The sequence below is a fragment of the Trachypithecus francoisi genome, unplaced genomic scaffold, assembly GCF_009764315.1.
Source record: "Trachypithecus francoisi isolate TF-2019V2 unplaced genomic scaffold, Tfra_2.0 Lachesis_group2, whole genome shotgun sequence".
Taxonomy (NCBI): Eukaryota; Metazoa; Chordata; class Mammalia; order Primates; family Cercopithecidae; genus Trachypithecus; species Trachypithecus francoisi.
Genome location: NW_022681465.1, coordinates 4,944,983 through 5,217,332, shown reverse-complemented (window position 1 = coordinate 5,217,332; position 272,350 = coordinate 4,944,983). Strand labels below are relative to the sequence as shown.

At 43.0% G+C, this 272,350-nt stretch overlaps 1 protein-coding gene across 1 annotated transcript; it reads right to left on the bottom strand.

The window, feature by feature from the left end:
- Positions 1-61,306: 61,306 nt before the first annotated feature.
- Positions 61,307-248,139, bottom strand: ADAMTS16 (ADAM metallopeptidase with thrombospondin type 1 motif 16). Its single transcript, XM_033178754.1, has 23 exons — positions 247,970-248,139; positions 247,741-247,843; positions 239,702-240,027; positions 206,620-206,881; positions 202,721-202,920; positions 201,163-201,246; positions 198,583-198,742; positions 196,948-197,053; positions 188,207-188,344; positions 178,378-178,531; positions 169,760-169,855; positions 160,362-160,510; positions 157,399-157,571; positions 155,487-155,617; positions 153,356-153,479; positions 152,708-152,952; positions 150,498-150,636; positions 123,154-123,280; positions 79,186-79,387; positions 78,889-79,083; positions 76,514-76,738; positions 63,340-63,487; positions 61,307-62,599 (listed from the first exon to the last, which is right to left on the bottom strand). Exons 1-23 carry the CDS (start codon positions 248,039-248,041, stop codon positions 62,484-62,486), a joined length of 3,675 nt encoding a protein of 1,224 aa, XP_033034645.1. The 5' UTR covers positions 248,042-248,139; the 3' UTR covers positions 61,307-62,483.
- Between the last annotated feature and the right edge of the window lie 24,211 nt (positions 248,140-272,350).

Here is a 272,350-nt window from a genome sequence, read left to right as displayed (position 1 = left end):
AGTGAGCAGGAGTCAGCAACCATCATGTTTGTGACAAACAGGCACATGATGGTCTGCTCAGTGCTCCCCGGCCCTCCTTCTCTCTTCCTTCCATTTGGCCAGATCTGTCCTCTCTTATGAGCTTGCATCCGTGGCCCTCTTAATTAATCCAGGATTGGAAACCTCATCCAAGCCAGAAAATTCAGTTTCTTCCCCATTTTTTGAACAAGAATTCCCTGGTGGTAGACACTGAGCAAAGTAGCCAGTGGTGCCATGCTATGTCCTGCCACTGAGGGACATGGCTCGGGGCTGCAGCGGCCCACAGGGAGAAGCAGAGGTGAGGCTCTGAAACTGAGATGCTATGTCCTGCCACTGAGGGACATGGCTCGGGGCTGCAGCGGCCCACTGGGAGAAGCAAAGGTGAGGCTCTGAAACTGAGGCTTCCTGGCAGCATCTGCATCCTGTTGTCAGTGGTCCCTGGGGCCAGATGCATCCCTCTTCTGCCAGGGGTTCGTTGTTCAACTCTCCCTTGGCTTCTTTTGACCAATTAATGGATGTTTTGCTCATGCTCATTCAAGTCAGATTTTCTGTCTCTTGCTACCACGGAGTTCTATTTGACCAGTAGACTTCCATTCAGAACTCCAGGTATGTAGTAAAGAACACACTCTTTACAGCATTAAAGCAAACCAGATGGATGTCAGTTGCCTTGTTTTAGGCATACCAAAGACAGAACCCAGAGAGAGGGTGGGGAAAATAGATGAGTTTTGTCAAAGAAAAACCATAGTTGGCAGTTAGTTAAAATGCTAAAAACAGATTTATTCAGAAAAATTATTGCAATAGGGTAAAAGAGACCCCAGTACAGAACCGACCTCAATTCTGAACACAAGAAAAAGTGAGAATTTATAGCCAAGGGGCAGGGTGGGCATCAGTGGATGGAAAATTACTGGAAGGAAACATTGGACGCCAGGCGAGAGTCGCGCTAATCCGACCGGGCAGGATGCTTGCTGAAGGCAAGCAGGGTAAGCTGACATCTCCCGGGGGATGGGATCGTGGGGAATGAGAAACCTGATTAGATAGAGCATGACCAGATATGGAGAATGGTGGATTTGGGCTAAACTGACTTAAAAAAATTCTTGCTAACATTGGACCACACAGAGATAAACCCAGAAGTCCCAAAGTCAAGGTCTAGTTAAAAAAGATCTCAAAAGGGCCTGAGTAGAATTTAGTCAGGGAGAGAATCTTTGTCAGTTTGAAACGTCTTATTGTGTCAGAAAGTAAGAAAATGCTTAAAATAAACAACGACAGGAGCATGTCACACAAGGACACAGAGCCACCAGAAGGAGCTCCCACTAGCCAAGTCCAGGACAAGCGGCATTCCAAAAAAATAAGGATAACAGTGGATTATTGCAAATGAGTCACTGAGTCAATGTCAATAATAAATAGGTCCATAAAACAGACAGGGGAGAAGGGGCAGCTCTTGCTTGCAGCCAAGTCCCAGGTCGGGCTGGTCCATGAGGAGGGTGCGCTGAGCTTCAAAAAGTCTCATTCTGCAGCCTTCACAGTAAAGAATGGTTCAGATGAGAACCATCATGAATGTGCAGTATCCATGAATGCTTCAGCATTTGGGTGCAGGTGAATTTTGATGAAGAACAGGAGAGTGTCATGCCTTAAAGTGCTGTGTGTGTGTGTGTTTGTGTGTGTGTGTGTTTGTGTGTGTGTATGTGTGTGGTTTTTGTAATATAATATATATACACATACATACCATACATATATTACAAAAACTATGCACACACACACACACACACACATAATCAAAGACAGAGAATAAGTGAAAAAGCAGGTGGGCAAACAAGTAACAATAGTTGGTTCTGAATAAAGGGAATAGAGTTGTTCTGTTTTTCTGACTTTTTCTTAAATGTTGATTAAAATTATTTCCAAAATAAAATGTTAACAATAATAAAAAGTGTAATGCAAGATATCCCCAAAGGATGAAATATAGGACTAGTAAGTCCCAAGTCCTGGCTGATGATTTAGGTCACTCAGCTGCAGCTCTGGGGCCTGGGTGCTCTCAGTTTCTGGGATTTTGCCATTTGTATTAATCAATGGAGCAGCAGGCTGGATCTGAGGCTGCACATTTTTCTGCCTTCCTCGTATTTGGTTACTTTCTCTATTCCAGGGTGTTCACTTCAATTAACCTCTAGGTAGCACAGGGTGACAAACACCCGCTGTGTGCCAACAATAAGCCTCAGCTCTCATGCCACCTCCAAAAACTGTAAAGAAACAAAAACACCAGGGATTTCATTTGATCTGGAAAAGGGTTCGTTAAGTATTCCAGGATGTTGGAAACAAAAGATATTTTAAATACCATGGGGGCTGTAAAGAGTGATTTAGAAGATGTAATACTGCTCAATATCAGCTGACATCAATTGGAAGGAAACCACAGCTAAGAACTAAAGCTGTAGTTCTTTAGTGGTAAGAAGAAGTTCTTAAAAATCCAATGTCTTAGACCCAAAGACTTCCATCCTCATTTTTAAGTGAACAATAATATGATCAACATATATTTGAAAATCCTTGAGCTCCCTGTGACTCTCTGGCCACTCCTTTTCCATCCATTATTTCACTTTGTCATTGCAGCATCTAGAGTTTACAGGGTCTGTGGAATTACCACACAGCAGGCCTAAGGGATAACATCAGTGGTTCCCAAAGTGGGGTCCCTGGACTGGCAGTATCAGCATTACCCAGGGAAGTTGTTAGACATGCAAATTATTGGACCCCACCTAGACTTGTCCAGTTGGAACTCTAAGTTTCTTGGAACAAGCCAGGCCAAGGGGCAGGGCTTCCTAGCAAGGGTTGGGGGAATGCAGGCTGGACCAGCCTTCCTGGGGCTTTTCCCTGCCCCTGTGAGGAGAGGGTTAGTACCCCATGACCTGAGCTTTACCCTGATCATCCCCAAATCCATGCATGTGCTCCCTTCAGCCCCTGCTAAAATCTGGCCACCCCATCCGTCTCCCAGAAGAGACCCCTCCTTCCTCTTTGAAGGTCGTTTTGCTGGCGCATTTTTGGGTCAGCCCCTTCCCTCCACAATAAGTGCAGGCTGTGGAGGCCCTGGGGACCATGGTCCTGCTTTTTCTCCACTAGTGAGCCTATTGCCTGTGATGCTTGGAACGATGACCAGCCGACCAAGTAAGCTCATCTCCAAAAAAGTAAAACAACAAAACAAAGTTTTGCTATGAGGAAAACACAACTTATCTAAATTGAGAAAGGACTCCTTCCCTGATTGTGTCCCAACATGTTACATAAGATTCCATGATTGTGCAGAAAAAGACTGGGTTCTTTCTGACTGCGTGGGTGGGGTATAGACAAGCTGTGAGTGGCTGCCCCCAGAAGGGCACAGAAACACATCCTGAGCTTCTGTGGCTTTTTAGTGAAAGACGCAGGGTGGAACAGTGCTCCTCTAGTAAGTTCTTCCAGCCTGAGTAGGTGGACAGCATCTGCTATGATTTGAATTCCCACCAAAACTCATGTTGAAATGTCATTGCCATTATAAGAGTGTTGAGAGGCAGGACCTGTAAGAGGTGATCAATAATAATGCCATTATCGTGGGAGTGAGCTCCTGATGAAAGGGTAAGTTCTGCCCCATTTCTCTCTCTCTCTCCAGCTTGCTTGTGCCTTCCGCTTTCTGCCATCTGCCATGGGATGATCCCTGCCAGGGGCTGGTGCTGTGCCCTTGGACTTTCCAGCTTCTAGAACTAAAAACCAAACAATCTTTTATCCTTTTATAAAGTACCCAGTCTGTGGTATTCTGTTATACCGGCAAGAAATGGACTAACACAGTATCCCTTTGGTCCAGGCTGGTTGATGTTAACTACATATTTCATTTTTCTCTGGACTGAGACTACTTGTAGCTCAAGCAGGAAATGTGATGACCTGGAATTAACAATTAGCAAAGAGGGAGATTTATCAGGCCCAAACTACTCAGGGTTCTTTGTGGGTCCCCCTACCCCTGCCAGCATCCCCCTCTTCCCTGGATGGTGGGCTCTCCATGCACAGCAATCCTGTCATCCTTTTTACCTCAATGTCTCCACCTCATGACCTGGTGCATAGTAGGTGTTCAATACACATAAAGTGAATAAATGAATCTATGTAATCATAATAACATGTCATTATCACATTTCCATAGGAAAAGCAACACTGATGTGTTAAATGAGCTAAAACCCAAGCCATAAACAGAAAATATCTCTGCAAGCATTTCTCAGAACTCCCGGTCTTTCTTTAGATGCTCAGCTTCCTCCCCAAAGTTGAAGCCAAGAAGGGGTGAGATAATGACAGTGAATCATGATAAAGTGGGACAGGCGATGCAGTCTTCAGAGACTCGTGGGCCAGTGGCTCAGGAAGCTGCCACAGTCCTCATCAAAACACATTCTTTATCTAACTTGGATGCAGAAATCATAAAAAGGCCTTGGAAGGTCTAGGTGGCAGGGACCAAAATCAAAGTCGGTAATTAGAAAGCTGTGAATTTATAGATCTCCACTCAAATTGGCAGGAAGTGCAATAGCAGCCACTCCTTAAACACATTTTATGTGTCCCTGAGTTGTTTATTATCTTCCATCCTAAATTTATGTTGTGCCTTTTTCTATGGCCTCTAAGCCAGGATGACAGAAGAACAAAGAGTATTCTGCAGCAGGAGAATGGCCCAGGCCAAAGGCAATTCCAGAGAAGAGAGCAAGTTGGATGTGGGGTTAGCATCCTGTTCCTGTGGAAAACCTATTGCCAAGAAGGAAAATAAACAGTTGGAGTTTTCCTTAGCAAGAGAAGTTGTCTGAAAGTGCTCTAAAGAAGCTCTGAAGAGGCTGGAGAGAATGTCCATGTTTTTCTACAGCAAGTCTCCAGCTCAGCTGCACTTCTCACGACTAAACATTGACGATAGAAAAAAATAGCATATGCTCATGAAAAAAGAAATAGTGGGAGATGGGTCATGGGCCTGGGGGAGAGAACTCTTGAACCTAACCTGGTTCTGGGGTAGAAGCCAATTGTGTGTGTGCATGTGTACATGCACATGTGTTAGAATATGTGTACATGTATGTGTGTTTGTCCATGCAGATGTGTATGAGAGAGCATGTGCACCATCCTTGTAACCTTCAAGACCTAACAGAGTCTTAGTGGTCACTTAAGAGTGAAAAGGGGGACGGGCGTGGTGGCTCATGCCTATAATCCCAGCACTTTGGGAGGCTGAGGCTGGCAGATCACGAGGTCAGGACTTTGAGATCAGCCTGGCCAACACAGTGAAACCCCATCTCTACTAAAAGTACAAAAACTAGCTGGGCATGGTGGCAGGTGACTGTAGTCTCAGCTACTCAGGAGGCTGAGGTGGGAGAATTGCTTGAACCTGGGAGTCGGTGGTTGCAGTGAGCCAAGACCATGCCATTGCACTCCAGCCTGGGTGACAGAGTGAGACTCCGTCTCAAAAAAAAAAAAAAAAGTGAAATGGGGAGAGAGAGAGAGAGTGGGAGAAGGAGGAGAGAAAGGAAAGATTCACATCTGGCTGATCCATATCCGGGTGTCTGGAGTGGTGGTGATGCTGGAGGTGACTGGCCAGCAGGTGAGAGAACCGGGTGGGAAGGGCTCCCTAGCAGGACCACCTGCCGGCCTGCACGCTGGGAGGGATGCACACGTGGGTGGAGCCGTGGGAAGTTTGCACCCTTTGCAAGCGGGAGGAGCCTGGCCTCTTTCTCCTGCTCCGCGGTGTGGTAACTGGGGATGCAATCTGTTAGATGGGGGCCTGTTAACAGTACCCTCTCTCACTTTGCTGACCTTTTTTCCTTTTCATCCAATACATTCCATTTTTCTCACCCTTCAAAGTGTCTGTGAGCCTAATGCTTCAGGGCCATGTGACAAATACCCTGTTTTCATCTGAACTAAGGAGAAACTCCTACAACACAAAGAGGCATGGAACCCAGGCTGGCTGTTCCCTAGGGCACATGTGTGGGCTACCAGCTGTGCCTCCAGGCTTACTAATGCTCATGTCTTCTGCACTTGGTTCAGTTTGCTTTTGCAGAGAGCTGACACCTTAGTTTGACAGGTATCATGAGGGAGGTAAGGAAACACTTATTTACACTTACAGGGAAGGACATGGGAGGCAGCTGTGATGCCAGCGAGACCCTGCGTTCTCAGGCCAGTCCTGTGGCCAGCCAGGAGTCCACTGTGGAGCAGACTTACCATCCGTGAGTCAGTTTCTCTGATGGCCCATGTGGATATTAAGAAGTTATTATAGGCTGGGCACAGTGGCTCACACCTGTAATCCCAGCACTTTGGGAGGCCAAGGTGGGCAGCTCATCTGAAGTCAGGAGTTCAAGACCAGCCTGGCCAACATGGTGAAACCCCGTCTCTACTAAAAATACAAAAATTAGCCGGGTGTGGTGGTGGACTCCTGTAATCCCAGCTACTAGGGAGGCTAAGGCAGGAGAATGTCTTGAACCCAGGAGGTGGAGGTTACAGTGAGCCAAGATCATGCCACTGTACTCCAGTCTGGGTGACAGCAATATTTCGTCTCAAAAAAAGCTATTATATGCAATATTATGTACACATTTGATATTAAACTTTGTTTCTTCAGTCACAAAACCCTCTTGCCAAGTGGAGGTTCTGAGCACACCTGGAATTAGCTCTTTCCTTTCATGTCCTTTCTGATCTAAATATAAAGTCAACCACTATGCTTATTTCTAGGTTCAATCACTGATTAGAAAATAAAATCACAAATTATTATTTCATTTAGAGCAGGGTCATGAACTAAAATAAGACTGTGAAAGTACTATGTGCCACTGAATTGTATGCTGGAAAATGACTAAAATGAGAACATTTTTGCTATGTCAATTTTACCATTAAAAAAGTTAAGTAAAAAACTTCAAATAATAAAAGAAAAAGGCAGCGGTAGTCCTCAGTATAACTTTCTCCTTCTAGGCTTTCTCATTGGTTACAAGACAAAGTCCCCGCTCTTTGGGGCAGTGGTGGGGGTATTAGAACCTTCTCCACAGACTCCAGCCTACTTCTCCAAGGCCTCTCCCCAGCAGGAAATTTCCCTTCACACTAACTCTGGTCCACAGGACATTCTCATGTATTTGCAGACCAATTTCCACCTTTGTATCTTTTTACAGAGCACTGCCTCTGCATGGAATAGTCTCTTCTTTATCCCAGGACCCCAGGCCCACAGGCCCCACAGTCCCTTGACCTATCCAATGCTTCTCAAACTCAGCCATTCATCTTCCATGGCAGTGCTGGGCCCCTCTCCTGGAACCCTACTTTGACGGTCTGGGGTAACCCTCCCCTACCATCCCTCCACCGGCCTCTCCCTGCTTGCTTTCTGTAGCGCCCCTGAGGCTTCATGAATGCCCCTCTTTGAATTCATGCAGAGAACCCTTATCTAGTGGCTTTTAAAATATGTGTTTCTTTTGTAGCCAAATTGTGTCCCTTGAGATCACCCACCCAGCCCCAGCAGGTGGCAGGGCCGTCCCCTCACAGGCCTGCTTGCAGTTTCTGGGCTGCTCACCATAGAAAAGAAAGAGGCCACCGCAGCCAGTTCAGGGGTGTCTCCAGCTCTAGGGGAGTCGGAGCCCTGAGCGGGCGCTGCAGGCCACCCCTGCCCCCAGCAGCCACCACTGTTCTGTGCTGTGGGCTGGGAGCTCTCTCAGGGCTGGTGTGGTTTCTCATTTCTCTCTGGTCCCCTGTGCCTAGATGATGAGGCCTGAAAAGGGGTAGGTGCTTACTAAATGTTTTTGACAGAATTATTTTCAAGTTTCTTCTTCCAAAACCACTAACAATTGTTCTCCCCAAGTCACCTTCCAGATTTAGGGGCTCCTCAGAGCCTCTTCAGCACTGGACTTCAAGGCCCTGCAACGACCGAAAGAGAGCCCCGGTTCTCGTTGCTGCCATTGTTTTCTTTGTTCTTTTCTCGCCGTATAGAGCATAGCAAGACGCTGGACTGGAGGAACTCATGACGCAGTTAGACCCAACAGATTCCGACCTGCGCGACCCAAAACCCAGGACGGCCAGTGACCCATTGTCCTGGCTCAAAAAGTAGGGGCCTTGCTTCTCAAGAGGATCTGGGGCTCAACAGGGTTGAAATCTACCAGAGCCCTGAGCTCCTGCCTAACAGTGAAGGCTGAGCAATACCCCACCCTTTGTGTCCCAGAGATGGGCTCTTTGTGAAGACCATTCTTCCCATATGAGGCCATAAGACTCACACAGGCCCCCGTTTTGTCCAGCACAGGCCAGACACAGACCTGCAAATCCCCATTCTCCACCTCAAAATGGTAACGCTGCGTGTCTTGTCCTCATGAATCCACCGGAACAAAATGCCTGTGAACCAAGCTTGGCTTCTGCATCCCCTTCCTTTAGGCCTCTGAGGTTCGGCGGCACCCTCAGCTGGAGTCTACAGACCTCCCTTCCAGGAATAGCCCGGCCTCAGGGAGAAATCTTCTCTCCTCTGCAGTCCCATCAGCTCCCATGTCATTCCCTTTTACCTTACCCAGTTCTTTCTAGACTTTTCCTAACCCTTGAGAAGCTTGCAGACCTTTGGTCAGAGCCTTCTGCTGCAACAGCCTTCATCCCACAGTGCAATTGCCCCGTCCTCTTGCAATAATCCTTTGGAATAAAGTCTCTCCTTAGATGAAGAAGGCTGCCTTTGTTTTTGATTGAGGTGAGGCTGCAGCAGCCTCAGTGGCCTTGGAGGAACTCAGGAAACACTCATGTCCCAGCTTCAGGAAGCCTGTGACCTCTCGACATTTGGTCCACGGAGATGCCCAGGTGTGTCCCTGCAGTTGGGACCGTCGGACCTGCTGACCCTCAAGGAAGCTCAGCTGCAATGGCCACAGGAAAAAGGCTCTGCCCCTGGATTGGGGAAGTGGCTGATGGGTGAGTTCCAGAGAGACATCCCAGGACAAGCCCTGCTTCACGGTAGTAGGGTTGGAGACCCTAACTCACTGGAAAGGGGGGAAAAGTAGAGCACGGATGTGCACCCAGGCAGCCTGGCAGCTCCAGGATGCCCATGGCTCAGGTTGGGCAGCCATTGAGGGTATCATGGACCCCCTGCCTCAAATCCAGACCCTGGGTCCAAAACCAACAGTTTTCAGACAAGAGGAATCAAGAGACGGTCCCCTGCGGGAGGCTCCTCGAGAAAGATCTAAAGCCAGCAGGTTTCCATAGACAAAAGAAGAATTGCACACGTAGGTCAATTTGAGCTGAAAGGGACCCCAAAGAGCAATCGCCCCAAACTGCTTCTTTTCCTCTGGTCGAAACAGAAACCTCCCTCCTAGAGTCAAACAGAGGCGGGAAGCAGAACTGTGATGAAAATCCTGGTCTCAGTTCTCAAATAGAGTGCTCCCATCACTCACCCCTGCCACCTTAGCAAATTGGAACCCCCAGGACAAAATGTAATGAGAGTATGGGAGGGAACTGACCTCAGATGTGCCTATCCGGGAGGCATGACTCAGTAATGTCTTTCTCAGGCATAATGGGTCAGGTTTTGTTTGCAGTGGGGAAAACAACAACAACAACAACAACAAAAACACCTGACTCTAACTTCAGCCAAAAATGGGAACAATTTTAATGAGTCAAAAGAATGGCATTGAATTAGTTTTCTCCAAGAACAAAACACCTATTAAATGCAGGAACTCATTTTGCGTATGAAACATGTGAACCCTGAAAATCTGAGACCGATCTCAGTTAACTTAAAAAGTTTGTTTTGCCAAGGTCGCAGTTAATTTAAAAAGTTTATTTCATGTGACACAGCCTTAGGGGGTCCTGACAACATGTGCCCAAGGTGGTAGGGGCACAGCTTGGGTTTATACATTTTAGGGGGACATGAGATGTCCATCAATAAGTTGTACCTCGGAAAGGTGGGACACCTTGAGGCAAAGGTGGGATAACTCGAGGTAAAGGTGGGACAACTCGAAGCAGGGAGGGGGCTTTTGGGTCATCCGTACATAAGAGAAAAATGGCTGCATTGTTTTGAGCTTGGATGAGCCTCTCCAAATGAGGCAGTCAGATCTGCATTTATCTCAATAAACAGGTGGGTGACTTTGTATAGAATGGGAGGTGGGTTGCATTCAAGGTGCAGTTCCCAGCTTGACTTTTCCATGTAGCTTGGTGATTTGGGGGCGCCTAGATGTATTTTCTTTTCACAAACATTTCACTGAGCTAGGGAACTTTAATTTATTATCATACAGTATGCCTCAGGACGAACAATTGGAAGAAACAAGGCAAGAAACAACTCCTGAGGCCATGTCTAAATTCAGGCAAGGAAAACTTCAATTCCTTTAGGCAGGTTTTTGTTGTTTTTGAGACAGGGTCTTGCTCTGTCACCCAGGCTGGAGTACACTAGTGTGATCATAGCTCCTGACAGCATCGACATCCTGGGCTCAAGAGATTCTCCTGCCTCAGCCTCCTGAGTAGCTGGGAAAACAGAGGTGCACCACCATGCCCAGCTAACTGTTTTTATTTTGTCTAGAGACAGAGTTCTACTATACTGCCCAGGCTGGTCTCAAATTCCTGGATTCAAGCAATTCTCCAGGGCCTCCCAAAGTGCTGAGATTACAGGTGTGAGCCATCATACCTGTCCCTTTGACTCAGTTTTATTTGTAAAGTTTTTGGAAGAAACCACTTGGCTTTCATGTATAGATTGAATGTAAAACCATACATCTTTTTTAGATAAAATCTAACTAGTCTCAGTGTTATGCTTATCAAAAGGGGTGCTATAAGGGAGTGATCGTTTAGATCTTCTTTTTAATTTAAATGAGATTTTAAGATTTTCTTTTTTTACTGGTATAAACAGTCATCATGTGAGACTATTATGTAAGAACGATGATTTTAAGACAGACCCAGCCCTGGAAACAACAAAAAGAAGGCAATTGTCTTTGTATTCAGTTGGGCTGTGCTTATCATTTCTTATAAGTGAAGTGAGCCACAGAGGGGCTCCCAGCCTCGGCGACTTTGTACTTGTTGAGCTCTTCTGACAGATCTTGTGTTTTGAGTTTGAATTCTTATACAGTAAAGGAATGCCCTCCTGGCAGTGGTCCCTTAACACACACATCCCCAGGGTTGAATCTGACCCTGATGGGTGGTGACAGCAGGAGAACTGAGCGGGCATAAAGACACCGCGTCCTGCCAACATTCTACGAAATCCTGCCTCCACGTCTCAGCCCTGGGATGCCAATGCCACCTCTGTGCTGCTTTCCAGGTGAATGTCCCCCATATGGACGCTTATCCTAATCACTCTGGGCAGACGAGGAAAAACGAAGATTTATGGGATTACACCTTCTATGCCCAGATGGCTCTATTTACCAGACTCGTCTGGTGTCCCTGGTGATGGCTTTTGTCTTCTGCATAGGCTGAAAGAGCTTTTACAATGAGAGAAACAAGAGGTCAACAGGGGTAAGGATGGCCCGGGCTACCGGTTGTCACAAGTTCTCAGGCTTTGAGCCTCCAGTGTTCAGAGTTCACTGAAGCTAACATGTGATAACCAATGCCTCACAATTCTTCAGTGTAGACTAGGAAAAACGTTTGCTTCTTTTTTTGTTATTTGTTTAGCTTTCTGAGTCTGCTCAAATACTTACCCCTCTCTTTGGGTTGTAGGTAGATAAGAGAACAATGGCTGCATTGTTTTGAGTTTGGATGAGCCTCTCTCTAGGCAAAACTACAGGAAATACTCATTTAAAAAGGTTGTGTTTTCAACTTCTAAACCTTGAGATGATGTTTTCCAAAGATGTCACACGGCGATTTGGGGCACAGGGTGGTCGTTGTCAGACAATTGGTTATCCTATTAGTCATTTTCCATGAAATATGACAACGGGTCCTAAGTCTACCCTTTACAAGTCCAGCACAGTCACACAGATTATTGGGGAGAGGCCCCCGTGTGCCCAGCAGATCCTCCTGTCCTCATATTCTCCAGAATGTCTGGCAGCTCTGCAGGAGAGGTGCGGTCAGCAGATGCGCCCATAACAGAGAGCGGGATTCAGTAGGCAAGAGTATGGGAAACGTAGATGTAAAATTGTGAGTGCAATTACATCAGTCAACTATAACGGACCAAAGCGCAGCAAAGCAGGCTTATTTTTGTTGCCTTCAACTAAACGTGCACTTAAAACATCCCCGCGTTGTGCTCCCACGCCTGGCTGCCTCCCTCTGGCGGAGCCCACTCTGTGTCTACCTCTTCTCAAAGCTGTTCTCAGCCCACACTTAGACCAGCCGACTCTTAAACCTCTCTCTTGCCGGTCTTGCTCTCCAGCCCCTGTAGGCCTCTAGACTTGATTTAGGGGGGTGACTGCTGCCATTAAAAATCTCAGCCCCTTCCCTGCCCTTTTAATGGGTCCCTTGTAGGGTCATCTTTCTCACTCCTTCCTTTATCTCCCCCCTCCTCTTAGCCTTGCTTTCTTCATCCACCTCTTTCTGGGCACATAGATCCTTCTGCTATGTGCTGAACGGCCTTTCTCTCCAGTCCAGAATGTGTCCTCAGAGGCATGAACTTTTGCTTCCGTCCCCTCCACCCAAACACACTTGCCCTGCATTCCAGTGCTTTAAGACCCTGCTCTGCGTAAAATAATCTGCTAGACACATTCACTCTAAGATGACCATTGAGTGAACAATAGGGGAAGATCCAAGTTTTGTGGGGGGCCTGAAGCTGTACCAGTTGTGCTTTCTGTAAGAAAAATAATACATTAGGTATAAAAGTGGGCATTTATTTGGGATGGGAAAAGAAAGCCCAACAAAAGACGGGAGAGCCTTGGTGCCTCAGGTCACTTTCTCCTGGGACACCAAGAAAAGATTTATGAGAAATACATCCTGGGAACTGCTCCTGGAGTTCGCCTGGCTTCCCTCCCTGCCTGCCCCTGAACAGAGCAGCCCGGGTTACCCAGAGGACCCTGGGAGCAAAGCATCTGAAGCATCAGCTTCGCTGCTGTGTCCCCACTCTGAGGGCACACAGCGAGGGCTTCTGGGTTGAGCCAGGTGCATCTGATTTTTGAATCATGGCTCCAGCTTCAACTTAATCACTGAATGGCCTTGGAAAAGACTTTTACACTCAGGGCTTTCCTCGCCTGTAACGGGGAACGATACCACCTGTTTCCCAAGTGTGTGATGACATCATGTAGGTAATTCTTCAGTCACACCTGGCACCAAACATCCACTAAGTTGTTAACTCTTAGTAATAGGGTTGATTTTATAAACATTTAGGCAGATATTTCCTGGCACACAACTGTGGCATTTCCAGTCCACCAGTGGAGTCTCCCAAAGAATTGATCCGACTTAAAAATGATAAAAGCAGGGCCAGGCGCGGTGGCTCAAGCCTGTAATCCCAGCACTTTGGGAGGCCGAGATGGGCGGATCACAAGGTCAGAAGATCGAGACCATCCTGGCTAACATGGTGAAACCCCGTCTCTACTAAAAAAAAAATACAAAAACCTAGCCGGGCGAGGTGGCGGGCGCCTGTAGTCCCAGCTACTCGGGAGGCTGAGGCAGGAAAATGGCGTGAACCCGGGAGGCGGAGCTTGCAGTGAGCTGGGATCTGGCCACTGCACTCCAGCCTGGGTGACAGAGCGAGACTCCGTCTCAAAAAAAAAAAAAAATGATAAAAGCAAAACAACAATGACAGAAACAACAACAGCACATTTCAGAGCAAAATCCCCCAATGGTTCTGAAAAAATATCAATATGAAATAAGCCACCGCACATCAGAACATCCTCATCTGCATAAACATTTCACCTGTCACTAGCAGTTTATGACTGAAGTGTTGGGACGATGCTGTACACCAGTGATGTGTGCCTTTCCGGCAGGGGGTGCTGCTGAAATGGGAGCTGTGCTCACCGAGACCCTGTGATGCCCCATTCTCCTCCCAGCCCCTCTGCTTTCTTCAGTGATTTCCATTACTTAGAACAAGAGACGGAAATACATTCCAGGAGAAGTGCATGGCATGGGGGGCACGACAGGAGGTGTTGTTAGCATTTGGATTTTATTTCAGGTTTGCATTTTGGGCCTTTTTTTTTTTTTTTTTTTTTTGAGATGGAGTCTCACTCTGTTGCCCAGGTTGGAGTGTGGCACTCTCAGTTCACTACAACCTCTGCCTCGCGGGTTCAAGCAATTCTCGTGCCTCAGCCTCCTGAGTAGTTGAGATTACAGGTACACAACACCATGCCCAGCTAATTTTGTATTTTTAGTAGAGATGGGGTTTCATCACGTTGATCAGACTGGTCTTGAACTCCTCACCTCAGGTAATCCACCCGCTTTGGCCTCCCAAAGTGTTGGGATTATAGGATTGAGCCACTGTGCCCGGCCCTATTTTGGATTTTTGGTTCTGAAGGATGACAGCAAAATTCCTAGTCATCCCGGGCCTTGCTGGAGATCTCATTCAGGCAGGTCACAGATGGCCTGAGAAACACCAGAAGACATACATGTTGGGAAGTTTTGCTGCCTGAGCAAATTCAGGGCACTGGGATGGCAAATCCATGCACCCAACCCAAGAGGCAGAAGAATAGAGGGAAAATGAGAGAACTGGTCTAACCAGCGCTCCGGAGAGAGCTTGCAGTCTTGACAATCTATGAATTACAATTTTACAACTTGACCTTTGTTTTTTCCCTGTCAAGAATAGAACCATTTTCCCCAGTGAATTTTGTGTGTAGTATGTTTTCTGCTTAAAAATAAAAGAGGAAGTGTGTGTAAGGCAAATTCCATATTTGCCTTGTTTGCCTTGTGGAAATGTGAGTACTTGAAGAAGAAATGCATTTGTGTGGGGAAAGAGAGAAGACATTTGGAAAAGCAATAGGACAGAGTTTTCTTCCACATGTTATTTTGATTCCCTTCTCTAGCAAGGCTGAAACCTGCTCACTGGGCTCCAGTTGCACCTCTCAAACATCTTGGTTTGAGGTTGCCACCATCCATTTCCTGGGACCCATATAAGTATTGATGAGAAAGTAAATGAAAAATAGTATCCCCCTGTAAAGAAAAATACCCAAGGCCAAGTGGGATACTATTCATCTTTTTGTCATCATTTTATGCTAGTGTTAATGATATTGTTACCTGATATTAGAAACAACTTAGATGTTTTGGGGGGTGAAGAATTGGGTGGTGCTAAAGAAATAAAACAATTTAATACTGTTGATCTGTGTCGGTCCTCAGAATTCTCCAGTGGATTTCAGTCATTCTTGGTCTATCAGAAGATTTGTTCATTCAGTCTTGGTTCTTAACAAAAGCTTCCAAACAGCATCTGTAGTTTCAGGGTCTAGGGCTCCCTTGAAAGCACCCACAGAAAGAGTTCGACACAGTTGGTCCAAATTTACATAACGACTTGCCTTTAAAAAATTGGTCATATAAGCATGTTGTTCCTGAAAAGCTGTTTTCTATAAAGCAAGCAAGTTGACACGTATGTCTCATATCTGACATCTGTGCTTGTCGTGTACTATGACCCTCAGTCAACATGACACCCTGGTGAAGGATTCCAGCACAGGCATGTTTTTAGTCCCCTTTTAAGTAAGTCACAATTGTAAGGACCTTAGCTCAGGCTGTGTCTAAGCATACAAAGGGATTTAACTTTGTATTGACCTGACAATCAATCAAAATTTTTAAAAAGGCAGCTTAAAATATTAAACACCCCGAAATACTAATTCCATAGCATGTGCTGCAGTTATTTTCTCTTTGGAAGGTCAGAGAATACAGACGCTCATCTTAATGTGACGAGAGAAATATTTTATTAGTCAAGGTAAATAATATTTGGTATTGTCTGGACAGCTTGGTTCTCCAAGCTATCTCTTTTTTTCTTTATAGTAACCTGGATGCTTCCGAGGGTCCTTTGGCTGCTGGGACGTCATGCATAGAGGAGGTCTCCAACTCTAGATAAGGTTGTGTTCACGTCTGTCTTTTACGATCTGCAGTAGGAAAAGAAATCCTTTAGTGGCTCCTTGGTGACCCTGTACTTTATGTTTGTGTATTTTGGGCTGGTTTATTTTGCTTTTAGGTGTGGGGCTATACCATGCCCAAAAGTGAGTTTTTGTGTCATGATCAGAGGCTGTTTATATTTTACTAATTTCAATGAGTAGAGTTGACACTGGTTTCTCAAAAACACCGTCCTCTTTGTCCTCTAGAATGCCTGTGATCTCCGGCTTGAGAATAGTCCAAAAGTTTTATTTTGATAGGCATTTCCAGAAGGTGACAAACTTAAGGTAGCAAAAAATCCCTTCTTTCTGAAGGCAAATTTTTCAAGTCTTTGGACTTGACACACAAGGTGGTGAATTATATTTTTTTATTCTACAAATGAAAAGAATGTTATAATTTTAAGTTATTTCTAAGAGGGCTATAGAAACAAACACACAAACACAAGTATAGACATAATCACACTTTCTACTTCATTGTTGAAAAATTGGATTTTTATTTAAAAATGCACATCTCATCTTTCAGCTCCCATTTCGAGTGAGAACATGTGGTGTTTGGTTTTCTGTTCCTGTGTTAGTTTGCTGAGGATAGTAGCTTCCAGCTCCATCCAGAACAATGAGAACACATGGACATGGGGTGGGTGGGGGGAACAACATGCACTGGGGCCTGTCGGGGGGTGTACAGAGGGAGGGGCAGCATCAGGAAAAAGAGCTAATGCATGCTGGGCTTAATACCTAGGTGATGGCTTGATAGGTGCACAAACCATCATGGCACATGTTTACCTGTGTAAGAAACCTGCATGTTCTGTACATGTACCCTGGAACTTAAAATAAAAAAATAAAAATGCACATCTAATCCACAGACTTTACAAATAATTTACAACACCTCAGTAGGGACTGGCATATTTTTCAGAATTAGTAACACTGAACTTAAGTTATCTTTCCAGGGGGGATTGTGTACTTTGGTGAAATGATTTCCAAAGAAAAGTAAAAACTAATTTTGACCTCAAATTTCTGCTAATTGTGTAATATAAACCTCTATGACCTTAATTTCCAAATATTCTGGCCACATTAAACAAAATAAAATTGATTTGTTAGAAAATGAAGTTTTGTGAATACAATCATCCGTCTAGTTAGCCAGCCACTCATTCATTTCTTCATTGTTTTGTTCATGTCTTTATTTTCTCACATTAGTGAGTTGGGTTTTCCTTCTGCTGTGGGAAATAGGGCAAGGAATTACATATTATGAGGTGTATCTCACACAACTTGACTTCCTTCTCTCCGTTCAGTTCATTCACTTTGAAGTGTTTAAGAGAACTGTAGAATAGAAAATGAGGAGGGACCTTTGGGAGAGTGCCTGAAGACACCACGTTCCTTTGGTGTCTAACACTAGCGCGTTAGGGCTGGTGAGCAAATAGGGGTATCCAAGAAGGTGGACTAACCTGTTCTCCTTAGCAGTGTAGCTCTTGGAGTCAGAACACAATCTGGAAGGAAGCTGTGATTCTGGCCGGAACCAACGGCAGTTCGTCACTCCACCTGGAGTTATAAGGACCATCCAAAAATCCCTGGGGCCTGCGGTGGTTCAGTAAACACAATTTGTGCCACAATCTAGGCCTGGATTTGCCATGGAGAAACCAATTTTGTATCGATGTTGAGGGCATATGAGAAAGTCAGACATAACCAAGCACTATTAGTTATGGTTGAAATCTGAATGGAGATTAATAATAGTGTAACACATTGACTGATTGACAAAACTGTCATCGACATTATTAACAAACTGTAGCAATAAGATGAAGCAATTTATTTTCCTAAGCAAAAAGAAAAAAAAAAACAGTCTATGAGTTAAGTCCAATGTTAAACCTCTACTTTTATCCTTCATGGGGTAATATTAATGTTTACTATTGGGTTATAGTTCCTTTCAATGAATTGAAGGTCTAAAATTTAAGAGCTTACAGATTTCTAGACTTCACCGGGCAAGCATTTCTCTAGAGTAATCGAAGCTGAAAAGTCATTTTTAAATAGCTGAGCACATGATTTTCTTAAGTAAGGAAATATCAGAAACATGTAGAATTACAAGGTTTCCCCATCCTATGATTGATGAGAGGCTTTTGGGGTGCTGGTGTGTCGCACCATGGGGGCAGCTGTGCCAGACTGTATTTATTTGCTGAAAACTTAAAAGGAGTACAAGACCGTTGGGATGGCCATGATTTTACAAAGGATTACATCAAATAGGAGTGGGGCTTTAGCGCGCTGTCCAAAACAAATGTTTAGAATAGGATAAAGGAAGCCCCCAAATGCAACAAAACACAAATCCCTTGCCTTTTCCATTATGATGTTGAGACCGGGTGGGACCACATTAAGATGTTGATCCCGGGTGGGATCACGTTTCCTTTCTTTTGAAAGGGGAGCCCTGGCATTGGAGAGGCCATCTCTGTTGAGGCCTTTCTTCCTATGAGATGTGGATTAGTCTCTAGGGGGAGACTGTGGCTCCTGCCCACGCCATGTAGGGAAGGGGAGGGAAATCAATTCTGTGCCAGTTGTGGTTGACAGGTTCACCAGAGGCAGGATCACAGGGTAAGTGTATTGAATACATTCTAATGCACTGAAACTTCGAGTCATGTTTAGCCCAGGAGCTAGTGAAGAGACTTGCCTCGCTGGGTATCCCTGGCCCTGCAGAAGCCTCGGTGGGAGTGACTCCCAGGTTAAGGAGCCCACCTGAGGCTGGCCGTGTTGCTTTGTCCCTCAAGGCAGAGAATGAAATGCACAGGCGCCCGGGACTGGGTGCTAGGCAGACACCGTTCAGGTCTCAGCTCCACCTGTTCGTACTTGGGCGATCTTGGGCAAGGACTCATACACTCTCTGCCTTGTTTTCTCTATCTGTCACAGACAGAGATGACAATGCCACCCCCCCCCAATTTTTACAGGACTGTACATGAACCTAGTGAGAAAGTTCTCAGAGAGCACGTTGTCCAGAGCTGTGTCACCTTATAAGGTCGTGCAAAATAAGTTATTTCAACAAGTGGTGCTGGACCCATTGGACATCTGTATATGAAACAATGACCTTGAAATCTCATACCCAAAACATCTCAGAGAGAATCATAGACCTACATGTAAAACCTAAAACTATAAGACGTCCCAGAAGAAAACGTAGGAGAAAATATCTGTGACATTGGGTTATTTATAGATCTCTCAGATACAACAGCAAAAACACAATTCATAACAATTTTTTAAAAATGATAAACTGGACTTCCTCAAAATTACAAAGTTCTGCTCTTTGAAAGATGCTGTCAAGAAAATGAAAAGACAGGCTACAGATAGGGAAAAAATATTTGCAAAACCCATGTCTGATAAAGGACTTGTATGCCAAAGAATCAAAACTCAATAATAAGAAAATCATGTCATAAAAATGGGCAAGAGATTTGAAAAGACACCTTGCTAAGGAAGATATTCAGATGACAAATGTGCACCTAGAAGAGAGCTTACCATAATTAGACACCAGAGAAAAGCCAGTTAACACCATGATGAGATGCCAATGCTTTCCTATGAAAATGGCTGACACAAAGCATCATCGGGCCAGGAGGTCCGCCAGCCACGGACACCTCAACTGAACACAGAGGCTGGGAGGGGCATGGGAGCCACTAAGAGTGGCAGGTGGAGCTGGAGCTGTGGATGCTGTGGGCATCTTTGGAATACTACTACTACTACTACTACTACTACTACTACTACTACTACTGCTAAGAGCGGCACTGTTGGAGGGGCGAGCACCCTATCAGAAAGTGAATTCAACAGAACTAAGTGTATCCTTCAGCCGGGGCAGAGGGGTAGCTGTGAGTTGCAGTTGACCAGCCAACTCGAGTTTCCGCTGCCATCAGCAGTGTGAGGGGCACTGGAAGGAGTTTAGTTCAACTATAAGGAAATACAGAAAATTTGTCAGTTTTTTAAAATTGGAGTTGCATTGTGTGAATGTCGTACCCCTACCTACTCACCCCCATGGTTTGTCAGCAGTCTTGGGAATATCTGAGTGTTGTTTCCACAAAACTAAATTACCAGTAAGCTGGGGAATCTCTCCTGTGCTGTTAAATAGTTGCCCTTGAGTTGCTCACAAGTGCTTATGGGATGTGTCCCTAAAGTAGAAACCAGTGGGACTAAACTGTGGCAGGAACACGTGAAGACAGCACTGGAAAGTGTAATTCTTTTTTTTTTTTTTTTTTTTGAGACAAAGTCTTGCTTTTGTCACCCAGGCTGGAGTGCAATGGCTCAGTCTTGGTTCACTGCAACCTCTGCTTCCCAGGTTCAAGCAATTCTCCTGCCTCAGACTCCTGAGTAGCTGGAGTTATAGGTGCCCACCACCACACCCGGCTAATCTTTGTATTTTTAGTACAGATGGGGTTTCACCATATTGGGCAGGCTGATTTCGAACTCCAGACCTCAGGTGATCTGCCTGCCTCGGCCTCCCAACGTGCTGGGATTACAGGCATGAGCCACCATGCCTGACCTGGAAGTGTGATTCTGCCTTTTACAGAAGCTGATAGCATTTTAAATGACTTTACTGCAGTGGAGGTTTTAAGAAACATTTTTAAGCATCGGAATCCTTTTTCCCAGATCTGCATATATCCAGAGCCCCCAACAGGAAGAGCCGACAGACGGGTCTCAGCTGCAGCCAGCAGTTCTGGATGACAGACAGTTGCCATCCCCAGTACCCCCTCAGCGGGCTCCTGGGCCCTCCCCACTCAAGGTCATTTGTTTTTGAAACCACTGGCCTCCTTCACTGGAAGATTCTGTACATCCGATACCAATTCTGTGAGTTTACCTGTTGAATGGAGTGGGAGTCTTACTGTTCAAAAGGTTGTAATCAGAAAATGTCTTTTAAAAGGCTGGAAGGAAATGTACAAAAAGCTTAATAGTGATTATCTCCGGCTGGCAATATCAGCCAAAACCTACCTACCTTCCTTCCTTCCTTCCTTCCTTCCTTTCCTTTCCTTTCCTTCCTTCTTTCCTTCCTTCCTTCCTTTTCCTTTCCTTTCCTTTCCTTTCCTTCCTTCCTTCCTTCTTTCCTTCCTTCCCTTTCTTTCTTTCCTTCCTTCCTTCCTCCCTCCCTCCTTTCTTCCTTTCTTCCTTTCTTTCTTTCTTTTTTCTGTATACTCCAAATCCACCTACAGTGAGTATGTGATCATTTCATAACTGTTGGCAGACTGCTGCATCCCGGTGGGTCAACACCAGTGTGAGAGGCTTGGCCACACCATGCTGGTCTCTCTGTGACACTGTGGCTTTAACTATGGTTCAGTTTTGCTCCAAGCAAATGGTCATTTTGCATTATGAAATTCTCTAAGGACACATTTTCCTATTTGGTAACCAACAGAAGTGTCTTCAGAAAAGAAGACTTTAGCCTTTGCTTTCTGTGGCGTGAAATGTGAGTGGCACATATTCCGGATTAAGATGTTTTAGTAACAATGATTCCTTAAGGAGACTTTGTGTATTTATCGTAGCAGTAGTTGTGTGTGTGTGTGTGTGTGTGTTTGAATGTGTGTGTGTTTATCTGAAAGGAACAGTGCTCAAGATAAGTGCTTCTTACCCCTAGGAGTTTTGCATTCCAATCTGATGGGCCCATTCTGTGAAAATACTGCTTATTTGACACTGAGTTGTTGCAGGGAGCCCTGAGAACAAGCCCGCACTGCAGTCAGAAGGCCCTGGGCCCCTTCCCACCCCTGACCAGCTATGGGCCACTTCGCTTCCTGCAGCCTTAGAGGTATCCCATTCTGCCCAAGTCACCTGGCGTCTCCCAAGATCAAAGGTGTGAATGCAGCTAGAATAATATTTTAAGGTTACGAAACACATATGTGCTTGCAGTGGCAAGTGTGTGCCTGAATGAACCTGGAATTCCTAAAATGTTGTATCTCTTCCTGCTGCAGTACCGGAGGGGCTGACTGTCACTGTCCCTCCGGGGCCTTTCGGAGTAGCCACGGTGCTTCCTGCACAGTGCTTCCGATCTACTACCCTTTAGAAGCCACTGTTGATTCCTGTGAACTTGATTGTGTGTGTATTAAGAGGACGTTTGCTGTGATGGTGGAGAGCAAGCCGACCCCTCTTTCTCACCATGCTAGAGTCTTGATTTTCTCGGAAACCAAGAGGGAGAACTTCTCCGGTTGATGGGATGTAAGAAATACCAGCACATCAGATGTTTCTATGACCATGTCTCCCGAATGCCCAGACCACCAGATAGCCATGAAAACTAGTTTTCCTGACATTGTGTGGACCAAAAGGGTTTAAACCAAACCATTTTCACTGTGCAGATACATCCAGCACAGAAGTTTTATGTCAAAACAGCGACAGACAAAAGGGTTGCTATCTCACGCTCACTCACGGCCAGGCTGCCTGCACTGACGGACCTGGGCCTCGCTCAGTGAGAACTACACGCTACACGAGGGAGACAGCAAGTCCTTCACCAGGCATGCGTCCTGCGTCCCAGCTGGGCTCCGAGTGGGGAGTGCGCCTGCGTCAGGTCCACTTTACGGAGCGGGTGCATGTCCGGCCCATTCTGCTGTCTGCTGTCTGGCTGTCCCACAGGCTGCCGGCCAGGTGGCCCTGTCTCTCTCTCTATCTTTACATCTACTTCACAGAACATTTACCAGTATCTTCATGGGATCAGTATTCTGAGAAACACGATTCAGAATTCAAGTGCTACGGGCTGGAACTGTGTTTTGGTGTAGTGATGGTATAAGAAAATCAACTAAAATCCGCCCCAAGTATGGCCTTGGAGCCGCAATGACACAGCTGTCTCCCTGATGCTGTCTGATTATGACCCTTGCTGCACAGGAGGGACAGGGTGGGATGACATGGAGTGGCCATGATGAGAGATGCTGGTGCATGGCAAGGTCTGGTGGGGCCAGATGGAAGGAGGGTTCTGGGGGACCAGACCCAAGGTGCTGGCTGGCCCTCTCCAAGGAAGGGAAAGGGCCATTTGCAATGCATCCGGTTCAGAAGGCATCACATCAGGGCAGAGCCATGTTCCACGGCAGGCTTCTCCCAGGGCTGGGGCAAAGAATTCAGGAGAGCAGCGAGAGCAAAACAATTGTAAAAATGCATCAAAACGCCCCCACAAGTTATGAAGACCAACAGCTTCTCCTGCAGCTGCAGGCCTCTACATTCCAGGGGCCATTGGAGGGAGGCTGGTGGAGAGAGGTGCGGGCAATGCTCATGCTACCCGGAGGCGCTGGGCTGCTCTCCCTCCCCTCCGTCGGGGTTGGGGCTGCCTGTGACTGTGCCACTTGGGCTGAGTGTCTGGGAGAGACTGACTGGACCCCAGGAGCAGGGGGGCCAGGATCACCGGCAGAACCTATCCACACTATATTTACTTAGAAATTTTATCTTCCACTTAATCTAAAGCCAGCTGTTTTCATCATCTCTCTCTCGCTCGCTCTTGAAGAAAAAACAACTATCTGTGTTTATAGAGAGAGATACTTTTTTTTAATGAAGCATTTACCAGATGAGGAAAAAATATCCTGGAGTCTACTTTTATTTTTACAAAATAAAATATTATTTTGCAAAATAAATGTTTAAAGATAATTACTTAAATTATCTTCAAAGGACGGGTGCAGTGACTCACACCTGTAATCCCAGCTACTCAGGAGGCTGAGACAGGAGAATCACTTGAACCCAGAAGGCAGAGGTTTCAGGGAGCTGAGATCGCGACACTGCACTCCAGTGTGGGTGACAGAGTGAGACTCTGTCTCAAAATAATAACAATAATAATAATAAATTAGTGGAGCTAATGGAACTCTGTATTCAAAGTATCAGAAATGAAGGGACTATCACACACACACATGCACACTCACATGCACACATACACATGTGTACACATGCACACACATGCACACACACATGCACACATACACACGTGTACACATGCACACACATGCACACACACGCATGCACACACATACACATGCACACATACACACATGCACACATACACACACATGCACACGTACACACGCATGCACACTCACACATGCATATACCTACTCATTGATTGTTCCATTCAGATTTTCATCTTAAGGAATGAAAATCACTTAAAAGGTTTCTTTTAACCAAACATTCATAGTCAGTAGATTTATCTCACATCTGTGATTATATTCTTAGCAAGTCTAGAAAAAAATTATCTTTTTAAAGATAATTTATTTATTTTATTAATTTAATTTAACTTATTTATTTATTTTGATAAGGAGTGTCACTCTTGTAGTGCAGGTTGGAGTGCAGTGGCACGATCTTGGCTCACTGCAAACTCCCCTTCCCAGGTCCAAGCGATTCTTCTGCCTTAGCAGAAGCCATGCTAAGCTAGTTTTTGTATTTTTAGTAGAGATGGGGTTTCACCATGTTGGCCAGGCTAGTCTCGAACTCCTGACCTCAGGTGATCCACCCACCTCGACCTCCCAAAGTGCTGAGATTACAGGTGTGAGTCACTACATCCGTCCTTTGAAGATAATTTTTAAACATTTATTTTGCAAAATAATATTTTATTTTGTAAAAATAAAAGTAGACTCCAGGATATTTTTTCCTCATCTGGTAAATGCTTCATTAAAAAAAAAGTATCTCTCTCTATAAACACAGATAGATGTTTTTTCTTAAAGAGCGAGCAAGAGAGAGATGATGAAAACAGCTGGCTTTAGATTAAGTGGAAGATAAAATTTCTAAGTAAATATAGTGCGGATAGGTTCTGCCGGTGATCCTGGCCCCCCTGCTCCTGGGGTCCAGTCAGTCTCTCCCAGACACTCAGCCCAGGTGGCACAGTCACAGGCAGCCCCAACCCCGACGGAGGGGAGGGAGAGCAGCCCAGCGCCTCCGGGTAGCATGAGCATTGCCCGCACCTCTCTCCACCAGCCTCCCTCCAATGGCCCCTGGAATGTAGAGGCCTGCAGCTGCAGGAGGAGCTGTTGGTCTTCATAATTTGCGGGGGCGTTTCCCAAAGTGCTGGGATTGCAAGTGTGAACTACCGCGCCCCACCAACTCCACTGATTTAATCAGCATTGCTAGGCATCCTTTCTGGGGTGAGGCTGCTGGAGGTTTGCTTCCCTCCTGACGCCAAATGTATGGTGTCTTTTCTAACGCCACTTCTCCAAGTCATTGACACCAGCTGAGTGTCTGGAGATTCAACTTAATTCAGTCACTCTCTACCAGGGGTAGCATCAGATCCCATCACTGAAGGACTAGTCCCACAAGACTGGTCTCACCCCACACGCCAAACCAACCCCACATGCTGATCCCATTGGTGAAGGACTCAGTCCTCTTTCCACACGCCAATCCAATCCCACCTGCAGATCCCATCCGTGAAGAACCCAGTCCTTCCTCCACATGCCAATCCTACCCCACATGCTGATCCTATCGGTGAAGGACTCAGTCCTCACTCCACATGCCAATCCTACCCCACATGCTGATCCCATCGGTGAAGGACTCAGTCCTCCCTCCACATGCCAATCCAACCCCACAGGCAGATCCCATCCGTGAAGAACTCAGTCCTTCTTCCACATGCCAATCCTACCCCACATGCTGATCCCATCGGTGAAGGACTCAGTCCTTCCTCCACAGGCCAATCCAACCCCACATGCTGATCCCATGGGTGAAGGACGCAGTCCTCACTCCACAGGCCAGTCCAACCCCGCATGCTGATCCCATTGGTGAAGGACTCAGTCCTCACTATACATTCCAATCCAGTCCCACATGCAGATCCCATGCGTGAAGAACTCACTCCTTACTCCACACACCAATCCAACCCCACATGCTGGTTCCATCGGTGAAGGACTCAGTCCTCACTACACATACCAATCCAACCCCTCATGCTGATCCCACTGGTGAAGGACTCAGTCCTCCCTCCACACTCCACACGCCAATCCAACCCCACATGTTGGGCTCCCAGTTCCTTTGACTGAGTGGCAACATGCTGGGGGACCCACCATGCCTCCTCAGGTGGATGATGTGGTAGAATGGCTCACAAAGGTGGTAAAGCCACTCCCTTTATGACCACCAGTTTATTATAAAGGGCAAAGCGTATGACCAGATAAAGGGGTGCATCGCCCAAGGTCAGAGAGGTTCCGTGAACAGAAGTTTCTGCCCTGTGGAGCTGGGGTGTGACATCCTCCCTCCAGGCATGTGGAGCTCTCTCTGAACCTGTCATTTAGTGGTTTTCATGAAAGTTTTATAACATAGACGGAACTGATGCAATCACTGGCCGTTTGGTGATTCACTCAACCGTTGGCCCCTTTTTCCTGTGGGGTGGGGCTGAAAGCCCCAGGCTTCTAATCAAGGCTTGGTCTTTCGGATGACCACCGCCATCCTGAAGCTTTCCAGGACCCCACAGGGAGCTGCCCCATTAGAACAACAGATGCTCTAATCCCGCTTCTCACTCAGAAAATTCCAAGGGTTTTAGGAGCTTTGAGCCAGGGACTGGAGACAAAGACCAAATATCCTTTCCTAATGTACCACAAGCACTGTGTATTCAGGTCTTAGATGGATTCTCTAGAGAGCCTACACTATTAAGTTGATTCTGACTATGTGTTTCTGATAAATGGGAGAAAATAAAATTTTAAAATTAAAAAATGTTGACTTTAATTTTCTATTAAATCACTAACCAGGCGTCTAATCTAGATTTTTCTGGAAAATAACTGGTAGATGGTGGAAAACAGAATATTGTTACAGTTTCTCTCAAAGATTGCTTTTTTCTTTTTTCTTTTTTGTTTGTTTGTTTTTAAATTTGGATATTTTAGGTGCCCCACAGAAACAATGAAGTGTAAGAAAGTATGAGTTTAAAAAATTAGGGGTTTCTTAGTGGCATCACCAAATAGAAAATTCTTCCAGAAATACTTCATCTTCTTAGCCGTTGTACAGAGAAGTGAAGACTTTCCATTGTCAACTTTGCTGTTGTCACCACCTACTCTCCCCTGTCCCGTGCACCAGACCCCAGAGGGCCCTGTCCCTCCCTCCCTTGTGCCATGACTCTACTGTAGCCCTTCTCTGGCTCAATATAAGGTTTGTTTGGCGTCTGTCTCTTTTCAGCTCTCTGAAGGTGGTAAGATGCATGGTAGGTCTCCACAAAAATCGGCGAGATTAATGGATGGATAATCTCTTCTTTAATAAGAGAAAACTTCTGAAATTTCACATGTGGGCTGAATTTTTATTAAGTCTTTCTGTTCCTCTTGCTCTCTCTGTGATACATTGGAATTTAACAGCAAAAAACCATCATCTTTGTCTGACAAAGTTCTGTGCAAAGATGTCTTAGTTTTGTCACTGATCTTAGACCCTGCAGAAGACCCTTGAGTCTAGTGTCCTCACAGTGATGAATGAAGTAATAGTTTTACTTTTAGATCCTCTTGTACTTGCAAACAACATTTTTTCGTTGGCCCTTGAACCCCCCGGGAAGAGAGGAGCTCACCAACCAGGATGAAGGATCCCCCGTGGGCTACAGTAAGGGATGACTCATTGGGACACAATGAATGTTTGCCATGGACTGGGGGAAGGATGGTGACTAAGGCATGCCCTTGCTCCAGGGTCCCCACTCCCCCATCCCCAAGCATGACTTGACAGCCTGGAATCGGGGGAACCGAGGAGAGGTCAGACAGGCACACAAGTACTATTTACATTACTCTGCAGCACGAAAGAGACCTGAGACATTTATAGCCCAGATGAATATTTACTGCTGATTTAAAAATACCATGTCATCCTGGTACGTCCATTTTTCACTCTTCTTGACAAGTGCTGCAGCTTGTCTCCAGGGTCTTAGAACTCAGTGTCTGAGAAAGCTGAAAAGATCTGGGATTCAAAGCATGGGCACAAATAGAAAAGAAAACAACCTACCATGAAGACAATATGGGTTGCCCGGGCACAGCGACATGGGCAGTGTTCCCCTGGACGGTCCCCGGGCAACCGCAAAGAGAAGCTGGGGAAAAAGAGAAGCTGGGGAAAAAGTGACTCTTCCTATGAGATGCCAGAGGACCTCTCCCTCGTGGATGTGCTGGCGTCCAACAACCCCATAGCATTCCTTCTGCTCCCCTGCTCCCCTGACCCCCAAACTCCAACGTGCCTTGGACCCCAGGAAGAGCTCCCTGTTCTAGCCCACTCCACGGCTTCCTGCGAGGTGTTTTCGCTCTTTCAACTTCCTGCTTATACTAAAACTGCCCTCCACATTCCTTTCCTTCTAAATGTCCCTCAATCCAGGTTCTCTAGCTGTCCCTCTAAAGGGATGACATCGCATGCAAACCCACCCAGGGATGGCCTGTGGAGCACCTGTGGGTCTCCATGGACAATGGGGCCACAAAGTAGGAGGTCAGCCATCAGGGGCAGCCTTGCTCCAGCCTCTCTCGCCATTGTCAGTGTTTCTTCTCGTATTTGGTTCTTGGCTAGGTATTTGGATGGCTTGCAGGCTATGGAAAACAAGGAATTTGAAGTTCCTGAGAGTCTTGCATTAGGAACAGGCAGAGCATGTAGGGAGGAAGTTGTGAGTTGCTTCTTGAGTAATGGACAGAGAGGCAGGGCTGTAGGGAGCCCTGGTCCTGCTTTGCCATTCTCCATGACATGACCTTAAAAGTCATTGAAACCCTTTGGCTTTCAGCTATTCAACCTAAAAAATTGAGGTGGATTCTATGAGTTCTTCTTCTAAAGAGTCCTTCACAGAACACCGGTTCTTCTCAAACGTAATAGTTCTATTTCAACTTTAAATAAAGTAAATTGCACTTCACCAGGTCTACTGCTTTACAGCAGGTCAGCACAGTTCTCATGGCTTCATTTTCTCTGTGTTATTATTTTTTATTTGTATGTGTATATGTGTGTGCACACAAGGGGAGTACTTCTATCCATCCATTTGTCACCTCAGTAGCACTGCCAGCAACTCACACAGCTGAATTTTAATTTAGATTTTTGGATGCCTAATTGTTGCTTAAGTTGTCCTAAAAAAAGACTGGCTGGGTTGCAGCTTGGAGGAGAAAAATGTTATGTTCCTAGCTGATTGCCTGTCACTGACAGTCCCTTCCACTCAAGGCAGGGAGAATTGTCCAGTGTCTTGGAACAGGTGGTGGAGGTGGCTTAGGAATGAAAACAGCTTGGTAGAAGCTGGGGCACCTATTAGTTAAAGCCCTTCTGTCTGGAGTTACAGAGGAGGTGTTCAACTTTCAACAACAGACCGTTTAAGGTGGAAAATGTTTGACCAAATAAGAAATGCAAATGAAACCTTAGTATTCTTCAAAAATTCTGCAAAACATGTGCTGCCCGGCTGCCATGCTGCACTTTGAGCCTACAGGTTCTGCCTTTCATCCCTGCTCTATCACTGCAGGGAGCCCAGGCCCATCTGCCTGAATGTGTCGGCCCGAAACCTTGACACCATCCTTGGCTCCCCTCTGCTCACACCCACATCCCATCCATCAGCAAGGCTCCTTGTCCCCACCTGCAGGAGGCATCCAGGCTCGGCCTCTTTCCCATGCCCTCCCCTCTGGAGCTGCCGTCTCCCACCAGCATTTTCATGACTGCCTCTCAGTTGGCCTCAAAGCCTCCACCCTTCCTTCCTCCTCATCATTTCCTCCTCATCACTTCCTCTTCGCCACAGCCAGAGGGTCTTACAAGTCACAGTTCTCCTTCCCCACCCCCTGCGCCTGCCTCCTGCCCGCAGCTCAGCAGACACAGGAGAACACAGTGGTCCAAGAGACCCCACATCCCATGGTGCCTCTGCTGTCTCACTCGGGCCCCCACCCTACCTCCCTGAGCTCCTAGATCCCCTTCCACCTCCCAAGCCATGTCCTGCCGTGGGGACTCGGCCCTGCGGTTTCCTGTGACCAGTGTGCTCTTCCCCTGGCACTTGCCTGGCCTTGCCCTCCTTCTCTGAGCTCTCAGATGCTCTGAGTATAGTGAGGCTTTCCCATGAAGCAGTGATGTCCCTCCCTCCCTCCCTTATCCCCACTCCCAGAGTCTCTCTTCCCTCACTGTTTATCATGTTTTTTTATAGTTCTTAAAACCTTTTGGCATATTATGTGTGTGTATATGTGTGTGTTTGTGTGCATATAAGTGTGTGTTTGTGTGTGTGTGTGTGTTAGTTCCTTAGCACCTCTCTAATGAAGCACCCAAAACCAGATGGCCTAAACAAGATCAATGTATCCCCTCCCGGTTCTGGAGGCTGGAAGTCTGAGGTCCAGGTGATGGCAACATTGGTTCCATGAGGCGGCGTCAGTTCCAGCTTCTCTCCCAGCGTCTCGGGGTTCGCAGGAGATCGTGGCATTCCTAGGCATAGAGAGGCACCCTCCCAATCTCAGCCCTCGTGTGGACATGGTGCTCCTCCCCTGTGTCTGTGTCCGAATTTCCCATTTTGTAAAGACGCCAGTCACGCTGGATTAAGAGCCACACTAATGAAGCCAATTTAACGTGATTCCTTCTGGGAAGAGCCCACCTCCAAAGAGGAAGGTCATATTCAGAGGCACGCGTGAATTTCAGAGAACAGGCTTCACTCATAACAATTTAAGATCCACCTGGAATAAATAAAAACAAATGAGAGCTAAACTTGTGTAGGCCAGGTGCTGAATACAGCCAGCAAGGACGTATCCTTCAGACATATCATATGGGTAAGACAAAGGTGAGGTGTCAGTGTGTGTGCACGTGTGTGTATCAGTGTGAATGTATGGGTGTGCATGTGAGCGTGGGTGTTTGAACAGGGGAGGATTTGTGTGTTGTGTGCATATGTATGAGTGTGTATAAATGCACAGCAAAGAGCACCAAAGGATGCTAAGACTTATCTTCAGGAAACAAACGAGAATGGTGGTGAGGACTTTCCACAGTTTGATATGATTCTTCTGAATAGCTTAAATCTTTTCCAATAGGAATTTATTCATACATTTATTCTGTAATTTTTTAAAAATGTGAAAAGGAATGACGGACAGCCACCACACTGTATGTCTCAGAACTGATTGAGGAAAGAAGACCAGGAGAAGCAGGATACATCAAGGCTTAGAGGCTTTAAGTTGCGCTGTCACTTCCAGCCTTCACAGTCTCTCTGCATCTAGTTTTCCCCAGCAAGCTTTTGATTCCAATCCACATCAAATCAAGCTTCTCAGCTTTGCCAGATAGATTTCAAAGCTACCTTGTGCTGGCCTGAGTCTGAACTTATGAAAATAGAATGGCCACACTCCACTCATTGTGAACTAGAACTTTGAGCTTTCTGCTACTCAAGGGCTTATGAGAAGCTTGAGGGACAGAAATAGTCTTCAGGAACGACTCAGCAGTACAGCCCTGTGGTCCTATAGACATTCCGTGGGCTGCCTTGGTTCAGCGGTTCATGAAAAAGGAGTCAAGCAGTGCTCTTGCACAGTGAAACTGGGCTTACCCCGTTTTCAGGGAGAGCTGCTGCATTGTCTGGCGCTCTGGCCTGGGCCCATCGGTCCACACCAGGGTGTGCAGGAGGAAACGGGTTGAAGGACTGCCTTGACTCCTGGGCCGCTGCTGAAGCTGGCATTACATGCTGCTCTCTTCATGGTGACCCAAGGGAGAAATGTCTTCTTGTCTGAGTTGCTGGGAACATTCCTATACATTCTGAATACCTACTTTATTTTTTATGTTATGGGTACTATAATTAGTAAACAGCCATGCTTGCAGAGTCTGCTCGTTTTTCTACAAAATGGAAATGTGGGGCTCTGCCTAGCCAACCACTGTGGAGTGGGCACGGGGTGCGTTTCACAGCCCTGGCCCAGTGGCTTCTCCACCCTTCTCCACCTTATCCCCAGATGGCCTTGGCTGGTCATTGTGTTGTCCTGTATTTATTTTGAGAAAAGGTGACAAATTCTTTGCTGATCTAAATAGCCTTACATAAACAGACAGTTCTTTATTCTAGAAAATAAAAGATTATTAATTTATCCAGGGCTACTTAAAGACTGCACCCTGGAGATTCTCTAAAACAGTTCTTGTGGTTCACGAGCAAACATTTGAACACATTTTCCACGTTCCCTTCCATAGTTTTTTCAATACATTTTAGGATACACATTCACATATACATCCACAGATATGTTTAATGAAACCTATGACACAGTAGTGTTAATTAAGACAAAGTTAAATAGCGAGAGTTATTTAACTTTTAACTTTTGTTATTTAACTTCATCATAATTAACTTTTTAAAATAAAATAACACCTCTTTAAAATTTAAAGAATAGTGACAATTTAAAGATATATATGTGAATATAATATATGTATTAGGTACATAATATTAAAGAGCTGTGAAGAGAGGCAAAAATTATGAAAGACTTGGAAGATGTGACTTTATTAAGCACAGTTACCCCAACACAAAAACATTTCTACAACTAGATAGGAGAAGTCACAGGGAACTTTTAACATTCAAAATCTGGCTCTATGCTGTTACCTGTGACATGTCTATAACACAAAGGTGCAGAAAAATTGCAAGTAGAAAAGTGCAAAAAACTATACCCAGAAAATGCCGGTGCCGCTACAGCTGAGGCAGCAATGTCGATGTCAGACAAAGTAGATTCTAAGGCAGAGAGCACTAGGAATAAAAATGGACTCCTGGAAGACAAGCGGAACAATTTGATGTGGAGATATAACAATTGCAAGTTAGTATTTACTTAATAACAGAGCCTCACAACAGATAAAGAAAAAACTGCCAAAATGACAAGGTGGATATCCTCATTGCAGCAAGAGAGATTATGAAGTTGGGAAAGAAGGCTTCGGCCAGATCTGATCAGCAGCAGGTGCGAAGTTGCCCTAGCAGAAAACACATGGCATGCTTGGGAATTATAATTCCCAAATTATAAAGACTATCACTCAGGGAGGTGTTGGTGGACTGGGCTGCACCTGTTACCACAAAGGACTTTGAAAGCAGGTAGGGTGCTGGGACGTCATCTCCAAGGACCCACTGATGTACTCGCACAGGGGAGGGGTATGATATACATTTTAGTTTGGAAAGATTGGTGTGTTTGTGCATGATTAGTAAATGCCCAACTGCCTGAGACATTGCAGCAGAAACTGAACCACCTTCCTGGTCAGCGTGATGGCCAAGTGGCTGAAACCTGAAAGAGGATGGGAACTAAATGGGGGCTCCCTTAAGGCCCATCTCATGCTCTGAGCCCATGACTCCCAGTCTAGATTAATCTGGATTTTTTGTCCTTAGGTTTATGTTATCCTGCTGCTATGCTGAGGCCATGCTGCCATGTGTCTCTCAGTGAGCGCTCAACAGGTACAGTCCTCTCCTAAATTCAGGTGCCTTCCTTTCAACCATCTTGGAAAGATGGGGTAGGTTGAAAATGACCCCCAAAGGCATTAGGTCTGAAGTCTGGAATCCATGAATGTCATTTCTTATAAGACAAAACAGACTTTGCAGATGTGAGGTTATCCTGGGTTATCTGAGCAGATCCTAAATATAATCATGGAGGTTCCTATAAGAGACAGGTGGGGGGAGATTGGACCACAGAAGAAGGCAATGATGAAGACGGGGCAGAGAGAGGTCGGAGGAGCTGGGGTAATGTGGTCAAAAGACTGGAATGCCACGGGACACCCACAGCCACTGGAGGCTGGAAGCAGCCAGGGAGGGACCCCCCAGCCCCCAGGAAGGACCATCCCAGAGCCTCCAGGAGCACAGCCCTGCTCGCATCTTCGGTTTGGCACAGTGGCCCTGATTTCAGGCTCCTGGTCTCCAGAACTGTGGGAGAATAAATGTGTGTTGTTTTAAGACATGAGGTCTGTGGTTGTTGTTACAGCAGCCACAGAAAACCAACAGAGGAGGCACTTGGCATAGAGGTGGAGGTGGGAATCACGAAATAGCTGCTGTGCCTGGCCTGTGTGGGCACAGACTGGAAAATATAGATGCCTATCCTCAATGGCAAGTGATTCTGGTCTGAAGCACTTTGCTTGAAATGATCAGAGGATCCATTGGTGTGAATCCTGATATGGGGATAACATAGGGGAACGAATGGAGATAGACAGGGAGAAAGTTAAAAAACAGCTTAGGCCGGGTGCGGTGGCTCACACCTGTAATCCCAGCACTTTGGGAGGCCAAGGCGGATGGATCACGAGGTCAGGAGATTGAGACCGTACTGGCTAACACGGTGAAACCCCGTCTCTACTAAAAAGACAAAAAATTAGGCGGGTGTGGTAGTGGACACCTGTAGTCCCAGCTCCTCGGGAGGCTGAGGCAGGAGAATGGTGTGAATCTGGGAGGCGGAGCTTGCAGTGAGCCAAGATTGCATCACTGCACTCTAGCCTGGGCAACAGAGTGAGACTCCATCTCAAAAAGGAAAAAAAAAAATCAAAGAAAAAACAGCTTAATATTCCTGGTAAAGTGCTTAGTGTTAGAGAAGTTTTTTCATTTCTCCATGTTGATTCTTCTCCAGGGGCTAATTTCCAAGAGGCAACCCTTTTCTGTACCCCCTCGCCTTGTGGAAAAGAAGATGCTTTTGGCAGCTCCTCTGGTGGTCTCCTGCAGGACGTTCCATTAGTTCATGCATTTTTGGGTCTCATAGTTGATGAAATGGAAGGCTGTGCTATTTCAGCAACTACTAGGCTCTTTGTTTCATGGCCCCATGGCTTCTGAGCTGCTTTCTTCTAATGCTGGTTATAGGGGAGGTGGGGAAACTTCACAGAGTCATGGGGAGCCCACAGCCACCCACATTCTACTGGAGGCCACAGGGGGTGATGCACGACCTTCAGAGGAATCTGCTGGTGCAGAAGAGGGTTCTATCTGCTTCACTGAAGGATTTAATTTCCAAGATCACATCAGGAGCCCCAAAGGGAAAACCTTCATCTAGTTCTGTACAAGAAAGAAGAGAGAATATCCTCCACTTGGTTAGCCCATATGACCTGAAAGGGTGTCATCCACATGTATGCCTCTGGAAGAGTTTCATTGGTTGATACTAAATCTCATGGTTATTTATTAGTTAGTATCCACAAACAATATACGAATGGGTGGCTTGCCTTGCATCTTAGATGTCAGAAATTGCTGGCTTCAGGGCTGTATCTCATATGCAGATGTCCTAGTCCCCTGGGGCTGCTATAACGGAATACCATAAGCTGGGTGGTTTAAACAACAATCATTTATTTTTCACAGTTCTGGGGGCTGGGAAGTCCAAGAACATGGCATTAGCACATTCAGGGCATGATGAGGGCCTGTTTCTGGGATTTGTATCTTCACATGGTGAAAAAGGTAAGAGAGTCCTCTGGGGTCTCTATTATAAGGGCTATAATCCTACTCACATCGGATCCACCCTCAAGATCTGTCACTTATTCAAGGCCCCACCTCCTAATAACCATCCGTAATAAATTCACAAGGTTTCAACATGTGAATTCCAGAGGGACACAGACACGAACATTCAGTGAGTAACAACAGATAATCTACTTTTGGCCTACGCCGGTTTTACTTTTTAGAAAAAGTGATCGAACATTTTTCACTTAAGTATGCACACTCTAATTTGCCAGGGTCTCTTCAGCTTCCCCACCCTGCCTATTGTGTGGATTTATAATTTTATTTGTACCCTACTGGTGACTGAGAGTGAAACCGTTCTTTGGCAATGTCTGCTCATACCAAAATATTCATTTTTCTCTTAAGGAAACCTGAGAGCGAGAATAAATGTAGCCAAAACATATATAAACTGCATCTCTAGAATCCTCAGTGGTGGCACAATCCATTATTTGATGGTGTTTAGTGACTGTTAGATGATGATTGAGCTTGATGTGAGATAGGTAAGCTTGAAGACATTCTCAAGTTTAATTTTGTTTGGTTTGGTACAAAATGCATTTATGTTTATTCTAAGAAACTCAATGTTTTTATGGAGTAATCCAAAATGGAGATAAAACTTGATTAAATGAAGAGTTTTTGAAACCAGAAGAAATATTGGGGAGCATCTGGGATCCTAATTTTTCTTTTGAAAGAATTGAGGGTTGGAGGAGGATTTTGAGCACAAGTGAAAAGACTGACTTCTGAGTTTTTTTCTTTTGTAATATTTCTTTTTGAACTTATTATGAAAAAGGCACCACTTGCTTATCCAGAATTTCTAGTCCCCGCTCTCTGCTGCTAAGAAGGTATTTCCTGGAACATCAGGCTGCGGCCAGATTGGATACACTTGTAGCGTATGCAAGTCTGCAGGTGCAACGACCTGTGATGGTAGATGGGCAAGGATGGCACCCCTGGGCTGGAGCGGACACCAAGATATAGCTGCCCCTAGATAATTTGACAACCAGGGACAAGTAGATATAAGGAAAGCCACAGCAAGTGTTAGGGGTTGCCAGGAGAACCCTGAGATTCAAGAGAGACTGTCTGCTGCTGGAAACATCAAGAAACAGCGCCAGAACCAGGGAGCCCACATGACCACACTATTTCTGTGAGTATTAAGAGGCTCAGCTGTGAAGCTCACTATCAAATCAACAACAGCTTTGGGTGAGGGGATTATTGCGGTGGACATGTTAGGGAGAAGATACTAAAATGTATACGCTAATAATAAAAGAAACAAGCATGGCATTTATTTAACATCCTTCCTTAGTATTGCAAACTTTGAGCATAATTTTTTTTTTTTTTTTAAGACAGAGTCTCAATCTGTCACCCAGGCTGGAGTGCAGTGGCATGATCTCGGCTCACCGCAACCTCCACCTCCTGGGTTCCAGCGATTCTCCTGTCTCAGCCCCCTGAGTACCTGGAACTATAGGTGTATGCCACCACACCTGGCTAATTTTTTTTAGCAGAGATGGGGTTTCACCATATTGGCCAGGCTAGTCTGGAACTCTTGACCTTGTGATTCACCCTCCTCAGCCTCCCAAAGTGCTGGGATTACAGGCGTGATCCACCGTGCCTGGCCTGAGCATAAACCATTTTATATTCAGTCCAGAGAGGCTTCTGAATCTCTTTTTTGCATTTGCAGTTATCCTTGCGTAAATGACCAATGATGGTCGTGTGACACATTTTGGATTCATTCCTTTGGTTCAATCAAGATTTATTGTTGTTACCAAGACTCCAGTTCTGTTCCAGGGGCTGAATGTATAGCATTGAACGAAATGGTGAAGTTACCTTCCTTTGTGAAGTTTCCATTGAAGTCAGGAAATTGAGGCTGTAAATTGCAAATTTACAGATAGTCATGCCAGTTGTCAAAATGACATTGGACTTGAAGACCAGATCTGGGGATTGAGAACTTGGCTTCAGAGTCAGTGTGTGCTTTGATATTCCACTGACCGTACGTGTGACCTTAGGCCAGTCACTGAAAACATTTTTTTGACTTAGTTTGATTGTTCTATAAATAAAAATGTTAATACTATTTTATAAATTTTGAAGTCCTGGTTGTGAACATTTTGCATTTTTCCTGGCTCATAGTTAGAGGTTTGTCATTAATAAACGTTATTAGTAACTGCATATTCCTCTCAGAATTTATATGCCTTACATATAAAATCAAAATAAAGATTATTGTCCAATCTAGAGAAAAAAATCCTTGCATGATAAATTATCTTAGTCCTTTAATTTCCAGAAAGACTGGGGACACTTCGACTTCAGGTATTTTAGAGACTTTTTCCGGTTTTTACCTGAAGGTTCAGAGTAGACTGCTTGAGTACCGTCTTCCCTACACAAAGCTCACCCAGTACATTTTACTTTTAAATCACTTAATTGATCTTGGTCATAATTTTGGTCAAAGTGTAGAGAATCTGGATGTACACCAGCTTGCAGGAAGTGGTTTATCATTGTGTTACCTCAAATCAGACTAGTAGAGCCCACGTCAGCCACAGAGCAGCACCCTGGATAGAGAATGAATTGCTGCTGGAAGGAACAGCGTAAGATGAGAAATGTCTAATCTTTTGGCATTAAATACACAAATCAAATTATGTAGTACTTGCAAATTAATATGCATTATAATTATAATTTCTGAGCTGATGGATGAATGAATTGGAGATAGTGTTACCACTGTGGTGTGTGTGTGTGTGTGTGTGTGTGTGTGTGTTTAAAATTAGTTTCTTCTTTCTCATTAAAAGCGAGCTAGTAAAAGGGTTAGGAAGAATGGATGGGTAAAATGCAAAGTGTGATTAAATGTCAGGAGCTGGCTTGAACTGCCAACTCCCCCAGGCTTGGCAGCAGAAAACCAAACCAAACACACTCCAGGAATACTGTATATTAATGAGAAACTGCAGCCTCCAGGGGCAGATGTGATAAAATCTGGGAAAATGCGGGGCTTTAAGGATGTTGCCTAGAAAGAACAATAGTCGGATTTTTCCAGGGCAGGAAGTGTGGGTTGAATGAGTTTTTATTTTATTTTTTCTTCATTTCCTGAATGTGTAAGCAACAGTTTTGAGCCCCAAAGGCCTGGGCTGGGGGTAGGAGTGCAGTCAGGGAGTGCTGTACTCAGAGAACTGCAGACTGGAGAGGAGGGCGGAGCTCTGGCTGCCCCTCTGTGGAGGTTGGGAGTCCTGTTTGTGGGACGCATCTTGGTGTCTGGGAGAGAGGGAAGCATGCATCATGTCCATGCCGAAGGTCTAGAATATCCTGGCGCATCATATTCAGGTGTCTGGAAAATGTTTCCATCTGCAGCCAGGGTTGAACTCAAGCTGAGAGGTCCCTTGTTCTGCAGGGGTGATAAAAACTTAGATTTTTCAGATTTGTGTAGCACAATCTAGAAAGGCAGAGCCTCGAGGAGCTGAGATGTGGGTGTGGAATGATTTTTAGGTAGAGTCTTGTTGACGTAAGACTCAACAAGGGTCCTTTTCAATGATTTCAAGTCTGTTGTGTAATGTGGAACACAACAATGGCCTTCTTAATCTGGTGTGGCCCTGAGAAGGCAGCCACTGCATGTCACACATGGCTACATGCTTGAAAAGTGCCAGTCCGTGGGGTCCTGTGACAGTCCACAGCAGCAGCAGCAGGCAGTGCAGCTGCAAAAGGACAGAGAGGGGGCTGGGTGTGGTGGCTCACGCCTGTAATCCCAACACTTTGGGAGGCTGAGGCGGGTGGATCACTTGAGCCCAGGAGTTCGAGACCAGCCTGGGCAACATAGTGAAACTACGTCTCTACTAAAAATACACACACACAAAAAATTAGCTGAGTGTGGTGACATGTACCCGTAGTTCTAGCTACTCAAGAGGCTGAGGGGGGAGAATTACCTGAGCCCAGGAAGTCGAAGCTGCAGTGAGCCATGACCTAGCCACTGCACTCTGGCACTCTACCCTGGGTGAAGGAATGAGACCCTGTCTCAAAAAAAAAAAAAAAAAAAAAAAAAGGAACAGAAATTTAACTTCAGGAGCGTGGATGGAGGGAGACAGGAATGGGAAGGTCTCCAAAGGCTTGCAGCCTCCGTTATCCAGGGCCAATAACAAGCTCATTGAATTTACATGCACAAAAGGCAAACCTGAAGGCCACCAGTGGCATGTAAAGAAAGAACGCTGGAGGAAGGAGAAGGAGTCTCCCCAAAATATACAATTTAATAATTTCCACGTAGTCTTAAGTGTTGGTCTTCTCTATGATGTCAGCCGTTAATCTCTTGGGATTACTAAAAAAGAGTGCATTGGAATGACTCATTTTTCTGTAATATTTTTCCTCCTTATCCTCCTTGAAGAGTGTAGATCATCACTGGAGTCATCAAAAGCAAAGGGAGATTAAATCCTGAGAAGCAACCAGGTGTAAATCTTCATGACCTTGGATGAAGCAGTCATTTCTTAGACATGAAACCAAAAGCAAAACCAACAAAGAAAAAAAAATAGATATATTAGACTTCACCAAAATTAACTTTTGTCTTCAAAGGACACTATCAAGAAAGTGAAAAAAAAAAAACCACTCACAGAATGGGAGAAAATAAACACAGATTTGCCAAAACATGGGTGAAGGACATGCATAGACATCTATTCAAATAAAATATACAAATGTCTCCTTAACATGTGCAAAGACACTCAATGTCATTAGTTATTAGGAAAATGCACATCTAAGCCACTGTGAGATAGCACTTCTCGCCCTCTAGGATGGCTACAGTGAAAAAGATGCTGGATAACAAGATGTGGAGAGAAGGGAACCCTTGTGCCCTGCTGATGGACACAATGGTGCAGCTGCTCGGAAAGCCCGTATGGCAGCTCCTCAAAATATTAAACATAGAGTTTCCATACAATCCAGCCATCCCACTCCTAGTATAAATCCAGGAGAAATGAAAGCGTATTCACACAGACACTTGTACACATATTGTTTACAGCAGCATGATGCTTAACAGACAAACCATGGCAAAAACCCTAATGTCCATCTACAGATGGAAGAATTAACAAAATGTGGACCTCCACTATCTGCAATGAATAGGTTTATCCCTTTTTTATGCCAAGTACAAAAGTCAAATACAATGGCCGCATAGCGTATGATTCCACTGATGTGAAATGCCTGGGGCAGGCTAAATCATTAAGACAGAAAATCAATCAGTGGTTACCAGGGGCCGAGGCCCTGACTGCTAACAGTATGGAGTTTCTTTTGGGATGATGAAAATGTTCCGGAATTAAATAGTGGTGAGGATGGCAAAACTTTGTACATATAAATATTTTTAAAGTACTGAATTGTACAGGTTAAAAGGGTGAATTTTATAGTGTCCCAATTATGTCTTAGGAAGGCATCCACAAGCCATTTGTAGATAAGATGTTGGGGGTTGTATTTAAAGAACATTTCTTGGGGCATCCTAGGGGCTGGATGGTGTATATGACACCGTGCAGGCATTCCAGCATTCTCTAGGGGCTTAGAGGACACGTAACTCAGTAAGGTGGTCACAGAGGGAGGTCTGCCAGGGTCTCAGCCTAAGACAAGCATGCCTTCCCCACTTTCCACTGCAGCCCCAGCCTCAGGTATAGATTCTGCATCTAGGGCTTGGTGACAGTGGACAAATGCAGACAAGGAGGGTCAATAAGCAGGGACGTGTCAGGGTCCTCCCCTGGGACTGCAGTTCATGAGGATGACTGAATGATGGCACGGAGAGTGCCACTGAAAGTAGATGTTTATTCTTCATGTTTTCTGAGTAGAGAGGTCACACCACGCCAAGTGGGGACGCACGGGGAAGCATCCATGTCTGGCAAGAGGCAGAAAGGAGGAGGAGTGAGTGCACAGGCTGGGCTGCAGCTTGTGTTTTCTGTGGGAAAGGCAAGGCCTGATGGGAAGGGCTTGGCACTGGACGGTTACAATAGTGTCAGCAGGCTCTGGGCTCCGGGGGTGGTCTCTGGTTGCCTGGTACCTGGCTTTGGGGTGATTTAGGACGGGGGATATACTGGCTTGGTGAGTAAGAGTTAGATAAAGGGCGTGGTTGGGGGTATGGATTTGGGATGGTTGGTTTGCACGCTCCAGGGTGAGTTGCTGGCTCTAGGAGCTGAGTAGCTCTGGAAAGATCAGGCTGTCCCACCAGGGAGGCCACACACACCACAGACTCAAGAATGCAGAAAGCAAGAAAACAGTTAATATTTTCTCCCCCCAGCACCCGTCCCCAAGAAAAATCACATTCTATGAACACGTTTCCATGACTGTGGCTGGCTCCTCTATTTTAATGCTTATATTGGGGGTGTCTGGAGGGTCTGCCTTTCTGTTCACGGTAGAGATACTCAGGGTCACTCAATGACTGGCTGGTTAATTCATAATGTTGTTCTGTGATTTCATATTCGATCTTCAGTTCTGATGAATGGCGAGCACTCCTCCAAATAAACTCCTCAATCAAGTTTAAGGGCCCTACGTATGGATGTTGTAAATGGATCTGGAGCCCTGTTTCCGTGAGCGCAATCCTGGACCACTTATGGACATCTGGGCCTGAGAAAAACCCAGCCAGGCTGTAGGAAAGACGCGGGAGGCAGCCGCAGAGAGAGGCAATGCTATCGAGTTCCATCTGTAGTTGATTTTTCAGATACTTAGAGATAAATCAATCAGAATCCATTAAGAAAGGAAGACAGGAGAGGGTGATCTGTGAGCCATCTGGGGATGGGAGGGAGTCCCAGGCCTGCGAAAGCTGAGTCATCGTCGTGGGATGAGTAATACCGAGAGGAAACAGATGCACAGAGAATTCCACACACAGGAGGGAGCCAGCCGGGGCCTGGGGGCGCTGCATGTGGCAAGAGCGTGGGAGGTCTGGGAAAGTGTGCTAATGTTTAGGATCATCTTTCCTGGTATCCCCCACTGCTAATTACAATATCCTTGCAGTGACTTTTCCTGAGTGGATCAGTAGGTTGATTGCTTTCCTCGATGATTTGCCTTTAAGATGTTGCTCAATCCCCCTGGCTTTCTCAGCCAAGCATTTGGCTCTCTGGAGACACACACAGTTCTATTCTGGCCTCAGATCCTTCTAGGGGATAGGGAGGTACCGCGATGAAGTGCCAGGCTTGAGCAGTTTTACCACTAATCGTATGAACACAAATGGAAGAGGCAAAATGAAAATTGTTCCATACATTTGGACTCGATGTGAACGATTTGGGATTAATCATAAAACACAGTCATTAAAACAAAAAGGGTCCCTGCCCCAGAACTAGTTTAATATCTTCGAGAAGAAAAGAAACATAAGTGGTAGTAGGTTAGTCTAAACTTCACTCTGGGAGCGGCTTATAGAAACGTCCTGAGAAAAGTCAAGGAAATTTCAAACCTGCTTCTTCCAGGTCCCGGGTTTGCCAAATCCAGGAGGGAGTGAAGGTGCACAGACACCCCGGCTGTGCCACAGCTTGTTCTGCTAGCAACCATGGCTGTTGGAAACACTGAACGGCGGGTGGAGGTGCATTCCGACATCTCCAGGCCCCTGCTTACCTGGTGCAGATTTGGGAGTACGGCCGGGAGAGGCCATGGTAAAGGCATGTGGTTCCAGTCTGGCCCCAGGCACAAGGATTTCTCTGTCCAGTGAAATGGATTCTTCCTTGACTTCTGAGAAAATTGTGACAATTATTAGTCTCCTAATAGATTGTTCCATGAAGAGAGAGAATTAAAATGTACTCTTCCAAAGTCTAGTGTGTTGTTCACCCTCAAGTTTGGGTGTGGCTACTATGAATAATACTGTTATGAATATTCATGTTTAAGTTTTTCAGTGAATATGTTTTCACTTTGCTTGGGGTTACACCTGAGAGTGGAACTGCTATGCATATGGTAATTCTATGCTTAACTTTTTGAGGAACTGCCAAGCTGTTCCAGGCTGCAACATTTCACATTCCTGAGAGCAAAGTTTTAGGGTAATTTCTCCACATTTGTATCCACACTTGGCACTTAACTTAAAAAATGTATCGCTGCCTTAGTGGATGTGAGGCACTATCTCCTTGTGGTTTTGCATTTTCTAATGACTAATAATACATAGCACCTTTGTTTGTTCTTATTGGCCATTTGTATATCTCCTTTGGATAAATATCCAGTTAATTTCTTTGACTATGTTTTATTTGGGTTACTTTCCTTTTTACTGTTGAGTTGTATGAGCGTTTATATGTTTTGGATAGTGGAGCCTGTTTTAGCCCATTCTGGCTGCTGTAACAAAATACCTTAGACTGGGTAAGTTATAAACAACAGAAATGTATTGCTCACAGTTCTAAAGGCTGGGAAATCTAAGATCAAGGCAATAGCAGATTCTCTGTCTGGTGAGGGCTGCTCTCTGCTTCAAAGATTTCATCACCACATCCTCACCTGGCAGAAGGGACAAGGAAGCTCACTTGAGCCTTTGTCATGAGGACTCTAAATGCCATTCACAAGGGTGGAGTCCTTATGCCTTAATCACTTCACAGAGGCCCCACCTCCTAATTTTATCCCATTGGGTATAAGGTTCCGATATATAAATTGTGGGGAGACACCAACATTCAGACTACAGCTGACCCTTCTCAGATAACTCATTTGAAAATATTTCCCCCATTCTATAGGTTGTCTTTTCACTTTCTCGATAAGGTCTTTTGATGCATAAAGGTTTATACTTCTTAGCCAGGCGCCGTGGCACACCCCTGTAATCCCAGCATGGGATTACTTGAGGTTGGGAGTTCGAGATCAGACTGACCAACATGGAGAAACCCCATCTCTACTAAAAATACAAAAATAGCCAGACATGGTGGCGCACACCTGTAATCCCAGCTATTCGGGAGGCTGAGGCAGGAGAATTGCTTGAACCCAGGAGGCAGGGGTTGCAGTGAACCGAGATTGCATCACTGCACTCCTGCCTGGGCAACAAGAGCAAAACTCCATCTCAAAAAAATTTAAAAACAAGTTTATACTTCTCATGAAGTCCAATTTATTTTTTTTTCTTTTGTTGCTCATGCCTTCCTTATTATAATAAGAGACTTAGGGTGGACAGATCTGGGTAAAAGACAGGAAAACAAAGAGAAACAGGAATTGAAGGAGATTCCTGGAGAGGTCTCTGGAAAGAAAAGTTCTTGGGGTTTGTGATCCTAGAAACCAGAAACTTTGTGGTCCTGGTGTTAAGGACAGAACTGCTGAGACCTGAGGAATGCGTGCACACGAGTCCCTGAGTGCCATGACCTGACAGCGTCTGCAAACAATGTCTCATGTGATTAAAACCAAAGCATGACCTCAGGGATGGGGACTCCTGGCACACAGCAGCTTAAAACTCCAGGGAGAGTGGGTATTTTCTTTACTTGAAAGCACTCTTTGCATTAAAGAAGAATGCACACTCGGGGGCTGCTTTCGCACTCACTGTTCGTTTAACCCCGGTTTGTAAGATGTCATGGTTGAGGAGGAGAAAAGAAAAGGTATCTTCAATGATTAGTTTTGTTTTCCTTTGTCATAAGATGGCAACCGAGGAGTGATTTAAGGAGGTCTGAGATGTGTGCTTAAGATAATCCTTTTAAAATGGTAAGTAATCATGACTGAGTCATAGACGACTCTATCAAAACAATATCTTACATTTTATAGAGTTTCAACTTTTCCAAGTATTTTTATGTCTTTTGTCTATTTACTTTTCAAGGGGAGGCCAGATCCAGCACACCAGCTTCCCGTACATAGGTCTTTCTCCTTATCCATGGTTTTGTGTGCATAAATATATAATTTGGGTTACCCACTTAATTTCAAATAATCCTTGTTAAACACTGAGTATTTGTTAATCATCTTTACATTTGCTATTTCATTGACGAGGAAATATGGTTCAAACATACACATTGACTCTCTTCTCAATAATTCCTGACCTCCACCCTCACCAAACTAAGTTGCAAGAAAATTGGGACCTATTTGGAAGATAATCTTGGTTCTTCTACCCTGCACCTATTTCCCCACTTATGATGCTTGTGGAAGGCTGGAAGAAGTTTCTCATCTTTTCATTTTTGGCAGACTTACTGCCTGAGAGCTTTGGAGTGCAAGATACCTCAGCCCATGAAACACCATCTGCTACTGGACAAAGACTCTTCCTCGAGGCCCCAGCATTCTCCGCCCTGGGCTTCTGGGCTGAGCCATCCATCTTTTTCTACCTCTTTTCAGTAAGCTGAGGAGAAATGCTAAGCAATCAGGCTGAAAAGAAAATATCTCACCACCCGCTCCCATCCACAAGAGAACCAGGTCCGTTTGCAGCATGGATACTTCATCACTGTGCCAGTGACCTCATTTTCTTGGGACTAGATACTCTATTGAGACAAGGGGCTCTTTCCTCATTAAATCACTTCCTCAGTTAAATGAGGGTGTTTCTGAGATTCTAAAATGAAGTTCAGCCAAGTCTAAGGATATTAGGACCAAACGTGAACGGTAGGTTGTTCTTGTGTGGATGGAAAGAAGAAAATGTGCTGGCAACCCCTTGATGGACTGGGGGTGAGAAGAATGAATAAGGGTATGGGGCTTGTGGGAGCCCAGTGGGGTTGGGAGGGAGCTGGGGGCAGATATGGGCTCGTACTTACACATGGTGTGTGTCCCTGCCAGGACACCCTGGAGAGCTTGTCTCAGGGGCCAATTGATAGCCAGAGGCCCGCGGAGGAAAGATTTGGAGGCTGAAGATTAAGCAGGGAGCCAAGTGGGCACAGGGAGCCCTTGGGAAAGGAAGAATGGGAGTCATCCCTGCTGCCAACCAGACAAGGTGGCCACGGAGTGTCAAGGAGGAGCCACGCAGAGTCAGCCTGGGGGCTTTTGTCTTTCTGTATCTTTGGCACACAAAATAGACAAAGTGAGCTCAGCTTCCAAAACCACCATGTGACCACGGTGAAAATCTGGAAAACAGGTTGATGAGAGTTTGCAGCACACCGGAGCAAGGTCACTGCTCTACTTCAGAGTCTAGGAAGGGGCCACGCCCTCCACTAAGGCCCTGAGAACTGCCCAGGCCCTGGATTTTGCCTCTTGCCGCCCCTAGAATAGAACTTGCAGAGACCTTACAACTCTGTGGCTGACCAAATGCAAGTGGCAACATTATCCACACGCGGCCTTTTCCCCGTTGTCCGCTGATCTGCAACCCAACCCTGCAGTCTGTCCAGGAACAAAACTCCCTGCTTGGGTCTGGAGAGCCATGAGTATGTGGAGGAGAGGCTGAGACATAAAACAATGTCTGAGACACATCCTGGGAGGCTGTGGGTGTTGATGTCTGTGTACAGACAGAAACGTGGTGGATGTGAAAAGTGACTGACCACAGTCCTAGGAACTCTGTCGTGCTGCTGAGGAGCGCCTGAGAAGGAATGAATGATGCAGAGAAGATCCTTGATGTTTATTTACCATGGTTTCCTGTTTCTCAAAATGGAAGACAATGTCATTGGTCATGGGGTCTTCCCAGGCTGCACCCTCAGTGAAGACGATAATGAAACAAACTACTGTGCACGTGTATGTGCCTACACGTGTGCATGTATGTGTGTACATGTGCATGTGTGCCTGCGTGTGTGTGTGTGTTTGTGTTTTTAAATTGTCCATGCAGGTTGCTCTATCTTGATAAAACTTCCAATGTTGAATGGCTGTGCCTACCACGTTAAGGCCTATGTGACCACCAATTTCTAAAAGCAGCATCAGGGCCGGGGACGGTGGCTCATGCCTGTAATCCCAGCACTTTGAGAGGCTGAGATGAGAGGATCACCTGAGGTTAGGAGTTCGAGACCAGCTTGGCCAACATGGTGAAATCCCGTCTCAACTGAAAATACAAAAATGAGCCAGGTGTGGTGGCGGGCGCCTGTAGTCCCAGCTATGGGGAGGCCAAGGTAGGAGAATCACTTGAACCCGGGAGGTAGAGGTTGCAGTGAGCCAAGATCACGCCACTGCACTCCAGCCTGGGTGACAGAGCAAGACTCCATCTCACAAAAGTAAATAAATCAATTGAAACAGTACCAGCTGCTTTTTTCCTCCTACCTCCTCTCCTTCCTTCATTTAAACTCACCAGGAGCTGGTGGAGGCAACGGTGAAGACACAGGGCTCATTTTGAAAATGGAAATAGAAGAAAGAATAACAAAATTCTTTTTTGAGAGAAAAAGAGAAAAAGATAGAGACATACACATCTAGGGTGGCTTAAACAACACACATTTTTCTTCTCACAGCTCTGGGGGCCAGAAGTCCAAGGCGGAGGCCCCTGCAGGGTTGGTTTCAGGTGGGGGCTTTCCTCCAGACTCATGCGTGACGCCTTCTCAGTGTGCCCTCGCATGGCCATTTCTCTGTGTGCACAGGGATCAAGAGAGAGAGGTCTCTGGTGCCTCTTCCTCTTCTTATAAGGACACCTGTCCTCTTGCGCCACCCTGATGACCCCATTTGACCTTGATGACCTCCTTAAAGTCTCTATTTCCAAATACAGTCACATTTGTGGGGACACAATTCAGCCCATGACGTGTGGTCCTGAGGAGGGGTTTTGGGTACTTAATGGTCTGGAAGTAAGCTTAGTGGGTACAGACCTATGACAAAGCATAGTACCTTCAAGAAATATTACACTCACTGAAAAATGATGGGATAGAGTTAAAGCTGAACAAATATTTGGTTTGTTTCCCCTCAGGCACTGATCCCCAGTGCAGTGATGGGCTATTTAGGTGCACTAAGTACAGAAGACAAATAGAGCTAGGGCCCCTTCTGCATATGCAGGAGGCCTCCTCCAGGGAGGACAACTTTGTGACCTTCCAATGCTACAGGAGAAGGCGTGGTTTTCAGGTTGAGTGACAATGGGAAGCTAACAGCACACCATGGTGCAGAGTTATTTGGTGAAATGAACCAGGGGAAATGGCACTCCAGGGGGATTATGGAGACAAATGTAACCTGTCTTTCATTTATCCTGATGGTTTTGAGCCTGGTTTTCCTGGGGAGACCAGCATGCCTTCTTTGGCTCTGAAGAAAGGATGGTGACAACCAGATGTGCAAGCAAAGTGGGCAGCACTGCCCCCCGCCACGATCCAGGCACCCACCTGGCAGAACGCCTCAGGCCTGGGTTCCCACCAGGGCTCAGCACTCGCTTGACTCTTAGCCCTGGGGCACCTGAGTGTTGCTGGCTCTCATTCCAGACTTTAGATTAAAGCACTTAATGATTGCAAACCCACGACAGAGGCTTTGTGGTTCAGCCTCCAGCTGGGAGTCAGCTGGCTGGGTCAGCCGTCTAAACCCTGAAGTTGGAAGAAGAGATCCTACCACTGAGAACTATGCCCAGAGGCTGGCACTGGTATGGAGCTTTGTGAGACTCTTCTCAAGCATCCGGACCATGGAGGGGAGCCAGGTCTCTGCCTGGGCGACTCTAGCAGGCTCACGGGCATGGGCAAAGCTTCTGCGAAGGACCACTGGCAGGAGGATTTGCCCGGTGGACAGGCAGCCCTGGATATTCTGACCTGGACTCTACTCACTTGGTCTCTCGAAGTATTACAGGTGGTTCTAGCTCTGTCGGCAGCAGGAAGTCTGTAAATGCAGCTGTAAAAATGTGAACAGGCATCACCAAAATCCTTAAAAATCCTCCAGAGCCCACTTTGTCTGGCTTCTATTTCAGAGCATAACTTTTTATCCGTCTCCTATATTACATGAGTTGAGATTCTGTTTTAAAGTTTGGTGCATGACTTTAAGCAATGGATTAATTGAATAAGAGTAAGTGAAATGGAAAGGCTGGCATCTCAGAATTTTGGAGGAGCCTAAGGAATCCAATTTCTTTGTTTTATAAGTAACAAATCCAACAGCCAGAGAAGTAAAGTGAGTTGCCCAGGGTCACCCGGCTAGTTAATATAACCGCCTGTTGCACTCTGGAACCCTAAGGGAAGGGGTCATGCCTCATTTAGTTTGGAGCCTGGAACATAGTAGGTGTGGTGGGTGGTATTGTCCTGAATTACTCATTCCCTTTCTGTGTGAGTGCCGTACATACCCTACCACTGACATTTACCATACTAAACCTGCCTGTAGGAGTTCACTTCCCTGCCTCATTGACACTGGACTTGACCACGTGCCTTGCTCTGGCCAGTGGGGCATGAGTGTATGACAGAGTGCTGGTTCTGGGCAGAAGCATTAAGAGGCAGCTGACATTTCTAGTAGCTTTTCACTCTTTTTCCTCTGCTAGAACAACAGGACGTCCTGCGTAGGCGCTGTTCTTCAGCCTGGATTCCGGAGTGAAGAAAATGCAGAGGAGAGACCCACAGGCAATGTGCAGCCAAGACAGAAGGTCTTGAAGATGTGAACCTTTATCGTTGTAAGTGGCCAAGATCTCGAGACTCTTGTTCCAGTGACCAAGTTGACAGATACAGTGGTGTGCAGCGACTGTAGGTTGAATTAATGGAACAATAAACGACCAGGGATAAAGGTTGTTTCTTTCCATGCCCTCTAGATACTGTGCTGTTCATCTGGATTTCAGGCCACTACTTTTACAAGTTGGTGATGTGATAAATGGGGTTAAAGTAGAAGAATTCGGGCAGGGACAAGGGATACCAAGATGAAGGAGCGTTCTTGAGCATACAGCCTGAGGCAGGTGTGGACCCAGTGTGGTGACACTGCCAATATGTATGCTTTGCACGGCTCTGCAGGTCACCCACAGACAGCATCAGCTCCTGCTGCTGCCACTTCTGGTAGGTATAGTGAGTAAAGCCATTGTCTCGCCTGGAGGAGACTAAAAGCAGTTCCAATGAAATGGCTAAAGCAGCGTGTTGCACGTGTTGGTGAGCCTGTGCCTCCCGCGCCATCCTGGCGAGTGTGTTGCTTTGCCCTGTCTTGTCCTCCGAAGTGAGGTGATCCTTCTTGGATGATGAGACACGTGGTTGCCCTAGGGAGGGCTCAACTCCAAATGCAAAACTAGTTCATCTGGACAGTAGCAGATAGGACTAGCCGAAGACTAAGCAAAAAGTCTTTAATCACTTTGGGTTGAAGATAATTAAAATGAATTGCTATGAAAATAACTTATTATGTATCTATCTGTCCTACTGATAACTCAAATACACACACATTACTTAAGTATTGCATTTGCATATCTGAACGTATGTGTAGAAATAAATCAGGATCTTGAATTCACAGATTTGTGTTTTCAATCCCTCATCACAGCACCCCTTTTCCATGTCTAGGTGATCAGGTAAAATTGGGGTTTGGTTCTAGGGCAAATGATATCCCAGTGTGATCTCTGCTTGATCCTAGGACTCTGCTCACCTGAGTTATGCTCTCAACCTGGATGGGTCAAGGAATCTTTTCTCCCTGGTGAGCTCTTTTAAACCTGCTGTCGTGACACGGAAGACAATGACATGTAGATGGTTACTGAGCCTAGAGTCACCATAAAATGGGACAAAAATATGTGTGAGAACCAGGGTATATTCACCCGTTTTCACACTGTTGATAAAGACAAACCCGAGACTGGCTAATTTATAAAGAAAAAGGCAGTGTGCCGCCAAGATATAACACGTTGAAGAAATGAACCTTTATTGTTGTAAGTGGCTGAGATCTTGAGGCTCTTGAGCTTGGAAAGCCAGCATACCAAGTTAACCAAAGATGAGTGCATTCATTAGGGTTCTTCTGTGAAACAGAACCAATGGGATACTTGCCTACGTACATAGACAGATATGAACATTGACATATAGATATACGAGAGGGGATTTATTACGGGAATTGGCTCACGTGGTTATGGAAGTCCCCATTTATTCCGTCTGCAGGCTGGAGAACCGGGAAAACTGGTGCTGTAATTTAGTCCAAGGCAGAAGATCCGAGAGCTATGGGGCTTGGGAAGGGGCCGGTGTAAGTCCTGGGGTCTAAAGGCCCCGTGCTCAGGGGAGCTCTGATGTCTGAGGGCAGGAGAAGATGCGTGTGTGTCCTTGCTCAAGCAGAAAGAGCTGATGTGCCCTTTTTCTGCCTTTTTGTTCTGTTTGGGCCTTCGGTGGACTGATGGTGCATACTCACATAGGTGAGGGCAGACCTTTACTCCGTTTACCAATTCAAATGCTAATCTCTCCTGGAAACACCCTCACAGACGCCACTGGAAATAATGGTTTTGCAGGCTTGTCCGACCCGAGGCCTGCGGGCTGCATGCGACCCAGGATGGCTTTGAGTGCAGCTAACATTAAACATCCTTTCTTAAAACATTGTGAGATTGTGTGTGTGTGTGTGTGTGTGTGTTTTATAGCTCATCAGCTATCATTAGTGTCAGTGTATTTTATGTGTGGTCCAAGACAATTCTTCTCCCAATGTGCCCAGGGAATCCAAAAGATTGGATGCCTCTGGGTTAAAGGGACCTGGGTATCCCTTAATCCAGTCAAGCTGACATCTAAAATTAACTATCATAAAATTAACCAACTGAGTTAGTTGGGCGCTGGCCTCCGACGACCTGCTGATCTGTCAGCACCTACTCAGCCTGATAATGCAGACCATCTCTCTGCTTGCAGCAGTGGAACCATTTTCCAGACTAGTTGCTCCATGACCTCACCAGGCTCCCAGGTGGCCCACGCCCAGAGGAATCCATTTTCAAGCATCTGAATTTATGGCACTCTTGGATGGCCGCTATTTACTATTAGAGTTTCACTGTATTCCAAACTCCTCATGACTTCCTGAAAATGGTCTTTTAAAGAGCTGAATCTTCTACAGGGTAAGGGGAGACGGTGAAGTCTGCGAAGCTGAGCTTGCAATGAGGCGATAGTCTGTTCTAGGATTCCGCAGAGGAAATAAGAGCCTATTAGGATGCTCTTGAGTTCTAAAAAATAAAGGGTACATTAAAAGTACCTACTGATGGCCGGGCGCGGTGGCTCACGCCTGTAATCCCAGCACTTTGGGAGGCTGAGGTGGGCGGATCACGAGGTCAGGAGATCGAGACCATCCTGGCGAACACAGTGAAACCTCGTCTCTACTAAAAATACAAAAAATTAGCAGGGTGTGGTGGCAGGTGTGGTGGCAGGCCCCTGTAGTCCCAGCTACTCGGGAGGCTGAGGCAGGAGAATGGCGTGAACCTGGGAGGTGGAGCTTGCAGTGAGCCGAGATTGCGCCACTGCACTCCAGCCTGGGAGACAGAGCAAGACTCCTTCCCACCCCCGCCCCCCAAAAAAAAAAAAAAATATATATATATATATATATATATATACTGATTATGTTTAGTTTTCAACTATAAATTTGACACTAGAATCAATGATAATTTAGGAGCAGAAAAAAATTGTGCTTGAGATAACTGAGTTGGCCTCAGGCTGGGATCGTGTCCTCTGTAGTGTGAGCCAAATCATCCTAATTCACACTGCAATAGGTTTCCCCTCATTCTAGCAACCACAGAATGGCATCGGAATTAAATGTCAAAATATGGGACTCTTATATTTAGTCTTTAATCCTAATCTTGATACAATATCTTCTTGCAAAAAAAAAAAAATTGCAAAACATTGCCGAATGAGGTGCTGTTGTTTCTTTCCAAATGGAAGCTCCTTTTCTTTCTGAGGTTTAAAGTTTGCCATCATATAGTAAGGGCAGAAAGTGAAGGCTTTCCCCTGAGCTATGAAATCCTGGGGAAGGCGCCTGCCTTTCTTGGGTATCAGGATCTCCCTCTGTAGATTTAGGCCTGGACTGCAGGGTCTCTAAGATTCTTTTCAGTTCTGACAGTCTGTACTTCTGTGATACATTTTGGCTGTGTCCCCGCCCAAATCTCATCTTGAATTGTGGCTCTCCTAATTCCCATGTGTCATGGGAGAGACCCAGCGGGAAAGCAGTGAATCATGGGGGTGGTTTTCCCCATACTATTCTCGTGGTATTGTATAAGTCTCATGAGATCTGATGGTTTTATAAAAGGGTTTCCCGTTTGCTTGGCTCTCATTCCCTCTTGCCTGCTGCCATGTAAGACGTACCTTTCACCTTCCACCATGATGGAAGTGAGTTCCAGTCACATGGAACTGTGAGTCCATTAAACCTCTTTTTCTTTATAAATTACCCAGTCTTGGGTTTGTCTTTACTAGCCGTGTGAAAACAGACAAATACACCCTGGTTCTCACACACGTGTTTATCCCAGGCAGTTCAAATCTCTCAGAGCCCTTTCCACAGGGTCTCTGGTCTTGGTGAGCCAGAGCCCAGCATGTGATGTACCCGGAGGCTGTATCCCATCTTTGCTTATTATTTTCCTCTTTCTTGGTACCTCTTATTAGGTACCACTCTTGCCGACCTTTCCCTATTTCTTTGACTTCCTCTTGTATAAAGTCCTTTCTTCTCGAATCTTAATACTCTGTGTTTGCTGAGGCTCACTAGATGCCAGACCCTTACTAATCCCAGGACATGCACAGTTGGCTGAAAACAAAGTTCCTACCCTTGAAGAAATCCCCCCAAGGTGAAGAGGCAGGAGGCCAACCAGCCTCACATGCAGTGGTTGGTGCTGTGATGGGGTCTCCACGACCCAGTACTGGGGGCTAGAGGAACTTGGGAGGCTGGTGAAGTCCTCTCAAAAGTACCCATGTTTGAGAGGGAGGACCCCTTAAATAAACTGGACCTTTCCACGTGCACTGGAGAGAAAAGTACAGTGCTGGCTCAGAGGTGACTGGAGATTTCCAGTGAATGGCTATTGCTAATTAGGAGGAAACAGAGGAAGTTCGGTCCACAGTGAGGGGCTCTGCACACCCCACTGAGAAGCACAGGTTTTATCCACAAGTCCTTCACCCAGAGGCTGACTGTGATCTGACGGGTTCATATGGCAGATAGAATGAGAAAAGACAACTGAATGGCAACCATTTACAAGATTATTGCAACAATCTAGGCAAGATGCTAGAACAGAACACTTTTTAAGACCAGACAGTGACAGCGCTCAGGGAGTGATTTTGAGGGGGTTGTAGAGTGGAGTTGGAGCAAGAGAGGAGTCCAAGGATGACCCTAAGTTTCCAGTTGAGGACACTGTGTGAGTAGCGACCCCAGGATAGAGCAGACAAGAGGCATAACTTTGGGGGCTGAAGAGTAGGAAATAGTGAGCTTGGCCTGGGGTGTGTGGCATCACAGTGCCTGGGAGCTTTTGGAGAACTAGGAGGAGACAGAAGAAAGGTATGCCCCAGGCCCAGGAAGGTGAGTTCTATGGAGGAGGACATGTCTACAGCAGAGATGCTTGACAGAGGCCATCAGCAGCGTTAGTAACAGCAGTTTCCTGAGAGAGAGCAGGGCAGGAATCAGAGACAATAGATGAGTGGGTGGTACTTGAGGGGTCACCAAAAGGGATCTCTCTCCCCTCTCCAGAATACTTTTGATTACTGAAACTACAATGAGACACTGGAGCAGAGAGGGGTTGGTGACAATGTTTGACGTACCCTCGGCCCTCTGTCCACGCAATGAGATGCGACCACCTGGTCTTTGGCCTCCAGCCATCTGAGCTCTGCACCCTGAGCCCCTGTGGCTGGGAGGGACGGCAGACCGGTACACATCCTCTGCAGGTGGGCCCTGTGCAGAGCTTGGGGCCAGCAGAGTGCTGGGTGCTCTGACCTGTCTTATTACTGTGTCTGGACTGGGGTGAAAGCCCGGGGGGGAAGCTTGTGATTACATTCCCCAGAGTAGAGCCTTGCTGCCTCTGCTGACGGCTCCTCCAGACACAACCGAGCAACAGTACATCATGGGGGAAAGAGAATAGGGTTTTCTTCTGATGTATGCAGGAGCAACAAATGGCAAGAAGGAGTGAGCAGCTCCCTGCCCACAGGGGTTTCCAGGCGAGTGGCTTTGTGGTCCTCTTGCAGAGCCGAGGAGTGGCTGCTGTGGAGGGAAGGGCCTGGTCTTGCCTATGGACCCTGGACATGATTCCCATTCAGGGGACGAGCACTAGTGGCGGGTCTCAGGAGGCCCACCTCTGCAGGATGTCCCCGATGACCCCATCCTCATGGAGGAAGTGAGAAAACAAACACAGGGCCCAGGGCACACAACTTGCATAAGTGAGGGCAGGGTCAGGAGGGTGCCTTTGGTGGGACAGGTGCAGCACCTGGCATTGCTGAAGCTCTCAGAAGGGGACTGGGAGAAGTGGAACACCAGGGAGAGATCACAGGGTGGGCTCACGGGGGTTCAGGGAGGCTGCGGGCTAGCCTGGCCTGCTGCTTTGGGGAGCAGACTCCGCTGGCAAACTGGCCCGAGGAGCCTCTGAACCCATCCTGTGCGATGCAGAAGTGAGAATTCCAGGCTGAGAAAGGGCCTGTGCTGAGCCCCTGGTCCAGGCTCACACACACTATTCAGGATGCAGACACGATGGCAGGGGTGGGGTGGGTGGTTCACATGGTTTTTGTCATAGGAAAGGTGCAGTGTTCTGGGGTTTGGGGGAGAGTTTCTTCACTTTCCCAAGTCTCCCGCTGACTTTCTCTGTTAAGGCTGCTGAGCTGGGAGCAGTGGTGTTTCTAGCGGGGATGGGGGTGGGGGTGGCATTAGAGAGCTGGAGGGAGACAGAAAGAGGCAGCCTGATTGCGGGCTGGGCTGTGTCCAGCCAGGGCCAGCCCCGCTCTTCCTCCAGCACAGCTTTGTTTTGTCTGGACTCCTTCACTCAGCCTGGAATTTCTGGGGGCTGCCCTTAGTCCAGGGCATTGTGCTTCCTGGCACACAGGGATGTCCCCCTTCTCCCCCTCAGGTTCCATGGGGCAGCTCCTGGTGGGCTTCCCGGGGGTCCAGCAAGACTGGAACAAAGGCTCTCTGGGCCCTGTCCTGGCACTGGAAGGCAACTGAGAAGCAAGTGGAGAAAATCCCCACAGGCAGCCCCCTGCGATAAGGAGAAGCCTGGGTCTCACCACCTGGTGCGGCTGGACGTCCACCTATACCTCGGCCAGGGTGCTGTCCAGATGCTAAGACGGCTGTGTAACTGCACCAGTCTGGCCCCCTTGTCACCCGTCTAGGGCAGGCAAGGGCAGTGAGGATCACACTGTGATTTGTGAGAATCAGGTTAACTCAACGCCCCCCAGACAAAGCCCCCCACAGCCCAGGAGCCACACAGTGACTTCTGGGGAGCTGCAGTTTTGCAGCATGGTGGCCTGCGACTGAGTGGAGAGGGTAGTGAATTGTGGGCACCTGTGGATCCACTGAGGGTGAGGGTTCAAGATATTCATGTCAGGAGGGGATGCAGGGGAAGGAGGTCTCTCTAGACTTGGATTTTGAAGTCACCCCTGTGGTAGCTATCGACTTCACATCTAGAGCTTGTTTCCAGCCAAACATGCTGAGACTATATTGTGCAAAAACAAGGAAAAGAATCCCAAACCCCATCACTCCAGATGGAAAGAGATTCTCGGCTGGCCAGAAGTTTCCAGAGTGCTCGGTGGGCAAGGCCAGGCACTTGTCTCTGAGGAGCTCTTGGAACATCAGGAAGCCAAGAGGTGCGGGCAGGAAGATGGTGGCGTACAGGGAGGGGCTGCACTGTGGAAGAGATGATAGACATGGCCCGGCAAAGCCACCGAGGCTGAGATGACATGGGCACTGTGTGTCCACAAAAGACAGACCAAGTGGAGAGAGGAACAGGAGGTGAGGGGCACAGGGTGAGGTGCGAGGTCACAGTTTAGCACCCACCTGTGCCATTTACTGGCTCCATGGCCTGGGAAAGTCAAGAGGCCTTGGTGTGCTGCTCCCTCTTCCTCCTGCCGTGGACAGGCCCATTGATGGTGCCTCCCCCAAGGGAGGGTCAAGTGGGGCTTGAAGTAGACATCTTAGGGCTTGGCACACAGCCAGTGCTAAATATAGCCTAAGGCAAATGCAGCCCACACGAGTTGGATGTTGTGATGTTGGCCATAGACACAGATGAAGGCTTTGGCCAGTGCTGACATGATCTAAGCCAGCCTCTCTCGAGCCCCTTGTGGAGGTGTGTCAGGCCAGCTGGAGCAGTCGACTGGGACACAGAGATGGCCTGGGTGAGGGATGCTAACCAGGTGCCAGGATGATGAATCTTGCAGCCCCAACAAGCCGGGCCCTAGGCAACCCCTCACTTGCCACGCCACCCTTCTCCAGCTGGCATCTATCTCCAGTGCACAGTCACGAACAGAACACAGGCTGGTCATAGGCAACTTATTGGTAGATCACTGGCAGGTCACAGGCAAGTCATAGGCAGAGCCTGGGCAGGTCACAGGCAGACCATGGGCAGGTCACAGGCAAGTCACAGACAAATCATGGGTGGATCCTGGGAAGGTCATAGGTGCTTCGTCCATCTGCCCCTCTTGCCCATGCTCTCGTTTCACTGTAAGAGCCCAGGTTGAAGAGCCCAGGTCTCTGGTCTACCATTTCCCTCCTTAACAGAAGCAAATACACCCCCTCATCCTAGCCCCATCCTGTGGTCATGGTCAACCTCATAGTACACCCATTTGCCGCCATACATTATTTCACTGCTGGAACATAAAGCCCTTGAAGGCAGGCCCACATCTTGGCCATTTTTGCCTCCTTCATGGAACAAGGTCAGCAGGTGTCCCATGAAGGGCTACTGACAATATGATAAAAGGATTACTGAAAAGCCTCTGTTTGAAGGACAGAGGTCTGGAGGACAGCCCCAGTGCCTGGGTGAATCAATAAGACTGTGGTACCTGACAGCTCTGGGTTTTGGAATAAGCTGCCCCCAGCTCCCCAGAATCCCGTAGAATTCTACAGAATTCCCCTTTCTCTCTGGCAACTCCAGAAAAAGCTATATAAATTTTCTGTCAGAATTTCTGCTCTGTAAAATGGGACTGGGAATATCTCCTCCCATGAGTGGGTCTGTGCGTTGGAAGAGGTGGTGCAGAGCCTGCTGTGCCACGTTAACAGCTGGTGTTATGCACAGACGAGGCAGCCAGAGCACGTGTAGTACCAGTCATCCATTCCAGCACCTGACATCCCAAGAGCAGGTGTCTGCCTCTGTCACACCAGTCGTAGTGGCTTCTCACTGGGTCCCAGTTACTGCTGGTTAAATCCAACCCCAGGGAAAGGGGCATAATGGTGAATTTTATGTGGCAATGTGGCTGTGCAGTCTTGAGGCAGAATTGCTGCTTCTCAGGGAAATCTCAGTCTTTGCTCTTAAAACCTTCATCTGACTGGATGAGGCCCACCCATATTATGGAGGGTACTCTGCTTACAGTCAATTGATTGAAACGTTAAGCACCAAAAAGAGCCCTGTTCTAGATGGATTCACAGATGAATTCTACCAGAGACACAAAGAAGAGTTGGTACCATTTCTGCTGAAACTATTCCAAACAACTGAAAAGGAGGGACTCCTTTCGAAATCGTATTATGAGGCCAGCATAATTTGGTATCCTGATACCAAAACCTTGCAGAGATACAACAACAACAAAAGAAAACTTCAGACCTGTATCTTTGACGAACACCAATGCAAAAACCCTCAATAAAATACTGGCAGACTGAATCCAGCACACATCAAGAAGCTTATCCACCACGATCAAGTGGGCTTCATCCCCATGATATAAGTTTGATTCAACATATGCAAATCAAAAAATGTGATTCATCACATAAACAGACTAAAGACAAAAACCACACGATTTATCTTAATAGATGCAGAAAAGGCCTTTAATAAAATTCAACACCCATTCATGTTAAAAACTCTCAATAAGTTAGGTTTTGAAGAAACATACCTCAAAATAATAAGAGCCATACATGACAAACCCACAGCCAATATCACACGGAATGGGCGAAAGCTGGAAGCATTGCCCTTGAAAACTGCCACAACAAAAGGATGCCCTCTCTCACCACTCCTCTTACACCTAGTATTGAGGTTCTGGCCAGGAAAATCAGGCAAGAGAAAGAAATAAAGGGTATATTCAAATAGGAAGAGAGGAAGTCAACCTATCTGTATTTACAGATGACATGATCCTACATCTAGAAAATCCCATTGTCTCAGCCCAAAACTTCTTAAGCTGATAAGCAACTTCAGCATAGTCTTAGGATACAAAATCAATGTGCAAAAATTGCTAGCGTTCCTATATACCAAAAGGCAAGCCAAGAGCCAAATCATGAATGAACTCCCATTCACAATTGCTACAAAAAGAATAAAATACCTAGTAATATAGCTAACAAGGGAAGTGAAGGACCTCTTGAAGGAGAACTACAAACCACTGGTCAAAGAAATCTGAGATGACACAAACAAACCATTCCATGCTCATGGATAGGAACAATTAATATCATGAAAATGGCCATACCACCCAAAGCAATTCACAGATTCAGTGCTATTCCCATTAAACTACCACCGACATTTTTCACAGAATTAGAAAAAAATCTATTTTGAAGTTCATATAGAACCCAAAAAGAACCAAAATAGCCAAGACAATCATAGGCAAAAATAACAAAGGTGGAGACATTATGCTAGCTGACTTCAAACTATACTATAAGGCTGCAGTACCAGCATGGTACTGGTACAGGGACAGACACACAGACAAATGGAACAAAATAAAGAATGCAGAAATAAGATAACAAACCTACAATTGCCTGATCTTTGACAAACCTGACAAAAGCAATGAGGAAAGGGAGTCCCTATTTAATGAACGATGTTGAGAGAACTGGCTAGCCTTATGCAGAAAATTGAAACGGGACCCCTCCTTACACCATACACAAAAATCAACTAAAATGGATTAAAGACTTAAATGTAACACCCTAAGCTACAAAAACCCTAGAAGAAAATCTAGGCAATACCATTCAGGACATAGGCACGGGCAATTGTAACAAAAGCAAAAATTGACAAATAGAATCTAATTAAACTAAAGAGCTTTTGCACAGCAAAAGAAACTATCATCAGAGTGAACAGACAACCTAAGAATGAGAGACAATTTTTGCAATATATGCATCTGACAAAGGTCTAATATCCAGCATCTACAAGGAACAAATTCACACACACACACAAAACAAAGAACCTCATTAAAAAGTGGACAAATCACATGATTGGACACTTCTCAAAAGAAGACATACATGAGGCCAAAAAATAAATGAGAAAAAGCTCAACATCACTGATCATTAGAGAAATTCAAATCAAAACCACAGTAAGATACCATCTCACACCAGTCAGAATAGCTATTATTAACATGTCAAAAAACAACAGATGCTGGTGAGGTTATGGAGAAGAAGGAACGCTTTTATACTGTTGGTGGGAGTGTAGATGAGCTCAACCATTGTGGAAGACAGTGTGGTGGCTCTTCAAAGGCCTAGAGACAAAAATACCATTCAACCCAGAAATTCCATTACTGGGTATATACCCAAAGGAGTAGAAATTGTTCCCTTATAAAGACACATGCACGTGTATATTCATTGCAGCACTATTCACAACACCAAAGACATGATCAACCCAAATGCCCATTAGTGATAGACTGGATAAAGAAAATGTGATATATATACACCATGGAACACTATACAGCCATAAAAAGGAGGAAGATCATGTCCACTGTAGGGACATGGATGGAGCTGAAAGCCATTATCCTTAGCAGACTAACGCAGGAACATAAAACCAAATACTACATTTCCTCACTTGTAAGTGGGAGCTGAATGATGAGAACATACAGACACGAGGTGGGGGCGGAAAACACACACTGGGTCCTGTCGGAGGGTGGGGGATTGGGGTAGGGGAGAGCATCAGGAAGAACAGCTAATGGACGCTAGGCTTAAAACCTAGGTGATGGGATGATCTGTGCCGCAAACCAGCATAGCACACGTTTACCTATGTAACAAGCGTGCACATCCTGCACAATTTCGAACTTAAAATAAAAGTTGGAAAAAAGAGAAGAAAAAGAAAGAAAAGACACTCTGCTTGGGGCGCCAGGCAGATGTCCTGTGGAATTCAAACTAGAGGCTGCAACATCAACTTTTACCATATCTCCAGCCTGCCGGCCTGCCCTCCAAATTTCAAAACTGCCAGCCTCCACAATCCTGAGAGCCAATTTCTGAAAATAATTTCCTCCCCATCCCCCACCCCACCAACCCTCTCGATATCCTACTCGTTCTGCTTCTCTGAAGAAGCCTGACTAACAGGAGTTGAGGTGGCACGGGGAGGTCCCACCTCCTTTTAATTAAATGCAGCAGGAAGCCGCCATCACCAGCCGCCACCATCTCCCCTGCAGCCTCCTCCGTACTCAGGGGCACTTTCTTTAAGGCCATTTCTAGTTTTCTCCTACAGTCTAGAGTCCCATTTCCTCCGCTTTGAGACCCGTCTCTCAGTATGTTTGTTCCATCTTTTGATTTCAGAAACTAACCTTGTGAAGAATCATGAGGTAGTTCAGAAGCACACTGTACAATATAAACTTTATTATAAAACTTCAGCAAATATAAATATCCAGGTGCCGCTTCCGAATGGAGCCACAGCGCCGGACAGGAGAACAGCAGCGGCACTGAGGATGGCAGGGGGGCGTGCCGGAGATGCCGGGCAGATTCCCACCCAAACACCCGAGGCCTGGCTTCCCATCTGGCATTGTAGAAATGGCCAGACTCACCGAAAAAAAAAAAAAAAGAAAAAAACATTAAAATCTCACAACACACAAAAACAAAACACAGGACTCTAAGGTTATTGTCACATGGGCTGTGTGGCTGACGTCTGCTCTAGCAGAACCATAACTCTTCTCAGGATGGTAGGGTTTTGATGGAACCTATACTTCTGATCTTTCATTTACAAAGAAAAGCATGAATAAATGGGGTTTTAAAAGGACACTCACTTGCAAATAACTGAGAAAGATAAAACATAAAATATAAAAATCTCTCCTTCAAGGCATGAATCTGAAAGAGATGGAAGCACCTTAGCAGGAATTTCATTTTTCCTATTTCCATAGGCAAAGTTCCAAATCAGAATGCAGTCCCCTGGCCCTAGAGATGACGCTGGCTCCGGCGGTGGCTCCAGGTTCCTGGTAAGAGATGCTCAGCAGCTGGGGAGGAGGAGGAGGAGCCTGGGCAGCTCCTGGAGCTCCCCTGACCTCCACTCAGGAAGTTGGTCACTCCTGATGGCTCCAGGGTCCTTGCCAGTGGGAGGGGAGGCTGCTGAACTTGGGGGCAGATATTTTGTATGTTTTCCTTATTTCATGGCCTTCCCTTCTTTTTATAAGGCACCAGACATTAAGCAGGTTCAGCCCTGCCTGCCTTTTTGACTTGGTTTAGCTGCAGTACAGGCAGGGGTGAGAACTGCCTCTCCTCCTGTTGTGGAGCCTGCCTTCTGCCTCAAGAGCCACAGCTGTGCCTGCCAGGGTGCCACATTTCAGCCTAACAGGAGAGGCTGTATGCGCAGGGACACAGGTCTGCACGCAGGCTCACGGTGAAACGTACACACATACACTCCTGGTCAAAGAGCCTAACACGGTTTTCTTCTTTTGGCTTTGATCTTCCTTGGATGTATTCCGACACAGATTGCACAGCTCATTTGTGGGAAATTTATCTGCCACACAGCCACTTTCTCTGCCATGGAAAGCTGTCCTGACTCACAAGTTGGATTTGGAGCAGGTCTTGCAGCACTGCTTGCCATAGAACTTGTGGCTGCACATCCCGTGCTGGGGTACCAGGTAGCACCAGTGGAAGTAGTCTTTGCAGAAGGCATCTGAAAATGAGCAGAGCTGCATTACTCAGTGATCCCGAGCGCAGTGACTGATGTTGCCAGCTAATAGCTCTGTTTGGCAAATAAAAGCGAATTTGTCACACTCCGCGGCTGCTGCACAAAGGCAGCCCCCAGGTCTGATGGGGGTCCTGTGGCACATATTATTTTCACAAGACCCTTCTTGGAAGCTTCCTGCAAAACTGAAATTTGCTTCTTGTGCTGAACCCACTCACTCAACCATGCATCTAACCATTGGAGTCTCTGTTGACTGAATTTCAATTCTCCAGTCCTCCGGTTGAGCCAAACCACTCGCCTTCCTCGAGCAACATTATCTCTCAGAATAGCCTTAATGGGCGCCTGGCCATCTGTCTCTGCAATGCTGGGGGAATTTCTGTGTGCACAGGGATGGCATTTAGAGGGCACCCAGTTAATAAGGGAGGCTTTTGTTTAACCTAGGGAGAAAAGCTGCTTTAGTTAAGATTGCTTTCTTTAAATACAGTGAACAGCATTGATATGGGAAAGAGGTCATGCTTATGTCATGACCATCTATGTTGTCCTGGGGTATCATGAGAGGCAACAGGGTCTGCTCTATGGACCATTTCATTGTAGAACTAGAGAAGATGCAAAGAGAGAAAAGGTAGGTCAGACGTAAGACCCTAACTCCACGCCCTCCAAGGAACTGCTCAGAAACTTGACATTCCAGCCCCATGCCCAGGCCATGCTGAGGGGCCCCAGGCACTCACCTTTCTTCTCTGCAATGGGGCAGAAGTGAGTGTTGCAGGCCAGGGAGGCCAAAGGCTTCTGGTGCAGGAGGCAGCCTGAGGCCGACCGGCCCCCCACCAGGCACTGCACGGACCTCGTCTGAACGCCACCCCCACAGCTGGCTGTGCACTGTGAGAACAACACACACATGTCACCATGGCCCCAGGCTCTCAGGCACCTGGTTAACCTCGGTGTGGCCACGTTTCTAAGAGGCCCGCTGCTGCAGGCCAGTGAGGGAAAAGTGATTTTAATGGGGAAGAGAGCCTCGTAGAGGCATGTGGAGTTATGGTTGGCCAGGATGTGCGCAAGCGAGCCCCATCCCTGCTCACCTTTTCCAGAAGCAAGCACCAGGCATGCACTTGGCCAAGCCTCAAGCAAAGCATTCTAAACCAACCAGCTGACATAGCTCCTGGAACCCTTCCTGTTGTTCAGATAGAAGACAGCCTTGGCCACTGACAGGACTTGCCCAGGCTGGGATTTGAACTGCTAGAATTGGATGATACAGTCTCAACAGAGGGTTCTTGGGCTTGGGCTTTGTCGGGGCTGAGTTCACTCTTTAAAAAAGTAAGTATACTGACAGGTGCAGTGGCTCATGCCTGTAATCCCAGCACTGTGGGAGGCTGAGGCGGATGGATCACCTTGAGGTCAGGAGTTTGAGATCATCCTGGGCAACACAGTGAAACCCCGTCTCTATTAAAAATACAAAAAAAAGTAGCTGGGTGTGATGGTGGGCACCTGTAATCCCAGCTGCTTGGGAGGCTGAGGCATGAAAATTGCCTGAACCTGGGAGGTGGAGGTTGCAGTGAGCTGAGATCATGCCACAGCACTTTAGCCTGGGCAATAAGAGCAAAACTCCAACTCAATCAATCAATCAATCAATCAATAAAACTGATTTAAAAAGCTGATATTCATGGATGGGCATATTATCTCTTCAAATTACAGGCAGCAAGGAAGAACAAACTTAGATCCCTCTGCCAATAAAGTTACCTAAAAGTTATCCTTCTGATTGAAAAACATGAAAAGACTTAACATCTTGGTTTCTATTTACGGTATTTCAGAGAACACGGTTGCTGATGTTACCATCTGGGACCCGGCGCAAAGGTACTTACTTACCTGGGCTGGGTTCTTCCCTAACTCTTGTCCCCAGGGCCAGCCCTTGTCACTGCTGGTTGGGGAAACCCCTCATTTCCTCTTGCCTCTCCACTTGAAAGCACCGCCCCCTCCACCCAGACCATTCAAGGTGATCTCTCTCTCTAAAACTGGGAGTGGCTGGCCAAAATTAATCACAGGTATGGATAGAACGAGAAGTGCCTGGTAGTCTAGAGTATTTTTTGAGTGTGTCAATGATGGTTGCGTGGCCACAAGGAAACCTGTGCATATCTGGGGATAGCAGGCTTGTTCTCTGAGCCTAGCGTGAAAGAAGTAGTGCCCTTCAGGGAATGCCCTTGCCAAGCCATCCTTTCTGGTGGTTCGATGGGGAGAAGCTTGACAAGTCAATCTTTACAGTGGCACCATCACCCACATTCCCAGGCCCCCCATGCATGAGGGTAGGCACTGGCAGCTGCTGGGGCTCATTTTGCTAAGGTGTTGGCAATACTCGGAGTACCAACAGCACAGGGAGAGAGAGGGAAGGAAGGGAGTGGGTTTGGTTAGATTATTTTTCATGAGCCGGCCTAATGCACACGCCACAGAACACAAGCGGGACCCATCTCAGATCAACCACTGCAAAAAAATCAGGGGATAGGCAACTAAAGAGACAGAGACACTGGAATCTGTGATTGAGTCATTTGAAAAATAAAACTACCCACTGTCTAGACTAAATCATGTAAATTGTGCTCAGACAAGGCTAGGGTTGGAATATGTTGAAAATGTAAGCAATTAAAGGAGTGCCTGCAAGAAGACTGGGTCAGATAACATTTTGGAAGTCCTGGCGCATGGTGGGCAAATAAAATAACAAAACTGTTGCTTTAAAATGCAAGGATCATACTGTGAAAAACTGGGGACATGCATGACTCCCTTTGCTGCCCCAAACCTACAAGAGAGTATGTCAGAGACCATTCCAGCAAGTGAAGGCATCAGGTCTGGGGCTGGTTCTCCACAGCCCAAACCAGCCTGCCAGTGAACAACCAGGGACTGAAACTTTCTGGGACCTCCTGCAATCAGAGCTTTGCAAAGTGACTTAAATCGCTGGGGACGGGATTCAGTGATGGAGCAGTCAAACATCTTTATCTGCCCATTGAGAGGAGAAAAGTTGGAGACACAAATGGCCCTGAAAGTCAGAAGCTGAAACTGTCTGTCTGGCTTTTTTTTCTTCTTTGGATGAAGAATGGTTGAGTCCCTCAGCATGTGTCTGGAACATATCTGGGAGGCTTACTCCCTTTGCTTCAAACCCAATTTTAGCAAAAGTTGTCAACAATATATGATTATGGAAACTAGAAAAAATAATGTGGGGAGATTCATGTTTGATTTCAGAATTATCACGGTCACAAGGATAGAGCCAGATGCTGCCCATCACATATTACATCTTTCTGAACATTCTGCAGAACCACATTTCCGCCTTTTTTCTCCACTGTCTGCATTCCAGACACCCTCTTAGCTCACACAGTGCACCGAGAACCTTGGGCCTGTGGTCACTCTGTTGAGAAAGCAGGTCCCAGGAACTCATTGGTCACATCCGCTTCCATCAGTGTCTACAACATCTTTTGTTTCTTGGGTTAGATTTATTTTACGATAAGCAACTCAGGCAGAATTCCATTCTTGCTTAAGATATGCCTCAATTAGAAATCGAGAGATCTCACCATTGTTTTTGGGGTTTTTTTTGGTATCATTTAAACAGTTCCAAAATGATATGTGGTTTGATTCATTTTTGTCACTGATTCACTTATTCAGCAGATTTTAATCACTGATATGGTTTGGCTGTGTCCCCACCCAAATCACATCTTGAACTGTAGTTCCCATAATCCCTAAGTGTCATAATGCCATAATCCCCACGTGACCAGGACGGTGGTAACTGAATCATGGGGCCGATTACCCCCATGCTGTTCTTGTGATAGCGAGTGAGTGAATTCTCACAAGATCTGATGGTTTTGTAAGGGGCTTTTCCCCCTTTCCTCAGCACTTCTCCTTGCTGCCGTCATGTGAAGAAGGATATGTCTGCTTCCCATTCCACCATGATTGTAAGTTTCCTGAGGCCTCTCCTGTCCTGCGGAACTGTGAGTCAATCCAACCTCTTTCCTGTATAAATTGAGCATCTCAGGTATGTATTATTAGCAGCGTGAGAACGGGCTAATACAATTGCCCTCCTCCCCAGTACCAGGCCCTGTTCTAGGCACTTGATACAAGTGATGAACACAATCGACTTGGCCCCGAGCCTTAGGACAGTTGCAAATCCTTGCTACTTACGGTGAGGTTCTCGGCCCAGCCACAGGGGCCTGGGGGGAAGCTTGTTATCAGGGCTGACTCTCAGCATCCCTGCTTTCAAGACGCAGAGCATCAGAATCTACGCCATTCCCACATGATTCCTATGCACAGGAGGTGTGAGAAGCACTCATCCCGAGAGTTTTACAATTCCCCGTGAAAAAAATTCATGGGGAAAAAGCTTCCATATTTCTCAAAATTTTCATTTCTTTATGTAGGATGACAGAAAGATGTTCAGCTGCACATTTTAGAAATATTTTGAATGGATAAAGATGGTTATATGCTTGGAGATGAAAAAGAAGAAACCTGAAATGTTTATTCACTTTTCATTCCAGGAAGAAAAAAATCCAAGTTATTCCTCAGTTTCACAAATACGATGGCTTAAAACTCAGCATAGCCGTTTAGAATCCACCGTCCAGACATTCCCTTGGATCTGTGACTTCCAAACAGACGGATCCTAAAAATCACCTGGAGCCTTGATAATCACACAGCCTCCTGGGTGATGACAGAGGGGGCAGGCAGGTCTGAGTGTCCAGGAGGCTGCAGTCTGACAGGTGTGGTGGGTAAGTCATATGACACAGCACCTTAAGGAAACATACTACTCAGTGGAAGGGGGCCCTGGGATTTGGATCTGGAAGTCAGTGCTTAGTGCTTCTTCCTCCAGCTTCATGGGATCCAACCTGAGCATGCTACCGATGGCGCAGTGAGAGGGGACACCGGGCTGTGCTGTGATGGTAACCTGCACCTGTACCTCCTACCTATCTACTGTCAGAGCCAGCTGTCCAAATCCCCATGATGGCGGCTCCACCCCCAGACTAGCAGCTCTCCAATTTGAATGTGCATTAGAATCACCCAGAGGACTTATTAAAACAGACCACAGGACCCCACCCCAAAAGGGCTCAAGCTTGAGCCAGTCTGGGTGGAGCCCAAGAGCCTGCACTTCTAACCGTGACTTTGCTGCTGCACTGCAGGTGGGGGCCATGCTAGGAGAGCCACCGCCCTAGGTTTTCAGAATTACACTGGAAAATGCTCTTCTGCCTTTTCTTATTTTCAGAACTGACTTCAGCCACATCTTAATCTAACAAAAGTGGTGCATAGAGCCAGCGTGTGGCCTGACTGCAAGCATTAGAGAGACTGAGACTCCTTTCCATCATTCTAGACAGATGGTTCCCCACTCTGCCCCACCCTGTCACACCCTGCCCCACCCTGTCACACCCTGCAGAGGACCTCGTGATCCCCAGTTCTACAGAGCTCTCTCCTGTCATAGACCCCTCTTCTGTGCACACAGCAGTTTTTTTTTTTTTTTTTTTTTTTTTTGAGACGGAGTCTCGCTCTGTCGCCCAGGCTGGAGAGCAGTGGCCGGATCTCAGCTCACTGCAAGCTCCGCCTCCTGGGTTTTTACGCCATTCTCCTGCCTCAGTCTCCCGAGTAGCTGGGACTACAGGCGCCCGCCACCTCGCCCGGCTAGTTTTTTGTATTTTTTTAGTAGAGACGGGGTTTCACCGTGTTAGCCAGGATGGTCTCGATCTCCTGACCTCGTGATCCGCCCGTCTCGGCCTCCCAAAGTGCTGGGATTACAGGCTTGAGCCACCACGCCCAGCGCACACAGCAGTTTTGCAGCATCTGTGAGGACCTGTCTTTAAGGCTTGCCTCTCCTCCAGCTGTGGAAACTCCCCAGGGGCAGAGAAGGGTAAGCCTTGGCAGGCGTCCTATCTGAATGACTGGGGTTGACTCATCCCCCATGGGAGCGTGGAGCAGAGTGTGATGCAGAAGCATTGCAGGCTCCCATGGCCATCACCGGGCTGGTCATCCCACAGCCACCCAATCTTCCAGTGCCTTAGTAAGCCTCTTGGTCTGCGTCCATCATGGGGGTACGTGGCACTGCCCAGCTGTCTACCCGGGGCCTGACGCCAGTCCCAGGTGAGCCCAGGGGCTCTTGCCAAGACTGTTGGATTTGGGAAATTGGATGTGGAAAAGCATCAATGCAGTGTCCAGGGGGATAGTTCTCCCCGAGGTCCTGCAAGCAGGGCCTTTTGGTCATCTTAGGACTCAATGACTTCCTCAAGAATGGTGGCAGCTTCTTCTTCACCTGAAAGGCCACCTTGTTAACTTTCCGGCTCTAAGAGAGGCTCTGCAGATAGCATTAGCTCCAGCCCCCTTCCAGCAAGTCTAATCCAAGACATGGACTAAGCACCAAGTTTCCTGAGCGCTGAAGTACGAGAAAATCTCTCCCTCCTAATCTTCTGTATGCTCCTGTTTCAGTGGCAGGCGCGAGTCTTTTAGAGAGTTCAGCAGCTAATGCACCAGAGACGAACCACACAACTACACGAACACTATTGAAGAATAGGAAGTCAATCATTAGTCTTAGTCATTAATAAAATAAAAGAGATGCATTTTGTATAAGAACATTTGCTTCTAGTTTTGTTTTGTTTTTCTGTTGTTGTTGTTGTTGTTGTTGTTTTTGAGATGGAGTCTCGCTCTGTCGCCCAGGCTGGAGTGCAGTGGTGCGATCTTGGCTCACTGCAAGCTCCGCCTCCTGGGTTCATGCCATTCTCCTGCCTCAGCCTCTGGAGTAGCTGGGACTACAGGCGCCCGCCAGCACGCCCAGGTAATTTTTGGTATTTTTAGTGGAGACGGGGTTTCACCGTGTTAGCCAGGATGGCCTCGATCTCCTGACTTTGTGATCTGCCCGCCTCGGCCTCCCAAAGTGCTGGGATTATAGGCATGAGCCACTACGTCCAGGCTTTTTTTTTTTTCATTGGAGCAATTCCTCCTTGTTACATCACTGCCTTTTATGGAAAGGAGCTAGTGGGACTTGAGGTTGCCAGTCTCCCTCACGACTGAAGCTCTGGTGGCCTCTCTCCAGCACGCTCAGAGTAAGCGTGACAACCTTGGGGCTTCGGCAGGGCAGAACTCATGTCTCCAACAAAGGGAACAGAAAATAAACAAACACATGCTAATTCCTGGAGGCCACAGGCTTCACACACTGATTTTCTTACTGTGAAGTTTCTCCTGAGAAGCCTGCTCCAAGTCCCCCTCTTTATTCCCCTTCCTCCTGAGAGCCTTGGTGCACTCTCTCTCTCCCGGTTTAGAGCTTCTGCCCTGTAACTTTCCCACTATCCCAGGACCAAATGTCCATGCTCATTTCAGGATGGGATGGCAGAGACCTCAATGGCCTTATACACAGAAACCTCTGCTGTCCACATAACCGAGGTCGTGAATTTTTGTACAAACCCCACTGGTTCCAAATACAAACTCCCTCAAACTCAGGAGGTGTGTGTGGTAACCTCTACCCAGCAGCAGGCCAGTTCTTGTTTTCCTGGGCACCACATAATTTTGGAAGATGATGAGAGCAGATTTACTGTGGAATTATCAGAGGTGGGAGACTAGATCAGGGTCCAGGGGATAACCCTGGGATGGACTGCGCAGCGCTCATGCAGCCTCATCGGTTGAGATGTCCATGCACTCCGTGTGCGTTTGTGTACACACGCAGGCACATGTATGCTCCTGTGTGCGCTTGGTGCAGGATGCAGTCTTATGCAGGCTTAACTGCCATGGTGGAAAATCAAATTCATTCTCTGACATGGCTGCTGCCCCTCAGTGCCCATGAGTTCCAAATCAGTGTGTGCTCTGTCCTGGTCACAAATTGACCAAATTGTGGGGAGCTCCTAGAAGGAGCCAGGGCTGCCCCACACTGCCCAGCACCAAGGGCACACCCTGTCTCTACATGTGGGGTCAATGTCCAACAGGTGATTGCACGCAAGCCATTCCCAGACCAAATTAGCGTGGGAACAACCTGACACTAAGCCCAAATGACTGCAGTGATTTAAATCAGTCCTGCGCTGCCCTGCACCATGAAATGTGAAGATAAGCAAAACATTTAAATCAATAGAAATCCTGCAGACCAAATAATAGGAATAGCGATCTTTAGACTGTCACAAGAATAAGCCTGTCTGGTGGCAAAGTTCAGCCAAGCCCGGGCCATTCATTACCGTCTGACAAGTTCCCACAGTGTGAAGGCAGAGACTTGGGCGCAAGTGCTACGGTAAACATAGCCCTTTCAGCCATTACCACCCCCAGAAAAAGTTACAACCTCAGAACGCAGCAGATGAACCATGGTGGATAAAGACTTCAGCCAGCTTATGGTAAAAATGACTTAGACAAACAGATTGAGTATCTCAGAACGGCAACAGCTATTAAAGATGCAGTTGAGGTTTTAGATGTATTTTAGGGCATACGTTAACTAATGATAAACGTTGTTTTCTACTTTCTAAATTTGCTGAAGTCTCTGCAGTAAGCCGGGGGGTGGGGAATGCGGGCTTGGCAGCCAGAGGACAGGGTTCAGTTTCAGGGTCCTCAGTTTTCTCTTTGTCCCTGACCCACATTTCTTACAGACAGAGAAGGCAAAGTGTCTGCCTGAGAAATGCCTCGACTCAGCTGCCTAGCTCACTTGCTGCTTCACCTGGCTCAAAAGACAGCAGACTCAGAAGAAAATGAAAGGAAGGGGACTGGGTACAGTGGCTCACGCCTGTAATCCCAGCACTTTGGGAGGCCGAGGTGGGTGAATCACCTGAAGTCAGGAGTTCGAGAGTTCGAGACCAGCCTGACCAACGTGGTGAAACCCCAACTCTACTAAAAAATACAAAAATTAGCTGGGCGTGGTGGCGTACAGCTGTAGTCCCAGCTACTCGGGAGGCTGAGGCAGGAGAATCCCTTGAACTGGGGAGGCGGAAATTGCAGTGAGCCAAGATCACCCCACTGCACTCCAGCCTGGTGACACAGCGAGGCTCCATCTCAAAAAAACAAAACAAAACAAAACAAAAAAAAACCGAGAAGCAGACTGATACACAGCAATGCCATCTCACACACGCACACCCAGAGCTCCAGCGAGCAGGGTGAAGCGTGGTGTCATTTGGAGGAGATTTTGAACTGATTTTATTTTTGTAAAATTGTAGCTAATACTGAAGAAAGATTCCAGGGTGGATTAAATCGGTTTGGATAAATATTTGTTTGTTTCCCTTAGATTTAGATGAAACAATAAGAATGTGTGATTTTTTTTTTTTTTTTTTTTTTTTTTTTTTTTGGCTATGTCAAACTTGCCTGGTTCATTGCAGCTTCCCATGCAGGGCTAGGTTTAAGTTGGCAATGCTGATTTTAGGTCTCAGGTGGTGGTGGGTGTGAGTGAAGGCAGAGGGCTGCAGAGCTGGCGCTACTCCGGTTCAAGAGGAGTCAGGAAGGCCGAGAGTGGAAGAGCCAGCAAATCCCTTCTCAATGTCCTGGCCACAGGGGCTGCGAGGCACAGGGCCCTGAGGTCTTGATTCTGTGTCTCTTGGTTGACACAGGAGAAGTCCAAGTGCCAGCAGAAGCCACGGGCATTCAGTGAGACCCAGCCCCTGCTATTCACATACCCCTGGTCCTCGTGGCTCTGGGCTAGGGCTCTGCAGCACTTAAAGTGAAAGACGACACTTGCCTGCAGGCAGCTGACACTCTCTGGGGTCAGAAACAGACACAAAGAGACAAGGACACAAACAACACCCACATGAGTTGCCTGGGGCTGCTGTAATCATTGCTACAAACTAGGGGCTTGAATCAACAGAAATTTATTCTTCCACAGTTTAGGATGCCAGAAATCCAAAATCAAGGTATGAGCAGCAGAGGTGGTTCCTCCTGGAGGCTGAGGGAGAGCCCGTCATGCCTGGTCCAGAATCTGCTGGTGCTGGCAGCCCTCAGTGTTCTTTGTCACATGGGCACCACTCCGACGTCTGCCTCTGTCACCTATCACGCAGCCAGTGCCACCCACCACTTGTTCCCCACGTGAGGAGTCTCTGTGTCTTCCTGTGGTCTTCTCCTGAGGACAGCCAGTCCTTGGGTTTAGTACTCACTCTAATCCAGGATGATGTCAGCCCAGGTAATTACATCTGCATCTATTTCCAATAAGTCTACATTCGGAGGTCCTGGGTGGACTTGAGTTTTGGAGACATTACTCAGCTCAGGACGCTGCCAATGAGACATGGTGTGGGGTACCTCTCCAGAGGAGAGATGACCAGTGGCGGGCTGGAAGTGGCCACAGAAAAGGGAATTGGGGGCTAGGAAGGATGAGAGATGGGCTGTGCAGTGGGGGTGGGGTCCTACCAGCTGGAGGATGGTGGACACAAGAGGAGAGAAACAGGCTTGGGGAGAGCTGATCACTGTCAGGGACCAGTGATTCCAACTGACCAAGCATTCAGGGGATGCTTGGTTGCTGAGCTCAGCCTCCCTTGTTCACACCTCGACTCTGGCTGCCCAACAGGCACCTGCACTGATTTCTGCGCTCCTCTGCCTGCGGAGTGGCCTCTGGTGGGTTTTGCCCCATTGGCAGGTCCGTCTCAGGAATTCCTCAATCCTTAAAAACCCAATCAAATTTGTTACTAGGTGATCTGGCCACCTGACCGGGATGTGAACTGTGCACAACTCTTTATGAGCTCGTCTGGCCACATTCTGTTTGCTTTCTCTGGCAGTGCCTCTCCCTCTTCTGATCACATGCGCGCGTGCACACGCGCACACGCACACACACACGAGGACATAGCCTGGATCTCCTAAACCCACACATGCACTCTCCAGCCCACCCCAAACCAGCCATGTGCTTTGGTGTGTCTGTTTCCACTTGCATCATGGGTCAGCAGCCAGGAAGCACACGGTTGGCCAATGAGGGTTTCCTTTGGCTTTTAAAGATGACACCATCACAGACAGGTCTCTCAACAGATGCACAGTATCCATGGACAACGAAAGAAAAACCCAAGACAAGGGTGTGCTTTGATGGTCTGTGCTGCGGGAGGAAACTTCTCCAAAGACAGAATCTTAGTAGCTGCCGGGACGCGTTCACTGAATCTGCCTTTCCTTTAAAATTCACCATTCAGCAAGCATTTCCTGAATACTTAGTATGGGTTAGGTGCATGGCTGCCATATATATGGTATATCAAAGACAGTGAGCCCTCCTTATCTGTAGGTTGCACGTCCCTGAAATCAACCAACCAAATCAACCAACTGCAGATTAAAAATATTTGAAAAAAATGTTCATAAAATTTCAAAAAGTGCACCACTTACTACACTGACTCCATGAGAATGAAGTGATGTGTAGCATTGTATTAGGCATTAACAATCCAGAGATGGCTTAAGGCACCTGGAGGATGTGTGTAGGCTGCATGAAAATACTGTGCCATCTTCTTTCAGGAGCTTGTGCATCCTCAGATTTTGGTATCCAGTTCCCATAGATAGAGAGGGATGACTGTATATGTGTTTTATGCATGTGTGTGTGTGTGTGTGTGTGTGTGTGTGTGTGTGAGTACGTATGTGTGTGAATATGCACACATGTAAATATATAGAATATATATGTAAAACATGTAGCATAACAAAGCAATCTGGATAAACATTTTTGATAGTTTTCATGTGATCCTATGTGCTTTCTCTTTTTTTTTTGAGATGGAGTCTCTCTCTGTCACACAGACTGGGGTGCAGTGGCATCATCCAGGCTCACTGCAACCTCTGCCTCCTGGGTTCAAGCAATTCTCCTGCTTCAGCCTCCTGAATAGCTGGGATTACAGGCATGCACCACCACACCCAACTAATTTTTGTATTTTTTAGTAGAGATGGGGTTTCACCATATTGGGCAGGCTGGTCTTGAACTCCTGACCTCAAGTGATCCACCTGCCTCGGCCTCCCAAAGTGCCGGGATTAGAGGGATCCTATGTGCTTTTCAGCAGCCTTGATCTATGCTGGCCTTACTAGGTTTGGGGCCCACTATGGGATGGGAAGCGTGTCCAGGCAGCTATCTGTTTTCTGTCCATACTTCCTTTCAGCACAGGCCCTGGGGGAGGTTGAGGGTGTGAGGTGCTCCCTGGGAGGACGTTCCCTCCTCCATGGGATGGGCTTGTTATGCTGAGAGCTCACAGCAACACTTGGCACAGTGCAGGGACCCAGGACAGGGTGGCCTGGAGAGGAGATGAGTGGGCAAACCAGGAAGAGGACTCGTGGGAGAGTCCAAGCAGGGACTTCTCTGTGGACAGTGGCAAGAGGTGGGCAGAGAGGGAAGGCTGGACGTTCACTGTGGATAGGGTTATTCCTGTGGCATCAGGCACCATGCCGATCATTTGGGAAATGTCTCTGGAGAGACACAAGGACCTGTGAAAGGTTTTCTGAGTGACAGAGCACAGGCCACAGCCCAGTGGCCTCTGGAATCAGATGCTGGAAACCACGGAGGCCCAGCTGGAGGCTGCAGGAAAACCCCTGGTGATGGGCATCTTGGTGGCACCATCCACGTAGGACTTCACCTTGGGTGTGTTGGGGCAAATGCCACCTTTTATGGTCACACAACCCTGGTGGAGGGTGGAGGTGTTTTGATAAGGTGGGAAGCAGAAGCACACGCAGGAGGTCATTTTTACTTGCTTTTTAGCAACCAGCATTCAGTCCCCAAGACAACAGGCTCCCATCAGGTCAGGTCTTCGTTCTGCTGCCCTCATCCAGGAAAGACAACCTCTGTCTGCCTCCCAGAAGTGGGGATATAGAGCAGAGGGCCCCGGGCAGCAACATCGCTCGGACCCAACGACCCCGACACGGTAACTATTCTCCGAAGCCAGACGACACGTGTGGCCCCCATGGAGCAGGCGAGCTCGCACCTCTCACCAGCACTGTGGGGGCTGACTCTGTGCCTCAGTTGCCTCATCTGTGAAATAGGGATGATAATGTCACCCCCTTAGAGGGCTGATAGGAGAGAGAAGGGAATTGGCTCAGAGCAGCGCCAGCACGCGGGGCTCTCGGTGGGGCTAGCTGTCCTCCCCATGCTTATTCCTCTTCATTCCACTGTGGGAATCCCTCATTCCCGGAGGGCCTAGTTAGGGACCCTCATGGAGATGGGCAAGACAGTGAGAGAGCGCATGTAGGGGGCTGCTGTCACACACAGTCACTCCTGTTCCCTTCTGCCTGCTTCCCTCCACCTCCATCTCCCCGAAACAAGAGAATCAGAGCCAGGACCTCTGCAGCAGGCAGAGAACCTCTGTGTAAATTGGAAAGAGGCTCACTCTCCCAGCCAAGAGATGGGAAAAGAAGGCCAGATAAAGTGCCACTCTGCTGGGCAGCCACGAGCCAGCGCACACGGTTGCCGTGAGCTGCAGAGAACCACGTATCAGCCTTCGGAACTCCTAAGGGGTCTGGGCCTACCACCACCCAAAAGCAGACCCGCCAGCGGTGTCGAGGGGGCGGAGCGAGGCTCAGGCACAGACTCCAACGAGGATGAACACAGAAACAAAGACTTCAAGTTAGGAACCCCCGCTCCATTGTGGGTGTGAGGCTGCTAGGGACCCCAGCAGGAAACAGTGAGGGCCGAGGGTGGGCTGAAAAGAACCGTAAACTTACAACCACCTATTTATTCCAGGGCCCACATTCCTTTCCTGGTCACACTCATCTCTGGGGAATTCAGCCCAGCTTTTACCCAAAGCATTGCATTTCCTTATACTTCATTGGGTGACATTTAGAGGAAAACACATGTGCCCTAAAAGATTCAGCAACACTTGGAGACCATCCTCAGACAGCCACACCCACACCCAGGAACCAGGCCACCCGCACACGCTCTGGAAAGAAAACCTCATACAGTGGCTTGGCCAGCTTTGGAGGAACACCCTTGCAGAAGCATCTCCGGGAGTCACGTGCCAACCCCAGGCCCGAGCTGTGCTCGCCCACTCTCCAGGAACCGAGCGCCTCCCCTACCTGAGACCACGGTGAGGCAAACCAGCTGCCCCTCGAGGGTCCTGCAGCAGCAAACGGGGGGTGCTTGGGGCACGGAAGCGGGGCACAGGCACGTTCCAGCTCCAGGCTGGGCTTCGGCAAATGCGAGCACTTCTTTGAGGCCAGCTCTCGATACTTTCCAGAAACATACTTTTCGGCACATTTTAAGAACCTTTTCTGTGTTCCTCTTTCACATGTCACAGAGCACTACAAATAGGAGAACAAAAGATGTCCGTGAAAAAAAAAATCTCTTTTTTTTGCAAAATCTGTGGGTTAAAATATCAAAGCTATCTGCTTGAACATCTGTGTAAGTGTGAACATTCAGTGAAAATTGTTGGACCTCAGCATTTTTAAGAGACATTATAGAATCTATCATTAAAGATAAGAGGACTTTGAGGGCATCATGGGGCATAAGTAGGGGCAGGACAGTCAGAAACCATGAAGGGAATAATTCTAAAGCTACCATTTCACTGGAAAATTAAAATGTTGGGCTGTCATTGATATTGGAACATACTGAAACTTAATACATAAGTACATGTGGTAACTACCACGGCTCCATGGATTGACCCACCCAGCTGCAGTGATGTTGGTTCCCAAAGCAGGGGCAGGTAGAAGAAACTCTGGGCTCACAATCTTCCCTAGGAATCCGAGTGCTGCCTGTGAGGAAAGGAAGGGTGCATGGAGAGCAAATCCCTTAGCTCCCCGCTAAGGCAGGCTCTAAGCTTGAGCTGCTCCAGTTGCAGACACCCTGGCTTATGCAGAGGTGCCCTGTGCAAACCAGCAGTCCAGGCGGGAGGCTGCAGCTCCCGCTTGCCAGGAGAACACACAGGAGCAAGGTACACTGTCCCACCACAGACTGGGCATGGAGGGTCTCTGGGGCAGAGGTCCCGGCCCCTGGCGTTGCTGTCCCCTGCTGGGGTAGAGTGGACGATGTTGTGCAGCTCCAGTGGACCTCTGACTGAAGTGCCCTCAGGTTCCCCAGCAGAGAAGCCCAGGTGGCAACACCCGCCCAGGTCCTGACCTCGCACTCACATCTTTAGGCTTACAGGTGTGCTTTCTGTGCATCCTGATGGAAGACGGAGAGGAGTTGGAGCACTCCTCTTGGCTGCTCGCTGATCCAGGCCTAAGAGAGAAGCTCTGGCGTGTGTGTGTGTGTGGTGTGGGATGTGTGTGTGTGAATGTATTAAATTTCAGGGCAAGGACTGTCTACCTGGACACAGCTCACAGATTATGCAGCCCATGTCACTTAGTTTCTATAGACTCTGCCTCTAGGGATATGCATCCAGGGATATGTGTTTTCCAATGACACTGCATTCGGTTCTATGGGACACTCATTCCTACCCTCCAGGTAAAAGAGGACCTGAAGTACATTGTTAGCAATGGCAAGCTCACTTAAGCGAGCCAGGGTGCTCTTATTTTCTAGTGACAAGCTGAAACAGTGTCTCAACAGGATTCAATGCCTTGCTTGGCACTTCCTACCAATCTGAATAAAGAAGGCATCGTTCGAGGGTGGGGAAAACACAGTGCCTGATGAGACCTGGGTCCCTCCCTGAGGAGCGTGGGATCAGGGAGCAGCTTTCTTCCCACAACTGCTGTGGCAATACAGAGGCGCAGCTCTGGGTTACAGTAATCTCTCAATACCCCGTTCAGACAGGTTCATGCTTGGCTGGTGGTGCTGTTACCACTCTGTGGGGTGTAAGATTTCCGAAGCGCTTTTGGAACCATTTGGTCCAAAGCTAGTCATGAAACCATCAGTATTCCAAACTAATGATTCCACTGTTATTCCCATGATGAAGGGGTCCAGGACAGCTCCTGAATGGTGCAGAAGAAAGGGCTTCCCAGCCTCCTGCAGTACCAGGTGGCTGATTTCAATACAGGAGAGTTTCCTTTCACAAACAGAACAGCTGCCCCCAGAAACTTGTCTCAGGAGATGGGTACTGTTTCTTTCCAAGCAGCCCATGTTCTTCCTGCTCTCCAGGAGCCACGCATTTCCTGGAATGTGGCTACACCTGCCCAGGAGTTACATGATCCCCTATTCTCACGCTCACACCCCCTCAACCCTCTCGTCCTCTGCTCCACGCCGGACCAGTGATAAGGACATGGATGCCACTGTGTGAGATGCCCCCAGGACGATTCAGAAGCCAAAGGAAATTAAGCAATCCCATGAAGTTGATGGAAGCCGAGAGGGTGGTCCGAAGCTGGCAGACCAGGAACTTGGCAGTGCAAGGAAGTCAAGAAGAGATAAAAAGGGAGAAGAGAGAGGAGCGGGAGGGGGAAGAGGAAAACCAGGAGAGAAGAGGCAGTCCTGGTGGGGAAATCTGGTCAACCTTGCTCCCCCGAGACCAGGGTGCACCTACCTGGGACCAGGCGGACACCAGCCACTGCAGCTTCTTGGGCTTGTGGCAGCGCTGAAGTAAACAGGCTTCATGCATCCTGGGCTTGGGCTCTGAAGTGCAGACAGTGTCGGGCAGCAGCTGCGCTCTGGCCGAGGGGTTGGTGCTCTTACAGGCCACTGCCCGCTTCCTCCACCCCTTCCCACAGGTGTGTGAGCACTGCACAGAACAGTCAGGATCAGCACCCAGCAAGGGCCACGTGCAACACAGCAGATCATGCAGGGGCCCTGCCGCCACCCATGCCAACCTCGCCCAGGTTACCTCTGCCCAGGGCCCAGTGCTCCATGCCGGTGGGCAGCTCTGAGAGTTGCAGGCCTGCCTGCTGGAGGGAGCAGGCTGTGGGCACAGGCTGGCCGGGACTGGCTCCAAGTCATAGTGCACGCGCCGTGTGCACTGCACGGGGCGGCTCTGGGCACCCCCGCCGCATGTCCGACTGCAGGCACTCCAGTTCCCCACGGACCAGCTGGGCAGGGACAAAGAGACCTCGGTGAGGGATGGCTCCATCACTCTGACAGAAGCGGCCCCACACCTGATGTGGAGGTGGCAGCAAGATTTCCCAGCCATGGTCATGTGTGTGCAGTTATTTTCAGTTCCACCGTTCCCGGATGAGCACTCCTACCAGAGTCTCCCTGCCCCTGCTGTTTCTCACCTTCCTGATCCTGATTCATGCTATGCCATTCTTTCCCTTCCTCTGGCTTTTGGGTTCCAGTGGACTTGGAAAGAACTCTCTTCAGCACAGTGTGTCTGTTCTCTTCTTTTTTTAAAAATGCAAAATTTCAAACATATAAAATATAAAACATCTATGGGTTCCTGTCCACTCAACTTTCACATTTCAGTGTATGTCCCCAACCCCTACTGCATTTTGAAGGTGATTCCAGACATGAAAATATCTCAGTATGAATCTCTAAAGAATGAGGATTTTTTAAAAACATAACCATAATATCATCATAACATCTAGAGCACTAATGATTCTTTAACATCCCTGAAGAGTTAGTGTTCCAATTCCCAGCGGTGTCATCAATATCCTGATTTGATATGTTTGTTTGAGGAATCCAAATAAAGTCCAGATTGTGCAACGGATTCACATCTTCTCTTTCAGTCTTTAGGCTTTCCCTTAAATTTTGTTTATTTTTATGTTCGATGTATTTGTTAGAGAAAGAGGATCTTTCCCTTACTGAGTCTTCCACAGTGTGGAAGTTGATTTTTTGCTGATTACAGGATCCTTGGAATTACATCTCTGCGACGTTGGTTCTTGTGTTCTTCTGTCTTCTATTTTTAATTCTTTAGTACTTTGTTCTAGAGGCTTCTTCAGATTCTGGTTCAACTTTCTCATATGATTATTTCGTAAGCGATCACGCATTCTTCCAGCAGGAGGCTCGTGAAGTCAGATTATCTTTCTTTCAATTTGTTAGCAGCTGTGGATGCTTGTTAAGGTGTTTTTTCTTTCCTGGTGATAAAAGCATACCCCGTCAACATGCATGTTGTCAGGTGATGGGGTGCGGAGTGAAGTTGGAGCCAGGCTTTGTCCAGTGGCATCACCTTTGATCGAGACACTGTGCCTGAGTGTGTCTACCAAGCCTCAGCTGGTTTTGCACAAGCCCATCTGCAGGAGGACTTGGTGTGCACCTTGGAGTGGTTGTCAAGAGGAAGGGGGAAACGTGGCCCCACAACAGGGACTCACTGGGAAGGAGGGCTTGAGCTCCCTCCTGGAGTCACTTCTGAGGACTTGAGGATTTCCATTCATGTTAATTTCCCTGTGCAAACCCCTGTGGGCCAGTCACAAGGGGATGGGAGGGGAGCTGGCTTCCCACCACCTCCTTGCAGCACATCAGTGCAGGGCACCAAGGGTCCCACCTAGAGGTTGCCTGCAAGGCTCTATCTGCAGCTGTGTCTGTGCTGAGGACCCAGGGCAGGGGCATCCTGTCTTCCACTCTACAGCATTGCTGAGTAGAGTGAGGGCAACAGTTACTTGCTCCTGAATCTCAGGGTAAACCCGAGGACTTGTGGAGATGCCCAGGCTTCTCCTTTGACCCTCCATCCTGTGCTCCCACACTGAATCCCACAGTCACCCTCAGGTTTAGGTGTCAAAGCAGAAGCCCAGGGAGCTTGGCCAGGAACTCCAGAGGTGCCTCTGGCAGCAGCCACGGCACCTGGGAGAAGTATTCTCGAGGATGGCATTTGTGGACCCAAGTTATACAGAGAGAGACAGAAAGGAGAAGGGAAATCCACCATGATTCCTCCTACGAACATCACTGCGATGATTTCCTCACTCCTGCTTCTGGTGCTGTCTGTGTGTAAACATATTTTTAACATGGTCAAGAGCAGGCAGTATGTGCAAGTTTTATTCAGCATCCAAAAAATTCATTGGCTAGGCTGGGTGTGGTGGCTCATGCCTGTAATCCCAGCACTGTAATTCCAGGCTGAGCAGGAGGAATAAGCCTAGGAGGAAAACTCTTTTTTTTTTTTTTTTTTTTTTTTTGAGGCGGAGTCTCGCTCTGTCGCCCAGGCTGGAGTGCAGTGGCCGGATCTCAGCTCACTGCAAGCTCCGCCTCCCGGGTTTACGCCATTCTCCTGCCTCAGCCTCCCGAGTAGCTGGGACTACAGGCGCCCGCACCTCGCCCGGCTAGTTTTTGTATTTTTAGTAGAGACGGGGTTTCACTGTATTAGCCAGGAGGGTCTCGATCTCCTGACCTCGTGATCCGCCCGTCTCGGCCTCCCAAAGTGCTGGGATTACAGGCTTGAGCCACCGCGCCCGGCCTAGGAGGAAAACTCTTAAGCCTAGAAGCTTGAGATCAGCCTGGGCAACATGGCAAAACCCCGTCTCCACACACAAAAATTACAAAAATTAGCTGGGTGAGGAGATACACAACTGAAGTCTCAGCTACTTGGGAGGATCACTTGAGCCCAGGAAGTCAAGGCAGTGGTGAGCTGTGATTGCACCACTGCACTCCAGCCTGGGTGACAGAGCGGGACTCTGTCTCAAAAAATAGAATAGAATACAATAAATAAATAAAAATAAAAATTCATTGTCCAAAACAAGCGTTTTTCTTATACTTCAAAGCCTTTATAAACACATTTCAGTGTGTCTCTAATTCTACAATCTGGATCGAGGTATGCAGATATCTAAGTAAGAAAATACAGACAAAAAGGTTTGGACCTCAAGCTCCAGGAGATCCAGGAATATCCTGAAACTGCCCCAGTTCTATGCGTGCCTGGCTGGACGTGATTTCTGAGCAAAATGATGAGGGCCTCTCCTCAAGTTCTCCAGGGAGTCTGTGACTCAAGTCATTTTAGAGCCAAGGTTTGGACTCTTCTGAAAGTCCTGAGGATGAATTAGGTGGCAGAACCTCGAAGGAGAGGGAAATTGATGGGAAACAGAATTGATTCCACCCCAAACACACCACATGACTTACGGCTTTCAGATCGAGCACCGTGATAGTTTACATCCTTTGGTTTGTAGAAGCTTTGAATTATTTTGCACCAAGTGTTTTTACCGAAAAGATTCAACTGTAGTTTTAAGAAAATTATAAAAAGACTAAAACGTAAATTGTGTCCACATAAAAAGTAAACATGTCAGCGTTGTAGGAGTTGCCCTGCATGGATTGTGGTGATGCTTCAATTTTTCAGTGTCAACAAGATTAGTGTTTTTTCTTTTCTTTTTTTTTTTTTTTTGAGACAGAGTCTCGCTCTGTCACCCAGGCTGGAGTGCAGTGGCCGGATCTCGGCTCACTGCAAGCTCCGCCTCCCGGGTTCACGCCATTCTCCTGCCTCAGCCTCCCGAGTAGCTGGGACTACAGGCACCCGCCACCTCGCCCGGCTAATTTTTTTTTTTTTTTTTTTTTGTATTTTTTAGTAGAGACGGGGTTTCACTGGGTTAGCCAGGATGGTCTCGATCTCCTGACCTCGTGATCCACCTGTCTCGGCCTCCCAAAGTGCTGGGATTACAGGCTTGAGCCACCGCGCCCGGCCTAGTGTTTTTTCTTTAATTCCATGTTAAGCCACCTAAATTACATACCCTCATTATGAAAGACTGATTATGGGCTTCCTGGCTGTGATCATTCCGCAGGTAAAGCCTCTCGGTTCCTCTGTGGCCGCTTCTGTGTGCTTTCCTGTTGTTTTTAACTTTCCTCCCATTTCTTACATTTGCTCTCTCAATCATGCAGCTTTATACATTACAATGGGTGTTCTACACTGTGTTGGCTGTTCCAGAGCTTTTCACATCACCTTGTTAAGTCTTCTGTCTCCACCGCCTTAAGATGTTCCAACTGGGTGGATCCATTCTCTGCCTCTCTCTTAGCTGCACATCATTAAAACAATCCTCCTGAACAAAGCTCCTTCATACCACGCCTGGAAACACCGAGTGTCTGTTTTGTTTAAAAAACTGAGCTTTAGGGGAATGTCTTCATTTCAGCTCACGAATGAGTCAAAATCCATGCAAGCTTCTGTGCTAATGTCTGAGGGTTCCATGAACGGTAACAAGCTGTGTTCAGTAGCTCACCAGTGGCCACAAGGGTTCTCGCTTTGTTTTGGTTTTCCAACTGGAAGAAGGCAAAGTGGCTGGCATTACCCAAATCAGTCCATTTCCAAGGCAGGACTCTGGAGACGCAGTTCCCACTGACCCTCAGGACCTCCATTGCCCAAGGCTCCCTCCCAGGGTGCACCTTTGTGGGTCTCAACACTGCCCAGAAAAGTGATGGGGTTTATAGCCTTCATGTAACAGTCTACCCAGGATTTCCTGGTACCATCTAATCAATATGCAATATCCCTAATGCCAAACAGTCTTTAGTCATTTCTCAACAAAATGACTCCCTCTTCCCCATTAAAAAAAATTAAATGACATTTTGGCTTTTACGTGTAATGCTTTCTTTGAAAATGCCAGTTTCCAAAAAGGGTTTAGTAAAGTCCCTTGTCATGACGCACCACACCAGCAGATTATGTGCCCTAATGACAACTCAGACGCAGAGGCCAGCCCTGGGCTGGACCCGAGCTGCTGCCTAAGGGCTAAGCCCCACCAGGGCAGCCGTGTTCTGCCTACGGCTTTCACATCAGCACGTCTCCCCGAGCCTCACTTTCAGAATTTAGTTTCAGTGTCTTTTGTCTGCTGATTCTTTTCGAAATGTCACCATCCAGCACTCTGTGGTTCTATTTTCAAGAATAACTCTAGGAATCCTACACAGGAATCTCTCATAACACAATAAAGACAGAGAATAACAATGAGGCAGAACCCTTGTCACGGCACAAGCCTACACGAGGCATTGATGAGTGTCAGGGCTCCAGCTGCCAGCTGGATTTAGTCCACAGGGATGGGTGCTAGATGCCGTGAGATGCAACATTAGAACACAGCATTCATTACGCCGTGCCTCTTCAGCATCAGAGTTAGACGTGGGGACTCCTGACTTCCGCATGCTGGTGTGTGGGTCACAACTTCCCAGCAGGCTGTTCTACATGAAACCGTTCATGTCACTGACTATACCCAGATACTCATACACTGCAGATTCAATGGCCCAGGGGTCAAGATAGCTGCCAACGTGGTCTGACAGGATCAATATTGCTTGGTTTTTGAAGACACAACAACCATGTCTTCATATAAAATAGCAGCATCTTCACGTGTGTAATTTGAGATCTAATGTAAGTAAATTGAATGTTTTAAAGATAACAATGCACATTCAACAATAAACAGATGACAACTGGAAAAATCTGCCTCTTCCACAGGGAAAACATTAGTTAACAAATTAACTAAGAGTGCAGGCCAGCTGTAAGCTGAAAGCACAGAACCCAAGATCAGCAGAACTTGGGAGACACTGATGTCCTAAGCCTGTCTGACAGGGGGCCAAGGGCCTTTTTAGCTTGTCGTCCTCCTCGGCTGGCTTGGGGATTTGCTACGGGTCTAGGAGAAAGGACGCTTCATCAGTATCACCAGGTGCCAGCTACACACCAAGTAAGTTCAAAGGTAGAAGTCCAGCTCTGAAATAAACAATGATCTCCGTGATCAAGTACATAAATGAGCACAGTAGGTAGAACGAGTTATTAGACAGATTGCACCGTGCCCACACACGATGCCTTCTGGAGCAATGCACTCCAGTCTCCAAATCCTCCTAAAGTCCACCAGTCATTATATCAGAAATCACATCCTCCAAATACCCAGCAGTCAGGACATCAGAAATGACAGCAACATGCCAGCCCATCCCTCCCAGCCGCAGCTGGTTTTCATAGATGCTCCTGACACTGCCTGGCAGGGCAGCACCCTCAGACTGTCTTCTGGGAGGTGTCCATCTAGGAGTTAATGCCAGGGTCTGGTCTGGTTTTTCACATGGGAACGGACAGCCCATTTCTGATGACTGGTTGGTAAGGATCAGGGCCCAGCACCCCAGGGCTCGCTGTGAGCATTTGGAAGCTTGCAACTTGACAGTCACTTCATTTTCTTCAGCCTCAAAAGTCAAACCACTTTGCCTGACTTGTGAAACCGAAGGAGAGATTTACAATGAGCCAGACAGACACTGAATTGTTTTCACCTCTAAATGCAGGATTTCTTTGCTGAAGCACACAAAGCCAAACCGAGGACATCAAAGCTCCCCGCAAAGGCGGCGCTGTGGGCGTCAACTTCAGGGACTGCGAGGAGCCAAAGGTGTGTGAGGAGTTACTACTCCGAGGCCAGCATACCATTTTTACCAGGTTTTCCTGTCTCACCATCCTGTCATCAGATCTTATCTTCAAAGGAATCAGCATGATCTACAGAGCTTTCAGTGACGGGGGAAAGACAGGAACATGGAATTATGAGACACGCAGACCAAAGAAACTGACCTCGTTTTTCAAAACAGACAGTCTTGGTAATTCCCTCTTTCAACAAAAACCCTTCAGCGGAGGGTTTCCTCTGCAGAACCCTGGGGGCTTTTGCGTTCCCTTTTAAAAGGGAAACCAGTCAACTCTAAATGGCAACGGCGCTCTGGTTCTTGGGAGGTTGCCCCTCTGCCCACTTTCCAGGGAAGACTGGAAGAAAGAGCAAGGCACTCTACTTTTTTCATCAGAGTAAGAGGTCTTCTCTTCTGTCTAGTGTTGACTCCTGCATCCTCTGTGCTGCGCTCCATAGCCATATACGCCATTGCTTACAGACATCTCTGTCTCATGGGTAAAGGGCATCCGGAGCCAGTGGTCCCCATCTTTACCCTCTATGCACCAGGAAGGGCTCCAGCATCGATCACACTTACCAGCCTTATCTTCTGTATGTGGAGACTGAGCTCCCAGAAGCAAGGAGACGCACATTTTACTGCCAGTCCCCTGTTCAAAACAGCACTGTTGTCGCAATCAGAATCATTCCTACTCTGCTCCAAAGAACAAGAGTATTTTGCCCTCTTCAGGTTTCTGTGCTGGAAGGGCACCTCTCCCTTGCTGCTTCTGTGCCCCTTCAACATCCACCCATTGAGCCAACGGTTTCTACTACAAATAACTTTGCTGTAGACTAAAAACTCCTGGGATGGTAACACATGGGTAGACAACCTAATGATCTAGACCTAATTCCATCTGAGGTTGAGTCCTGTCTGAGTAAGAGGTAACTCCCTCTTTACCAGGCTTAACATCCAAGTTCTCATGCCCAAAAACAGCACAGAGGTGCAGCTGCTGTGGGCTCTCAAACACCTGCACATTCCTGGTCTCGCTCCTGTTCTGTATGAACCAGAAATCAGATGGCCTTGGCTCTCTAGGGGTTAGGGGTCAGGAATCTGAAATTGTGCAAAGCCCCGGGGGCCTGGATGACTGGCAGCTTTGGAAACATGATTTTGGAAATGTGACATCCAGCTCTTCAGAAAATCGCCGAGACTGACCACAAAAGTTCTGAGCTATCCTCCTTTCCCCTTTGTGGCCTCAATTTCTTGTATTAAAGTTGTACTAATTTTATTTTTCAACCATTATGAGGACTAACTAGGATGTGCCAATAAAAAAACTGGGGAGGGCAGGGGAGTCTGGTCAATCGATTCTTCCGGAGGAAAACAGATGCTTTCATTCCCTGTCATTCGCATCTCAGCAAAGCCCATCTGAGCTCCTCTGCGGAGCAGGCTCTCTGGTTCTGCACAGCCCTCGTGATTTTGAAGAGCGTGTCTGCAGCAGGCTGCTGGCCCAGAGTGCGCGACTTAGCCTCTGTGAGTGCAAAGTCATGGAAGCTTGAGTTCCTTCTCAAAGAGGGACCCTCCCAGAACCAAAGGGGTTTCAGAGCTGGGATGGACCACGGCTGCTTCCTTATATACTGACTCTTCCAGTATTGAAATACAGATATCTGAAAAGTAAAGGTAATGATCTCCAATATTAACGTTCTTTCAAGCCTCCTAAACAACTCAGTTTAAGAACTGTGGAGATATTCCTAGCCAAGGATGTCCTACCCTCAGGGCAAGATCCTAAACTTACATTGTATTTGGACATAGAAGGTTGTAATGGATGTACTGATAACTGTTCAGGGTACAAACATTCTTCTGCTACCCCGACATGGAAGCACACAGTGGTTTTCCAGTGGGTATATAACTTCCTGTGCGAGAACCCTCGGCTTTGTACCCTCTGGAGGGCAGAGCACTAGAGTATTCTCTGGATCTATTTCTGTGCTAGTGGCTCTCTACCTGTCTGCTCTGTTCATCTCTGGACACTAGATGTGCTGCCTGGATGGGCTCCTCCCTGCCCACTGGTTTACTTCCAGCCTCGTTAGAAACTCTTCTTTAGTCATTCTGAACTGACACATGAGACTCACGGCGCCTCTTCATCCCTTGGCAAAGCACATTGGCGGCCGCCCACACCATGCTGAGCGCCAGTGGGTGAGGTGCCAGCCTTGCCCAGGGATGTCAGCATCCTTCTGCTGCCACTCCAGGGCTCACAGGGAATGGGCTGAGTCTGTCCTCCAATCTGTTTATGGCAGCTGAGCTTGTTATTGGAATTATGCAATATAATTAAATTTGGTGTAGCTCTATGAAACACGAGCATTAGAAAAGAAAAGCTGTTTCTGTGAAAACGAAGTTAGATCTTTGGAATGACTCAGCTGAGACCAGTCATTAAATGGCATTGCTGTCAAATTAGGTGTGGCTGAGACAAAAGTAAAATATTGAGGAAACATAAAAATTTTAAAATGACTTCCCACTCAGATAAATGGGACAAGCTTCATCCTTCTTTAAAGAAACTCAAACTGGAAATTATATGCAATGAGCATGTTCTATGAAATAATCCACTTAGATCCTTCCACAGGCAGACCCTACTCAAAAAACAGTTCGGATCATAATTAAAAGAATTAGCAAATGAATGCACATTTATGTCTTTTAAGTGAACATAAATGTTTCAGGTATGTGTGTGTGTTTTTTAAAAATAATTTTTCCCTCTATCTACTTTTTTCATCAGAGTAAGACATCTTCTCTTCTGCCTGGTGTCGACACCCCCATCCTCTCTGCTGTGCTCCACAGCCATATAAACCATTGCTTACAGACATCTCGGTCTGGCGGGTAATGGGCATTAGGAGCCATTGGTCCCCATCTTTGCTCCCTCTTCCTTTCCTGTCACCTGCCCTTCCTGTCATCCCAGAAGTGGGATGCCCCTGGCTTCATCCTCCAGCCTTTTTCTGACCCCACCAAATCACACAGACTCTGCTTCCCGATTTTCCAGCAAAGCTACTCCCTCCTGTGTATCTGATATTCATGTTGGCTGTGTCCAGGTCTGTGATGGTTAATTTGATATGTCAACTTGTCTAGACTGCAGTAGACAGATATTTAGCTGAGCATTATTCTAGACATTTCTGTGAAAGCATATTTAGATGAGATAAACATTCAAATCTGTAGGCTTTGAGTCAAGTTGATGACTCCCATAATGGGGGTGGACCTCATCCAATCTGTTGAAAGGCCTGAATAGAGGGAGGTCTCCCCAGAAGGAGGGAATTCTGGACTTCAGACTTGAACTGCAAAACTGCAACTCCTTCCTGGGTTTCTGGTCCACTGATCTGTCCTGCAGATTTCGGACTTGCTAGTTCCCACAATCACATAAGCCAATTTCTTCGTTTGTCTCTTGTCAGCTAAAGAAAAGGCAGGCTTTTAAAGAATTATAGTTAGTTTTATTTAGAAGTCTTATAGAGGATTGCAACCAGGAGAGCATTTACCTCACACAGGCACATTCACATCCAATTGGTTCTGGTTCTTTGCAGAACTCCAATATGAGATCCCTGTCATTTTTCACAGGCATTGCTCCTTAATTGTCCCCTAGCTTCTGAGTCTGAGTTGATAAAAGCCAATCTCCACTCTGCTGCCAAGAAGAAGTGTTTTCAGTGTGAACATGAGCACACGGCACCTACTACAACATTTGAAATTCTCCAAGGCTCCCCATTTCCCAGGACACAGGGCTCACGCACATGGACCTGCGGCCTCCACCCCCCACCTCTCTGGATGTCCACAAGCCCCAGTGGGTCAGTGGTTCTGGGAGTTCAAAGCTCCCAGGAAAGGGCCCCTCAGCTGTTAGAGTAAAGATGGACTGTGTTGGCAAAGATACCACAGGATGGCAAGTCTCCAGTGTTGCTTCCTTTACGTCCAGACCTAAGGGTTCATTTGGTCACTCCAAGTACCTAACTAACATGTCCACTGGTTGCTTTTTTACCAAACGCTCAATTTGGCAGTCTTGCCCTGTATGTGGCCCCTGCCTCAGCAATATAGTAAACTCTTAACCTGTTAAAAGAAAGGAACGCAAGCTCACTGCAAGCACACTGGAAAGGCATGGACAAGGATAGAAACACAGCTGCTCACGATCTCAGGACAGAGAAACCCCCTCTCACAGCATCCAAGCTCCAGGACAACCTGACCACCTCCGCTCCTGAAACCCGGCCTGGGGTGCTCTCTGGCCAGCTCTTTTCTGACAGTGCTGAAGAGAGACATGGTGATGAAGGGATAGCAAGAATGAAATCACATATTTTAAGGGAACGAAAGAGACTGGTTTGCAGATCAAGAGGAAACAGCATGAAGGAGCTCTGAGGGTTTCATCCTGGGCAGGAGGCCACTTTGCCCACTGAATATTTTCTTTTCACACAAAGGACTTGCGTGAGGGAACCAAGAAAGGAATCTGGGAACACACAGCCACACGAGGCAATGGCTCCTAACTGTCCTCAGGTTCAATGCCACACCTATCGAGCTAAGAATGTGCCAGCGCCATCACCAGAAAACCAATGTTAGGAATCACATCTCATAAATTAAAAAAGAGCTAGAAAACCATGACACCATCAGAGCCTTTTCCTGCCACCTGCACACAGGCCAGGAAATGGCCTGTCAAGGTGCCCTCCATCTCTGTGTCCTCCACCAGGTCCCCTAGACTCACAGGGTCCTTGTGGCTTCCATTCCTGTGAGACGCACCGCCTGTGCCTTTCCATCCATCCACGGCATTTGCTGTGTTGAAGGGAATGAGGGAAAGCCTGTTATCCCTGTCACAGACACCATGTGGGGCCCATGGGCCAGGCACCACAAGCTCGTGCACCCAGCCAGACCCAATCGAGGGCCTCCCTGGACATTAAGAATGGCTATGAAGAGGCATGATAAACAAATGTGTCCCAAGAAGGGGTGGATGTTAAGATAGGCTGTGCAGGAAGTCAACAGTGAAAGGTTATGGTGACAGCAGGGCAAGGAGGTCTTCAGTGTGGCAGGAATGAGGGCTGCTAGGACAGGGTCCGTGAAGACACTGGAGGAGGCAGTAGCAGGTCCTGGAGGGTCACAGAGGCCACATGACAGCATTTAGATACCAAGCAAATGACAATGGAAAGCCATGGAAGGCCAGACTTGGAGAAATGTCTATACTGGGTTTGTATTTTATTTTATATGTATTTTTAAAATTATTATTATTATTATTATTTGAGCTGGAGTCCCACTCTGTCACACAGGCTGCAGTGCAGTGGCACAATCTCAGCTCACTGCAACCTCTGCCTCCCAGGGTTGAAGCCATTCTCCTGCCTCAGCCTCCCAAGTAGCTGGGATTACAGACTTGCACCACACCCAGCTAATTTTTTGTACTTTTAGTAGAGACGGGATTTCTTCATGTTGGCCAGGCTGGTCTCACACTCCTGATCTCAGGTGATCTACCCCATTCAGTCTCTTAAAGTGTTGGGATTACAGGCGTGAGCCACTGTGCCTGGCCCAGGTTTGTATTTTAGAAGGATCACCGTGACTGCGGAATGAATAAGACACTAGAGGAATCTAGACTGTAGGTAGAAATTTCTACTCAAACCTCCTGAGGCTGCAAGGGTGAGAGGCTGGTGGCTTGACTATGACTAGAGCCTCCTTTCCATTAGAGGGGGCCATGCTGTCTGTCCACAAAACTTACGCTTTATAATTTGATATTTCGTCAATGCCTCTGTGAAACTCACAGGACTGAGCACATGTAAAAATACTAAACATTTGTTGACCAGTTGACAATGAACATCACCCTCCTCAATTCACAGACACAGAGCTATGTTATTTCTTAAATATAGTAATATATATACATTAATATAGAAGTTTCCTTTTGGGCTCACCATAATGTACCTGTGTTTCAGCAGATTTGCTTTTGCCTGTGGATATAGAAATCCATAAAGTTATAACCAGGCACCAACAGGACAACACAAACCAAAGTTCTTTGTGAAGTCGTGCCCTGGTCCATGACCCTGGCTGGCTGACCGCCCGAGGACAGCCTTCCTGTGTCTGAGGCCTTGTGGTGCAGGGTTAGGGAAGCGGGGGCTCTGCAGTCAGGATGCCTGGGTTCCACTCTCAGCTCCAACCTTGCCAGCTGGATGGCCTTCGGGAAATCACTGGACACCAGTGTCTCCATTCTCTCCTCTGCAAAGGGGAGATGGTCACAGTAGCTTTTCTATGCAGTGCTGGGCAGGCTGGGAGGACTAGCAGGGAGGAAGTGCTCAGGAAGGGCTGGCCGTGGTTGCCATGATTTCATCCCTTGTCTTTTCCTCATCCTGTCCCCTGTCTCTTCTCCTCCTCAACCCTCACCTGGGAAAGGGAGGTCATTCACATGCGGTCCACAGAATTCCAGACACTCAGTCCCTCAGCCTGTGTACAAGAGGGGAAGCCACGTTTCCCTACAGCAGTATTATTTTATACTTATTATGTACATCCTTTCTGAAAATCAACAAAGAACCACTAAAGACCTGACTGGTAAATATGAATTTAAAAAAAAAAATCACAGAGACACAGACATTAATTTTGTTATATTGCCTCTTAATGATTTTCTGGCATGGGTAAAAATGATGTAATTATGTGGCCATTACATGGACACTATGTGATTTTGGAATATTGACTCTTATGAGAACTATTGAGAAATTTTGGAATTTCTAACATGAGAAGAACGGGGAGGTTGAAAGAATGCAGAACACAATGCTCCCAAGCAGCGGTAACTGGATGGATTTATTTACACCTAACGAAAAGAAAGTGAATGCCACCTCAGTGACGTCGGAAGAGCCCGCACAGGTGTTCTCCACCTCGCCTGGGGAGAGAATGAAAGCGAATGGTCACAGTGGGAAGAACAGGCCTTTCATGTCCTACGCCAGGAAGGTTTACAAGGGGAAAGAAAAGACAAACCAGTGCCTCTTACAAATCCCTCCTTTCAAACAGACAAATGATATTAAATACTTGATTAACTCCCAAGAGAAGCTGCTGAAGCCCACTGCAGCATGGAAACAAGAATTTTAGGGCCTCCAATTTGTGCAACACCTTTTTTTTTTTGAGATGGAGTTTCGCTCTCATTGCCTAGACTGGAGTACAATGGCTCAGTCTTAGCTCACTGCAGCTTCTGTCAAGTTCTCGTCTCAGCCTCCTGAGTAGCTGGGATTACAGGTATGCACCACCACGGCCAGCTAATTTTTGTATTTTTAGTAGAGACAGGGTTTCACCATGTTGGTCAGGCTGGTCTCAAACTCCTGACCTCAGTGATCCACCCGCCTCGGCCTCCTAAAGTGCTGGGATAATAGGTGTGAGCCACCGCGTCCGGCCTGGGCAACACCGATATTAACATTCCCAGGGAGAAGTGGCCCTTCTGCCACAAAGTTCATGGACTGTGATCATGAGACCACTGACTTTGTTTAGATATTTTAACAGCCGGCTAGGAAATGTCTTCCTCATACAGTTTAGGTGAAAGCCAGCTGAAAGAATACAAGCTTGTGTGTAACACAGATTTGATGATTTCAGATCTGACTTGCTTCTTTACCTAGGGAAATTTCCCTATCCTGAAGACAAGCCAGTTTCTTGAGAAAGGAAATATGTTTCCTAAATCGCTGAGAAGATAAATTTACTAAACAATACATCATCTAAGTCAACAAAAGATACTCGCACGCTAAAAATGAGATGACCGCAGACTGAAACTAGCTTTAGGTCTTCTGAACTACTTGGAAATTCGTGGTGGCAATGCCATTAACACTATTATTTTGCCCGGATTGAAAGGTGATGTAGAGACAGCACTTTTGATTAAGACATGCATTTTGCTGGAGGATGCTTTCATCTAACCCAAAAGTTGGCAAATATCTTATTAAAGGACCAGATAGTAAATATTTCAGGCTGGTGGCGATCTCTGCTGTGAGGACTCACCCCTGCTGCATCAGTGAGAAAACCACTGGAGACCCCATGTAAATGAACAGGCCTGACTGTTCTCAGGAAACCTGACTTACACAATCAGGTATGTCAGGCTGCACTTAGTGCACAGGCCATAGATTGCCACCTGCTGATTTAACCAATTCTACTTATAAATAATAGAATTGGACATATCTGCGAAAACCAGGAAACAACTAGTGTTTTTAAGCACCCAAGACACCTTACAAGATAGACCTGTTGGAGTTTGATACCTACGTCAAGCCTAGCCTTCATGGATTACTGGGAGATTAGGACAAATGACCCCATTGTTGGGAATGTTAACAATGAAACTACAGCAATAACAACGAACAACAACAGCAACAAGCCCCACATATTAAAGCCTGAAGTTCTAAAAAAATATTTACAAATCTTAAAGGGACAAAATGAAGCTTATGCAGACGGCTTCAAACATTGCAGCAAGTAAGAAAGCAACCCAGCTGCACCTTACATGTAGTATATGAATTTGGTTATTAATAGCCACGCAGTATCAGTGACCCTGCAGGGCAAACCAAACGCTAGGCAGGGCACTACGCTTTTTTTCTATTATCTATTGACTGGTTTAATTTTCCCCACAAACCAATGATGTGGACCAATGCTATTATTTTCTAAAAGTGAAGTGCAGAAAGGTGACATAAGTGGTGTGGGATGGGATTAAACCCAGGAAGCCCAGAGCCTGGACTCTCATGACTAGTTCTGGTTCCTTTTAAAGCGCACACACATACCAAGTAACCCATTCACATACATTAGCCCACTGAACAACCTTACAGGGCAATGGCATTAGAATTTCATTTCACAAACAAGGAAGCTAAGGCTAGAGACACCGAGGGCCCTGTCTGCAGCCACAGAGGTTGATGATGGTCAGCATTATACAGCTGGAGCGGCAGGATCAGGAAGGAAGCCCAGTGAGCCTGAGTTCTTATCCACTGTGCTGCATTGCTCCCAGATAAATACAACTTCTACAAGCTTGGCTAGTTAGCTGGAGAAAAATCTGATGTGAGTTTGTAATTTAACATTGCTTAGCTCTAAAATGACCTGGGATAAATGTATATATTTAGTAATTTTGTGGGGTTGAATATTTTAACTGGACAATGGCAATTTATGTGATGCCTATCTATTTTATATCCAGGTAACTATAGAATTCATTACTCCTGGTAAAAGTTGTGTATTTCTACTTTCTGGCTGATTATCTACTCAGAGCAGTTTTCCAAAAAGGCCTGAATGATTCAGTATTGAATCAGTGTCAAGTTATTCAGGGGCTTGATTGTTCCAAACAGTTTTCCCTTAGTCATTATGCACATACAGATTGTCTATAACATCTGAAATATCTTTTCCTGCCTCTCACAGGAGCTATTTCGTGGTATTCTAGAGAAAGCCTACATGTCTAACATGAATTTAAACATTTCATGAGTAATGTAGGTTCATTTTTCTTTCTTTTGAAACAAATGACCTTCCCGCAGGAGACGGTTTAATTCATTTCTCAAGGTGTGAAATGCAATTTAAATCATGGAGGATTCACTGGCCACTGTATGGGCTTCCGTTCTTTGGCTTTTCATTTCTTGGGAACACTGTCAGCTTCCCATTCTATTACAGACATGAACCCTCCCCGCTGTAACTCCTTCCTTACGACAAGAATTTTAAAATGATGGCCTCCCTCTTCCTCTAGTTTCAGGCTTTTCTGGCGCTGTTGCGTTAGGGTTTCTTAGATTAATACTTAGAAATGATCTTCTCCAGGCTCTTGAGCCATTTTCTGAGAATTTTTTCCAGGTGTCCTCCTGCAGCGAACCCAGATGCTTTGAGGCTGGCCTGCAACCGCCCGCCTCCCAAGGCTCCTGAGCTCCACCAGTGCCGGGGCTGTGAGGGTCTGGGCCGAGCAGGACTGGCCAGTTAGGACCATCCACAAAGGTTTTATGTAAAGTCTTCAGTGACACGGTCACCAGGAATCACCATAAATCTAATGGGTTTTAAGAAAGAAACCAAGGAAGTGGATCGAATCCGTACTTCACACAGATCAAATCCACAAGCAAGCTGACACCGTCCGTGAAATCAACATCAATATCCCGCCTGGAGTCTCAGGGACATTCTTTGCTGTCAGGCAGTAAGAATATCTTGGTCACATCATTGGATCCATGAGCTCTCTACATTGCTTTCTAAGTGGTTAGCTTGCTCATGCTAAACAAAACTGGGAATCAAATTTCCTTGTTTTTAAAGAAATTGGTGAAAGCAGTCAATTCCATTCAGCAACTGAATGATAAGGTATACCTCATATACCTTATACCTCTGTAGAAGGGTCTAGGCAAAGAATTGAAAAGTGAAGAGTTTAAATGACAGCAGACTCAGGAATACTGACTGTCATTTCCACATAGGATTTGATTTTTTACAATGATTTGTAAGCATCTGTAAGTTTTATCTTTTAAGCTTTCAAATAGCTACCATGATGAGACTGAGGTATGAGGGCATCAGATGCTGCAGACAGTTTTTCTGGCCAATAGATGCTGTTAGGCCAGGGGTCTGCCTAGAGTATATGGCTAACATTTGACATCACAGTCATCTTTCTTGATAAGTCTGGAACAATTCCATTCTCTGCAGGAAGGACTTCACACTGTGGCACTTTGAGGAGATGAATCAGCTCCAGGAAATGAACATATTGAGTAGGTAGAACAATATTTATGTAACCTCCTGGCTCTCGTCACTTGAAACTACCTTTCAGATGCCTTCATTCTTCTTCAAGACACCTTCAGATTAGTTATTTCTGATTTGCTTACTAAGTCTTAGGTACTCATTGGTTGAATCTTTTTCCCATCAAGTGGGTTCTATATATTAGCAGACACTAAAGGGTTATAAAAACGATTTAAAATATTTAAATAATATTGTTAGCTATTTAGGTTAGTCAGCTAAATAATTAGTTCAACAACAGTTACTGTTTCATTCTTTGGAATCAGCTTCCCAATGTAAAGCTTTAGCCATTACGTCACAAAACTTATCAAATGAGTCATGTTGGAAATGTCATATTTATCTATTGCTCTTAAAAACATTGGTCCAGAAAACTAAGGGAATATGAGGAGGAATATACTGTACTGGTATCTCATTAATGAAATTAGCTGTATCATAGTTGGCATAATTTATTGGTCTATGCTGCAAAAGAGCCTAACGATTCTGTGGTATTTATGTATATAAATATAGACATCAGAAAATACTCTATTTTAGATTTCAATGGTTTCACATATGCTCAGTATTCTTACAATGAGTTGGGGGTAGAGAAAGGCTGTATTTAAAGACCTCCTTCTCTAGTAGCATTTATAATAATTCATTGTGAAGAGTCATATGTAGAACAAAGGAGCAGTGTCTGGGTAGTGTAGGCAGTGTTGTGATGTCTTCCTTGAAAAGCCCCCCTATGATGCAAAGTCTACATACACACAAGTTGCAAGAGAGAACTGCATTAGAATTCACAAACTCAAGAAAGAACTGGGGAAATTAAATTCTTTGAAGTAAAGAAAAGGTTCTCCTGAAGAAGAAGTGAAGGCATCTGAAATGCTGACATTAGTGGAGAGTTGAATGCAGATGTCTAATGTACGGTTAGTTGTGTATTACAAGCTAAAAGGCATTAAGTGGCCTTGAATAGACAGTTAAAAATCTCATTGTTTTAAAGAAATCAACATCTGTTGCAAGTCTCTGAACCATCTACAGTCAGATGATCCCTGCTGAGTAATCCAATGCCCAAATCCCTCTAGTTTATCGAGTTCCTATAATGCTAATAGCTAATGTTTAATGAGGTGCTTTATCGGCATGAAATTTTTAATTCTCACAACAAATCGGTGTGGTAGGTTTAATTATTGTGCACATGTCAGAGATTAATAAACAGGCACAGAAATACTAATGAATGTGCCCAAGGCGATGCAGGAGCACGTCGTGGAGCCAGGATCCCAGCACAGACAGGCACATGGGGCTGCACTCGAGTTTGGAACATCGTGAGACCCATCACTTAGAGGCAGCCCGAAGGCACACCCCAGATGTGGGCACACTGGCCACTGCAAGAGTGTGGTCACTGCCAGTGCTGGGGAAACCTTTCACAAGCATCCTTCACTGCAGGTGGAAAGGCAGCAGCATGGTTTTCAGACAGAAATAACGCTCCTGTTGGTCAACATACCAGATTCTGAGTTAATGTCTTTGGTAACTATAAGGTCATACAATAATTTGACAGGTATGGGCCACTCTTTGACAGATTTATTAAAAAAAAAAACACATCTCTCTGAAACTTATTTTTTATTTTAAACATCATGGTGGTCATTTTGGGAGAGATGGTGCAAGTGAGGTAATACAGATTCCTTTTCCCCAAATCAAATAAAGGCTGACAAACTGTGAACATCTCAAAAGAACCAAAACAAAACACTATTCTTGTTACAAGCCATTGATACTGGTTCCATAAAGCACTCAGAATAAGTGTGCCAGAGGAACAAGGCCTGCAGCAGGGAGATCAGCTCCATTTTTGGTCTATAAATGCCTTGTATGGAAATGCCCTGGTCAGAATGAGTTGGGAAAAAAGAAACCTCACATGGAACCTACAGAAAAATTACAAACCCCTCCCTACAAAAACACATATATGAAAAGGGTATATGGCATTAAAATTTTTAAAATACTCTGGAAGAAGATTGACTTCAGCAAATCAATTTCACAAAATGTGATTACACTGTCAGGTAACATAAGAGAGTGAGAATTCAATGACGACACCAAGTGGAGGAAAGAAGACAGAATTCTATCAACAGGAGCTGGCATGGAGCAACAGAGAAGCAGCAAGCAGCCAGGAAATCCAGGAGCAATCATCCTTCTGAACAACACTCCTGAGATGCTCACTCGCTGAGCAGGGAGACTTATACCATCAAACTTAAGAATGAGAAAGCTATGACACAGAAGGACTGGCAAGGCCACTGGATCCACTTAAACAGACAATTCAACCTGAACAACTGTGGTCAAGATTGTAAAACAGAATTTACATACATTACTATTGAAAGGTTAGAGGTACACAATATAAAATTAATATTAAAGCTAAACTGAAACAAGGAAACTGCAAGCAATTATAACAAAGGTTGGAGCTTGCACTGAAATGAGAGGACTAGAAAATGAAAGAGGTGGAAATGTGCCAATAGCTTTACTTTGCCTGGGAAGGTCTTTTTGGCTTTAGTTAAATTTGTAACATTAATAAATCAAGAAAGAGTGGCATAAGCAATGATTTTAAATTGTAGAGGCAACTATAGTAGTATTAGAAATATACGGTATGTTTTCTAAATGACAAAAGGGTACAAAAAAGAAGACAGTCATATAGCAAAAGCTATAAAAGAAAAGTAAAGGTTAAAAAAATGAAATGATTCAAATAAGAAGTAAACTTAGATGAAACAATATAAGACATCTTTTGAAAGGTAACACACAAATAATATAGACCAATCTTATGAAATGTATAAACAATTACAAAGAAAATACTATTAAAGCCACCAGACCATTAAAGAATACATAAAGATCAACTGGGGCTCATTACAGGAATGCAAGGGTGGTTTAACTACTCACACACCCCAAGCTTCATTCACTTAAGGCTATATAATGAGATGCACTTTTCTTCACAAATGTAAAGTCCTGACTGCTTGCTTCTTTTGAGCGATGGAAATGTGAATGGGTTCAAGTGTTCTTCATTGATGGAGCTAACACAGTATCAGGAACACAAAGACACAGAACATCAGTCAACACTCAGTATCCTCTGTGACTCTCTGACTCTGGGGTCTCATGAGTTTATACCTTTTGACTATTAAGCCCAGGATCCTGTGTGACTGGACAAAGCCAATCTTCTTGATAAAAGAAATAGTCACCAAGGATTGGTAGCCACAGAGCTTGAGGTAACAGTGTCCTGTGGGCTTTCTGGGGGTGAAGTGGGGGTAGGGGCATGGGTCTCTTCCTTGTGTTGTGTACAGATTGTCACAAACTTTAAAAAACACATTTGTTAACTTCTTGTCTTACAATTTCTCCAAGGCCACAATAGAATAGTTATGTAGGAGAAAAGCCATGAGCAAAAATTTAGTCAGGCTGAGAAGATGGAAATAAGTGAATGTTTCTATAATCAGATAAAAAACTACAATGTAATAGGTGATACATATCAAATAAGAGCCAGCACTTAATTGTAAAAATGCAGAAACATTCCAACTGAGATCAGGGACAGGAAAAAATACATTGTAGTATTGTTCTAGAAATATATGCCATTGCCTTTAAACTAAGGGCAGGGGTGAGCAAGAGATATACACACTAGAGAAGGAAGCCAAAATTATCAGTATTGACTTATGATATTAAAATATAAGATTATTGTTTGAAAAAATGTAAAAATATAAAATTTTAGGATCTGGTTACACAATGAATGTTTTACTCTATAAAAATAACGCTAAATAAAATATAAAATTTTATTCCTGATATTAATAAAAATTATTCAACATTAATAAAAAATAAAACACTCAAATTCCCGTACATAAATAAATCTATAAACTATTCTTGAGAAACTCTGTAACTAAAGTAAAAAATTTTAAAAACAGTTTCTGATAGGCAGCTTCCAAGTTTTTGAGTTTTCAACTTTGCCTAAATTTATCTAATAATACAATGTAATCCCAACCAACATTTCAGAAAGTTTTTTTTTTATTTTTAAACTTGACAACAAGAATATAAAGTCCTTCTGGGAAAAACATTCAGGAAGAGCCCTAAACCTTCTAATAAAGACAGGTCTTGACAGGTGGACTTTTCCTGTTGGGGAGTAAGCTGTGGGAATCACTGCAGGGATAAAACAGTGGGGAGGAGAAGCCAGTGCCACAGGGAAGGGTGGGGAAGGACAGCCAGGCTTTGTGAACCACAAGTGGATTTAAGTGAGGAGAGGGCTGGCCTTCCAACTCAATGCAGAGAAATAAATTTTTCAATAAATAGTGTTGGAACAGATTGGTAGACATTGGAAGAATAACCAGGAACCTTACACTTCATTCCTTATATCAAAATAAATCTCATTTTGATCAAAATCAAATTTAAAGTAATCAAAATGTTTGAAGAGAATATGAGTAAATCTTTCATAATATTAGAGTATTAAAAACTTTCTAAGTGTATCATGTAAACAAGAATCTATTAAGGGAAACTCCATTACGGCACACAAATATAGTGTGTAACAGCAACAAATCAATGTGTCCGGCAAGATGCAACAATGAACCGTCATGATCGCTACCCAGAGTGTGAAGGTTATGCACTGAGGGCCAAACAGTTTATCTCCCAAACGAGGCCACTCACGAAGGTGGGAGGCTGCTAACAACAAAGGCGCAAAGGTGAGCATACACCGCAACTGTTCTGAGCAAATTAATGCATTATCACACTCATCGTCATGATGCAATAACTCGTCACGTTATTACACTTATCATGAGGGACTTCATTTTCTATATTTTGTATACACACACTCAAACACACATTATTCACTTTTATCACACACACACATGTGTCTGTATTTACACATTTACCTAACACACACACACATTTAATAAGGTAAAAATAAGAGTCTGGGAAATACACTTTCATACGGATTCATTTACATTCAATATCCATAAACCACCCACTAGGGTGGTGGATTAAGCATGTCCCTGGTATTTTTCTCACATTTTTCTCACTCTACAATCCCCAATGGCCAACTCCCCCGTCTCCCCATTTACACATGTTTTATTATTTTTTTATTTTTATTTTTTATTATACTTTAAGTTCTAGGATACATGTGCACAATGTGCAGGTTTGTTACATATGTATACATGTCTCATGTTGGTGTGCTGCACCCATTAACTCATCATTTACATTAGGTATATCTCCTAATGCTATCCCTCCCCGCTTCCCCTTCCCACAATAGGCCCCGGTGTGTGATGTTCCCCTTCCTGTGTCCAAGTGATCTCATTGTTCAATTCCCACCTATGAGTGAGAACACGTAGTGTTTGGTTTTCTGTTCTTGTGACAGCTGCATCCATGTCCCTACAAAGGACATGAACTCATCCTTTTTTATGGCTGCATAGTATTCCATGGTGTATATGTGCCACATTTTCTTAATCCAGTCTGTCACTGATGGACATTTGGGTTGATTCCAAGTCTTTGCTATTGTGAATAGTGCTGCAATAAACATATGTGTGCATGTGTCTTGATAGCAGCATGATTTATAATCCTTTGGGTATATACCCAGTAATGGGATGGCTGGGTCAAATGGTATTTCTAATTCTAGATCCTTGAGGAATCACCACACTGTTTTCCACAATGGTTGAACTAGTTTACAGTCCCACCAACAGTGTAAAAGCATTCCTATTTCTCCACATCTTCTCCAGCACCTGTTGTTTCCTGACTTTTTAATGACTGCCATTCTAACTGGTGTGAGATGGTATCTCACTGTGGTTTTCATTTGCATTTCTCTGATGGCAAGTGATGATGAGCATTTTTTCATGTGTCTGTTGGCTGTATGAATGTCTTCTTTTGAGAAGTGTCTGTTCATATCCTTTGCCCACTTTTTGATGGGGTTGTTTGGTTTTTTCTTGTACATTTGTTTGAATTCTTTGTAGGTTCTGGATATTAGCCCTTTGTCAGACAAGTAGATTGCAAAAATTTTCTCCCATTCTGCAGGTTGCCTGTTCACTCTGATGGTAGTTTCTTTTGCTGTGCAGAAGCTCTTTAGTTTAATTAGATCCTATTTGTCAATTTTGGCTTTTGTTGCTGTTGCTTTTGGTGTTTTAGACATGAAGTCCTTGCCCATGCCTATGTCCTGAATGGTATTACCTAGGTTTTCTTCTAGGGTTTTTATGGTATTAGGTCTAACATTTAAGTCTCTAATCCATTTTGAATTAATTTTCATATAAGGAGTCAACATAGTTTTAGAAGTTCTGGCCAGGGCAATCAGGCAAGAGAAAGAAATCAAGGGTATTCAGTTAGGAAAAGAAGAAGTCAAATTGTCCCTGTTTGCAGATGACACAATGATATATTTAGAAAACACCATCGTCTCAGCCCAAAATCTCCTTAAGCTGATAAGCAACTTCAGTAAAGTCTCAGGATACAAAATCAATATGCAAATATCATAAGCATTCTTATACAGCAGTAACAGACAAACAGAGAGCCAAATCATGAATGAACTCCCATTCATAATAGCTTCAAAGAGAATAAAATACCTGGGAATCCATCTTACAAGGGATGTAAATGACCTCTTCAAGGAGAACTACAAACCACTGCTCAGTGAAATCAAAGAGGACACAAACAAATGGAAGAACATACCATGCTCATGGATAGGAAGAATCAATATCGTGAAAATGGCCATACTGCCCAAGGTTATTTATAGATTCAATGCCATCCCCATTAAACTACCAATGACTTTCTTCACAGAATTGGAAAAAACTGCTTTAAAGTTCATATGGAACCAAAAAAGACCCTGCATTGCCAAGACAATCCTAAGCCAAAAGAACAAAGCTGGAGGCATCACACTACCTGACTTCAAACTATACTACAAGGCTACAGTAACCTAAACAGCATGGTACTTGTACCAAAACAGAGATATAGACCAATGGGACAGAACAGAGGCCTCAGAAATAATACCACACATCTACAGCCATCTGATCTTTGACAAACCTGAGAGAAACAAGAAATGGGGAAAGGATTCCCTATTTAATAAATGGTGCTGGGGAAATTGGCTAGCCATAAGTAGAAAGCTGAAACTGGATCCTTTCCTTACTCCTTACATGTTTTAAATACAAAATTTATGGCCTGGTTTGGGAGATAAACTGTTTGGCCCTCAGTGCATAACCTTCACACTCTGGGTAGCGATCATGACAGTTCATTGTTGCATCTTGCCAGACACATTGATTTGTTGCTGTTACACATTATATTTGTGCTCTGTAATGGAGTTTCCCTTAATAGATTCTTGTTTACATGATACGCTTAGAAAGTTTCTAATGCTCTAATATTATGAAATATTTACTCATATTCTTTTCAAACATTTTGATTACTTTAAATTTGATTTTGATCAAAATGAGATTTATTTTGATATAAGGAATGAAGTGTTAAATTAAAATACATGTTTTAATACAAAAGTTTTAAAAAACTTTTATCATCATCATAAGCACTATTATCTATTATCTGAGTGGGTCCTGGAAGTTTTGTGAGGCCTGGAGCTTATGTAATTTAGGGCTACCCCCTGTAAGAAGAGTATTTCAAAATTACGAACTTGCGATTAGAGGAGCCTTAAAGAGTCAGCTTTCTTGACTTCATATGATGCTCTCCTCCCCAATAATTACTATCGTTTCTGCACTGACACTCCACTTGTATTCCCTGGACGTTTCTGCTTCTCTTTTTAAAGAACAGTGATTATTTAGCATCCAATGGTGAATATTGCTGGCTAGAAGGAAAATAACTGGATTAACATTTTCTACTATAATTCATTGTGTTTATCAAACATGAAGAGATAGGGTAGAGTGAACAGCTGTGCTGGTTTGCTTGAGCCTGAGAGGGTTCCCAGACTCGGGATTTCCAGTTTTAAAATGAGGACAGTTCTGAGCAACGTGGGACAAGTAAGTTCCCCTAGAGGTAATTTACTTTATTTCCTTCTCAATATATTTAACCATAGGTTTATATCATTTTTTCCATATTTCAATTGCTTTAGTTTCAATTTATTATTGCTAATTATTACAATGAATGTCTTACGACTAATTAGTTGACGTTTTAAGCAACAACAATAGAATTCTGTTACCCAACAGGTAGGTTTAGCATGCACTAAACCTCTCCACCACCATCCCCAATTCTAAGGAAGGCCAGGAAGGAGGTTCCCACTGCAGAGACTGACTTGGGGATACCAGTCAGAGGTGTTTAAGTGGGAAATTCCAAGACACTTTCCCAACCTTTCCTCTGTGCTTCAGAGTGCTAGGCACACATGTTGAGGCACCCCGGAATATGCACATATCTCCAACTAAGTCGTCATAAGACACACAACTTCCAACTAAGTAGTCATAAGATGTTCATTGTAATAATTAGCAATAATAAATTGAAACACACACACCCTCCAATGTCCTTCACTCTGCCACAGGATCCTTCTCCAGAGAAATGGATGAACCCAAAGGAAAGAATCTGGGAGGTGGCAGGGCAGAAATAAAAGGCTTCCTGCCCAGCCACTGATGAAGGAGAACATCTAAGTAAAGTCTTGGTGACTCAGCCTTAACGTGCCTGGATTCAGGATTCAGGATTCAGTTCAGGATTATTAGATATTTATGGAAGATATCAACACCCACAAAAAAGGAGCATAATCTACCGCTCAGACACTGTGAGGAATATGGAGGAAAAATACTCTGCAGATAAAAATACTTTGTAGAAGACGAAGAGAAGAGAAGAGAAAGGAAAGAAAAAGGAAAGAAAGAAAGAAAGAAGGAAGGAAAGAAGGAGGGAAGGAAGGAAGGAAAAAGAAAAGAAAAGGGAAAAGGGAAAAGAGAAAAGAAGAAAGAAGGAAAGAAGGAGGGAAGGAAGGAAGGGAGGAAGGAAGGAAGAAAGAAAGAAAGAAGAAAGGAGGGAGGGAGGGAAGGAAGGAGGGAAGGAAGGAAGGAAAAAGAAAAGAAAAGGGAAAAGGGAAAAGAGAAAAGAAGAAAGAAGGAAATAAGGAAGGAAGGAATGGAGGAAGGGAAGGAAAACAAACTAGTATCTTCATAGAGAAACAAGTAGAGCAGGATGCTTTAAAAGAGAAGAAACAAAGACCGAAAAAGAAAATGAGCATTTGAAAATATAAAGGAGGATAATCAGGTATAAAACAAACAAACAGAAGCAAAACAAAAAGCAGAAAACCTGGAGGGTAAAATTTAAAAAAACTTCCAGGACAAAAACACAAAGAGATGAACATTTGAAAAGAAAACACAAGAACATCGTAACATTTGTCTACTGTGTTAAAGTTCAGAAGGCAGGAGAGTAAACAAATGAAGGAGAGTATTAGTAAAATCTATTTTCCCCAAATTGAAAGGAACCACTGTGGACTCAGCAAATGAGTGAAAATACAAAGCCATTAAAGCACATAAGAGACCAGGAGTAAGTAAAAGTCCCTAAAGCTTCCAGAAAGGGGAGAGGAAAATGAAAAAAAGACAGTTTCCAAATGAAGGACTGGGGATTGGAGGAGCAATGAACTTCTCAGTAGCCACAGTGAATGGGAGACAAGGACATTACGCTAAAACTCCTGGGAAAAGTGACTTCTGCCCCAGAATCCTGTTCTCTTTGCTAGCTGAGAAGCCCTAGAGGCAGTCAGAAGATTGCTTCTGTGTTTCCCACACACAGACAATGCCTGGCATCCACAAACAGGGTGTTCAGCATGGCAGAGACACACAGGAAGCTCCAGGAGGGTGACAGGCCTGGGCTGGAACAAGGAGGGCAGCACTGGGAATGAGGAGTGCAGGGAAAAAGGGATGGAGAGATTGGCCTGTGTGGGCGAAATAGAGCATGGGCATTTCACATGCTCATCTCCTCCTAACCTTTGTTCAAATGCTGCTTTCTATTCAGTCTACCCTACCACCTGCACCTCCTTCTCCTGGAATTCTAATCTCCCTTTCTCCCTTCGTTTCGTTTGTTTGTTTGGTTGGTTTTTATTCATTTTTTCCTCCCTTTTTTTCATTTTTATCCATGACACATCGCTTTCTAAAATATGCTATCATTTAAAATACACTATATTTATAAACATCTATAAATAAAAAAATAGAAATAAACAAAAGTCAAAGCATATGGTCTAAATAAACACTGTATCTGTTGTTGACTCTGTGTTGCCCCCAACTTAAATACACGCCCCTCCAGGATGGGGAGCTTTGTCTGTTTATTCACTAAGGCATCCCAAGGGCCTGACACATAGTAGACACTCACTTATATTTGTTAAATGAATCCATGAACTTAATATATCTTTTGGAATTTATGTAACAAACTTAAGCAAACAAAAGTCAGGCCATCATTAGCTTCTAGACAAACAACATTCTATACATGAAAGAAGACAGAATCAGGGAGCTCTGCTTAGCTAGCAACAATAATAAGTAGTGATGACAACGAGTAACCATGGGTTCTAATCATGTAAGCAGGACGGAGGGACAGGGAGTTGGTGATGAGAGGGTTGAGTGATATAAAACTGATAAAAGGTGCCACAAAAAGGCTAAGTCCTCACCTGCAGTGGATGATAGGATAATCTTTAAAATCAATAAATAGGAAAATGGCTATCATACATGTTATTTCCAAATATCAGGATCCCAGAAGAGAGAACCAAAGTCACTGCAATTCTCGGTGCTGGGTCATTGAGGTTGGAAGTGGTTGGGGCAGGGAACTGTGACTTCTCATAGATGGCTTTAAAGTACAATACAATGTTTTAAACAATGCTCATGTGGTGACTAAGTAATAAAAGTTCACTGAAATACTAGACGTAAGAAAAAAAACCTAAATTTAGTTTAAGTGTTGAATTTTAACAATTTATACTGATTCTTCTCTTTACTTCTCTTTAGTCTTTTTTTTTTTTTTTTTTTTTTTTTAAGACAGAGTCTTGTTCTGTTACTTAGGCTGGAGGACAGTGGCATGATCATAGCTCACTGCACCCTTGACCTCCCAGGTGCAAACAATCCTCCTGCCTCAGCCTCCTGAGTAGCTAGGACTACAGGTGCATGCTATCACACCTGGCTAATTTTTAAAATTATTACTATTTGTGTAGATGAGGTCTCACTGTGTTGCCCAGGCTGGTTTCAAACTCCTATCCTCAAGCGATCCTCCGGCCTCACCCTTCTGCAGTACTAGAATTACAGGTGTCAGTCACCACACCCAACTTAGTCTTTGTAAATTAAGGAAATAGATCACAAATGCATCAAAACCATGAAAAAGTCCTAACTATTGGAATTTCATTTGGCATAAAAGTAAAATCAGACTCTGGGACAGTGTGGGCGGCTGGAGCTGAGAGGAATTCTTGCATGGATTCTTGCCTTGCACTGGATCCAGACAAACCCACGCATTCTAGGAGACTGTGGTCTTCCTTCATGACGACTGCAATCATTTCAAACCTTGAAATGATTCTGTGCATTCACTGGTCGGCCTGGTGAGCAACCGCTCCTCTCTAGCACGTTGGCCCTATAGCTCAGGGGCCACTTCCAAACCATGTAGTCTGTGGCAGGTGCTGGGCTGCCTATCACTCAGTAAGCATCTGCCGAGTAACTGAACACATGCTGTAGTATATCCAGTCTCCCCAGTGAAAGTTGTCTTGGTGAATGGGGAGGAAGCCTGGTCTTCTTCTGTGATGTGCCTGAAGCATCTGTCCTTCCACTGACATTTAACTGTTCTTTTCAATTACATGAGCAAACCTCAGGCTGTGAGACAGCACGAGGGGAGATTTCAATCCAACTCTGTCATTGAAAGTCACAAATTCTAAAGTAGTGACATCTTCATACATTTCACGTCCAACACATTTAGGATCTGTGATTTTCAGAATCAAAGGATGGTTTAAAAGACTGCAAAGTTTTGCCATGTTTTCGTTAACAGAGTTCAATGCTCTCGAAAACGAGGCCTAGATGAGTATCTTGAAAGAAATCGTGACACTAAAACATATTTATTCTTAATAAACACAGGGTTAATAAAACAGTTTTTTTTGTTTGTTTTTGTTTGTTTGTTTGTTTTTTGCGTTTTCATTCATTTTGTTTTGTTTCTTGTTTTTGGCAAGAAAAAAAGAGAAAAATGAGGCTAGTGGTCATACTCTGAGGGAGATGTTCCCTTTCTGGGACTAGTTGTGCTGGGTCCTGTTTTTAGGCTCAATAGTCCTGGCTGACCCCACTCCAAATGCGAGCAGCTCCACTGTGTGAGTCAGGGATGTCTTCCTTTATGATCACTGGCCCAGTCTCTCCAGAGACCTTCCATCCTAGTGTGTCTGCGGCAGAGCACCTGACTCTTGACCTGCTGCTTTCCCACACCCCTTGAAGAATGTGCACAGAAAATCTAGCAACACTGCATCACGAGTCTGCAAACAGATTTCATCTCCAGTTTAAGCTCATCACAACTCACTTAGCTCTTTATATAAATTACTTATTTCTCAGAGTTTTAAGATAATCATGTGTGAGTAATCCTGGATATTTAGCAAGTTACAGTAATTTATACTAGGGTCTGTCTTATCTATTTTAAATCAGAAAGTAGTGGTCTTATAGAAGAAAATATCACTTCCAGCAGTAGTGGAAATGGAATAGAATAAAGACAATTCTATGGATTCATTAGAAATGAGCAGAGGAATGAAATGATAAGATGAAGAAAAGACGACATGGTAAGTAGAAGACGTACAATAAATTGGTGGACCTAAATCCAAATATAACCACCCTCCATAAGAAGAGATTCAGCTTATGTTAAAAAGGATAGGTTTGGCTGGGCACTGTGGCTTACGTCTGTAATCCCAGCATTTTGGGAGGCCAAGATGGGTGGATCACCTGAGGTCAGGAGTTCAAGACCAGCCTGACCAACATGGCAAAACCCCTTCTCTACCAAAAATATAAAAATTAGCTGGGCATGGTGGTGCGTGCCTGTAATCCCAGCTACTCAGGAGGCTGAGTCAGGAGAATTGCTTGAACCCGGGCGGTGGAGGTTGCAGTGAGCCAAGATTGCACCACTGTACTCTAGCCTGGGTGACAGAGTGAGATGCTGTCTAAAAAAAAAAAAAAAAGAGATTCTTCACTTGATAAAATCAAAATCCAGCAGAATATTATTAACTAAAGACATAGGAAAACCTAATGACACAAACATATAAATATAAAAAGAAGTAAGAAATGTAAGACAGGTCAAAAAAAATAATAAATGGAGCTGGTGCCCGTAGTGTTAATTTCAGACAAAATAAATCATAAATTGGAAAGCAAGATTAGAAATAAGGATGGTCATTACTTAATAACAAAAGAACAATTTATGCAGAAACTATAACTACCTAACAATATAAAGTGGAATTTTAAAGTCAATGGTAAAGTAAAACTAAGAGAAGAAATGGAAAAAAAAAAAACAATCATAACGTGAGATTTTAATAGACTTCTCTCAGAAGCAGAGAAAGTAGACAAATATAAGAACATAACAGATTTAAACAAATAACTATGGCATTTGATCTAGTTGTCATATGAATAACCCTATTCAGAACACATTCCTTGATTCTCACGGGAAATATTTATAACAAACTCCCATTGCTAAGCCATAAAGGAAGTCTCAACAATGCCAAAAATAAGATAACTTTAAAACTTCCTTTTATTTCAACATAAGAACACTTTAAATAACAGAAAAAACTGTGCCTGAAGTTTCCATACATTTGGACATACAGAATCAAAATTCTAAATTAGTGATGGCTCAGAGAATAGAGCAATGGTGCCTAATTGTGTCTAAAAACAATACATTGTGTTCTTCCCTCCAACCCCAGAACCTTGATTCTGAATGAAGCTTGCAGTTTTCAGCAAATATTTCAGGAAGCACTTATCAGTACACTTGCAGTAATTGCATGGACATAGATATAAATAGGTTCGTAATGCAACCTATCTGTTCTATGTATCCACCAGTTTGTTTTGTATTCTCATTCCAAAATATTTGAAGCATATGCCATGGTTTTAATTATTAAGGGACAGTTATGCTGAGTGTGGGAAATCTCAGTGAATTTTAGAGCCAACCACACTGGAGTCCCAGAAAACAGAGTAATGAAAATATGAAAAATTTAATGATTTAACCTAAATAACCCGTTAAGTTTCCTGAAAACCAGAAGTGTTCTTAAGTTCACAAGGTATCTTTCTGTCCTTTGTTATATGGATCTCATATGTGTGTGTGTGTGTATATATATACATATATATACACACAAACATTTAAAAAGAAATGTGTATATATAATATATAATATACATTAGTATATTACATATTACACATTAGTGTTATATAAACACATTAGTATATATAATATACATTAGTATTTTAGTATATATAATATATAAGTTACAATATAAGTATATATTATATATTATAATATATATTATATATTATAATATACTAAGTTATAACACATATTATATATAATATTATATATATATACACACACACACACACACACATATAAAATACTAAAAATGTACTAAAAGTAAAGCAGCCAAGATGTCCTTAAGCAGCTGACTGGATAAATAAAACTGGTGCATCCAGACAATAAAATGTTATCCAATGCTAAGAAAAAATGAGCTACAAAAAGACACGGAGGAAACTTATATGCGTGTGACTAAGGAAAAGAAGTCAATCTGAAGAGGTCACATGCTGTATGATTCCAACTATATGACATTCTGGAAAAGGCAACACTATGAAGACAGTAAGTAAGTCAGTAGTCGCCAGGGGTTGGCAGGGAGGGACAGATGAACAGGCGGAGCACGGAGGATCTGCAGGACAGTGAAGCTCCTCTGTATTGTACTATCACGGTAGATCGATGTCAGAATACATTTCTCCAGACCCACAGAATGTACGACACTGAGAGTCAGCGCCCATGTAAACAATGGACTTGGGTGGTAGGGATGTGTCCACGTGGGTTCACACATTTTAACAAATACAGCACTCCGGTGGGGAATGTTGATGGAGAGGAAGGGTGGACGAGTGTGGGCCTAGGAAATATATGGTAACTCTACTTTCTGCTTAATGTTGCTATGAAATGAAGGTAGAACTGCTGGAGAAAAATAGTCTTTAAAAATAAATAAGTAAATAAAACACATACACACACAACAAAATGAAAATCAAGCAAACAAAAAACAGAAACCCAAAGTCCAAAATACTTTACAGAACTACTTCAGTCACATTTCTAGATGTACAATGACACATTCACATTTAGAAAGTGAACGTTATATCCCCACTGCTTCTGCAATGGTGTCTATGCTACTTTTCAGTGTTTCATGAAATAAGTCCAATTAAGCTGGCTTATGGTTTATTGTGTTTGTCTGTAATTATAACTTGACTTTCATTAGAGACATATGTAGGCCAATGTCTGTACCCGCTTAAATACATTTCAAGCTCATTGTTTTGGTGTGAAGTGACATCTTCTCCAGGGGAGATACAGTAAGGTGTCATGTTTTATACCTCAGAATCAACACATTGAGGTGATCAGACAGTTTCAAGTCACGGCATTCCTACCTGATCTGGTGACGTTACACTGTAGCTGAACAGTTCCCTAACAGTGTTTATCTTTTATTTTATTTGAGTGCTGTTGTGTGTTTTTTTGTTGTTGTTTTTTTGAGACAGGTGTCACTCTGTGGCCCAGGCTGGAGTGCAGTGGTATAATCAGTGCAACCTCTGCTTCCTGGGCTCAAGTGATCCTCCCACCTCTCCCTCCCAAGTAGTTGAGAGCACAGGTGTGCGCCGCCACATCAGCTAATTTTTTGTATTTTTGGTAGAGCTGGGGTTTTGCCATGTTGCCCAGACAGGCTGGTCTCGAACTCCTGAGCTCAAGCCATCCACTTGCCCCAAAGTGCTGGGATTACAGGCGTGAGCCACTGTGCCAGGCCCAGCACTCATTCTGGAGGGGCCATAGCACTTCTGGTTTCCCTGGTAAGACTGAGATTGGTTAGATGTCTTTGCAAAGGGCACAGTGGTGGGCAAACAGGTACCCAAAGACGATCAGGTGGGCCTCAGCACGGTGGCTCCTGTGGGTAAGCCACATAGTCCCGTGTCCACCCCACTGGGCTCTCTCTCAGCAGAGCGGGGAAGCCTTGGGATCTAGAGAATGAAGCTCTAATGACTCTGGAAGGGCCCCTCACTGTTACTTCTTCCCCCTGCAAGTACTCCAAAGTTGAGTAAAACTGGCTCTCATTCCAGAAGCACAAGGAAAGAAACAGCAGAGAACTGCTGCCCGTGGACCTTCGGGGCTCACACCCATGATCCGACAACGGCATAGAACGGCTTCCTGAACTCAAGGAATGAATGCATAGTAGATTTGCTAAAACACCCAGCGTACTAATACAATTCCCAAATATTCCAGAAAGCCATGTTGACACAGAAGTGGGGCTGCCTGCCACCCTGGCTGTGCCATTCGTGGGCCCCAGTGAAAACAAATGTGCCAGGTTCCTTGTTAAAAATCCTTTGGTGGCCAGGTGCAGTGGCTCACACCTGTAATCCCAGCATTTTGGGAAGCCAAGATGAGCAGATCACAAGGTCGGGAGATCAAGACCATCCTGGCTAACACGGTGAAACCCCGTCTCTACTAAAAATACAAAAAATTAGCCAGGCATGGTGGCAGGTGCCTATAGTCCCAGCTACTGGGAAGGCTGAGGCAGAAGAATGGCGTGAACCTGGGAGGCGGAGCTTGCAGTGAGCGGAGATCGCACCACTGCACTCCAGCCTGGGCGACAGAGCGTGAGTGACTCCGTCTCAAAAAAAAACACAAAAAAATCCTTTGGAATTTCACATTGGAATTTCACAGTAGCAACAGCAGAGAATAAAACCACACAGGAAGTTCCTCTGAGCAGGGAGCCCTGGGGGTTGCACAGGTCTCACTCCCAGGAAGCCCATCCTGCTGCTTGGGAACGCGCAGCTACTTAGATAATTAAATGAACCGAGATGCAAAACCCTCTCCTATACAAACACCACCTAAGCAACCAGGTTTCCTTTCATTCACCTGGTAACCTGTGCATTACTGGGTGGGTAGTATTTTCACGGCCTCAGATCGAAAAGAGATAAGGAACGACAGAAAAGGAAATTGCTCTTCCCTTTCCATTGCAAGTGTTTCTAAAGGAGAGCAGTGGAAATAAAGCTGCCCTGCTGAGCCTTATCTTTCATTTCTAGAGCGTGCAACAAGCAGGCAGAGCTTCGGACCCATGTATCTTGGTTGTAAAAGGAATTATTCCACTAATGGGTTTTGTATAAGCAAGAAGAATAAACCATCCAAATATCAAGTGGAGACGAGGCTACACAGAAAACAAAGCATTTGATCACGATATGTGATTCAGACTCTTACTCAGCGTTATCTAGACTCTTACTTGGCGTCCCTAGAAGAGTCCTGAAAAACAGAGGGGGAAGTCTCCATTTACCATCTGGAAAGCATTTCCTCTTTTATCTCCAATCCCCTGTCCAGGAAGGTGTGTGATTAGTGTTAATGCTTAGAAAATGAGAGTTAAGATCAATGACCTGAAGAGCTACTCCATTTAGATAAACTGAGAAGTATAAAGGGAATAAATATTTGTGTGATTTATCATCTATGTTTCAAAAGCAAGTGATAAAAATGCCTGATTCATGCTAGAATGCAGACGGAGGCAGGGCAGCCACGGGAGGGCTGTGGGCTGCTTGTCTGGGCGGTGCCAGCGCAGGGAGGAGGCTCTCTGTGAGGGAGGAGCGGGACGAGCGAGAGCTGGAGGCTGAGCAGCTCCCCTCCGTCTGGGAGGAACAGGTGGGAATTGCTGATGCCTGTTATTTCTCCAGGATACTCCTGCTGACCGAGGCTGCACAGACATTTTAAGAGAATCTCCGGCAAGACTTCTAGACACCCAACACCCTGCCCCCGGCAGAGATTTATGACTTAGGGGATCCCATCCGGCAATGCAATTGCAGGAGTCTGCAAGGCTGCAGGATGGTCTCTGGGTGCTGAGGAGGAGGCTGGGGCTCCAGCCAGCACAGCAGGTTTCCTTTTTCATTTAAGTTAAAAGCGAGAAGGCTATGGATTAAGATGTTTTACAGGTTCCACCCCTCAATCCTTGTGGGACCCTCCTTCAAGTTGAACATGAAACACCAGATCACACCCCACTGGGCCCCACTTAGTGTCAGACAGAGCACGAACTGTGGGGAAGGAGAGCTCTCCTTATTCCCTCAGGGCTGAGGCTGCAGCTTTGCCAGGCCGCTGAGGACACAGGTCGGAGCACCTGCAGCCTCGAGGCCAGGGAAGGCTCGCAGGGAGACATAATTCGGTAAGAAAGATGCACACTCCATCCTCAGAGAAATGGGACATGGGTTTCCTGACCATTGAATCAGGAACGAAAAAATTGTTAGTATCCAGAACATAATAGAAATATATTTTGCATTTCAGAAGAAAAGTAAAGTAACATTTTAAATTAAAATCTGTGCTCCCAACTCAATTGTTAAAATAATACAATGAAACGACCATCCCCACGGGTTGATCTATGCAATGGAGGTCCGTTATTCTGTGTTTTTGCCATGGATAGTTTTGCTTTATAGACTAAATACATAACTGTTGTGAATTTATTTCTCCTTTTACAGCAACAATAATCATAGCCAAGATTTAGTGAGAATTCATCACACATGAAAGCGTTTACGTGGAATCCTCACCTCATCCTAGGAGACAGGAGGCCTGGATCATGCCTGAAGTGGGGAAGGCAGGGTCAGGCCCAGGGAGGCAGGCAGTGTCATGGCTGCACCTTTGACAAGGTGCAATGCCACCCCGTGCCTTTGTCTGTCTCCGGCCCATGGACATAACCCATGCCAACCAGGCCACTCCACAGAAAGAATTCCAGTGCAGGAGAGTTGTGGGAGGGGAGTCTGGAGACCTTGTTTCTCCTGTGAGACATAAATTTACTGAGCCTCACGTGCGATCAGGCCCCTGCTATTTGCGGGCGTTGGATGAGGGGTGGGGAGATCGACTTGGTTCTTAAGATTCTCCCAGGCCGGGCGCGGTGGCTCAAGCCTGTAATCCCAGCACTTTGGGAGGCCGAGACGGGCGGATCACGAGGTCAGGAGATCGAGACCATCCTGGCTAACACGGTGAAACCCCGTCTCTACTAAAATATACAAAAAAAAATTAGCCGGGCGAGATGGCGGGCGCCTGTAGTCCCAGCTACTCGGGAGGCTGAGGCAGGAGAATGGCGTAAACCCGGGAGGCGGAGCTTGCAGTGAGCTGAGATCCGGCCACGGCACTCCAGCCTGGGCGGCAGAGCGAGACTCCGTCTCAAAAAAAAAAAAAAAAAAAAAAAAAAAAGATTCTCCCAGACGGGAAAGCATGGCATCGGGTTCATAGAGCGGCTTCTGTATTGTCTCAAAGTTCCCGCTTTCAGAGGGCAATATGAACCTTCCAAAATATGAGGTCCACGTGTCAAAGGGTGCCATCGGATGGGGGGCTCCAGGGTTGACTGAAGTGGATTTGGGGCAGCCTCAGTCTCATGTTTCTACTTGCTGTCGGATACATCAGCTCCAGCTTCCCCTAGACTGGCCCTCTGCTGCTGAACTGCACCTTTTCTTCCAGCATACAGTGCTCTTGACAGCACATGTGTATTAAATTGTGTTTGAAAGAGTCAAGTGTGGAAGATAGGACACAGCAGAATGCAGGGATGTCTTTGGCTCCGAATCTCTCAATATCAGAAAGACCAAGCATAAAGAGGCGGAGGCAGGGGAGGCCTAGCCAGAAAGACAACAGGAACCACAGGGCAAAATAGGTCACTTACATGGATAAAAAAGGTAACTTCCAAAGGCTCCTCTAGAGGCTTGGGCCATCTACCCCTTGTGATGGGAGGGAGGGCAGAGTAGGGGGGTTGCAGGCACAGAGAGATTTTGGCAAGAGGAAGGGATGGTCATTGCTTCCTTCTCTTTAGTCTGAGGTCCGAGGTGGAGAGTGTGGGGCAAGGAGACGGAGGAAATTGCAGGTGACGTGAACCCAATGTCCTGGGAGGTGGGGAGCAAATGACCCAGGGACAGGTGCAAGGATTGTGTACCATCCTTGGGTGACCACACTTTTAGAGTGAGAACATGGGCTTTTGGGGGTAGCATTTACTGCTAATCTCCATGTGCGGAGTAGGTCAAGAGTTGGGGTTATCTAGGCTGAGGTGACCAGGGTAGTGTAGGGGAGGGAGGGTGAAGCAGGGCAGATCAGGTGCTGGTGAGGGGAGGGCTCCAGCACTGCCACGGACTCTGCCTGGGTGGGGGCTCCGGGGTCCTGGGCAGTGAGCGGTGGGAAGACCAGCCACGCAGTGAGACAGAAGGACAACATCAGTGTGGATCCTGAAGCATAGGAGCTGCATGACAAGAGGCATGGCCTGTCTGGAGAGGGGTGTTCAGGGCCGAGAGGTCACAGGTGAGGTGTGTATGAGCTCAGAATGTGGCTGAGCTGCACCAACTAGACCCAGCAGGCGTGGCTTAACACGAGAGGGAGCAGTTCCCTTTGTGCAAGTCTGAGCTGGTGGGAAGCTGCGGGGCAGGGGGAGCACAGTCCTTCTCCAGGTCACCAGGCTCGACTACCTCCGTCTTGGCCCTCTACTCCCCCAGGAGGTGACCCCCGCCCAAGGGGCTGCAGCAGCTCACTAAGGCTAGGCCCTGCTGCAGCCACAGAGGTGGGCAGAGGAAGAGGAAGGAGCAGCTGCCTCTTGAGGGCTTGGCATGGAGGGCACAGGCTCGCATCCCATGGGCCAGACCTCAGCCTGGGAGGACAGAAACTGTGTCCAGCCCGGATCCCCGTGCAGGTGGGTGTATACAGTATATGGGGCAGGGGCTTCTATTAACAAAGATGGGAAGGAGAAATGGACCTTGAGGATTCTTCCAGGCAGTTATTGTTGATGGCAGGAGCGAGAGACTGAATCAGGGGAGACCATTTGAGTGGACAGTCAAGGAACAGACAGGTAGGTGCGTTGGAAGGATCCCACGGGTGGATTTAGTGTTGACAAACTGACCACAGCAGTAGCAGTCGCAGTCGCAGTCGCAGTCGCAGTAGCTGTGGTGACTGAGTGTCTGATGAGACCTTCGGTTGCAGCACTATGGTGAGTCAAGGATACTGCAAATGCTCCTATTTTGGGGTCCTCCCAGGGGAGCGCCTGAAGGAGGCTGATGTGAGGCAGATACTTTACACGGGAGACACGTGGGAACATACAGATGTAGTTTAGATGTGTTAAGGAACAGTTGATTCCAGAAGCTTTGTGATGTCTGAGTAGTGACTATTTCTCAATGGTGGCAATCCAGACAGGACCTGCCAAGCTTGTCTACAGAACAGCCTCAAGGGAGAGTGGACTCACAGAGCTTGGCATGTGACTCCACACATTTTCTTTTTGTCATCTCACAGCTGGGCAAACTGAGGCATCAAGAGGTGAAGCCACTTCCCCAAGGCCACACTGCAAGCCTGAAATGTCTCTTCCTGGCCTAATGGGACCATGGTTCATCTACATCTCCTATGAACACATATTGAGGTCCCACGTGAGCCAGGCACATTTCTCATTCCTTGGGATGTGTCAATGGACAAAGCAAAGATCTGATTCTGATATGGGTGCATATCAGGGCAAGGAAGTGCTGGGAGGAGAAGGGTGGGGTCCCTGGTGAGGGCTCCACCCTCAGGCCTGTGCCCATGGACCTAGGTGAGGACAGGCATTTCTGTTTTCATGTCCAAATGTTGCATTTTCCAAGACCACCCTGGCCCACCATGCCCCCATTCTGTGCCTATACAAACCCTGAGACCCTAGCCAGCACATAGACAAGCAGCTGGACATCGAGAGAAACACATTGGTAGAAGAACACACAAGCGGTTGGGTGTCGAGAGAAACACACTGGTGGAGGGGCATGCTGACAGGCACCAGCAGATGCCAGCGGGCCATCAACCAGAGTTTGTCTGGGATGGTCAGAGAACTCAGCTGTGGAGCAGCCCAACTCCAGGGGAAAGACCACTTTCCCATTCCATCCCCTTTCTGGCTCCCCATTTGCCTCATTGAGAGCTACCTCCACTCTCCACTCAATAAAACCTTGTACTCATCCTCCAAGCCCATGTGTGATACAATTTTTCCAGTACACCAAGGCAAGAACCCAGGATACAGAAAGCCCTCTGTCCTTGGGATAAGGCAAAGGGTCTAACTGAGCTGATTAACACAAGTTGCCTAGGGAAGGCAAAACTAGAAAAGCACACTGTAACACATGCCCACTGGGAATTCAGGAGCTGTAAACATTTACCCTTAGACGTTGCTGTGGGGTCGGAGCCCCACAACCTGCCCATCTGCCTGCTCCCCATAGAGGTTTGGGCAGCAGGCCATCAAAGAAGCGAGCCACACCCTCATTGTACACCCTGCAAGCGGGAAAAGGGAGCTCCTGTCATTTCAGTTCCAAAGAGATATTTCCAGATAATAAGTGTGAAAATTCTGTACCAGGAACAAAGATTTATCTAAATGGATACAAGAGGTGAGGATGACAGTCTTGGATAATGGTTGAGGGTAAGGGCAATTTTACCTGACCATGTAAGAAGCTGCTTAGATTTCCATTATTAAAATTCAATAACTGTATTATGGTCTTGCTTGGAAAGAAATGTTTTGACAGATTTAAAACAGGGTGAGATGATATAGAAACAGCAAACCACTAAGAGTAACAGTAAATGAGCAGCCACATAATCTCCTGTTGAGCATGTTCTACCTGAGGTTTGGTTGAAGAAGAAGTCTGGGTAACACCAGGAAGAGTAGCCCCAGGAGGAGGAGAGCTCCCTTCCCACCAGGCCCATCCCCAACATCCCAGGTTTCCTCTTGCAGTGAGTATCAAGGAGGACGTCCCTCTGGGCACTATGGGGGAGGCGGCAAGAAAGAAAACAACCAACAAGCAGATTGCAACAATGGGCAACCATAATTTAAATGAACTCTTCTGCTCTTTCCAAGAAAGAACTGAAGCAGCTGCTAGCATTCTCCCCATGCGGTAGGACGGAGGCGCGTCCTAGGGAAAGGACGCAGTTGCTCCCCTCTGCCACTGCTTTTGCTTCTCTCTGCTGCCCTGAGGCCGCCAGCTCTCCTGCTTCCTATGCCTGGTCCTGTGGAGTTTGCAGATGCAAAGGGGTCTCTTCAGGGGTGTCCCAACTATCACTTCGTATCTGAATTATGTGATACTTCGAAGCACACAATTAGGAGCCTAGACACTGGTAGCTTGTTCCTGTGTTGGGGTGAGTTTCCTCTAGCATTCTTTCTAGATGGGCTTCACTGAGTAGACCAGGGCCGACTAGACTGCAAGGGTATGCTTGATCCATTCATACGACTAGCTTGAGAAACAGCATTCAAGCACTCAACATTTCCAATGACCCTGAGCTTTAACAACCTGACCGATTGACTTCCACATGGAACTAGTAACCCTAGTTCCTCCTGCATGTGAAACTCACACATGCACACACACCCACACACTTCTTTAAGTCTAATTTAGTGGTTTCCCCACTTCACAGCACTGGTAACTAGGTGCCTTGAAGAATCACAGATGCTTCTCGCTTAACAGACCTGGACTAAACACGGTACGGAAAGAGGAATTCAGCACAGGAAGCGATGCTCCCAATTTCCATATGGCAAGGCAAGGGCCTGCAATCAAGGTCACAGTGATGTCAACACCAACCGGAACGCAAGCAGACTCCACTGTCTAGGGAGCAGGGGGTGGGAGGTCAAGTTGCTGCAGCAGTTGACAATGTTCTGTCCTTGGCCAAACTCTAGCCAGGTTCCTCTGAGCCTGCTTCACCACAAGGCCTCACCTGGGCTTATAAAGTCCTGAACAAACACCAACATGGTTTCTAACAGCTCAAGGCTACATCCCTAAGATAACCCCAGCCCCTTTTAAAGTGCCTGTCTGAGAAATCTCAAGGCTTCCCAAAGCATTTCCTGTTTGTTCCGGCTGACACCTGAAGATACGACCCCTGTCTTCCAGTCTCTGTGGGAAGGTGGGAGCCTCACTTCTATGATCGCCAGTTGGCAAACCGAGAGATTTCACAAGGACCAACCTTTCTTTATGCTTTTTGCAGGTTTTCACCTCCCCAACTCTCCTGAGCCCTGGTTCTGCCCCTCCCCGCTCTTCTAATCTCCCTGTAAAATGCCTGCAAAATATCTGTGCTGATTGAAGAGGAGTTCACTTCAGGCCACAATGTTTTCCCTATTGCAGCAGGGATCACTGACTAAAATCTCTCCTGACCACTTTACCCAGTATTTGGCTTCATTTTTCTCTGACACAACTCAGCAAGGGGTCTCCATTTCCTTCAGACAGGAAGATCACTTTTGCCCACAATGGTGCCATGCTGCATACTGCCTCAGCCAGCCATGGGGTTTATTTCCTAAACGATGTGGGTGTGTCTGTATTTGGTGTGTCATTCCAGACACAGAGGGAGCCCCTGGTGAGTGGGCTGTGCTCTTGTCATGGAGCTCAGCACAGGCTGGAGGTCTGTCAGGGTGGGAAAGGCCAGCAGTCAGCTCTCCTGCAGTGGCTCACAGGGTTGGCTCAGGGACAGCTGAGGGCCTTGGAACATCATCATGGGTGTGCATCAACTCCATAGGCCCTGGTTGATACCGGGAAGAGTCCCCCAGAGGGTGTCCCACGCCTCAGTGTGCTGCATCTTAAGCACTTAATTTCTTGTGTAAATTCTGACTGCATCTCTCTCGATAGCAGGTCTTGGGAAGTGGTGGTTCAGGAACCGTGACTGAGGCAGGGCTGGTGGCTTTATAAGGTGACATGTCCCCAATCACATCAGGGGCAGGTGTGCTGGAAGGACAAGATCTTCCCAAGGAGGTGTCCTCCTTACTGTGATTGCAAGAAGGGTCCTGGCTCTTCAAATGTTGGTAAGTGACCTCCTTCTCTTTACTGAGAGAGAGACCAGGGGTAGCACCTCCAACAAAAGACAGTGCCTCCCACCTTCCTGTACTTTATTGCCTCGGGGAGAGTACCCAGCTTCATGCTTTGAGGCATAGTTCAGCAAACCTGGGATCAATTTGCCAGCTATTGTGGATCTTTATCATCAAAATGTATTAGACTATCTTGTATTAAGTCTTTGAGTGCCTTGGGCTATTTGAAAGATCTAGTTCGAGCTAGAATTTCATTCTGTAAATATGTGATCTCAGGTGCATTTTAATAGAGGCAGGAGGCAGAGAAATCCTAGGCAGACAGGGCCAGGTCCCCATGAAACCCCAACTTCAAGCCAAAAACAGCCCAAAACCCACAGACCAGAGTGAGAACTTCCATTCCTATTTGCCTACTCTCTTTCAATTGGTTCTTTCTCAATAATGCCTTTTAAGCAATCGAATGTTGCCCTTTCCAATAGTACATATGGCCTGGCCTGCCCCCATCCTGTGCCTCTAAAGACCCCAGGCTCAGTTGGTAGAGGGGAGATGGCCTAACTTGAGGGAGGAGACCTGCTGACTTTGGGAGAAGACGACCTGCCATTTTCATACCCTCTCCAGCTCCCCTCTCTGCTGAGAGCTATTTTTATCGCTTGATAAAATTATCTGCCCTCACCATCCTTCAGTGGTCAAGCATGACCTCATTCTTCTTGGATGCTGGACAAGAGCTTGGGGCCCACTGAGTGTGGGTACCAGAAAGGCTGGCCCTTTGCCCTCGCTGGTGGAGGGCAGCTGCCCCACACTACAGGGTCAGGGCTGACTGAGCTGCTAACACACCTCTGTTCATTGGGCTGTGGATGATGGAACTAAAAAAGCTAATTAGGCCGGGTGCGGTGGCTCACGCCTATAATCCCAGCACTTTGGGAGGCTGAGGCAGGTGGATCACAAGGTCAGGAGATCGAGACCACGTTGAAACCCTGTCTCTACCAAAAATACAAAAAATTAGCCCGGTGTGGTGGCAGGCGCCTGTAGTCCCAGCTACTCAGGAGGCTGAGGCAGGAGAATGGCGTGAACCCGGGAAGCGGAGTTTGCAGTGAGCCGAGATCGCGCCACTGCACTCCAGCCCGGGCGACACAGCGAGACTCCGTCTCAAAAAAAAAAAAAAAAAAAAAAGCTAATTAGCACACTAACACCCACTCTGAGGATCTGGGGTCACGGGCACACACCCTGCCTGGGTACCACTGTGCTCCTCTCCAGGCAACACGCCTGGTCTGGCTGCGGGCTTTACTCGGAGCTTGCTCCTATGTCTTCAGAGCAACGAGCTGGATCCTGTACTCACTTGCTCACATGCTCCCTCCCACAAGGGGCTGAGTGCAAGAGGCCAAGTAGACAAGGCGCCCCTGCTGGGAGTCCAGCAAAGAGCCTGAGAAAAATCCTGCATCAGTTTTCACAACCTTCTGTGACGTGTCCCACGTAAAGATGAAGAAAGTGAAGAACAGCAGGATGAAGGCCTTGCCCAGACGTGATAGCTCCTGACAGTGCAGTAGGACCATGGCTGCCTCAAGGGGTCCTTCCCCACATCCTGCCTTAGAGAACCCAAGCTTGGGTTTAGGAACTCCTAGGGGCAGTAGCAGTGAGGGTAGAGTAGGATGACAAGAGCCCTGACTTTCTGTGGCTCCAGCCCTCACAACTGTATGTTTGTAAGGCACTGAGGAATCCAGGGTCCATTCCCCACTGGCAGGCCTTTTGATGTGTTCTTCCAGCAAGTTTCATTCGGCAAGAAAAGCACACACTAGTGGACAGGACAGCAGGCTAAGAGAGAATGCATCATTATCACCATAGCATGTTATCAATCCTGCCAGCCTGCAACCAATGGAAGCACAAATACAACAAATAGGACGCCATTCTAAGAATGTCCACTTACAGCCACAAGAATTTCCAGACCACTTCCCAACTAAACATACTCTCTAGGTCCCTTGTCCAGTAAGCTCTTGTCCCCTTGCTTCTCCACTGTTATGAGTGACATGATGGCAATCAGCACGTCTCTCTCTACATCAGGAGCTATAAGACTCGCTGAGCACGTCTGCAAACTGGGAAACCTGCTTTGATGAACACGATGCTTCTTACCTGGGAGGACAGGCGGATACTTTGCAAGGCACCAGCCCCGTGACAGGTCGAGTCTTGGGATTGCAGAAAGATGTATTTACTTGAAACTTCAGGTCTCTGTAGCAGCCCTCTCTCACAGTCATCTGTCCTGTAGAAAAGGATAAAATGTAGAATAAAGACTCACATGCATGCCCCACAGTAAAAGGCAGACGGTGTGCTAATAAAATCTCTTTCAAAAAATCTTAGCCATACCGGCATATCTTCGTGTTAATGACCAACTGGCCAACTATTAATATTCTGCTTTTCTGATCTGTCTTTATAAGTTGTAATTAGTGAGTTTCATTCATTTTAAGATGCATATATTTTCCCTCCATATTTTTATTTTAACATCTTTAAAGTCAACATTCGTTTTGCGATTGATGTCATCATACATTTGCTGAAATGTACCTGCTTCTTTTCTACTCTTTCCACAGCTGAAAACACCAGTGGATTTTCAGCAGAAACACCAATATTAAATATGCCTATTCCACGTTTCCATTTGAGATGACAACAAGAAATAGTAATAAATCAGCAGGAAACACAGACAATAAAATAACAAGCAGTTTGTCACCAGAGAATTCAGAGAACTAAATCCGAAAGGCTAACTTTAACAATCATGACTTAGGTGTTGTATAGAAGGAAGTCGATGGAAATGCAAGTTTGTTTGATTCTCAGCCTCTATCTATTTAAGACTTTGTGAACATTCCTATATTTGTTTAATATTTCAATTAATTAAATTTATCCCAAAGGGACTTTAACTTAAGTGAGGTACCAGGAATAGTCAATTCATTGAGACAGAAAGTAGAATCATGGTTACCAGGATCTTGGAGGAGGGGGAATTGGGAGCTAATGTCTAATGGTTACAGAGTTTCCATTTGAAAAGATGAAAAAATTCTGGAAATGATGCTGGTGGTGTTTGCACATCAATGTGAATGTACTTAATAGTACTAAAATGTACATTCAAAAATGGTGAAAATAGCAAATTTTACATATATTTTGCCACAATAAAAAAGAGACACTTTGGGAAGCCGAGCCGGGTGGATCACAGGGTCAGGGGATCAAGGCCATCCTGGCCAACATGGTGAAACTCCATCTCCACTAAAAATACAAAAATTAGCTGGGCGTGGTGGCATGTGCCTATATTCCCGGCTACTCAGGGGGTTGAGGCAGGAGAATCGCTGGAACCAGGGAGTTGGAGGTTGCAGTGAGCCGAGATCATGCCGCTCACTATACTCCAGCCTGGCGGCACAGCAAGACTCCGACAAAAAAAGAAAAAAAAAAAAAAATATATATATATAGCTAAAAGACACTTTGAGGAATGATATTAAAGAGTGAATGCAGGGTCAGGCATGGTGGCTCACACCTGCAATCCCAGCACTTTGACAGGCTTAGGCACGTGAATCGCTTGAGTCCAGGAGTTTGAGACCAGCCTGGGCAATATGGCGAAACCCCATCTCTACAAAAAATATGAAGATTAGCCAGGCATGGTGGCATGCGCCTGTAGTCCCAGGTACTCAGGAGGCTGAGGGGAGGATCACGTGAGCCTGGAAGGCAGAAGCTGCAGTGAGCCAAAATAGCGCTTCACTATACTCCAGCCTGGATGACAGAGGGAAACCCTGTCTCAAAAGAGTTAATGCAGTAGGGGAAAAAATAAATAGAACCAAACTAGTGTTGATTTAAAATTAACACAAAAGAATCTGGGGGCGGAGCAAGATGGCCGAATAGGAACAGCTCCAGTCTCCAGCTCCCAGTGCAAGTGACACAGAAGACCGGTGATTTCTGCATTTTCAACTGAGGTACTGGGGTCATCTCACTGGGGAGTGCCGGACAATTGGTGCTGGTCAGCTGCTGCAGCCCAACCAGCGAGAGCTGAAGCAGGGCGAGGCATCGCCTCACCTGGAAAGCGCAAGGGGGAAGGGAATCCCTTTTCCTAGCCAGGGGAACTGAGACACACAACACCTGGAAAATCGGGTAATTCCCACCCCAATACTGCGCTTTAAGCAAACGGGCACACCAGGAGATTATACCCAAACCTGGCCGGGAGGGTCCCATGGCCACGAAGCCTCCCTCATTGCTAGCACAGCAGTCTGCAATCTAACCGAAATGGCAGCAGCGAGGCAGAGGGAGGGGCACCTGCCATTGCTGAGGCTTAAGTAGGTAAACAAAGCCGCTGGGAAGCTCGAACTGGGTGGAGCTCACAGCAGCTCAAGGAAACCTGCCTGTCTCTGTAGACTCCACCTCTGGGGACAGGGCACAGCTAAACAACAAAAGGGGAAGCAGCAGAGGCCTGTGCAGATGCGAACGACTCTGTCTGACAGCTTTGAAGAGAGCAGTGGATCTCCCAACACGGAGGTTGAGATCTGAGAATGGACAGACTGCCTGCTCAAGTGGGTCCCTGACCCCTGAGTAGCCTAACTGGGAGACATCCCCCACTATGGGCAGTCTGACACCCCACACCTCACAGGGTGGAGTACACCCCTGAGAGGAAGCCTCCAAAGGAAGAATCAGACAGGTACACTCACTGTTCAGCAATATTCTATCTTCTGCAAACTCTGCTGCTGATACCCAGGCAAACAGGGTCTGGAGTGGACCTCAAGCAATCTCCAACAGACCTACAGCTGAGGGTCCTGACTATTAGAAGGAAAACTATCAAACAGGAAGAACACCTATATCAAAACCCCATCAGTACGTCACCATCACCAAAGACCAGAGGCAGATAAAACCATGAAGATGGGGAAGAAGCAGGGCAGAAAAGCTGGAAATTCAAGAAATAAGAGCGCATCTCCCCCTGCAAAGGAGTGCAACCCATCACCAGCAACGGATCAAACCTGGTCAGAGAATGACTTTGACGAAATGAGAGAAGAAGGCTTCAGTCCATCAAAATTCTCAGAGCTAAAGGAAGAATTACGTACCCAGCACAAAGAAACTAAAAATCTTGAAAAAAGAGTGGAAGAATTGATAGCTAGAATAATTAATGCAGAGAAGGTCATAAATGAAATGACAGAGATGAAAACCATGACACGAGAAATACGTGACAAATCCACAAGCTTCAGTAACCGACTCGATCAACTGGAAGAAAGAGTATCAGCGATTGAGGATCAAATGAATGAAATGAAGCGAGAAGAGAAACCAAAAGAAACAAGAAGAAAAAGAAATGAACAAAGCCTGCAAGAAGTATGGGATTATGTAAAAAGACCAAATCTACGTCTGATTGGAGTGCCTGAAAGTGAGGGGGAAAATGGAACCAAGTTGGAAAACACTCTTCAGGATATCATCCAGGAGAACTTCCCCAACCTAGTAGGGCAGGCCAACATTCAAATTCAGGAAATACAGAGAACACCACAAAGATACTCCTCGAGAACAGCAACTCCAAGACACATAATTGCCAGATTCACCAAAGTTGAAATGAAGGAAAAAATCTTAAGGGCAGCCAGAGAGAAAGGTTGGGTTACCCACAAAGGGAAGCCCGTCAGACTAACAGCAGACCTCTCGGCAGAAACTCTATAAGCCAGAAGAGAGTGGGGGCCAATATTCAACGTTCTTAAAGAAAAGAATTTTAAACCCAGAATTTCATATCCAGCCAAACTAAGTTTCATCAGTGAAGGAGAAATAAAATCCTTTACAGATAAGCAAATGCTTAGAGATTTTGTCACCACCAGGCCTGCCTTACAAGAGACCCTGAAGGAAGCCCTAAACATGGAAAGGAACAACCGGTACCAGCCATTGCAAAAACATGCCAGAATGTAAAGACCATCGAGGCTAGGAAGAAACTACATCAACTAACGAGCAAAATAACCAGTTAATATCATAATGGCAGGATCAAGTTCACACATAACCATATTAACCTTAAATGTTAATGGACTAAATGCTCCAATTAAAAGACACAGACTGGCAAACTGGATAAAGAGTCAAGACCCATCAGTCTGCTGTATTCAGGAGACCCATCTCATATGCAGAGACATACATAGGCTCAAAATGGAGGAAGATCTACCAAGCAAATGGAGAACAAAAAAAAGCAGGGGTTGCAATCCTAGTCTCTGATAAAATAGACTTTAAACCATCAAAGATCAAAAGAGACAAAGAAGGCCATTACATAATGTTAAAGGGATCAATTCAACAGGAAGAGCTAACTCTCCTAAATATATATGCACCCAATACAGGAGCACCCAGATTCATAAAGCAAGTCCTTAGAGACTTACAAAGAGACTTAGACTCCCATACAATAATAATGGGAGACTTCAACACTCCACTGTCAACATTAGACAGATCAACGAGACAGAAAGTTAACAAGGATATCCAGGAATTGAACTCATCTCTGCAGCAAGCAGACCTAATAGACATCTATAGAACTCTCCACCCCAAATCAACAGAATATACATTCTTCTCAGCACCACATCGCACTTATTCCAAAATTGACCACATAATTGGAAGTAAAGCACTCCTTAGCAAATGTAAAAGAACAGAAATTATAACAAACTGTCTCTCAAACCACAGTGCAATCAAACTAGAACTCAGGACTAAGAAACTCAATCAAAACCGCTCAACTACATGGAAACTGAACAACCTGCTCCTGAATGACTACTGGGTACATAACGAAATGAAGGCAGAAATAAAGATGTTCTTTGAAACCAATGAGAACAAGATACAACATACCAGAATCTCTGGGACACATTTAAGCAGTGTGTAGAGGGAAATTTATAGCACTAAATGCCCACAAGAGAAAGCAGGAAAGATCTAAAATTGACACTCTAACATCACAATTAAAAGAACTGGAGAAGGAAGAGCAAACACATTCAAAAGCTAGCAGAAGGCAAGAAATAAGTAAGATCAGAGCAGAACTGAAGGAGATAGAGACACAAAAAACCCTCCAAAAAATCAATGAATCCAGAAGTTGGTTTTTTGAAAAAATCAACAAAATTGACAGACCACTAGCAAGACTAATAAAGAAGAAAAGAGAGAAGAATCAAATAGACACAATAAAAAATGATAAAGGGAATATCACCACCGACCCCACAGAAATACAAACTACCATCAGAGAATACTATAAACACCTCTACGCAAATCAACTAGAAAATCTAGTAGAAATGGATAATTTCCTGGGCATTTACACTCTTCCAAGACTAAACCAGGAAGAAGTTGAATCCCTGAATAGACCAATAGCAGGCTCTGAAATTGAGGCAATAATTAATAGCCTACCAACCAAAAAAAGTCCAGGACCAGATGGATTCACAGCTGAATTCTACCAGAGGTACAAGGAGGAGCTGGTACCATTCCTTCTGAAACTATTCCAATCAATAGAAAAAGAGGGAATCCTCCCTAACTCATTTTATGAGGCCAACATCATCCTGATACCAAAGCCTGGCAGAGACACAACAAAAAAGAAAATTTTAGACCAATATCCCTGATGAACATCGATGCAAAAATCCTCAATAAAATACTGGCAAACCGGACTCAGCAGCACATCAAAAAGCTTATCCACCATGATCAAGTGGGCTTCATTCCTGGGATGCAAGGCTGGTTCAACATTCGCAAATCAATAAACGTAATCCAGCATATAAACAGAACCAAAGACAAGAACCACATGATTATCTCAATAGATGCAGAAAAGGCTTTTGACAAAATTCAACAGCCCTTCATGCTAAAAACGCTCAATAAATTCGGTATTGATGGAACGTACCTCAAAATAATAAGAGCTATTTATGACACACCCACAGCCAATATCATACTGAATGGGCAAAAACTGGAAAAATTCCCTTTGAAAACTGGCACAAGACAGGGATGCCCTCTCTCACCACTCCTATTCAACATAGTGTTGGAAGTTCTGGCTAGGGCAATCAGGCAAGAGAAAGAAATCAAGGGTATCCAGTTAGGAAAAGAAGAAGTCAAATTGTCCCTGTTTGCAGATGACATGATTGTATATTAGAAAACCCCATCGTCTCAGCCCAAAATCTCCTTAAGCTGATAAGCAACTTCAGCAAAGTCTCAGGATACAAAATTAATGTGCAAAAATCACAAGCATTCTTATACACCAGTAACAGACAAACAGAGAGCCAAATCATGAATGAACTTCCATTCACAATTGCTTCAAAGAGAATAAAATACCTAGGAATCCAGCTTACAAGGGATGTAAAGGACCTCTTCAAGGAGAACTACAAACCACTGCTCAGTGAAATCAAAGAGGACACAAACAAATGGAAGAACATACCATGCTCATGGATAGGAAGAATCAATATCGTGAAAATGGCCATACTGCCCAAGGTTATTTATAGATTCAATGCCATCCCCATCAAGCTACCAATGACTTTCTTCACAGAATTGGAAAAAACTGCTTTAAAGTTCATATGGAACCAAAATGAGCCCGCATTGCCAAGACAATCCTAAGTCATAAGAACAAGGCTGGAGGCATCACACTACCTGACTTCAAACTATACTACAAGGCTACAGTAACCAAAACAGCATGGTACTGGTACCAAAACAGAGATATAGACCAATGGAACAGAACAGAGTCCTCAGAAATAATACCACACATCTACAGCCATCTGATCTTTGACAAACCTGAGAGAAACAAGAAATGGGGAAAGGATTCCCTATTAATAAATGGTGCTGGGAAAATTGGCTAGCCATAAGTAGAAAGCTGAAACTGGATCCTTCCTTACTCCTTATACGAAAATTAATTCAAGATGGATTAGAGATTAAATGTTAGACCTACTACCATAAAAACCCTAGAAGAAAACCTAGGTAGTACCATTCAGGACATAGGCATGGGCAAGGACTTCATGTCTAAAACACCAAAAGCAATGGCAACAAAAGCCAAAATTGACAAATGGGATCTCATTAAACTAAAGAGCTGCTCAGCAAAAGAAACTACCATCAGAGTGAACAGGCAACCTACAGGATGGGAGAAAATTTTTGCAATCTACTCATCTGACAAAGGGCTGATATCCAGAACCTACAGAGAACTCAAACAAATTTATAAGAAAAAAACAAACAACCCCATCAAAAAGTGGGCAAAGTATATGAACAGACATTTCTCAAAAGAAGACATTCATACAGCTAACAGACACATGAAAAAATGCTCATCATCACTGGCCATCAGAGAGATGCAAATCAAACCACAATGAGATACCATCTCACACCAGTTAGAATGGCAATCATTAAAAAGTTAGGAAAAACAGGTGCTGGAGAGGATGTGGAGAAATAGGAACACTTTTACACTGTTGGTGGGATTGTAAACTAGTTCAACCATTATGGAAAACAGTATGGCGGTTCCTCAAGGATCTAGAACTAGATGTACCATATGACCCAGCCATCCCACTACTGGGTATAAACCCAAAGGATTATAAATCATGCTGCTATAAAGACACATGCACACGTATGTTTATTGTGGCACTATTCACAATAGCAAAGACTTGGAATCAACCCAAATGTCCATCTGTGACAGACTGGATTAAGAAAATGTGGCACATATATACCATGGAATATTATGCAGCCATAAAAAAGGATGAGTTTGTGTCCTTTGTAGGGACATGGATGCAGCTGGAAACCACCATTCTCAGCAAACTATCACAAGAACAGAAAACCAAACATCACATGTTCTCACTCATAGGTGGGAACTGAACAATGAGATCACTTGGACTCGGGAAGGGGAACATCACACACCGGGGCCTATCATGGGGAGAGGGGAGGAGGGAGGGATTGCATTGGGAGTTATACCTGATATAAATGACAAATTGATGGGTGCTGACGAGTTGATGGGTGCAGCACACCAACATGGCACAAGTATACATATGTAACAAACCTGCACGTTATGCACATGTACCCTAGAACTTAAAGTATAATAAAAAATAAAAAATAAAAATAAAAAAATAAAATAAAATAAATAAAATTAACACAAAATATTTGGGAGGCCAAGGCGGGTGGATCACGAGGTCGGGAGATCGAGACCATCCTGGCTAACATGGTGAAACCCCGTCTCTACTAAAAAATACGAAAAATTAGCCGAGCATGGTGGCGGGTGCCTGTAGTCCCAGCTACTCGGGAGGCTGAGGCAGGAGAATGGCCTAAACCCAGGAGGTGGAGCTTGCAGTGAGCTAGGATTGTGCCACTGCATTCCAGCCTGGGTGACAGAGCGAGACTCTGTCTCCAAAAATAAAAAATAAAAATAAATAAATAAATAAATAAATAAAATAAAATAAACACAAAATACATTCAGATCTAAAAGTGATTTTATCACTGCCTTTGGAAATACGGATGAAGGAGTCCTGCAGATTGGGTGGAACACCTGTACTCCTCTGCAGCCCAAGCCGTGTACAACTTAGAGGGACTCAGACAACTCAGAGTTTGCTTATAAGGAAATACAACAAAGAGATTGTCTCAGAGGAGGAAAGGAGCAGACTGTAGATACCAGGCACGAAAATCTCTCATGCCAGTTTGACAGAAGTCAAACCCCTCCTGACTTAAGGAAAATTGAAAGTCTCTAAAATATACATTGAAAACAAGGTTGACATTTTGGCGTTGCTTAGTCAAAAGGAGTGGGGCCATTCAGAAGGGAAAGTCACACTCCGCACATTACCAGTTTTCTCAAGTGTAAAGAGGAGGGCAGCTCTCCTAAGTTCCAAAGCAGGAGCCACTGTAGGAGCTCATGGCTCTAAGCCCCAAACCACCCATTTCTTGGGGTTTCGCCCTTTGAGCATTGATAAAGCAGAAAGAGAGGTTACATAGGGCCCTCTGAGTTTTGTAAAACCAGTCATCTCTCTGCTAACTTGGCAGAATTATATATTTAACCCAGGTAAGTGCATGATGACCCCTTAAGGTGAATTTTGCAATTATTTCTCTGATTTTAGTGATCTTTGATCAGGAATAGGTTATTTAAAAATGACTTTGATACATACTCTAAAAATGTAAGAACATTATTTTAACATATTGAGCCTCTTGAAGAAGAATATTTCTATGAAAGAACAAGATTTAAACCACTACAGACTAAAAGCAAGAGGACTAAGGAGGCGTCCATTGAAGATGGACCTCAATCCCTTGGGGCAACAGAAAGGCAATACAAGTAAATATTTCTAGCACTCTGGTAAGTTTGCAGTTTCAACATCTGTTCTAAAAGATCAATTTAGGAAAATCCAAGATGGATTTGGGATTGGCCTTTGAGTGTCCAACATCCCCCCAGGCAGGTGTAGTGGAGATGTGGGGAGGGAGCCGCTCAGGGCAGCCTTTGAAAGGGGGCAACACCGTGGGGCGAGAGTAATGCTAAAAGAAAAGAAAAACTCAGGATTCCAATTCACTACCCCAAAAGGAAAAATCAAGCTGAAAACTGGGTCATGCAAAAAGCTGCCTTTCCTTTTGTTCCTAAAAAGCAAGCCGCAGATACGAGGTTAAACACCCCCACTGGTAGCTACCGCATGTTCACCTTATCTGGTGTACAGTGCCGATTTACTGAGTGAGATGAATACTCGGTTGACGATTGCCTGCCTGCTCCTTTTCCCTTGCGACCTGTGGATTCAGTAGTGAGACCATAACCTTACTCTTTCCCCTTCAGTCCACTTCTCCCCCTCTAAATATTGAAGATCTCAAAATAAATCATCTTTGGAGAAAGGCACAAACCACAGACTGTGTTTCTGGGATTCTGTATTCCTTTTTTCTTGCCTATCCTTAACCTTGGCAAAATAAACTTCTAAATTGACTGAGATCTGTCTCAGATACTTTTTACAGTAAACAGGGTGGATTTCTAGAATTCTGATGCTCAGCTGCCTGAACCTGGATTCAACAGATGTGTCCTTGTGTTGGAGATGAGAGTAGAAGTGGAATCTGCAGAAGCCTGAGTGGTCACAGGATCCCGCTCCATCTGTGATGCTGGACAAGGCTCAGTTGCAGCTCAGGTGGGACTCAGCGGGTCAGAGACATGCACAGGTGTGTACAGGATTCACAGAGGTTGTGCACGATGACCCAAATCGCTGCACAGTGGAAAGGAGGTGATCTCCCAGAAACATATCACTGTCAGTGTCCCTGAGATAGTAGTGGACCAGCTCTGTGAGCCAACACGTCACACCCAACACAGACACAGGTACCGAGGGGTGGGCAATGATGGGCCCCAAAGGTCTCATAGTCAAGGCCTCACAACCAGTCCCACCCTCAGGAGGGAAAGCAGCACTCTCTTCTGGATCAGCTTCTGTTTTCCAGCAAATGAATGTCCTTTTAAAAATGGCATTTCCTTTTAAAAATATACATACACATGCACACATTCCTGCCACTCCCAGATTAAAAGCCCATTTTTTTCTGTTTAAGCTCTGGACTTCCCAGCCTTGCCCTTCTAGCCCTGTGATGCTGTGACCCTGCCCTGCAAGCTCTTCTATGGTCCTCTGACTCCCCAGGGCCGTCCACCTGCTGTTCTCTCCACCTGGGGTGCTGTCCCCCACAGCCATGCCTCTGGGCTTCCCCGGCAGGTTTCTTCTCATTCCTTTCAATCAGACTCAAATACTCGCTTCTTTAGATTCCTTGACTCACTGGTTCTCAAGCTTGAGGGGGTATCAGAGCACCCTGAAAGGGCTCATTCATTAAAACAAGGAGTGCCAGGCTCTGCTTCTAGATTTCAGCTGCAGCAGGTCTGTGGTTGGGTCTTAGAATTTGCATCTCTAACAAAGGCTCAATGGCTACTGCTGATGCTGGACCAAGGACTACCCTTTGAGAAGCATAAGTCTGCTCTGGGCAAACTTAGAAGCCACCATTGATTTCTATTTCAGTTTACCCCGGTGTGATTAGTACACACAGCTCCTAAGACCCCTGGGATCTCTGGAATACAGAACTTTCAGTCCTCACTTCCCGACCTCACCAACATCCAGAGAGGGGAAAGAGGCTTGAGACCTGGCTAATCACTGATGGCTGATGATTTAATCAATCATTCTGATGTCATTCAACCTCTTTAATGATGGAGTTCAGACAGATTGGTAGTTGGTAAACACATCCACATGGTGGGGGTAGCACATCCCAACTCCATGGGGTCAAAAGCTCCTGTGCTCAGGACCCTTGGAGACCTCAAGACCTATGTAACTCTTCGTCATTTGTAACCTTTATAGTAAACCCATGATTGCAAATCAAGTGGCTTCTTGAGTTTTATGAGCCATTTTAGCAGATTAGCAAACCTGAAAGGGAAAGCCTGTGGGAACCCCTGACTTTGTAGGCAAGTTGTGGGTACTCATGAGACCCAAGACTGGAAACTGGCATCTGAGAGGAGGAAAGTCTTGGGGAATTGAGCTCTTACCCTCTGGGGTCTGAGGCTAATTCCAGGTAGTCAGTATCAGAATTGAACTGAATTATAGGACACCCAGCTAGCAGCATCTACAGAATTGGAGAACTGGTTGTTAGTGTGGAAAAACCCCACTGATTTGGTGTCAGAAGTGCTGTGAATAAAAACGGTTCATGTCCAGTTAGCTCAGCTTTATGCACATTTGCCCTGAAAAATGGTAGCAGTAACATCTTTTCCTTTCAAAGCATCCCAGTTGTTCGCATTACGTTGTAGTTTGCATTACGTTGCAGTTTGCATTACATCATTACACCCCTGTTTGCATTCCAGTAATGCATTACATGGTGACTCTAATTATAAGGTTCTGTTAACATTTGTGTGTCGTCTGTTAGAATAGATTTCTCGGGGGCAGAGGGCATGTGCTATTCATTGTTATAATTTCAGTAGCAAGCGTGGATTAGTTTGTCACTTCACTTAGTAAGTAGTTTTTGAGCCACTGGGTAATTCTGTTATATTCATTAACTTCTAAGCGTGGACAAGTTACTAGTGGATTAACTAATACTTATCCCCCGAAACATCATCAAAATAGGGGTGTATTCTTTTCTTTATGTATTACTTAAGGGCAAACTGGGGCACAATTTCGATGACTGACTCATGTATCAATGCTGAGATGCAATTTGAAGACGTTTTATGAACACACTTTCCATTTGCTAACTAGGGCTGAGAGACTATTAAATTAGAAGAAGAAACAAATGTTTGTTTTAAAATGTTCTGCAGAAAATCTTACGGACTTCCTTAAGTATAATAGTTATGATGATGTAATTTAAATAAGAAGCATACTGAATAATGATACTATTTTTCTAAAACAGTTAGAGGTCTAATGAATACAGGTGAAAATTAATCTGTTCCTCTACTTACACTTACTTTTCAAGTTTAAAGTCCATTTTTAAATTCTTAACCAAACTCTTATGGCTTTTAAGGAGGTGTGATTCTATAAATAATGGCTTCAGTTTGGTTTCCTGTTTTGAAATTAAAAACACGTGAAATTCAAACCTTTTGTTCAAGTCTGAATAATCATGCCTTTATGATCATTGATGATTCTGTGCAAGGTATAGTCTCTTAACTAAGCAAATAAGGAATCTGTTTTGCTTTTAAATAGAAACAGAAGTTGACTTTATTCATGGCCTTAGTTTTTTTTTCCTTATTGGAGACATTTGTTTGGCTTCACTCTTGAACTGCCTCAGTGTGGGCAAAGTCCCAGGTCCAAGTCCCAGAACTTTCACCTGTTAATTGGATAACAGGGAAGTCTGGATCTAGTAAGTCATGTGATAATTTAGTAACAATGTAGTAAAAATATTTAAACCTCAATGAAAAACACTGTGTTTGTCCAATGTATGTGCAAGTTTTGCCTCCGCCAGTTATTTTTTAGCTGTGACTTTAGAAATCTTTTGTTTTCCTTAATGAGACTTTATTAGCATTTTAGGCAACAGCATTCCTTGTTATGTAGCACAGCAGTTGCATATTGCAAGACTTTTAGCAACCCTGGATCCTGCCCACTAAATGTCAGGAGCATCCCTCTCCCAATTATCATGACAACTAAAATACTGCCACGGGTTTCCAAATGCTCCTTATGAGGGACAGTAGAATCTTCAGTTGAGAACACTGATGGATGACAAACACATAAGGTAAGTATATAATTAGGAAATAAAAGAGGAATGTAAAGTGTTCCTTTGAAAGTTTTAGCAATTAATAGAAATAGAGCAAAAAGAAGAGCAGGTAGCAGGCTCCAAAAAAACTTACTTAAGAAAATAATGATGAAAATGCTACAAAAGATAACCTGTGGAATGTAGCTAAAGCAATATTCAGAGGACAATTCATGGCCTTAAATACTTACGTCAATATATGAGTAAGAATAAAAATAAGTGAACCAAATATTTTTAATTAGGATGTTAGAAATAAAGGATAGCCCAAGAAAGCAGAAAGAGGGATCTGATATCGAAACAAAAGTCAATATATTAGAAACAGATGTCAATATGTTGAACATAATAACATACAACTTTGCATACTTTGTTCTTTCACACTGTCCTCTGTATCACAGGTTCTAAAAATCAGGAGTACATTTTCTAACTCTTGTCTGTGAAGCTTTCAGTTAGATCCCACCAATCAGAGGCACTAGCACGAGATCTGGAAGGTGAAAGAGAGTGAGAAGCCACATGCTCCCATCTCTGGAAGCAGTGCATGTAAGGATGGGCTTTGGCAGAGGCAAAGGTCTATGGCCATCTTAAAGCATTTCCTGGGAATCACTTGCTCCAGTACTGGATTATCTGTAATCATCACCATTGATCTCTAAAAGTTTCTGCAACTCTCTGGCTTTTCAAAATCCAGAGTAACTCTGAAAGCTACTGATGTCTGGCCTTTACTCCTTCAATCTTTCTATTTTGTAAACAACCAATCCTCTGTATTAATTAACTTCTTGCTTGAAATACCTAGAAAGGTTTCTATTTTCTTGGTGAAACTGTCATTGATACATTGACTTCATGAAGAAAATAAGTAGTAAGCACCAATATGCAAGACAAGAAATGAGAATAAGAAAATATTTACATGTAGAAGAAATGAAAATAATCTAATGGAATACTCTTTCCAAATATATAAAATTTAAATTTAAATTATACATTTAAAAAGATGGTTTCCTTAATTAGAAAAACTAACTCCAGAAGGGATAAACAATCTAAGTAGTCTAATTATCACACATAATAACATAAAAACTTATCAAAGATCTAACTCCTTCAAAAAGCAACTGATTCAGCTGCTTCAAATATATTTTATCAAATGCTAGGAGATAGTTAACACCAAAGCTATTAAATTGTTCCAGAGCATAAAAAATATGAAAGATTTCCAGCATTTATAGAAATGAATGTAGTATATTTTAACACACAAAAGAAAACTACAGCTCAATAATACTTAGGAGTATTAATGTGAAAAATACCAAATAAATTAAGAGAAGGCAAGATCAAATAGCATATTAGAAAGAAAGAAATCACCAGATAATGATTCACAGCAGGAATGTAAGGATGGTTCACTGTCAAGAAAATATGTTAATATATTTTACCATTTAATGGATTAAAGGACAAACATAAACTCCATAAATGTAATAAAGTTCAGCATTTCATAAATTTACCCTCTATTTTTGATAAAAATATTAATAAAACAGACAACAGATGGATATCTACTCACATCACTATATCTGAATATTTGTATGAGTTTGTGTGTTTATGTGTGTATATCTGTATCTATATATATAAATGTAGGTACTTGTATGTCCATTTAAACCTAAAAGCTAGCATTATGGGAAACACTAGAAATATTACCATTAAGGTCAGAAATAAAAAAAAATTAACTATTATTAGTGAAAATTATTTTGGAGATGCCGGCTGACACAATTTGACAAAATAAAAAGAATATAAGGAGTATGAAAGTTATGACAAGGGGAAAGCTTATATGGTATGATTATGTATCTAGGAAGCTCAAGAGAATAGGTGTCAAGATGGATCTGATAACTGATTACTGGAAGTGGGGAAAAGGACTAGAAACAGGGAGAGCGAGATGAATGATCAGAGATTCTTGGGTAACTTGAAAAAAATCAAACCTGCCTGTGAAAAGCCCAGAGAAGTATCTGAGGTAACTGGGAAACTGACCCCTGTTGCCAAGACAGTGTGAATTTGCTACAACGGGGCAAACCAAGCAAAGGTGCCCTTCAGGCCACCATAGGTGTAGGACTGACAAGAGAACAGAGATAGAGGCAGAGATTCACACAAAAAGACACAAGCCTCTTCCTGGGTAGTGATGGTGGGGAAAAGCATTTGACAAGCCATCACTCTAAGGGAGAATACAAAGAAAAGAGGGCCCTGATCTTGTTAGACATCTGCATTCATGGAAATAAACAGGTCTGGGAAATCCAGAGGAAAGAAATTTCAAGGGAGCAGTGGCCAGCTGTTGAAGGCTGCAGGGAGGCCAGGGAGGAAGTGCTGAGGAAGAGCCTGTCGATGTGGTGACCAGGCGGGGTCTGGATTGGATGATCTTCAAAGATGATGTGGATTACAGAGATGAAACTGAGGCACTGGGGATGAGTTGGTGGTCCCTCAGTGGGAACGCAAACAGGAAGTATGGATTGCACTGAAGAAAACCTTGTGAGAGGAAAATAAATCTTGGGACTTCAAAATTACTAAGCTAAAGGGAAAAGTCAAGCTGGGAACTGCTTAGGGCAAACCTGCCTCCCCTTCCATTAAAGTCATCCCTCTGAGGCTCACCTGAGAGGAACACATATCTGATTGCTTCCTCACCCCTATTGTTTATGTAAAAATGCAGAACTGCTGAGCCAGACTAAATAGTGTGTTCAGTGGAAGACTGATCAAGGACTCAAAAGAATGCAGCCTTTTGTCTTTTATCTGCTTGTAACCTGGAAGCCCCCATTTTGAGTTGTCCCACCTTACCAGACTGTACCAATGTACATGTTACACATATTGATTGATATCTCATGTCTCCCTAAAAATGTACAAAAGTAAACTGCACCACCGACCACCTTGGACACATGTCTCAGGACTTTCTGAGGCTGTGTCATAGCAGTGTCCTTAATCTTGGCAAAATAAACTTTCTAAATTAACCAAGACCTGTCTCAGATATTTTGCATTCACAAGCTTCACATTGAAAAGCAAAGAAGGAAGAAGAGGAGTAGGAGAAAGAAGAGTTTAAGATTATGGAGGCCTGAGCACATTTAAGAAAAAGGAATGGTTGGGAAGGAGAGGGAAGAATGACATTGAATGAAAAAAAGGGTTTATTTGATGATAAGAAGTGTGGATAATGGGATGAAGAGCACCAGTGGAGAATTTCATTTGGAGAGGAGAAGCATCCCCTCCGGGCAAAAAGACATGACAAGATGAGTAACAGGGGACCCTTGAGAGAAGGTGGTGGGAGCAAACTGATGCTTACGTGTGGCACGGCCTTTCCTGCATAGGGGGATGGAACCTGCCTGGTGTACACGCAGAGACCTAGGCTGATGGAGACAAAAACATATGGAACCTATTGCAGCATATTCCATCATGGGTTTGGCTTTCAATTTGCTTCTGAGGGTAAAGTGTTGACTTTAATCCATAAAGATCAGTAGGGTTTGGGATTCTGTTAACAGAAATTGTTTTCCTCTTTTTACAAAATTACCATGATTAAAGTCATATGGGGGGGTCGGTCTGCGAATGATCCTCAGGCTTGCTTCCTGGGAGTTCTCCAGGGAAGCCTTTGTCTTCGGTTTTCTCCCCCATGCACTAAGGCATCTACACTTACCTTTCAAAGGTCAGAAAGGCGGCCTTTCCCTATCCCAATGCCTGAGAGGCAATCTTCTGATTGCCACTTTAAAATTAACTGCTGCATTCAGTGGAGTTATTGTTTTTCCTTAAAATGCAGTTTTTCCCCTAGGGCAATCATTTTCTCGTTGTGACTTCTGAATGCCAGAGATTCCAGAAATCTCTCTGGGGGCTCCCTGGAGTACAAGCCAGGGACTGGTGAGTGTCCTTTGCATATGATGTGTTTGGAAAGAAGTCCCCTGGTGAAAACACAATGGAAAGTGACTTTCCTGTGCATCATAGACACTGAGACATAGTATTAAAAGCACCGACTACTTGGCCCCATGCCCAGGGCTTTTGATTCAGCAGGTCTGGGCTAGGGGCCCAAGAATCTGCATTTCTTAGGAGTTCCCAAGTGACGCTGATGCTGCTGGCCTGGGGTCCTATGATTCAGAGAGCATCTCAGTCACTCTTCCACAAGATTTCTTACACAGTGATCTTACCCCGGCAGGCACCCAGGTTCATGAAAGTGAAATCAGAATCTTTACAACTCAATCTCTTTTCAGTCTCTGTGCCACAGAACTAAAAATTTATGTGTATGTGTCACACGCACACATATTTGTAGTCAGGATTTCCCCAAGAGAAAACGTTTTAGACTTTTAGAAACCACCCCATTTGAAACTCTCTCCATAAAAGTGAGGCAAATGTTTGTAATTTCTAAGGAACTTTCTTTAGAGTATGGAAGCATTATTTGTTTATAGTCTGTTGAAAGCAGGTATAACACTTGGATATATTAGTAATTGCTCAAGAATGTGAGCTGCCACATTAGAAGTGGGTTGTTCATGCTCATACCTAAGGAGAAACTCTCTGCAAATGAAGGATACAGACGACATAGTGACATAGAAAAAGTCGATCACTAGGCCCCTCCTGAAGGAAGGTATGCATTTGCAGAGCTGTGCATGGAGGGAGAGACGGGTTGGATGCACTAAGATACTTACAGTGATGTCTTTCAAGGAGGGGTGTCTCAGGAATGATTTGTGTTCTTTACTTTCCATTTATTTATGACACTCATAATGAAAAACATGCCCAAAACTTGCAAATTTCAGTCTTCACGAAGGTGGATATCCTGTCTTGCTGACACCCTGGGCAGGCTTGGCTCAAGGACACTGGGGAGGAGGCCCCGACTGCTCTGAACTTTCCTATGTGCCTGCACTCTCTCTGTCCACCACTACTCTGGCCTCTTCTTCCCCTGACTGCCTGGAGGGTTCTGCATCCAAAGGCCTAAAGGGGTGAATGGAGAGAGGAAGGAGCCAGGGGCTACCGGGTGGCTGACATTTGGTTTTACTTTGACTCATCTTATATATTGCTGACTGACCAGACCACAGAACATCAAACTAGAGAGACCTTAGAGGCCCCTTTAAGACACACATCTCTGCCTGTCCAGGAGTGAACACGTGCGCGCGCACACACACACACACACACACACACACACAGAAGAGACAGACAGGGTGATGAACCAGTTGAAGTACCTTTCTCAGCAGAAGGCAGAATAGAAGTCAGTCCCAAACAGCACCCTCTCCACCACACCATCCATCACACCAGGGTCTTGCTCCTGGGCCCAGACCCCCCGGACCCCAACACTCATACCGGACCTGTCAGGGATCACACAAGTGTGTCACATGCTTGGGTTACTAAGGAGTAGGTTTGAGTTACGCTTTAAGAAACCATTTTTCATGGTTAATCCAGCACTATTGGGAAACACATGAGATCAGAAGGTCTTTGCTTGACTGGAGAACCTGAGGTCGTAGGCTGGTCAGTGACATTCAGATTTCTTTTTCCATATCTTTGATTTTGTCCCTTATTTTCTGCATGGCTCCTATCAGACCAGTTCCCCTATAGGATTTCTCCCTAAATCCTCTCTCAAACTCTTGCTTTTCTCTTGTCAGTTTGATGTGAACAGGAGGCAGGGACATACTGGGTAGAAGAGGGCAGGGACCCTGGTGAGGGTTCCACCCTCAAGCCTGGACCCACAGCCCAAAGTGAGAACTCTCCCTGTTTTCTTGCAAGAATGTTGCCTTTTGGCTCACCTTGCGCCCTGTCTTGTGCCCATAAGAACCCCAAACCTCAGACTCAGTGGACACACACATACACAGAAGAGAGAAGCATCTGAACATCGAGAGGAGAAAAGTAGCTGGACATTAGAGACTATGGTTGGAGAGGAGTTCAGTCAGGGATGGTTGGAGAGGAGTTTGGCTGGGGACAGCCAGATTCCAGGGGAAGATTATCTTCCCACTCCATCCCCTTTCCAGTTCCCTTTCCTGCTAAGAGTCACTTCCACCACTCAATAAAGTCCTCCATGTTCACCACCCTTTGATTTATTCCTGTGACCTGATTATTCCTGGACGCTGGACAAGAACTCGGGTACCAAGAGGGCAGGGTTTAAAAGGCTGTCACCTGACCCTTCACTGGGCTGGTTAATACTTAGCAGTCTACAAATGCTAAAAGAGCACTGATTGTAACACAGGCCCTCTGGGGCTCCAGGGGTCGCAGACACCTCTTCCTGGATGGCAGAGCTAAGAGAGTATTGTAACACACTTGGATGCTACTGCAGGGCCCATGCAAAGCCTGCTTCCACCATACAGGAGCCACCAGCCAGTTCCAATGTTCATTCACTCTGGTTTCTACACCCATCTGCTTGTGTGCTCCTTCTCATAAGGGATTGAGCACAGTGACTGAGTAAATAAGTCACCCCCTTCACGAGTCTCATGCAGGGAGTCAAGGGCACTCTCTCATCTCATATTCAGAACACCGTGCCAATCCATGTTTCCATTATCCAGTAATAAGACATCTATTTCCTACCTGTCCACCTCTCATGTAGGAAAAACTACAAGAGCTAAAAATTAAGCAAAAGAAACTACACTCCAGTTCTTGCACACTCTGTTTTCAAAGGATTTTTCTTGGGTCCTTAATCAGAGACTTTTGATGACAATACACATGTAATTTGCTTGCTCAAGATCTTGGATTAGTCTACTTAGACCTAAAGTATTAAGTTCTTATATGTGACATCAGCAAATCCTCGGCCTTCAGGCTCCAGGACTCACAGCGTTCTTCTCCAGCCATCACCTCAGACTCAGACTGGAAGACACCTCTCTGGTTACCCTGTTTCTGTAGCTTGCATACAGTGAGTTACGTAAGCCAATCTCTCCCAATCAATCTCTTTTTCTCTACATAGATAGATAGATGAGTAGATAGACAGATAGGTCCTTTTGGTTGTTCTCTGGAGGACCCTAATATACCAAGCCATATAAACAGTAATAGACACAAAAGTGAATTCAAATGTTTATTCCATTGACTAATTTCAAATGTCTGAATATTCTGAGAATGCAAAAATATGTACAGACAGTCATATGTCCAACAACAGTATTGAGGCTTTCCAAGGTCTATTATTATACCAGATTTTGGATGATTATGTTTTTAGATGCATCTCACATGATGGAATGGAGTCTTTTTGGCCGTTTAGCTCAGGTATTACTTCTCTGGACATTTATGGAGACTTAGGTATTATTTCTCTGACTAATGGCACGTCCATGAAGCAACTTCTCAGCAGTACTTACAATCACTTAACTTTGTCAGAAAGAAAAATCACAGAGTCTATTTGAATGCCAGAATCACAGAGGCCAATTTTCTAAATGATCTATATTAATAGATAAAAGAAAGGAAGGGCATAAGCTTCAAAAAGTAATGTAAGAAACTCAGAGAGAACAATCCATTAGCTGTGGAAAGACAAACCCTGGCCATGGGGTGGTGAGTTTGATGAGCAATGTGCTTGGGCACTGCTTTCATCTTTTTACAGAAACCAACTCTGGCCAGGTCTTTGGAAACCACTTAAAAACCACCATGTTTGCCAGACCGTCTAGAAGAAGAGTCTTAAGTCTGAAAGATCATGATTTCATCAAAGAATTGCTGAGTTTTCCATAATTCGAACTATAGAATGAATTCCAGCTGTTGCCAAATGCTTTATCCTCCTTTTATAAAGAAAAAGAAAAAAAAAATCAAACCAATTCTGTAAGCAAAATTACATGGAAAACCAGACGATGTTCCAGAAACGAACACATGAGATCTCAAAAGAAGCATGCATTGTTTCTATCACATGTGCTAGATATATTACTGATGCCTCATGCATGAGCATTACAGGACCTTGAACTTGGAAGAGGGAAGACAGCTCAAGAGAACTGGTGTATTCCTGGATGCAGTCCAAATTCTGAATGGTTCCCAGTGTATTTAAGTGCCAGGTTGGCCCGGCATGATTGCTGTGGACACATGTTATCTCAACATTTACTAGAGCTTGGAGGCTGAGGCACCTTCACATGTCTTACCAGAGGCAGATACCCTGCTTCATAGGGAACTGGCTTCACTAGCTGATTTCCCTGACAGCCTTGACCTGTCAATGGCCAAGGGACATGCAGCCCATCTGGATATAGGCAGTAATTACCCATTTTTAAGGCTCCAAGTTTGCAGACTTTAAGACCTGTGGGCAAAAGGGACCTGCACAGAGAAGGTGGAGAAGAACAGGCCATGGCCACATAGTGGGAACGTGGGAGGGACCTTGGCACCCCTGATGAGTGCAGGCTTGCTGGAACTGCACAGACTCTGGCAAAGGGAAAGAATTCCGAGTTTTTGGGAAGATGTGGGCTTCTTTGTTTGACCCTGGAGCTCTGAATACATTTGAAGAAATGGGCCCGGGTGACATCACACAGCCCAGGTCCCTGAAGAATACACCCCACTCTCTGGAAGACAAACTTTTGTTTTTTCCTCTGCTTTTTTGAGCAGAAAGGAGTTGGTGGGGAGGTAATACATTTTGTAATTTATAGGGACTTAGATAAAGAATAAAGAACAGGAGACATTTTTAGTAGATCAGCTCAAAGATGACCCAAGGCAGGGAAGAAGAAACCAGAATCATTTCAAGTTGAACTCTGGGACCCAACCCTTGAGCCAAAGTTTAAAAAAGAAAGAGATACACCAACTCTAGGATTCAGAACATTTTAGCACACAAAGTGAGGATGGGAAAGATCTCATCTGAAGCAGTTCCTGTGAAAAAGATCTAGAAATGTTAGCCAATCAGATGGGCAATAGGAACCAAAACCCACTACTGCTCTTTAAAGCCATCTCACAGCAATGGAACTCAGAGGAAGACAGGCGTCCCAACTGCAGCTGAGCTGAGGCTCTTCCTGTGCACAGGCCTGGAGATCCCTCTGAATTCTCACAGTTCTTGGAACGCAACAGAGTCTACCATCTTGCATTGTCACACATGGGCATATGGGTAACTCCTTGCTCCAGACTGCAAGTGATTTTGAGGACAGGGCCAAGTATATACCATCTGTCCTTATACAGTCCGAACTCAGCATAATGACTCACACATTTAAGAAAAAATTGCTGGATCGAAGAACTCGATTCCCCAATTAAGATGCACAAATGTACGATACCTCAACTAGCTATGACACTAAAGAGGCACTAAATAGTTTTCATGTAAAGCAACACTTACTTTGGCATTTCATTGTTCAATTCAGATAGAAAAGAAATCAAGCAAAAGTCTCTTGTATTTCCTCAGGTGGCTTTAAGATGTTTAGGGTTCAGATCCAAACACGCAAGCATTTGCTGACTGATGATCAATGAATGAATGGATAAATGGATGGTTTGATATCAACAAAGTAAGGCAAGTTTGCAAGTGATTTCAATCACTTTTTTCAAACTTAATCCCTAAATGAATTAAAGCTTAAGTCCTAGAAATATCTGTGGATGGTGAAGAGAATATTATTGAAAAAAATGTAAGAGAGGATGGTTTTCAAGCTAGTTTTAAGATTTGTCTGAGAAATTTTTGTTGTGAATTGGATGAATATTTCCATTTGAATAAAAATGCATCATCCCCAGACATTACAGCATACAAGTTGGACAATTTAAGACATAGGTAAAATTTTAATAAGTATTTTTATTTGGAAATAAATCTGAAGTTGGAGATTAGTGATTTGGAATACATTGAGCCTAGTGAATTGTAGATACTGACTTTAAAAGAGGAGAGCATATATAATTTTGAGAAAAAGCTGATGTTTTGACAAGGTAAACAAAAGTCTAGTGAAGTCATTACCACATCAAAAAGTCTCCCTCTCAGAGACAGACACAATAGGATAAACTGGTTCTGAGCAATGTTGTTGGCATGCTGTTTCCTTATTTGAGTTTTATACCCCATTACCGATGCTCCAGATACCCACTGAGTGTCCAGTTAGGGCACAACGAACCAGGAACATTGAAATTAAAAAATGCAATTATGTCATAAAAGTGAGAGGAGAGAAAAAAGAAACAGAAGAAGCTGTCAAAAGGGAGATAAAAGGCATTGCCTGGCTGTGTGAAAGCCTTATTTCCTACAGAGAGATGGACCTATTGTAAGAGATAAGGAAATGAGATCTCTTTAAATCAAAAAGAATTATCCATCCTCTTTTGATGTGAAGTAGTGTTTCTGGAATGAAGCAAGAGGTGGGGGAAATTTTCCAGCTATCTTCTTCCCATTCATGAATTCCATAACTGCCCCTTGTAGACCCTTAAATTCTCAAAGAGAGAGCTAAGAAAAAGATGATTTAAAAGTTTCAAATTCAGAACATCGAGAAGTCTATGCAAGTAGAAGCCTTAAAATTTATAAAATATGCAGATAAGATGAAAATGGCATCTATACGTTCCCTTTTCCTTTGGGAATCAGGTCAAGAATTTTCAGGTGATGCATTGACCTAATCTTCTAAGAAATGAGAACAATAATCAAAGGTTATTATTGTTAGGTAGGAATCTAGACCCAACATGGCGGTATCACCTGGCATGGCAGGCCGTTTGTTAGGACTTCCCGCCCTTCACTTCCTGCTAAGACTCTCAGTGCGCGAAAAAAGCCCATGCCCGCCAAAAACCCCCCACAAGCTCCTGGACACGTCATTCCTCAGAAACTGAAACCTACAAACCCCACCTACCTCGCCCTATAAAAGGCCCCCTGATACCCGCCCCGAGCGCGACTTCCTCGGCCCTCCTCCTAGGGGATTGGTGAACCTCGCCCACCAGCCCAATAAAAGCTACCTCTGTTCTCATCTGCCTCATGTTTTCTTGCTTGGCTCCCCATTACATTACAATTATATCACTGGCAAAGTTAATTATTCTCTCACAAAATTGAAAAACTGAGAATGAGACTCATACTGGATTTTCAGCCTCCAATATCAATCATCCAAGCAGTTAAAATATGCTATTGTCAGATACCGCAGAATTTAAATAATCTGATTTAACTTTTGAAATTTAGAAGGCTCCAAACAGGATACAACTAATGAAGCATTTAATACACTTAAAGTAATTGAGGATTTAGTTTTAAAGGATCTATGTCATCAGATATCAACTCCCGAAATCCTAAAGTTCAGCAAGGCAGAGACAGTAAATTCTGATAAACTACTTAATCAAAATAACCACTTAAAATTGAGTAATGAAGTCTTGGGATATAAAAGCCCTTATCTCATAAGCAGTCACTGTAATTAACATTCAGTGAATAAACTATCTTAGTTAAGACTATTGGGGGAAATTTTACAAGTCCCCCAAACATAGATCAAGGGAAAATTGAATACGAGAACTGAAGAAGATCAGCTTTCACCCTGAATGGCCATGAAACGTGAACACCGCCTATGTGTGAGGTCGCCTCCTCATTGCTGATATTTCAATCTAATGTTCAATGGACTGCAACGCCCATTGCCAGGTAGAAGCTGTATTATGAAAGGAAGACAGGAAGTCAGAGAACACGTTATGCTTCCCTGGCAGAATCATCTTTGTTAAAGAATGTGAACATCAGTAACAAGCTAAGTAGCAGTTTGGCTGTGGTGGGGTGACATAAGAGTGGGAGTCAGTAAACCTGTTTGAACCAAGTTACCTGCTAATGATAATAAGGATTGCTTCCAGGCATTGATATTCATACAGTCTTTTCACTTCACAGACATGAAAGGTGTCAGGCCTCTGCACCCAAGCTAAGCCATCATATCCCCAGTGACCTGGACGTACACATCCAGACGGCCTGAAGCAATGGAAGATCCACAGAAGTGAAAATAGCTTAACTGATGACATTCCACCATTGTGATTTGTTTCTACCTCACCCTAACTGATCAATGTTCTTCATAATCTCCCCCACCCTTAAGAAGTTTCTTTGTAATTCTCCCCACCCTTAAGAAAGTACTTTGTGAGATCCACCCCCTGCCCCCAAAACATTGCTCTTAACTCCACCGCCTATCCCAAAACCTGTAAGAACACATGATAATCCCACCATCCTTGCTGACTCTCTTTTCGGACTCAGCTCACCTGCACCCAGGTGAAAGAAACAGCCTTGCTGCTCAACAAAACCTGTTTGGGGGTCTCTTCACACGGACACGTGAAACAAAAGGCAGGTTCAAAATTTCTAAGGAGTGTGGCCTGATAAAGACAAGACTTGAATCTGATATGGCTGCCCCAAACCTGTGGTCATTCTACCCTTACCCTGTCAAAGGTTTTCACAAGATAATATATGTGAAAGCACATAGTAGGTGCTCAATACATGGCAATAATGTGTTTCTTACTTTCATCTTGGTTGTATAGAAAGTAATTCTGGGGATACTAGGGAAGGAAAGAGAGAGAACAGGAGAGAAAGGCTGTGGTTTTATGCATCTACAAAAACAGAGGAGGATTGACTATAGTTCAAACCCTGCAGTATACCATTTGCAAGTGTTCCTCTTCCTAATAATACAAACATGGCCAGTGACAGGGTGCCTTGATTAAGTTCTGAGTCTCTGTCCTATGAAGAGGTCAGGTTTTTACCAGGAAGACTGTAGAGCATTATCCTACAGGAGGTGGGAAAGTACAGACATCCTGAACTCCATCCAGCTGTTGAATTGAGAATCCCTGTTTTCCACTGAAATTGAAAACAAACAAAACTCACTGGCTCTATAATGCAGCTCTTTAGAAAAGTGATTTGAGAATGGATTTTGGGTTGATTTCCCCCAGAAACTCTCTATTCCTTAGGGATAGTTAGATGAGTTACAAATACACTAATCATTCCTTCAGTGTTTCAGGATACTGAGACGAGTAGCCTGGTAGTAGCTTAGAAAACTGAGTTCCTCTGAATGCTTGATGCTCAAAGGAAAGACACCAGTGAACCTGGTAGATTGAAACAGAATCATCGACTGGCCATTCTCTACTGATGCTTCCATGGAATTCATCATACATTTTTTACCAAATGAAAATGTACAAGAAAGAGTTCAAAAATTCATACTTCCCTTACACAAATATGAAGTTTTCTGATTCTATTATTATCCTAACCAATTATTGTTTGTTAGAAGACCCTAAATAGGGAGAGGTAAAATCAAGTACATTCAACATAATCCACAAAAACATGGGTATGATTATAAGATCAGAAGGAAAAGGAAGGAAGAATACATATGGTTAGGAATGTTCCATGTCACACAGAGAGAAGAGCATACAATGTCCTTCTGTTCCACTATTTCCTAAATAAAGTAAACTGGTGGCTGACTTGGGCCATATCACTAGTGTGAGATTTCCTTCATATTTCTCTCTGGTCACTATTAGAGCAATGTGCTTGCTACCCTTCTGTGTAGAAGGTAGTCATGTTTTTCCTAAGACGGTATTTCATTCAGAGTCATTAGCTTTGCTAGCATCCATAATTTAACTATTTCATCCTTAGTTCATACTGGGGAGAATGAACATATGTCAAGCACATAGTGTTAACTTTTAGGACTATTTAAGTTTTTTGTTAATCTCTCAGTTTTCCTCTAGTTTCTTCATCTTATTTATTTACAGCAACTATTGAGAACATACACATTTATTTTTGTTTATTTTTGTTCATTCATTACCTTATTACTTTATGCCAGTTCTCATTTATGAATCATTTTCTTTTACTTAAACATAATATTGTCAAATTAACTTATTAGTTATTAAAACCTGGATTGCACAAAGCTGAAATCCATTTGGCCAGATGGAAACTTGTGTATTTTATAAATATCAGATAGAATTTACTATATTGTTTTAAGCTTGCAAATATTTACTCGTTGCTATTTGTATCAGACAGTCAGTATATATTGGCTCTAGCTAAAAACTTTCTTTAAGTGGAAGTAGCTTTGCTGATTTAAATGTGAGCTTCCATTGTTTATGGTATGAAGATGACAAGGCACTCGATTGACACGTGCAGTTCTTTTTGACATGTTTTTTCTTGATGTTTTCATTGCAACTTTCAAAATATTCTTTTATTTTCTGGGCAAATCTGACTATACAACTTGTAGGCAAAGCTCTTTCCAGGAAATGTTTTGAACAAGATTAGTTAGATCAAAAAACCCACTTTAGGACAACGTATTTTCCATGCAAGTGTCTGTTTCTCACCATCAATATGATGTATCTCATAATTACAGTGACTTTCATTTGACTCATCTCAATTAACAAAATCATAAATTAGATGGAAAGTAGGAAACAATGCATCTGTTGACTTCCTCAGAGTCACACACCGAAGCAGATAAACTGGAAAAGGCAGCTCAGGCTGACAAGCGACACTCAGGACCACCACTCCCCACCTTGGGAATGTCACTGCTACCGGCAGGAAGAAGCCCGAGCTACTCATTAAGACTCAAGAAAGGCCGGTGCAATGTACCCCATGGCTGAAGGCTCACGTGCTACCTCCAGGAGCAGCATTAGAAGGGACCTACCCCCTCCGCAGGACACGGAGCACTCAGAGCGCACGATGGCCCAAGTGTAGCTGGGCTGGGCAGGGGGTTGCTTCTCGGCCCCCAAGCGAGGCATGGAGTATTCCCAGGCAACACCCGGGTTCCTTCCCTGAAACAGCAGCTACAAAATAAGAAAGGGGAAAAATAAAACAAATTAATGCAAAACCAGCAAATACATGCTAACGTGCTTTAGACTACTTAAAATAACTATCGATCAACAAAAAGTTTATGATGATAATAAAATACATTCAGACTATCATTCAAACTTTACATAAAATTTTGGAACAGGAATAACCCTCCCATCTAGATTCAAGCTCATCTAAAAAAAAGTCTAGACTTTGTACCCTTCTCCTCACAGTTAGTGTATGCCTACATGTAAAACTTCCAACACTTTTGCAGCTGAGAAAAAGCATTTTCAGGTTATCATTTTTTTATTGATACATAATAGATACACATATATTGGGGGTACATGTGATAATCTGATACAGCCTAACAAGAGCATTTGACTATCTCCCTTGGTGTTTCTTCGGGATCCTCTGCAAATCCCCACATCTGAGCAAATCAGACAGAGAGACCTACAAAGCGTCATCACACTTCCTGGTGAGTTCAAATAACCCAGGACATTTCAACAGCAATAGATATGATCCATGCCTGACCAAAGTTAAGTTAGAGGACTTTCCACTGGGAGAGATGAAGGAGACTTTTGCCTACTGGCAGGTACCCGTTCAGTCCATGGGAAAAGGTGTTTTATTAGTAAAGGAGATCACTGAGTCACAGTTTAGGGCATGGAATAGGTTTGGGACTCTACATTTCCTAGCTTGAAACCCAATCATATGGACCAGCCACCATTCCTCTCATAAATGTGTTAGATCCTTGAATCTTGGTTAGAAGACTTTTCTAGAAAACTCACCATAACCTGTTGACATAAATCCCATGCCTGCACCTGAGAGTCATGGCAACCTGATATGATGCCCATGTATACCAAGATCTCACCCTCCCCTGAGCACCCTGGCCCCATGCTCCACCCTCTGCCTGATGACACAGCTCCAGTCTCAGTGGTGCTGATGTTGTGGGACAGGTATAAGCCCAGGACAGGGGGTTGCACTGCAAGGTCATTGAGATACTCTCCAGCCCTGACATTCTGATCCTCTGCAACTCTTCTTCCATTAAGAACAGTTTCCTAACAAGCCCCAATTATTTTCAACCCGGAGGCATCTCTCTTTCTCTCTGATTGTTAAAGCTAAAAGCCTTAGATGGTGAGAGACATGATCAAGGAAAGAATTCCAGATAAATATGTTTAGAAAGGGGTAGAATGAAAGAGTTCAGGGGCAGGACAGGAGATGGAAGTAGGACCTGTGGAGATGCAGCAGTTGCTCCACCTAAACCACACCCCGACTGCCAGGGGAGGCATCTCCCAGGAGGACACAAGAGGATGAAATAGGACGGCCAGTCCCAGGGAACAAGTGGGAGTATCCAGGTGGCTGTACCTCCATAGCAATGTGTAGTCGATGGGGCAACTTTTGAACCAAGAACCTTCTTTCAACTGTGCACAGAAACATAGCAAGGTGGGGAGTTAGAACGTCCACTGCCCACCACTGCCATCTGCACAGTTGCATGTGACAGATGGTGTTGTCAAAATCTGACTATATTTTGCGAGCCTCTGCATTCACGAGTAAAGAGAACTGCTCGGTTCAGGAGGTGACCCACCCACTGGACACTGGGTTGATGTGACTGCAGAGCTGTGGCCAGCCAAGGTCAATGCTGTGACACAGGCAGGTCATCACACAGCAAGGGGCTTCGCCTCTGGGCTCTCTTCTCCTGTTGCCACAGAACACAGCAGAAATGCTGATCCCACCCCAGACACAGGCGAAGTCAGAGCCCACCTCCCTCCCTCAACAGTGGCCACTTCTCACAGCCGTCGAGCTTATAGGACAGAAGAAGACTTCTGCAAACATCTACTGCTAAAACCCCCAAATGGGAACACAGGTGAGCACTTAAATACAAATGCAATCATACACCAAAATGTGAATGATGATAAAAACAAGTCTGCTGCCCCATTCCAGCTATGGATAGATCACTCTTTTTTATAACTGTTTACATTCTTCTTAAAATTATGCCAACAGCCATGAATTTACACAAATACCAGAACACCCCCAAAATCTAAGCCCCAAAACCAAGAGGCTGGACTTTACCTCCACAATCAGTGTTTCATTGGTTGGTCCAGCAGCGATTAAGTTCTCGGGCTCATTATAGGACCGTCTGTAGTCGAAAGTAGTGCCTGAAAATTTGTACCGGCCGGGCCAGTCCACGGTCCAGTGCCCATTCAAGTAGTACCTTCTAAGGGCATTGCACACAGAAATGTAGGAGGTAGAGACATTCATTTCATAGATGCGGATACTCCGGGCTCCAGAAGGAATGGTGACCATGTGATAATACTCTAGATAAAGGAAATGGGGAAGATACAGCTTGTCGTTCCATAAGGCAGAATCTCTAAGCAACCTCAGTCCTCAGTAAACAAAACCTGAGAATCCACATTTGGAACTGGGGGAAGATGTGTTCTGGTGACCAGTCACCTTAGAACTATACCCGACTGCTTTTTATTAATAGGAGCAGAGCTCCTGTAATGTTCACTCTTCTTAAGAACAATTTTCTTTCAAATAACTTAGCAACGACTTCCAATCAAAGCAAGAGGCTTGAGAAGCCAAGTGCTAGCTGAGGCAGGAAGTGAGGCAGTGGAAGGTAGGCCTGCTGTTCTCACTGTCGCCTCAAGCTCCTCTGCTAGGAAGCCTCAGTTACAATCTTCTTTGCCCAAGGCTTGCAGGCACCTCGAAAGTACTCACGGTTGGTGTGGTGGTGCTTGGAGTAGAGACCCCTGCGAATCGTGCAGGCTGAGTTATTCCCGTTACACACCCCACAGACATCTTCCACAGCATCAGATCCAAGGACATTGTCACATCCAACTCTCTGGAGGGCCCACGAGGTCATATGTCATTCATGAAAGAAAGGACAACACAGCGATACTGTCACCAATCTCACACAAGAAACCTCTTCCCCACTAGAGTTGAAAATTTCACCAACGTAGGGTAGTTAACAAATATTTATTGGATACCTAATATGTGCACAGCGGGGCTACAGTGTTACCCTTCAAAAATGTAGGAAGCTTTTAAAATGTGAATCGTCACCTGTCCTCTTTAGTATTGTTACACAAGTGGCCCTAAATTAAATCTATAGGTTGTCATGTTGGAGTGATGGGTGAATTTCAGACTGACCTAAAGGGCTTAGTGCAATGACAAGCAATGTGTCTACACAAGGTTCTAACAAAATATGCCATTGTGGGCTTTAATTGTCTCATGCAATGACAGAGAAGGAGCAGATGACACACAGAAATTCTCCTCAGTAGTAATTACATAAAGGGCATGTTTATTCACTTCCTTAGAATTTTAGGAGCTCTTTAAAATTTCTCTGATGTTCGTTTGTATTACACTTTCTAACAAAGAGAATAGGCTCTATATGTCAAAAAAAGAAATCCACTCAGAAGCAAAATAACTACAATTCTTGGCTTGAAATTCACAGGGCCAGATGTATTTCAGAACTTAGAGTGTTTTTTTAATTTCAGAAAGGTAATAGATGTTATGTATGTAATGCATATGAGAATCCCACAAGGCCCTAGGTGGCATCCCATAATTAACTCATGAATGTTTCCATAGTAAAGCCCTATATATTTATAGTAAGTGAGATAAATAAAACCAATCAATAGTCTCATATCAGTTCAGGAAAGGCTTTGCCACCAAACAAATTCAGGCCCCTCCCTCCCCCCACATTTTCACAGCTTTTTGGATTTCAGAGTTACAAATAAGGGATTATGACACTATATCATTAAGAAACCTAAATACAATAAAATAATGAACACATCAATTAACAATTAGACAAAATTGAGGACTGTACAGCTGAGGTACAATGAAAGAGATCTTAATGGAATCATCCAGCCTAACTCTTATGTATTAAAAATGATTATACTAAGGATCTCAGTAGATGACTGAACTTGACCATGGTCGATAACTTAGGGGAAGTGAGAACTAGAAAAGATGTTTTTGGACTCCATAAGATATGCAGATTGAGTAACTTCTTCATCTGAAACCTCATTGTCTACATGCAATGTATTTGATCTGCTAACACCTTTGCTTGGTTTATAATAACATTTTTTCCACCCCTTCCCTCTCTGCCAGTCAGGGTAAGCGTAACATCAGTCACTTATGTCCATTTAGCCGCCGACACTTCCCCAGCTTGTCTCCTGCATCCCTGTCCGCCCGCCCTCCTCAGCAAATGTGTAGCTGCTGTATGTTGCTGAGGCCTCTGTCTGAGTTGCAAAGTGGCCCAGGCTCTCACCCAGCCCTGCTTCACTGACTCTCCACCCTACTGCCCACAAACCGCAACCGAATCCTGTGGCTCCACTGTTCTCAGACTCAATACTTGCTCTATGTACATGGGCACAGGATCCCCATCCAGCCTTGGAGATGGCCTTGAAGACTCTCTTCTCACCCCAACCCTTCCCACAGCTTCCCCCAGTCCCCCACGTTCCCTCTGGGCATTCTGATGACTGAATCGGCTACTAGCAACCCATGCATCTGGCACCACCATGTCCCCTCTCTATTTTCCTGACATCCCTCTTCCAACTCATCCTTTCAGATCTAGCTTGGATGTGGATGTTCCCTTCTCCTAGGAGACCCACAAATGTCCCAGACCCACATCTAAGACAGAATGGGCCCCTCCCTCTACTTATGCTCTGCACACACTTCCACTGCTGCAAAGCAGCGTGTCATCAATGTGTTCTTCTGACTTTCTCCCCACTGGGCTGTGACTTAGAGGGAAAGGCTTGTCTTATACGTCCGGTCTTTCTAGCCTCTACTGGATGCCTGACACAAAGCAGACTGTCTGGAATCATTTGTTGAATGAATGAAGGATCATGATTACCTCACATATCCCATCTATACAAACATTACGGCTATCCTCCGAGCATGGAGTCCCATCTTTGACTTTATTTGACAAAGAAAAGAAGAAATCAAATCCTTCTGCGATACAGTAGAGTTTGCATAAGTCCTGATCTTAAAAAGAAATACACACACAAACACAAATAAGAAAAATACTTAAGCTCTGATCATTTTTGCTCTGAATTTTAGATAGACTTTCTTTCTTCCCCCATAAAATAACTCCCACACAATAATACATTACAATGGCATTTTTAATGGTTGGCTCATTATGTTTTGTTTTATTTCTTTAAATGTATTTATTGCTTCACTATTAAATTTTACTCTACAGTGTCCTTTAAGACCTTTGATTTTTATACAGTGTTTGGCACATAGTAGGCATTCAACAAATATTTGTTGGCTACAACATTAATGCTTTACTGTTTCACTAGTATCATTAACTACTATCTTGTAGAAATGCAAAAAATATCACTACCATTTTGTAGTAATACACAAAATTCTTACAGATAAAATGTAATCAAAGAATCAAAAACATCACTGAATTTCTTAATGCATTTGGTAAAATACATGAAAAATCAAACTAATAAAAAGAATAACTTAGATGAAATCTCTTGAGAACAATGTTTTCTACAAATATAATAAATTGTTTTAAAATATTGGTACCTAGAGAAATAGGAAGTTTACTTCCTTCCTAAATAATCCATTTCAAGGTTTTTGGGTTTATATTTAATATGAACTTTTTTTTGAAACCATTTTGCCCCTTTTGTTCTCTTCTTGGTGAAAAAGGAGACAATTAATGATGAACGTTTTGTCTGTCTTAGAAATTTTTATAGGCCCGAGATTCATCTACAGGTATTTTCCTTATCATTCAAGATAAAAGGCCCAACTGAATAATTCTAAGAATCAAATTTAGTGTGTGCTTCCATGATGAATGAGCTTATTCACTGAAGACTGGCAGTCAGGAGGAACGCACACACATTTTTGAACCACGATTTCAAAGTTCATTCTACCTTTCTCTCCTCCCTAGTGGCCTGTACCACACTGGCTTCATTCGTACAGACTTAGGAGTAAAGGGACAACCAAACATGCTTCGGGGAAGTTGTTTGTAATTTCCTTTCAGAATTTTCTAACTGCATGAACCTGACACCGTGAAAACACTGTATACACTGAGATGATGAATGTGAATGTCAGATGGGACATCTCACTTGTCTATGTCCAAAGGGCTTCTGTCATTTTTTCAGGCAATGTTCCCAGTTTCAAGCAATAAGATGATTAGGTTTTCTTTGAATTTCTCCTTAATTATGCCACTTGAGCTACTGACTTTAAGTTATTTTAATCATGAAAACACACATTTCTTTCCCAGTGGGGAGTAAATTCTTACACATGCCACAAATAAACTTCTTGGTTTATAGTTGTAGATCAATACTTTCTGAACATGGTATGCTTCAAAATTATTCCATTTTCTAAAATATACTGAAATTTCTCTTTCATTCTTTGACAATTATAAGTATTCAATGGGTAACTTGCTTATAGCAACAACGACTGTAATTCTTAATTCATCAACTACTGTAATTCTTAATTCAAAAACATACTGATTCAGTTTCCACACAGGATCTATCTTGTATTTTTTATCACTTCTTTGATGAGTTTCATTGTACTATGCACACCCTTTCTATCTGGTATGTTGATTTCTGACCTCACAGCTGGTCAAGTTTAGATAAGAGGTCATGACAGTGGGGCTGGCAAAATAAAACCAACCTCCAGAAGAGAATATGCAACCCTCACCTCCCAGAGTGATATCTGGTTTATTTGTGCACCACTCTCTCAATCATGTACTTCTTTAAAAAGTAAAGGTAGTAAAGCACAAGGCTATTACCCGAAAGCAGTTTGAGATTTACCTTCCACTTGAGTGTAAGGCTTCCACTTGTAGTGCCGCCCTCTGAATCGTCTGCTGTTGTGCTCCGCACACTGAGCGGCGCGGAAGTCAACACTGTCCCGGGGACATTTCTGACTGTTGCAGAGCTTCAGAGTGCGAGTGGAGCCCTCACAAAACTTCCCTCCATGCGACGGCCTGGAATGTGTATTTTGAAGTCAGAATTTTCATATTTTAGTAGCTAACTAAATTATTTCAAATTAGGCTTATTGGAGAGATGAATCTAAGAGTGTTAGAGTGGGCACTTAGGGAAAGTGGATTTCTTTTTTTTCTGAGAGAGCCTCACTCTGTTGCCCAGGCTAGAGTGCAGTGGCACAATCTCAGCTCACTGCAACCTCCACCTCCTGGGTTCAAGTGATTCTCCTGCTTCAGCCTCTCAAGTAGCTGGGACTACAGGCATGTGCCACCATGCCTAGCTAATTCTTCTATTTTTAAAAATTAGGCTTATTGGAGAGATGACGCTAAGAGTGTTAGAGTGGATAATTAGGAAAAAAGTGGATTTCTCTTTTTTTTTTTTTTTTTTTTGAGATGGAGTCTCGCTCTGTCACCCAGAGAGGCTGGAGTGCAGTGGCGCGATCTCAGCTCACTGCAACCGCTGTCTCCCAGGTTCAAATGATTCTCCTGCCTCAGCCTCTCGAGTAGCTGGGACTACAGGCATGCGCCACCACGCCCAGCTAATTTTTGTATTTTTACTAGAGACAAAGTTTCACCATGTTGGCCAGGATGGTCTCGATCTCTTGACTCCGTGATCCGCCCACCTTGGCCTCCCAAAGAGCTGGGATTACAGGCGGGATCCACTGCACCCAGCTGGAAAAGTGGATTTCCAAGAGGTCGAGAACACATTCTTGCACACGAATGGTGAGGCTGTGCTCCCTTTTCCATTGAGTGAATCCTTTACAAGAGCGGCAGGGCAGGCTTGCCTGTCCTTGTTCCTCTCCTGGCCCAGCGCCTCTGCAGTGGTGAGGCAGGGTGGGCAGCTGTCCTCACCCTGCGCAGGGAGGGGCTGACTGAGGAGGACCACACTTTCTCAGGATAGCACATGTGAGAGAATGTGGAACTCAGAGGGAAGTTCAATGACTTTGCTTTCCAGACCAAAATTTCTTTCCACCACCAGTCTTCTGGTGACAAGGCCAGGACTCAAAGACCAATACCAAAGAACCAGTCACCTTTGCTGGTTGGCACTGACAGCTCACCCTAGAGAATTTGCATGTAAACACTGGTAAGTGCAGGCAGCCCAAGGGGTACAGCGGAGGGTGGGGAGCTCATGCTTTAAAGATGGTATTGAAACAAGAAGCCAAATGACACATCTTAAATAAGCTTAAGGGCAAAGGCGGACCTAAAAAACACCAGTCAGAATGGCTACTATTAAACTGTTAAAAGATAACAGGTGCTGGTGAGGTTGTGGAGAAACAGGAACACTTATACACTTTGGTAGGAGCGTAAGTTAATTCAACCATTGTGGAAGAGTATGTGGCAATTACTCAAAAACCTAAAAAAGAAATACCATTTAACCCAGCAATCCCATTACTGAGTATATATCCAAAGGAATATAAATCATCCTACCATAAAGACACAGGCAAGTGAATGTTCGTTGCAGCACCATTCACAATAGCGAAGACATGGAATCAACCTAAATGCCCATCAATGTTAGACCAGATAATGAAAATGTGGTACATATACACCATGGAATACTATGCAGCCATAAAAAAGGAAGAGATCATGTTGTTTGCAGTGGTACATATACACCATGGAATACTACGCAGCCATAAAAAAGAAAGAGATCATGTTGTTTGCAGGAACATGGATGGAGCCTGGAGGCTATTATCCTTAACAAACTAACGCAGGGACAGAAAACCAAATACTGCATGTTCTCACTTATAAGGCAGAGCTGAATGATGAGAACACAAGGACATATAAAGCAGAACAACACACACTGCGGCCTGTTGGAAGGTGGAGGGTGGGAGGAAGAAGAGGACTACAAAAAATAACTAATGAATACTAGGTTTAATCCCTGGGCGATGAAATAATCTGCACAACACACACCCATGACACAAGTTTACCTATGTAACAAACCTGTACTCTATCCCTGAATTTAAAATGAAAGTTAAATTAAAAAAATAAAAAATCAAAGTCTCTTTACTTCCCCACATCGGTGATGCTCCTCACATTCATTCTTTCTTCTTACAGAAGCTGGAAATTAAACCACTTGCTGTGAAGGGAAATATATTTGATGGAAAACTAAAAATTTGTTTTTTTCTGCATACAAAAATTGTTCTTATTGATCTTATTTATTTGTTTTCTATATACTTTTCTTACGATTTATTTGTTTTAATCAGATCCTGGGTATGTCAAGTAAATGTGATTAAAATCCAATTCCTGAATATTACTGTTGGTGCTGTTATTTTTTGCTGTGGTCAGGTAGTTAGAAGCATCTTAAGTTATAGCACAGAGAGGTAATTAAGAAATGCTTGAGTGAAATACCTTTCCTACTCAGTGCTTCTTACAATCATATGCATAGCATAGACTTACTATTAAGAGCTGAGACCAGGTGTGATGGCTCGTGCCCATGATCCCAGCACTTTGGGAGGTCAAGGCAGGTGGATTACCTGAGGTCAGGAGTTCGAGAACAGACTGACCAACATGGTAAAACCATGTTTCTACTAAAAATACAAAAATTAGCAGGGTGGGTGGTGGCACCTGTAGTCCCAGCTACTCGGGAGGCTGAGGCAGGAGAATAGCTTGAACCTGGGAGGCAGAGGTTGCAGTGAGCCAAGATCACACCACTGTACTCCAGCCAGGGTGACAGAGCAAGACTCCATCTCAGAAAAAAAAAGAGAGAGAGAGAGAGCTGAGGCACAGGCATACTGCTTGGAGGGTTGATGGCATGGAAATCGTCATTTGTGCGGAAGGAGGTCAAGGCATACTTACTTGGGGTTGGTGCAGAGGCGACTCCGGTGAGACACTCCCCCTCCGCAGGTCCTGGAGCATGGGGACCAAGAAGACCAGTCTGACCAGTGGCCATGGGTGGGCTTGGGGCCTTCATCACCATATTTCACACACTGTCCTCCCCGGCACCACTAAAATTTTCAACATAAATAAGTTGACTTGACTCAGACAGATAGGTAGATGGGTTCATCTCACCACTGCTATAAGGCTGAGTAGTGGGAAATTTTGCAAATGATGCAGATGTTAGCCTCCCTACCCTCAAGTAGCACCTAATATAAATATAGTACATTCACGGTTGCTTTTTTTTCCTTTCCAAACCTAGTATCCTCCTATAAATTCACATACAGGGAAGATGAATAGAAAAATCATTTTCAAATGTCTGATCTCCTGGAAACTTAACACATTTAATGAAGGAGTGTTATCTGAACACTCAGTCTCACTGTTTAACTCCCAAGTCAGCCAACTCTGACCTGTCCTGAAAACAAGGTGCTTTTCACATCTCATGTTCAGAACAGAGAGAGTCTCAGGTAGGAAAGCACAGCTGGGGGCTCTGCATGGCTCAACACCTTGTCATTTCAGGCCAGTGCTCTGTGCTTTCACCCCAAAGCACCTGGGCTCAGAGCCTTGGGACGATTAACCGATGCCACGTTAGAGGTCACGCAGCTTCCAGGTCGATGAAGCAATCCTTGTGGAATTTCATCTCTCCCCACAAAGGCTGGAGATGTTATCTGTTCCCCTTTCTCCAGAGAAGTGCTCATTCGTTTTAATTCATGCTAAATTCCACGTAGCAAATTCACTGCATCACATATCAGTGCTATGCACTATTTAACATGGTGTCCAACAGTGGTGGTTCCCTGGGTGGTTTGGTGCGGATTTCTAAGATCTTAAAGGTCCAGACTGTCTGTTGGGAGGAAGAAGGAAGACGTTTGTCCCTTGTCCTGGCCCTGGTGGAGTGAGAAGAACTTGGCCTGTGGGCTGGGGAGACCTGAAGTCAAGTTCCTTTTTACCTCCAAGATTAGAGCCACTAGATTTGTACAGAGAGAGAGAGAGAGAGAGAGAGAGAGAGATAGAGGCTACTTTCATAGGAGGAAAGTAATACTTCTATTATTAAATGATGTATTAGGGTAACACATATCAAGACACTGATATTTGACCAGTGTTGCCACATACTATAGCAGTTCAAATGGCTCCATTTAATGCTATTTAAGTAAGAACAATTCAATTTAAAAACAAGAAATTCTGAGGAGTAAAGCCTCATCCATTCAATTCTTCAATTATTTTCTTTAAGCACAACAACATCATCTTTTCCACCCCTACCTGCCCTCCCCCCAGGTGTAGAACAAAGTCCACTGTCTTAGGCTCAAGGAGAAGCCCATTGCCGGGAACAGGCTCCTACTCTTGGACAGCCTCCAACAGGCGTGGGGACAGGAGTGAGGTTGCACTGGTTGTGCAGAGAGGAAGAAGCCGCCAGGTGTGTGCTACTTGTCATTGTTGTTTATTTTTTTCCCTTTCTTACAACCATCTGATCATAACTTTCTAATGCAGGAGACATGAAACATGAAAACAGAATTTCAGTAGGTTGAATAACTCTGAAAATATTTCTGGGAAAATCTGTCTTGGTTCGAAGATGAACAGGATTTGAAGCCCCAGAATGAGGTCAGGTTAGTGGAAGACAGGAGTGCTGTCTCGAAAGCAGGATGTTTATCAAAGAACCACTGTTTTTTACCAGGAATCTGTGAGCAAACTCAATGTACATCATAACATCGTTGTTGATTTACTTTGCTGTTGTTACTTGGCGAAGTTCACAGACTCAGAAAGGGGTACTGGCATGGTAATAGCTTTCACTCTTCTGTTTTTGTAAAAAGCTTATTTTTTAATGAAAGATTTAAAGATACACACAAGTAGAGGAAATAGCACAGGAGTCCTTGAAACCTGCAGTCCTGCCTCAACATTTATTAACTCATGTCCAGTCTCATTTCACCTAAATGCCCGTCCACTTTCTCTCTCCCAACACTGACTCCCTGACTTGAAATCATTTCTTCAAAGCTCTTTCACTAAGGGTTCCCCAAATTAAGAACTTTAAAAAACATAACCACAACACCATTGTCATACCTAGAAACCTACAATCATTCCTTAATATCATCAAATGTCTAGTAAGTGTTCAAAATTCCAATTTGGTGTTTTTATTTTTTCTTTCAGTTAACACAGAATCACAATCAAAACACAGCTCATTTATTGCATTCAGCTGACATGCTTCTCATGTCTCTCTCCACATTCGAACTCTCTCTTGACGTTCTCTTTTTCCTGAATTCACGTGATAAAGGAATGGATCTGTTTGTTGGGAGTTTCCCGTACTCTGAATCTTGCCGGCTGCGTCTCTGCATGCCATTGAACATGTCCCTGGGTTCCTTAGATCTGCTTCAATCAGGCAATTGGATCCAAGGGATTGGTAAGGTTCAGAGTTGGATTTTTGGCAAGACTGAACCATTGATGGCTTTATGTATATGCACACAGAATGCCTGGTAAGGCCTCCAGCGTTGGTGTTAGGATGCTTCAGTGTTCAGGGAATATAGGCTGACTTGCAAAGGTCCCCAGCTTCCCAAATAATGCTTTTAGCAGCCATGAACAATCATTTCCTAGATCCTTTATATCTTTGAGTGTTGCGAGACTAATGATATTCTAATTTTTTTTTCTTTTTCATGATTGTCTGGATTACTTCTTTTAAGGAAAAACAACCTTCATCAAATACCTCGGTACCCTGAGTTTGAGATTGTACAGGAAAACCATGATGCTTTTCTCTAAAAGATAAAGAAAAATACGCTATTGTCATATGTTTCTTTTGGAAATGTTGCTTGAGCTTCCTCTTGACAGGAGCCAGGCATCTTTGGAAGGCTTCTAGCTTTCTGACTCAGCGAGGTATCCCAGGCTCATCTTGTACATTCCTTGTGTGGGGAACGGGTGCTTGGTGTTAAAAAAAAATCAACACTCACTGAGACAAAAGATCTCTTAGCAAGGCTAGTTTACTTTCTGCAGAAAGGGTACACTCGCCAGCAGTTTTGCCACCAGAGTACACCGAACAAAGGAGACAGGGTCATTTATAACCTGACACATCCACCCTACTGCAGTGTCCAGTTTCCATTGGCTGTAATGGGATCTCACATTCTCTATTTGTCCCAATTGGTTAGCAACTTAGAACTTCTTAAAAGAGGCAAAGGCAGAGGAGAACAAAGGAAGGAGGAAGTAACTGTGGAATGCTGAGAAAGGCAAAAGTACCTTCAAATAAGGAAGAGGAACAGGCTATGGCCTAATGCTTGCTTGAACCAGTATAAGCATGCCAGGGCAAATATTTAGGCTAAAATGTGGGAGCTAAGAACACAGAGTACATTGATTTCTTTATTATGGCTAGCAGATATTTAAGAATGTTAGCATGGGTCTTTGAATAAATTGTGCTTCCAAGGGAAGTTACTATTTATTCCTAATTAGATGGGGAGAGAAGTCTCTTTGAAGAGGAACTTCTACTACACTTTTTATACTTGTTATAGGCCTGGAATCATCCATTTACATGAGAAGTTCTGGCTCCTTTTATTGAGAAAACTAGATTAAGAGGTTGTAGCCTCTTTAACAATTTTAATTTTAATTTTTTCTTTACATTTTAATCTTTAAAAATTTTAATTTTAAAGAAAAAATACTTCATTAGTTCTTAGAAATGTATTAATTTTAAATTTTAAATGTTACTTAGCCTCTTTGATTTTATATATGTATCTCTTTTATATATTAAAAATCTTGATTCTTAACAACATAAGCACATTTAGTACTTCCTTTATCCTAGCAAAATAAATCCATCAACAATAACGTGATTACTGAAAACAGTTTAAAATTATTTGTAGCATTTTTTTCTCCACTGAATCTATCCCATTTGGAATGCACAGACTAATTACTGGAGTTTAAAGTCTCTTGAAATAATTCCTCTGTTAGGATTCTGGTTAAGCCAACAACTTGATACATTAGGTCAAAATGTTTCATTCCGCCTTTGATGTTTAGGGATTATTTAATAGCATTTTAAGTTATCTAAAATAATTACAAGCTTTTCAGCATTTAGGGTTTATTCTTTTTAATGTAAGCAAATAGCTATTGATTAGTATTTACTTTTCTTTGATAAATGACAGCATATTACCCAGATGTTTTTCCATCCTACTTTTCCACTTAACAATTTGTTCTATACATCATTCCACAGAAGTATATAGACATGACCCTCTCACATTTTTACAGACACATAATATTCCACGGGGTGTTTATCCAACTCGTCCTCTATCAATGGACATTTGCAGTATTCCAGTTTTTTGCTGTGATAATGACTGTTGCAATTCTTTGTATTAGGCTGATGCGAAAGTAACTGCAGTTTTTGCAATCAAAAGTAATGAGAAAGGAAATCGCGCAATACATATTTATTAAGTCGATGCAAAAGTAACTTCAGTTTTTACATCTTTTGCTATTTCTGTTAGAGTATACTTACATGATTTTCCTAATTTTATAAAGTATTAAAACAAAAAAAATTTGAGAATCTGATGAGAAAGCCCTATATCTTCTGCTAAGGGGGTTGTGGGAAATATAGGGGCATGTAGACACACACACACACACACACACACATACACACACACACACACACACACACACACACACACACACACACACACACACACAATACACACACACACATACACACACACACACACCACACATACACACACACACATACCACACACACATACACACACACATACACACACACACCACATACACACACACATACACACACACACACACACATACACACACACACACACACAGACATACACATACACACACACATACACACACACACCACATACACACACACACACACACACACACACATACACACACACATATACACACACACACATACACACACACACACATACACACACACACACACACATACACACACACACACACACACATACACATACACACACACACATACACACACACACACACATACACACAACACACATACACACATACACACACACACACACACATACACATACACACACACAATATTAGATCTAATTTTAGGCAGATAATAGATGGTTGGAGGCATCAGGTCAAGATTAAGAATGCTGTGTTAAATATACATATAGATTTCCACTGAAATACCAATTAGGTTTCTTAGGACTGACTTTATCACAGTTTTGTGTCTTATTGACAGATACTGTGACTCATGAAAAAGGCTTTATCTTAGAGAGGAAGATGCCACAACAAAGTGCCTATGCCTGTGGCGATCGCTGTTCACAAAATCAGCACGTCACACCTAAACGCAGCAGATGCAGGGGAGCAGTGTATTGAAGCAGAAAAAACAGCACTGAGTCATCAAACAGGCATCACAGATCAGCTCTGCGAGCTATGTGACCTGGGGAACGCACCCATGTGCTCTGAGCCCCGTGTCCTCTTCTGAAATCAGGGATGATAGAAATTACCAGAATGAGTTCAGAGGGAGGGTTCAATGTAAGCACTAGGCCAAGTGCCTAGCTCTGGACCTGATGGAATCACACAGTGAGAGCTGGTTTGATTTCACAAGAGGGGTCCCCAGTGACCGAAGAGCTAGAATCCTTCAGGCATGCATCTCAGCTGTGGCCCCTGCCCCTTGTCCTGGATTTCTCCTGGGGTGACCACAGAGGAACCCAGGGCCTTTCCCAGAAGAGCTCTGGAATGTCCAGTGGGGACTGCACTAGGCTACCTGTAGGGCTGCTTTGAGGATGAAATGTACACAATGCACTAAGTTGAGCATTTGGCATTAAAAATGAAATAAATATCAGTCTATGTTACTGCCTCATACAACGACTGTGGAGCCTCAGCAGCATCCTTAGTAGCAGAGAGAGGAGACGGGGTCCCATCAAGAAGAACAACATTGGGATACTGACCGCTGGCCACCCACACATCTAAACTGATAAACCACAGGGCCACATGCAAACCAATGACAATGACACACAGACACACGACTAATATCAAAAGGGACTGTTTACGTGAGACTTGGATATCTTACATGGTTTGGCTGTGTCCCTACCCAAATCTCATCTTGACTTGTAGCTACCACAATTCTCATGTATCATGGGAGGGACCTGGTAGGAGGTAATTGAATCATGGGGGCGGGTCTTTCCCATGGTGTTCTCATGATAGTAAATAAGTCTCATGAGATCTGACAGTTTTATACACGAGAGTTCCCCTATACAAGCTCCCTCTTGCCTGCTGCCGTGTAAGATATGACTTTGCTTTTCCTTTGCCTTCCACCATGATTGTGAGGCCTCCCCAGTCATGTAGAACTGTGAGTCCGTAAACCTCTTTCCTTTATAAATTATCCAGCCTCAAGTATGTCTTTGTTAGCAGCCTGAGAAAATACAATGTATGAAACGAAAATAAAATCTCGGAACTTCACACTCACTATACCAAAAGGAAAAGTTAAGCTCGAGAACTGGGTCGTGCAAAAACCACCTCCCATTTTGTTTCTAGAGAGCTGCGAAGATGGAAAGCCACGTGTCTCCACAGGCGGCCTCCCTCACAAATTACTCACCAGGAAATTCTCTGTGGGCCTCCAAATCTTTACCCCAAAACAGAGCTCTGTTGAATTAATTATCTTCACAGATACAGGACAAAGACAAGACTAAAACTCACCTCTCCACCCACCCCAGACAAATACATATTTGCCTGCTTCCTCGACTCTGTTTTCTTTATCCTCACAAATCCTCAATCTCCACTCACAGGTAAAATGTGGATTCAGTGAGTGTTGACTGAAGCTTCAAAAGAATGTACCTGCTGGCCTCATTTGTCTACTCTCCCCTCTTTTCTTCTTTCCTGCTTCCCTTGCTTCTCTTTCCTTTGTTTTTGTTTTTTCTTGTTTTTGCTTTTGTTTTTGTTTTTGTTTTTTTTTTTGAGACCAACTCTCCTTCTGTTGCCCAGGCTGGATTGCAGTGGCACGATCTTGGCTCACTGCAACCTCCATCTCTGCGTTCAAGCGATTCTCCTGCCTCAGCCTCCCGAGTAACCGGGACTACAGGCACCTGCCACCGTGCTCAGCTATTTTTTGTATTTTTAGTAATGACAGGGTTTCACCATATTGGCCAGGATGGTCTCGATCTCTTGACCTCGTGATCCCCCCTCCTCAGCTTCCTAAAGTGCTGGGATTACAGGTGTAAGCCACCAGGCCTGGCCTCTTTCCTCTTTAAATATTGAAGTCATCAAAGTCCTCTTTGGAAAGAGCAGGGGTCACTGGTGCCCCTGTGATTTTTGTCCTACCCTCTCCCAGAGCACATCCTCAACTTTGGAAAAGTAAACCTCAACATTCATTGAGATTTGCCTCAGTGATTTGCTTTGGCTTACAGAGTCCCACATTGCCACTGAACAACCAGGTGACCCTGGACAGAACATTTTATTGCTTTGGACCATGGTTCAGCTGTGTAATTTGTAGGAACCTACTCTATCTCAACATAGCCTTTCTTTTTTTTTTTTTTTCAGTACAAAGGAAAAAGCTATATTTGAAATACAGGGGAAAATAATGTCAAATATCAATGGAAATTAATTTAATGGTGCTTTTGAGACAAATAAAATGTAACCAGAACATACAGGTTATTTTGAAAGAGCATCACAACTACATTACCTAGGAAAAAATAGCACCTGACTACAAACAAAGCAGGATGCCTGGAGAACCACCTCCTGTTTCATGCAGGCAGTAGCTCAAGGGCAACGTCAAAAAGACTGTTGGTCTTTTAAGAAATAGGTATAATTTTGCAGGTGACCACCTGAAGAATCCATTTTAATCAATGACAGAAGAAAAGTCATGATTATCTGCAGCATAACATTCAAGTAAATTACCTGATGTCTTTGACAATTAGAATTTCCATGCCATATCTCATTATACTCATTTTCTTTCAAGAAACTGAAAGCATTGCTATTACATTACGTATTATGGATTAAACCAACTGTATCACTGGATCACTGGCAGAATTCAATGAATTAGAAGTATTCAATGATCAATCTCATGCCCTTTGAGGAACTGAAAAAAAAGCATATTAGCAATGTACCCAGAATGAATGGTGGCTAGGGGCTATTCTCAATAAGTTTATCTTCTGTTCATTTCTTCAGCTGGCACTGCAATAATTTAACCTGAAAACATGTGTTAGCATTGTTGTAAACATTTTAAAACCTTTCTGCCTGTAGTCACATTTGAATATGTATAAGATGTGATGTATTTTCTTTGGTATTTAAACATAATAGAACAATGGTATTTAGGCATGTTCAAATACTGTACTAGATCAATGCCTAAATATCATTTCATATTCACTAATGCCACTAAAAAACTCAGATACAAAAAAAGCAAAAATACTTATAGTGATAATTTGGGTCCAGGATCTTTCTATCTTCATCAATAGTCTTTTACATTTAAAAAATGCAATTACAAGTAAAATCGAAAGAATTAAAATATTATTATGGAGTATTATGATAATTTTTTAAAGTTTTCATAATGAAATTGTCATTCTTTACCATTTAGTAATAAACTTGTTATCCTGTATATTTCTTTTTTTTCCAACTTTTATTTTAGGTTCAGGGGTACATGTGCAGATTTGTTACATGGGGAGATTACATGTCACTAAAGTTTGGCGCTCAAATAACTTCATCACCCGTGCAGCGAGCATAATACGGGATAGTTTTTCAACGCTTGTCCCCTCCCACCATCCCCCATCAAGTAGTCCCCGGGGCTTATGGTTCCCATCTTTGTGTCCACGTGTACTCAGTGTTTAGCTTCTGCTTATAAGTAACAACATGTAGTATTTGGTTTACTGTTCCTGCATTAGTTTGCCTAGGATAATGAATGGCCTCCAACTGCGTCCACATTGCTGCAACATCTTGTATACTTCTTCTTTTCTCTACTATAGCTCTCTCTCTTCTCACAGGGGCAACAATAGGTGAAAATGATGTGCTCCAGGGTCTTCAAACTGATGTTCTGTGACTTTCATAGCACTGTTTAATGTTGTTCCTTTCCATGATAAATGGTCATCAATGGCTTAATGTTTCCCCTCAATAGACTGAATCTGTCATCACCTATTGTCTGATTTCTGTGTCTATGAATTCCAGGTATCTCATCAATTTTATTTTCACAAAAGTGAGAAAAGGATTCCTCTTCACATTATCAATATAAAATAAACACAGTGTTTGATAGGAGCATGGGTATGCATATGTATATGAGAAATACATGTTTTAAAAATACCTATGCAAGAGGAGTAAAGATGCATGGGTTGAAAGACTAGCATCTGAATACGATGCTGTACCTACAGTTAGCTTCTTACCATGTCATGCCCACAAATAGTGCCTTCTGCTGCTGGCATAAATTTAGTCTCACATTTCCTTCCAATACGATGGCACCACAGGGCTTTACAGATGTCCTAAAGAAATTTTTTAAAAGGTCATTAGGATTACATCATATTGTCCATTCTTCTATAATAAAAAGATCACTGAGAGATTTAAGGTGAAAACAACAGATATAATTTACAAGCAAATGCCTACTTAGCAATATGATAGCATATAATAGAGTGAGGAGTAAGGAGACTCATGTTCTAGACTTGGTTCAAATTAATTCCATGTCTTATACTTTATTTGTTTTATTTATATATTATCTATTTAACAAAATTATATTTTCTAAATTAAAATGTAAAATATGCTTAATTCAGACACTGCAGAAAACTATGAAAAGTTAAAAAACCTAAACTTAATATTTCATAATATATCCTTCTCAACCCCACCTTCCATGAATCTCTCCAAGTCTGAATTCTTATTTTTAAATTAAGAATGTTTAGGATGCTTTTTGGCTTGTCCATCCATCCATCTGTCCATCTATTCATCCATCCATCCATCCATCCATCCATCCAACCATTTAACCATGTATCCACCATCCCCAAATCTGTGATTAAAGCTTAAAATATGTGAGGCATCTTGCCAGGCAAGAGGTTCCATTGTGAATATGACCCTCTTTGCTCCTTGGTTTTCATAGGGTAAAGAAGGAATTTGCTGTAAATCACCAATTAGCGCATACAGAAAGAGATGCCCCAGTGATAAAGATTTATAAACTATAAAAGACTCTCCAAGTGCAAGGAATTGTTTTTACTGAGTTCAAAGGAGTGTCTCAATGAAGGGCAAACAGTAGGACTTGTGAAATGATGGAACCTTCTGGAATGCTGGTGGTAGACTCAACTGGACATGTTGAAAACATTTCTTAAACTGTCTGCACAACTGTTCAGAATATTTAAACAAGTGCTACATTATTCCCCAATAAATGAAATGGCTGCATCTACTGGGTGATTCATGTTATGAGGAAAATGCAGGCAGTGAAGCACATCAACGTAGTGCAGCTGGGAAGATGGCATTTTGCTGCATGGTGATCTCACTCCATATTTCAACTATGTGAAAAGAAGGTTTTCTGCATTGTGTGAGTCATCTCATGAAGGGTTTTAACACTAGCTCTTAAATCTCCTGCATGTATTTCATTATATACTTAGAAGTTAAGGTACTCATTAAAGACACAGCTTCATATTTTCCCTGGCTGTATCTCCTTCACTAATAAACCAGATTTTGGAGCCTGAAATATTAACAAGTAAACGTTCAGTGTTTTAATTCAGATATCAATTGCTTTCATATTACGCTATGGTTTAAAATCTCATATGGTTACAATCACTGTATAATTAAATGTCATGATCTTTTGTATCCCCTGGGATCCTCTCCCTTGTGGTAAGTATGTTGTGTTGATGGCCAGGGCTTTGCCTGGCTGAGGTCTTTGTCAGCAGGGAATAGACAGTGATGCTCCTATGGCTGCTCCCATGAAGACTGCTGCTGAGCACCCTGGTTTGCTCTCCTTCAGACAGGCTTTAATTATATTCATTATTGTATGGTGTCAGGGGCCTCTGTTCTTGGCCAGAATGGTGTTTAGAGATAAAAAGTGTATGCAGAACCCAAGGAACCCATGAATTTAAGGGCCCTGAATGTAATTCTCCAAACAGACAACTGGACAGTTCTATTTGCTTGCAAGAATGACAACTTAATAGAATGCCAGGATAAAAATAAACTCCCTTAAAACCACAGCCTGTGCACACTGGCTCTACGTCTGGGTGGCAGTATGATAGGTCAGAACCGGAGCTAGGGAGGGGTGGGGCAGCCCCTGGGTGGCTCACAGAGACCTCCTGGACTGATGGGACATAGAGACCTCCTGCTTCAGGAGGCTGAGCACGCATACCTAAGGAACGAATGAATGAGTGTGAAAACAGATTCCTTCATACTGAATGAATGAATGAATGAATGTGAAAGCAGAAGCTGCTCATGTGGTTGGGTGATCTGGGAGATGGCCACAAAGGTCCAGTAGAGTTTGGGATTCCTAGGTAGATAAGCAGATCCAGTGTGGATTTTGCAGGCAGATCTGGGCAGGCAGGACCCCTGAGTCCTCAGTGTGCACATGAGGTTAACAAGAGCGAATTGTCGACTTGTCCTGGGGGCCAAATGCAGTGGTTATAGGTAATGTGTTCGGCTCAGGGCCTGGCGCCCAAAGTAAAGGCACGAAGGCACTTCACATTTCCTTTCTCACTTTAAGGGCTCAAGGAGACAATGGCACAGGTCTCCATCTGCGTTCAGGGCTCTGCCGTGCGACTGCTGTGACCTTAGGGAGCTAGGGTCCTCATTCACAGGGCTGTTGCTAAGACTACTCAAGATAATACAAGGTAAATTGTGTTTTAAAATGTTAATTTTTTTTACTATGTTCCGTATCATTATCTGGTACAGTGCTTGCTACTCGTCTTTCAATAAATGCTTTCTGGGCACATTGAATATGTACTCATTTGCTCCTGTGAAAACCAGTGACAGAGGACCAGGAAAGCTTTACGTACAATAACATTAGCAAGAATCAGGAAACTGTGATCATAAAAAGCCAAAGATGACTTAAGATGACCATGATTCAGACTACCATTCAGAGTAATTTCAGAATATTCTTATGTTGTAGTTTTGGGGGAGCATTTTACAGAATAAATACTGACGAAGATATTGTTAAAGGGATGGGCTTTCAATTTTTTAAAGTATAAAGCCTTCAAATATAGGATGCCAGCGACAGCTCACTGCCAAATCATGTGGCTCTCTAATTCAGTCTGTGACTTGGCTCATGCCATCTCTGTTTCTCAGCCTCATTTTGGAACCTGCTCAATCCCCAACTCCAGTCCTCAAGGCTGGAATAAATCACAAAGTTAGAAGAAACTTGAAAATCACATAACCTATGGTATTGTCTTTCGACATTTAAAACATCATTTGGGACCTTGATATCCTATAGATGTACTTGCCTGCCATTTAATAAACATGACACTCTGTCCCAGACAAACAAATGAAAACTATAGTGTCTGAAAGAGTTGTGATGACAAAATAAAAATAGTGTACATTCTCACTCACATATGGAAGTGAAAAAATGGATTTCATAGTGGTGGAATGATGGTTACCAGAGACTGAGAAGTGTAGTGGAGGGGGATGGGAGGAATAAAGAGGAATTGGTTAGTAGGTTCAAAAATACAGTTAGATAAAAGGAATAACACCTAATGTTTAGTAGGACCATAGGCTGACGATAGTTAACAACGATTTATTGTATATTTCAAAATAACTAGAAGAGTGTGATGTTCCTTACACAAAGAAATGATGAACATTTAAGGTAAGAATATTCCAGTTTCTTCACTTTGAACATTATACATTATATGCCTGTATTGACATGGGAGGGGGCAGGGAGGTGCTGAGTAGAGAAGGCAGGGTCCCTGGAGAGGACTCCACCCTCAGACCTGTGCCCACAGACCTAAGTGAGAACAGACACTCCTGTTTTCATGCCCAAATGTGACATTTTCCAAGACTACTCTGGCCTGCCATGCCCCTGATCCTGTGCCCACAGAAACCTGAGATCTTAATGGGCACACACAGTGGCTGAACATGGTCAAGAGAAGCAGAGGAACAGACCAGCAGACACCAGCAGACTGGCAGACCAGTGACGGCGGAAAGATGAATGACGCAGCAAAGGAAGAGAGGAGGGATGTCTGGATGCTAAGGGGAATTCAGCTGGAGGTAGCCAGAGAAGGGTCTGGCCACTGGGCAGCCTGACTCCTGGGGAAGACCATCTTCCCCACTGCATCCTACTCTTCCGGTCCCCCATCCATCTTGCCGAGAGCCACCTCCGTCACTCAAGAAAACCTCACACTCATCTTCGAGGCCACGGGGGTGACCCAATTTTTCCAGTATACTGGGAAAGAGCTTGGGATACATAGAACTGTCACACTGGCCCTCTGCCCTTGGAATAAGGCAGAGGGTTTATTGAGCTGGTTAACACAAGTCGTCCATAGATGGCGAAGCTGAAGGAGTGCACTGTAACACACGCCCATTTGGGCTTTGGGAGTTCTGGGAGTTGCAGACACCCACTCCTAGAGGTGGCCGTGGGGCTGGAGCCCAAGAGTGCTCCCCATAGTCTCTGTACCTGCCTGTCTGCATGCTCCCCCTAGGGGTTTGAGCAGAGGGGTGACAGAGGAGCGAGCCACACCCCTGTCACATGTCCTGCAAGGAGGAAAAGGGAACTCTTCTGTTTTAGTATCAATGTATTACAAGTACCCCATAAATATGTGCAATTATTATGTATCCATAAACATTAAATAGAAAAAGTTAAAAAAAAAAGTAAACTACACATGAACAGCCAAAAACCAATTGTTCCCTCCAACTTTATCACTTTGACTTAACTGCTAACTTCATGGTACGTAACATATCATGATTTTATTAAAGCACTTTAATAAAAGTTGTAGGTCATTATATCCCTAATGAAACTTCAGAGTCTTCTTGGAACAAAGATCCTATTAAATCATGGTTCTAGAGTCCAGGCAGTTGGAATGTAAGAGTTGCTGGGTGTTGGGGGAACTCCCAGTTTAACAATAGTACCTAGGATGCTGAGGTGATCAAATTTCAAAGCAATTCCGGTGACTTATGTTTCAGATTGCAGGGTCAGGCCACCGAAGCAACACTGACAAAGCATGATAGGTATGTGATGAAGACAACATATTTTTAATAACAAATACCTAACTTGGGCAGAAAAGAGCCAAACCCTATGCAGCGTGTTTACTCTTGCTTTATCTTTGCAGCTAAGGTACACTACCTTTAACGAAGCCTCTGTCTTTTCATTCTAGTCCATAATTTAAGAGTTATGTTCACAAAGACCAATTTCAGTAATACAAACTTGGTTAAGGTTTATCATCACAACATAACACCCCAGGTAAAACCAACATTTTCAGATGGCTGGGCTGAAACTGTATTGTGGTGCTTCAATATTGTGAATGGCACACCACCAGATTCACTTCCTCAAATTGTCTGTACTACACTCTTCAACTCGAGATGGATTACGGACTTAAACCTAAGACCTGAAACTATAAAAATTCTAGAAGATAACATTGGACAAACCCTTCAGGCATTGGCTAGGAAAGAATTTCATGACCAAGAAGCCAAAAGCAAATGCAATAAAAACAAAGATAAATAGTTGGGACCTAATTAAACTAAAGAGCTTTCGCGTGGCAAAAGGAACAGTCAGCAGAGTAAACAGACAACCCACAGAGTGAGAGAAAATCTTCACAATCTATACATCTGACAAAGGACTAATATCCAGAATCTACAATGAACTCAAACAAATCAGTAAGAAAAAAATAAACAATCCCATTAAAAAATGGGCTAAGGACATAAACAGACAGTTCTCAAAAGAAGATATACAAATGGCCGAAACGTGAAAATCTACTCAACATCACTAATGATCAGGGAAATGCAAATAAAAACCACAACACAATACCACCTTACTCCTGCAAGAATGGCCATAACCAAAAAATCAAAAAACAGTAGATGTTTGTGTGGATGCGGTGAACAAAAGACATAGCCATTCTAAATGTATGTGCACCTAATTATGAAACTTCAAAATATATAAAACAGAAACTAATAGCACTAACACGAGCAATAGAAACATACGTAATCCTTGCTGGAGATTTTAACACTCATCTTTGTGAAACTGGTGGAACAAGTAGGAAATACGATGGATGATGCAGAGGGTGTAAGAAATATTATTTAAAAAATAGTTATTTCTTGAATATTCTACCCAACCACTGCAGAATTTATATTCAAGTCTCCACAGAATGTTCACCAACATAGATCATACACTAAGCTATGAAATACGTGGCAATACATTTCAAAAGTATATGCGGAGTATATTCTCTGAACAAAATTATGAAATTAGAAATCAAAACTAACAACTTATCTGGAGAATTATTTGGCAATTAAATGATATTTAGTAGATTTCTAAGTAATAGGTTGGTTAATGAAGAAGTTACTAGTTAAATTAGAAGATACGCTTAATAATATTAAAAACCCAATATGTAAACATTTTCAGAATACAGCTAATGTATTCTTAGAAAGACACGAATAGCTTTACATACATTAACTGGTTATATTAGGAAAGTAAGAAAAGGTTGAAAGTCAGTGAATCAAGCTGCTACTTCAAAGAGCACGAAAAAGACACGCATACTCAGCCTTGGAATATAATAAAGACAAAACAGAACTTAGTGAAATAGAAAAGAATCCAACAAACAAATTTTAAAAATTAACATTAAGCCCAATATTGATGTTTTTGAAAGGAGTAATATGATAAACTCCTAACTAGACTGATAAGAAAAAAAAGATTTTAAAATACATATTATCATTATGAGGAATGAAAGAGGATATATCATTATAGATCTTACAGTAATTAAAGGAATTCATAGTCATTTGTTGAAAAAATATCTCCTTTAGTGTCACTTTTAATGATTTCTTTACTTTTTCCAATGAATTTGATCAGTCTAGCTAGGAGGGTCTTCGGAATAACGCTTTATCTGTTAGTGTAGTTGAATCAGGAATTACAAAAACCTTTTCATACACAGAACTCACTGGTGAATTCTAATCAACATTTAAGGAAGAAACAACACCAACCTTTTTCAAACTCTTCAAGAAAACAGAAGAGGAGGGGATACTGTCAACTGATTTTATTAGGTCAGCACAACTCTGATAATCAATTCTTGAAAAGAAATTATGAGAAAGAAATTTCCCAATAATATCAATCAAGAACACAAATGTAAAAATCATGAGCAAATATTAGCAAATCAACTCAGGAGATTATAGAAATGAACAATAGATCACGACCTAGTGAGGTTATCCCAGGAATGCAGATTGACTTAACATTCAAAGTCCAATGGAAAAAACTAAAGACCAATCAATGTAATTCACCACAGTAACAGAACAAAGGAGGAAACAATGTAACTATATCAATAGATGTAGAAAAAAATTTGACAAAATTCAACACAATTGTGTGATAAATTCTCTGAACAAATTGAGATTGGAGATGAACTTCCTCAGTTTGATAAGGGGTATCTGTATGAAAACCAACAGCTAACATCATACTTATTCGTGGCGAAATATTATACAATTTACTTTTAATATTAATATATGGAGCAAGGTAATTATAACATTCAAGAGCAGGCAACATTTAGCAATTATGATAGAAATGAGAATAACTGTTACTTACTGGAGTCGGGGAGGGGTTGAAAGAGGGGGCACAGGGAAGATTCTGGTTTTATGTAAATAAAACGTGTCTTGATTAAAATGCCAGTAACATGGGAGAATACATTTGTTAAAATTCAGATTGTGCATGTAAAATGAATGTGTTTCTCTGCATGTAAATATTTCCTCAATAATAAAAATGCACCTTGCATTTAACTTTTCATCGCCTATGTTTTCCAAATGACACCAGGGCACCATGAATGACACAGTCCGTGGTCACAAAGTTAACTACCACGGAAACCAGAAGCACGATCTAGAGGATCCTACCTCTGAAAAAAAAAAAAAACCCATTAGTTTTATGTCCATTCTCCTTAACAAACAGAAGAGTAACACTCAAAAAAAAATTTCTTAGGGAATTCACATCTTCTGCCCACAAGAAACGGCACTACTGAGAATGGCTGCTGCTGCTGACGGATTTACAGCTCTTGTTCCAGTCTGGGACTCCCCAGCCGAGGAGATAAGGACCCAGTTCTGGCACAGAGCTGGAATTGATCTCTGGGGGAGCCCTGCTTGACTTTAGAAGAAAGAAGATTATCACGTTAGATTTAAGTTGGGAGTATTCCCAATGCATTTTGAAATCTGTGGAAATTTCTGGAGGACTGTATTTTTCTCTAATTTCTTCTTGATTTTATTATAAACTAGAATAAAAGAAACCTTAAAAATAGTTACTTTTATTTAATTTTTGGGTAGCTTTTCCTGTGTTTGATAGAGCAGGTTCCTAAATCTCAATTTTCTCTTTCTAGCAAGAGCATATGTCTCTGTGTTACATGAGGAATTTCTGTTAGTAAATCACTCTGCTAAAGTTCCTGGGGTTGACGGAGTAGATACTACCTTCTATAAGAGACAACTCTATAAATACCTTGTTTGAGGGAAATTTATTAATCAGTAGCCCTAGGTAGGCTGCTGCTTTATAATAAAATATGCCTATATTGGGAGAGAGGAGGGGGACTTTGTTTTTTTAAAACCATTTAAAAAAATGCAGAGTATTAATTTGCCAACTTACACTGACTAAATGTTATTGCTGAACTCCCACATGATAAATCAGAAAGAAAGATCCAACTTAACAGGCCAAGTCGGCTCTCAAATGAAAATTGATACCCACAACAGTATCTCCCGTCATCTTCTTTGCCAGTGAAACATGTGTTCCCTGTTATACAGGACCAGCCTTAACATACAGGATTTGACATTTGGTAGGTACCCAATAAATGCAGAATACATCAACATCAGTTACACTAAATAAAAGTCTTATGAATCATGTTGCATTGAGCATGTGCCAATAATCACTTGCCTTTTTAAAGTCCAGCATGCAGAGCTTGGCTTTCTCTCCGAACTGCCACTTGCACTGTGTGTTTGCATCATATAACTCTCCTGGCAATTTCTCAGGATACTTATATTCCTTCACAGGCTTTGGTTGATCAGCAAGGCAGATAGCTTGAGCAGTGCTGAAACAAAGAGGACATGAGCTACTAGTAACTGCCCACAGAGTAACCAAAGGACATACAACTAATTATGCCCTTTTCTCCCATGCAATTTTACAACATATATTGTGTATACAAAGAGGAGAACTTTTTGTCTCCTGAGGTACAATATAATGTTTATCTTAATTATACTTAAATACAGAGACTTCAATTTCTGAAATTATTTATTATACATTGTACTTGTTCCAGGAAGATGATTTATACTTATTAAATTTCTTAAACTTATGAGGAAAAGTGCAACTGAATAATTACAGCCAGTTTTCAGTGTGAGAAGCTCTTATGATGGACACCACACCTTTTATGCACGCTTCTTGCCAGAATCAACCAAAAGATGGGCATTACAAAAATAAAGCACAGTTTTTTCAAAGACTGGAATTTTCTTTCTTTCTTTGCTTTTTATTCTTTTTCTCTCTAGGGTAAGGGACACCTGTATATTATCTTCCAGATTCTAGAGGTTCTTCATGGAACACTGGATTTCCACCAGCAATGTTCTATGTTCAGGATGATTTCTGATGACCCCCAAGTCAAGCAGAAAATTAACCTTGCTAAAATTCATTGGTAGATAGCTAAAGACCAACTAATAATTTCTTTTTCCATAAATAGATTATCCTCTTCTCTACCAGGATGTTCTTTGGTATAATTTATGCATTTGGTGAAGAGTATTTAAATATTTTTGTGTTTTCAAATAGCAACTAAATCCCTCCTATAAATTTCAATAGGCCCTTCCCTGAGAAAACCAAGAAACAAAAACCTGTAATCACAATATAATGAGCAATGGCAGATCATCCTCCAAACTTGGCTCTGCATGGTTGTCCACCTTGATTGGAAGATTTCTGGCTCATTTCTAGGACCCCAGTCCCATGTTCCACTGCTTCAGAGCTCAGGACTCTGTGCATATAAAGCAACAAATAGCCCAGATGGGTTCTCTGTGAATTACACCAGAGATTAGGGAAGAAATTACACGAATTCTCTACAATCTCTTCCAATAAATCAGAGCAAAGGGAATACTTTCTAAATTATAAGATGAGGTCAGCATTATCCTAATATCAAAACCAGACAAACATGTCACAAGAAAAGAAAGTTTTTCTTATCTCTCATAAACATAGATAGAAAAATTCTCAACAAAATGTTAGCAAATTGAATCCAACAATGCATGAGAAGAACTATACACTATGACCAAGTGGGATTAATCCTAGGTCTGCAAGGCCTGTTCAATATTCAAAAGTCAATTAATGTAACCTATTACATCAATAGTCTAAAGAAGAAAAAACACATGATCATATCAATAGATGAAGAAAAAATCATTTGATAAAATTTAACACTCATTCATGATAAAAAAAAATTCCAGCAAACTAGGAATAGAGGAGAATTTCCATCTACAAAAAATACACAGTTAGCATTATAATTAATGGCGAGAAACTTAAAGCTTCTCCACTAAAATCAGGAACAAATAAGAATGACTCCTCTCACCACTCCTTTTCGACACTGTAATGGAAGTACTATCTAGTGTAATAAAGCAAGAAAATTACATAAAAGGTATACAGATTGGAAAAGAACAAATAAAACTATCTTTGTTCATAGACGACACGATTGTCTATGTAGAAATTTGAAAGAATCCACCAAGAAATTTCTGGAACTAATAAGTTATGGCAAAGTTGCAGGATAAAAGGCTAATATGCAAAAGTCAATTGCTTTTCTATATGCCAGTGACAACCATGACAACCAAACAGAATTTATTGAAAATTAAAAACATGTCATTTATATTAGCACCCCAAAAATGAAATAGATATAAATCCAGCAAAATATGTACAAAACCTACATGAGAAAAATCTACAAAACTCTGATGAAATAAATCAAAGAAAAACTAAGGAGAGATATTTCAGGTGCACAGATAGGAAGACTCAATCTTGTCAGGAGATTAGTTCTTCCCATTTTAATCTACAGCTTCAGTGCAATGCCAATCAAAATTAAAGGAAGTTATTTTAAGGATATAAACAAACTGATTCTAAAGCTTATATGGAGAGGCAAAACACTTAAAATAACCAGAGCAATACTGAAGGAAGAGAACAAAGACTGACAACACTCAATTTCAAGACTAACTATAAAGTTACAAGGAATGGACAAATAGATCAGTGGAACAGTATAGAAAGGCCAATAATACACCCACATACACGTAGTCAACTAATCTTTGACAAAGGAGCAAAGGCAGTGGAATGGAGAAAAGATAGCCTTTTAAACTGGTCATACTGAAACAACTGGGCATCTACACGCAAAAAAATTAATCTGCCAGGCACAGTGGCTCACACCTGTAATCTTAGCACTTAGGGAGGCCAAGGACAGTGGATCAGTTGAGGTCGGGAGTTCGAGGCCAGCCTGGCCAACATGATGAATTCCCGTCTCTACTAAAAATACAAAAATACTAGCCAGGCATGGTGGTGTGCATCTGTAATCCCAGCTACTCAGGAGGCTGAAGCAAGAGAATCACTTGAATCTGGAAGGCAGAGGTCACAGTGAGCCGAGATCACACCACTGCACTCCAGCCTGGGCAACAGAGTGAGACTCCATTTCAAAAAACAAAATAAGATAAATAAATAAATTTTAAAAATGAATCTAAATGCAGACCTTATACTCCATACAAAAACTAACTCACAATGGATCATAGAGCTAAATATAAAATGCACAACTATAGAACTCCTAGAAAATAACATAGGAGAAAATCTAGGTGACCTTGGATATGACAATGGCTTTTTTGATACATCAAAGGCACAATCAGTGAAAGAAATAATGACAAGCTGTACTTCATTAAAATAAAAAATGTCTGCTCTGTGAAATAAATGTCAAGAAAATGAGAAGACAAGACACAGAGTGGGAGAATATATTTGTAAAAGACATAGCCAATAAAAGACAGTTACACAAAACATATAAATAACACTTACAATCCAAGAATAAGAAAACAATAAAAATAACAATAAGAATAACAAAAAGTGGACAAAAATCTGAACAGACACCTAATCAAAGAACAGATATAGATGGCAAATAAGCATATAAAAAGATCTCAACATCATATGTCATTAAGGAATTGCAAACTCAAACATCAATGAGACACCACTACACACTCTTAGAATAGAGAAAATCCAAAACACTGACAATGTCAAATGCTGATGAGAACATGGAGAAACAGGAACTCTCATTTACCTCCAGTGAGAATGCAAAATGGTCCAGCCACCAAAAGTGTGGGTGCAGAAAGGAAAATAACAATAAGAATAACAAAAAGTGGACTAAAATCTGAACAGACACCTAATCAAAGAACAGATATAGATGGCAAATAAGCATATAAAAAGATCTCAACATCATATGTCATTAGAGAATTGCAAACTCAAACATCAATGAGACACCACTACACACCTCTTAGAATAGGGAAAATCCAAAACACTGACAATGTCAAACGCTGATGAGAACATGGAGAAACAGGAACTCTCATTTACCTCCAGTGAGAATGCAAAATGGTCCAGACCCCAAAAGTGTGGGTGCAGAAAGGAAAATATTTTCAACCATTTTAAAAACAATCAACCACAATAACCACATGGATAAAATGAATGTTGACTTTTTTCCATGCCATATACAAAAATTAAGCGGTCTACATGTGATAAGCAAACAACACAATTTGTAGGAGATCATGTGGAAGAAGACCTTTGTAACTTTGGGACGAGTAGAGGTTTTTGATTTTTGTTTTTTTTTTTCTAGCAGAGTACAAAAGCACCAACCCTAAAGACATATCAATAATTTGGATTCCATTAAAAAAATAACAATTTCTGTTTAGCAAACCACCATTAAAATTGCAAATAAAAAGTCACAGAGTCAGAGAAGATTTTATAATACATATATGCCAGAATGGGACAAAATGTTTACATTCAGAATGTATACAATACTCTCATCAAGAGAGAAGAAAAACAACAGGGTCTCTTTCTTTTACATGCACAAAAGATTTTAGCGCTTTATTAAAAAGATATGTTCAAGTGGCCATTAAATATAAAAATGTATTCAATCTTATTAATACATTGATATGAAATTTCACACTACCAGATACCTAAAATGAAAAATATCAACATGACCAAGTGTTGGGAAGGATTTGAAACCATTTTGAAAATGTCACAAACACTTCTGGGAGTGTAACTTCACACAGTCACTTTGGAAAGCTGATTAGTACTGTCTATCGCACCTGCGCATATATATTTATGGCTCTGAAAATTCCATTCCTATATATACTCAGACACATATATGCAAACCAAGAGAATATTCACAGTGCTGTTCCTTGTAATAGCCAAAAATTGGAAACTCAAATGTCTATTACAAATTGAATGATAAATTTTAGTATATTTATATATTTAGTACGTAAGTTATATGTGACAAACTAAGTAGACTAATGCTATATTTAGATGCAGCAACAAGGATGAATCTCACAACTGCACAATGGTGCATAATTCCTGATTCCAATATACAGTGTTCCATGTCAGGATGGTGGTTGAATACCTTTGGGGAGGACAGGAAGCCCTTGGAGTGGGGAGAAGCAGCTTCTAAAGTCCTTACCACACTGTGTGTCTTGATCTGGGTAGAAGTTACACTACTGTGTTCATTGTGTAAAAATTCATTGAACTGTATGCATTCTTATAATTTTGTACTTTTCTGTATATATTTCGTACCACAACAAAAATAATGTTAATGAATACATTAAGGCAGGTCAAAAGTATCATTACAACATTTCAAAATCCCTTTCCCACTCTAAGTGGTGGACCAAAAAATGTTAAAGAGCTTGAGAGATCTTTTAGTTATATCCCATCATTTTTCAGTTAAGAAGACTGGGGCCCTCAGAAAAGGTTATATTACCCGCCAAGGTTAAGACCTTCCCAGGCCTGGGTGAGCAAGACATGACCTGATTCCTCGGTCCTTCTCTCCTCCGCAGGCAAGTGCCTACCCTCCAGTCTTAGAGTAACACTAGCACTGCAGACACAACAACTGGCCATGACCTAAGATGAGCCTTGTATCACAGAGCAGGGTATGAATCGAAATGTATTATTTCCATTATGTGCAAAAACATGCTTAATGGGCTCTCAGGTCAGATCTCATTTCCTATCAACATAAGTAGTATGGGGTATGGTGCCACTTACACTCCCAGTTCCCTGTGATGTTGGTCACCTTTCTCATGCTTTGATGTGTTCAGATTCATATGGTCAGAGAACTGGCATTTTCACTGATCTGCAGAGCGTGACTAAAATTTTTAAAAAGTAAACTGAAGATGAGTCCCTGTTGTCATGAAATTTTAAATAATGAGCTAAAATTTCCCTAAGTCACAGGCCTTCTGGATGCAGACATGAGTAATGTGATGAGGTCTGTGTCTGTTAATGGAAAATGACAAATGACTTTATTGACTAGGTTGATGAATTCACTCCAAAAAAGTATCAAGCCTTCATAACTCTACTAAGAATAGAGAAAAGTTGTGCTGAAAACTTCAGGCCAATTGAGTTCCCTTATAGTTTTTTTCCACTATCAAATGCTAGACTACTAATAACGAGAACAGATCCATCTTAAAAGGTAGCCATTTATCCTTACTCATTGTTGGGATCATATCCAAAGAGCCACCTAATTGGTGGAGAATATAACAGTATTTTGATTACTTGGAAATCAGAAAGTCAGCAAACAATCAAACAAGACAGTCTCAGATTCATTAAGTCAGTGAAAAGTCAAGATTTAACACACTGTAGAAGTGTCCAATTTGCAACTGGTTTTCAAGTAAAATGAATCTTAATAGTGAACCTGACAACAAGAGACTTTCTTGGAAAATTTCACCATTCAAGAAAACAAATTTGTAAGCACGTAAAACCTTACCTATTTATTTATACTCATGTGGTCAGAAAAAATTAGTCAAGTCCCTGAAAATAATGTTTATTATTGAAATTCTACAGCAGCGTTTTGCTGGATTCACACAAAAACACATCAGCACACTTCAACTTATAGTTCAGCTGTTCCAGTATCATAGAATGAAAATGGCTTTTAATTTCAGTATCTTAATAATCACTCTTACGACTATATTATGTCTTCAAGATGACAATCTATTTTCAATGTCCTCAAAATAATTACTCTCCGAGCATGTAATTTTCTTCTTTCCATGAGTCTGCCTATATTTTTTTGGCAGTTTCAAAACTTCTCTTGGACTTACATTATGCTGGTTCTCACTGCACACCCAAATTATAATCCACTGATTTTTTAAGTTGTCAGAAGATATTTCAAAATAGAAAAAGTGTTACTGTATCTTCCTCATAACCATTAAGATGAAAAAGAGGGTTAAAAAATTCTGAATCTAGAAAATTATAGAAAGGATCTGGAAACTTCAAATTTTCCTCGTTAATGCAAATAAGAGCATGGTGAGCCTAAAGCGAATAATCTTCCTTGTTTCCCAAAGTAGAATTTCTACACACACACAGAGAAAAATGTGAACAGCTGCAAGAAACAGCTAAAAACAATGTTAACAATCCCCAGCTTGACTCTGAGAATACCATGCAGGGAAAAACAAATGCTAATTGTACTCCTACACATCATGTCAGTTGTAGAACAACTTTAACATTGTCTTTTTTGGTAATACAAATTTTTTTAAAAATGATCAAGTGTATATTCCCAGAATATGGGTTTATCTTACCAAGATATACATATCGTCCAAACTATTGCCAGTTATCCCGGGTGGCATAAACTATGAAACACAGTTGTTCCTTAATGTACCTTGACTTCGTCTTTGGAGTAGGAACACCAAAAAAGACCAAGCTAGAGGAACACAGCCCCTGGAGGTTGATGATCAAGATTCTGGCTGGGAAGATGGGAAGCCAGGAACCCTAGAGAATGAGGGAAGAGGCAGCCATGGGGCAACCCAGCCCCAGGTGAGCCCTGGGGCAACAGACCACCAGAAAGTAAGCTGGAGTAAAACCAACAGAAGTACTGGTGTGATCCTACTCAAACAGTGTCCTAGAAATAAGAAGACTTAATCTATGCAACAGAAAAAAAAAAAAAAAAAAGGAGCTGTATTAATTAAATAAATGAATAAAAAAGGAAGAAAGAAAACAAAAGAAAAAGTAGGACAAAAAGAAGCAGGTCAGTGAAAGGAACCAGAGAGGCCAGTTGAACACTGAAGAATCTACAGGATCTAATAGGGTAGGGGAATTTTGTTCTTAGTTCTCAGTTTGGAATAACTAGTTCCTAGTTTTGACTGAAAAGACATGTACTTTACAAAAACTTGGAAGGCAGATAATCTGGTTTCCCAGCCTGGGGACTTCTTGGGTGCTGCCAAGTTATTTTTTTCTTCCACCAAATCTGGTAGAATCTCCGTGGAGATTATTTCATTGGTCATGCAAACAACTAAACTCATCTTACTGTATACATTAAATATGTGTCTTTTTGTGTATTAATTTTAGCTCATTAAAGCTGTTACTTAAAAAAACCTTTGCTTTTGTTGGAAGTATTAGTATTTGTCCTACTTTTTAATAATAGAAATATAATTCTTTTCTTGTCAAATTTCAAACTTTCCTGTCACAACTAGCTAGTTCCTTAGAATCTATACATTTGTGTCCTCTCTGTTCTTCATTTTAAAATTTTTATTTGCTTCTCCTCCTCATCTAACTTTCAACTTTACTAGTAATCTTGTGATTTCTTGTGCAATTTCCTCCAAATTCTTAAGGTGGTTGTGTTTGTTAATGTTTCCCTAGAACATTCCCTTGAATTAAGAATAATTAAGAATAAAGAATGCTTTCTTTGATGAATCTCAAAAATACAATTTTCAAAAACATTGTGAATGAATTTAATTGAGAACTAAACATGACAGCCCATTTCCCTTCAGTATTTTCAAGCATTCGTGTATTTTGAAAATAAGGAAACATTTTTGTGTATCTCCTCTACTAGAATCAGTGAACTACTGTGAGTCAGTATGTTTGTTAAGAGCAAACACAGTCCTTCTACGTGTCTGGCAAAATACATTTCTGGCTAATGAATAAACATATCCTCCATCCTGAATAAGAGTAGGTCTCCCTGCTAGGACTGAATAAACAGTATTCCTTAAACAGCAAAGGTGCAAATCAGTGTGTCTTCAATGAGGAGCAAAAACAACAAGCCACAATTTCTCCCCGGTACTGCCATTCAATCTGAGAAGTTGTGTTCAAAAGTGAAGAAGAGGAGTGTTGAGTTTAGGTGGATCCAGCATGTGGTATCCACTCAAAGCTCATGAATGCAGATCCAGCATGGGCCCCGCCTCCGCTGTTTCTCACAGATCAGTCATCTTCAAGACATAAAAGCTGCTTTCTAAACACTCTCATTCATCTTTTTAGTATCTGAAACAAATGATTTTGTTAGTACTTAAAGATTTTTTAAAAATAATAAAGGCTATGATTGCAACAGAGTTGCTTTTCCTCTGCTGGCTGCATCCATTGTCCTTGAGATAAATACAGAGAGATCACCTCTAGGGTCCAGAACGCTGGGTTCTACTCACAATTTGGCCACTGACTAGCTGGTCCCTCCAGTTTCAGTTACTTTTCTGCAAAAGAATCTGGGGTTCATCATGTGGCACAGATGGTTCTCTGTCACCTAAGCACATGGGTAGAGGACATTTCTCAATGCCCTCTGCACTTTTGGGCGGTCATATGAGTTCCTCCAGGAACACCACCCTTGTCCCGCACACCCTCCTGTGCTCTCTCTGTCCTCAGTCCCCACATGGCTGCAGTGGGGAACTAGGTCCTGGAAGAGGAAAGGTCACAGGACGGAAGAAACCTGGGTCTCTGAAGGACTGTGTGGAGCAGACACATTCCAATCCACACTAGACTGTAATGTCAGAAATAAAGTTTTGGCTTAAGATTTAAACCAAACTTCAAACTCAAAGCCAAAGAGATTCAGGCAATAGTGTATAAACTAGCAGTTCTAAGAATGTTTCATAAAGTTCCTCATTTCTCTGAAATTTTAAAATCTACTATTTTTCAAGGGTCAAACTCTACCTCCCCAAAGTTTTATCTCCTAAATAAGTGTTTAGAGAAAATTTCTAAAAATATTATTGATAATTACAGAATACTACAGCTAGGTTAAAGTTTATATACTCAAGTTTCTTCACCTAATGAGGAATGCATTTAGTAGAAAGAAAGAGAGAGAGAAAGGAAAAAAAAGAAAGGAAGAAAAAAATGGAAGGAAGAAAGGAGAAGAAAGAAAAAACTAAACAGAAGGAAGAAAAACCAAAAAAAAGCTATGCTTTATTATTGTGTATACAGATGTGTACATGTATGATCTTTCTATTCACTTCCTGAAGATTCCGAATTACAGAAGTGAGAATAGTAAAACTTAAATGTTAGTGACAAATATTTTGGTGAGTGTCTTATGGCTCCCTTTTAGTCTCAAGTCACTGATTCCCTTTGAATCAATGTTGGATTAAGCCAGCAGGCCTCCATGCTCTAAGGAGATTTTTAGCAAACTCTTAGGTCAATTGAATGTCTCAAGACACCTTCGAAGGGAACCATATCAGGAAGCACAGCCTGGGGCTGCTTGCACAGGATCTGGCTGACCAGGCAGTGAGCATCAGAGACACTGAAAGATCACAAGACCGGCTCAAAGAGTTCCTACCTTAGAAATTTGTGTAGATACTGGCGGCTGCAGGGAGACCAGGAGAAGACTCCATTGCGTCCTGCCAACGTAGGGGACATGATGTTGCCCTCGGACTTTTTGCACATGTTCCCTTCTCCATCATGAATCATGCCAAAGCTATGAGAGAGAGAGAGAGAGAGAGATGTTTCTTTCAGAAAAAAAAAACAGTTTAAATTATCTAATATCCTCTAACAATTACAAGTCAAGACTGTGAGTCTCCCTCACCTCCGTATGCTAGGCAGGCAAAAATAAAAGCCACAACAGCCAACTGGTTGAGAATATTCATGTGTTCAAAGACAGTTTCTGAAGAACGGACCATCCACCAAATTGCCTGAGAGTGTGCACCAATATCAAAGCAGAGTAAATGTCCAGATGCCTGACTTTTGAATGGGGTGGAGGAACTTGGGATCTTCTTGATTAGGCTAACACTGCTCTATGTTGCTTCTTTTTCTTCACACTCTTTTCTGCTCAGCAGGATCGTTAGAGTTTCCATGGGTATCTGTTGGAAATATAGATGCCAGACTTCTACCCAGGAACTGTTGACTCAGAAAAGAGAGATCCAGGCGTTTGAGCTTGCCCAACAAGCTTCCCAGGTGAATGTGATACTGCAATTTGGGAACTACAAACAGCTGCTGCAACTCACGTGGGCTGACATTCCGTCTCTAGCCCCACCTGGGGATGTTCCAGCTCAAACTATTAGGCCTGCACTACTGGAGGCTGTGATGGGTGGGCAGCACTTGACCTGCATCCCTCTATCTGGAGAGAGTAGCTCCACGGAAACCCAACAGATGACTATGGCTGAATGTATTTGTGGGTGTCGTTTGAAGCAGCACAGGTTACTTTTATGTGAAAATCACACCACTTTGGAGATCCACACCTGGCTCAGAGTACAGGTACATCTCAAGCTACAGCAGCTATAGGAACCCTTAATAGGGGCCATCAGAGGTGTTCAGAGCCCACGATGCCAATCAACACTCACTTAATAACACCTGAGAAAACGGAGCAGGCCGGGCGCGGTGGCTCAAGCCTGTAATCCCAGCACTTTGGGAGGCCGAGACGGGTGGATCACGAGGTCAGGAGATCGAGACCATCCTGGCTAACCCAGTGAAACCCCGTCTCTACTAAAAAATACAAAAAACTAGCCGGGCGAGGTGGCAGGCGCCTGTAGTCCCAGCTACTCAGAAGGCTGAGGCAGGAGAATGGCGTGAACCCGGGAGGCGGAGCTTGCAGTGAGCTGAGATCCAGCCACTGCATTCCAGCCTGGGCGACAGAGCGAGACTCCGTCTCAAAAAAAAAAAAAAAAAAAAAAAGAAAATGGAGCCGTGCACCTGAGAGAATCACATTTTCCAGGGCTGCTACCTCCCTCACCAGCAAGTCTGCTTCTTCTTCTTACCTGTGAAAGCTGTAGGAGGGCCCTGAGTGCACTGAAGGCTCATTTCAATGATCCCATTTTCAATTATCCTAGAAGAACACAGCCTACTTCCTTGGGAGCTGTTATGACTCCGAAGACCTCCCATTAAGGTAAATACATTCTGGCAGAGCTAAGCCACTATTGCCATTAATGTCTGGCACCTAGCCATTGTATGGATTCCCTGAGCACAGGGTCCCATTGGTAAGATGCAGAAAAAAGGAGGAAGGCAAGAGAGAGGGAAAGCAAAGAAGGACATGGTGGTTTCTAGTTGTGGGGGACATTATGCTGCCAAGAATTCCATAAGGAGTGCACAGAAGGCAGCAGGGACAGGAAGACACCAATGTAGGGGAAAGTCAGCTCCAAACGGTGTCAAGAGAATCTGTACTTGTGTATTTAACTGCATTGTTTAGAGCTATTTAGTAATATATTACTAGAAAATATAGTAATCAACATTTATAAGCACTCACCATTTTACAGCTGTTATGGTAGGCTTGTAACCTATATTCTAATTTAAAACTCAACACGGTTCTATAAGGTGGCTTTAATATAAAGACAGCAAGACTGAGGACTGGAGAGAGACTTCATCCAGGGTTGCAGAGTCAAGGCTGAAGCCTGGACATTTTGGTGTCAGGGCCTAGCCAGGATTCATGTAATAGTGTAACCTGAACGTGATTGAAGACTGTATCCAAGGAAATCTGGCGTGCAAACACTGCTGAATTTCTGCAAAATTCCTGATCAGTACCAAGGATGATGTAGATGTAGTCATTTTAGCCTCCACCCATTCTCTGAAGTTCTATTAAAGGCAATTAATCAAGGCCAGAGGGACCACATGGCAGAGGAAATGTGTCACGGCTGTGAAAAAGATTCAGGCTGAAATCCCAAATAGGAGGCTGCCTTAGGGAGAAAAGGGGGAACACAAAATACCAAACTACCCTCCCCTGTCTGGCCCTTGAGCTGCTAATGAAGAAGACACATTATGGTCCAGAAATTGCCCTTGAGAAATTTGCTACCGCGTCTACCTTTCTTTCTAAGGAATTCAAAATCCACAATGTCCCAAGTCTGAGGAAATCTTGGCCTTCAACTTTTACATCTGAAGTATTTTCAACGATTTTTTTTCTAGTATCAAGTCTCAAATTCTGACGCATCAACATCTGAGAGATTATACAGCACAATGTAGCTACCCAAGCCTGCAGTGGTATAGTTCTAATTTTGTAGGTTGAGGGTTAGGACCTGGCATTTGGGCATATTCTAACACATCCCCAGGTGATTCTGATGTCCACCAAAATCTCAGCACCACTATTTCACAATTTGTGTCTCTAATCTGTACAATGCCCACATTTGTAATGCAATGAATGCCAGCAGATCAGCATAAAAGTATCACACAGTGATTGCATTTAATACCAACATTAATAAAGTCACAGAAGAATGAATAGAATACATTTTGAAGATAAGGTTTCTATTTGGCAACCAAGAAATATAACTATATTCAAATTATGCAGACCAGAGAATGTATCTTGCTCCTGTGCACCATAGTACTTTAAAATGGTTACCATCCCATTTGCTAGAATCATAAATATATTTTATCTTTTTCTCCCTTACTAGTTCATAAGTTTCTAAAAGACAGAGACTCCTCTTATCTAACCCACTGCCAGTGGACTTGATGATACATAACAGGTCTCTATTCATGTTTGTTGAGTGAAGAAACGACAACCTTTCCAGCCATAACATACCCAGACATAAACCTAATTTCAGATTAAATTGAATTTGGGAATTATATTTCAATGTCATGCTTTTATTGTCTTCTACAATATTTTTGAGTGATTCAATTACTATTGGGAAGTATTTGTTTATTATTAATGACATACTGAGAATGCTGAACAGCCAACCAAGTGTTCATAGAAGCTGTATCACTTATTTCAGGCTGTTCAGGCAGTAGGTGGTTAAGGACATGAGACATTCTTTAAAGGAACCATGGGCCAATGTTATCTGGATGGCAAAGTCTACCCTTGGCATAACGATGGCAACCACAGGTAGGACTGAACTGCCCCCAGCCCTGACGCAGGCTTCATGCAGGCATGTGGAGAAGCACAGCTCATCCTCCATGACAGGCAGAAGGCTGAGCTGAAGACAGCAGTTGCGGGGAACTGAGGGACATGGTCAGGGAAGATAATGGGAGAGAGCATGGGCTGTGGAGGTGGAGGGACCTCAGTCAGGGTCTTGGCTCTGTCATTCACAAGCTGCTTGATATTGGGCAAATTACTTGATCCCTTCCAAGCCTCAGTTTCGTCATACATAAAACGGGATAGTAAAGCCTTCCTAATGAACTATACAGAATGCCTGGGACTGTGCACATCACAAAGAAAATTCAAAACTTCTATTCCCTTCTATGATCCAAATGGGGTCTTGGTCAAGTCACATAACACCTAAGTGCCATTCATGGTGGGTATGCGTGTGTGCATGCATGTGTATGGGAAGGTCTGGCCAAATGTCAACGGATTTCAAATACTTGTTGGACACAGAAACAGAAAAGAAATCCTAAGAGGAAAGACAACCGATGTAATTGGTAGGAACTGATGCTCTGACCTACCACAGCTCCCCAGAGAACAGCCTGACAATCCCCAGTCCAGATGATGGTTAGAGGGGCTGGCTTTCTCCAATATTCTTCAAGTCTTTAAAAATCACCATGTGCCTCCCATGTGCACTGGAAGATGCCCCAGACTGATGACAGAGCGCAGCCACAAATGGGGTGGAGGCACATGTCATCACCAAATACTGAAAAGGGCATTGCTAGTGACTGTGGGTGAGCTGAATGGTATTTTCAAGTTAACTAGTAGTGACACCAATAGTGACACCAATGCTGCTTTTTTTGTTTTGTTTTTGAGATGGGGTCTGTCTCTGTCACCCAGGCTAGAGTGTGGTGGTGTGATCTCAGCTCACTGCAACTTTCACCTCCCGAGTTCAAGCAATTCTCTGCCTCAGTCTCCCAAGTAGCTGGGATTACAGGCACCTGCTACCACACCTGGCTAATCTTTGTATTTTTTAGTAAAGATGGGGTTTCACCATCTTGGCCAGGCTGGTCTTGAACTCCTGACATCATGATCCACCCACCTTGGCCTCCCAAAGTGCTGGGATTCACAGGAGAGACCACCGTGCCCAGCCCAATGCTACTTCTTTTAAGAAGGCCTCCCTGATCGTCCCCGTGTGGTCTCTTGTAATACCAACAACTCTCATTACTTGATCTCTTGCGTGGCATATCTATTTAATCTTTTCTCTTAAACTTTCAAAGGGCATAGATCACAAGTCTTTTTATAGACTCCTACACAATGCCTTGCTCGCAGAATGCAAACTGTGCCCAATGACTGGGTCCATAAACTAGGGAAAATGCAAGAGACAGACCGATGAATAATGAATACTTTTGAACACAGTTAACACATTTGTTTTAATAGCGCCTTAATGGTCTCAAATGATAATGCAACTTAGCTATTTAAGCCTATTTTATATAAGTGGAATGTACAGCTCAAATAATGCAACCTAAATTACACTCGCATATATGAACTATGGAGCAAATAGTGCTCTATTGATTTTGCAGATGGGAAACCTAGGTGAGAGCTGTTAAGGGGTCACTCCCTGGTCACTACCAGACTGTGGTAGCACTGTGCTGATCCAGAATCTGAATCCCAGAGCACCACCCATCAAATGACATGACTTCCCTTAGCAAATGGGAATTTTTCAGATAGATTCATGCACAGATGACATATTCTCCCAAAGGCGCAGTTCAGCCCTTGGCATATCTGTGCCAGTGCTTCAGCACCTGCATTACCAAACCACATGTCCTGTGTCAAGTGATTTAACATAATCAGAAAACTCTCCTTGTACCACCAGCTTCATACAAATCCTGATTCAATCCCTTGTACTACAGGAGAATACATATCTCAGTTCTGGTTCCAGTCTCTGCTCCTCTCTTTCCAACACAAATCCAAACACCTGTTCTTAGTAATTTCTATTTTTAGGTCACATTCCCCAGAATAAACTACATGACATTTTGAGATTAAAAAACAAATGGAATTTAGGAGGACAGATTGGATGGACACTAACTAAAATCTTTGTTTGAGTTAAAGATTAGAAACCTATGGCTTGCAGGCATGCAAAAGTACTCCTCCATCCCAAATAATGTCCTCTGAATATCAACAGCACTGAAAAAGTAAAGTTTACCTTTGAAGTGGGATGTTTTACATGTTTTTTACAGTAAAAGTCATCACAAATACAAAATTGCTTTTTTAATTCTTGAATTACAGAACTCAAAAATTTGATTCTGCTTGGAGCTCATTGATAAAAGCAGACTGCTGATGCTCTGATGTTTGCTCCATGCATCAAACTTATCATTCCCTCTTCCAAAAATTAAACTCACTAAATAAATGAACTGAACAAATGTGTTTATCTTCAGTTCAGTGCAACTAAGATACACGGAGTTTTATCATTGAGTCTTACACATCAAAGCTTTCTCATTTGAAGCGGTGGTCACAGCTAACAATTCATTTGAAATGTCTACTCCTCACTTGTTGCTTGCTCATGCCCTGCATCACTCATTCCCCTACTCCATTCATACACATTTGCTGAATATTCCACACAGTCTCCCCTAAGTTAGTGAGGGCAACAGAGGGACTGTCCCCAGTGGTCTCCATGGTTTGAGCTGTACGTGAAATTGCTCGGCGAATTTTACAAAAAGTGCTCCACAAAGAGCAGATATTACTATTATTATTACCATTACTACTGTTACTATTATTACCAATTATTTTGGCATTTAGCACACGATAAATACAATATATTTCCTATTTTCTCAATATGGTCATAAGGGTTTTCGCTGACAACCTCCAGGTTCTCTGTTTCAGAGAACTTGAAGAAGTCAGGTGTTCAAGAAAGATCTGATACTTTCTGGCAGTTAATCCTATATTAGCAACCGGACTTTCCTTCATCCACATGTAGGGTTTATTTTTATTTTTATTTTTATAAAGGGTCTCATTCTGTCACCCGGGCTGGAGTAGAGTGGTGCAATCTCAACTGACTGCAGCCTCGACTTCCTGGGCTCAGGAGATTCTCCCACCTCAGCCTCCCAAGTAGCTGGGACTACAGATGCACACTACCATGCCTGGCTAATTTTTAAAATTTATTGTAGAAATGGGGTCTTACTATGTTGCCCAGACTGGTCTTGAACTCCTGGGCTCAAGTGATCCTCCCACCTCAGCCTTCCGAAGTGCTGAGTTTACAGGCGTGAGCCACCGTGCCCAACTGAGCTGCTTTCTTTATTCACATCTAGGTTCTGACCTTCCAGGAAAAAACATTATTTTCCTTGTTTGGAGAAAATCTTTTTCCAACTACATCCAATTTGAGTGAGGAAAGGAAATAGTAATAACTGACTTCTAAGAAAAATAAATGCCAACATTGATACTTGTTTGGCACTGAAGACCAACTGAGGGCCTTGTGTTGGATGCCTCACGTTTAACTTAGCTAAGTTCACCACCTGCAATGACTGGCACTGCCAATGCCCATATCTCAACTGCTTATTGAACGTTCACTGGCTCAGCCCTCAGTGACTTAAATATTTCTTGCCTTGATTGTTTAATTAAATTCAGGTATGGTTCAGAGGACAGCAAGAGCCTCATGTTGTTACAATAATGAGGGTTTTTGAAGTTTTAACTCTAGCAGACTATTAAAAATACAACTATGATTCAACTGAAAGCTTTATAAAGTGAAGGTGTAATTTTCTAAGCAATGAAATAGTCAATCATTACCTGCAATGATGAAGGGATCAGTAATAAGATATGAAGCTTCATTTTTCAGGTCATCAGTTTGCATACAGCCAAAGAGCGCAGAACCTTCGCATTAAACACAAGCGCATGCGTATACACATGCACACATACACGTACACACACACACACACACACACGCACACACACTGCTTTGAACAAGTCTGAGGCCTCAGTCCATTTTCCAATAATGGATAAGTTAGCTTTGCAAAACCACAAATCACAAACACTTGCCTTGCTTTTCCTTTTGCCAATAAAATCAGGTTGAAATTTAAAAAAAATAAAAACTTATAATTCCTGGTTGTAAATTTTTCTAGGAGAAATTTCAAGTATTGTTTCAGCATAGCAGGAAAATATTTGCATTCCAGCTGGTGGTTCTGGTATTAATCAGGGTGATTGCGGGAAGTCCCCAGCCGCTTGGGCAAGTGGGCCCTTGAATTTTTTATTGAATAGACGGCACTTCAAGGTAAAGCAGCTCACAGAATTTTTAGCCCCAGAAATTGTATTAAGAATAATAGTTTCCACAAATAATTGCTAGAAATTGTTCACTCTACAATTGTAAGCATTTCATGTAAGGTGAAAACACTACTGACCCACCGCCCATTGCCGAGGCCACCAAGCCAGGACTGGCCTCTGCGTTGAGCCCCAGGCTCATGGGGCTTCCCTGAGACTTTTATTTCAGAACCATTAACGGTGAGGTCAGAGGTGGAGTAACAGAGGCAAATCAGTTCCTAGAGGCCTGCCCGATCTTTGGGCAGTTTGGAAGCAGTACCCATGCTTCCAAACTCTGCTTGGAGTACCAGTGAAAAGTAGCATCTCTATAAACTGTAAATATATATATATATACACACACACACATACAAGAACACAAACACGAGGGTAACAGCAGGAAGCAATGGGAGGGTTGACACTGTTCTTCATCATTTAGAGTCCCCTGTTAGCAGCTAACCAGCCCACCAGACCAAGTTCAAAACACAGGACGGAGGAATAGGGGCAGATACAGCTATTCTCAATCTTAGCCATAGGTGTACACAGGAGTGTCAGAGAAAGACCCAGGGACATGGAAACTTGTACATTGCTGTGACTTTAAAATGTGCATAGCCTAAGCAACATGGTGAAACCCTATCTCTCCAGAAATTACAAAAATTAGCCAAGCATGGTGGTGCATGCCTGTAGTTCCATCTACTTGCAAGGTTGAGGTGGGAGGATTGCTTGAGCCTAGAAAGCAGATATTGCAATGAGCTGAGGTCATGCCACGACACTCCAGGCTGATTGACAGAGTGAACCTGTCTCAAAATAAGTAAATAAATAAAAATAAAATTTGCATGATGTGGCACATAGAAACAGAAATCCTAAGTGACAGCATTTTATAACTGTCAATGGCATTCTCATTGGATATATGTGAATTCCCTTCATGGACTTGACATGATAAGTCAATATTTCTATGGAAACTATCCAGTAAGGAAAACACTTGGGACGTCATCCTCCCATGGAGATGCACTTACTTGTGTCCAGACTCATGGGCAATGGTGAAGGCCAGTCCAAGACCTGTATCTTCATTAATCGTGCAGCTGCGATATTTACTACACATTCCACTTATGGGTGCAAATCCTATGAAGGACAAAGATCAAAAGAATACAGAGCAGTGTTGTAATAAAATAAAGCATGGTATATTTATTCTCTTCCCCTTAGTGAAATTTAGTTCTTGTGTTCATATGGGGAAATATGTAATGGGAAACACTTAGATAACTATATAAAGGGCATTTGATAACGTAGGGGAAGGGATTCCATTCCAGGGAGCCCAAGGACTCTCTGTATTGTGGAACGCAATTCATGGTTCTCTGTAATGTTCCTGGTGCAGGCTCTAGCTGGGGCAAAATAGAGAGGGGAATCTATTGCAGATGGAGGAAAGTCTTCGCCTTATTCTAAACATCTAAACATCTATGTTCCCAAAAGGCCAAGTGAAAAAGTGCTGTAGAGAACGGGTGTGCTGGGAGGTCCCCAAGACCACCCCCGGCTTTAATGATTCACATCTGTCATAATGAGCATTTGTCACACTCACAGTTATTATTTAATATTGCAAAAGGATACAGGGAAATATCAGCCAAGGGAAAACACACAGGCAGAAGTCAGGGGGAAAACAGGCACACACGTCTAGGGGTCCTTTCCCCGCAGAGTCACACAGGATGTGCTCTCTTCCTCAGCAACCAGTAGTGATAGCGACGGTGAATGTTGTCCACCAGCATCACTCATTAGAAACTCAGGGTCCAGGGTTTTCTCTGGGAGCTGGTCACATAGGCACCCACTGCCTAAAGTGTGCCAAAATTCTAGACCCTCAGAAGGAAACCACACTGTACACACAACGTAGGCACAGTGAGCCACTTGTTGGAGGCACGGCAGTGGGAGCCATCCTACAACCTGAGTTCTCGCAGGCCAGTCAAGAGCCAACTGGGTAAGCAGACCTGTCTAAGGACAAGCAGCCAGGACACCACGTTAACTTGTTTTTGCACAATAAGACTAACTGCTGTTAAATTGGGTTTTATCTGAAAGTTTTAAAAATAAAACCCCTTCCTCCCTAAGAACTTGGGAAGAAATGGAGAGTTAGAAGAAATGTTCAGCAGAGTCCTGGTCAGTAGCACAGTGTTTCACACAGACCATCTGGAAAAAACCCAAAGTGCTGCCTCTAAGTCACACCCAGCCCTGTAAATGTCTAAAACACTGCTAAGATTGAGATACAGACAGAGAAGTGAAAAAAACAGGAAATAAAATACGGTCGTAGTAACTCCACAAATACACATCAATGTACTATTTCCACTAGATAATGAGAAAGCCTTCGCTCTGTCCACCCCATTCTCACAAACAGTAGAAGAAACAGAAAAAATATATATTTATTATGTTAGAAGAGATAGGAACTCTGAAATCTGTGAGAGACATTCACTTGTTCAATAATCTCTCTTGATGAATGCAAACATACATCTGTTTGGATAAAGTTTGTACAGGGAAGTGAGTCTTTACAAGTTCACTAAGAAGCCGCTACTGCTTATTAACCAGGAACAAGGGCAAAAATACTCAACACTCTGTGCCACAGCCAGGGGTGCACATTCCACACATGGTCCTCACACTCTGCTGGAGGTTCTCACCCAAAGTGTCACAGGGCTCATTCTTCCACGAACATATATCCAGGCCAGTCAGTAAGATAGCGTGGTCATGACGAGTCCCATCTTTCCCCATCAATCCAGACTGCCACTGGCAGAAGCTACTTAAGGTGTGGTCTGCATGATGACTTATCACCAGCCCTGGCTGTGCAAGAGACAAGGACCAAAGACCCCGTGATAATGGAGAGAAAACATGTTATAATGCATTGCCATCACAGCAAACTATCGTTGACCTGGATTTCAAATACATGGCTGGATCTGGATGGCATCTAAGTTAATGCATGTATTTTATGTATTCTATAAAACCTGTACAGATCCAGTGTACACATTTATGGACGTTTCTCTAGTTCCATACATAAACAATTGATTTGTATCTCGCCGATCCTGAATGCATGTTCAATGACCCAAGAAAGATTACTTCTGTGCATGAACTTTTTGTATTCAAAAATCTTTAAAAAATACTTTTCAAAATTAAGTAAAGCCACAGAATCATTTACACCTGCCTTTGCACATACATACATAAAAACACATCTAGACAGCAATATGTTTATCTCATAACCAAATTAAGCAAGTGGGATTTCCAATAAATAAGTCTTTTAATATTTATTATTACAGTGTTCAATGAAATATCTTTTCTACAAAGGCAGTATATTTCTGAGAGGAGGTAGGTCAATTGGTAAAGCTTTATTTCTGGAAAATAAACTGCAACTAAAAGGAGACTTTGCAAGCCATGTTCAACCTGCTCTGTCTCTATCAAGTTCGGATAACGCAACAATGAAGTAACAGGGTGTAGAACATTGGAACTCTTGGGAATGGAAGAATTTGAGACACAGAAGAACATGCATCAGACCAGTCTCCACCAAGTTTTTTGAATCTTATTCACTGGCATGCTCTAATTTCCTATGACTGGTCAGACAACACCAGGTTTAATTACCTCAACTTCAGGACACTGGCTTGTTTAAAGCTTTCACTGTTAGAATGTCATATTGAAAGTTTTGTCTCTCAATCACTGAATATGTTTTCTGCTGAAATGTTTATTTTGTTTTTCCAGAAAGTCAAATATACCCAAGTTAAATGCTACACATAAACACGGGGGCATGCCTTGCGTTCTTTACCGGGTGATTTCCAGGAAAACTGCATTAATTAAAGTTAACACAGGTGTACGATCAAACGATAACCTCGCTTATTCTTTGCAGCTTGGATGAATTCCAAGGTGAAAATGTTTTAATACAAGGAATAATTAACCTGTCACCTGAGAAGCCCAGCATGTTCAGCAGCCCCCTGCCCAACTGCGCACTCACACAAAAGACAATGAGGTCGTATCTTCCCTGACTAGTCAGACTAGAAATAGCCCGTCCACACACGCCCCCACCCTGCACAGAAAAAGAGCAGCATCCCAGAACTTGAACATCGAAGGCATCTTAGATCTTATGAATGATCTCAGGTTTCATCTAAAACATTCTTTGTTTTATAAATAAGAAAACTGTGGCTAAAAGGAGACTCTGAAAATGTCAGCAAGGGTGGAGCTGAGGCTGGGCACTTGGCTCCTGTCCAGCACCCACTCTCCTTCGCCCAGTCAATGATTAGCTTGGGGAAAAATGGAAGTGAGAGGCTTTTGTGCCTAAAATGCCTCCCTATTACTTATGCCGTGAGGTGTTCATGTCCATCCTCACTGTGAAGGGACCCCCTCTACGCATTTACGGGGGTCACAAATGAAGGCAAAGGATCTTTAACCCACTGCTACCAAGATCCAGTGTCATCTGCGTTTTTGCATGCAGGGAGGGAAACGCACTTGAGAGTCCATAGAAATCTTTTTTTATTTTATTTTATTTTATTTTTTTTTGAGACGGAGTCTCGCTCTGTCACCCAGGCTGGAGTGCAGTGACCAGATCTCAGCTCACTGCAAGCTCCGTCTCCTGGGTTTATGCCATTCTCCTGCCTCAGCCTTCCGAGTAGCTGGGACTACAGGCGCCCGCCACCTCGCCCAGCTAGTTTTTTGTATTTAGTAGAGACAGGGTTTCACTGGGTTAGCCAGGATGGTCTCGATCTCCTGACCTCGTGAAGAAATCTTAATAAGAATAAAAATCTCAGACTGCAAATGGTGAGGGTTAATTGCTGGAAGATAGTCGAATAAAGTGACACAGGGCCACACAGTACAATGTAACTTCAAGACCACAAAACATTTTTGCTCTTCTAGCAAGAAGCAGAAAGGGCGCATTCCCACTGGCATCCTTAAAGCTCATGATGGCTAAGATACATTTTGTGCTGTGTATTCGTAGTGTGTGTCCCACCTATATGCTGAAGGCAGCTTTTACATGCCATTTTCTTACAGGCCAATTAAAGGATAATTTCTTACCACTTCTGCACCAAAAAACCCCACAAAAACTCCAAAAAAAGTTTAAAAGAATTGAAAAGACACTCATTTGCAGTAAAACACAAAATATTAAATACTTTTTGCCCTCGAGAGAGAAGAACCCATAGAACAATTATATTAAAGAAAAATGCATTATTTTGCATTTACTTTTCTGGGAGTAGAAAGAGTAGATAGTTTCAAAGATAAACTACCTGTTCATCCTCTAGAAGAATCAGACCTACAATTGCAATGTTGATGTTTCCTCCTATTGTTCCATCTTTGAATAAAGCAGATACCTGAAAAAGACAGGAAATCCATGTTAGCCCCATAAATGGCATTTTCCCCCCTACTTACTACTAGTGGGCCTAGAATCCAACACCCTAGTTCTTCAGTGACAGAGCAATGTTAATTTTCTTGTATTTTAGGCAGACAGCTATATTAATCATATCCCTGTAAAAAGCCAAAGCTTCAGGTGGGAGTGGGGTCCACCTCTTACTGTCAAACACCTATGAAAGGATCACAAGACTGTGGGTTGGTAAGTGTTCCTCTTAGAATATAAAGAGGATTTTTAAGCTAATCATGATGACGACAGAAGCCAATCACTTCTCAAGCTCTTCTGGCAAGGAATTCCACAAGTGCAAGAGAAACTCGTGCACTTATGGGATTCCAAGAGGATACAAGAAAGAGAAGGAAAAAATCGTGGTAATGAGATGATGAGAGAAAGACACAAATATTAGAGGTGATGGATCATGGAAGTGGAAATGAATGACCAGAGTGGCATTTGGGGTGGTGAGCAGGAACAGCACGCCCACCATAGAATGCAAACTGAAGTGATTTGGCACTGAGCTGTGGAAATATTGGAAAAGCTCTACAGAAGAGAGGCAAACACTTCTACACATCAGAGCAGTTTGCTGAGGACAACAGGGCAATGCTTTGACCCCGTGCGGTGGGAAGGTGGCTCTATTTCACTGTCTCCTCGGCTTCCTGGGAGACCAGAAACCGAGTGGTTCAGTCGACCAAAAATGACACTAGCCATAGTAATCACATGACATCATGGAAAGATGGGCACATTCAGGGTACTCTGTTTATTGGGGCAGAAGAATGTAAAGACATACTTTTAAAACATTGTCATTAAAACTATTCTTAAAAACACACTTTGGTGACTCAAGATTTTGTCTTCTGTCATTTAGATTTCACGTACACGAAATGAGGCTTAGTATACCTCTCATCACTCTTCAGTGATTAATACAGCTGACAATTTGAGACACAAACACATTTAACCTGAGAAGATATTCTAAAAGGTTGTACTTTCCCCGTTTTTATAGATAAAATAATTTATATTTAGCATTTGAACATTAATATTTCTAAAAAGTTGGGCATTTCTATAGAGCCATCTAAAATCACACATCTAATGCTGATAATCAGATTTACTGCACCACAGTGGCTCAGCATCCCCTTAGAGATTTCCAGTAAATAGACACTAGTAAGCCTAAAACATCTCATAGGCTTACAGAGGCTTATAGAGAGGGTCAAATGATTTTTCCTACTGAATTAGTCTATGAAGTTCTGAAAATGGCTCTTTTCATTGGAGCATAGAAAACTAAATGAGTTATCACCAGTAAAATATTTCTCATATATGAAACATCAATCCACAGGTAACAAGTAAATCCACGTTTCTTACATGAAACATCAATCCACACACACACACACACACACACCCCCTATGAAGTGCAATGACACAGATGGCCTCAACTGGAAGGACAATCCTACCATGTTGAGTATCGTGAGCACGTAGGTCGTGATATTTTCATGGCCATGGTTTTGCATCATCTTTTTGTCGACCACCACCAAGGTCTCCACGTTCAGTTCTTCATTTCTATGGGACCTCAGAAGAGAGCGCTTATGCCGTAAGCAAGACTTATACTCATCTGGCAAGATGAAGAGGTCTTCCTTGGGAGGCTGGGGCATGTCTATGGAGGGACATGTGGAGGGCAAATGAAAGCACAAGTCACACACAAAATCAGAGCCATAACTCATCATAGAGAAATTTGGTCTCAAAAATCAACGCTTATGATAAAAACCACATAACCTTTAAAACCTTGTGATTCAGAAGCTTGTATTAAAGTAGCACCCTAAATTTAAGTAAAATTCATGTAGTCTAGGCGTCATGGAAATCGTGGCTGTATTTCCCTTTATATAATTTCATCCTAATTTAAAACAGCAAGATAGGGCACTCTTTGACGCCGACTCCTAGCATCTGGTAGCAAAAGGGTTCAAAAACTTTGAGCATAGGGATTTGTAGAACAGATTCCTCTGCAAAGACAAAGCAATGGAACAAACAATTACAAGAACATGAGCTGGCTGGCTTGCTCTGTTTTCCTACTTGAAGACTTTTAATGACTTGACAATGTTTAAAGTTGATTTCAATGTCTGGACACATAACTAGCTTGTCTACACTGTTTCCAGTGGATTATAAAATGCTTGAGGCAGCTCCACTTCACTGAAGAGCTTAATTTCCTAGAAAGTACCATAAATATTTATGTAATTTGATTAGAAGACAAAGCATACACTTTTCTCTTGAAGTAATCCCTTTAAAAATATTTTTGGCATGTATAATCGTTGGGTTAACACTACATTGAAAACAATTAGGTTTAGTGGATGCCTCAGAAAATGTGGTTAAAATTGTTTCATGTGAAAGTGGACTTCAAAAAGCCCAGATATTTAGGTGGCGTGCACACAAAATCTATGCACACTGTATTCAAGGAGCATACTGTAAGCAGATGCTATTTTGTTTGACTAGTGCATCCAACACATTTTATTTTCCTTTGCTAACATACTTCCAAAACTAAATAAAGCTTTTGGAGAATAATAATGATACTAGCTAATGTTTATTGAACACTCATCATTTGCCATTAATATTTATGCAATGCCCATAGGTGTGAGCCCCACCCTAGGCGATGTCTCTGTGTAACTTGTGCAGTCTGTACCCCAGCCTGAGCACGGGGTTCTAAGGATGAGGTCATAAAGGCAGAGGAGAGGAACATGACTTGCTCACACCCCTTCCTTCGAAAGTGTTAGAAATGGCTATCAGATTTGGACAGTGTGGTCCTAGAGCTCTTATTCTTAATTACCACTGGTGGAAAAGTGTCTTTAGGATGAAAACAACATGTTAGCACAGGACCCAGCAGCTGCAGGTCCTCAGTATTGGGGGCAGGGGTCAGAAACTCCATGGGGTGGTGATCTCATGGGCCTTGGCTCTGAAAACCCCTCAGCAAATGACTGCCCCTCACTTTGGAGCTTGCAACATTGTCCCCAGAACACACAGGCCTCAGCTGCACACCCACCATCACCTGAAGGGCAGCTGGTCCACTAATCAGCCTGAGGTCCAACCTCACTATTGGTTTTCAGCAAATCAACCTGCCTCTGTTTGCCCTTTTCCACCGAAAAATGCCTAAGTGAACACAGAAAAGGCTCCCATTTTCAGAACCGGAGACTCCAATAGGAAAGAACCACTGTAAGTGTGAATTCCACCAAGACAGAAGAGCAGGACTGCCCTGAGTTCAAGGGAAAGTCCAAAAGCCTCAGGGACAACATGGAACTATCAATGCACAGATGGCACAGGCCCTGGCGATGTGTCCATGCACAGGTGACACAAGGCCTTGAGGTGCATCATGCGTAGGTGACACAGTGCTCTGGGGGTGTATCTGTGCATAGGTGACATGGGGCCCTGGGGGTACAGTGCATTCACACACAGGTGACATGAGGACCTGGGGGTGCATCCATGAACAGGTGACACAGGGCCCTGAAGATGCACGCTCCAGTGCGAAGAACTGCTGTCAATTCTGTTGATTCTGCTCACTTTTCCAGGGACTGGGCTGGTCACATGGCCCCTGGCCACTCGAGGCCCAGGAGTGCAGTACTGTCACCAGCATAGCCCAGAGGGGACAGAAATATGTGGCAAACTAAACAGCAGGATATCAATCACCAATGTTCTCCACCTACAAGAAGCATTTTGTTGAGCTTTCTTTCTCTAGTTTTATTATGACGAGCATGGGAACTTCTTTACACTTTTCAAATACAAACTGTATTATAGAGTTTAGTATCCTTTTTCAAATAACTGCCTTTCACTTACCACCACTATTACAATTCTGAAATGTCTCTCAAGGCAACATACACTACACACACACACACACACACACACACTCACATGCCTATGCACACATTCCCAGATGTGGACACCACTCTGTGGGTCATCTCTACCGCCTTGCACACAGAGCTGTGCCTAAGCTGTGCCACCAGCCTGAGTGATGGTGACCACCTTCAGAGAGGAATGAAAGGATCACAGTCCTCTCACAATGGTATGCATTGCTTGATGTTTTCAAAGTCCACTGCAGCATCTGCTTAAGAGCCTGGTGTGTGGTCTGTCAAAGTGGTTAAGACAACCCTACTATCTCTCCTGCTGAGATCCAGGTGTGTGGGCCACTTTATCTCCTTGGTATATGGAATTTGTCCTGCTCTGCCCACACCCACACCATGAGCCCTGGCAGCAGAGTCCTGGCTCTGACCTTGTGGAGGCCTCCACCATGCATCTGGGTCCTGACCTGTCAGTCAAGGCAGCCTCCGGCAGCTGTTGCTGATATGCACACCCTTTTCAAACACTCACCCAACCTCAGGATTCCCAACTCTCTCAGCCTCCTGCTCACCTCCCTTTGTTCTCAGCATGGTTATTCCTGCTACCTCCCCCACACCTGAGCCCACTAAGCTCATCTGGGGTGTGACGTTTTCAAGTCATCTGAATGCAGCATATGACTTTTGGGGTAGGATGAAATAGGTTCGGAGGACGCAAAGGCACTGATGGTTTAACAAGCACTGATTCTGTTGTTGTAGGTGCCAAGAGATTTTTGTTCATTCACTCATTCAATGAGATTCACTAAGTACTTGCAACAGGTCTGCCTCTATTCAGGGTGCTGGGTAGAGCAGTCATAGAAACCAACCAAGCAGGAAACGATGGACTGCGGGGAGCAGGGGCTGTCCAGAGGCTCCTGGGGAAGATTCACCCAGTGATGCTTGAGGAGAGAGCTCAAGGAAGTGAGGCACATTCCACAAAGCACCCAACTTCGATTCCTGAATTTCTGAGAGGTTTCTACATAAAATGTAAATAACAAGTCATTTCCTAAATGGTCATGACAAAAAAGACTTTGATAAAGCCTGGGTGATAAATGGTAGGTATATTATGTCACACTGAGTCTGCCCTTTTGATGTGGTAATGTATATAAGTATGCATATAAATGAATTACCTCAGCAGGAAAACTATGTGGGCTTGAATAAATCGAAACCTCAAAAATATAGAAGGACTGAGTAGTGATGCCAGGGTTCTTTTGAAGATGTCTGGTATTCTTTAATTCTGCACACTGTGTCATTTAATCTGCTCAGGAAGGAGTTCTTAAAAAACATCATTTACCATTATCCATACATCTGCTATGGAGAGATGTCCCGTGCTGAACTTACAGATAAGGGACTCTCTCTGGAATCATTGCTTCAGTTTAGCAACGACAGATCAGTAGATTTCACCTCGTGGCAGACACGCTTTGAAGAAAATGTACAAGGTTCCATCAGCTTATATAAATGTCAAAATCACTAAATACACGCAAAGATTCGCCCTTACATACATTTCTTGCGTCTTCCACAGAAATGCTGTCTTTGTGGCAGTCCCAGGTGAAGGTCACTGCTGTGCAGGGGTTGATGCGCCAGCTCCCATGTCCTGGAGGCCACCAGGACCTCACTGGCCCCAGGAGCATGGGGCTGTGTGGATCTCTTATACAGTATGTGGGATGGGGAGCTGCCCTGAGCAGCGCTGCCGAGTTTCCACAAGAGGTGTGAAGGAAGTGGCTTTAGGAAGTAATCTGCCTCTTCTGTTCGTATCATGCCTGACTGGAAAAAATAAAAGGAAAGAAAGAAAACACAATTAGACTTTCTGTTTGAAGCCAGGGCCGATTCTCCAAGCACCGCATTTGTTATCCTTCTCTCGGAAGCATGCTCTTCCCTCCAGTGACAGCGAACACTGGAAAGGTTCAGAAACCCTGGCTGAGAGTTAGCAATGGGAAAGGCCCCACACACAGCCTGAGCTCTCTGGCTCTGCATCCCTCCTGAGCTCTCCGGCTCTGCATCCCTCCTGAGCTCTCTGGCTCTGCATCCCTGCAGAAAGGGCGGCGTGGAGCTGCTCCAGGACTGGACTCCAGGAATGAGAAAGGGACAGAGGGTGCACAGCATACCAAAGTCAGTTAATTTACACCAAAAGCAATGACGGTGCAAGAAAGAACACCTGCACACTTAAATATTAAATATTCATATTGGTGAGGGGTCTCAGATAAAGCAACAAAAATTAGAATCCTAATAGGGTAACGTGCAAAACTCTGTTAAAGCGAATTTGAAAACAAAGCAAATGTTACACTTTCTAGAAGAGTGTAACTTAACAAAATTAATCCTGAGGAAAGCATAGAAAATTTTTCTTGGGGAATCTGGAAGGTTTTTCTAAGCAAGATATTAAAGGAAATAGGAAAGCAGTGATTTTATAAAAATACTAAAAATGTCTGTAGAGCAAAACAGACTAAATACAATGTTCAAAATCGTAGAGACAAAATCGACAGATTGCATTTTTACCTTTTAGGGTGACAAATATTTTTAAGATCTTGGTAGTACGATTGTTGGTGAGCATGAGGACAAACAGGCAATCTCACATTCTGGGAAATGTAAACTGAGGCCCCACTCAGGAGGCAGCCCCAGGGCCAGCCCATACATCTGTACACTACAGACATTATGAGTTAAAGTGCACAATTCAACTTCAGGGAGTTAACTTCTGGGCATTCTCGCCAAATATCTCTTGTAAGAATTTCTTAAATATCAGTGAACCAGGTGTGAATGTGTATGGCAGCATTGCTTATAATAACAAAACAGCAAAAACAAAACTAAAAATAATAAAAACAGGAAACAATTTAAATGGTTACCAGTAAATTCAGGGTCAATTTTCAAAGTACATTTATTTAATTGGAGGTTATATAGCTACTAAAAATTGGAGTTATGTACTGATGATAATTATAATTAAACATGTTTTTTAGTTCCTGAAGCTGAGGCCCATATTTTCTATATACTACCTATTGATTACTCATCAATAGGTAAGTTCTGTAAGGTATCAGTGTCCCTGTTTTATGGGTGAAGAAATAGAGATGTAGAATGATTCAGTAATGTTTTCAAGGTCAACTGGCTAGGAAATACAGTGTAAGGATTCGAATGAAATCAGAGTACATTCAGAACTTGTAAGTTTAAGGTTTATACTACAGGGTTTCCAAAAGGTATTAATTTGTTAAAAGTGTATAATAGAGTATATAGTGTGCTCTCAATTATGTTCATTTTAAAAGTTGTGTATCTACACTTAAAGAATTTTCTTGGATGACTGAAGATAAATTCAAGTCAAATTGGATGGTGGAACAACAACCATCTTCAGGGGGAAAGCCTCTTCAGGAGGAGAAAGTTGAGTAGGAGGGATGCAAAAAGAAAATTATACTTCATTTTTATAGCTCTCTGCACTACTCAAGTTCAAGTCTGTGCATTCCTTCTTTTAAAATAATGTCAATGGCATTGCTGGATCATTGGATTACAAATGAATTTTAAAAGTCCTAATAAATGTTATTACATATTGCTCTAATTTTATAATGCAATCAACTCCTATGGTACCCATCAGGGTACCATTTAGAGCTCTCCAACACTGAACTATTAGTATTACTATTGTGCCAATTTTTTCAGTGATTTTGCAAATCTAGTCCTGCACACTGACTGAGACACTCATTAGGTATTCTCAGCTGCTGACCCACGGCTTCCAATGTCCATTCTAAATTTGTCTCTGATGTGGGAAGCCTGTGTCTGATTCTCACTTGGGAGTTGTGGGGAGACTTCCCTTGCATTAATGTCCATGTAGTGAAGCCCTGTGTGGGGCTGGGCTGTCCTGGGTGAGTTTGGGCATTTGTACAGTGTGAACTGCAGGCATGGAGGAGCATTTCCTAGACCTTGAGAAAACGCCAAACACAACTCTCAAGGAAAATAGGGTTTGGGGTGGGAGACATAAAAGGAAGAGGAGAGCAGGTTTATCAAATATTGGGAGAGGAAGCATTGGCTGCAGTGTTACCACTGGGGGTGAGAGGAGGCAAGACCAAGGTAAGCTTGATAGACTATCAGAGAAGCCATCAGCATCACTATGGGGGGTAGACCTCCTGGGGCCCAAATGCCACATAGCCATGGGAAAGTGAAATTCTTGGAATTTATGCCCAGGATTGAGGGAGGGGCAGAGGCAGTCTTTCCTGCAGTGCTATTCATGAATGACTTTGGAACCTTCTTGGCCTTCTAGAACTCCAGGAACTAAACGAAGACACAACAACACTTTACCTTTTGCAGTTCTACCAGGGAATGCCAACTGTGAAATAAATTAAATAATGGTTAGAGCCAATTAGGTTTCAACCTTTTTGCATTTTAACTGAGAAGCGTAAGCAGTCATCGATGTGTTCAACCTTGTATAACGCTACCCAATTAGTTTCTCCATTACCTAAGGTAACCAGTTTAGGTATTAAACCAAAAAAGAAGAAAAGTTCACGCATGGCTTAAAACAATAACAACACTTTTTGGTATGCAAACAATTGCTCACTTTTCAAACCACCCCTCAGAAGATGATTGGCTCTTTAAGAACCTAGAATAGACGTGATTCAGTATCTCCCCTGCAGGTTGCAGCAGACTGATAGAAGGCAATGGCCTGGTGATTGGACACTGCAGAATTTATCATCCCATTCTCATACTTATTAGCTGTGTGACTTTGGATGATTTACTCAGCCTTTCTGTGCTGTTCTGTCATCTAGGATGCAGATATAAGAACAGCTACTTGTCACGAGTTTGTAAGACTTAATATTCTTAAAGTATATGATCTAGTGAACATTCAAACAAGATTTGCTGAATTAATAAAACGAAGGATGTAAAATATCATACTTCACCCTGATGATCTTTGCTCTCCTTCTGATAATTCAGAGAGCCCCTGAGGAATTTTTCACTCTGCAGCTGGAGATCCCTCTGAAGCCCTGAGTGTTGGTGTACCCAGCACCACAATCATCTCAAACACAATATTGTTTCAGATCTGCTGCTTTGCTTTTTACACTCTTTCTGGATTCCTGGCCTACACACTTGTGATCTAAGACAGCTGTTTCCTATTCAGAACCATCTCCTCCTTTTCCCTAGGCTCAAGGCTACATTCTGGGTGGCCCAGGCTAAGAGGACCAGATCCCCAGGCGAAGGTGTCCGGCAGCAGTTGGCAGATTTTTGAATTTTGAATTTTCTTTCGTTTTTTTTTTTTTTTTTTTTGAGACGGAGTCTCGCTCTGTCGCCCAGGCTGGAGTGCAGGGGCCGGATCTCAGCTCACTGCAAGCTCTGCCTCCCGGGTTCACGCCATTCTCCTGCCTCAGCCTCCCAAGTAGCTGGGACTACAGGCGCCCGCCACGTCGCCCGGCTAATTTTTTTATTTTTTAGTAGAGACGGGGTTTCACCGGGTTAGCCAGGATGGTCTCGATCTCCTGACCTCGTGATCCGCCCGTCTCGGCCTCCCAAAGTGCTGGGATTATAGGCTTGAGCCACCGCGCCCGGCGGATTTTTGAATTTTCATTAACAAAGTCATCAAGCATTATACTTATTTCAATAATAACTTAGTCTGAGTCACAATATTCAGTATTTAAATAATTCCAATTTCATGAAATTATAGAGCATAGTAACTGATAAGACTGATATTTCGACATCCCTTGATAAACAACAGATAAAAATACAAAAAAAGTTACTTCATTAGCTTGTTGCATTATTAGTTTGCAAGCTATTCTAAAAGATAAGGTAAATTGCAGAAGATTAATGTTTTCTTCTTATCAGAATGAAGAATATTTGTTTGGAAACTCAAAATGTCTAGAGGAACCTGCCTGTAGCTCACAGTAACCACTGGAATGTCAGGCGTGTGGATTATTAACCAGGCTTCAGAAAAGGCCAAGTCCTTCAGGCTTTGCAAAGGACAGGCTTTGTTCTCACAGGGCCTGCCTCTCTCATGACCAATTCTGGAAATCATTTTACATTAGAAAACTCACCAAACACTTATGTTGCCTTCATAAGAAATGAACGAATATGTGTTGTGTTACTGCTGGGAAACACTAGTTCTGAGCAATGTAAGTAAAGAAAATATCGAAGCTTGGCAGGAGGATGTTTACTGTAGTATATTTGTTGTCATCCATAATTAAAAGTTGGTAGATTTCTATTAATTGTGATCTGTTGAGATTCATAGAAACTGCTCATTAAAGTTTTCATGAATCAAAAAATAAAATAGAAATTAAGAAGAAATGAATAAATGCCCAATCACTGAGATTATCTCTACTGCAGTGAGAGAGACTCCCAGTGAACCAGTTCTAAGCGTGTCTCAAGTGACACTCTGTGCCCTTTTCATGAGAGCTACCTATCAATAAACACAGTAAAGAAGTCATTGGACTCATTATGAGAAAGAGGCATTTTAATTTTCAAGTGATTTCATTTTTACTCTCCTCCATCTTTTCTCCTGAAGTGTCATTCGTTTTGGGAATATTCTATGCATTCTAGGTCTTCTTAGTGATATTTCAGAAACGCTAGACAGTTTCAACTTTTGTCAAACTTTAATCAAAGTGAAACTTTGCTTTTTATTTTCTTCCAACCTCAGAACCAAATAGGAACCTACACCGAAAGCCACAGTGAGTTTTGTTGTGTGATTATATGTGATATCTTGAAAATAAAAATTTGGCTAAAATTTTCTAAGAAGTTTAAATAAACCAAAAAGCTTCCTTTTTCTCCAAGAAATTGTGTATCTGTTTCTTTTTGCTCCTCTCTCCACTACACCTGACTTAGGCACTGGGCTCACTCAACCTTTCTGTCTTCAAGGACGATGGGGCTGATACGTCGGTCACAGGAATCACGCATCGTCCTAAACCCAAAGAAGTCCAGGCTTCATGAGTTCAGTCATTTTCTCAGCTGTAAACTTGGCCCCGGTCACCTTCCAGTGGCTTATATATAGACTCAAACTACTAACGTTTTGACACTGGACACTCTGACAAAGTTTCTGGTTAAAGCTGAATCTTGTGAGTGATGAGTTATTCCCATCACCCTACTCCATCAGAGAGGCCTCAGTCCTTGGTTTCTTATAAAGCCCAGTTCCTCCTACAGTGACACCAGCACACATTTGTAAAACATGAATACCTGTTGTTTGTGCATGAGGAGGAGAGGGGGTAAGGGTGAGGCAGGGCTGGACGAAGGAGAAGCAGGACTGGGAAGGCGTCATCTGGAAGTTGACTGGATAAAGGCATAGATGGAATTGTTGAGTTCTACCTGGATCTAGTGGCCTGGCTAAACTGGACCAGTGTAATAACCATCCCAGCGGCAGAAGTGTGACTTGGGTGAAGTGCCAACTGTCTACATGCCCCACAAATACTGTCTCAGATGGCCAACGTGCCTCCCAGCCATGGTTTCTGCACAGCTGGGCACACCTGAATCATCAGCCAATCAGACTTTGATGAATTCTATGGCAGCAAGAATGCTGGAGAAAGCAGACTGTAATTTAATAGTATAATTTAAGAATGCACTATCATTATCCTTAGTTGTTCCAAATTATCATTAACTGTAGATTTACTCAAAACCATTCCTGTATCTATATGGTCCTTGCTCACTAGGAGAAGCAGTGACTTTTTTCGTATGTTAGAATCTCATCACAGAAACCTCAAGGGTACAACACTGAGAACATTCACATTTCTGGCCTTGTTCTTAGAGCGTGAAGAGCTCTCATATTTTTAGAATTTATACTCATTTAATTCACCTGGACTTTAATTAAATTTACCAAGATTTCTTGCCAAACTCAACAAGCTAATCTTCATAGTGACATAACTTTTGATGAGAGCTTAGATGAAAATGATATTTGTGACTTCCTCCATCCCTGGCTGAAGAAGGAATCTGGAGTGAAAGGTAATCCTCTGTTAGGGGTAAATACTTTTTACCCATGTCTTAGGGTTTTCTAAGAAGGGAAGGACACAGGCGCACAGGACTTCTCAAACCCAAAGTGCAAGAAGGAAACATTTCAGTGGGAGAGAGGACGTTCTCAGCATTGTCCTTGCCCGTGGTGTCAAGGGGAGGGTCAGGTGGAGGCAACCAGCTGTGAGTGAGGAACAGCACAAGCCTGCTGAGAAGCCGATATTAAGAAGGCAGAGCCAGATGGCCAAACAGAAGCTTCCACCAAACCTAGAATAATATATGCAGAGAAAATATCCCTAAAACGTGAAGGAGAAATAAAGACTTCTAAACAAACAAAAGCTGAGGTATTTAATCAACACCAGACCTGTCATCCAAGAAATGATAAAGAGATTTCTTCAATATGAAAGAAAAGGACATTAGTGAGCAATAGAGAAATCATGTGAAGGTAGAAAACTCACTAGAAATAGTAAATACACAGAAAAACACAGGATTTTATAATACCGTAATTACGTTTGTAAGTCAGTTATATCTTGAGTAGAAAGACTACAGCATCATCAAAATAATAACTATAGCATCAAAAATAATAACGATAGCAACTTTTTGAGACATGATACAGTAAGATACAAGTAAAAACAACAAAAAGTTAAAATGCAGGAGGACAAAGTTAAAGCACAGAATTTTAATCAGTTTTCTCTTTGCTTGTGTCTTAGTTTGTTTATGCAATCCTGATAAGCAGTCATCAGTTAAAAGTAATGAGTTATCCTGTAATCCCAGCCCTTTGGGAGGCTGAGACAGGAGGATCATGAGGTCAGGAGATCGAGATCATCCTGGCTAACATGGTGAAATCCCATCTCTACTAAAAATACAAAAAATTAGTTGGGTGTGGTGGCGGGCACCTGTAGTCCCAGTTACTCAGGAGGCTGAGGCAGGAGAATGGCGTGAACCCAGGAGGCAGAGCTTGCAGTGAGCCAAGATCACGCCACTGCACTCCAGCCTGGGGGACAGAGTGAGACCCCATCTCAAAAAAAAAAAAAGTAATGAGTTATTATAAGATATTATTTGCAAGCTCATGGTAACCTCAAATTAAAAAAAAAAAAGATACACAAACAGTAAAAAGCAAGAAATTAAAACATACCACAGAGAAAATAACTTTCACTGAAAGGAAGACAAGAAGGAAAGAAATAAAATGCCACAAAAAACCCCAGAAAACAAATGACAATCTAGCAGGAGTAAGTCCTTACTTATCAATAATAAAATTGAATGTAAACAGACTAAACTCTCCAGTCAAAAGACATAGAGTGGCTGAATGGATTAAGAGCAAAAAACAAGACCCAATGACCTGTTGCCTACAAGTAATTTCACTTACAGATATACGGAGACTAAAAATAAAGTAATAGAAAAAGATATTCCATGCAGATGGGAAGGAAAAGGGCTGGAGTCCTAAACTTATATAAGACAAAATAGATTTCAAGACAAAAACTATAAAAAGTGACAAAGAAGGTCATTATATGTTGATAAGAGGGTCAGTTCAGCAAGAGGATATAACAATTGTAAATATATATGCACTCAATATCGCAGCACCCAGATATAAAAAGCAAATTGTTATTACAGCTAACAGAGAAATAGATCCCAATGAAAAAACAGCTGGAGATTTCAATGCCCATTATCAAGACAAAAAATCACCAAAGACACATTAGAATTAATCTGCATTACAGACTAAATGAACCTAACAGATATTTACAGAACATTTTATCCAATAGTTGCAGAATACACATTTTTCTCCTCAGCACATGAATAATTCTCAAGAATAGACCATGTTAGGCCACAAAAAAAATCTTAAAAAATTTTAAAAACCCTGAACTTCTATCAAGTATTTTCTCTAACCACAATGAAATAAAACTAGAAATCAGTAACAAGAGGAATTTTGGAAACTATACAAACACATGGAAATTACATAATATGCTCCTGAATGACCAGTGGGTCAATGAAGAAATTAAGAAGAAAATTAAAAATTTATTTAAAAAATGATAACAAAAATACACCATACCAAAATTTATGGGATAAGGCAAAAGTATACTAAAAGAAAAGTTTATAGATATAACTGCCTACGTCAATAAAATACAAAAACTTCGTTTTTTTTTTTTTTTTGAGGCGGAGTCTTGCTCTGTCGCCTGGACTGGAGTGCAGTGGCCAGATCTCAGCTCACTGCAAGCTCCGCCTCCCAGGTTTACGCCATTCTCCTGCCTCAGCCTCCCGAGTAGCTGAGACTACAGGCGCCCGCCACCTCGCCCGGCTAGTTTTTGTATTTTTAGTAGAGACGGGGTTTCACCGTGTTAGCCAGAATGGTCTCGATCTCCTGACCTCGTGATCCGCCCGTCTCGGCCTCCCAAAGTGCTGGGATTACAGGCTTGAGCCACAGCGCCCGGACACAAAAACTTCTAATAAACAACCTATTGGTGCATCTTAAAGAACTAGAACAGCAAGAGCAAACAAAATCAAAAATTAATAGAAGAGAAAAAATAAATATCAGCAGAAATAGATGAAAGTAAAACAAGAAAACAATAAAAAGAACAACAAAATGAGAAGTTGGTTTTTTGAAAAGTTAAACAAAATTGGCGAACCTTTAGCTGGACTAAGAAAAAAAAGAGAGAAGACCCAAATAAATAAGATTAGCGATTACAAAGGAGACAGTACAGAAATACAAAGGATGATTCGAGGCTTCTGTGAACAGCTATATGCTAATAAATTGGAAAACGTAGAAGAAATGGATACATTCCTAGACACATACAAACTACCAAAGTTGAATCATGAAGAAATCCAAAACCTGAACAGACCAATAACAAATAATAATATCAAAGCCATAATACAAAATCTCCTAGGGAAGAAACACCCAGGATCTGATGGTTCTACTGTTGAATTTTACCAAACTTGTAAAGAATTAATACACTCCTACTCAAACTATTCTGAAAAACAGAGAAGGGAATACTCCCAAATTCATCCTAAGAGGCCAGTATTACCCTGATATCAAAACCGGATAAGAACACACCAAAAAAAAAAAAAAAAAAAAAAAAACGAAACTACAAGCCAATATCCCTGATGAACACTGATGAAAAAATCCTCAGCAAAACACTAGCAAACCAAATTCAGCAAGACAAAAAAGATGATTCATCATGACCAAGTAGGATTTATCTCTGGGATGTAAAGATGCTTTGACATAGACAAATCAATCAGTGTGATGTTCTGTACATCACATGAAGAGAATGATGGACAAAACCCATCAAATCATTTCAACTGATGTTGAAAAAGCATTTGACAAAATTCAACATTCCTTCATGATAATAATCATCAAAACACTAGGTATAGAAGGAACATACCTCAACACATTAAAAGCCATATATGGCAGACCCACAGCTCGTGAAGTACTGAATGGGAAAAAAGCTGAAAGCCTTTCCTTTGTGATCTGGAACACAATAAAGATGCTCACTTTTACCACTATTACCCAAAATAGTACTAGAAGTCCTAGCTAGAGCAATTAGACAAGAGAAAGAAATAAAGGGCATTTGAATTAAAAAGAAAGGAGCCAAATTATCCTTCTTTGCCAATGAAATAATCTTAGATTTGAAAAAATCTAAAGACACCACCAAAAAATGATTAGAATTGATAAATTCAGTAAAGTTGCAGGAGATAAAATCAGCATACAAAAATCAGTAGCATTTCTATATGCTAACAATGAACAATTTGAAAAAAGAAACCAAGAGAGTAAATTCATTTATAATAGCTACAAATAAAATAAAACACCTAGGAATTAACCAAAGAAGTGACATATTTCTACTATTAAAACATTAGGGAAACTCTCCAGAACACTAGAATAGGCAAAGTTTTCTTGAATATACCCCATAAGTACAGGCAACCAAAGCAAAAATGGACAAGTGGGATAACTGCAAGTTTAAAAGCTTCTGCACAGCAAAGAAAATAATCAACAAAGTGAAGAGGCAACCCACAGAATGGGAGAAAATATCTGCGAGCTACCCATCTGACAAGAGATTAACAACCAGAATACATAAGGAGCTCAAACAACTCTACAGGAACAAAATCTAAGAATCTGATTTAGTAATGGGCAAAAGGGCTGGGCGTGGTGGCTCACGCTTGTGATCCCAGCACTTTGGGAGGCTGAGGCGGGCAGATCACCTGAGGTCGGGAGTTTGAGACCAGCCTGGTAACATGGAGAAACCCCATCTCTACTAAAAATACAAAATTAGCCGGGTGTGATGGCATATGCCTCTAATCCCAGCTACCTGGGGGCTGAGCCAGGAGAATTGCTTGAATCCAGGAGGTGGAGATTTCCATGAGCCGAGATCGTGCCATTGCACTCCAGCCTGGGTGACAGAGTAAGACTCTGTCTCAAAAAATAAAGAAATAAATAAATAGAAATAAAAATAAAATAAAATTTTAAAAATGGGGGAAAGTTATGAATAGACGTTTCTCAAGAGAAGACGTACAAATGGCAAACAGGTATATGAAAAGGTGCTCAACATCATTAGAGAAATGCAAATCAAAACTACAATGTGATATTCTCTCACTTCAGTAAAATGGCTCTTATCTGAAGAACAGGCAACAAAATGCCAGTGAGGATGTGGAGAAAAGGGAATCCTCGTATACTATTGGTGGGAATGTAAATTAGTACACCCACTCTGTAGAACAATTTGGAGATTGCTCAAAAAACCAAAAATAGAGCTACCATAGGATTCAGCAATCCTATTCCTACGTACATTTCCAAAAGAAAGAAAATCAGGATATCGAAGAGATGTCTGCACTCCTATGTTTATTACAGCACTATTCTCAAAAGCCATGGTTTGGAAGCAATCCAAATGTCCGTCAAAAAACAAATAGATAAAGAAAACATGGCACAGGTACACAATGGAGCACTATTACATCACAAAAAGGAATGATATCCTGTCATTTGCAACATGGATGGAACTGGGGGTCATTACATTACATGAAATAAACCAAGCACAGAAAGACAAATGTTGTGTGTTCTCACTTATTTCTGAGGAGCTAAAAATTAAAGCAATTAAACTTGTGGAGCTGGAGAGTTGAATGGTGGTTACTAGAGGCTGGGAAGGACAGTGTGTGTGTCAGCCTTGGGAGCATGGGGGCTGGTTAATAGGTATAAGGATATAATTAGATAGAATGAATAAGATCTAGTATTTGATAGCACAACAGGGTGATTACAGCCAACAGTAATTTATTATATATTTAAAAATAACTGAGAGAGTAGAACTAGATTGTCTGTATCACAAAAAAACGATAAATGCTGGAGGCGATGGATATTCTATTTACTTTGGTGTGATTATTACACATTGCATCAAAATATCTCATGAATCCCTGAATATATGCACCTACTATGTACCCATAAAAATTAAAAACAATTTTTAAAAGACAAATTTAAAAAATAAAAAAATTAATTTAAAAAAGAAGCTGATTTTGATGTATGAAACTCATTTTGAAAAAAAATTATTTAAAAATTATCCAAAATTATTACAAAATCTCTAAAAATAAGGTGTTGCCTAAATCTGTTTCAGAATTGACACTATTCATGGAGACTGAATGTTTCAGGCAATGAGGAATGAATGTGGGGTTCCTCCTAGGTCCTTCCTCAGCCCTGTCTGGACATTTAACACAACTGGAGAGATTGTCTGTCTGTGAGAATTCAGAGCAGCTAAACATGGACATGTTCTGAAGACCAGTATTTCCTCCTACATGAAAGAAGAAACGTTGCCAGAAGCAACACAGTAAAACTTATTAATGGAGCTTCCATTTACTGAGCCTACCATCTATTCAGGGGACTGCACTTCATAGATATCAGTCTATTGTTTTTCACTGTAGATCTGTGAAGAGGCTGCAGGAACTGATGCCTACCAAGGTTGAACAATCTACCGGAGTTCCCAAGCCAGGAAGTGAGTGAATTCGAAATCAAAACCCAAACCATCTAGTCCCCATGCCATGTGGGTATCATGCTATGTATCACTACCTCACACGATGGAGGAAGTGGTACTGCACAGCACAGGGAGAGATCCAGGGCTCAGCATCTAGTCCAGCTTCAATATGTTAGGATGCTCCTGACTTTGCTTGTTAGCCGCCTGGGTACTGATTTCTCAGAAAGATAACGTTATTGAGCAACATTCTCTTTTTAAAAAATGTGTTGAAATCTGTTAACTCTCTTGCCTTTATCTTTGGTGCTACACAGGTCAAATTCTAATCACTGTTCTGTGAAACATTTTTCAATATATGCAGTTAGTCATGTCTTACTTAACTATTCTTTCTTCCATGCCAAATATCCTTTGGCCAGCCGTCATAACATTTTTACATAAATGTAAGCCTATCTTCCTTCAGTGGCTCTCCTGGGTCCAACACCAGTTTTTCAATGTTCTTCTGAACACACATTTCCAAATAGGGAAAACTCAGTGAAAGGATTAGATGTGGAGGGGTTAAGTAATATGGTATGAGATTTCATGATCTGCTCAGCGTCTTACACATCGTAAACTCATCAACTTTTTTTCATATCCATCATTTTGAAAGCTGGCGTCCTCAATCCTACTTCTGTAAGTGAAATGTCCCCCAAATTTCAGTGTACACATCTAGGAAATCGTAGTAGCTTGTTAGCATTGCTGTTAAATCGTTTCTTGCCCATTAAAAATATGCAAGGAGAAGATGTGCAACTGGAAGAAAGGTGGCCACAGGTTTGGAACCCATGGTTTAGAAGAACTTCTGCCCTAAGAGGAAGGCAGTTTTCTTGATGACAAAACCAAAAACCATAGACTGCAAAACACAATCATTTACTGGGCCCTCTCTGTCCTCTGAGTGGAAGCAGCATAAGCAACCAGAGATATTAGTAAAGCAAAGGCTGCTCTGCCTGTCAACTCTGCTCATGGTTCAGGCACCACCTGGAGTACAGAATGGGAAGCTGACTTAGTACAGCATGGGAAATATTCTCTGATGTGGCCACAGTGGCTGCCCAGCCATTAAATACTCACCTTCTATTAGGCATAATAGAATTCTACTAGGCATAATAGAATTGGCCAGTGATGAGGGAGGAGAAGAGAGAGTGTGGTACATCAGTCCTTGGAAGTATATTTGACCCAAAAATGAAAGTAATGTAAGCGTCGTGCCATTTACAAAATAACCAATGAGTAGAGTGGATTTTCATGAACAGTTCCCCACCACTCGCTGATGTTGATTCTCCAGCATAGTCAACGACCCAGTATTTAGAGATGCAGGTGAAGTGCCTCGCATTAGTTCAGCAGAAAGCAAAAAAAAGATATTTTAGAGCTATCAATCAAGATTACAGGACGTATTTTTAAAGAATACAGGCAGTGTGTGGGGACCTGTGGAAGACAGGAGATAAAGTGGGTGCAAGACTCTGTGCTGTCGAAAATGACCAAAAGGCCAAGGGCAGTGCAAGAGAGTCGCAGCTGATTCAGGAGAGCTATTGCCTGAGTAAGGGCAGAGGAGGTGGCCACACCGGCAGGCGGGGCGAGAGAAAGCCAGGCACGCACATTTGTTTCTCCAGAGGCCATGGGTCCTGAGGGGTTGTCACCTGGACCTATAAGCCATTGCTGAACTCACCCACGTTTTTGCACTTACACTCACTCCATCCCAGTGTGCGCCCCATGGTGCTGTTCCCTCTGGCCACAGCAGGCTGCCAGTCTGAGGCCAATTCTATGCTGAGCTCATCAAGTTGACACTTAGCTCATGAATCAGTTGTTTTCTCCATTTAATTCTGACACTAGTGGTACTTCTCCCCATCGGTTTTGCTGTTGATATGTAGTCTCTCACACCGATGCTCTTCAGGATTCAGGTTGCAGGAAAGTTATGTCATATTAATAGTTCTTCTCTCAGTCATACCAACATGGACGGCATTCACTTATTAACCACCTCCTACGCCTCTGCCTCTGTCCCAGGTATTTTAAACCATATTATTATGTTACCCATAATCCTTGGAACAGATTTGCAAGGTAGGGATTAGCCGCTGCATTTGTGTAGATAAGAAATTGAAGCGCGGTTAATCCAAATGTCCATTAACTGGTGAATGGATAAGCACAGTGGGACACAATGGGGCGCCACTGAGCAGTGGAAAGGCGGGAAGTACTGACAGACACAACCTGGATGAATCCAAACACGTTACACTTGGTGAAAGGAGCCGGCGCAGAGGATCCAACCTTGTGTGATTCCATTTCTACAAAATGGCCAAAAAAGGCATTGCAGGTGGGAAGCAGATGAGTGGTTGCTGGGGCTGGGGTGGGGCTGGAGTGACTGCTAAGGGGTATGTGAGTGCTTTCTGGGTGCTGGAAATAATCTAAGACGGAACTGTGAAGAAGGTAGCACAACTCTATATTTACGAAAACATTACTGAACTGTGCACTTCAAGTGGTGAAGAGTAGTTATGTAAATCATACCTCAATAAAGCATTTAGAAAATAGAACAAAGCTGAAGCCCTGGAGGGTGACCAGGACACGGTGAGCCCAGGGCTGGCGGGCATCTACTCCAGCCACTCCCTCCACACCGTGGTGGTTCCTTGGTGCCCAGGGCGTTGTGCTCTTGTCATTCAGAGATTGTACCCTAGGAAAAGACTCAGCCTAACAATGCAGCACAAAGACTCAGAAGGCTGACTAAAGGGCTAGATTCCTTATGAAAGAACACACAGGCAACTAAGAAAGCTGAGAGACTGCAGCCAGTGCCAGGAAGGCAGCATGTACCAAACTCGCTCCCCTTGACTTATGCAGAACATGGCAAGACTGGAAAAAAATCTTTCTTTCCTTTTCAGCAATGTCACTCTAAAGGCAGCTACTATTTGAGACCAGTAGTTTCCTGCCTCCTCCACACTGCCACTGCACGGCGCAACCTGAAATGGAAGGTCAGAGAGATTTTCACTTGTGGGTTCCCAGCTGTGGGCATACAACAGGAACTGAATGCATCTTCGCTGAAAACGGGACTGGTAGGTTGAGGGTTATCTATGGAGTTTGCCACCTTCTGCATATCCACCCATGATTCTCAGAACTCTTGTCTGTGAGAATCATCTCAGAAGATCTTCCTTCCCCGAATATTCTGCCTCAGCTGGTGTGGGTGGGGTGTGATAAAGGACATGTTTAGTAAGATTCATAAACTCAACACTGGGATACACCACACGGCTCACGAAGGCCTAGGTCCTGTCCACCCTGAGCTCTGTTTGTTGTGTTTGTTTTTCTCCTTGGCCCCACAATCAGGGAGCAGGACACGGCCTCTGCAGGAAAGCATGGTGTCGTGGGGTGTCCACCACATATCCAAAGGACTACTAGGACACAGTCTGACTTTATGTGGAGTTTGTTATCACTGACATTTCCTTATTCTCAAGCAAGTTGACCTTATATACCGAAATTTTCTGATGGCAATAGATAAATATCGAAAGGAATAGTGAGTGCAACAATCGTCCATTAAGTTCACTGACCCAGACAGAAGACATGGCCTTGTCATGGCTTTTGCACTGTAGGGCCTGAGGATGATAATTTATACTAATACTCACATTCTACATGACTTCCCTTACACATGGAACACCCCAGGCCATTACCTTAAACATCTGTTGCTGTGGCTACCAAATTTGACCATTTATAAATTCCAGCCCCAGTTGTACATATAGCTGCATATACTCTCATACATGTCAGAATCCCGTGGGGATTAGAAAATTATGACTGATCTTTCAGGATGCTAGCTCAAATTGTGTAATCATCAGATGATGTGGTAACTACAGTTCAGATGAGATTTGGGTGGGGACACAGCCAAACCACAGCAGGCAGTGAAGTTATTTATGCTTAGGTTGCCCAGTAAAATAATTTAGCAAAACAAAAGGTTTCCAAAATGAATTTTCTGAAATCGCTATATAGCAGTGTGTATGCGTGTCATTCATTAACAAGGATGGTTCCGGGCAAGTTACGTATTTTTCTCCACAAAATAAGTAAATAAAAAAATAAAATGCCCCAGCGCCTATTCTCTCAGCAATTTGCAGGTGAGACCCTCACCCTTTTTGGTCAGGCAGTGGTGGCTGTTACCACGAAGCTCCCTGAAGTCACCTTTCCATCAATTCTCCAGAAGCATTTTTGGCTTGGCCACATTAAATGGAAATACTGCTGTTGAAACTATTGCTGTTATGTTCACAACAAACACAGAATTCCAGATAGCTGTGAATCAAGCTGAACTAAGGAGACCATCCACTCTCTAGGATTTGAAATCTCTGTAGGCTTCTTTCAATTACTTTTTGATTTAAAAATGCTTTAAATGTATGTGTTTCCCTGTCTGTCTACCTTATTCTCTCTTCCTCTCCTTCTACCTTCCCTTCCCTTCCCTTCCCTTCCCTTCCCTTCCCTTCCCTTCCCCTCCCTTCCCTTCTCTTCCCTTCCCTTCCATTCCCTTCTCTCCCTCTCTCTCTATCTGTCTCTCTCGCTCTCCCTCTCTCTCTGTCTCTCTCTGGTCTTTCATCACCCAATCATATAATCATGGGAGCTGATAATCACCAGAGCTATGAAAGTTAAAGAAGCCCTCTGGAATTCTCTGTAGGAATCCTGACTTTCTCAGCAAGGTCATGCAGAATTGCAGAGCTGTTCCCTCTGCATGCACCAAAGTGATTAAAAGCACAGACTTTGTACATCTAAGTTCCTCTTTTCCCGCCAATACCCAGTGTTGCCCAAACAATCAATTAGACTCCAAGGATGCTCATGGGAACGTTCCTGGGAGGAGATACGGATGCCTGGTCGAATGTTCAGCCTTTACACTGAGATCCCATAGCCACGGTGTGGCTTCCAGGCTCTCACCCTTGTTAGACGTCAGCTTTTGGCAGGTTAGATAATGGGTCTGATTGGCAGATTTCCCTTAAATAAAATAGGAATAAAAATGTTTTTCATAATGTTAATATAATTAAATGCAATAGTAGTTCCTGTAATGAATCTACCTTAAAAAATTTTTAAATGCCTGGCATATAGTAGGTGCTTTTTTCAATATCAATTATTTTCACTACTTATAATGAGTACATTTTCAGATGTTATTGGAAACTATTCAAATTATATCACTGAAACATGCTTTACCATGCATATGTCTATGGTAATAAAGCAGAATTCACCATAGGCTTGCTCCATAACCACCAAACATGGAAATTAGATTACAAGTATGCCTTGGTACTGGGGTACACCAAAGATGAGAAAACGTTTTTCTCCCAAGCTCTGGTTTGGGAGTTGGAGAAAAGGGATATGTACGTTGAAAAAGAACAGTGAGATAAATAATGCCCTTTGCATAAAACTTTCACAGTCCCAATCCCCTGCCCCAGCCATTGTCTAGTTACAGGAAGCAGAAGAAACATTTGTGAAGACCCATATAACTGAAGCAGGTCAAAGCCTAAGAATGTGTCTGCTCTTCTTATGCTAGAAAATATATTATTGAGTGTGACAGAAGCTACTCTTCTAGGTAAGGGCTGTGAATGTGGGCTACAAGAATGGTATTAATGTGAAGAGAAAAATAGTGGAAAGGACGTGTGAATGGAAGGTGAATTAAGACATTATGGAAATTTGGAAATTTAGCTCATCACAAAAGAAATTATCCACTAGCATCCAACTTCACACGGCGGCAACAGCAACCAGACTCTTCTGACACGTCTATGTATTTATTGATACTTTGCCCAACATGATAATTAACTGTCCATGATACTTATGGACTCTACAGTTTCACCCATATGTGCACTGGATCTAGGACAGCTGTGTGATGCCTCCTTATCCCATGACAGAGCCTGGAGTCAGCCACATCATTGACAAAGGGTGGATGAACTGCTGAAACTGGAGAAAGAAGTTGATTGTCATTGACTTTGAAACCGAGATCAAACAAAAATGACCTCTTGAAAGTCTCCAACTCTAATCCATTTTAGAGTGCAGAAGATGAAGGTGAAATCTAAACTGTGAATAATTGCCAAATAAGAGGATTAATCTGCAAACTGTACAATGGAATGTGATACAATGTCAAAATGTAATTAATATGCTTGGCCTTCAGGTTGGATATGTCTGTTGGATAGAACAGATAACTCTTGATTTTATCATAGTATAGTAAATGCCATGTGCATACAAAAATATAGATAATAAACTACTATATATATAACTGAAAGCTGACACTCATTAATGTGATAACTAAGGTATGGGCTTTTAAGATATTTTTACATTTAAATTGCAATCTGTGAGATTAGCAAATTATTCCAAGATAGTTAACACTTTAAGACATATGTGCCCAAATCTATCGAACACTGTGTTTTTTATATACATATAAAGGCACAGAGCTCCCAGGGCACTTGTCCCCTCTGGTGGGTCTAAAAGCTGGGTTTGCCAATTCTCAGCCAATGGTGCACACAGGTAACTTAGGCCTGAGGTCAAGTAAAGCTGTTTTTTGTTTTTTTTTTCTTTTTGGTATATTTTTAAGTTTGTAAAGTTTAAAGTCAAGGTAAGGAGCACTTTCACTAGTTTAAGTAAATGGAAACTTGTGCATGACCCAGTCAGTACTGGAGAAACAAAATTCAGAGGAAATTATTGATCCCTCTTGCACCTACCACAGCCTGGGGCTGCAGTTGCAGGTATTTCGAGACTTTAGACTCAGGTCTATTTCAAATCTGTGGGCATAGACAATTCTTCTGCATTTGTATAAACCAAGTAGCTCTGGTTCTTTGTCTAGTAGAGGAGGTATTGCTCTAACTTTTCATGGGGTAATCACAGAAAACTTCAAACTGCTGGGAGTCAGCGGGCTTTAACTAGACGGCATGAGCCCACAACTATTTCCCGATGGACAATATATTGAGCTACTGAAGACAGAATGATCACGATGGACATTAGATCCAAGAAAGTTTTAAAGTAGTAAACATATAATTATGTTACATGTCAAAGCCACACTAGAAATTCACAACAATGGTGCTGAATGGTGAAAATAAGGCTAAGTTAAATTTGGGCCTTCTTAAGGAACAGATAATGACTTTTGCTTTCACATATGGTCTGCCTATTCTGCATAGCCCTTTATTCTTAAACATTCAATACTTACTCACCCAAGTCTTCTACACATACTTGTACATTTCAGCTAGAGATGTGCCATAAAAGATCCTAGCTTCTTTTTGGCTTATGATCTGCAATCTATCATTCTTTATTTATTACCTAATGATAACCTGCAAAGGGAACAGTAAAAACTCCCCCATCTTCAGTTAGGTAATCTCTGCAAATAAAAACAAGGTTTATGGCTCCTTTGACTGCTGCAGGGGGAATACAAGTCAAAATGCTGGTTATGCTGGGCACTTCCCTTGTTTATGATAACTTGTTAAGCACAAGTGATCTCCCAGGTGTTGAGAAGAGGCAACTTTCTTCCAAAACGTGGCTCTAAACATTGCAGAAAACTCTCACATTTTAAATAGCTTGCTCAAATGATTTGTCTTTTTATCATCCTAATTGCTTTCATAAGTCACTCTGAAGGTTCTAATGTAATAAATAATATTCTAATGTAATGTAATAAAACACATTCTAATCCTATTCCCATCCCATCTGTGGGACTTCTCTGAAGGTCAGTATAACTTCACCTCTTGGTTCCTTAACTCTGTTTGAACTGGCTTGCATTACAAAATGTGCACTGATTTTCTGATTAGACTTTATTTGTTTTACACAGTTCAATAACGAGTGGTGGGGGTGGGGGGCGCTGAGGAGAACAAATACTTGTTCAGTTCTTACTTTTTGCCAAGTCCTGTATTAAGGGCTTTCATATGTTCTTACTCAAAACTCACTCCGCCCTAGGAGGCCACAGTGTTAATTGTGAATTAAGAAAGCTGAAGCCCAGGGTAGTGAGCTAGCTGGCTAGTAAGATAAACCACACTTGACCAAGACCTGTCTGACTCCAAAAGCCATGTTTTTCATCATATTTTCCATTTACTTAAGAAGCATTTTTATTCTGCTTCTCGTTTGAATGTTTGTGTAAGGCAATATCTTTCTTTGCATGTAGAGTTCATGTTTTCCTGCTGATTTATTTTGCAGAATGACTTCCACAGTCCTTCAATTGTAGGTTCTCTGAAGTGCTTGTTGACTCACTTGGTTCTGGATTTTGATAAAAGACATCAATTATTATCTGGTTTATCTTAACTAACCAAATAAGGTAAATGTTGAGCATGTTTCTGATGTCACGAGAAGTGCCAGCTTTTCATCTTTGAGTGTCAGTATAGACAGTCACTGCCTCACTTCTTGTGGAGGACGCAGGGTGGTGAAAGTGCCTGTTCACAAGAATCTTAATACACAACAGGCAATCTCTCCTTGGGGTAAGCTTGGTAATTACATAAGACATGCCTAAGAGACTGAAGCACAGAAATTAGGATGTCTCTATGCTTAAGCAGTAGATACAAAAGGCTAAGAGCTGGACAAATGCCACTTCGCTGCTTGACTTGTACTTCACATAAATTACATCATATCATGTTACTCAAAGTGTATTGCAACATTTATTATTTAGATTTGTTTAGAGATTTTCTTTATCTGTAACTAGAGAAATGACTCACATGGTTAGGACTGAAAAAGTGCTCACCTCCCATTGGCCTTTCCTGAGATCATCCACATGTGAACAGCACTTGCCCCATTTGCTTCCTTGCTTTTGAGATATACTCCTAGGGCCTCAGAGACACTCCTTAGATCTGCATGATGGCTGATTGGGGAATGCATGCTTCCCAAATGCAACTTAGGGCCAGTTTTAGATTGGGTCTTTTGCAGTCAATGCACTCCCTCTGTAGATACAGTGACTCTCTCCAGCACAGATACAACTAGCATCTTTCTTCCATCCATTTACCCATCCATCAACTTATTTACCGAACCACGCACCCATCTTCTCGCCCATCCATCCAGTTCCTTTCATGGGCTGGGAACACTGCCAGGCAGTGGTGGTACTGTAGGAATCGTAACAATCACGGAGCTGCCCTTAAAATGCTCTTTGTCTATTGAGAGGAAGGGGTCAATGCTGAAGTAGTACCTCAAATAAGAATTTAATTGAGATAAGTCTTCTTAAAGAGAAAAATAAGGTGTGGTATGGATGCATAAGAAGGAAGGCTGCCCTGGCTTGGAGCAACAGTGAAACAGTGTGATATTACTTATGGGAGTGACTTTTCAACTGAGACCTAAACAGCTAAGTGACATTTAACCAGAAGGAATGGGACGGTAATTGTTTTACAGGCCGAGGCAACAGCATCCGCTAAAACCCTGACGGGATGGGGAGTTTCTTTATTTTGGAACTGACGAAAAGTTGGTGCAGCCCCCTTGCCCGCTTTTGCTGGAAGTTCCGCAGGGCACAGCTTGAAGTGCCGTCTGTGGAGGAAGGCTCAATCAAAAATAACATTCTTTGAAAAAGTTCTCAACAACTGTGGACATAAAGAGGGGTTTACCACATTGAAGGAAAAGCTCTTGCTTTTTTTCACCTAAGAAGAAAAGACTCATACAAATTTAAATTATGATAAAAGAAGAAAAGGATCCTGGGATTATTGAGACAATTACTTTTCACAGATTTTGGATACTAAAAGAAATCACCAACTGCTTAAGCCACATTTCACTTGACATGTTTTGCATCCAATTTCTAATGTATTAAGGGATGTACAAATAACTTTATTCAGTGACAGAAAATTAGAGCCACCAGATACATCATGTCACTACTACTGAAGCTTCCTATTATTTTAAGACCATTTTTAAACTAAAGGCAACCAACCATTTAATCATATGTATAAAGCTAGGGAGTGATCAGCATATGATTTTTAAAAATATTTTATCCCAGTGAGACTTATTTTTGCTTCAAAACTGCTAAGATTTTACATAATGCCAGTACATGCCTTATTTGGTATTTCCATTTGTTATTGATTAAATATGAAGAAAAAATAGAAATTCAACCTATTTTTAGGTAGATATTTTTTCAAATAAATTGTTTTAATTAGTTTCTATATATTTCTGTGAAATTATAGGAAAGAAGATACAAACTTAGCACTGATTTTGCTACCAATTTATAATGCTGATTTACTTGATTTTAAACACATGCTGTTTTTCCTATAAAAAAAAAAAGCTAAACTCTTAAGTAGTGAAAAATACATTCAACAAATGACAAATGATGGATGTTGTTACTTTGAAAGGAATCAAAGTCAGTAAAAATGATCCATGCCTGGAATCACTGGGGATGGAAGATCAGCAGGAGAGCAAGTGCAACTAGGAGTTTCTGATTCATTGCTGCAGCTCATGGCACTTGAGTGTTGGTAGGGAATTACTGAGAACAGCTGTTGTCCACAATCACGAAGGACAGGACTCCATTGAGTGTGTAAATTCCCTTTGATACAGAGTCTGGCCTCAGGCCTCCAGATGATGATACCCTAACTTCTTCTTCAGGAGTGATTTAGAGTAGCCAAACTCAGACTGAAAATAGACACACACACAAGCCCCTGAGTGCTAATTTATACCTGAATGAGTCATGAGATACAATTCCCAAGCCTACTGAGGAAACTGTTCCTTCTCCCTCCTGGCAAGCTACACAAGAGGCTTAATTTTAATCAAAGCAATAAAAGAGGTCAAGTGCAGCCTACCATGGGGGAGGAATGTCTGGACACATTGTGCCTGATAGTTTCAGCTCCATACAAGAATCAGCCTGTCACAAGGCCTAGCAAGGTCTAGTTAGTGAGCCAGCCCATTCTTTTCCCTATGTAAGGCTGGAATATTCCTACTTCAGTTTTTGGGGTCTCTTTTCCCCCATCCAAACCGGTGGTTGTGCAGATGATTTTTTGTAAGGCAACAGAAGTCTTGTTCCTCCACTGTAAAAATCATTCATTATTTGAAGACATTCTTATTGAGGGCTTTACTATATGCCAGGCACTACTGAAAGTGTTGGGGATAAAGAAAGAAAAAGTCAAACATCCCTGGTATTTATTCTCTCAATATTTAGGGTAGTAGGCATCTTGATTATACAAAGAAATCACCTCTCAACTCAAAGCTTTCCCCTTAAACTCTGTTTCCTGATGTGAACCTGAAACTATACAAATCCCATTTCTGTTTTGCCACCTGCTCCCTATTCATATCTACCAATAGCCCACACAATGGGGACAGTCTAAGGAAGGTGGAAGAACTGGCTCTTTCCTGTCTAGCCCCTGCGGACAGTCTACCCCTCACTTCCTGTCTGTTCCTTGTGGACTTCCTGTCTGTCCCAGTGGGCTTCCTGTCAAGCCCCAGTGGACTTCCTATCTGCCTCCTCACTTTCTGTCTGTTCCCTTTGGGCCTCCTATCCGTCCCAGTGGGTTTCCTGTCTAACCCCTGTGGACTTCTGTTGGCTCCCTCACTTTCTGCCTGTCCCCCATAGACTTTTGTCAGCTCCTGTGGACTTTCTGTCTGCTCCCTCACTTCCTCTTTGTCCCAGGGGTGGACTTCCTCTTTGTCACCACTGGGCTTCCTCTCTGTCTCTGGTAGGCTTCCTGCCTCCTGTTCCTGTCATTCTGACTTCACCTTTGCAGTGGCAGATCATTCTAGTTGCAGCTGCTGATTCCGGTTTGTAGCTTACTTAAAGAACAAGCTACAGTGTTTTCCCTCAGAGTCCTAGCACCAGCCAGCTCCTACTACTAAGGGATTTGAGGCCCAGCTCCAAATTTCTGAATTTTGAAAATCCTAAACTCTCCCCTTAGTTTCCGCAGCCCCAGGGGCAGTATATGCTTCTTGTAGTTGTTGTCTAGGGTGCTTTGATATTCTCTGTTTATTTTTTCAGTTCTCAAGTGCCTACTTAATACATTGTATTAATTCTCTCTCTTCAAATAATTTGTGTGGTTTCTGTCTCCTGACTGGACTGTGATTGATACAGTTAATGATAAATGCCAAACAGAAAAATAAAATAGGAGTAGGAAGTGAGAAACAGGGATAGGAATGAAACAGGGACTGGATGAGTTTAGATGGGTGGGCCAAGGAAGTCCTTAACAGACTTCCTATCTGTTCCTTGTGCACTTCCTGTCTGTCCCAGTGGGCTTCCTCTATAGCACCAGTAGACTTCTTTCTTAAAAGGTAACATTTAAGGAGGAAATAAAGGTCACAAGCATGTTAAGCAGATACAATCAGACTGCTCTCGTTAAACCTCAGGCAAAGCAAGATCCTGACTTCAAGAGGTTGGTTTCATTTGGACTCTTTTACTCTCTTTGTACTGGACTTTTGCTTGAGCAAGCACTCTCTTTAAAAGTAGATTTCAGACATGCTGTCATTTAGACAGTCCCAGGCCTGTATCATCCCCGAGAGTCTGGCCACAGGGTTCATCTTCTGTTACACCCAGGGAATCAAGTTTCAGGTCTGAGCATTACTAAGAAGTCATCTCTTAATTGCAAACTCTCCTTTTAAACTCTGCTTTGTGAGGCTGAGGTTGGGACTCTACAAATCCCATTTCTGCTCTGCCACCTGATCCCTATTTCATGATGAAGAAGTAATATCATCAAGTGATTCTTGGTGAAAACATTGCTGGACAGAGAATCTGAAGACATACCATAGACGTGTCTGACTCCATATGACTTTGTAATATTGACCAACTGACTCCAGTCCACTTGGATCTCAGTTTCATCACTTCAAAAATGAGAGAAGTGGAACAAAACCATAGATTTTATAGCTAAAATTCTCTAGTCATCTAATTTTTGTTTACAACTAACAGTAAATTAATAGAACAATCTGTTATCACTTCAAAGATGAAAGATTACCTTACAAAATATTATTTGATCTAATGAAATATATTCATTTCTGTTAATTTCAAAATTGCACTATTATATTTGTTCTTACATAATTAGCAGAAAAGTAAGAAGAAATTATCTACATTTTCGATTAGTTCTTCACAACCACCTTAAATTTCCTAGTCACCACTGGCTTTGGCCATTCTTTATCCAAACACCTAGCATTTACTACATCTGTCTCACATGCCTCCCAAGACTGACATTTTTATCTGTTTATGTCATCAGCAGTCTTCTCAGATAGTGACACCTTTCTTTCAAAACTTATAGTATCTCTTCTGATCATTCCCCATGTGGGTTCTTCCTTTCTATTCCTATTTTATTACCCTGGCTCAAGAACATTTGTTAAAGTCAGTTGAAAATCTGGCAGCATTTCAGACAGTTGCCTAAGATTTATTGAGTGTTTTAGAAAAATCTCTCAGTGACTAGCACTTCCAGGGAATCCCTGGAGTTTGTGGGTAGAAATAAAACCCAGTACAATTCAAACCAGGGCCCTGAGTAAGTTTCAAATCAAGTGAGAGTATAGACAGAACTGAGAATTACAAGATTTACAAGTTTTCCAACATTTTTGAAAACAATAATTGGACTTTAGGAAAAATGATACCTATCCTATGCATTAATGCCTTGACAAACATCATGTTTTATGCAAGAGGAATTAAATTTCATGCAGATTTTATGCCAATGGCAGTCGACAGATTATATTAATTTTTTCCTAATCCAAGTACAGAGCTTTCAGAAAATCCTAAGAAAAATCTATTCCCATCATATGCAACAGAAAACATTTTTAAACAAACCTCACTTAAAAATATTGACTAATGGAGTTTCTAAAAATAGTTTTGTTTAAAGCCCTAGTGATTGAACCATTTGTTAATAAAGTATACACTTCAAAAGAAAATTTATAGTGTTTGACATTAGTCATAGCAAGAAATCAGATGAAGTGGATTATAAAACTAATTTTGCTTTTATTAATACCCAAAAATGGAGGTTGAGAAGATAAAGAATTTCTGTTTGTAAATTGGAAATACAATCACTCATTACAAGAAAAAAATGAATTTAGGTTAATGTTTAACAAGAACTTTGGGATACAAAGATGAATAATAAAGGACCCTTGAAGAGTTCATAGTCTGGTATTTAAAAAACTGTAAATAAACAATTATGGAATAAAGTACACCTATGTGCTTTAATATTTATACACTGCACATTTAACATTACACACTGCAAATGTGGTCACTAAGCTCAAACAGCATTAGATGCTGAGGAAGATGGCGCTGAAGTGGAAACCAATGAGAAAGTCATTACCCCTTAGAGAAAGTTCAGATGATACAATGCAAATTCATGCGCATGAGCTCACAGGTCCCTGTAAGCCAGCAACAGCTCCATGATTAAGGGAAGTGAAATAGTACTGTGGTTTCAAGTGCTCGTTCTGGATTCCCGTGTTTTGCAGAATTAGCTTTGGGATCATCGGTAACATGGGGATAATAAAGTGGTCTTGTATTATAATCTGTAAAATATGTTACTAAGAGTGTCTATTGATGACACACTTCCAGAATGGCAATTTGAGGAGCATGGTGGGATTTCACCCCAGTGAAAGAACTACTTACTTGCTGAAAATTACACACACGCATGCACACATAGGCATCAACCATTTAAAGTCCTTGGAAATTATCTTAAGGGCATAAAATATGCAGAAACAATTATTGAAAAACATTTCAACAAACCTTGAACAGAACAGTGAAATTTGGTAGCATTTGAGCCATGGTCTGCTCAAGTCTTTAGCTTGGCCCCAGCTCAACGCGACAGAAGTTCTTCTCCAGGCATATGTAGCCAAGAAGATAAAGAATCCCTACTTCTTTACCCCCAACAATGTCTATTCTGGGACTCCATTTGCACCACAGGGGAGGCAAGCCACTTGCATCTGAAATTCCTTCAGTTCCCTATTGCAGAAGCTCTACTCCAGGCAGGCATGGCCATGAGAACTTGATTCTCTTCTGCCAAGCAGCCCTTACACATAGAATGGGCACTGCCCTCCAGGCCTGTCAGGCCAACAGCAAGGAAACCCTGAACACCTCCACTGCATTTCTGTTGCAGGTTAAAGTTTCAAGACAGGAAGCAAAACCAGGGAAGACAAGGGGTTACCATCCCAACAGCTCCACTCATAGAGTATGGGTGTCACAGTGGGAGAAGCAAGCCACTCTACCACTCCCATTTGCAATTCAGTGTCTTGGAGGTTTTGCCCAAGGGAAGAGACAGGCTGCATGAACAAGGAGCTTGCCTCCAGGTTCTGAAATTATTTGGAACAGAATGTAGGAACTTCATGCCTAAGGGCATTTTCAAAAATAATAAAGATTTTGGTTGTGAGTAATTAACAAGAACCATTTATGACAGCAAGGATGACCCTGGAAGACAATGTACTAAGTGAAATAAGCCAGAGACAGAAAGACAAATACTGTATGGTCTCACTTATATGTGGAATCTAAAAAAGAAGTTGAATACATAGAAGTAATGAGTAGAGTATTGATTAGAATACTCCTTCCCAGTGGCAGAAAGGAGGAAAAAATGGGGAGAAGTAGGTCAAAGAATACAAACTTACAGTTATATAGGATGAATAAGTCTAAAGACCTAACATACAGCATGAGGATTATACTTAATAATACTGTATTGTATACTGAAAATTTGATCAAAGAGTAGATTTTAGGTGCTGTTAACTAACACACACACACACACACACACACACAGGGAACTATGGAAAATAATGGATACATTTGCTTGGCTCTAGTAATGATCTCATTGTGTGTGGTGTGTGTATGTGTATGTGTATAAACATCATGTTTTCACCTTAAATATATATGATAAAAATACATTAAGAATAAAAATGGGCCAGGCACAGTGGCTCACACCTGTGGTTCTAACACTTTGGGAGGCTGAGGCGGGTGGATCACAAGGTCAGGAGTTCAAGACCAGCCTAGCCAACATGGTCAAACCCCGTTTCTACTAAAGATACAAAAAATTAGCTGGGCATGGTGGCGCACACCTGTAATCCCAGCTACTCAGGAGGCTGAGGCAGGAGAATCACCTGAACCCAAGAGGCAGAGGTTTCAGTGAGCTGCGATCGTGCCATTGCACTCCAGCCTGGGCAACAGGGCGAGACTCCTTCTCAAAAAAACAAAATAAAATAAATAAAAATGAAAAAAGAAATAAAGGAAGCTATGATGGCAATGTCATACAGAGAATTTGAATGAAGATACATTTATAAAATAAATAAAAAATTTTGAAATTGAAAAGTACAATATACAAAATGTAGAATTCATGATGGGGCTTAATAATATATTTGAACTGCCAGGATAAAATCAATGAATTTGAAGATAAACAAAGAATACAGAAAAAAATGAATGAAGGAAAAATGAATGGAGCCTCAGGGAAATGTGGGGACATCATTAAACATATCAACATATGCATAATGGATACCAAAGTATACATGCTAACATATGTGTAATGCGATATGCATAATAAACCACAGTGAAATAAACAGTTGACTTTTCACCAGAAACAATGAAAGTCAGAAAGCAGTAGGATGACATATTGAAAGTGCTGAAAGTAGAACAACAAAAAAACATCAACCAATGCAGAACAATTCTACAGATGACTATGGACCAACTGAGTCCTCCCCATTTTCTTCCTTGCCATTGTCAAGAATGACTGCAAAATCATGGAATGCAAAAAAGCTGGAAATGCAACATCATGAGATAGGAGGAAATGGCAGAAACAACCTGGACTCTGTTGCAGTCCCTGCCTTGTAGTATGATGTGATGACTGAAATGTAGAACTTGTTGTGATGATTGAACTGCAGAACTTGTCCAGCGCATCATGTGCCCAGGTATAAAATCCAGGGTGGGCTGCTTTCCTGGGTGCCTCAGCCATGTTGCATGCACAGACAAGACTTCATCCACTCAGACAGCTGTACTGAGCCTTGTGTGCCAGGCTGTGATTATTCCTAGACTTTTGCTGTCCCTTGTTGCCCTACCTATCTCTAAGTAATAAACCCACTTCATGACCAAGCTCAGACAAGTTGCTAACCTCTACACAGTGAACCCTCTTCCAAAGCCAATACTCTCTACCCAGTAAATCAGAACCACAATGGATACTCCTTCATACTCACTGGGATGGCTCTTTAAAAACAGAGAACAATAACAAGGTTTGGCAAGAATGTGGAGAAATAGGAACCTTCAGACATTACTGGGGTAATATACAATGGTTCAACTAATATGAAAAACAGTTAGAAAATTCCTCAAAATGTTAAGTGTAGAGCTTCCATATGTCCCAGAAATTACACTCCTAGGTATTTACCCAAGAGAAATGAAAACACATATTCATACAAAATCCTGTACACAAATGTTCATAGCAGCATTATTCACAGTAGCCAAAAAAAGTAAAACAATAATGTCCATCAACTGATAAATAAATAAATAAAATATGTGGTATACTTTAGCAACAAAAAAGGATAAAGTACTGATATGTGCTGCAACATGGATGAATCTTGAACACATTACGCTAAGTGAAAGGAGTCAGTCACAAAGGTCACATAGTGTATGCTTCTATTTATAATCAACGGCCAGGTTAGGCAAACCTATACTGTCTAGGATGGGAACGGGGAGATTAGGGGAAGGAGAACTGACCATAAGAGGTTTATTTTTGAGGTGATGCAAATGTCTCCAATTAGACTCTAGTGATATTTGCACATTTCTGTGAATATACTAAAAACTACTGAATTATACAATTTAAAGGGTGAAACTCTATTAAATGAATAGAGCTAATTAACTCTTTAAGGAGTGAGTTTGAGTTACATCTCAATAAAGCTGTTTTTAAAATAGTACCTATTTCTTCGACTTATCTTCAAGCTAAGTGAGATAACCATTGTAAAGCTATTAGCAAAGTATAACATTCAATAAGTCATTATTGTTCTTTGTGCTATTGCCATGGTCATTATTGTCTCTTACTTATAACTAGCCCTCTAAGTCTATCCATTATTTAACCAAGTACTAGAAAGTACCTACTGAGTGACACACATTTATGTGCTTATGGTTGGTGACCACAAACAGATCTGTAACAACAATTTGGTAGAGACATAAATATAACAGGGATCCTTTTTTTCCAAAAATTATCCTTATTTAACTAAATGAGAAATATTTTAAGTCAAGATACTTGGTGGCAATACCAGGGTAAACTCTAGAAATAATTTTAGGGTTTACAGATCTCATTGAATATATTATACTTGGGTTTAATATGCAAATAGTAAGGTCTTAACATTTATAGGTGGTGTTAACAGGATGTGAGCTTGGCAGATGCCAGCAGTCTTCTCCAGGACTGTTTGTTACTCCTTCATTTATGGGCATCACGTTCTAACTTTACTATGGACTTGGTTTCTGGATAGTTTCCGAAATCCTATCCTGACACTCTCCACCTACCAGCAAGGCACACAGAGGCATCCTCCTCTGGGTTCTTCTGGCTCCCATGTCTGTCCCTGTTTCCTCCCCCTGTAGGGGACTTGCCTGTGTCCTGCTTCTGCCATTAGACAATAAACTTCTGAGGCCCAGGTCTGCTGGGCTGCAGCCTCACGCAATTCTCAAGGTCATTCTGTACTCAAATTATCATTGTGAACATGAGATTTAGTGTACTGTGTTTGTTTAGTTTTTCCTTTCTTCTTTGTGAATATTTATTTACTATAGATAGGATAACACCTCAATGATTCACTTTCATGCTATTCCTCAAACCAATCATTAGTGGACAACAGCAAAATCCTTCCAAATGTAGAGTCTGAGAATCAGGGTGAATAATTATATATCAGTTTGGAAATTGCATTGTCTTACAACTGTAAACCATTTTCTCCAATTAAATGACACAAGATACTATGTGAGAATTAAGCAATATATTTTTAAACCCAAAAGAAGTAATGTTCTTACCCTACAAATTAAATAGATAGAATGGAATATACAGCATTTCCTGCTAGAAGAGATCTTTTCAAAGTGATCGCCTCTGGGCTCTGCAAAGATGCCTAAATAAGAACAGGGCTCTTTCCAATGCCTTTGATTTGTCCTGTCTTATGACGAAAATCCTCAACCTCACACTCTTAAGTCTGGTTGAGGTCACATTTGTAGTGACCATCTATGGACAAAATATCAGTAAAGCTGGACTACAAGTATTTGGAAGATTAATGGAGAAGACATATAAATTTCTCTTCCAGCAGCTACAGTATCAGATACCACTGTTTATTACCCAGAGAAGCGTTTTTTTCTGTTATTTATAATTTCTTTATCTTTCATTATAATTATACACTTACTTTACTGTTAACTTTTCCTGTTAACTCTGATCAAGCTCAAAAAGCGTCACAAATCTCACGCTATTGCAAAGCACCTCGATTGAGGGAACAGACCCCAGGGCACAGCTCAGGGAGACCCAGGGGCCTCAGGAAGCTTGCATCCCTGCTGGGTTAGCAAGAAGTACCTCACCAATCTCCACAACCAAATCCAAAATTACCCAAGGGTAAAGGGCACAGCACACCTCGTTGCCACACAGATGGCTTCCATTTCTGGCTTAAGCCCTTGTGAAAGAAAACCAAGGAAGATGTATCTTCATTTTGTGCATTTCATGAAAAGTTCTAGTCCGTTAAGGAAGACTTATTTTTCTTGGGAGAGTGTGAAAGAAATCAGCCCCATTGTCTTCATGCTTAACAAGAGCGCCAAATAACCACCACCCTATCCCTAGCAACTCAACCCAAAAGCTTCTTATGAGTGAAAGAGCAATGAGATCAACTCATATCAAATTTCCCTAAAAAGCAGAATGTTAACATTTAAAAAATTTTTTTACAGGATTTAGCATTTACATATATTTAGTATTTTAAGGAATTGGTTATGAATTCAGCATCCAAAATTCACACACACAAAATCTTTATGAGATGTGGGGTCTGAATTCCCTCTCCTCAAAGAGGGAAGGAAATTTAAGCACACTGAAAGCTTTTTCTAGAAAAGCAATAAATGTCCCAGACCTGTTAGCCAAACCTTTAACATCCTCAAGACCTTGAACCTTGAACACATTTTCACTCTGCTGTCTAAGTCACACTTCGCTCCTCTGCACCTGAGTAATTCATTTGTTGCCAAGAATCTAAGAATCTCCTAAGATTTTTCTCCCTAATATATGAAAATATTTTAAGAAAAGTAAAAAGCAAGCCATTGAGATTTTGACTTGGGTAGGCCTGAGGGATGCAGGTAGACGCTTAGCTCAGCCAGATGCCCCCCTCTCTAGGGTCCCTGTAAATCGCAGCACCAGAAGCATCGAAGTGATGTACCATTCCAAACTCGATATGCAGGACATGGGGAATGCACCCTGGATTCATCAGTCCAGGAGGACCAGCAACGCCCTGCCATGGATGAATGCCCTAATGTGTAAGCAGATTATCGTCATCAGAATGATAGATGTACAGTATTCAAAGTCTTTCAAATATCTGTTCAAATAATCCTCATGGCCAATCTCTTGAATACTGTTGTTCTATTCCAAATGAAGACATTTCTCCAGTTTCTGTCAGCTAGAAGCTGTACGTTGGAGTAAAAACATCCCCTAAGAAGCTAAAGAATTCAGATTTGGCCAGAGGTTCTTATACACAATTTTCAAGCTGAAGTGCTCTTCCACAATAATTCTAGAACAGCAGCAGCAGGGTGGGTGTGCGCACTGTTTCCAAATAGGCCAGAGGAGGCACACAATGTTTTTTGGAAAGTTTTACTCGGCAATATTCCTCCTGCTTAATCTGCGCTGCAGTACAAGAAGAACATCTATGTGAACTCGAGGGAAAGTCCTGGTTACACTCTCCTTTCCACCATCACTAACCCCGCCTCCCTACCTGGGACTTGCGCTGTACTCACCAAGCCTTGGCAGGTTGAAAGGGCCACTGAGGAGTTTCTGTGGGATCGCAAAGAGCCTTGATAGAAACAGAAGTCTTCTGGCGGTAAAGTCTGCACAGACTTAGTGCCTGTCTTTCCCAACGTCTGCACAATAAAGCCGGGAGCCACCAGGCTGCTGGAAGTCCTCAAATCCATGTGGAAGTCATGCCTGGAGCCTTTCAGCCGAAGGTGAAGAGGCTCAACCCCTGACATGGTCACTGCTCTTCGCCGCCGCTGATGGTGCATGATTTCGTGGGACACGTAATCGCCCCTGTGGTCAACCTCATAGGCAGAGACCAGGTCATATTCTGAAATCAAAAGAGTGAGGAGAGGCTGAGTCATTTCAGGATTCCGAGAAGAATCAGGAAGTCTTAAGATATAATATTATTTTACCACATGATCTTTCCACGCAGTCAAAAATGACAAAGAAAAATGCAACACCTACCTATACTGAATTCAAAGTGTGGAATACGGAACATCACAGTTTCAATTAAAAAATGGTAACTAAAGGCCCCATAATGTGCTATTCCCAAGCCAGGAAATCCTACGACACTTAAAACGGAAAATATATTATTGATCAAATAAAACCAAAACCAAAATTTAGGATTGCATTTCATAAACTGTACTAGTAACTATCAAATATAATCATTTTATAGTTTTCAAACATTCCTTCAGTCACGTTATTTCTGTTTCTCACTGAGCTGATAAGAAATTTTATCTTGAAAACACCCAGAATTTTTCAAAAAGCAGTTAAAAATAAAAATATGATAGGCACACTTTTCTGCTAATTTTCTATAATGTTTATTCATGATATCATGGAACATAGAAGAGAAAAGGCAGGACGCACACACGGTCCAGGTCTGCCAAATGTTGACATTTGGAAATGGTCACATGTGCATTTGTTCCTGATAGAAACTGTTGGTAACCCTCCCATTGGCCTGGGTTCTTGGGACTTGATCAGGTTTCACATCGAGCCCTTCTGAAGACATGCACCACTTCCATCTTCCCACTGAAAGGTAGCGTATGCTGGTCTCAATCATATTCAAGGAAATTATTTCTTTTAAAAAAGTAAAGAAAACCCCAAGGAACTATCAAATTTCAGGAGACCCATGTAGGTCTGCAGGGCTGTAGTCAGAGGTGATCTTTCCAGGAATGCATTCGGTGTTCACTGGGTCACCACCTTCTCAGCAGAAAACAGAGGGACACCCTGAAGCTCCATCAGCATCCTGGGCAGTGGTCCTGGGCTGCTTTTCTGTAAATATCGTAGTTGTCTTCTCCAAGGAGGTTTCTCTCCTTCTCGAAAATGGTCATTGAGTTTTCATGGTTACAAGTAGGATTTGTTCTCTCATTACCACCATAACAATATCATCTCTGCTCTCCACAGTTCAGGGGGAGGTAGTTTCTGTCCTGGACAGGCCGGAACTTGGATGGGAGGAGAAGGAGTAGTGCCTGCCCTAGCCAGATGTTGCTGCGTGCCACCTTCTCAAATTAGACCTGGGCTTTTAGGTTATGTGAAGGTAACTTTATTAAAGTACTTTTTTGTTAATGATTTGTTAGCTTGTTTTACACCTATTACATACTTACGCATTGGTATGTGTGCCTCCAACTGTAGGCAAGCACTGGGCCTCCACATGTTAGGAGAGGGCCTGCGCCCTGTCCTGCATTTTTCTAATCACGAGAAAATAACAGCTCAGCATGATGCCAACCCTTTCTCCAAACTTATGCTGAGATGTCTTTGAAAAGGGTCAGAGTCAGACACCAGAGCAGATCTCTGTCTAGCGCAATGATGAGGAGGTCAGTCCTCAAAGACTCAAAAGTGCAGCTTCCTCTTACTATTTAAAACCCTGGTTCTAATGTTCTGTTTTTTTCCCCTTTATCACCAACATGTGCTGTTAGGAGACTCTTCTGTCAGGTGCTTCATAATCAGGGCCCTTCTATGCTTTGGCCTGAGTTGAACAGGTTTTTTGGAATAATAGGATAACATAAAATAGCATCCTGCACGAGGGGCATTTGGTTAGAAGTGAACAGTACTTGGTTAATCATATTTTTCTGGAAAAAGAAAGTTTTCCTTACAACTAAAACTCTTTGAATGCAGATGCTTGTCCACCTAATTCTGTCCCATCCTGACAGGAAATTGGGTGGTTACAGAGAAAGAGAGAGAGGTAGCAGCTAGTGGGAAGTCTGAAAGGCAGGGGTTTGGGCTTGAGAGAAGTGAAGGAGGCCAGGATGGATGGCAAGTCTGCACACAGCTATGGACAGGTACTCTGAGGGTAGCTGGCTGAGGGGCACAGCATGTTCTGGCAGACAACTTGACAACTAACCACTGAGATTTATAGGAAAGTCAGTAACTTGTGGTCTCATAGGTAAAATACACTGGAATTATTTAAAATTTCATTAGGAAAATGAGAAAGTCAAAAAATCTGGTGAAATTTATCCAATGATAGAAAAGGGAGAGCACAGCAGGAAGCAGCATGTCTGGCACAGGTATGTAGACTGCAATCTGGATTTGAGCCACTCACAAACACAAAAGTGAAACGTGCACACCTGTTTGCTTTGCATTTCCCCAAGCCACTCTCCCTGCAGTGAGACTTCTGCCTCTCTTATGCCTGGGTCTCTGGACAGAGGGGAAAGGCCAGCGTGATGCAGTGATGTTAACAGCTGTCATCCTGCCCTCTGAGCCACTCAGGGGCATGCTCCTCACCTCCCACCAGCTCCTACCACTGTAGCTGAAACAGGGGAAGGATGACAGAAAGCAGAATGGCTTGTTCCAGACAGTGGCAGGTCAGCACATTTTATTGTGTATAAAAAGGTGCTTACTCCTTAAAAAATCAAATTATTCTCAGATGAAATAAGCCATATTCTTACGACCTTTATTTTGGAGAGAGATAATACTTGTCCTTTATTGGGGGCTCATATAATATTTATCATACAAAATAAGTACTGATAAGCCACTTTTACATAAACACAATGCTGTGCTAATAAACATTCAACAACCCACTGTCTGGAGAAGAATGACCTGGATTTTGGCATTTGCCAGTTTCCCTGGTGTAAATCCTCCCCCCGTGGCTGATTTCAATGACTGCTGTGCCATCACTGAATACGCAGTGTGCAGAGACACGCAGCAGCCCCCACTGCGTAGGATTTCTGCCATACAGATGAAAAGAGGCCAGTGGTCTCAAGAGCCTAGATTATCATCAAATATAGTGAAATAATTATGAAATGATGAGCTTTGAGCATTGCAATGTTTTTAATATAATTAATTTCACTGTAAATTTATGTATTTTGATCATTTTCACAGGGATTGGTGTCTTTATTAATACAGTATTTTTTCCATAAATGGGAAAGACATTTGAAAGACTTCAAACACAATAATCTTGCAAGAAGAAAAGTTTGTCCTATCTAAAAACTCATATATACAAGTGGTAGGTTCATAACCTCAATGTTGAGGCAAACTGAACTCCAAGAAGTCCTGCAAGGCTCCCGTGAGCTCAATTCCAAAAGGCTGTGGGAGACAGCAAGAGCTCCACACCTCACTCACCCGACAGGAGCATCTCCCATAGGCTCCACCCGTCCCACTTTTTCCACAGTTGGCTGCTTATACGGCACCTGACTGCAACTTGCTCCAGACTCAAAGACTGAGCCTGTAACTGTCCAAGGGCAAAGGAATGTTCACGAGCACCCTAAGAGGATAGCAGGGAAGGAGAATCCGGAAAACAGAGAGAAGGGTGGGGCAGGTGGCAGGAGATGTATTGCCTTCTAAATAGAAATCAGTCGCATTAACAAAAAATCAGTCCACCACCAGCCACCTCTTTCAAACACTGCTGATGTCAGGAAAGAAAAACGACACTACCTTCCTAAAGTCTGCTTTGGCAATGAGTTGCAAAAGCCTTCGACCTAGGAAATCACCCTGAGGAAATAATCCCAGATGAATTTTAAAAGGTTTATGTAAATATTTTCATGGAAGCATTATTTGTAATGAGGCAAAATTTTAAACAAGAATAAACAACAGATAATTGGTAACTACATTACAGTAAAGTCATAGAAAGGAATACCTTAAAACTCGTAAAAAAATATACTCTAAAAGAATGAAATCTAAAAGATTATTTCACCACATGAGGCAAAGTTCATAATATAATGAGCTTTCAAAGTACGTTGTAAGCTCTGAAGCCAAAGTGACCCTTTAAAAGAAAAAAACAAGGTAGCCTGTAAGGAACACAGGGTGATAAGTAATTCTTGTAGATTTTTTTTTTTTTTTTTTTTGAGGCGGAGTCTCACTCTGTCGCCCGGACTGGAGTGCAGTGGCCGGATCTCAGCTCACTGCAAGCTCCGCCTCCCGGGTTTACGCCTTTCTCCTGCCTCAGCCTCCCGAGTAGCTGGGACTACAGGCGCCGCCACCTCGCCCGGCTAGTTTTTTTTTTTTTTTTTGTATTTTTAGTAGAGACGGGGTTTCACTGTGTTAGCCAGGATGGTCTCGATCTCCTGACCTCGTGATCCGCCCGTCTCGGCCTCCCAAAGTGCTGGGATTACAGGCTTGAGCCACCGTGCCCGGCCAATTCTTGTAGATTATCTGGACAAAATGCAGAAGGTAAATAATAAAGGTAGAGGGAGAGAAACTGGCACAATTCTATTTTATATTCTCTGCACTGTTATTATGTTCACTAGTGAGCATGTGACCACTGATTTTTTTTTTACTATACTTTAAGTTCTGGGATACATGTGCAGAACGTGTAGGTTTGTTACATAGGTATACACATACCATGGTGGTTTGTGCACCCATCAACCCGTCATCTACATTAGGTATTTCTCCTAATGCTATCCCTCCCCTTGCCCCTCACTCCCCAACAGGCCCCAGTGGGTGATGTTCCTTTCCCTGTGACCATATGTTCTCAGTGTTCAACTCCCACTTAGTGAGAACATGTGGTGTTTGGTTTTTTGTTCCTGTGCTGGTTTGCTAAGAATGATGGTTTCAAGCTTCATCCATGTCCCTGCAAAGGACATGAACTCATTCGTTTTTTATGGCTGCATGGAATTCCATGGTGTATATGTGCCACATTTTCTTTGTTCAGTCTATCATTGATGGGTATTTGGATTGGTTCCAAGTCTTTGCTATTGTGAACAGTGCTGCAATAAACATACGTGTGAATGTGTCTTTACAGTAGAATGATTTATAATTCTCTGGGTATATACTCAGGAATGGGATTGCTGGGTCAAATGGTAATTCTCATTCTAGTTCCTTGAGGAATCACCACACTGTCTTCCACAATGGTTGAATTAATTTACACTCCCACCAACTGTGTAAAATTGTTCCTATTTCTCCACATCCTCTCTAGCATCTGTTGTTTCCTGACTTTTTAAAGATGGCCATTGTAAATGGTGTGAGATGGTATCTCATTGTTATTTTGATTTGCATTTCTCTAATGACCCGTGATGATGAGCTTTTTTTCTTATGTTTGTTGGCTGCATAAATGTCTTCTTTGAAAATTATCTGTTTATATATTTCACCCATTTTTTGATGGGATTGTTTGTGTTTTTCTTCTAAATTTGTTTAAGTTTCTTGTAGATTCTGGATATTAGCCCATTGTCAGATGGATAGATTACAAACATTTTCTCTCATTCTGTATGTTGCCTGTTCAATCTGATGACAGTTTCTTTTGCTGTGCAGAAGCTCTTTAGTTTAATTAGATCTTATTTGTCAGTTGTGACTTTTGTTGCAATTGCTTTTGGTTTTAGGTCTCACATTTAAATCTTTAATCCATCTTTAGTTAGTTTCTGTATAAGGTGTAAGGAAGGGTCCAGTTTCGGTTTTCTTCATATGGCTAGCCAGTTTTCGCAGCACCATTTATTAAATAGGGAATCCTTTCCCCATTGCCTGTTTTTGTAAGATGTGTCAAAGATCAGGTGGTTGTAGATGCGTGGTGTTATTTCTGAGGTCTCTGTTCTGTTCTATTGATCTATATATCTGTTTTGGTAACAGTACCATGCTGTTTTGGTTACTGTAGCCTTGTAGCATAGTTTGAAGTCAGGTAGTGTGACACATCCAGCTTTGTTCTCTTTGCTATTTTGTAATTATTTCAGCCACCAAGAACAATTTGCAATAATAGTTTGAGTCACGTGCCTCTTTAAACAAAATGTATGGCTACAATTAGTTATTTCAGAACCAACTTGTCTAATGGATACCTAGACAGGTGACAGTAAGCTGACCCCAGCAGTCACCAAGGATCTTCTAGCTCTTCTGCTCCAGGTCAGAGGGAAACAGGCAACACTGTTGAGCAGGATCTTTTCTCTGGTGGCATAGAAGCTTGTTGTGGATGTCCAGACTCACACGTTAGCCTTTCATAATTAAGGAGCTAACGTACATAGAAGGTAGGGGAGGAGGGTGTGCTGTGTCCACTGGGCTAGAACTTCACTAAGAAAGGTTCGACTCTTTCCCTTCAGGTGCTCACCAAGCCAGGTAAGTCGTTGTCATGGAGCTGTGACAACAACCGAGGTGCCAGGTGTTCAGAGCAGCCCACTGACACACCACTCCCAGGAGGATGCTGAAGCGGATTGAATCACTTCAAGGGAAAAGCACAATTAGGCAGGAAGCCCTGGTTTTCTTCTTCTTTCTTCTGTGTCTATAATGTGCTTTATCTTAAATAAAACTTCATAAATGCCATAAACTAAAGTATTGTTGAAATCTCCTAAGTCTCTCCGGAATTTTCATGATTTTAGGGAACTAGAATTTTTTTTTTTTTTTTTACAAAAATCTTACTTAAAAAGGTGAATTAGAATTAACTTTTAAAATTGTAAGAATTAACTTTTAGTATTGTAAGCAAAACGCTAAAAGGGACATGGACAACCAAAAGAAGATAGTCTGTAAATGGAGAGATAATTAACTTTCTCTTGTAAATTCACCATGACAATTTTTTGTAACATTTTCTATCATTTGCACCTAGCGCCCCCTGGTGGTTCTCAAAAAGATCTTATGGTGAGCGTCAATCTGATACTGGTCACCTTATGTACTCTTCGTATAATCACTCGGGAGGGAAGAATTTGAAAAGTGAATGCATATACTAAATTCTAGCCTTTATGCTATTTTATCAAATTGAAGTAACTATACTGAGAAATTCTGAATTAACTCTAATTTTCTAGATCCGGGAATACATTGAGAGAATCAAACCTAGTTCTTCCTATAAAAGTCAATTAATATTAATATTTGATATGGCAATTTATTGTTGGTAACAATGCAAAATAATATTTATTAACTGTCATTAGATGGGTTCAGGTTAAAAAAACCACCTAGCAACCAGTGTGACACACCTGCTTTCTCATTTACCTGATGCAGTATGAAGACACGGAGATCCCTTCCCATAAGACAGCACTTTTGCAAATGTCACTTGTAAGTGGCAGAAGTAAAAGCATGCATAGAAAAAGAATAAGACTTGTCCCCATGTCACACTGTGGCCGAGGACATGAACCTTGCTGATGGTGTCACAATAAGCCGATAAGCCATTTCGGGCACTGTTATGTTTGAAGTACTGCCTGATTGTTGGAGCATTAACTTTAGTACTGAGATGCTAAGCACTTCTTTTACCTCCTTCACTGAGAATAAGCAACGATAGAGAAATACTTTAATTTATAAAGGAGGAAAAGGAGGGGTTGGGGAGAGGAAGGAGGATCCGAGGATGTAGGAGGGTATGGAAAAGGGAGTAATTTGCTCTTTATGATGGCTTTGATGCATACAGATAGCTTTAGATTCTTCCTAAACTCTTTAGAATACAATAAAATGAACTTCCTCACCTTTTCCCTAACGTTATACCAATAACTCCGGCAAACCGTTTTGCCAGGGAATGAAATATAAATATTGATGGAAGTCCACTCATCGGTGCTCGCTCATACAGTTAAAAAAAAAGTGCACAACAGCATCTTAAAAGTAGGGGTCCACAGAGTCATGAACATTCACAGCACCTAATAAACCAGCAGCACGGGGATTACGAGTTGCTAAATGGCAAGGATTAGAAGCCCCCACCTCACCGACTTACCGCCCTTTTCCATCCAGCCTGGCCGCTCCGCGGGTGGAGGAGGACGCGGGACGCTCTGGCTCCCAGGCGCTGCCGCTGCGGGTCCCATAGCGCACGCACGTGCCTGCGGAAAATAGCGGCGACACCGCGGTGAGACGGCGGGGGCCGCGGGAGAGAAGCCGCGGCGGACTCGCCTCCAGCTGTCGGGACCCGCGGTTTCCGCCCGCTGCGGGGAGCGACCGGGACTCACCTGTTCGGCCACCTGCGCCAGCAGCAGCCACAGCGCCGCGCAGCCCCGCCATCCGCGCTCGCGGGGCTTCATCCAGGAGCGCTCCGAGGGGCTAGGGGCCACCGGAGGGTCCCCGGCCGGCAGCGTGCGAGCGGGCAGGGAGGACCCGACCCAGGCAGAGCGCGGGAGGATTCCCCACAGCGACTCTGCCGCCGCGCCGGGGTTATTACTGGGACTCCGCGCGGCGCGGGGGGCGGAGTGGCAGCCGCGGCGGCGGGGGCGGCGGGAGCCGTGGGAGAGCGGGGGGCGGGCAGGAGAGAGGAAGGGAGGAGGCGAGGGCAGAGGGGGTCAGAGGACCGAGGAGGGGAGAGGGCAGGGACAAAGAGCGGAGGGGAGGAGGCGAGGGCAGCGGGGCGCAGAGGCGGAGGCGAGAGGGGAGCAGAGGGAAGGCGGGAGACTGCGGCCAGTGCCAGGGAAGAAGGACGTGGGAGGATGGAGCTGCTCACGGCCCGCAGTCCGTGCCTCGCTGCCCGCGTGGGGACCACGCGGTTGGAGAGGCTGCTGGGCACCGGCGCCGGCGATGCTCAGCATGGACCTCCGGCCAGTGTGCTCTCCTGCCCTGCCGTGGGGCTGGGGACTCGGCGGGACTCCAGCTGCTGCAGTCGCTCCGCGGGCTCCCACCCCGGGAGCCGCACCGGCGCTGCCAGAGGCCGGGACACCTGTAGCCCGCGGAGTGCGGCCGGGCCGCGCCTCTGTGCCCGGGCACAGCTGTGGGGACACTGGGTGCGGAAAACCGGGCGCCGGGACATGGGAGAGCCGCGGACCTGCTTCTAAAGGCGTGTGCTTCGCTCTGGAGTTTGAGGCGTGATCGGAGACCTGGAGGCCGAGGAGGAAGCTCTTCCCGCACCCCATCTGCCCCGGGATGTGGCGGCGCTCCTGGCCCCGGGGTCATGGCCGCCGTCGACTGGCCGGCCTGCGGGTGCCGGTGACCGGCTGCTGGGTGCAATCCCTAGGGAGGTCTCAGGGCTGCGGATGGGCCTGGGTCTCGGCCGCCACAGGAGTGGATCGGGCTACTGTGTGCACAGGGTGGCCAAGGAGGCAGCGGGTGTGCGGTCATCCGACTGGCCAGGGTTCTGCGTAGCTGGATGGGGTGTGTGAGCGCGCGGGTGTACAGGTGCCTGGGTGTGCGCGGGTGTACATCCGCACCTGACTGAGTGTGTGCGAGTACATGCTGTGAGCCCATAGGACTGCGCGCGTGGGAGTGCATGTTTGCACATGTGTGTGCGTGTGACCCTCCCTGTCCCTGGCTCCTCTCCCACCACTCACGTTCGGTAGGTCCTGGGCCTTCAGCCGCCCTTTGGTTCCAGTGTCCTTCATAGACAGCTTAGCTTGACATTGCCTCTTTTGCACACTTTGGAGAGGGGGATGAATGGGGGAAATGGTGTCTTGGGCTCTTTCTTTGCCCAGCCTGTCACGAACCTGTGGGTACCCAAGGGGAGCTCTCAGCAGGCGCCCTGCTAGGGCTGTCCTGAAGCCCCAGACCGCCTGGCTGTGTATGGGCATCCATAGCAACACACACTCCCTCTCTTATTCATTTATTTGTAACCATTCTTCAAAGTACAAATATTTTTACATAAAGGGTGGCATTGGGATGGAGCTTAAAACACCCGCCACCCTTCCCCTCTGCCAGTGCCTAACAAATGTCGGCCTCCGCTCACACCTCAGGGAGCTAACACTTACCTGGAAGGGGGGTTGGGCAGTGCATGGAAGTCTCCAAAATCTCCTACCGGCAGAATTTCCCTTGTCCTGAGTACACTGCATGCTTGATAAATGGGGATCTCTACGTACTTCTAATTGTGTCCAGTGTAACAGGAAAGGGAGTGAGATTTTTTCGAGTCTATCACATGGAGATAACCAGGGGCCCTCTTCTATAAGTTCAAACAGATGGAAAAAAAGAAGAATGGCTGATGTAAAAGGATTCACTCTTAGGGAGTGCTTGGAAAGCATAAGACCAGAACAGTGCTTAATGAGTCTCTTTTCATTGTGAAGAAAGAAACAACATTCTTTAAAATGACTAGTGTTTCCCAGTTCCTCTAGCTGTGCATGGAATTCAGCACTCATCCTGCAGTATGAATGTCTCCAGGTAACACAGAGGGGTGGCCGAGTCCAGGCTATAGAGGCCAGATTGGGAGCTGAGATGAGCAACACACGAATGGACCGAGTTTAAGACTGGCCGTCGAACATAGTGGCAGTAACTCGCAGCTGCCTGTCAATCTCAGAGAGGGATGGAGAGGGAGGGCAGGGGCCCAGGCAAACTGGAGCACAGATGTCAGCCTTAAAAGGGACTCTTGGCACTGAGTGGCCAGTGCATGGGGTGCTGCCATACAGTATTGGGGCCCAGACCTGCCTAATTTTTAAAGGTAAAATGGAAATCTCAATATGTATATGGAGTTCCTTCAATTTAAAGGTGTCCCAGCAAAGTAACCCTGAGAACAAATATTGGAAGGGTCAAAACAAATCACCAGCCTTGGTCAAAGTCCTTCACTTTGCAACCCTTCAAGAACGTAGCACTCTTAACTTTGAGGTCAAAGTTTAGGAAAGCAATTTTGTCATCGTTTATTTAGATCCAGGGTCAGAAAACTCACTACTGCCCAAGATCAAATCTGGCCAGCTGACTCATTTTGTAAATAAAGTTTTATTTGTTTGCAGGTCGTCTGTGAATGCTTTCAGGATGGCAGAGTTGAGTCACTGCAACAGAGACTGTGTGCCCTGCAAAGCCTAAACTATTTACCATCTGGCCCTTCACAGAAAAATGTTGCTGTAAATTATTTAGACCATTCACAGTTAGCACTTGTTTCCTTTCAGACAGAGGTTCTCATTACTTAGGGGGTCATTTTGAATATCAAGTAGATGTTTCAATAGAAAATAAAAAATAATTAAAAATAAAAACAAAGTGCTTCGCAAAGGATTGGGGAGAGAGTATCTCCTAACGGCTGCATGCTCTCCCATGCCCAGTGCCCTTTCAACATGAAAGGAGCCGGGGGGCTTTCTCATGTGGAAACAAATGGCATTTTAGATTATAAGGATGAAATTTTGTCATAACCCTTTTCTAAATTGCATAAACTTTAAACTAAAGCAATGCAAGTGGGCACATTACCTTGTATGTAAAACCACCATCCACACAACTGAAACAGAGAAGAATTGGATGTGTTTGTGTCCTATGAAGATTCTGTTTAGTCTGTAATTTTGTTCCTTCCTCATCTCACACACAGCTGAAACTAGTCAGGTTTCAAAGAAGTTAGCGTTGTATTGTGCATCAACACTTTTCTTTAGTGGCAAAAATTACAATGATTGTATGAAAAATTGTTGTAGTTCCTATTCTTTTCTGAAAGATTAGAGTCGTTCTTTATTACTTTATACAAATTATAAGGACACAATGTCATTAAAACACAAACACAATAATGTCAAATAACTTTCCAGCTTCGAGGCCTATGAGTGGCTCTAGTCCTTCTTTGCAGATTGCAACTGAGAAAGCCAAGCCCCAGGAAGGTCAAGCAGGTCTGCTGACCCACCGCAGGGCCAGAGCGCTCAGGCCTCATACACTTACTCCTTCCCAGCCCTGGTCTTGGCCCCTCTGCAATAAGATGATTTATAGACCGGAAGTAGTGAGGTGCTGCACTCTCTCCCGGCGCTGACAGTACCCCGACAATGTGAGAAAGTCACATGGTTAAAACACAAGAGAAGGATATTTTGACAGAAGAAATATGAAATGAATCATATAAAATGTAGAACTCACTATGAAGTTGGACTGAGTATAACTTTAGAAATCAGAGGGCGTTGGAAGAACCGTGCCTTGGGAATGGTTGGCAACACCTGATCCAGCCCCCTGTATTTCTACAAGATCCTTTGGCCAAGTTCTAACTGAAGCTGAGCATCTCAGCTCCTCAGTGTTAATAGGATTAGAGTCTTTCCTTCCACGGGCCAAACACGTCCTTCAAATGCCTAGGCAGTAATGAGATCACGTCAGCCTGCAGTTTATATGAAGATTCTGTTCATGACTGCACTCTTTTCTCTGTCGTCCTCCCTTACTTTGAGGCTTGATTGTTTTTAGTAAAAAGAAGAAAAGAAAATTGGAAACCAATGATGATCACAATATGGCATTTATAAGCTCCTTTCCTTTTATTGTTTAACACAGAAAAATTTAGGTTAAATAGTAATAATAATGTATCTAATTATACAATAATTATGTATTTTTTTCTAATAATAAGTTAAATATTTGTTATTATTTTATTATTATTGCCATTGGTATTTCATATCACTTCTTGCCATGAGACCCCTCACTCTTCCCCAGTGCTGAAGCTGCACAGAGGTCAGTCACTCAGACACCTCCGGAAATAAGTCTCAGCACTTTTTCCTGAAGACTTCTGGTCCATAATAACACTGGCTTCTGCCAAACATACTTTCTTCTAATGGGTACAAAGGCGGCATAATTGTCAGAGCCTGGTGTATCAGTTAGCTATCGATAGTTGAATGCTATCGTGTTTTGGCTTAATTTTTAGTTTGACTGTGACTGGCAAAATTTTCTTGATATTTCTTTTCTCCTGGAATGGAGATTGGTTCCACACTAGTTTCCTTATCCCAGGTTTGGTTCTGGCTTTAAGAGTCAATATTTTATGTGTTTGCTGTTTATAATTGTATTATTTCATTCTTACACTACTTTAAAGATCTCCCTGAGACTGGATAATTTTAAAGAAAAGAGGTTTAATGGGCTTACTGTTCTGCAGGTTGTATAGGCTTCTGCTTCCAGGGCGGCCTCAGGAAACTTACAATCATGGCGGAAGGTGAAGAGGAGGGAGGCACGTCTTACATGGAGGGAACAGGAAAAAGAGAGAGAGGAGGGAGAGGCGCTACACACTTTCAAACAACCAGATATCATGAGAACTGTATCACCAGAACAGCAAAGGGAATGTAACCCCCCCACCATGACTCAATCATCTCCCACCAGGCCCCTCCTCCAACACTGGGAATTATGACTCTGCACAAGATCTGGGTGGGGATACACAGCCAAACGATATCACTATTTATGTGTTTCTTTAGACATCTATCTGCACCCCAAATTAGAAATATTTCCCAAAATCAATATTCTCAGTTTCTTCTGAATATATTTATTATTTTAATACATTTGCAAAATTATATATTTAAATTGCTATTTATTTTCTTACAAGGTATGAAGTAGTGATCTAATTTTCAGGGTTTTAAAAGATTAAAAATATCCCATTTTTCTCAATTACTTGTATAATTCACTTCTTACCACCCCATGTATTTAAAAATTTAACTTTGTTTAATAATATGTATTCTGAGTATTTTTTTGGCTTTCTACTGTCAGTAAAACACTGTTTTAATTGTTATTAATATATTTCATTTTTTATTATGATAGATTTTTGACACTGGCTGACTTGTCTTCTCTTATTACTCCTTTCCAACAATTTTCTGTCTATTCTTGTTTGTTTACTCTTTCAACATTATTTTAGGTTTATTTATACCAAGTTTTAAAATCCCATTGGGATTCTGATTGGGATCACATACATTTATGAATTAATTTAGATAATACCAAAATCATTAAAATATTCAATATTATGAGACAAGTAATACATTTTTTCATGTATTCCCATTTTAAAAATACTTCTAAATATAAAATGTTTATTTTTGTTCACACAGGTATTTAACATTTCCTATAATGTTTATTCCTAGGATATTCATATTTTTATTGAATTCAATTGGCTCATTGTATCTCATTTTCTAACCAGAATGTTAAAATAATGAAAGGAAGCCCAGCCAAATGCACTGCATCAGAGCATGGGCTCTGAAACCACATGTCCAGGGTTCAGGGTATAAATCCTAGCTTGCCCACTTAGTCAGTATGGACACGTCACTCAGCCTCTCCAAGCCTCAGTGTCCTCATCAGTAAAATGGAAACAATGATAATGACAATAATAGCACTTACCTCATAACAGTTACAAGGATTAAATGAGTGAATATTTAAATAATCTTAAAACGGTCTTTTAAGATTTAAAAAATCTTAAAACAGTCTTTGAAACTTATTATTGCTATATATGCAGGGTTTTATTTTAAATAAAATAAATAACTTATAGAAATGGTACAGGTATTTTATTTTCCAGTTTCTTCTGTTTTTACGAGGTCTAATAAACTTTTAATTCATTTGCTTGCTTTTTCCAAAAAGACAAAATTACATTTTCTCAAATAATTGTCTCTCTCTCTTTTTTTTTTTTTTTTCTGGTATTTACACCTTAGTTTTTCCCCTACTTTAGCCCATGGACAGGGTTTCCAGAGAGAGCAAAATACTGGTGATCAGGAGCACAGCTGTCTTATTCCTAACTGTAGTGGGAATGGCTCTTGCATTCTGTTCCTAAGGATGTTATCAGCCCTTGGTTTCCAGTAGATTTGTTTTAAGATGCTATAAAGAGTTCTTTTCTAGTTTGCTAAGAAGTCGTAGTGGTAAGGAATATTGAATGTTTAACATCATCTCTCTGGATTGGTTTTCTTCTTCAACAAACCCAAATCTCCAACATGATTCTCATTCTGGAGATTAAGAAACTGTGAGAAGGGGGGATTTTTTTAAACCTTTTAAGTAATTCTAATGTATCCCTCTGGTATGGGTTGGGGGAGTAGATGTGTCTCCTTTTTCAATTTCTAACAGTTTTAATTCTTCTTTGCCCTATTAATTAATGTAATTACCTAACTTAAAAAAATTGAACAATGCTGTTCATGAATTTATTCTGCTTTGTTTTGGTATGTTTAAATTATATTTATTAATATATAAAATTAAAATTAAAATTTAAAGTATATTGATTAATTCAAATTTAGAATATTTTGTTGAGTATATTTATACAAATAATAAGAAGAGATATTGGTTAATTGTGTGTGTGGGAGGGTGTCTGTGTGTTGTCCTTGGACATACTGTAGTGTAAGACATAAAATTAAGGGTCACTATTATATCCTGCCTTGACATCTGGTAAAACTGACAATCTTCCTTATCATTGGCATGAAGCAGTATCTACTTATTCCTGAGTAGAAGATTTCAGTCTTCTGCCATCTCATGGAATTGTTCAAACAGGCCAATCACACCCTCCCATGGGAAGGGGCACCTCACCCTCTTGATACTACAAAGTCTTCTCCACAGCCCTCATTGTTCAGTCCGTTCCAAGTGCGCCCCCACGTGGCCTTCCATGGAGTGTGGCATCCTCTTCCCCAGGCTGTGAGTGTCGGTGACTAATAAACATTCCCCCTGCCCAGCGCCATGTGTCATGCACTTGGCCCTCCCCATAACCTTAGGGCAGGAATTCCTCCCTCACCAATGGGGCAAAAAAGAGGCAATTAAAACACATTTGCCTCCCTTTTTACATTTTGTTTTCAGTGCTTTGGCAACTTGTAAAGTTAACTGGAAAATTTTCCAAACGATTTCTGTGTTCTGGAACGTTTTAAACAAGTGAAAATTATCTGCTTCTTCATGATTTGACAAAACGCTTGTACAATTATTACAGTCTGATTTATTTTTTGGAGGAAATTTTTTGCCTAACTATTCAATATGTTTTATTGTTAATGGCCTGTTGTGTCTTCCTCCATCATCTTGAGAGCTTGTTTGGAAGTTTTAGAAGGTGAGCATAACTACTCATGTAAGCTTGACTGAAGACCAGTCCTCTTCTACTGGGGATGGCTGTCCTCTTGGACTGAGTGTGCAGCTTTGGGAGAGAGGCACATGGAGCAGTGAAGGATGAAGGGGACACCTAGCTAGCCAGCCAGATCAGCCCGATCCACCCTGACGATCAATGGGGTAACAGATAATGCAGTCAGATTGCCTTCACTTCCCTTCCGTCTTAAAGCAGTTTTTCAGTTTATGTTTTCCTATAAGAGAGTTCTTTTCATCGAGATCTTCAATGAGTTTAGAATAGTTTCTTACTTTTCTATTAGTCTCTCATTAATCATGTTTAATTATGAACAATTATCTACTTATTGAGAATCCACCAAGGAAGTTCCTTCCCCATTAACTTATTACTCAGTTGGGAAGACAACATTGAACAATTACTTTCAATGTTTCAGTGATTGCATATTTTGAAGAAATACAGAGGGCTGTGTGAATGGTTACTGTGCCTTATAATTTTATTTTTGGACTCTATATTTTATTAAGAATATATTTATTAATTGTGCTCTTTTCCAAACACTTTACAAATTCATGATAATATATTTAATGTAAATATATAAATATATGTGTCTTTCCTACCTACATTTATAAATAGTTTCATTCACAGTTTTTTTGTTTTTTGTTTTTTGTTTTTTTTTCTGGAGAAAGGGTCTTGCTCTGTTGCCCAGGCTGGAGTGCAGTGGCACAATCAGCTCACTGTAGCCTCAAACTCCTGGGCTCAAGCAATCCTCTTCCCTCATCCCCCCAAGTAGCTAGGACTGGAGATGCATGCCACCATACTCAACTAATTTTTAACTTTTCTGTAGAGATGGGGCCTTGCCTTGTTACCCAGGCTGATTGCAAACTTCTAGCCTCAAGCAGCCCTGACATTTTGGACTCCCAAAACACTGAGATTATAGGCACAAGCCACTGCACCAGGCCTACCCCCAGTTTTGATCAGTAAATTCTTCATTCTTGTCCATGTGTTCTCCATTGTGTAGTTAATTTTTCCCAATTTGATGTTTGTTAAATTGGGGTTTCCTCTTAAAACCTAAATGTATATTTAACATAACAGTGTGTTTTATCACACCCCCTCTCTATCCTCCTCCCTCCTCATCCCCAATCCCTGCAAAGAAAACCCCTGTCATTGGATGCTGGACCCACATCAGTGACATTGTAGAGTACAGGTATCTGGCATCTGCTTGAGTCCTGATTCTGTTCTTTGTAATTCAGAAGCCCATTACACACGTATGTTGTGGAGCATTCTTTGTCTTGTATAGAAATTATCTCCTGGTATTAATTTTATCTTCTCTTCTTCTGTTTCCTATATTACTTAACTTGCATTAAAGTATTTTTTAAAATTTTTTTTTGAGTGCCAATTCCCTTTTACTTTGCTCCACTGTGTTTATACGGTTTGCTTCTACATATTTAGTTTTCACGACAAAAAAGTCTCCATTAACTGAGTAAATCAGTCTATGTTTTTCACCTTCACTTTTAGCTCATATTTCTTTAGAACTTCATGCTCTTGTAGCAACAATTCAGATATTTAGCCCAGAACACGTCAACCACTGTACCTCCTCTTCCCCTCTACCACTACAGAGTGGAGGCCAACGTGGAGTGAGGAGTTCCCAAGGAAGAGGAGGGAAAATCTTGAACCGAAGTCAAACTATCGTGGGTTAGGAACACTTGGGACAAATAGTGCATGTTTGACAATTTATATCTGCTCCTTACACTACCAGAAACATCAGCTTGGAATAGAAATTGTGAACCACAGCTTTTTGTTCTCTCAAACATGTCATTGTTGTGATCTGACACGTACTTTTGCAGAGGAGAAATCTGGAAGCAAGTTGGGATTTGTTATTTTACTGGTAACCCCTTTGGCTCTTCAGACGGGATCCTCATAGGAGTTTCATGTGGCTCTGACCTTGCGTTTTTCAGGCTGTGTCTGGCTGTGCATTTTGCCATTCATTTTGCCTGGAACAACATGAAATTTTTTGAGCCCTGCACTCAGTTTTGTTTTGCTTTCCAGCTTTAGAAAGATCTATATACTTCTGTGCTCATTATTGAGGACATATAATATTAAATGAGTAGCATCTGGCATTACAAGAGATAAGCTGAGAGTTTATACAACTGTGAAACCATACAATGACAAAGACAATTACTTTAAAAACTGTATATGCATATGTATCTTTAACTCAACGAGGTTAATAAAAGTGGTATGCTTCATATTGTTCACAATAATTTCAAGGATCAGAAAAGGAAGAAGTGGCAGAAAAGTGAAGTGAAATTCTACAAAATTCTGTCTTACAGATGAGGGAATACTGTTTGATTCATAACTGAAAATCAGAGAAATAAAATCCTTTTGAAAAGTCAAAAGAAAAATATTGATGATAAAAAAGAGCAGAATATATTATAGAAGTAAATAAATGTTGGTTATTTAGGGAAAAAAAGCCAAGTGTAGCAATAGAAAAATTCAAATTAGAAGGCATAGGATGAATAAAATATCCAAAAAACCCATAATCTGTTATATGCAATAGATTAAATTTGTTTATTACAAAACAAGGTCTTCGATTTTTTAAAGAATTGAAATTCAACAGTATACTCTTAAAATACACATATACTGTAAATGAAAACTTAAATATAAAATTAAATTAATTGTTCCATTAATATTAAATTAATTTAAAATATTTTTTCAGGTAAGTAGATGACAAAGAGAACAACATATGAGCATGTATGCATTTCTCGACTTTCAAAAGTCTTCATGTTTCCATCTGTGTAGTGTACATGTTAAAAATACAACCCAACTCAGAAGGTTGTTATGAGAATAGAATAGATTAATATTTGTAAGGAACTTAGAACAACACCTGCAACATAGGAACTGCAATGTAAGTTTAATATAACTTCAATGTAAATGAAATTTAATACATTTAAATGAAAAATAACACAAATTATTTAAAAATAAAACAAGTGGGAAAAATAGCTGGCGGTGTCCGATCAGTAAAGACCAAATTCAAAATCAACATGAACATTTTCTTTGTTCTAAATGTTGCTTCCAAATCTGGTTGATTTACATGGGAAATAGTTCCAGTGATCCTTCCAGGATAAAGATTGCGGCTCTTGAACAGAGTTTAGCATTCCTGCATCCCAAAGACCAAAAACTGCAAAGCAAATCTGTTGTGACAAATCTGATTCATTTTTCCCATATCGTATCTCATTTGTAAGTACCTTGAACTAATGGGAAAACTTCCCATCAGATTCACAAAAATTATAGGAGAAGACAACCCAGTCTTAATCTTTGCAAAAGCATATGGGAAAAGTCTGGATTATTTTCAGAGATAATGAATATCATCCATGATGTTGCAAACGCCACAGTTTATGATGTTCTTCATACCCTGGGACAGATTCAAGTGGAAATTTTGATATGTACAACTAATTAGCATCAAGACTCCATTGTGAAGTGATTTTAGTTCAGCTGTCCCATTCTATCTCCGAGAGATGAAAAAATCCAAGTTTCCAAATTACGAAATTCCAACTTGGTAAGCATACGATACAATTTTACAGACTAAGACCAGTGTACTTATAATAACAGTATTGTTTCTTTTATGAACAAAATTAATAGTGTGTAAAATCACTAGAATACAAACATCTAATAACTTCTGATAACTGAGCAATTTCTCATGAGAAATTTGAATGCCTAATTTTCACATCTTAATAATCAAAATAAAAACATCTCAGTCTCCAGCTTTTTCCATCTGTCCTCTCAAAAAAACTGATGAATTTGACTATTGTTTCTGAAATATCCTTAAACCAAATCAAGCTTGATAAGGTACATATCTGATAATTTCCTTTAATGCAATTTAGAATGTAAAAAACAGCATATATAATAAATAAAGCAAAGTAAATCAATGGAATTGTGGATTACACTTTTTCAAATGCTATCTGACTTAAACAGTTAACATCTCTCTAGCAAGGACAGACACTCTGATTGTGAATCATTAGTTTGGATACTGAAAAATCACTGTGTATAAAAAGCATTGCTGGAAAAAAAAATAAAACAAGCCTAGGGAAATGTCATTCTCTTTTTTTCCTATCCCTTCTGAGTCATAGGGTTTGACCATACTGATATGTATTTTTTCTCAGAAGAGATAATCACTCCCTATCCCCTCACCTTAGTTTATGTTCTTTATCACTCTTCTACCGCCTGGAGTCACATAACATAATTGTTCAGTGCTCTGTTGATCATTTGCATTCCCCCTAGAATGCCTTGATCACTGCTGTATCTCTTGTACTCAGAAAGTGTCCAGGACGTGGTGAGGTTGGATACCTGTTAGTTGCCTGGATGATGGAACAGGTCTACATTCAGGTTTCCTTTTTGCCTTTTATGATATTAAAAAAAAATCCATGGCTATTATTTTCCTGGAAGAGTAATAGAAGAGCTGATATCCTCCAGCCTGTCCTCAAAAACTTCAAATTCTGCTTTCATGATAGGCAAAAAGTAGGAGCTCTCACTACGTATTTTAGCAGTGCAAATTGTTGAAAGAATGACCTTATTTTTTCTGCCCAGAGACACTGTGGCTGGCATAGAAAGCCCTCATTTTCCAGTGGAATGCTTATTAATTGTGGACATTCAATCTCCGTACCCCTTCTCTCATTCCTTCCCTCAGCAGTCAGCACAGAGCAGAAGAGAATTGCGACCTTTATATTTTAGGACATGAAGAATGTTTAAGCCTTTATTTATTTATTTATTTATTTATCTTTACCCAATAGCCCAACTTCAAGGAGATGTTTAAGCCTTTCAATTCAACATATGCCAACATATTTTTAAATTATTTGGGCTGCAACTTTTTCATTCTTTAGGATGGGATGACTAGAAGTGAAGAAGGGTTAATCAGATTCCAGGGAAGGCACTAAACAAGGGGAGGCCTACGTGGGGCTTTCATACCTCAATAGGCACTTGGCAAGGAGTCTGGAACTGCCAGTGAACAGAGCTGGGCAGGATGAACAACAGATCAACACAGAGCAGCACAGCAAAGCCAAGGGACAGGAGTGGTTAAAAGGCTGGGGTGGCATGGGCATGCACAGAGGCAGATGCTAAGAGTGAAGGTCAATCACAGCACCAGAGGAGCATGCCTTGTCCATTGTCAGGGCCATGGAGGTTAGGTCAACTTCAGATATGCTACAATTAACTCTCAAAGAATACAATGAACTCATTCTCATTCAGCTGTAGTCTTTTGTGGGAGTAGAGTAAGGATCAGCTTAAAGACTCGAGATGATAGACCAGAGGCAGCTCCTGATCACCACTGTCAAAGAGAGGGGACAGAGTGACGAGTAAACACTGACCCTGGAAGCTGATTATCTAAGAAACCATGTGGGGATCCATCAAACGAGTGAGGGGAGAACAGAGAAGAATGAAGCTGAGTAGCTGCCCATCTGGGATTGGTGTGGAGCCAGGAGAAGCTCCTCAACATGGGGAAAGGGTGAATGAGTGAGAGTCCCCCCGGTATCCAAACTTCCCACAAAGGCCTGTGAAATGCTGAGAATGAGATACTCCCTCTAAACCTCTTGGCCTGTAGACCAGTGAAGAAAGTGCCTGCAGTTTTGTGGAGGCAACACTCATGTCTACGGGGCCCCACATGGGCTTTGGGATCTGCGGAAGCCTGGTGCCAGTGCCATAGCCCCTGTAGAGGCCACAATCACAGTGCCTGGGAGCAGTAAGATTGCTCCACAAACCCACACTAGACAAGGTTCAATGACAGCTTCCAGCAAAGTGGTGCTGCTTCTGCCTGAATTTTGTGGGTATGTGCAGCCCTGTCTTTCCTTAGAAAGAACTGGAGAGCAGAGTAGACAACTCCACCCACCCTCACCACTCCTAGTTGAATGGGTCATGCCTGATGGGACTTCCAGGACAGTGGACCCACTTCTGCTTGAACTCTGCAGGTGGGCACAGCCCCATGTTCTCCCAGGAAGCACTCAGATGTCAGATGGTGGAACAGATGATTCCACCCACCCTTATTGCTCCTAGCCAGTCAAGACTCACTGGCTTGGGTGGCACCCAAGCAGGAGGGGAGCCCTCACTCTCAGAACACTGAGAGAGGTGAGACACCTGGGTTTGTGGATTGGTGGAGGTTGGGCCATACTTCCCTCTGCAGAGCCAGCCTGGGAAGGGCATGGCTTGTCTGCCAACCATGGCTTCTGCCTGAAGGATCCCCATGGACCAGAGCACCTAACAAAGAAAATATGGGTGCAGAGCCAGTCACTGGTTGGAGCTCTTTCAAAGCCCAGAAGCAGACCTTGTGGTGGGGGAGGTAATCTCTCTTTCCCCTACCACAGAACACTTCTGCCAACAGTGCCAAAAGGCTAAGAGCCTATCTGCTGACCAATACTCTTAAGTGCCACCAACTGGATTAAAGCCCACAATATAACACCAAAATATTTTGCCAGTATACAATGCCTGTGAAAACTCAGAAAAAAATCCAGCCACAAATAAAGATTCTGCACAGAGTCTTGACCTTCTACAAACACCCAGAAATAAAGCCAACTGACTATACTCGACTTATACCACATTTAATGGAGCACCAGCCCTCATGTATGAGAAAGCATTAGTGCAAGAACTCTAGCAACTCAAAAGCCAGTGTGTCTCTTTACCTCCAAACAAACACACTAGGCCCCCACATATGGTTCTTAATAAGATGGAGATGACTGAAATGGCAGATGTGGAATTCAGAATCTAAATGGGAAAGAAGCTCACCATGAGTTAAGAGAAAATTGAAACCCAATGGATCAAGTTGAGGAAACAATTTCAGAGCTTGAATATTGGTTCTTCCAATCAACTCAGTCAGACAAAAATAAAGATAATTTTAGAAAATGAACTAAATCTCCAAAAATATAAAATTTTGTAAAGAGGCCAAATCTATAACTCATTGGCATTCCTGAAAGAGAAGGAGAGAGTATAGAAAATTGGAAAACACATTTGAGGATATAGTCCATGAAAATTTTCCCAATCTTGGTAGACAGGAGGACATAAACATTCAAAAATTACAGATAACCCTTGCAAGCTACAAGATGATCATGAGATCCACCAAAGCATAGATTCATTAGATTTACCAAGGTCAATGCAAAAGAAAACATCATAAAGGCAGCTAGAGAGAAAGATTAGGTTACCTACAAAAGGAATCTCATCAAACAAACAGCAGACTTATTATAAGAAACTATACCAGCCAAAAGAGACTGTGGGCCTATTTTTGGCATTCCTACAGAAAAGAAACTCCAACCAAGAATCTCATATCTTGCCAAACTAAGATTCATAAGCAAAGGAGAAGTAAAATCCTTCTCAGATAAGCAAGCACTAAGGGATTTTGTTACTACCAGACCAGCCTTACAAGAGATCCTTAAGGTAGTGCTAAACATGGAAACAAAAGATTGAAACCTGCTACCAGAAAAACACACAATCAAGCATATAGCCCAGATAAAATATAAAGAAACTACATAATCAAGTCTACAAAACAAACAGCCAACAACATAATGACAGGATCAAAATCATGTATATCAATGTTAAACCTTAATGTAAACGGTCTTAAAAGGCTCAGGGTGGCAAGCTAGATAAAAGGCTCAGAGTGGCAAGCTGGAGAAAAAGTCCCAACCCTCTGCTGTCTTCAAGAAATACATCTTACATGTAAAAACACCCACAGGCTCAAAGTAAACAAACAAAAAACAAAACAAAACAAACAAACAAAAAAACTACAGAAAGATTTACCATGCAAATGGAAAATGAAAAAGAAGTGTCACTATTCTTATATCAAATAAAACAGACTTTAAACAAACAAACAAAAAACAATCAGGAAGGATAAAGAAAAGCATTACATAATGATAAAGGATTCAATTCAAGAATAATTAACTATCACAAATATATATGCACCTAACACTAAAGCACCCAAATTAATAAAACAAGTTTTTCTTGCCCTGTGAAAAGACTTAAATGGCAACACAATAATAGTGGGGGACTTCAACACCCCACTGACAGCATTAGACAAATTATTGAGGCAGAAAATTAACAAAGAAATTCTGAATTTAAACTCAGTACTTGACTAATAGGGCTGAATAGAAAGCTACAGAATACTCAGCAACCACAGAAGATACATTCTTTTAATGTACACACAGAGTATATTCTAAGATCAATCACAAGCTTGGCCATAAAGCAAGTCTCAATAAATTAAAAAAATGAAATCATACAAAAGACACTTTTAGACCACAGTGCAATAAACATAGAAATCAATACTAAGAAGATCTTTTGAAAATACACAATAACGTGAAAATCAAACAACTTGTTTCTAAATAACTATTGGGTAAACAACGAAATAAAGCCGAAAATAAAAAAATTATTTGAAATTAATGAAAATAGACACACAACAAAATCTTTGAGATACAGCTAAAGCTGCGTTAAGAGGAAAGTTTATATTGTTAAATGCATGCCTCAAGTGGTTAGAAAGATTTCAAATTAATGATCTAACATTGCACCTAGAATAAGAAGAAAAAAAAGAACAATCCAACCACAAAGCTGGTAGAAGAAAAGAAATAAATAAGATCAGAAAATAACTTACAAAAAATGAGACCCCAAAGTCCACACAAAAGGTCAATGAAACCAAGAGTTGGTTTTTCAAAACAATAAACAAGATTGATAGACTGCTAACTAGATTAACAAAACAAAAAAAGAGAAGATCCAAGTAAATGCAATAAAAAATAACAAAGAAGACATTACAACCAATCCCACAGAAATGAAAAAGATCCTCAGAGACTATTAAGAACACCTCTATGCACACATGTTAGGAAATTGAGAGGAAATGGATAAATTTCTGGAAACATACAAACTCCCAATTTTGAACCAGGTGGAAAGTGAAAATCTGAATAGACCAATAACAAGTTTGAAATAGAATCAGTAATAAAAAAAAATTTATCAACCAAAAAGAGCCCTGGGACAGATAAATAATATGGTTTGGCTCTGTGTCTGCACCCATATCTCTCCTGAATTGTAATAATCCCCACACATCAAGGGCAGGACCAGATAGAGATGACTAAATCATGGGGGTGGTTTCCCTCATACTGTTCTTGTTATAGTGAGTTCTCGCAAGAACTGTTTTTAAGGGGCTTCCCCCTTCGCTTGACTTTCATTCTCTCTCTTGTCACCCTGTGAAGAGGTGCCTTCTGCCATGATTGTAAGTTTTCTGAGACCTCTCCAGTCATGCAGAACTGTGAGTCAATTAAACTTATTTTCTTTATAAATTACTATAAATTACCCAGTCTTAGGTATTTATTCATAGCAGCATGAGAATGGATTAATACAATGGATTTACAGCCAAATTCTTCCAGACATACAAAGAAGAATTGATACCAATCCTATTGAAACTATTCCAAAAAATCCTGGAAGAGGGACTTCTGCCTAACTCAATCTATGAAGCCAGCATCATCCTGATATCAAAGTCTGGCAGAGAAACAATGATAAAAGAAATTTTTTGGCCAATATCCCTGATGATTACAGACACAAAAATCCTTAACAAAATATTAGCATACTGGAGCACATCAAAAAGTTAATTCACCATGATCAAGTAGGCTTTATTCCTGAGATGCAAGGTTGGTTCAACATATGCAAATCAATAAATGTGACTCACCACATAAGTACAAAAAAAAACAAAGACCATATGATCATCTTAATAAATGCAGAAAAAAACTTTGATAAAATCCAACATTCTTTTATGATAAAAACCCTCAACAGACTAAGCATCAGAGAAATATATCTCAAAGTAATAAGAGCCATCTATGACAAACCTACAGCCAATGTCACACTGAACAGAAGAAAAGCTGGAATTATTCCCATTGAGAACTAGAATAAGACAGCAATGCCCACCCTTACTTCTGTTATTCAAAACAGTACTGGAAGTCCTAACCAGTGTGATCAGGCAAGAGACAGAAGTAAAAGAAGAAGTTGAACTATCTCTTTTTGCTGATGATATGATTCTATACATAGAAAACCCCAGAGACTACAAGAAAAGGCTCCTGGAACTTATGAAGGAATTCAGTAAAGGTTCAAGATGCAAATTAATTTACAAAATCAGCAGCTTTTCAATATGCTAATCATATTCTGTCTGAGAACCAAATCAGGAACATAGTCTCATTTACAATAGCCACATGAAAATAGAATACCTAGGAATTCATCTAACCAATAAGGTGAAAGACCCCTCCAAGGAGAACTACAAAACACTACTGAAAGGAATTAGAGATGACACAAACAAATGGAAAAATATTCCATTCTCATGGATTGGAAGAATCAACATTGTTAAAATGGTCATACTGCCCAAAGCAATATACAGATCCAATGCTATCCTTATAAGAATAAAATATTATTTTTTCACAGAATTAGAAAAATCTGGGTGCTTCCAAGATGGCCAAATAGGAACAGCTCCAGTCTACAGCTCCCAGTAAGATTGATGCAGAAGACAGATGATTTCTGCATTTCCAACTGAGGTACCTGGTTCATCTCATTGGGACTGGTTGGAAATGGGTGCAGCCCATGAAGGGCAATCCAAAGCAGGGCAGGGTGCCACTTCACCTGGTCAGCACAAGGGGTTGGGGAATTTCTCTTTCCTAGCCAAGAGAAGCCATGAGTGACTGTACCTGGGGGATCCGTACACTCCTGCTCAAATACTGTGCTTGTCCCATGGTCTTCACAACCGGCAGACCAGGAGATCCCCTCCCGTGCCGGGTTATGTGGATCCCACACCCAAGGAGGCTTGCTCTCTGCTAGCATAGCAATCTGAGATAGACCTGGGACACGGGAGCTTGGCAGTGGGAGGGGCGTCCACCATTGCTGAGGCTTGAGTAGGTGGTTCTATGCTCACATGTAAACAAAGCGGCAGGGAATCTCATACTGGGCAGAGCCCACTGCAGCTCAGCAAGTCCTACTGCCTCTCTGGATTCCACCTCTAGGGGCAGGGCATACCTGAACAAAAGGCAGCAGACAGCTTCTGCAGACTTAAACCTCCCTGCCTGACAGCTCTGAAGAGAGCAGTGGCTCTTCCAGCATAGCGTTCAAGCTCCAATAATGGACAGACTGCCTCCTCAAATGGGTCCCTGATCCCCATGCAGCCTGACTGGGAGACATCTCCCAGTAGGGGCCAACAGACACCTCATACAGGTGGGTGCCCTTCTGGGATGAAGTTTCCAGAGAAAGGATCAGGCAGCAATATTTGCTGTTCTGCAGCCACTGCTGGTGATACCCAGGCAAACAGGGTCTAGAGTGGACCTCCAGCAAAATCCAACAGACCTGCAGCTGAGGGGCCTGTTTGTGAGAAGGAAAACTAATGAACAGGAAGGAATAGCATCAGCATCAACAAAAAAGACATCCGCACCAAAATGCCATCTGTAAGTCACCAACATCAAAGTTCAAAGGTAGATAAAGCCAAAAAGAATGGAAGAAATCAGAGCAGAAAGGCGCAAAATTCCAGAAACCAGAACGCCTCTTCTCCTCCAAAGGAATGCAACTCCTCGCCAGCAAGGAAACAAAATTGGATGGAGAATGAGTTTGAAGAGTTGACAGAAGTAGGCTTCAGAAGGAGCTACTTCTCCGAGCTAAAGGAGCATATTCTAATCTATTGCAAGGAAGCTAAAAAGCTTGAAAAAAGGTTAGACGAATGACTAACTAGAATAATCAGTGTAGAGAAGAGCTTAAATGACTTAATGGAGCTGAAAACCACACTATGAGAACTTCATGACGCATACACAAACTTCAATAGCCGATTTGATCAAGTGGAAGAAAGGATATCAGTGACTGAAGATGAAATTAGTGAAATACAGTGAGAAGACAAGGTTAGAGGAAAAAGAGGGAAAAGAAACAAACAAAGCCTCCAAGAAATACGGGACTATGTGAAAGACCAAATCTACATTTGATTGGTGTACCTGAAAGTAACAGAGAGAATGGAACCAAATTAGAAAACACTCTTCAGGATATTATCCAGGAGAACTTCCCCAACCTAGCAAGACAGGCCAACATTCAAATTTAGGAAATACAGAGAACACCACAAAGATACTCCTCGAGAAGAGCAACTCCAAGACACGTAATTGTCAGATTCACCAAGGTTAAAATGAAGGGAAAAAGTGTTAAGGGCAGCCAGAGAGAAAGGTTGGGTTACCCATAAAGGGAACCCTTCAGACCAACAGCAGATCTGTCAGCAGAAACCCTACAAGCCCGAATTGTGTGGGGTCTAATATTCAACCTTCTTAAAGAAAATAATTTTCAACCCAGAATTTCATATCTAGCCAAACTAAGTTTCATAAGTGAAGGAGAAATAAAGTCCTTTACAGAAAGGCAAATGCTGAGATGTTTTGTCACCATCAGGCCTGCCTTACAAGAACTCCTGAAGGAAGCATGAAACATGGATAGGAACAACTGGTACCAGCCACTGCAAAGACATGCCAAATTGTAAAGACCATAGATGCTATGAAGAAGCTACATTAATTAACGGGTGAAATAACCAGCTAGCATCATAATGACAGGATCAAATTCACACATAAAAATATTAACCTTAAAAGTAAATGGGCTAAATGCCCCAATTAAAAGACACAGACTGGCAAATCGGATAAAGAGTTAAGACTCATCGGTGTGCTGTATTCATGAGACCCATCTCATGGGCAAAGACAAACATAGGCTCAAAATAAAGGGATGGAGGAAGATCTACTAAGCAAATGGAAAGAAAAAAAATTTAAAAAGCAGGGGTTGCAATCCTGGTCTCTGATAAAACAGAATTTAAACCAACAAAGATCAAAAGAGACAAAGAAAGCCATTACATAATGGTAAAGGGATTGATGTAACAAGAAGAGCTAACTATCTTAAATACATATGCACCCAATACAGGAGCACCCAGATTCATAAAGCAAGTTCTTAGACACCTACAAAGAGACTTAGACTCCCACACAATAATAATGGGAGACTTTCAAACCCCACTGTCAATATTAGACACATCAATGAGACAGAAAATTAACAAGGATATCTAGGAGTTGAACTCAGCTATGGATCAAGCAGACCTAATAGACATCTATAGAACTCTCCACCCCAAATCAATGGAATATACATTCTTCTCAGCACCACATCATACTTATTCTAAAATTGACCACATAATTGGAAGTAAAACACTCCTCAGCAAATGTAAAAGAACAGAAATCACAACAAACTCTCTCACAGACCGCAGTGCAATCAAATTAGAACTCAGGATTAAGAAACTCACTCAAAACCACACAACTACATGGAAACTGAACAACCTGCTCCTGAATGACTACTGGGTAAATAACGAAATGGAGGCAAAAATAAAGATGTTCTTTGAAACCAATGAGAACAAAGACACGAAGTACCAGAACTTATGAGACACATATAAAGCAATGTGTAGAGGGAAATTTATAGCACTAAATGCCCGTAAGAGAAAGCAGGAGAGATCTAAAATCAACACCCTAACATCACAATTAAACGAACTAGAGAAGCAAGAGCAAGCAAATTCAAAAGCTAGCAGAAGGCAAGAAATAACTAAGATCAGAGCAGAACTCAAGGAGATATAGACACAAAAAATCCTTCAAAAAATCAATGAAACCAATACCAGGATCTGATTTTTTGAGAAGATCAACAAAATAGAAAGACTCTAGCAAGACTAATAAAGAAGAAAAGAGAGAAGAATCAAAAAGATGCAATAAAAAATATAAAGGGGATGTAACCACTGATCCCACAGATATACAACTTACCATCAGAGAATAATAAAAACACCTCTATACAAATAAACTAGAAAATCTAGAAGAAATGGATAAATTCCTGGACACTTACACCCTCCCAAGACTAAACCAGGAAGAAGTTGAATCTCTGAATAGGCCAATAACAGGTTCTGAAATTGAGGCAATAAATAACAGCCTACCAACACAAAAACGTCCAGGAGCAGGCTGATTCACAGCTGAATTCTACCAGAGGTACAAAGAGGATCTGGTACCATTCCTTCTGAAAGTATTCCAATCAATAGAAAAAGAGTGAGTCCTCCCTAACTCATTTTAAGAGGCCAGCATCATCCTGATACCAAAGTCTGGCATAGTCACAACAAAAAAAGAGAATTTTAGGCCAATATTCCTGAAGAACATCGATGTGAAAATCCTCAATAAAATACTGGCAAACTGAATCCAGCAGCACATCAAAAAGCTTCTTAACCATAGTCAAGTTGGCTTCATCTCTGGAATGCAAGCCTGGTTCAATATACACAAATCAATAAACGTAATCTATCACATAAACAGAGCCAACGACAAAAAACACATGATAATCTCAATAGACACAGAAAAGGCCTTTGACAAAATTAAACAGCCTTTCATGCTAAAAACTCTCAATAAACTAGGTATTGATGGAACATATCTCAACATAATAAGAACTATTTATGACAAACCCACAACAAATATCATACTGAATGGGCAAAAACTGGAAGTATTCCCTTTAAAAACCAGCACAAGACAATGATGCCCTTTCTCAACACTTCTATTCAACATAGTATTGGAAGTTCTGGCCAGGGCAATCAGGCAAGAGAAAGCAATAAATGGAATTGAATAGGAAGAGACGAAGTCGAATTGTCTCTGTCTGCCGATGACATGATTGTATATTTAGAAAACACCATCATCTCAGCCCAAAATCTCCTTAAGCTGATAAGCAACTTTACCAAAATCTCAGGATACAAAATCAAGGTGCAAAAACCACAAGCATTCCTATACACCAATAACAGACAAACAGAGAGCCAAATCATGAGTGAACTCTCATTCACAATTGCTACTAAGAGAATAAAATACCTAGTGATACAACTTACAAGAGATGTGAAGGACCTCTTCAAGGAGAACTATAAACCACTGCTCAAGGAAATAATAGAGGACACAAACAAATGGGAAAACATTCCATGCTTATGGATAGGAAGAATCAATATCGTGAAAATGGCCTTACTGCCCAAAGTAATTTATAGATTCAATGCTATCCCCATCAAGCTGCCACTGATTTTCTTCACAGAATTGGAAAAAATGACTTAAACTTCATGTGGAACCAAAAAAGAGCCTTCATAGTCAAGACAATCCTGGGCAAGAAGAACAAATCTGGAGGCATCACACTACCTGACTTCAAGCTTTACTACAAGGCTACAGTAACCAAAACAGCATGGTACTGGCACCAAAACAGATATATAGACCAATGGAACAGAATGGAGGCCTCAGAAATAACACCACATATCTACCACCATCTGAACTTTGACAAACCTGACACACATAAGCAATGGGGAAAGGATTCCCTATTTGATAAGTAGTGTTGGGAAAACTGGCTAGCCCTATGCAGAAAACTAAAATTGGAACCCTTCCTTACACCTTAAACAAAAATCAACTCAAGATGGATCAAAGACTTAAACATAAGACCTAGGACTATAAAAATCATAGAAGAAAACCTGAGCAATACCAATCAGGCCACAGGCTGGGCAAAGACTTCATGTCTAAAACACCAAAAGCAATGACAACAAAAGCCAAAATTGACAAATAGGATCTGATTAAACTAAAGAGCTTCTGCACAGCAAAAGAAACTGTCATCAGAGTGAACAGGCAACCTACAGAATGGGAGAAAATTTTTGCAATCTATCCATGTGACAAAGGGCTAATATCCAGAGTCTACAAAGAACTTAAGCAAATTTACAAGAAAAAAGCAAACAACCCCACCAAGAAATGGCAAAGAGTATGAACAGATACTTCTCAAAAAAAGACATTTATGCAGCCAACAGACATATGAAAAAGTGTTCATCATCACTGATCATTAGAGAAATGCAAATCAAAACCGCAATGAGATACCCTCTCACACCTGTTAGAATGGTGATCATTAAAAAGTCAGGAAGCAACAGATGCTGGAGAGGATGTGGAGAAATAGGAACACTTTTACACTGTTGGTGAGACTGTAAATTAGTTCAACCATTGTGGAAGACAGTGTGGCGATTCCTCAAGGCTGTAGAATGAGAAATACCATTTGACCCAGCAATCCCATTACTGGGCATATACCCAAAGGATTATAAATCATTCTACGATAAAGACACATGAACAAGTGTGTTTATTGCAGCACTAATCACAATAGCAAAGACTTGGAACCAGTCCAAATGTCCATCAATGATAGACTGAAATAAGAAAATGTGGCATATATACTTCGTGGAATACTATGCAGCCATAAAAAAGAATGAGCTTATGCCCTTGGCAGGGGCATGGATAAAGCTGGAAACCATCATTCTCAGCAAACTATCACAAAATCAGAAAACCAAACACTGTATGTTCTCACTCATAAGTGGGAATCAAACAATGAGAACACATAGACACAGGGAGGGGAACATCACACACCAGGGCCTGTGGGGGATTGGGGTCTAGGGAAGGGATAACATTAGGAGAAATACCTAATGTAGGTTGCGGGTTGATGGGTGCAGCAAACCACCATGGCACGTGTATATCTATGTAATGCTACAAAAAAAATAATAATTAGAAAAATCTATTCTTAAATTCATTCAGAAGCAACAAAGAGCCCAAATGGTCAAGGCAATCCTAAGCAAAAAGAACAAAGCTGGAGGCATCACATTGCCCAACAACTTTAAACCATACTAAAAGTCTACAGTAGCGAAAACAGCATGGTACTG

Coding starts and splice junctions, on each gene's coding strand:
- ADAMTS16 (XM_033178754.1), bottom strand. CDS start 248,041: ATGAAGCCCCGCGAGCGCGGATGGCGGGGCTGCGCGGCGCTGTGGCTG. Junction 198,743..201,162: donor TTCTTCTAGAGGATGAACAG/GTAGTTTATCTT, acceptor TCTCTTGCACAG/CCAGGGCTGGTGATAAGTCA. Junction 160,511..169,759: donor CTATTTGTGGGCATGACATG/GTAAGAAGCTAA, acceptor TGAAAATTTTAG/TGGTGCCGGGGAGGACAGTG.